Source organism: Condylostylus longicornis, unplaced genomic scaffold (genome assembly GCF_029603195.1).
Source record: "Condylostylus longicornis isolate FDR11 unplaced genomic scaffold, ASM2960319v2 ptg000005l, whole genome shotgun sequence".
Classification (NCBI taxonomy): Eukaryota; Metazoa; Arthropoda; class Insecta; order Diptera; family Dolichopodidae; genus Condylostylus; species Condylostylus longicornis.
In genome coordinates, this window is record NW_026577974.1 from 6,535,564 (window position 1) to 6,764,552 (window position 228,989).

Below are 228,989 nucleotides of genomic sequence, written 5' to 3' on the forward strand. Positions count from 1 at the left end.
TATTTGGGGTCATGTCAAATATTTCAAATTATTCAAATTTTACTTAGAAAATTTTATGTAACTCCTGGTTTATTAAGTGTTCCTAGTTTATTGGGTTTTAAAACATTGGAATAGCTTTAAATTTTAGAGTTTTTCAAATTCAATTTCAATTTTTATCGAAAAAATTACTTCGAAAATTAATTTTATATTCTCAAAATATTCAAAACAACATTATATTTTTCATTTAATTTTTCTATATTCTCTCATTTATTTCAAAATGGCACATAGATTTTATGAGCATTTGATTTATAATTTTGTTAACTTATACTATTTTGAATTTTATTTTCTTGTTCTTTTATTTTTTGTGTGAGGAACAGACACAACTACTACAACTAAAGAAGGTACTAAAATATGAAAAATAACAATAAGAAAATCAAATTTTATATTGTCGAGAGATGGCGGTGTGTAACCTCTTTTTGTTAGGAACATCAACTTACTGATTTTCTTAAAATGGAAATGAATGACATTCAAAATCACAACCATTTAATACGAGTATAGTATGGTAAACAAATAAATTAAATCATTAATGAGTTTTATTAAATTACAAAAATATTGATAGCTATTTGATTTTTCACTATTGTTTAAAAAAAAAAGAAAAACTATTAAGATTTTAATTTATTTTTAACATTAGATTTTTAATCTATAATTTTTAATTATTAAATTTTTATATTTTTATAAAGTTTGTTTTAATAATTATAATATTTTGTTGATTATGTGGGGTTTTTCTCTGTTTTAAATGATAATTTATTAAGGTGAAATATAAAAATGAAGATTTTAATTATAATTACACAAAATTTTCTTCTCTGTTCTTCTATATATAATAATATACATAGATAGCGTGAAAATAAACCAAAGCATATTTTGGTGTGCGTTCATGGTATTCCGGAATTTCAACTAAAGAAGAAAACTTGCAGCAAAGTTGAAACGCCACAGGGTCAACTTTGTAAAATTTTGTTAGCTAACGAAGAATAACAGTAAAGAGTTGATATCATTTCCAAACTTTATTAAAATTGTAAATTACTCCCTTATCTAAGCTTTTGTTTTAAATATACACAAGCCCCAGCTCAGGCGGCAAGAGACTTCTTTTCATTTTTTTTTTGAAAAATTTTCTCCTTACAATTTGTAAATGAAGAAGTTTGGTTTTAAAGGGAAAATGAACATTTTTTCTTCTAGAGGTAGCCTTTCTCTAAGGTAACTAAGTTATTTCCAGAGGAGCATCAAATATTTTCAAAGTCATCAGTATACAAAAAGCAATTTTTAGACGCAGTTGAAATTTCTTGCGTACCAATATGTTAAAGTCTCAATAAGTAAATAATTTTAAATTTAAATACGGGATCCTACTGTTGCCATCTTAATACTGTACTGTTTGAGTGCTGCCTTCCTTCTAAAAATTTTAATGCAATCTACAATAATAATGTTCTTATTAAAAACCAATTCATTTACAACGATAACTCTAAAACTTCATACTAAATACAAGAAATATGAATGTGATTTTAACCTTAGAGGTAAATTTATTTTTTTTATTGATTGTTTGTTCATTGAATTTTTGTAAACAAAAATATTTCTGTACACCAAAGTTGTAATAAAATTTTTTAACTAAATTAAGAAAACTGTTATACGGAAAGGAAACATTATGGGCTGGAAAACAAAGAAATTTCTTACAAAATTAAAAATTTTTCTTGTTATTTCTACAAATTTTTTAAATAAAAATAAAAATTTTATTTTCAAAAACAAGCAAAACATTAAGAAAAATTAAAAAAAAAAACATATTGTTTTACATGCTTTTGTTAAAATTATTTTTCATTTATTTGACCACATACAAAAGGTTCATAACCTGGACTTTTGATTTTTAAAATAAAAACAAAGAAAAAATTTTTATCTTAAGATCACTAATATTTTTCGTGTTTTTCGATCACTTTTGTTTTTAAAGTCAAAAAATTTTTTAAAAAACCTACAAAAATCTATCAAAAATAGAAAATATTTCCTCAAGTGTTATATGAGCGCCATATGCGCTTGTGCTCACTTTTAAGAACAATAACTGGGTCAAGTACAGTATTGGCACGTAAGTTTTTATTATTTTTTTTTTTTTTTACAGTTTTCAATCAGAATTTTATGTGTTCAATCTTTCTTTATAGTTTCTTGCTTATTTTTAAACGATGCTGCTGTATGATAAGATTTAAAAGATAAAGCTGTTGTTAGAAATTTTTTTTATTATTTTAACAAAATTTTGATGTTATGATAAAGTTCAACTATTTTATATTGAAACAAATTTATTATAAAGTTTATAGTTTATATGAAAAACAATGAATTTTTCGATTTTTATTGGAATTTCATTAAAAGTTTTTCCTTTCACTTTTTTTTGTATTGAAACCGCGTTGTACCGAAATAGCAACCTAACAACAAACCTTTAACAAATAAAACTGTTGTAATTTCATAATGTCAAGGTTATATTTGAAAATAGTGGGTGGAATGTACATATATACCGAGCATAACACACTCTACTTATAATATATCTTACAACATACTATCAAATTTACAGAGAAAAAAAATAAATTAGCAAAATCTTTTCCAAAATAATTGGAAGATTTTCGATTTTTTTTTTTTTGTTATTTAATTGCTTTTTTTTTCTCTCTCAAAATTAAGTTATTAATTTTTTTGATTTTCTTAGATTTTCTTTTTTTTTTTTCCATTTATGACTTAATAATTCGTTTATTAGAATGTATTTTATAACAATATTGTTGCATAATAAAATCGATACCTTAATATCGGATTTCAAATTTTCAATAATAATTTTTTTTTTTTTTTGGAAAAATTTTGCAATCAAGACAAGAGAAATCCAACATGATACAAGAATGCTTTAATCAGTAAAAAAATTATATTGAAAAAAAAATGCAAAAGTAGGTTAACAAAAAAAAATGCAAGAAAAAGTAAAACAACAGTGAATTGTAGGTGAAAAATTTGAATATCATCATTTGAAAATTAATTTTATTAATCGTCAATAATATTACTTAATAAGTACAAAGAAAAAAATAGGGTCGAAAATAAAGAGTTTACAGTAATAGTTAATTTTATTTTTAAATATGGTGAGAAATAAAAATCCATGCTCGGGCGCCAGTTTTTGCAATAACATTTATAATGTTTTTTTATTTTTTACTGCACGAAATACCAAAAAAAACGTAAGGGTTTTAAAAAAGAATAATGTAGTTAAAACTTGATTTTATATGAGATGGATTCTTGCTTCAGAATAGTCCAAGCTCGGGCGGCAAAAAAAAAAAACATGTTTTTTTTTTTGTAAAACCTTATGAATTTTCTCAGTTCTACCAGGGTCTTAGTAATTTTCTATTTATTGACCGAAATTAAGTCTTGCTTTAAATTTTGTTTTGTGAGTTTTTTAATTGTATAAATATGCCCCACATCGGGCGGCAATAAACTATTTTTTTTGTTTTTATCAACTGATATAGTGATAATGTATAACTGATGTAGTTGAATTTTTTTGAGGAAATTTTATTTTCTTATTTGTAAATTACACAAATTTTATTCAAGTTAAAAAATTTATCTAATAATTTATTTATTTTTTTCTATTTTCAGGTAAAATTAAAAATTTGAAGTATTTTTCATTATTCAACTATTGACAAAAATTGTAAGCTGGTGTTCAGAAACTTTTTATATTTTATTGAAATTTAAAAGAAATGATTTAATATTAACCGTAACAGTCAACAGTAATCATATATAGACATAAGAAAATTTAATTTAATATAAGAGAATTGGGCGGGAGGCGGGAGGCGGGAGGGAGGCTATGATCCTCTAGTACAGTTTAATTATAATTAAAATTAAAGTACTATAAAATTATGGCTACTATTATTTAACATTTTTTTATCATTATTAAATTTGTAAATAATTTTTATTCGGAGACAATGGATAGTCAGAAATCGTATTTATACACGCATCACCAGCAATTACAAATTATTTCAAGCCTGAATTTTTGTACCAATATTATTTTTATAACATCATACTTGAGGCATGAGAAATACTTATGGTTTTATTTTCGCAAAATCCTTTCGCATAACAAAAGTTGAGATTTTTTTCAAACACATAAATTACATTATAAAAATTTTGTCATTATACTAGTATTTCACTTCTGATATCAATAAAAACCCCACATAACACAAAAAAAGCTTGTAAAGTAAAAAAAAAAAATTAAATTTTGATAACTTAATTTTGATGAAATTCAATAATTTTTGACTTTCAATCGAAAATTCAATCAAAAATAAATTAATATTTTTCTTTTAGGTATCTTAATGTCATTAGTTGCATCATTACTAAATATAGATGTCGCTCTTTTTATAACATGAGAAAAATATTTTCAATGTGCATTTTTTTATGATGCTTTCACTAATTTTTTTTTTTTTGTTTTTCAGAAATATTAAATTGTTAATTATAGAGTTGATGATTTTAATAAAAAAAATACGAAACACAAAAATAAGATAATCAAGTTTATAATTGAATTGTTACTCCATTTCTTGTAATCTACACCATTTTATATACAAATAATTGATGTATAGAAAAAAAATTTTCATAATTAATTCGTGAGATAATTTTTTTTTTTTTCAATTAAATTTGATGATATTTTCGAAAATATAAAAAAAAAAGATATTTTTCATTTTACTGCCATTTCTATATAGGTATACAGTTTTGATTTTTATTCACGATTTTCTTTTATTAATTTTAATCATAAATATAACGTGTCTTAAATTGGTGTATATACCATAAAAATGGTGAGAACATCTTAATATATAATTGTAATTAAGTGATTTTCAATAAAATACATTAATAATTAATTTAATAAAAATATTTTTAACATTTTTAATAGGTCAATGTATGGGAAAAATAATATTAAAATTATGTTATAAAATTGCATATTTTTAGGGGACGCGTAAACGAAACTTTTGAAGTACAATTTTAATCGCTTTATTTTAATTATTTTTTTTTAATTTTGTTATTCTCATTTGATAAAATATTGAAAAAAATAAAAGCAAATATTGAAATTTTTTAAAAATAAATTTTCTCTGAATTGCTGAGGTGAGAGATATTTCTTCTCTCATTTTCATCAAGCATTGAAATTGTGCTATATTCGAATTACAATTGTACTTTTGTCTTTTAATTGTTTATTCGATTTCTAAACTGTTAACCTTCAATAATTCGATTTACTCAATTATTTTAAATCACTTACTCTTAAAAATTTCAATTGAATGAAAAAAAATTTTTTTTTTTACTCCAAAAATTTTTTGAAAATATTTTGTTTAACCCGTGTATTGTGTAACCGGCGTAAAATGTACACAAAAATTCTTAAATATTTCTTAGGCAAATCATTTTAATTTAGTTATGCTCCAGATATTCATTAAATTGTTTATAAATTAATCGAATTATTTTTTTTTTTGTTTAATTTAAAATACAAAATCAATAAAATCAATAAAATAAACGAAATGTGGAAAAAAATTATTGCTGAAATGTTAAAATAATTCAAATTTTTTGCAACTTTTTTAATTGAAAAACAACAAGCCAACAATAACCAACACCCTATTATTTTTGCCCCTTTCAATGATCAATTAACTTCTTTGAATTTTGTATTTATCAGATTATATACCCAAATATAATTACTGACTCTCATTCTGCGTTAATAAATCACGTAAAATATTTCTTTTTTTCTACTGTTTAAAAAACTATGCAAACCGCATCTAAAAATAAGTAAAAGTGAAATATTTAAGTGCAATTATTATTTTAGTTATTAATCATAAGTATATGATATAGAATTGTGTGAGTATGTACATATATATTTACAAAATTTCATGGATATAAAATTTCATGGTTCCACTTGAATTCCCTATTATTGTATTAGATATTAAAGAAAACAAAGAAAAATTCAAATTGAATTGCGAATTACAAAAATGTTTCAATGCAATTTTTTAACACTTTAAATATTACGGTATTGTTTTTATTTTTAACTATTGGAATTTTAATAGTTTTATGAATGTACACCAAAATGTGTAGGGGTGTATGTTTGAAAGTTAATAGAAAACAATGAAGAAAATAGCTTAAAAATTTTGCTATTATCTTTAACAAAACAAAAAGATACCCTAATGTGGTCAGCACATAATCGATTCCATTGTGCGGTGGTTAAAAACTTAACTACCTGCGCGGCGAATAAATTGATCCATATTAAGAAGCTAAAAATTCTCAAAACAGAGACTTGTCAAAATTTCGGCGACGTGATTGTTTTGAGAAATTTCTTAGCTCTTCTTTTAACCCACAAAATAATAACGCCAATTTCTGTCTTAAATATAATCACAAAATAATGTTATCAAAAGCACAGTTTATGCACAAGAAACTCAGATATAAATTTTTATGAAATTTGGTTCAATAGAAACTGATTTTACGCTAATTAATAAACCTAAGATAGTAAGTTACGGTCATACTGATAAACCGAAATCCTACTTAAAATAATCTTATTTTGTAAATTTACGATAAAGATAAATCGTTCTCCGTTAAAATCCGAAATATGAAATTTTGCACGAATGCAATACCTCGATATATTGTACACAATGTTGTGTCGGTTATATGTTAATAGATGGTGTGTAAATAGTTCAAGTGTTTGAAATTTTATAATATTTTTGAAATAATATTTTGACCAATTAATTTGATATGCTATTGTTTTTCTTGTTTTGAAAAGTTGTGTACGCAAAAATCAAAATATTTTATATACCATTTTGATGTTGGCGATCCATAAATAATTGAAATTCAATTTATAATGCAATCATTTACAAATCGATTTGTTTTGATTTTGTTTTATTTTTGCCATTTTTTGAGATTTAATTCCGAAATTTTATACGTTTACACTGCTCGAACATGGAATTGACAGTAAAATATCAAATAAAAGTAATAAATTTGTTTTACATAAGCGGGTAGAAATAAAAAAATTAAAATGTAAGTGCATTATGGGTTTAGAATTTCAAAAAGACGCAAAGGTTTTAGGTTACAAATCAAATTTTATAAACTTTAAAATTTATTCTATCATTTTTATGTGCGATATTTATTAAATTATTTACTTTTGTTTGATTTTTTCTAATTAAATTCATATCTCATAATATTAATCGTACACCACATACTTCTCAAATATTTGCTTTTTAAATCAAAGTATATTTTAAGAACACATTGTATTTCAACATTTCGAAAATATAATTTTCATTCACAATATTGTTTTTAGCGCCACACACGTAATAGTAATGATAAGGAGACATATAAAAATTTTAATCATAAAATCCAAAATGTTAAAGTTAAACAATACAATATGGTACAATTAATATCTGTGTGTATGTGTATGTATTACATATTGACTTAAAATTACGGTACGAATCGGAAAAATTAAAAAAAAAAAAACGTTTTCAAATAATCTTGAAATCAACATTATAAACACAACATTATTCAATTACACGAACACAATGTTATGTTGCTTGTATAATTGTAGGAGTTTGGCATTAATTTAAAATGCTTTTAAATTAAATTATACATTGTTTCGTATATTTAACTAATTTCATGTACATACATATGTACTTGTACAATTATGACCATTCGAACGAATTCTCTATTAATTTATTAGGTTATCGTTAATTTTTTATTACTTTTACTGTGCCATTGTGAATTATTTTTAATATTATGAACATAAAATTTATTAATATAATAAATATAAAAAAATTAATGTGAAAAAATATTCATTTGAGATCACACTCAATGTGAAGTGAGAATAACTACATGTTTGTATGTATGCATGTGCGTAATACCATTTTATTTAATTTGGTGACTTGATGAGATTTTCAATTAATCATTAAAATATAAAAAGAGTCTCTTACTCATTCAATTCAAAATATTGCGATAAATAGGAGTATTATGAAATTTTGTAATAATTATGGGGAATTTACAATCTTAACTGTGCGTTTTATCCTCACTTGTATGTTTGTACATAATATACATACATTATACACTCATTGTCATTGATCTCTTTGGTCTCACAATCGCATACATACATTTTCGAAATACAAAAAGCAAAACAACAATAATTTGAATTAAATTCAATTTTTGATTATTGTTATTTTTGGGGAGAGAGCAACATAACATTTACACCACAGATAACATGACATATTACTATTTTATACGAGTGTAGAGTATGTTATTATATCTTCGGTATAATAACATTTGAATAGAAATAGAAAAATCCCAAATGCAAAAGCAAATTGGAGAAAAAAATTGTAATAATGTGAAAATGATCCGAGTATCCGACATGGATTCCGATATGGTAGATGTGATATTTTTTTTTTGTTTCTGGAATTAGTTGTGTTGAAAAATGAAAGTTAAAAATTTTTTTTGTTGCATTTTGTTATTATTTATAAATAATTTATGGATTTTTGTTTTTTTTTTTATTATTTATTGTTTATGTTGAGAATAATAATTGTAATAATAATAAATAAATAATAATTAAAAGCATTGTTATAAAGGTATACTAAAATAAATAGAGTTTATTATGTATTTATGTACATATGCACTATTGTATATTGTGAATTGAAAATATAGACAAATAGTTAGGAAATTTTTCTAACAGATTTATAGAAATCAGTGAGGGAGCGCGCCGCATATCATATAATAATAATTATATCGGAGCTATTTTAATTTAATTTTTGTAAAAAGAATTTTTCATTTAAATTATTTTAATTAAAAATTATTCCTGATTATTTCTTTAATTTTAGTTGAATGAAGAACAGAGGCAGAATAGCAATTTACATGAAACATGTTAAATTGGTCAATTTACAGGAAACATGTCAAACATGAGTAAATTTGCAATTCATTTCGTTAAAGGAGAGAATCCGAATTACATCACAATTCACAATTACAAATCACAATTCAAAATATGTTTTTTTTTATAAAAGAAATGAGAAAATTAAGAATATTGTACTAATAATAATTAAGAATATGTATGAACAGGGACATTAATGAGTTAATAAGTACCAATTAAATTATTTTAATCCACAAGGAAATAATGAGTACTTTGAATTTGAGAATATTATTATTTTACTTAAAATTGCTATAGGATTATAAAATTGGATTATGTATAAACTATCTAGATAATTGGATTATAAAATTTTACTTAAGATTTATTCAGGATTTAAAATAACCCTATTTGACAAATTTGAATTTACAACACGTGTACGTTGTTAATGAAATGCTTTCAAATATACAATATTGCTTTAAATAATTTGCAATATAAGCACAATATTTTATTATTCGTAAAAATATTCTAATTAAATTTATTTAAAATTTATTTGTTTACTTATTATTTTTAATTTTATGTACACCAAAACTTAATCATCAATGAAGGTTATTAAACTTTTTTATGCAATTGTACTTTCTATACAATTATACCAAAGATTTAATTTCAACCTTGGGTTTTTTTTCTTTCCTTTTTTACTTCTCAAAGTTTTCTTAATAGGTACTTTTAATTTTCTTTTTGAAATTATTCCATTGTCAGGGACGTAAACAATATTTTTATTTTGCGGTAATTTTTCCTTTATTTTTTAAATATTTATTTTGTTTTTACCGTTTTGTTTTCATTCATTTTTTTTTTTGTTTTTTTTTAATTTAATAACAAAATAAAAAATTATTTTTTTATTAATCATCTAGTGTTCACGATTTAAATTAAAGATTTTCATTTTTATTTTTTATTTTTTCAAATTTATGTGGTTTTTATTCTATAAATTTGTAATGTACCTTCATACTTATAAATCATATAGGTATGTATATGTGGGTTTTGCAAGTTTTATGCATCTTATAACATTTTTGTTTTTTTTTTTTTTTTGAAAGTATTGAACTTTAAAATCTTAATATCATATTTTTTCATTTGCAATATTATAAAAGAGAAAATATAATTTATGAGACATTCGAGATTTTCTTTACAAAATAATTTTAGCAAAAAAAAAACAAATGAATTCAAAAAAAAAATTGTTCACGACTATAATTAAAAATTTTTTTTTTTTTAAATTGTAAACATAAAAAATATAACAAAAGAGATTTTTGTTTTTTTCTACATTTTTAATTTTTCCGGTTTGTAATTAGCTTTAATTTTTAAGAATAGTTTTCAAATATTCGTGAATTTTAAATATTTGTAACATTGTTAATAATATTGTATTTCAAAAGGCAAAAAAAAAAAAACAACAAAGAAAGGTTGCACCTTTAAAATGTCAGATTAAATGTCAGAATTCTTAAAAAAATTAATAACATATGTCATGTATACAAGTTATAAAGCAGTCATTAGTATAGTATTGTTAATAAAGAAAAAATGTCAGCCTAAAATTATGTTAAACCATAACCTTTCATATTCTATTTCTATTGTACAAATTTCAAAATTAAAATTCTTTTAATTTAAAAAAAAAAAAAAAATTGATTAAAAATATTGAATAACAACTCTAATTAACTTTTTAATTGAAGGTTAATAAATAAAATTAATTATTGTATATAAGTTCATTTATTTAATATTTCGTGTATGACCCATAACTGTTAATTAAGAATTTAGGGAAAAAAAGAAAAGAAAAAATTTTTTTAATTGCCAATTTGACATTTACTATATTAATATTATACATGAAAGTATAGATTGAATTTGGCACACGCTTATCTTATACCCAATGACTAATTATATGTGAATTATTATTAAAGTGTTTTGATTTTTGGTCAATATAGATCAACTCGATCATTATTGCTAAAATTAATAATAATTATATGATAATTTTATTAAAACACTAGTATATAATTATAGAAAAGTGTGGGATCAAATTTTTAGATCTTAGATCAAACAGAAAATTCTTAATTTTGGAGTTCGAAATTTTGTAATTTTTAGAGTGAAAATTTTGAAAACTAATTAAATTTAATTCTTTAATACTGTAGACTTTTGTTTACAGAATTTTGCATAAAAAGTTTAAAAAAATTTCTTTGAATTCGAATTCAGTGTTGCCGAAATTAAATAAATTAAATTATTAGAGTACCACTTATTAATGCAAAATAATGATATATACGATGATATAAAAGAAACTGTTATACACAGTGAAACTTCTTTAATAATTACAAAAAAAAATATGGCTCCATTGAAACAGAAGCACATCTAGCAAATGTCCGACTGATACAGAAAAATTTTAATAACGATATTCTCCCTCTTGCGACTAATTTTCTCGATAAAAACAATAATCCTGAATCCTGAATAAACTGTTATACATTTATAGATTTTACTGATAATTGTTGAAATTTTTTAACAGTTTTGCAGCAAAAAAGCAATTTTTTATCATAGCATTAAATGAAATTTTCAATTTTCAGAAAAATAACACCAAGTTTTAATTTTATAGCGCCAAAAATATAAGTAAAGTTTGATCCGTCGTTCTTATTTCCCCACTACATGATTATTTAAAAACTTCGTAATCAATGACATATAAACACTTTTTTTAATATCCTCCATTTTTTTTAATAATTAATCAAAATAATTTATTTATAACAGTTTAAAAAGTATTAACTAATACTCGTAATTATAACAGTAATTACTAATAATTATAACAGTAATAACTTGCTAAACCAGCTCGTTTTTTTTTTTGTAACCCAATAATATTTATGTTAAACTAACAGTTTATTTCATTTAATATAACAACCCACTTTGTTAATTTCAAAATAATTATAATTCTCAAATTCCATAACTATTTATAAAACTGTAATATTCTTTAATAAATACTATTAACGTATATGCTAAATAATTCACTCTTTTAAACAAAATTAATTTCTTTTTAAATAAAAGTTATTGTTAATTTGAAAAAGAAATAAAAATAAAATACAAAATTTGAATAAATACTTTTATTTTTGAAACTATGTTAGAAAAATATTTACAATATAACAAAATGTTTTGTTCGTCTATAACCTATTTTTTTACAGTATAACAATTTTCGTATATTGTTATACTGAGTATATTAAATAAAAAATCAATTCCGTCTATCTATGTATATACCAATGTTGTTTCATACACATGTATGTATGTACATCATACAAAATATGTATAAGTATATACATTGAAAATAATTTTAATTTTTTTATTATACAAAAAACCACAGGCTTTTTTATTTATTTTTAATTATTATTACATTAAAGAAAAATTGTTTATGTCACGAGCATATTGTACTACAACAATTTCATTATTACTATTTATAACCAAGTATATTTTGTATGCTATCAAACTAACTATATAACTATAAGTAAGTATGAAATATTATGAATATTACAATATGAACACAAACTTTCCTACCTAATATACACAATAAATTCTTAAAGAAATATTTCTTATTGCGTGTAAATTACAACCTTGTGTGGTGCGGTTAATATAATTTTTTTCTTTTTACATATTTTCCGTTTCATATTTTTTACAATATAATTATAAAAAGAAGTTTTTGTATAACCAGCCAACCCCTACATATTTTCGATAAAATGTGTTTGTGTGCTATGAACAATCAGTTATACATACTGAATATAAATTTAAATATAATTCGCATATCAAAATTTAATGTTATACATACACATGACAGCTAGACATACATATACGTATGTATACTACGTTAATAGTGACTTAAGAAAGAGAGAACAAAATAAATTTAATAAAAAGTCTGTAATGTTGCATTTTAATCAAAAAAAAATAATTTCCTGACATTTTATTGTAAGTTCACAATATCTATTATGTGATTAAATGTGTGTATATAAATTGTACAACAATTCAGTATAACTTTATAACTTTACTACATATTCATACATTTCGGTATATTGTGTTACTTATTATTTTAATGGCATGTCTTATGATGAACTAAGGACATGTATACCATATTCGTGCTGATCAACTACATAATATTAATCAAACATTATTCATACAATTTGTATGATTTGATTAATGTTTAATGAAAGTTTAAAGTGTAAACAAACTGTGTTGTTTTTGAACTTTACAAATGAATTTTTTCTGCTTGATAGAAAAAATTTTAGATTATTCTAATAAAAAAATCAATGAACAATGTTTAATTTCTAAAATCGTATTTGGAAATTGAGTATGCCAACTCTGAAATTTTGCGTTTTTACTATATTATTTGAAAAATGTCCCAGGTAGTATTTATAGGAGAGAAAAGAGAAAATTTCCGAAATTTGTTTTAAATTTGTATTTTCCCCTAGGTAAACACCCTGTTTGAAATTGATTATGTATGTATGTATGTATGAAAAGGAAATATGAACGATTAGTTTTGACCGTCGAATATTAAATTATGACGTTTTAATTTTATTTATTTATTTATTTCATTTTATTTTCGAAAAAATCAATAAAAAAGCGTTTTTTATTACACATGTCAGTTATTTTGAGCTTTTGTGTTTTTTTATTTAACATAAAATGTATACATACATACTCACGTATGTACCATATATAGGTATGAACATTATGTAGATATAGGTATGAACTGTTAAAAATTAAAAATTAAATAGTTTAAAAAAAATTTGACATTTGAATTTATTCTTGACATTTACAATTATTTTAATTATTTTTACATATGAATTATTAATTACCCTATTGGTTTTTTTGAATTTAGATGTTCCTATATACATTGAGTCCTAGCTTATAAATTTAAAATAGAAAATGTCATGTTAAAAAGTTCTATTATAGAGGATCTGAATAAAGATTTTAGAATTTTAATTTAAAGTAATGTCATGCAATAAATGAATTTGTATTGTTGCAGTAGAAAATATTACAGACAGGCTTATTCAGATTTAAGTATGTATAACAGCAATTTAAAAACTTTAAGAATTCAGTATTGTAAGTTGTATTCTATTTTGAAAAAATTAGAAGATTTAAAAAATTCGAATGAAAATTTTGTGGGGACGTTGCAGTAACAGGAAACTTTTACAATTTAAATCAAACTTCCACATGTACATGTATGAACGTAAATGCTCACAATATATGTATGTGTATATGACATACGTATTTAATTTTCGCAATATCTTCTTCAACCTAAAAAGTGGTACGCACATGCATACATACATACTCGTATATCCAAAAATTACCTGAATTTGACTTCAAAAATATTTTTATTTCCAGTACGGCAATACCTACCAAAAATTTCAGTTTCAAAATTTAAGTCAAAAAAATTTCCTTTTCTTGTACAAAATCCTTTTTATACTCATTTAAATTCTAAATGCACTCAAATAAAAAATATTTTCTCTTCGATGACCAATCCAAAATTTCTTCAAAAATTATGTATAAAACCGGTTTAAGAATGAAAAAAAATAAGAAAAATAAAAAATGTGGTACAAACAAAATATTTGCAATGATAAATTCAAGAATGTTACAATAAAAGTTTGAAAGTCAATAAAAATTTATTAAAAGAAGAAAAGAAAAACAAAGTATCAAAATTTATTATGCGACACCAAGCGGTAAAATTTTAACATAATAAATATTTTATTTTATAATACGTGTTTCAATATTCTTACAAAATTCAGTTCTTGCCAATGTGATGCATAAGCGTTGTATGTATAACACGAAAATGGCTATCATAAAATGTATAATAATTATTATATGCATCTTGTATAGCAGTTGAAAATCCAGTTAATAAAACTTGTTATACAATATTGTTGTACTAGTGAATTTTTTTATTAAAAAAGAAAATGAGGTTTGTAGATCGTATTTTATAATATTTTATGTACGTATAATTGCAAATATTAGACGTATGATGTAAATATAATATAAAAATGTATGCATTTATATACCGGTATCAGTTATAATTAAATTAATTTATTTATAATATTATTTTTAAAAAAACAAAAAGAAAAATAAATAATAAAAAAATAATTTTTTCATTTATTTGTAAATTTTTCTATTTTAAACGCATTTACTTTTATGTACGACCGACAACATTACATTTATTCATTTAAGATCGTCCGCTCATCGTATACCTACCGATTATAATCTATTCCGTATAATAATTTCATTTTTATGTTTTACCAAACCAATATTGCATTTGAGTACGTTAAATATAATAAATCTTCTAAATTATCATTGAAGAATAATCGTTTGGTGTACGCATACATTTGTTGAGAGTATGCAAACAAATGTGCATGTGTACGGAAATATGTATAGTTGAATGCATCGGTACCATTATCGGGTCAAAATGTCATTATGTTTTGTTGTCATTAATATTAATATTTTATATGTACCTATAACAGTAAAAATATTTTTCACGTGATATCACGTATTTTAATCAAGAGAATTCTTGATTAAAAAATATATGTAATAATAAAGATTATAATTGTATATAACATTAAAGAGAATCGAAAAATTAATGTATAACACTTGAGAATATTACAAAATTAAATGTTAGAGTTAAAAGAAGTTTGCATGTACATAAGTGCGCTTTAATGTTTTGTTTACCCTAATACATAACAAAATATAAACTGTATTGTTTGTAATAAACTATGAAATGTATCGATTGTTCTTTATACATACATATGTACATATACGAAACCACATTTCGATTAACATGAAAGAAGGGAAGCCACTCAATGTGAATAGACTCCTCTATACATTATTTTTGTTTTGTACATTAGAAGCGAAACAACCGTGACAGAACTTCGTTCTTAAAATTCTCTTACACAATTGAAAACTATTGATAGTTCCGTCTTTTGACTAGGGTATCACCTAGGCTATTTTTTTTTTCAATATTATCATAGTTTATGTACTGTCGTCCAAATAAATTAAATAATTTCTGTTGACCCAACACTATTTCATATCAAACTGACCATTCTGCTTTTATATTGAAATTGGAAAATAATCTGCAACATAATAATATTCTTAAATATGCATGTTCATGTATGCCATGTACTTACTACGTAGAGATAGCATGTGTTCTTATATTACATATTTACGCCTTTACAGGTATTGCGGCTAAAATAAAACCATAAAATATATTTGTAAGAATATGAAAGATATAACAAAATTAAAGTGAAGAAAAAAAAAACGTATGAAAAAGTTAAAAGAATTTTTACAAACAAGGTATAGACAGGAATTCCAGTAAATTAGAGAAAAACAATAACAGAACAGAAGAAGAACAGAATAAAATCAACATTATCAAAATATTGAGAAAAGAATGAAAACAAGAGAGGGAGAGAAAAGTAAAAATATATTTGAAACTGGTCAAACAGGTATTTTTTTATAATAGGAATTAGTAGGAATTGTAATATTATTCAGAATTTCTATATACTTGCTCCATGTATTCATAAGTAAGTATGTATGTATATATGTATGTACATAATGTTTAATGCACGTTATGTACATATGGCTTAATAAGCTTAAATGCATTGATTATAAAGAAATATACAGTAAAGAAAATTACGTAGCATTATGAATTTTACGTCATTTAGTAAAAAAACAAATTTTAATAAAATTAAATTTTTTATAATTGTACCTACACGGCTGAATTCCAAAATAAAATTTTATTTTAAATTACATACTGATTTTTTATAATAATTATAGCATAAGGAAATTTGTGAATTCATTAAAGGAATAATAAAATCGGTAATCAAGTTTTACTTAATTAATAGCAATTTAAATACGTGATGTACGGTAGTAGGCTGTGGTAAATTGTATTTTTTAATATTATTAATTAATTTTTGATATTTTACTTACAACATTTTAATCAGAAACTTAAAATATTGAGAAGACCATCGTAAGCAGTGACAGATTGTGACATTTGGAAAATTTTAAATAATGATATTTTGGCAAATTGTCGCTCAATGATTATGTGGACTAAGTCCGATTGTTTATTCGCTCATTTAGTAAAATTAATTTTTCAAAACAAATTCATATTGCAAAATATGTAAATAAATTGCAGAAATATTTTCAAAGAGCTTATGGATGTCTACATCGTTTGATGTTTGTGATATTCGTGTTTAAATATTTTTTTTTCTATTAGTACCTACATAGATGGAGCAAGGAATGATCATAATTTTTAATTAGAAAGTCTTACTTAATAATATGAAATCAGTCTAGAAACAAAACATTTCACTAAAATGAATTGAAATTCTATAAACTTACAATAAAATCGATACTAAATCAATTTTAATTTAACTGTTATAAGTTTTTTTTTATTATAAAATCAAAATGAAGTCAGACAAGAACTAAAAACCGAAAACAAGAAAAAATAAAAATTTAATTATGCCAAATAGGGCAAACCACGTATTTTTGCAAATTTCTTTTTTCGTATTATTTTTTATTTTATAATTTCCTTAATGGTCAGTCTACCAAAAACTACAACAAGCGTATACGCTTAAATATTTCTTTGCAAAATTTTTCAAACCATTTCAATTTTTATCCCTCGAAAGTTTTTTTATTTTTAAAACGTCAAATGAATTGCTAATTTTTTTTGTTATTTTTTGTCAATATTTTCATAAAATTAAAATTCATATTGATTTTCTGTTGCCGTGATCTTGAAACAAAATATTATTATGGAAATGGAACTGTACGACACTGTAATTAAAATTAAGGTACAAATGCAGAATTTGTTTTTTGTTTAATTCTTGAAGGTACTTTAAAAACGTATTCTTAAAAGACACCGAATTTAATTGTATTCAATGTCAAAGAATTCAAAACATTGTTTTTAGAAAGAATAATATGCTTTTGTTAATATTATTATTGTATGTGTAAATCAATCACCTTCATATATAATTAAATTTCTAAAAGGTTAACATGTACTATGCATATGTGAATTTATGAGTATTAAATTATGGGGTCACAAGGGAAATGTTGTAAATGTTATAGAAGTTCATAAAAATTGAAAACATAATTAAATTTAATAATATTGAAATTATTGAGGTTTTCACTTAAAATATGTAAATATGTAATGCAGATTTGTGTATGTTAAGCTTTGGTAAGTGTGCGTATTTGACTTATTGCATTTAAGTAAATATTGATGACATAGGTTAGGTTTTCATGGGTAATTGTATTTAAAAGCGTATATTGACTTTTAGGCCCGAAATTATTGACTTTTTAGGCCCGAAGAATAAGGAAGGTACATACTGACTAATAAAAATATCAAAAAGTTTGTTTAACAGTTAATCCTTTAGCGTATTGCTGTTGGTTTAAGCATGTGAATTTTTATTACACTACAAAACCTGCATCGCAAAGAACCATGCAAAATTAACAGTATGTATTTATTGTGTTATTTATTGATAATAAAAATAATTTGACCCGTTCAGGTTTACAAACAAGAATGCAACACATTTCATTTTGGAAAATACAACAGAAATCTTGATTAGAAAAGATTCGAAATTTAAAAGTTTAAGTGACTTTACTGAAATTATGCCTGCAACCATCCAATTTTTTTCCACAATTGATTTTACAAGTATTTGAAAAAAAATGTACATTCACAAAAATTTTATCATTTACAAATTTAAGAATTTTCATCGCAGGCGAAACAATTTTACCAATAATTCTCTTAAGAAATAAAAATTATCTTCAAATCTAAGCAACACTACCATACCCACTACAATTTCAATTGCTACAATTTCAACGAAATACCTAAAGTGTATAACTTCGTTTATTATTGTTAATTTCTTGTTGAAACTTGATACTTAACTGTTTATTTTAAAATACATACATATATATACGCACTCAATTAAATCTTTCTTCTGTATGTATATATACTAAATAAAGAGAAATAGAAAAAAAATATTTCAAATGAATTAAATTTTACTTCAAGGATATTGCAGTTAATTGAGAACCCCAATTGCGATTCATTGTTGTTGTTTTTTTTCGATTATCATTTTTATTATTGTTTTCTTTTGCTATTCACAATAGAGTATTAAATAATTTGTGCAATTTATTTGCATATAATTTTCTGGCTAATGAATTTTTCTCGTTTTTTTTTTGTTAAAGTTTTACTAACCACCTTTTTAATTGTGTATTGTGTACCTACAAAAAAAAAAAATTAAAAAGAAACAAAAACAAATATCTAATTGTAAATCTATAAAATTTTTATCGTTTTTAAATGCTAGCATATGCACACACGTTGGTACATACATACATTTCAAAAAAATAAAAGTTTGTATAGTGAATAAAATTAAAATTAAAATGAATTTTAAGACCGGAAATACACTCTGATCATACAATCACACAACTCTTATTATTTCATATAAGTATGTGCACCTTCCTTACACATACAATCATTTACAATTCAAATATAACAAGCATTTAGCTTAACTATTATTTGGTTAGATTTGAGAAAAACAAAATAAAAAAAATTATAAGAAATTTTGAAAAGATAACGAGGAGAGAAGGTGAAAAAAAAAACAGAAAAACCACATGCGTCTAATCTTTTGATCATATAGGTAGTTTGTTAGCATTTTGCACCATCGTAAACCACACCATTATAATTACATACACAAAACTGAAATTCCTCAAAACAAAATTTGTGATCTTTGCAAAAAAGATTTAAAAAATCTTCTTGTTTTTTTTTTAATAAAATATACAAGTAAGCAAAGTGGAAATCTATAATTTGTCTGAATCCAAAAAAAATACAAAAAAAAAATGAACTTTACCATAACCAAAAAAAAAAAATTATTCTTCAACTACTTTTTATTCATTTTTCTATCTTATTTTCTGACTTCTTAACCTCTTTTATATTTCCATGTTATTTGTTGTACTAGCGTATATATGTACATAATATGTATCTATGTATAGGATTTTATAAAAGTTATTGAATTCATCATTAAATGCCATGACATACCGCGTCGCGTCACCGCCCGTTAGGCAAAAGTAATGACCACAATTTTGTAACGCTTTAGTAATCACCGGTCGGTTGGTCATCATTATCGTCATCATTCACAATATTTTCTTATTTATTTTCTTCTATAATTTTTTTTTTGTTATTTTTTTTTATTTCTGCTTCTTTCTTATTTATGTGATTTGTGTGTTGTTTTTTCTTTTCTATTTACTATTTTGTTGGTATATTTTAGTTTTTTTTTTTTACTCTTTTACGGTCACTTGCACATATTGACTTAGACAATATTTAATAAGAATAAAAATATGAACGTAAAATGAAATGCCTATAATGATAGTTTATTTTTTATAATTTTAATTTTTTTTTATTGTTGTCTTAGAATTCCTTTGATTTCTTGATTAATAATTTCATTTTTCCATTTTTTTTTTTTTGAATGTATGTATGAAATGTTTGGTTTGATTTAGTAGAGATTTTTGTGTTTTGAAGAGGTTAAGAAGCTTTTTACGTTGCTGACATAACACACTTGCTCCTCAATTTTTATCGTTGAGCGAAATCTATGTTTAAGAAAATTTAGTTCGTAAAAAATTCGTGATATTTGAGATAATTAGTAGAACTTTCTGTTTTTCCGTTAGATTTTGTCAAAATTTGTATTCCAACTGGAAGCCATGATTTATGTAGTGAATTTTGTTATCATTTTGTAATTTAACCTCTGAAACTTGTATGTTTAAGTCGATTTTTCACTATTTTTGACATAACAATGTTAATTTTTCAATTACTTTGGTTTTGATTCAGATACTCGGACCTGAAATGAAATCAACTTTAAAATCAAAAATATTCTACTTTATAAATTCGATTTTTGGATTTCTATTTCTTCTATCAAGTTACATTTATTCGAACGGGACTCAATTAATGATAGATTGAATGAATATTTTATAATTTTTTATAAAAAACAAAAAAATATTCACTTTTTCATTAAAAGTTTCACCAACCATCACTGACTGTTTTAAAGATTAATTAAGAAAGTTCAATCACAAACTGAGAAAAATCAATTGAACCTCAAAATTTAAAAGTAAAAAATTGAAAAAAAAAAAACTGAAACGTAAAACGCGAAAAAAAAACGATATTTTTAAATTGAGTAATAATTTTTAATACTTAACATTTTACCGTTATAATTTCGCGCATTAACTGTGAACTTTTTGGCTTTTTTTTCTAAAATAAAATTCGTATTTAACTACTAAGTATATAGAATAATTTTTTTCAATTTAAAAGTTTATTTTTCTAATTTAATTTTAATTTAGAATTAAAAATTTTTAAGAGCTCTGACCTGAATTTCTGATATGGCATTAAAAAAATTAAAATGTGTACATATAGTTATATTTTTTATTTTTGCTCATCTTACAGCTGGGTTTCGCAGATCAAATGAGATGAGAGGTAATTTTTAAACCTTTATGATTTCCGGTATTGATTTAAGTTTCTTGTATCTGTTTAAATTCAATTTTAATAGGTTGAATGGTCTTGAGTAATAATTAAGAGTTTTTTTATTTTGTTTTTTTTTCATATTTCTTTTTTTGAAATAAAAAATCATATTTATTAAGTTAAGGTCACTAAATTGTTAAGATAAAGAGGGATTTATTTTGGATAATTTTAAAATAAATGCAATAATAAAACTAATTTTTTTTTATTGTACACAACAATTACAGTGGGTGATCATATCATTTTTTATTTTTGTTGCCTCAAGTTAAATTTAATTGAGTGAATTTTTTGACGATTGTGAATTTTTTTTGTTTTGTGAAGAAATTTACAGTTGTGAAAAAGTTTACAGAGAGGAAAAGATTTTACTATTGTAAATGTGTATTTGTTTTGTTTTTGATTAAGTGAATAATTGACAACCATAAGTAATGAGTGACGTTGACAGAAAAGAAGAAATAAAAGAATAAAACAAAAAGTTAAAGAATTAAAAAGGCCTTGATTTACCTATAAGTATAGAAAAATAATATTTTAAATTTAATAAAATTATCAAAATGTCATATGAAATTTTGTGAGAAAATTTAAACAAAAGAACACGGAAGAGCAACAGAACTAAGAAAATATTAATTTTTTTTCAAATTTTTTAATAGCGTTAAAAATTTAATTATCATTTTTGACAAATTTTTATGATAATGTTAAGTGCTTGTAAGTAAGCGTTACTTTAATTTTTAAAAATACATATTTCTTTTCCTATTTGTAGGATAAACGAAGCACAGATTGAAGATTGTAATATTGGAAATCGTTTATTAATTAATTCGAATATACACCGTAAGCCGATAGTAGAATATTTTATATCACTAAACATTAGCCCATTTAATCAATATTAGCTTGGATTCGAAACATACTTATATGCAGTTTAACATTGAAAGCTTAAAATTAAATTAGAATATCACATCAAATGGTTGTATTCAATTGATATTTCCACCAAATTAAACCATATTTTGAGCTGAAACTTTGTATACCGTATGTACATAATTAAATCCAATGTATGCATAATTTTTGAATAAATTCAAATTAAACCACCATATAATGCGGACCAAATCTGAAATAATGCTAATTTTTTAAATGATCTTAATGTTGTTTTCAAATAAAACTGTAAAAAATATTATTTTAGGAATTCTTGAGCGAATAATCTAAACACATTGGATGCAGCAATTTGGGTATACGAACGAAGTGAGCGCACAGAATAGGGTAAAATCCAGGAACAAATATGAATAAAATAAACGCAAAGCATTCAAACTTATGAATTTTTTAATCAAAATTCTCATAAGAATAATTCTTTCAAAATCATCTGAATATTTTGTAAAAACGTTCTTGAAGTCTATTTAACAGAATAAGGCCATACTTAATATCAAAATAATAAATAAAAATAGATGAATAGAAGTAGAAGTATAACAATTTATTTAAATAAATATTTGTAGAACAACAAATGCATTCTGTAAATGGTAAATTAACCGTGTTTAGAATTTATTCGTATTACTTAAACTATGAAACCTATGAAATTTTTATTAGTTTTTTTTTTCTGGTTTTTGACCAATAACGTAAATTTCTTACATATTGTTGTTATATTAAATATAAGTATTATTTGTGTCCATTATTTTAACCTCTATTTTTTCACTTTTTAAATGTTATATTGTCGGAATTTGTCGTAATATAGAACATTTCTTTCACTTATGTATACATAAATCGCAATTGTACTTGTAATATTTTATTAAATAATACAACTAAAATAAAACGAATACTCAATATTATATGGTATGATACATAAATGATATAACAATGATAAAATAATAATAAGAATTTGAAAAATCATCAACTTACACAATTTTTTTGGTATTTAAAAAATCAAAGTATAATTTCTTGGTAAATGTTTTTCCATTTTACACAATATTTTTCCTTCTTTAATAAGATTAAGAAGAATGTTCGGAAAAAAAAACAGAATTTTTCTATCCAATTCCATTATGTACACTGTTATATACCTACGTATAGCAAAATTATTTGAAATTATATATGTACAGCATAAAAGATTTTTTTTCCTTTTTATTAAATCTACATTTACACGCCTACCCATTTTACTTATATGTACCTATATAATGAAAAATTAAATTATGTTGAAATGTTAAACTATTAAAATATGGTATGTGTATAGTAGAAAAGTTCATGGAAATAGTTTTGAAAAAGAAAATATACTAAGTACCTACACATTACATATTAATATAGAATACAGTTGAACTCTTTATGTGACTTACATATTTTATGTAAATACGACTCAAATTCAAAAACCGTCTTAAAATACTAAATATTTATGTTTTATTAGCTGTTGGCATTAGTTGTTATCACGGAAAATGAAATGTATGTCAACTATTGATGCCAAATTCATGGTGTAAACATGGCAAGCGAATTGCCTTTATGTACTTGATATAAATATAATAAATAAGATAAATTTAATTCTTTAACGAAATTTTTACAATTTAAATTACCGTTTCCAGGCTTAATACAAAAAATTCTCGTATTTATTCATAAAATCCAATTAATTATTCTGAATTTCTAAATTTCAAATTCATTCAAATTGAATCACTTCCTATGTATTAATAAATGAGTTCGACTGTAATTAATATGAGCCATAACTATATACATACATATATACTTATTATTTTTATATTAAATTATAAATGCACCCCATGGGCTAATGAAAAATCTAAAAGAAAAAAATCTAAAATCAAGAAAATAAAACATTGTAGCCAAAAAAAAAAAAGAGCAAAAGGAAGAAAAAAATGTAGAAAAAGTAAAAGAAAATTAATAAAACCTGTTCATTGGAAAAGTACTCATGTACAGTACATTGATCTATGTAACTTTTATATAATTCCAATATTACAAATAGAATGCACTCTATATATACATATATTCGACCTTAATCAACAGGTAATAAAGTATTACGGTTATAAAGTAAAGTTGAACTGAAAATCTATTCATGTATATATATGAGAGTATGTGCATATGTAATGTTCATAATAACATTACATGCATGATTGTAAAATGTTAATTCGTTTAGTATAACAAAAAAAACACTAGAATATGCTTTATGGCCAGATAATGTAAAATAAGAAAATCTCATTAATTTCATGCCAATTTCAAAAAAAATTAAAATAAGTCATACAAAAAACATAATCAGATTGGCAGATCAGAACAAAAATGCCATTTTTACAAAAAATTATAATTTGTAAATTTATAGAATTAGTTTTAATCAAGCAATTGTACTAAAATAACAATGATATACATTTATAGTTATTCTTTTTGCCAATAATGGTGCTAGTATCGTTTCTTAACTGAATATGTGTTATGGCTAAAAATATACAATTTAAAACGTACTATTTGCTGTCTACATTTTTGTTTTACAACTGAGAGAATATTAGTACTGTTAACAATATGTTTGCTCTATAACTAAGAGAATAAAGTACTGTTAACAATATGCCGCAATAAAAAAAATGGAACGCATTACATACAGTTAGAATTATTTATTGTCATAATTATGTTAAAATTATATTTAATATATTTCATAGATAATTAAATTAGTTAATTAAAATTTTAATTACTATCTATTATACTGAACATATATGTATACATATTTTAATTACTTTTATACGGTAGGTCGTTCATTAACCTTTAATTATTTAATAAAATTTAATTTTTCATTAAAAAAAAATTAAATATTTAAAAAATAAAAAAAATTTCTAATTATAAATATTTTAATTAAATTTAATTACTATTTTTATTATTTTAAGAATAAAATTAAATATTTTATATAATATGTATATTAATATTTAAGTATAATAATTGTATTATTATTAAAATTTTTTGTAATATAAAATATGTTAACATTAACGAACAAGAGTCATAATACTTAATTATTGTGAATGCATTCTGCTCTATATAATCGGAGTATACATATATTAATCATCATATTGTATAACAATTATTTAATACAGTTGAACACGGATATTTATGCATACTATTTTTCGCAAATTAATTGCATTTAACCAAGGTTTTTATTTTAAAGAGAGCTCGTATGTGTGTGATTAATTTGCACTAATCGTAAACATTCATAAATGTTTAACTTGTGTAATTTTGCACTAGTACTCGAAAAAGTAAACTTACTGTTCTTTCAATCAAACTAAATTAATTTTTTATTTTGAACTAAAACCTAATTGTCTAATTTGACATCAAACAACTTGTCAACTCTAAAAATACCGTTTTGACATAAATTTTCTCCGGGATACAGCAAAAAGAATTAATTAAAAATGAAAAGATTTATCTTCCCACAATATGTGCATACACATATGTAATTTTTTAAGAAGTTCACATTTTATGTCATCAGAAATGATTGCTTTTAATTGATTTTTGAATATAAGAAAAAAATGGATCCAAACTTTTAATAACTTTCAATCAATTATGCGTATCCGACTGTATTTTAATTAAATTTTCATAATATTTCTTAATATTTAGACAATTAAATATTAAGAAGAAGTGTGGACTAAATATTTTAATAAATTTGCTTTCTTACTTTTTTGCTTTCTTTGTTCGTAGCGTTTTTCTAGTAGAAAATTAAATAATTACTCAATGTAAAAATTATATTTCTCTTCCTCCTTTTTCTCTCTTTTTTTTTAATATTTAAGTAGATACTGCCATACTGCTACAATTACTCATATAATGCTAATATGTTACCGTGTTGCTAAAACAAAACTATTCAATTATTTCATTACTTATACAATTTTTCTTACTTCTTGTTATCAAATTATTTTTGTTTTCTTTTCTTTCTTTTTACATTTTAATAATATATTAAATATTAAATTTTTTAAATTATTTTATTACATAACATTTTGAATTAAAAAATTTTTTGTTTTTCTTTCCTTTTCAAACACCAATAATTCCTTTAATTTTTAAATCTAACATTAGAAATAAAAAAAAAAAATTAAATAACAAGTAAAACCTGCATGATAGTAATTTTATATATATATATATATATATAGTATGTAATAAAATAAGAGAAAATAGTTGAAATATACTTATATTTTTCATAACACAAAAAAAAAATAACATGATTGTTTACCATGTGGTTGATTATTATTCACCATCATTTAACAGTTCCTATACAAAATTTCTTTTCCTACTAATAAGTAATTTATACATAATTTATAAATAAGTAGGTTTATATGTAATATATATGTATATATATGCAGATAAAATATTTACATAAGCATTTAAATCAATAATTATTGACTAACAAGCATTTTATATATTCAAAATATTTTATTTACGTTCCCTCGAAATTTATAAAATAAAAACAATAAGCAAAGAAAAAAATCACAATTCAATATTGCATTGATATTGCATTTTTTTTGTTTTTTTTTTTTTTTTGTATTTATTGTACAATTTACAAGACTTATTGACACACAAAGAAATTGAACAAGAAAAAAGTATTAAATAAAACTTACATTATTGTCATGCAAACAAATTTAATAACAGTAACGTTATTATGATTGTACAGACAATATTGCTAAACAGATAAATAAAAAGAAAAAAAAATAAGAAAATTTTAAAATTTTTTCTGTTTTTAAATGTTTTACTTTTTTAAATGTCATAAGTGAAATTTTAATTTTAAATGCTTATGTAAAAATATTTAAGCGTTTACAGTAGTGATGCCGAAATAATCCAAGCATACTGGAACAAAAACTAGATTAATTCTTGTACAGTCTACTAAAGAGCTCTCTCTAGTTCTCTCGCCTTCCAAGTTCTGCTTCTCTTTTTGTAAGAAACAATTTCTTTCATTTAGAATCTTATTCGTCGAATGCATTCAATCATACTTGTTTGTTACTTAAATTGTAAGTCTTCACTGGTTGATAAAAAATTGTAGGTCGTTATTGGTCTAGAGCGCAAAAGATCGTAGTGTATCGATATATTGACATTATCACAGCAAAACTTTGCCATGTCACAACAATAATTTATTTGTAAAAAGATTTCCTTGGTGCAATATGCGAATAATTCAAATTTTTTGTGTTGTGCGCTGTTTTTCAAATGTTAATTTGCGAATTAAAACAATAAATTTTTTTTAAATATTTTCGAATTACAAAATCAAAAACATATGTATTCGATTTTTAATTTTTTACAATTTTACATCGAAAATTTCCTTCGGTAGTTGTAGGAGAATTATTTTTTCTTGTTCCTTCTTTTTCAGCGAATTTTGAGTGAGGAAAACTTCTATTGTATTTTCATGAGCAGCGACATCTATTGCTAATGATCACGGCTCTCTCTCTCTCTTGTCTCTGGTATTATAAAATATATGCGATCATAAATAGGTGCAGTATGACATACAAGATAAAATTAAGTATAGCACAATTATAATTTTGAAGTGTAAAAAAATTTATTTGAATTTTAAAATTTTTTTGTTTTTTTGGTGTTTGTTTCGGTGTTGTAATTTTCGAACAAAAAAAAAAAAATAATAGTGTTATTGTTGCTCTTCTTGTAAAAGATGACTTATTGCTTTATAACATGAATAATCATGAATAAACACAAAGATTAATGCAAATTTAATAGGTAAATTATTTTAATTTTAACATTAAAACCTAATTTTTCATAACTCTTTTTTAAAATTTTGTTATATTATGCTTCTGTATAATGAATTGGTATTAATGAATTGGTATTGTGATTTTAATATACAATAAGTATATAAGTTTTATGTTTGAATGAATGTATTTTTCCAAATTCATCATTAAAATATTAGCTAACTGACATTTTATTCATGTTTACATAATACTTAATTACATACATACACACATATTTTGGGATTATTTAAGTTGTTTCAATTTAATGTTGTACAATAATCTAAGATAATCTCTAAGAAAATGTTAACACTATTGTGAATAATAATTTACATTATTTAGTTTATTTATAATACGTAATATACTTATGTTTGAACATGTTTTACGAGCATAACATAAGATGTATTTGAATTTTTTTTTTTAATAATATCAATAAGTTTGAAAATTCAGATATCAAACATTGCTAATGGATTGTATGACGTTGACATTGGGAATTGTATGACGTTTGTATGGCGCATAATACAAAATTTCATGGGTGTTTACACATTAGAGTTAAATTAAAATTTTAATAAATATCGAATTAAATAATAATATGTATGTTCGATAAAGTTCAAAAAAGTTTGATGTGATATAATTATTATACATTGTGTTTACACTCCAAAGCAAAACGCAATATTCATACTTGTAATGGAATTTTTGAAGAAAATATATATTTTTTTTTAGGATAAAAATGACATATAATGGTATTTTAAGAGAAAACAATGTCATTCTTAAAAAATCGAAGTAGAAAGTACTGGAAACATTATTTTCTATTACTTTGCTATTACTATTAATTTTCTTATGAAATTTCAGTAATTTAATTTAAATTTTATGGTAAAATATTTAAAAGAAATCCACTATAAAATAAAAGGAAATCTAATTTTACAAATCTGGCTTACGCTAGACATCTTTTGTTTAATTGTTATACATGTAGTACAATTTTAAAAGGGAAATTTTGAATAATATAAAAGAAATTATATGAACAAAATAAAATATTTCCGTGAGAAAAATAATATCTTATTTAACAATAGTAAGGGAAATTTTCACAAAAAAAAATATGATTGATTTGTAAAAAATTTTATGTTATTTGTAATAATGTTATGTTATTTTAAACATAACAGGAAATTATACTAAACTGTATAATTCTTAAGGGAAAATGTAGCTTATAATTTTTATTTAATAGGTACCCACAAGTGTTTGTATTCAAGTCTATACTTTTGAAAAAAAAAATAATTCGCTTAAAATTGCCATTAAAATGTGAAAATAAATCACGTGTGTGATGCTACTGCTATACTATTACTACTGCTCTTCTGTTGCTGTTCCTTTATTAAAAAACAAAAGCTTTAAATTTATATGCAGAAATCTCAATTAACAAATAGTTCAAATGCAATTTTATTCAATCATTTCGGCTTTGTCATGTAAATTTCTAAATTAATTCGAAAATATTCCATTTTGAAATTAACTAGATTTTTTTATATTTTAGATGTCAATTGAGTCAAGTTTTCTTTAAGGTTTGAATTTAAAATATGTACTGTGGCTGTCAATACAATAAGATCAATTAAAATAAAAATTTATTTTATTTTTAATGTTTATATAATAGAAAAGCTTTTACATGTATAACAAGTATGTATGTAAATGTAATGTTAGTATAATAAAATAAGAATTAATTCATAAAGAATTTTTAATAATTAATGTATATAACGTAAGTAATTTAGATCTAGATCTGGGCACGTGCGAAATTTTTATTTAAAATTTAATTTTTATTAATAAAATATTAATTGAATGAAGGCTGGCAAGCAATAATTTCATTCTGTTATACTAAAATATTGAGTAAAATTTGTTTTCATTAAAATTATTTCGTAAAAGTGTGGCATGGTTTATTCAATCATTGTCTAATGTTGATAGTAGTGTTAAAATACTTCACATATCTTGGCTCATCTGATGTGATTTACTGACAAAGTTTTAGTAGTAGCCTTTACTCTTTTAATTGAGTTCCCAATTTACATTCCGAAAAATACTGTTCCCCTTGCGGTGTTATTGTAATATGGCGTGCAAAGACAGGAACAGCATTTATTTTAAAATGATGATTTCAATAATAAAATAAATTTGACAAAGACTGCAATTATATTCTCTTTTTAATTTTCTCTCAGTATGTTCTTTTGATCATCGCTTTCTCACACAAATTAAAATAGTAATGAAAATTAATTGAGTATATTAGAACAGTGTTCGCAGTTTTCTCAAATAGGGGTGTATTGTAGGGTTGTGCCATATATTCATAGATATTTATTATGACATTAAATAAAACATCATACTTATTATATAAAATTTTTGGGGAATTTGTTATATTTACATGCATGCGTGTGTGTTAATATTAGTGTATAATGTTATAAAAATAATATGTCATAATATTATTATCTAATTGGTAATTTTAATCAGAATGTGAATTCCAAAAATTGAACTTCACCCTTGCCATACGCAATTAAGGTCTCACATATTAATATTCTTATACATTTCAGCGCTATACTTACTACTAATTTTATTGATATACTTAATATATACGAGTATAACATAAAAAAAAATCATTATATAATATTCTTATTAAATAATTTTCATAATACATAATATACATAAATGTATATTTTCGTAGGTGGGTGGATATAGTATATTAATAAATATTTTATGTCATGCAATACAATAATAAAAGTCACGAAAAATTACAAAATATAATTTTGTAGTTTTTTTTTTTCTTAAGTGCATTCAAGAATTTGTATATCTACATAATATATAGCTGTCTGTATATCAAATATATTTTATAATCATGTACTCGTAATTTCGTAGAACTGTATAATAAATTTGAAAGACAATGTAGTCTCTTTTCTTACATGTCAAAAGACTATTTTATAATTAAGTTTCCCTTTATATTGGAAAGAATACAAAAAAAAATTTTTTTCTTTCATTTCCTTAGCAGAGATATTCTAATATTTTTAGTTATTAAATTAACCCTGAATTTAAAATACAAAATAAAAAATTTATCACGAATTATTAATAAAATTTTAGTTAACACAAAAAAATTTAAGTTTAATTAAAGTTTAACAATAATGAAAATTTCATATTAAAACTTTTGTTTACAGAGAATTAAAAATTTTTTTTTTATAAAATTGAAATTCAAAAATTTTTGTAATAATTCTAAATAAATTTAAGTTTTTAAATAACTACACAAGAATGTATGGGACCACCTTCTTTCATGTTTCTCACAATCTTCTATAAAAAAAAAAAACAAAGTAAATGCTGTCAAATACACTCAATGCATACTCAATAGGCTCAATATAAGAAACTGTTATGTCAAAAAATTACCTAAATAATTGCATTTATCACAACATTAAATGAAGTAAGAACAGCTGAAATAGTAAATTCTTTACTACTTACTAAAACGAAATTTAAATTCTCACGTTATAAGAATTCGAAACGTTAAGAGTATATAATAAAAATTAAAAGTGCTCAGAGCCATCTACATATTGTATTCTTAACCATTAAATGACCATCTGTTTATTAGAAACTCAACAACAACAAAAAGTATAAAAAAAAAAATGAAAACAGAAATGACAAAGTAGAAACTAGGTCATGAATCATTCATTTACATTCTAAATTATCTTCAAGAAGAAAATTACAATGGTCAACCACTTGACTAGTTACCCTAATCATTAACTTTAAAACACAAACAATACCTTGATTTCAAAAGATATAATGGAAATCACTTAAACCGCACTTAGATGGTGGTAGTTTGAGCGTTTAATAGCCAGTGTACATTACATACACTTGCTAGTTCAACAAATTATTAATGACAATTAAATGAAAATTTCTTAAAATAATTAAAAATTTTAAGTATAGATGGTTTCTATAAGATTTCGTATTACGTCAACTAACCCTATTGTGAATAAAATTATTGCAAATTTAATTACATATTATTGAATAGTGTCAGTAATTATTAGTATGTATACAAGTATTTAAACTAAATTGTACTGTAATGTAATAGTACCATTGCAATTTGAATGTCAAAATAATTAATTATACTGCAATCTAAATATGAAATAAATTAAATGACAAGAGGCTTATCATTTTATGCCTCTTGTAATGAACTATAAAACTAACTACTTAATTGTAGATCTATAAAACTAACAATATTATATACTTAGTAATATATTTAAGGAAATTTTAATTTAGTGGTTAATAATTACATTATAACCAAGTATGGCTTTGTACATTTTTTTTTTATTAAATATTTTCTAGTTAAATTCCAATGATGAGTTTATTTTATATAAAAAAAAAAAAATGATCACAATTTATAATTTTTTGCTCGAGGGTTCAATTATAAAATTGAAAAGACTATAGAAAATAGAAAATGCCTTAAAGTGCATTATTAAATTCTGTTTCCACCCATTCTATTTGAAATTTCTATAAAAAAAAATCTTAAAAAAATTTTAGTTTTTTTTAATGCTGAAAGTAAAAACATTAAAAAAAACTTCTTCCGATATTTGAACAAAAAATATAGTTGATATTTGATAACAATTTTTTTTTTTTTGTGATGAGAGTGCAATTCAGAGAGATTAATATAAAGAGTCGCCTCTTCTCTTTCTCTTATTATTACTTACATATACTTAAGTAATAAAGATTTAATTGAAAACGCTTAAAGGTACATTTGTTTTCTATCTTTAATTTTTTTTTCTTCTGTATAATAACTACTATTTTTACGCATAGATTTCTAGTTGTAGGCTAGATTAAAATGAAAATTTGTGGCAAAAAAAAAAAAAAACTTAAATTAATTTGAAACTTTTAAATTCTTTTACTTTTAAAAAATCATGTTATGTTACTTGATCGCAGGCTTCTTTTAGCCTACGGCTCATTTAGTAAATTGTACTAAAAAAAAAAATTTTTTGTTTTACTCCTCATTTTTACATTTTTTTTTTTTCAAAGAGCTTAAAAAATTAAAAGTGGGAAACTAGAAAGATAAAACAACGGAATGAGAATTTCAGGTGTGTAATAATAGTTTGCTTGCCCATTTTTTTTTTGGTTGGCAAGGAAATTAGAATGGTAAGAAGAAAGTTTTTCAAATCACTTCTTTTTTTGAAGAAAACTATAATTAAAATTTTTTAATATTTTTGGTATATAAGATTAATGAAAACTTAAATGAAATTGATAGTAAAATTTATTAAAAAAACAGAAATTTAAAAATTAAATGAAGACAATTTTTTTTATTTCTCTTTCATCTTGTAAAAATTAAAGGTGAAAGTTTTTTTTTTTGTTCTATACTGTAGGTACATTTTAACTCCAAAAAATTTTCTTTTTGTGTCACAAAATGAGTGGGTTCTCTAGTAAGAGTTTTAAGTACATAATTAGTACTTTTCGTTTTTTCTTTTTTTTAAATGGTGCTAAAAACCATAACATTTTAGTGTTTATGACGGCAATCAAATAACAAGGTCAAATAAGGTCACCTACTTTTGATTCAAATTCTAAGTATATGAGTTTAATTCTTTACCCAATTTTCCTCAGTGTCCAAATATTTTTCTCTAAATTCCAAATACTGAAATTGTTAATTAAATCTATTGAGCTATTAGAACGAGTTAATAAGAAATTTTAGATGAAAAAAAAATATTTCCAGTGTTTTTGAAATTTGTAAAACGTAAAATTCAATAATTGAGTGTAAAATTTTTAAATTACTAAAAAAAATCATTATAAATTACATAATATTTTACTATTTAAGTATATAAGTATCGTAAATTTTTTAATTTATTTCAAAATTTTAATTTCAATAAAAATTTTATTTCAATATTTTATTGTGAATATTTTTTTTTTAAGTACAATTTATTATGAACAATTAATTACAATTTTGATTAAAATATTTTAATTATTTTATTCGATTTTCTCATGAAAGTAAAAAATTTTCAAAAAAAAATAATTGTCTCTCTTCGTAATATAAATTATAATTTTTTTTTTTAATATAAGTGCCTATGTGATAATTATGTGTTTACACCAAGTATACGTTATATTTAAGCAATCTGTCATAATAATTTTGCCACACCCTATATTATAATAAAGTTGTCAAAATATATAATTGAAATGTTGAAATCATGTCATACAATCATGTAAAATTTATATCATAAACTTTAATAATTTATTATTAAATAATCACCTGTTGTTTCGCTCTAAAAATATTTAATAAAAATTTTATTTATATTTGTACACTTATATACTTATATATATAACTGTTATACAATAATTGCTAATATATAAGACAAAATTTACGATTTAATCTGAATCTGATGAAAGTTGTATATGTAAACACTGTTTGACATCAAACTTTGATTGACTGACGGCAATCAATTGAAATTACTTCTATTCTCATTAGACTTCTTGTCAGATTTTGTGAAAGTAAAATAGTGAGAATTAATTTTTTTTTTGGGGGCTAGGAACAGCGATCAGCAGTTGATTTTTATTTTGGTTATAGATTCGTAGTCGTTATCAGATAATTTCAGTCTGATGTGTAAACAGTCATCAAACTTTATCGCACATTTATTTTTAGACATTATCGTAAACATATGTAAACAGTACCTAACACCTCTTAACAATGATAATCTTCCAATATTAAAATAAACTCTTTCGAACTTTCTCCTACACATATCTCTTGAAACAGTATTACCATATTGTGGCTTGTTTTACCTATTTTTTAAATTGTGATTCTGGTCTCATGGTCATATTTTCAAAATAGAATAATTTTCTAATTGTTTTGCTTTCCTCTTAGTTTTTTTGAATAACTGCTATTAATTATAGCATATTGAATTATAAATGGATTAAATTGAGTATTTTAAAATTGACCGTCGCTAACAAGTCTTCGTTTTTTTCAAATTTAATTTTGATTATCAATAATGTTATTTTCTTTTAATGCATGATTTAACAAAAAAAAAAAACAAAAACTAAATGTATAAAAAATCTCGATTTCAAATTTTTTTTTCTAATATGTTACAAATTGGGGCGTGAAGATTATAAGTGTAGATATATTATATAGGTGATAAGTCATAATATTCAACCTCATGCAACTGAAATGCATAAGAAAAAAAAATTTTTACATTTAATACCATTGTAATAATGCTCTTTGATTATTTTAATGAAAATTCAAAAATACAAATAAATTATTTTTCTGTTTTTTTTTTCAAAAATTATTATTTTGACCTTAGCTCACCTTTCATACAGACCTATATACATACTTACAATATTAATAAAATAATAAAAATAAAGTAGAAAAAAAAAATATTTTTTCATCGCCGAAGATTTTACATTAAAATTTGATTTTCTTTAATATTACATACTTACATGTACATATGTATAGTAGGTATGTATATAAATGAATATATTACGATATATTGTTATCTCATTATGAACGTAACTTATAATATAAATAATATCATTGATAGCACCCTATTAATTTTTTTTTATTCTCTTAAATAAAATATACTTAATGTGTGTACATAACATTCACCTTAATACCGTTTTCATAAAATTACATTACACTTGTATTATTTTTAAGAGATAAAACTAATAGTATATACAGTGATTTATAACTAATAATTGGACAATATTTACTATTAACAAACACTTTAAGTTTAACACTCAAATTTAATGTCAAAGTGGGATCGTAACATGTCAATTGTCCAAAAGTGTTCGTAATTTCGTGTTTCTTCAATTTACGAATTGTTAAAACTTTAAACTGCCAATATTCTCTTATAAAATAATTAGTTAAATCATACGTCAATCAAAAATTGATTATGTGCTATTGAAAATTGTATTATTAAAATTTAATAAAATGCTTAGAAAATAGAGGCCAGAGATGAAATAAAATTTTGTTGTCCAATTGAATTTTTATCCAGAATCCAAAATAATTTGTTATTTTCTCAGAACATCCATTAACATGACGATAATTCCAAAATCACGTTAATCACTTTAATTTGAAAATGACAGTCATATGCAAATAAAGCAACTCTTCATCAGCTGATGTTTTATAATATTATAATTTATGAATAAAAAAATCTCTTATAATTTATAAATTTATTCGTTCAGAAGTAAAAATAAAGTAACTCTGTATATGTATATGAAATTGGGAAACTGGTTTCTCATATGTAAGTATATATACCTACTCAACCCTATCCTTAACCTAGTGCTATTCAAAAAAAAAATTTTCCATTATTATTTAAGAAATTTGTTTTTGTTCGGTGGTTTCATTTTTTTTTTTTCTCAATTTCTTATTCTTTTTCGATAATGCATTTTATTATTCCTTATCTTTTACTGATATTTTATACCCACATAAAATATGAATATGTATATATGTACATCGTATACCTTATGTGCCACAGCAAACAATCTTATGTATATAAATTTAGATATGCATTGTATTATTAAATATACTTGTATATTACTTACTTATATTGCAATTATGTATATGAGTTTTGTTAAGAAACGTGTCAAAAAAAAATTTTTTTTTATTTAACCATTAATCAAATATTTTTATTTTTCGAATAATATTTTTTTTTTCTTTAATGAAAAAAAAAAAGAAAATAAGTAAGTAAATATATTATGCAGTCTTTCAAACGAGTAGAAAAAATTAATTAATTTCATATTTTCTTAGAAGGGCAATCTTGAAAATTAATTTGAAAAGTTTTAAGAATTTCTTGTGATTTGCAGCTTACAATTCTAGTTTTGTATTTAAAGCGTTCTTTATAACCATTAATTATAATGTTGTGAAGTAAACTAAGTGACTACCATTAGTGAGTTTTTTTAAATTTGATTCTAATTGCTGGAATCAGCTGAAATTGATATTTGATATTATTTACTTTGTTCTTATTATGTATATCTTTTTAATTTACTTAATGAAATTCAAATTTTTATTAGATTTCGATAAGGATTCTAGTAAATAATGCGGCAACAACAGAATATTTATTTGAGTATTATTAATTCTTTTATTCCAATATTGAGCACTGGTGCACATTAATACCTATAGGAGACATATATTGTAAAGAAGAAATTAATTTTAGAAATAATCTGTTTACTATTAAGTAATTGAAGCTCAAATTAAAATTAATTATTCATTAAAAATAGTTATATATATATAAGTATCATAAGAAGTTTTATAAAAATGAACCATTAATGGGCAATATAAATTTTAAAATACAACAATGAATAATTAAAATTTTAATAAAATCATAGTTATTTGAATTACGAATGAATAATACTATTCCAAAAATCATTTTAGGAAATCTGAATATCACAGAGCATCCTACTAATATATTACTTCTTAGATAGTCCTAATTATAATTAAATTATTTGATATTATACAACGTCTTAGTTTACAATTCAAATAAAATATTTTACTTGCTTATTTTCCGAATTATTTTCTTTAATTACATATTAATACTTTGCACAAGCAAATCAAAATTTATAGCACTTGATAATTTACTTAAATATTTAAAAAAAAAAAATATATAATAAATTTATTTTAGTATATACAATTACAATGTCAAGTACTAAGTGTAATAATTTCCCTAATCTAATCTTAAATTTATTTTTTATATACTTATTTAAATAAAAAATAAAAATATTAAGTATAAAAATTTTATTTTATATAACGGCCATTAACAGTAATAATATAATAATATTTGTAAATTTTTTGTATATATATATATTAAATATTTAAATAAAATGAAAAAAAAGAAGCTAAATTTATTAACTCTCTTTTAATTCAACCACAAATAACAAATAAGTATCTATTTATGTAGTATATTTTACATTTGAAAATATGCAAAAAAAAAAATTCATAATTTAAAACCATATTGAGTTATCCAATTTAAACCATGGCTTGTACCATCTTTTGGTTTATATTCACAACCAATCCAACCTCTATAGCCAGAATTTTTAATAATATCAAAAATATATTCATAATTTAATTCACCAAATGCATTTGGTTCATTTCTATTTGGTACTTGAGCAATTTGAAAATGTCCAATAATTGGCATTAATTCTTTAATTGAATTTGTAACATCACCCTGAATATGTTGTAAATGATATAAATCAACCATTAATTTTAAATATGGACTATCAATTTCTTTAATAACATCAACAGCTAAAATTAAATAAAAAAAAAAATATTTTATTTGTAATAATTTATTATTTGTAATTATTATTTGTAATAATTTAGTTTCATTTTACACAAAATTAAAATTCCATAAAATAAATTTTTAAAAAATTAGAGGATTTTCGATAATTACGAAATGCACGGAAAATTCTAATTTAAATCTTAAAAGTCTTTCCACATATACTTACAAATCTGCAGAAATTGAATAATTTTTACTTTTATAGATTTCTAAAATAATCGAGTCGAATTCTTGAATATCCAACATTTTTCTATTTTATTCTTTTGTCTAATTGTTGTATTAAATAATATGTTTGCAGTATTTAGTTATAAAAAAACTGTGCTATTCGAATATGCAGTTTTGCAGATTTTACAGTTTTGATTTATTGAACGCGCTTGATATTAAGACTTAAATTAGAACTGCATTTTCGGATTATTAATCCCTTTATATTAAATTAAATAAACTAGTAAACAATTTATTTACAGATAAAAATTTTAAAATTTATGCTTAACACAATTCTCATTCTATTTTTTGAATTTTATAATTAAAAAAATCTTTTTAATTTCTAATTCTATTTTGGTCTATTATACCTGTTTTATAATTATTTAAAAAATAATCTGGTACAGCATAACCATTTATTGGTTCAATTAAACCTAAAATTTTTTCTTTTTCCAAATGTTCAACAGCAAATTTTAAATTTTTTATATAAGTTTTTAAATGTTTTTCACGTGATTCATTTTTAACTTTGCCGGACATCAAATGAATTCTAAAATTAAAAAAAAATAAAATTTAATATATGTACATATTTTAAAAATATTATAATAAATAATTGATTTAATACTATTTTATATAATATTAGTAAATTCTTTAAAGGTATTGTAAAAATAATGAGATCTACTTGAATTAGAATCAAATGGAGGAAATTATTTAACCTTAAGCAAATTAATTGGTTTAACATAAGACGTTTGTATTCAATTAACTGATTCAATCATCTGATCCAATTAAGTGATTCAATATAGTTTGTTTTACAAAATTTACTATCTAAAGACATCTAAATAATTATTGGTTTTGTAAATTTCTTTAACAAATGGCTAATCATTATAGACTTTCAAATTCACAATAGTCAAATTTTATTTTTTATATATACATGTCTATTTGAAATTACTATAAATTATTCGAATTAAACTATAATTATGATTCCATGCTGCAAAGATATTCCACCTTACTTATTTTTTTTACAGAATCTAAAACAAAAATAAATGTAGGTATATAACTATATTTAAATTACTTATGACAATTTAATTTTTTAGCCAATGCAATTGTATCTAAAAAATGTTGTTGGAATGTATTTTCAAGGTTGGGTAATGATGTTGATCCAAATGCTGTGTCTGGTTCACTACCTACAATATAAAAAAATCAAAAAAAAAATCATATATTATTTATAATTTATAAGTGATATGTTGATATACATATACATATATATACTTAAATAAATTTTATAGTCTTCATAATTTAATTAAATTTATGAAATTTATAATTTTAAATTAAATAGGAATTAAAAAAACAATAATAAGAATAAATAAAATAAAAATGTTTAACTACTATGTTATGATTGTGGTTTTAACCATAACTACTTTTATTACTTTTATATTTTGAGTGGTTTTTATATGATTTAAATGTACCTAACTACTGTGAATTTAATAAAAAAATTCATAATAATGCAAAAATGTCGGAAGTAACTTGTAAGGTAGTAAGTGTAGTAGGAAATGAATAATAATTAAATATGGTTTTGAATAATCGGATAAACCTATATCGGGTTACCTACATTATATGAGTAATTTCTTAATATTACAAAAATTTTTATTCTAATTAGATTACCTTTTATTTAAAAAATTAATTGTTGTACCTATACATAAATTTTTTTTAATTAATCATTTAAAAGTCACGATTCTTAAACAGTAATTAATTGCATTATATTATAATAATTTATATAACGATTACATAATGATATACGGCAACAATATGGTATTAAGAATAAGTGTTATACAATATAAAATTGTATGGAAAACAATTTTTTTTAAGTATAAATATTCTAAAATTTTTATAAAGTATAAAAATATTGAGTAAACTAATGGAAACCTCAAATAATATTGCCGATTTATATAAATTAATATAACAATTATACGTTATACCTATACATAATTATTATATTAATTTCATTATACATACACTTGTAATATTTAAATAATTTTATCAGATTCTTAACTAAAATAATTATTCTGAATAATTACTTTATGGCTACTACTACATTTTATTATTGTAAGGATTCGGACTTGGCACAGTACTTTTCTTCAAATACAATTAATGTCGGGCTATTGCCAAGCAAGCATTTTTCTTTCCTAAAACTTTAACTGCATTAATTATTTATAAAAATTACCCTAAATTGCCAAATATTCTTAAATCACAAAAAAATTATATCTAAGCTACCTAATCGAAAATTTAAAAATAACTTTATCAGCACTTGAATTAAAAACTCTTAATGCAATATGCAAAAGTAATTAATTTTCAATATTATGAAAAAAAAAAAACAAAATTTCATGGCCCACTTGAAAAATATTTACAATTTAAAATTTTCATTATCGCATAACGAGAAAAATTTTAACGCATTCGCAATACTCTTACTGTCCCTTTAAAATACACAATTATAATTATGCTGATTGACGTGTAAAATAATAATCAGTCAAAAAAAAAGAGAGTCAGTTTTCTCTTCTCAATTTATTAATATGAACAAAATAACGGTATTTAATTCGCTTCAATTTTAATAAATTCACTTTTACACAACATAAATAAACAATACATACATACATATTGTATTATTATACAAAATATAACATTAACAGATCACATGTTATATTTTAACATTTTTAATAGTTATTGGTATGAAGGTGATACATGAATTTTATATGATTTTATTGCATATCATATGAAATTTAACTGTTATTCAAAATGTACATACCATATACATATTATGTATGTATGTATGTATGTATATTTAATAATCATTAAAGCGATATGTAAATATTTAAAATTTTAAATGAATTAAAATAAAATGTGTTTAAAGTATTACACATAAATTAGGTATTGAATCGAAAAAATCAAGGTAAATTGAAAATTAAATTATATTGGAACAAAAAAAAAAACAAAAATCAATTAAATTTTTCAAATCAAGTACTTATGTACCACAATAAGGTTTCAAATCAATATTCAAATGTGGATTCTATAAATAAGTACCTATAAATTTTTTATTAGAAAATCTAGCCTTCAAACTTATTATTGTTGCACGTTTGATTTAAATTCATACACGTTTGATATATGTAGGTATGCACATACATATGTATGTATTGCACTTGCTTTCTCTCTTACTGGCACACTTATTAAATAAAAGATGTTCATTTAACTCAATAAATATTCTTGTAGCTTCTACAAAAAATTTCAATTAAGAAATTATGGGAATTCCCGGAAAAAATTTACAAATCAAATATGTATTTAGGTACATGTGAACTTAAAATTTAAAGTTTATTAATCATTATATAAGTTGGACAATAGAAAAATAAATTCAAAACGAAATGTGTTTGTATGTATGAACACCAACTGTATTTACTTATTTTCAATTAAATTATTTACACAATTGTAATTAGGTACCAAATTTCAATTTAATTAAAAATCGAATTGATTTTTTTCACCAGTGTTCATGTTTGCTTATAATAAAAATGTGTAAAACGCCTACAAATACAAGAGTATGTACGTATGCATGTGTGTAGTTGATATTTAAACAAAATTTCCGAAAAAAATAAAAATAAAATCAATTGTGCTTTTACTATCCAAAATTTTGTAACATTTCAAATTTCTAAAATAATTCACCTTTTACATATTTATTGAGAATTTCATACGGTTGTAAAATTCACCATACAAAATAAATACAAATGTACATATCTATGTATGTATATATAAATATTTTTCTAAAATAACATAATAACATTCATTCTATATCTATGTATAAATGTTAATTATGTATAAGCTTAGATTCATTTTTATGTAAATATTATATAACTATACTCGTATGTATGTAGGTACCTACATACGTACAATACGTATACATAAATTTGATTCTCAACAAGTTATTAAAAATACTTATGTACGTTTGTATGTCAGTGCATACATGTGTAACATATATTCCACTTGAATTTAAGTGATCCACTTAAAAAGTAAGTGATCGCCTAAATTATGTAAAAGCTATTCACTTATGCAATTATTTTCGTATGCAATTTTGAATTTCACTCAGTTTTAAAACAATGCTAACAGAAATCAAATTAAAGTTTTACTGCACACACACACACACGCATGCCAACACATCTTGTATGCCTATGTACACATTAAATGCATACGAAAAGTTTAATGACCTACATTCAAGTAGGTAAAATATTATTATGCATATCCATACATACATACATACATAAATATTACATTTTATTTAAAATCACTGAGTATAAAATTTTACTGTCATTTTATTTATTCTTGAAAAAACAAAAATAAGAAATCTAGCTAACCTTGAAAATTTTAAAAATTTTTGAGAGATAAAAAAACAAAATGTTTACGAAAACAACAATTAAAAAATAATTTAATATAGCTTTATATGTATAGACATATGTATGTATGTATGTAAATATATTTTCATAATTTTATTCAAATAATGGGAGTGTTATTTTTATTTATTTTAAAGAAAAAAAACAACAGATGATATGAACTTTAAAATTCCAAAAAAAAAAAATTATCAAAAAATTATTTATGTATGTATGTATATGTATACATATGTATGTGAATACCACAAATTATAATAAAAACTTACCCAATTTAATATTCATTAAAACCAATTCCAAATTTGTTTCATTTTTAGTTTTAATAAGATCATCTAATGATATTTTATCTGGATATGAAATTTCAATACCTCTGAAACCAGCTTGTTTAGCCATATATAAACGTTCCAAATATGGTGCATTATTTTCAGCAAATAAAAAATTTAAATTTGCACAAAATTTCAAAATCATATTCCGTACTTTATTATTTAAACTCATTCAAAACTGATAATGAACTGACGACGACGACGACGACTGACTGACTGCTTGAGTAACAAAAAAAAAATTAATTAATATGGAAGCTCTAATTAAAATGGAAAAGAAGAAAACAAAATAATTAAAAAAAAAATTTTTCTTTTCTTCTCTCTTTAATATTTTTATTCTTTTCCAAATTAAATGCAGAATAAAATTATTATTAACCCTAAAATTTAATGGAGTCACACAGAATAGCAATAGGAATAAAATGAAATAGTTATTTGTTGCACGCAAGTAAATTAAATACTGCTCTTAATTTTATAAAAAATTCACCTTTAAAATAAAATAATTTCTCTCTCTCTCAAAAAAAATTGTCTCTCAGAAATATTTATTTTCTTTTTTTGCTGTCAAGTTTTAGTTTATTCAACAAAATTGTGTTTTAATTTAATTCAATTTCAATTCTCTTCTCCAGTCCTCTTGCTAATTATTGCCTTCATATTATACTTTGCTGTCATGTTCATGTCTATTCTCTTTATTTAGTAAAGAAAATTTAATATTTGAAAAGAGAGACACAGAATGACAGAAATAAATGTTTTCTTTTTGTTTTTGTTGAATTATAAGAGAATTCGATTTGAAAATTGAAATATAAAATTTATTTTTTCTTTTTCACATATTTTGTTTCTTTAAAGGTTATTTGAAAGTTTTAATGTTAAAACAGGCTAGATATATAAACAATATTATATGTATGTATAAAAAATAATAAATAATTGAATTGCTATATACTATAGTAAACAAAATAATATTTATGAACTTTAATTTTCTTCTATAATAATAATTGTAAAATGCCGGTGCCGGCTATTGAATAAATAATAAAGAAGACAATAATTGCTGTTGTACAATTATTGTACAAAACAGTAAGAATGAAAAATTTTTCTCTTTTTGTATTTTTATTTATGCTTTTTTTTTAGAATTAATACATATAAAGTATTTTGACAACATTTTAAAAGAAAAACGAGGAATTCAAAATGTTTGAAATATAAAAAAACTGGCATGACAATATATAATACATAAAATAATAATTGGTATTGTTATGTGTAGTACAATTATCATGACGATAATAAAATATTCTTAATAACAATTTTGATAACAATTTTGATAATAATTTTTTTTTCTTAACGGGGTCAGGTGCAAGTGTACTCTTTTAGAATTAGATGGCAGTAATTACGAGTATCACTGTTTTGTATTCTTTTCATTTTTGTGTTACAATATAGTGAACTGATAGTAGTATTGTTTAATTTACTGTTATGATAATAAAAAAAAGTAATTAAAATTGAAATAATTTGTTAATTGTAAAAAATTATGAACAAAATTTTTGTTTCAAATTTTCAAAAAGACCTTATTATTGCAATATTGAATTTATAACAGTTTAATAATTATTGTAATACCTACATACTTGTAAATTAGTGCCTCTTAATTGTCAAATTAACTTAACTGTTATCAATATTCTTAATTATAATACAACATTACACGCACACAAATTCTATGTATTTTTAATATTTACTGATATAAAGTTGTTTATAAATATTAAAATTATCTTTTAATTAAATTGATAATTAAATCTAATTTATTATTAATAAATTTTAAAATTTAATTCATATAATGTAGGTATTTATAACCTACATTATATGAATATAACTAACCTATATATTTATATAGGTATTTATAAATAATTTTAATTACCTTATCACGTATTTATGTTAATACGTCATTTATGTGGTTAAGTATGTCACACATTCTGTCACACATGTGCTATGTATTCAAAATACTCTACAGAATATGTGACCCGTTGAACTCTATGTGCTACATTAATTTATTAGCGTCTGCCTCCGAAAATTTTAATACCGTTTTATAATTACGTTGGTTCACACTTATGAATAGTTTTCCAATAAGTAATTGAGAATACCAGAAATCCAAACTCTTTTTAATTTAGTTTTTTCTTATTTGGCGTCATATTGTACGCGTCAATTCCAAAATATTATCAATTAGATTGACAATAGTAAGCGTTATGTTGTTCAAACTTGTAAGATTTATTGTACTTTAGCAGCTATCTTTATGATTATAATCGTATTTATGTTTCACTTAGTATACAAAAACGAAAACATGAACGCTAGTAAACTAGATTAAATGAATATTTTTGTCATATCACTTTATTATCGGAAATAATTTTTTATTTGTTTTTTTTTCTTTGTCATTTTGACAATTTGAAATTATTTTTATTTCTTTTTATTTAATCATATTTAATATCATTCTAAAATAAACCACAGGGGGGCGCCCACATTATTATTTAAGTTTAGAATTAAAAATTTGAATATTAAATTTCCTTTCTTTGCAATTAGTGCTAATTTCAAATGAAAGCGTAAATTTAGTACAAAACATCTTAAGTTGTTTGCTATGTAAGTATTCTTAATTTATTTGTTGTTGTATAAAAAAAAAAAGTAAATACAAAATGTGCTATTTTTTTGTTAAATTCTCAACTATAATAAAATTGCATATTAAATTGAAATTAAATTCTACTTTAAAATTATGTGATAAAATGGGAAGTTAAGAAGTTGTAGCGGATATTTAATATTTTATTTAGATTTTATTGTGTCGCGACATAGTTTAAGTACTAAATTTTGACATTATTCTTTTCTGTTATATTGGTAATTGAAATATTGTTGAAGTAAATTATTGTTCGTAAAGTGTATAAATATAAAATAATCTAGGTAGTCTACAAATATTGCATGATGACAACATGAATATAACAATTTGTATGACAACCTAGTGTAAACACCGATTGCAAGAGCAATAACAATTTCTTTTAGCGCTAAGACAGATATGCAAATTATAGTTTTACAATTACCGCTTAATTGTAAAAACGTTGCGGGCACATCTACGTAACTTAAGTAATGTGTCTTGCGTAGCATTTTGACATTTTGAAATATGTTCAATTCTTATATTTAATGTTTTCAAAACATAAGTTAAAATTTTTGTAGATCTAAATTATTACAATATATAAAATTTAATATATACATAAATTACAACTTCCAGTTAGTAAAAAATTTCAAAATTTATTAAGAATAAATGGTCGGTAATGTAAAAGACCTAAATTATTTAATTGATACAAAATTTTAAGTAAAATCTTCTTAATTATTTATGAATTTATGTGTATGTAATTATTTGACATATATTGTGTGTATATACACAATCATACTTATAAAGTGTGTTATACTTCATAAGAATCACAAGTTGTCGTTTAAATCTAAAAAAATATATTAAGTTATAATTGTAAATACTAATCGGTATTAATGATTATGTTGAAAAAAAAACCCTTGTATTACTGAAAAAATTTGAGTGGATGTGCGAAGACAAAATTCATGTGCACATATTAACTAATTTACTTATTAATTGCAAATGTCACACTGACATTTTGAGTGAGTGTTTTGTGAATGAGAAATAAGCATGAATTCTCAATTGCTAAATATGAAATTTAAAATTTTTGTGTAAACTTATACGTAAGTAATTGTAGTTTTAAAGTTGCTGTCAAATAATTTTTATTGGAGCCCTTTTATAATTTAATTTTTTTTTTCGATTTTTAATGGATCCATCCATGTATTATAATTGATATTTCAAATTTAGCCTTAGTTATAATTTCGAATGCATATTTAATATTAATTTTATAAATATTTTTTAAACTCATTAATTAAAAGTATGCTTTCATTCATACTCCAATACGCACTAAAAATAATTGCATTGCATCGGAATGGTCAACATTTTTTAATGAAAAGATAAAAAGCGAAAATTAAAAGAAAAATTTTTTTTTTTGTGAATACGATCGCGATGACATAATAAATGAAAATAATATTCTTTTATAATCAAAATGAATTAGAATAAGTCTCTTCTCTTAAATGACATAATAAAAAAACAATGTGAGTATATTATTCACACACACACACACTCACATGTATAACGTAGATTGCATATCCGTCATAATATAAATTTTATGTAAATCACAATGATCTCCACTAAATATACATAATAAAATGAATGCACTTTATAGTCCGACAACAACTTACGACGTAGGTATTAAAATTTAAACAAGAATATTATTCATGATTATTACTCTTATATAAGTGTGTATGTACGTTATACATGTACGGAAATTTCATTTTTTATTGTTGATGAGTGTTGTTTCCTTGATTAGCGTTAAAATTAAAAATATTATATAAAGTATTCTTTTCATTATGTGGGTTCAAAATGTTTAATTTTTAGGTCATAGCGAAAAACTTCAAAAGCGAAAATATACAAAGATATCTATCTAATATTAAATCACTAATTAATTTAAAGAGAAAAAATTTTAACTAAAAAAATAATAGGTACGAGTATATGTAAATTTTTAGGTTAATAATTTTGATTAGATTTTTAAGTTCAAAATTCTATTACGACCTCTAAATAAATCAAATGCATTTGTTTGATTTCATATTATAAATTAATCAATTTGTATGATCATACAAAATGGTTTTGCTTCCTTAAAAATATTTTCAATTTTCAGCGAAAATATTTATTCTAAACTATTATTGCTGCAATTTTGACAATTTCGAATTCTATAGTACATTTTATAATACTAGAATCAGAAAAAAATTTTTCCAATGCAACATTTCATACATATATATACAGTATATGTATGAGCATTAAATAATTTGTCATTACAACAAGTTTGATTTATACTTATTTAACAAATTTTAACTGTAAGAAGTATTAAATAAGAATTGAATTATGTTATACGCATATTATATTAAATTTAATTTTGTGTATTTAAGAATTTGTAAGAGACATCTAACTGCTGGTTAATTAGAATTAATTTAAATAGAGGCAAAATTACGTTAAACAACAAATACAATGTGGACAATACAAAAAATTTTGCTTTCAACAAAGCACAGTACGCATTAAAAGTCTTCAATTATCTTTACAATTACTTAGAAAATAATTTTCAAATTTTGTTCCATATTATTTGTTAATAATTAAATTAAAGCTTTTAATTCACAATAATTAAGTATTCAATTGTAACGTCATTAAACTCTCTTTTTTTTTTTCTTACAATAACAATTTAATTCCCCTTAAACTAAAATTATATTAAAATTTTATTGTGACAATAAAAAAAACATTAATTTTTATGACAATTAATTAGAAATAAAAAAAAAATTAAAAAAAAAATTTCTCTCATAGTACTTTTATTGTGCTTGTGCATAACTCTTAATTGAATTATTTTTTTCTTCTATTTATTTTGCATCCTATACTTTAAACTACGTGTAAACACACCTCTCGGCTTTAATATCTAATCAGAGAAAAATTCAATACAAAAAAAAAAAAAACAATTTCACTTTCTCTCATAATTTCCTTTTTTTTCCCATTTCTTCTCATCTAATAACAATAAAACAATAACAATATAATAATAATTATTTTTATTGCATTTGTACTGTCATAATATTATTTTTATATTATTATTATTATTAATAGAGTAATAATTAAATTTGTGATAATTAATAGCACACAATTTGTATATACTTATATAATTTTATTATAGAGAGCCTCAAAACACAAGTTCTTATTTAAAATAAATTAGTGTTTTCAATACAGTGTTGAAATTCGGTAATATTTTTCTTAAATATTTCTTAACTTAAAACTAATTATTTTATAATATTAAATTAATTATTAATATATAAAATATAACAATAATTACTGGGTATATTTTACAATGAGAGCCAATAAATTAATAATATTCCAAAATTTTTAATATCTCTGGGAATTATTTTTTGTTTGAGTACAGCAAGCAACATAACAAAACAAAAAAGCTATAAATATATAACTACATAGTTTGTATAACAGTTGCATGAAAACATGTTGAAAACATTAAATAATATTAAACAATGTCCCAATAGTTAAAACAAAATAAAATAACTACTTACATATTTTTGTGAGAATTAGAAAGGTAAAAAATAAAATTTTTTTTTTTTTAAATAATGGGATAGTTTGATTATTTTGCAATGAACCTTCATTAATCAATTGAATTTGTATGTATATAAATGTTATACTGCATTAATATAGTTAAAATTTTTATACATACATTCCTACAAAATGTTGTATGTCGTTTTTTTTTATGTCGTATAGTTTTGTGCAAAATATACAAAAAATTTTTTGTTTTGAAAGTCATTAAATTTGTTAATTTTCTAAAATTTATAAAAGTTTATTGACCATTTAGTTTATTTGTCGCAATAAAAAAAACAAATTTGCAATAGATGCTTTCAACAACAGTGTTGTAATACAAAATACTAAATAAGTAATTAAAAAAGTGTTAGTGTTAAAATTTTTATTGCCTTGAAGGTATGGATAGATGATAGATTAATTAATTTTATTTATTTAAATATTTTATGTAAAATAATAAAATTTTGGATAATTGACAGGAAATAATTAATATTTTAGTGAAAATTATAAAAAAAAATAATAGAAATTTGTATAAAATTTCAATAAAAATTTCGAAATAAAAAATTCAATAGACATTTTGTATGTTATACATGTATCATACAAAATGTATGATGATTGATAATAAAAGTTTTGTACATTATTAAATGTGTACATATTCGTATGTATGTAATTAAACGATTGTTTAAAGATATGACATAAATGTCATTTAAATGAGAAATTGCAATTGAAAATAAAAAAAAAAAATATTGATTTTTTAATTTAAAATTGAAGAAGTTGAAGAAATTAACACGTTGGATACGTTTTTAATGAAAAATGAAATACAGAACGTTTCCTAATATTTCTGTCATCTATGTATGTACATACATATTAAATAGACAGTTTGACATATATCGGTTTTTAATATCGTAACACATGTTATACGCAATCCTGAAATACATATAAAATTAGAAGCTTAGGCAAACATACAATTTTTAATTTTCAAATTAGAGCTTGCTTGTAAATTTATAAAAAAAGAAAATACAAACTGTTTGATTGCTTAATTGCATACGATCAAATAGTTGCATGTTGTGCACGTTTGAATATAAACCTATGAAATATAATACAATAAAAGTTCAATAAAAATTTTGAAATAAAAAATTCAATAGACATTTTGTATGTTATACATGTATCATACAATATGTATGATGATTAACTAAACTAAAAATTACATGTCCGCCTGGGCTTTTAAAATATCGAATATTTTTACGTTGTTAAAATGATTTTACGATATACGAAAATAATTTTACGATATTATAAAGATTTTACGATATACACAAATAATATTCTTCTTTCTATACAACTAATTCAATAACTGGAAATAATAAACATAAAACTGAAAAAAAAATACACAATTTCAATTTATCGAATTTATCGAACATAAATAAGCATGTATGTATATGTACTTCAATATTATAAATATTTAATTACTGATAATTTCAATTTATTTATTTATTTAAATGCTGGCATTGATACTTTATAAAATTCTCTATGTAATATATTCACCATTTTCTATTATTATTATTATTAATGTAAATCTACACTATTAAAAAAATTAAGTACATAAAAAGAAATTAAGCAACAAAATTTACTCTATAATTGCACATTCAATAATTTCTGTGTAACTTCAATGTCAAATGAATAAATTTCAAGTAATTTTATATTTTTGATTACATATTTATATTTTGTTCGCTTTTCAACATGAGTTGAAAATTGTTCAAGGTGAGTTCATTTACTGGATACGATAAAATTTCGATATTCTTATTCTTTAATGTTCTGACACATTTCAAGTCAAGTTTTACTCTCATTCAATTTTTCTCAGTTTATTCAAGAATTAAGAGAAAAATTTCAGAATTACAATATAGATTTAGTAATTTTTGAGTTTGTTAATTAATTTCTTCAACAATAATTTAAAAATTAATTTTTTCTCAGTGTAGTAGATATAAACAATTTTATTTCCAGAAAAATTATTATCAAACATAATATTTTTTATTTAAAGAACATAAAATAATAATAATAAGAAAATGAAAAGTAAAATGGACTAAAAGCCAAATATTTAAAATATGAATGAATCATCATCCTTGCTTTCATATTGCGTCAAAATATCAAGAAAAAAAAAACACAAAAAGAAAAATGTAGAAAATATAAAACAGACACATTTGATGTGTCTTTCATCTTATCTCTTAAGTATACGGTTTTTATGGGTAATGTACACATACGTATACGTAACGTATACATTATATAGCAAAAATAAAAATTGATGACCAACTTTATAATAAAAATAATCCCCATTTATATGTATGTAGAAGAGAGTACATACATACTTACATGGGAGTATGAGAACCGATCTCTATCATTGAAATAATAAAATTTTATTTTAATAATAAATTTTCTTAAAGATATTCCGAGGTCAAATTAAATGTCAGAAATAAAATACAAATACTGTAATTAAATTTAACTTAAAAAAAAAAACGCTGATAATTTTTAATTTGTTGCTGTGTTTCGCTCATTTTCTTCTTTTTGTTGTTGTTGTTTTGAGAGGGAGGAAGAATAGATAAATCGGAATTCAGTAAATAACATATCTTATGCTTATAACAGTATTATTTTTGTAACGGTATTCATGATCAGATGAGAGTATGTATGTATGAGTAACGATGATCGATGACAATCAATTATGTAAACATTATATTATATTATCGAAATTGACATTAAAGACCAATTAATTAATGAGCAAAATGGATTTAAGTGTAATTTCCTTTTATTTTAGATATAAAATGAATTTTTTTAATTTTAATGTAAATTTCAATATTAGTAGAAAAACCTTAACGAAATTTAGAAAGAGAAAGCAAAAAGAGAGAGATAAACAAATTGGAAAACATTAAATGTCAAATTTCTTTTTTTGAAAAACTTATGCTACGGAAATAATATTATTTTTGCTAAGAAATTACCATTTGAAATTTAACGAAACCATTTACGATCAAATTAAAAAATTCCTATATGTACATTCATCTCCAGTAAACGATGTTTCATTCAATTTTTTACTCTTTGAGGTCTAAATTCTGAAGAGAACAAAATGATCTTTAAATAATACAGTTTATTATATTAGAAATTAAATTTTACTCTCACAATTAAATTAAAATTATTACAATGAAAAGATTTCTGTGAGAAATTTTTTGAAATTGTTAATTCATTCCAATAGTAGTAGTTACCAATGCATTTCGTAATCAATGTCATACTCGTATTTAATGCAAAAATTCAAAAATTATTATTATGGGCACAAACCAATTCACGCCTTCAAAATATATTCTTTTAAATACTTAAATGTCTTGTAAGTAAATGTCATGCGCCTTCAAGGATCAGAATACTCGGATTATTTGAATAATTAAGAATAAATTTGATTTCTGTTAAATTAAATTTAATAACTTAATTACGATATTTGAATCAAAAGAAGGTAAACTAAAAATTTTAAGTGACTGACAGGATTTTAATGCGAATTAAAAGATTTGTTATTATTAATTGGTGTGTTAAAAAATTCTCTTTGAATTTCTTTTTATTATTTTTTAATTTTTTTTTGCTTAATCATATGCACAATAATTTTATAACGCGTAAACATTAAAGAATTCTTCATTTTATTTAAAAAATACAGGAATAAAAAATTAAAAAAAAAAAAAAAATTAATTTTATTATGGTTATAATGTTTTCCGGTCAAAGTCTTGCCAAAAAAAACTACAAGAAAAGAATTAAAGAAGAAAAATATTAATGTTTTTATTTTTTACTCTTCTCTGCTCTACAATAAATAAGATAAACAAATTCTTCCTCTTTTTAACGTAAGCGCGGCTTCTTTTTATCATTAAATATGATTACAAAAAAAAGTAATTTTTTCTGATCAAAAACAGAATGGATCTCCCTCTCTTCCCTTACTATTCCGCCCCCCCTCCCCCACTTATTTATGATACTCCAAAATAATTTTGTTTTTCGTGTATATTTTAGATTTCTACTTATTAATTTTTTTTTTTTGCATATAGCATGCGTCATTTTTTCCAATTTTAATTTATGCATAATAATTTAATGAAATTTTCATTTTACATACATATGTACATATGAATTTTTGTATGAGTGTAAAGTATGTACATATATTTTGTGGAAGAATGATCCATTTTTAGTACATTTCTAAGAAAATTTTCAATTAAATGTGTGTTCATTAATTTTGCATTGTACGTTAATTTGTCTGTCTCTATGGTTCAGAATCTGTGACCGATTACAATAACTTTTATACGCATTTTAAGACGGAATGACTAAAATTTGACAGAGAAAGTTAAAAAATTTGACAGAGAAATTTTCAAAATTTAACAGAGAAATTACAAAAATTTGACAGAGAAGAGTTCAATTGATTTTTTTGCCGTCGTATTTATATCAAACTCAAATTAGTGAATTCGGCTCAAATGAGTGAATTATTTCTTTAGCAAAAGCTTTTAATTTATCACTTAAGATTATTTAAAATTCTTATTTAGTTTCCCTAAAAGTATGCAATGTATTTATAATGAAATATATTATGTCTGAGAATTAAACAAGAAAGTTGTTAAAATAAATGAACTAAACCTATAAAATATTAGTTTAGCATAATTACGATGGTATTTTTTTTTTTTTTGTAAACTCTTCAAAATATTACGTAGAATTTTGAAAATACTTAAATAAAAGTAGGAGAAAATAATTCAATTATGAGGCATTATTTATTTTGTATTAAATTTTATTCATTACAATAATAAGGTGGTAATGACGATATTTTCTTCTTCGTAATTTTGAGTATAATAATTGAGTTATATATTATGCAATAAATTAGTTCAATATATTTATATCAATGGCTATCTTAAATAGAAAAAGTAATTTTAATATTTTGAGTGAAATATACAAATTTGACGTAATAATGACTCTCATTATTTTGAGTGCAATTTTTCAATATTCCTTCATATATGACTTAAAAATTGTTAAATTTAAAAAAAAAAATGTTACTCTAATTTTTGGTCGAAAATTTAAATATTAGTTGATATGGAAACTTGAGTACTTGTGCCTTACTATTATAATTCGATTTTCGTGAAACGATTTTTGTATTTGCTTGATTGGTATTGAATTGATTGGTACTACTTTACCACTTTTCCGAATACGAAAATCGTTTCACGAAAATCAAATTACATAGTGAGGCCCCTTAACTTGAAAACATCACGAATCTCAACCTGCATTTATATTGTGTCAGTTTGATTACCCGAAAATGTTGTTTATCTATTACATTTCAAGTAAAGTTTTTTGATCGATTTGAGTGAAACCGTCTTCAAGTCAATTAAAGCTTATATGGACATAAAATAGGCTTCAAGTACGCTTGAAACTGACGTATAAACAGAAGTACACATATAAAATTTTAATTTTCTTTGGGTAAGATAACACTGCCTGACGCAAAGTGTTACAACATTTCTAAGATTTTTATAATACCAACCCTAAAAACATTAATACCAAAACTTTTTTTTTTTTTAATTATGTACAATAATAAAACATTATAAAAAATACTTTTAAAAATTTCTACCCAAAAATAAAAAAAAAAAAACCAAATTTACTCACACTTTAAGGCCAATTAAGAGAAAAAAAAACATAATAATAAAAATATAATCAATTTTTATGTTTTTTTTTTTATTTTTATTATTTTTTGAGGCAAAATGAAAAAAAAAACAATTCAAATTTTCATAGAACGTTCAACAATACGCAAGCGAATTTTTTTTCAAACGAACTTTCATTTAATAAAAAAAAAATCATAAAAATTAATAAAATTTCATGTTTCATTTACATTTTGTGTGTTTCTTTTTTTTTTTTGTGCAATTTTCAAAATTATCTAAAATTAAATTTGTTCTTTTTTCAAAGTGATTTTTCTAAAAATAATTCAAAATTTTAAATAAAAAATATTAATAAATAAAAAAAAAAATTTTGCAATAAATTTGACGTTTTATTTTTAATTCGAAATGTCATTATTTTAAAAATTGTGCATAAAATAATCGAATTTTTTGACGTATTAAAAAAAAAAAGAGTAAACGAAATTTTTATTTTCAAAATTAAAAAATTAAATTGATATTTTTTCGAAAATAAGTGAACGACTTAAACGAAAACATTAAAAACACGCAAGCACACATAAAAAATATATAACAAAAAAAAAAAATAATTAAGAATCTGTTATACGCTCAAATAAACAATAAATTTCTGACAACTATTTGAATTTATCGGTTTTTGTTTTCTTTTTTTTTTTCTCTTTTTGTGTTCTCTTCTATTTGAAGTGATATATACGGTATAATTTTATATATTCGTACATATAATTGAATGTATGTATGTATATATACGAGTATATATAATCGCGATCTGTAGCAGCATTGTGTGAGGTAAGGTGACTTATTTTGACACATTTATGTTGACACATTAAAAAAAAAAATTTTTTTTTTCTCTTCATAATATTTTTTTATAACATTAATTTATTGCATTGCAACTTTGTTAGTTTAAAATATGCTGTTATTATGATATTAAAGTGATCAGATAGAGTGTTGCCATCATAACATAAATTTTTTAATGTACCTATTTACATACTAATATAATACAATTTATAAAATTTATCTATCTAATCTAATTATAAAACTTGTCTATCTGTTATATATTTACATATATTATTATAAGAGAATAGTATATTGCATTTACAATAGCATAGAGAAGACAGAGAGAGAAAGGGAGAGAGAGAGAGTAATTTTGTATAAAATTATAAAATATTTTATGACATTTCACAAAAATATGCTTAATACAATTTTATTTCCTATTCGGAATTTTTTAATGTACGCTCTTTTTTTTTTTTTGACTTGATCACATTAAAATTCTTTTCACTTCTTTATATTATACCCTATATACGATATCTATAATTTATTTATGCAATTCCATGTACATATGTACGTAAATTTTTCTAATTTATGTGTTCACATACATTCATACATATACGTACGGAAATGTGTTTTTGTACTCGTATGATATTTATGTTGTGATTTCAAAATATTTGTGAATTTTTATGCATGAAATTTTTTTTTAGAGTAATAAATTTTTTTTTTTTCTAGGATGTGAAACCGCTGTGTTTTTGTATGATAATTTATTAACAATGATAGTATAATTTGAGAAAAAAAATTTTTTCGAGAGTACAGTTTAAAATTTTTTATAGTGCTTTTGTTATATTTTAAATATTATATCATACATACATACATATAAGTATTTAAGAAAAAAACAAAATTAATTAGTTTTTTAAAGGAAATTCTTGACACTTAAAATTTATAAAATTTGTATGACATACATGTATGAAACTGTTACCATCCCATTATACATATGTACATGAACAAAGCTAAAATCAAACATAAAACATTTAAAAACCGTTATTTTTGTTTCTTTTATAACAGTTCCTGACTTACTTCATAATTACAGTAATACTTTTATGGTAGGTACTTATAGAAATTAAAGTATATTTGAAAGTGTATTTTTAAAGTTATAATTGAGCCATACCATTTTGTATTGCTGTAATTTTAAAGTTGTCTTACTTTTTAATATTCTTAATTTTAATCTATGTTGGTAATAACTTTAAATTTAACAATATTGAATAAATTACTGCAATAAAATAATGTAATGTAAGAATTTAAGACAACAGTCCCTAAAAATATGCAATTTGAAGGTAATGATATTTTAATTTAAAATAATTATAAAAATTGTGTTCCTTCAACTTTTTACAAATCGCACAAAATTTTTTAATTTCACCTCGTTTTAATTTTCTAAAATTATTTATACAAAACGTATTAATAATATTATTATGTAAATACATAAAATATTATATAAATATAGGTACTACATAATATTTATATTTAATAGATATTTACACATACATATATGCATACTTGAATAAATTAGAATAAAATAATATATAAAGATAAAATTTTTAACTGTACGACGACATTTGGTGGATATTGTACGGATATATACAAAAAGCATCATCACATTTAGAATTTTTGAAATTTTTTTTTTTTTGTTTTTCAAACATTTATTTTCTTTTGTTTTCATTCTGTTTTCATTATAATTGAAATTTTATTTTATTTGTTTGTATCAAAACAAATTTAATTAATCATTAATATTATGAAATTCATATTAAGTTTATTGTAATGAAAAAAAAAATTTGTGTGCAATAAGTTGGTATGACTAATTTCTGACATTACGTAGGTTTACGTAATGCTGACATTACGTATTAAAATATGTATGTATGTGTATGTAATATATATAAATATTTATTCGATTTCATAAATCGGATTCGATATTCAATTTTTTTTTTTTGTATCGAATTTCTTTAATAAAATGTTTATTCTAGCTTTTTTTTCTTATTAAGACATAATTTTTAAATTAACAAAGTTTCATATTTCATTTTCTTAAAAAATAATATTGCAAATATTGAAAAAATTGCAATAAAATCAAATTCTTCTTAAGTTACTCATTTCATATTTAATTGAGAGTTTTTTTTTGTCAATACAATCTTTATTTCTCAATTGACCTTTAAAAATTTGTAGTTTTGCTTGTTATTGTTTTGATTCTCTTCAATTTAAAAATTATAAACCTAAAAAGAGAATAAATTAGAATGAGTACTTATAATGTAAGACGAATGTAATTAATTACTTACTTTAATGAATACTTACTTGTAAGACTGTAAATGTTCCAAAGAATTTGTTTTGATGATTGAATATAAATATTGGATTCTCATATCTAGAAATAAGAAAAAAAATAATGTGGGTCTGTAATTAGTTACTAGTATTTAAAAGTATATATAATAAATTTATTATGTCGCAAATTATAGAATTTTAATTGCAAATAAATTTAAAAATCATTGTATTCTTTTATAAGAAATAAAAGTACTTATTTAAGTAATTTCTTATTTAAATTTAAAAAAATTACCAAATACTTTAACTGTATTTATAGTTACAAATTATACACTCCGAAATTATTTTCAATGTGTTATACAACCGAAAGTATTTTCAAAAATGTTTATGTAATATTGAATTCCATAATGCAGTAATATTATTTTTTAAATTTAATTCAAAAATATTTATAACTAAATTGAATATAGTTGGTAATTTTTATTTTTAAGCTGAATTAAAAGTTAAAATCTGTGATACAGCAGATATGGAATTAAATTTCTCAACGAAGCTTTACAATAGTACAATTAATTTTATAACCTTCTTTCAAAAGTGTCTATTTTTTGTTTTTCTCTCTTTCTGACTGAATAGAAAATATGCTGTGAACAGAAATGTCAAACTTGCTTTGCGACACAATGGATCAATAAACCTTTAAAATTGCGACATTGCGACACAATAGACACATTTAAAGTTTTTAAAAACATTTCTACCATTAAATATTGAGTGCAAATTAGAGTTACTTGCATACAAATAGTTAAATTTTCTTGAAATTATCAAATAAATGTTGAAACATTTTAATTTAAAATTTTGTATCCGTATTATAGCTGGTGTATAACCATAATAATTTTGACGTATAAATATATGTACGTTGGTGGTATCTACAAATACTAATTTGCTTTTTGCGATAATCTCTTTTTTACTTAATGTTTTTTCTTTTTCTCTATTTTTTTTTTAATTTTAAAATAAATTTTCAATTATATTTTTGTTTCTTTTTCTAATTTTTATTATTATTATTTTTCTCTCTCTGAAACGGCTGAACATAAAAATGATCCTGTGTCTTATTTAAAATGAGTTCAGTATTTTTGAGTATTTTTTTTTGGGGTGAATCGTTTTTAATCTACTTTTTTTTTCGTAATTTTTTGACTGTGCTATGTTTTTAACAACAACGTAGAGTTAGAAACTAAGACAGCACGGCGGTGTTCTATTTTTTTTTTATTTTAATTTCTTTTTATTACAATAAAAAAATAATAAAACTATATAACATTTTTTTTTGTATATTTTTACGCTACATAAAATTTTTTATAATATTTTATATTTGATAAGAAAAATTATTTATTATTAAATACATACTTTAGTTTTTTCAATCTTAATATTAAAATTTAAAATATCATTGTGGATTATTATAATTTTAAATAAATTAATTCTAAAAAAATAAAAATTAATAAGTATGAAAAACAAATATTTTGTTAGGCAATAAAAGTGAACAAGACACTCAAAAATGTTTTGAGTTCTTAATAAATATTTTAAAAATTATTTTGATGGGGAAAAAATACATATGTCAAAAATTGTCATATAATTAAGTTTTAAAAAAAATTTATGTACATATTTGAAAAAAAAAAAATTCTTTTAACACTGTTATTTTTAATACGAATCTATTTTTAATTATTAAACAATTAAGCGAGAAACAAAAAAGTAAAGAGAGAACAGTGTGAAAGATAGACAGGTTTTTCATAGTTAGCCATCTGTTGTGACGTACTAGAACCATTTGTTATTATTTTTATTTTAAGAAAAATTCTATAAAAAAAAAACAAAAAATAAAAATCTAAAAATAGTAAAAAAAGAAAAAAAAATCACAATAAGAGAAAAAGTACTTGATTTTTTTTGATTTTTGAACACCGGTGTAAAATTTTTTTTTTGGTGTCACTTCAACATTTACAAACATATTTTTAGTATATTTTAAATAATTAATTCGACTTGTTTGATAAAAGATATTTTAATTAATTTTTTTTTATTTTTCTTTCTTCATTTGTAGTTGCTGCCAGTTAATTATAACAATAGAGAAATAACATAAATGTAACAGTAAAAGCCGAAACAAAACGAAGTGGAAACTAAATGCAAATTAAGGAAACCTGTGTTTCAGCATTGCTTTACAATTAAATAGCTTACATTACAATAATTCACTAACACCAATCAACAAGTGAAAAGCTCCTACACAACTATAAAATATAAAAATCAACAATAATATAATAAACATATCCAATTTACAGCATTCAAAAATTTACATTTGGTGCATTTACAGTTTAAAATTAAAATAATAAAGGGGGTGCATTAAAACATACAATAGACAGAACGAAAACGTTGAGAACGAATTTTATTTCGTATTTGCAATAAAAAATCAAACAATATTTAGCTGGCAAAGCAATTTTGTTTTATGAAATTTTAGCTCTTGTACATAACCTAGTAATAAACAATAAGGGCCACCAACAAAAAAGAAAAAAAACGAAAAGAAACGAAACAAAAAACAAAAACCTTTTATATCAATAAAAACAAGAGAGAATGCAAAAAATAATACTCATTATAATTATATAGGTATAGGAGTAAATTTTGTTAACATACAAACCAACAAACAACAATAATTGGAACAAAAAAGGGAACATTGTGGATTTTCATTTCATATACTTCATAGTTAATCGAAATAATTGGGCTATATAGGTCAGAAAAAAATAAATTTTGTTTTGTACATACCGCATGAACACGCATCATTCAACCAACAATATTAATTTTTTCTTTTGTTTTGGAGCTTTAAATTAAAATTGAAATTTAAAATTAAATTTTTTATATGAGGTGCATTTAATATTTCAAATGGTGAATTTAAATGAAATTATAATTAAAATAAAACATCATAAAAATAACGAAAATATTGTTACGAATATAACATAAATTAATCATAATAGAACAGTATATAGGATTTGTAGTGCAGCGCGAAAAAGAAACAAGAGGAAGGAGAACAAATTTTCAATAAAAATGGATGACTTTGATATTGAGGAAATTTTTGATAGATCACATCAGAATACAAATTGGTTATTACCATCATTTGATCAACAAGGTATTTATTAATGAATTGTTTTGCATTTTTGAATTATTTTTTAAAAATTATTTTTATAAGAAATTCAAATTTGCTCAGTATTTTTTTTATTGCGGTAATAAAATGAGGCCGGTAACACTTATTTATTATTTGAAAAAAAAAATATTATTCCCATAGATGGCGTTAAAATATTTGTTGAAATAATAATTTTAAATCAACTTTTCAATAGAAATATTTTAAATAAAATCGAAATTCGAAAATTTTCAAATTCATCAAGTATTAATAAGAATACTAATAAGATTAATAATCCAAAAATTTTCTATTTTATTCCATAATTTATTATACTAAAAGTATTTTTACGTTTTTTGATAAATTTTAGATGCCATTTATTTGTCATCATCACGGCAAATGCTGGAACCAATTATGGAAGAAACCTCTGAAGATGAAGAAAGTTCAAGTCAAAGTTATAATCAGTATGAAAATAGCGCTTGGAGTTCAGAATCTGAAACTGGATCTGTGATTAGAATCGAATTAACTAATGGTAATTATAAAATATAACAATTTAAAATAAAAACAAAAAAAAAAGCATTTTCTAATATTTCACATTATATTTTAGATCAAGATTCGATATCAGAGAGAGGATTAGCTTGCCCGGCAAAACGTGCTAGACGTGATCTCGACTTAAATTTGTTACTTAATTCATCACCATCATCACAAAATCATAATGAATTTATGCAATCACAATTACCATTATCAAAATTACCGCCACCAGTATCTACGAAGAATATTTTAAATAATAATAATAATAATAATAATAATAGCTTTAATAATCCTAATAGTTTAAGTACGAATACGAACTTATCATCGATATCTGCATCAAATAATAATTATCATAATTCCTATACGATAAGTGGTCTTATTGATAGTCCACAAAATATACGAAAATTTCAATCACGAAATATTAATAGTACTAATAATAATAATAATAATAGCGATTCTTTAGCCATAGGATCTTTATTGGATTCACCGATTGCTGACTTGCCAATTTTTCGTAAACGTTTTGATGATTTTAATATATATTCTGATTCAGATAGTTTATCATATAATTCATTATCAAGATCATCATCTTTAATACAATTTGAATCACTGGAACGTCAATTACAAAATGATTTATCATCTTCATCAGTTGGTTCATCACCATCATTATTAAGTTTCGATGCAACAACTGAAAATTCAAATAATAATTTAAATTATAGAGGATCAAATGGAAGTTTAAAACGTTTTGAAAGTAGTGATAGTAGATTACATCAAACATATTATGATTTAGATAAAATAGATTTTGATAAAAATACACCAAGTATATTATTTAGAACAAGTCGAGCTTTAAGTGAGGAACGACATTCAAAAAGTGATTCAGAATCATCAAGTGATAATAGTATTTTATCACATGAAGAACGTATTTTAGCTAGACCAACAAGTTCACTAAATCAAACACCAACTCATTGTTTAGATTCAATTACAAGACGTAATAGTAGTGTTAGTGGTAGTAGTAGAACAAAAAGTTCAGCTGAAAATTTATCAGAAGATAGCGGTTATTGTGAACATTATCAACCATTACGAACAAAATCAAAAAGTATACCGAATTTTGAAAAATTCTGTGAAGAAGATGAATTTGAAAATCATAAAAGTTTAGAGAATATACGTTATAATCCGCTACCATCAAGACGAAGTAGTGATAGTTCAACAAATAGCGATGATGAACATATGAAACATTCCATAAAAGAAGATACGGAAATTTTACAAAATCAAATGCAATTTAATAATGATGATGATTTTGATAACAATAAAAAGCAAGGCGCCATTTATATTAATAAAAATAATGATGGCAACAATAAAGATAAAAATAATAAATTAATTTCATCAAAAATTACAATTACAACAACAACTACAACAACAACATCAACAATTCCGGAGAAATATTCAACAATATCAGCATTATCGATATCATCACTATCACCAATTTCACCGTCTAGTATAACATCATCATTATCTTCATCGTCATCATCACCAACATCATCATGTGATGAAGATTATTGTACACAAAAATCCGTTATTACATTAAAAGTGCCAACAACATCAACATCAGCAACAACTACAACAACAACAATAACAAAATATAAAACAAATAATAATAATAAACAACAAAAATCAAATATTTTTACAAATCTTGCAAATGATGGTTTTGCAAATTGCAACAGCAACAATAATATTAATAATAATCATCAGAAAATTCAACGAAATAATAAAAATAAAAATAATAATGATGATGATGTAGTTGATGATTTTAATAATGAAAAAAATACGCTTGCGCTACGAGAAAATAATTCTAAATCATCTACTCAATCAGCTCAATTAAATAAAATCGAATTGAAATACGCATGTCCACAAAATACTCATAATAATAATAAAAGCAACAATAATAAAAATCATAATAATATAAATGAAGAAATATCAACAGCATATTCAGCTATTGGAATAAAACCAATTTCTTCATTAATATCAAAATCACAATCATCGTCATCATATTATACATCATCACCATTAACAACAGTATCACCATCAACAATATCACAATCAATATCAATTATTAAAAAAGATTCTATTCTAAATACATCACCTCTGAATTCATATTTTCCAACAATATCATCCAGTTTACCAGATGTTCGTGGCGAGGAGTATTCATTTAATATTAATGAAGAAGAAAAAATAAATAAAGAATTCAAATACGATCCTAATTTAAATCGTCATCAAAATAACAATAATAAAAATAATAATAATTTTAGAATTGAAACAAAAAATTTAAATAATTCTAATCAAATATATTCTAAAAATTATTCTAATAATAGTAACAATAACAGTAATAATAGTGATACAAATAATTCTAATTATAATAAATACAATAATAATAATAATAACAATAATTATTGTAAATCGAATATATCGAAAAAAAATAATAATAAATGTAAAAATGAATCGATTGCAACACAAAATAAAATATTTCGTATAGATTGTATTAGTCCTGAACCGATTATTAATGATTATGATACAATTATTATACAATATAGTAAATCACAAAATTTAATTGATAATAATAATTATAATAATAGTAATTTATTATTTGGTCAGAAAAGTTTAAGTTACGATCAATTGGATAAATGTTATACAAAAGAATTTGATTGCGGAAATGAGAATTTATTGTTAGGTGAGAAAAATTTTATAATATAAAATTAATTGCACTTGTATAATTAATTCTGAGAGAGAGAGGGAAAAAAAGACATTTTTAAATAATTTAAGAATTTTCTCTCCCATTTTTATAATTTTTTTTTTTTGTAGTCTTAATAACTTTTTGTTTATTTGTGCAAAAAATTTTTTTAAATGCAAATTAATTTTTTTTTCTCTGTGAATTTTTTTACAAAATGGCTGGAATATTGAACATTTTTTTTCTTGTTTCTAATTATAAATGAAATTGAAATGCAAAATTTCAGCCGGTGAAATTGCATTTTGATATTCTCAAATTAAGAAAAATTTTTTTTGTTTTTTCTTGCAAAATGAAAGAAAACTTACAAAATTCGATATTGACCTATTCTTAAAATTTAAAACAGAAAGCAAAACAACGAAATTATTTTAAATATTTTTTTAAATTTAATAAAGAATTTTTGTTTTCTCATTTCTTTTATTTTTCAAAAATATTGAAAAAAAGAAATTCAAATTATTTTTTTTTTAATTTTTAATTTCCTTTTTTTTCCTTGATTTTTAAATATGAATTTTTAATATTAAAAGAAAATTTTTTGCGGAGGAAAGTAAAAAAGAAAAAGAGAAAATTTTTTAAGTAATTTAAATTTTTTTTTTATTCTTATATTTTTTCTTTGTATCTGTTTATGAAAATTTTATTGGAAATTTTCCAAAAATTTTCAAATTTTTTTCTTGTTTTTTTGAAAACTTAATAAAAATTACGCCATTTCAGCAAGTTGTGATTTTGTATTTTTTTTTTCTATTCTAATTTTTGTGTATATTTTTATTTATTTTGTATAATTGTGGAAATTAAAGTGTGTTTTCTGTTTAATTTTTCAATAATTTTTAAATAATGTTTAAATAATTGCAAAAAACACAAAATAGTAAAGAAATTAATGAAAAAAATTCAATGTATTTATTCTCTTCCTCATTAACAAAAAAAAAATTTCAAATTAAAAATAAAAATATTTTAAAATTATAAAAATCAAATCAAATTATTAAAATTTTCATTCATAATTTGTTAATAATATAAATGTGGGAGAGAAAAATATATTTTGATTTTTAGAAGTTTTTTCGAATTGAAAAAGAAATTTCAGAATTTTTTTTATTAATTTTTGCAATTATTTTTCTGTTAAAAAGGCTTATAATTATAAAAGTGTAAAAATTAAACGAGAAATGTGAGAAAAATTTTGTTCTACATCTATTTTTCTTAAAACATTTCATAATTATAATTCTTATAATTATTTATAATTATATCTAACTAGTTTTTTAGTAGAAATTTATAAGTGGTAGTGGACCTAAGTCCATTTGCAATTTCAAAACTTTTCTATCTAATAATATTGTCAATAGTTGCCACAATTTTAAAAAATTAGTTTAAAACAATTAATTAATTTAATTTTAGTATTTAATTTACATAATATCACAATTAAGTGTTTAAATTTTTGTAATTTTAGATCGATCCATAATCATTTGTTATGTTTAATTAAAAATTTGAACGTAATTGTAGTTTTAACAATATACTTTCTTTAATATATTTGAATATTTCTAAAATTAATTATGAAAATTATACTTGTTGAAATGATTAGATTATTACTTTCAAAACTAATTAGAAATTTCAAAATTTTCAAGCTATTCAAATAAATTAAGTAAAATTAATGTAAATTTTATAGAAAATTTCAATTTCATTTGAAAAAAAAAAATTTGAAAATTCATTTATGCTAGGCTTCAAATAAATTTCAAAACCGAAATTCTAATTGAAATCTTAAATCTTAATAATTTACGCAATAATTTTCTAAATTTCAAATCTGTCAAGCTTAACTATTATAATAAATTATTGTTTTAGTTGGAAAATTTGATACATAGTTATTTTAATATAGATTTATATATGTACATGCCCTCAAATATTATTAAATTTGGAGCTAATTCCAAATTTATAAATGCATTTTAAATTTTCATAAATTTTATAAAAATTTCAAACATATGGTAACTTTATTTTGGCAAATAATCGTAATTTAGTAAATTGGCGTTTTACTTTAATTTTTTTTCTGCAACACCTGATACTTTAATAATTTTCGAATGAACATTAATTTGGCATCGTTCGGTATTCTAAAAAAGAAAGAAAAACGAAATTTTTTATGTTTGTGTGTATGTTAAAGTAATTTTGTATTTTAATTTAATTTCTAAAATTAGAATTTATTACATTGTTTATATAAGAATTTTCTTTCATGTTTTAAAATTTACTTGTAATGATTTTTTTTCGGCCAAAAAAAGTAGAAACAGAGAAAGTTTAAATCTATCTGACCTTCAATTACGATATTGACTTTTTACCTTCTTTCTGATCATTATCAAAACGCAAATTTAAATTTGGAAAAACAAAAAGACAAAGATTTTGTACAAATTAAAAGAAGCAAAAATTATTATTTTAAAATTTAGAAAAGGAAATGCCTTTAAAAATAAGTTTGACATCAAGAATCAAAGCCTAATTAACCTAAATTTTTTGTAATGGGATGTTAATGTGAGTTAGAGTGTCTACTAAACCACTGCAGTTCTAACGTCAAATTGACTTATTTAGTAATTAAAACCGTATTGCTCAATAAGTCAAGATGATGCTAGTTTTGCATTTTGGTAGACGCCCTTAGATCGATTCGGTTCTGAATCAATCATATAGGCTTTTATGTGAAATTAACTTGATTTGCCCTTATTTCATGCGATATAATTGCAGAAAATCATGTTATTTAAAATTTTTTCAATTAAAAAAAATGAAATTATTTAAAAAAAAAATTATTTATAATCAAAATATTTTCTCACATTTCCATTTTTCGACTCAAAATACGTCATTTTGCTGTCTAGCCTAAATTGTTTTTAGAATTTTATTATTAATGAACAAAAAATTGAAGTCAAAATATTATTTAATTTACAATAATTCACATAGTGTCATTAGTCACTTTTAATTCATAATGAAAATAAAATGTGATATGAAAGGGGACTTTTTTTAATATGAATAAATATTTTCTGAGTAATTTACAATAAAAGAAAATTCGATTTATCCTTGTGTATCCCACATTTTAATTAAATGATCATTGAAAGACGTTTTCGATAAACAAGTGATTTGTTTCGCTCTATTTTTATTAATTAATTTTTTTTTTCGTTTGTATAACGTTAACAACTCTTTTTGATGAGGCCTTGTATTTTTTATGACACATTTTTTTTTTCGTCATTTTTCATTTTAATAATAAATTATAAATTTTATGGTTATTTAGAAAAAATTTACCTAAAATAAAATATAAAATAAATTTTTTTTTGAAAATCTTAAACCCAATGACGTAAAATATTCAATAATTTTCAATTAGAAAATTATATTTTAGAATAGAAACTTTTTTTTTAATTCTTAATAGAAACAGAAATATTTTTTTAACTAAATTTAAAGAAAAAATAAAATCATCTGTTTAAATTAAATTACTTAAAAATTATAAAAGTCCTAAAAATTATAAATTTGAATTAATCTAAAATTAGCAATAGAGAATCTATTATTTTTAGAAGTTATTTTAAGAAATTTAATTTTAAATTTTGCTAAAATTGAATTTCAATTGCAATTTCTAAAATATAATATGCTTATATACTCGTACATATATAGAACGTTAACAATAAATAATTATGGCATTTTATTGCGCCACTTGAATGAAATCTGGTTAAATTGTTAAGATCATTCAAAATAAATTAGGAAGGAAATAGGAGGTCTGTGCATTTTTACATATCGCATATATTTACTGCCATAGTCACATAATATATTAATCCTTTCATTTGGAAGTAATCGGATTCATAAATCTTAAAAGTCGATTTTCTAAAATGTGCAAATTAGTTCAGCAGCGCAAACAAGCGATATTGATTTTATTTAATATTTTTCAAATTATTGTAAGCTCCGCTCCATTCAATTTAATTCCACATTCCTTTCTGCTTTCTAAATTTTCCTTAGGAGCTATTTGAAAATATCTATTAGCTATGATTTAATCAAAAACCTGTTCTAGTTCTAATAATTTTCATAGCAATTCAACTATTTTTGATACAACGGATCAAAAATAGTTGAATTGTATAATTATCGCCGGATATATAATTTCGACGTTTGAATGTGATAATTGTCCAATCAAATTTATTCTTATATGACTAGAATCATTACAGCGTGAATTTTGCACAATAAATTCATAAATAGCTTGCATTTTAAGTCTCTTCTCGAAATTCATCTGAAAAACTCCAAATTGATTAGAAAAAATTCTTTTTACTTTTAATAATTTGTACATAAAATGGAAAATCTCATTTCAAAAGCAATAAATTTCATTTATTTTTTCTAAAATTTATGCATTTAATCTTTTTGTGTTGTACTTGTTAAATATCAAATAAAATGTTTAAATTTTAGAATTTTTGCATAAACATTTCTTTGGAAAAAAAAATATGTATGTATATTTTGTAATTTTGTTTTGTTTTAAATTAAAATTTATAATTTTTTAATTGTTTATAATTAACGTGGAAATAAGAAAAAATAAACAGATTAAAAATAAAACTAAAAATAATAAATTCAATATGATACAAAAGTTTTCTTCTATACGCAAACACAATAAAGCGAATTTTAATTTTTCTGATCTGTTTTTTAGTCTTAAATTTGTTTACAATTTATTTACTCAAGATTAACAAAATAGGTCGGTCGGATGAAAATAAAATTATTAAAATATTTAAGAAAATCTAATAATTTACAAGTAGGTTTTAATTTAAACAAGTGAGCTACATGTAAAGTAGGTTACTGCTTTTTCAATTTGGAAATCTCTTTCTCGTTTAATTCAGCCATTTTTTTGTAAATTTTCACTAAAAAGAATAAAAATTTTTCATAAATTAATTTATTATTAATGATCTTACAAAAATATTAAAACTAATAGTTATTTTAAATTTTTTCATCCAAACAGATGACAAGTACTTAACTGAAAGATCAAGTGTACCAAAGGATTTAAATTTACTTGGTAGTGATATTAAACTTTATTCAGATAGTGACATTTACTCGCATAAAAAAAATATAAATAAATATTATTGTAACAATAATAATAAAATTGATGAAAGTCACAATAAAACTGCCGTCATAAAAGAATCATCGCAACAACAATCATCAAAACAATTTTTCTTACATCATCAACAGAGTAGTAGTGGTTATGAAAGTCTTGCAAATTGTAGTGAAGATAGCAACTGTTACGGTAATAATAGCTTTTATAGTGATAACGATAATTTTGATGTCAGTGAATTATCATTTTCATGGAATGATACTACTGTCATAAAGAGGGGAAATAATAGTGCCAATGAAAAGAGAGCGATATATGCTAATAGTAATCAATGTTATAACAACGATAATAATAATACTGGCGTAATATTAAGAAATAAAAATAAACAACAGCAACAATTGAAACGATATAGTGGTGAATATAGTAATTTTACTGGCAATAGTAAATCATATAACAGTGGTTTAAATTATATGAATGCAAGTTATCAAGATTTAACACTATTAGATTATTCAGGTAAAAATTTCAATAGTAGTCCAACAATGGACGGTTCAAATTTAAAAAGAAGTTCAAGGGAAATTATTACTGGAAAAAGAAATTCATATAATGATAGTGGTAATGAAACAGCTAAAGGAAATTATTTGTTAGATGAAATTTCTGAAAATTTTGATAAAAATTTATCTATATTATCAGATCGAAATGTTGATAGTGATAAATTAAAAGATTTTCTGGATGCAGAAAAAATTTCATTTGAAGAAAAACCATGTCCACCAATTCGGCATAAACAATTAAAAGATGTAAAAAATGAAAATTTACAAGCAGAACCAAGTCGACCACCAATTAAAAAACCACCAAGAAGAAATTTAAAATCACATCAAAATAATCAGCAATTTAAACAACCAAAAACTTTTGATGTAGATCCATCTATTATGAAAACATCATATGCTGAAAGTTTGGAACGTTGTAATTTTGATCCTAAAGAAATTTCAACACAAGATCTTACAGAAGCAATTAAAAAAGCATCACATCCAATTCATTCGACTCCAATTAAACGTGGTTTCGTTTCAAGTACACCTAACTTACATACGTTTAAAGTTGATAAAGTTACCGAAGATTTTGATGATCTTAAAATATCATCAGCATCGAATTCAATGCAAAGACTTCCACAAGATAAAAAATTGGGTATTCTTGTGCCATCAGGTTCTAAACAATCTTTAGGTAAAAGTGTTAATTTTTCTCCTGTTGTTGCTGAATATAGTTTTCGTGATCGTTCTGGATCTGGTTCATATGATCCTGATTCACTCGAAGAAATCACTGATTCAATAGTTTTGGCTAATACTGTAGCTAATGAAAAATATAGTAATGGTATTAGTAATGTTGATGTTGTTGATTCAAATAGTATTGGTTGGAATAAAAAAGTTCTCAGAGAGACAAATTTCGAATGGAATGCATCTGCTGAAGAACAAAAATTACCATCATCTGCAAATGATTATCACAATAATGATCATCAACAACAAAACAAAAACATGGAGAAACCACAAAAAGTGATCGCAACAATAATAAATAATAAAAATAATAGCAATAGTAATACTATCATTACTACATCTACTACAACTACAACAACAACAATACCACAACAAGCTACAAATAATAATAATAGCAGCAAAACGATTGTTCTAAATAATAATGGAACGTGTACTGAACAACATTTTCAAACTAGTTTCAGTAAGAAAACGAATGCGAATGAAGCAAGTAATAGTAATGAGAGTGCTAATGTTATTAATAATATAAATAACGGTAACGAAATCAATACGGTGAATTTAAAGAAAAATAATAATAAAAATTTAATTGATAAAAGTGATTTTGGTGAAAAAAATATTGAAAATAATAAAAATAAAAGCTCCAATAATATTAAAAATAGTAATAATAAATTACAACAACAGCAACAGTTAAAAGAAAATATCAATGATAATTTAATTAATAAAATAAAAATGGAGCAACAAAATAATGTGAATATAATTAATTTACCATCAATTCAAAATGGTATTAATTTCAATGAAGATCATAATATTGAAAATAATATTAAAAATGTAACAAAAAATTTAATACAAAGTGAAAAAATAACTAATAATAATACCTATAATTATAATGGTACCAAAAATGGTACTGCCAATAATAATCATAATAATAACAATAATACTACAGTGACAACAGTAACAACAACAAAAGTAATAACAACACCAACTAAGAAAATTCAAAATTCATCGAAATCAAATAAAACTTATAGTTCTGCTGGTAATTCACCACAATCTATTAAACCGGAATATACTCAAAGTCCACACCTAGCAACTACAGTACCATTGAATCCTGCACATAGTAATGAATTATTGAATACAACTAAATATAAAGGAAAATCTGAGGATAAAAATAAATCATTTTTATCAAGATTTGCTGGTAATTTTAGATTTTCATTGAGACGTAAACCTAAAAAAACCTTACCGAATGAGCCAATGCCAACATCTGTAACAGAACAACAACAAACTTTTGTTAAAAATAATCGTAATATATTTGGTGGTTCAAAAAAGAAATCAATTGCTGATGGTGCTGTTAAATCAAAATCAAATTCATCTACAAAATCAGCATCGAATTCTCGTGATTCACGTGAATCACCTGATTTCATTTATATTCCATTAAAGGGACCAATTCCATCACATCAAAATAATCAAATAAATATAAATGATTCTGGTAACAGTAATAATATTATTCAAAAAGAACAAGAAGACCAGCAACAACAACAACAACAACAACAACAGCAATTACAACAAAATGGTCATAATGGTATTATTGAAAATACAAACCACATGTTGAATCAGGTGACTGGTAAACCACCTTTACCAAAACAACCACCTCGTGTTATTATTGGTGAAAAAGGTATTATACATCACCAACAGTATCAACAACAGCAACAACAATATCAAAATAATAACAATAACAGTAATAATAATAATATGAGTACTGAAGATAAATTACTATCAATGCAATATAATCAACAGTGCGCAGGACAAAATAATGCGCAATACAACGGCGAATTTAATAATATTATACGTGAAAAACGTTCTAAATCACAACCAAGAGATGGTGATACATCATATTTAATAAATGTTGGTAACAATCTTGGTAAATTTTTAGACAATGAACGTTATTTTTATTCAAGTGATTATCAGTTTGATGAGACTATGAACGGTAACGGTTCGTATAATAACAATAGTAATAATAATAATATAAATAAAATGAATATCGGCGGTGGCGGCGGTAACGGTGGCATACAAATGCAAAACGGTTGCAATAAATTACCGCAACAAAACGGTACAAATAATATTATAAAAAATAATTATGATGGTAATTTTAATAATGATTATGTACCCCCACCAACACAATTTACAGATGAAAAACCACCAAGTGGTAAAGTACGTAAAAGTTCTAGTTCTGGTGCCGGTACAAAAACTGGTGGTGGTGGTGGTGGTGGCGTTAGTGGCGGTAATGTTGGTTGTGTTACAAATAATAAAAATAAAATCGGTTTAATTGAAACAAATTTGGATACACATGAAACTGTTATATCGGGTAAGACACAAAGTCTTATGGAATTAGGACCAAATCATAGCACAAGGAATTATAAAAATGCAAATATATTAAGACAACAGAATGATCGTATTGATGACGATGATGATGATGATGTTGAAGGAAATAATCATCATCACGGTAGTATTAGAAGACCACATAAATCAATGGAATTTTTATTGGATAAAGAAAATCAAAAAAATGCTGCGGTAAGTAAAAAGAAGAATAAATAGAAAATGAAAAAATATAAAAAAAGTTTAAATATTAAAGGTTTTTTAAAATGAAAATTATGAGAAATAATAAATATATACCTACTTAATATTAGAATTCTTTTAGAATTAATTAAAAAAATTATAAGTGAAAAGTAAATAAATATAATTGAAAAATATGTTTAGAAAAAGAGGAGACAGAAAATTTTTTATTGAAATCGTTGGAATTAAAGAAAAATCAATTTTTATATTGAAAGTTTATTATTTAAAGTAGATAAAAATTGCATTAAAAAATTTATTTGAATAAAATTTCAGAGTAAATTTACAAAGTACCTAATTAATTTATAAACTAATTTAAAAACAAATTATCTTATTACTTTTTTTGTAGTCCTCAAGTACTGAATAAGAAATTGAATATTTCCATTAAGAAAGAAGAAAACAATGAATTCGAAAATAAAAGCTTGGTATTCGAGAATATTTTGAAGTCAAGATGTCTTATGATAATATTTTTGTAAAAAAAAAAATAAAGAGACGGGTCCTGCTCTTATTGCTTTGATTTGAAGTTAATCAAATTATTATTAACCACTATAAGATCTAATTTCCGAGAAATAAATGTGAAGAGAAAGAGTTTCTCTTAATTACAGATGTCCACATTATGTTTTATCAACATTTTTAATGAACACACTAAATATTTCTTATGTAATATTTAAATAGCATTTTATAACTAAATGACTACTATATTCATTTTGAAAAAATGTTTTTCATAAATCTAAAATCATAAAGAACTTAATAATAACTTTGATTATATTCTAAATTTTTGAAATATACAATTATTATTTTTTTTTTTTTTGTAAACATTAAATTGTGTTCGCAAAACGCTTTTTCAATACTAACGAATTTTATAACCAGAATAAAAAGAATTTTTTATATTCAAATATAAAATAGTTAAGTATTTTCTTTATTTTATGGTAAAAAATTGAAATTGATTCAAAAGTTATAAAAGAGAAATTTATATATTGATTTTGTAAGTATAAAATAATATGCTTTTAGAAAAAACACAATATTATTTTTATAACCTTGAATTTACGATCCAATATATATAAATTTATAGTATCTATACTTAGGACCGTTTAATATTTATACTTAATTTTAAATAAGCTCTACATATTATATACTTTATATGCAAGAATGTAGTTAATATTAACAGTCTAAGCAGTTAGACAGACATAAGGTATTATTTGATTCTGTTTTTATAAAAAAAATACTAAATTATAATAATATCAATTTGAATTTTTGGGCTAGATTTACAATACTTATTGCTTATTGTATTACTATAATTCAAATATTAAATTTATTTCAAAAATTTAAATTGTGTAAATAATTACTCTTATAATTATTTTAAGAAAATAACTAATAATTATGACCATTTTTATAATAATAAGACAGAAGAAAATGTAAAACAAAAACTAAACAAAATTTTAAGACGCTGTATGTATTCAATATTGAGGCAGCCTAAACTCTTTGTAATCGATCGATTTTTTAAATGTTTTTAGAATGTTTGCAATTCAATCATTAGTTCTATTTAAATGTAATTTGAGTTAAAGTAAAAAAATAGGTCTATATGAACTATATGATTATAAAATAGACCTTTTGACCATTTAACATTCTTTTTATTGTATAATTTCTTGATTTCTCATTTTTATAACATTATTTTCGGAACGAAATCATATTGAATAATACGACATAGGAAATATTTTTATGAAAATCATTGAATATTTTATGGAATAATAGAATAGATACAGGGGACAGATTTGGAGATAATTTAATTGAATTTTGTACTTGAATACAAATAAAAAATTTTTGCAAACAAATATAATACCATACAATATCAATAAAAATGTCCTCTAAACAATTTAAAATATAAAAATGGAAAAACAAAAACAAATTTGCTTATACATTTTGTTATAATAAATTGCTAGAAATCTGTTTTATTTTTCAAGTTCATTTAATAAAAAAAAAAATCAGAATGTATCATTTCCAAAAATAAGATATTTTTTATTCTATAAAATCTAAACAAAAGACAAAATATCCAAAAATAACAAAAATAAATTTAATATAAAAATTTATAAAATTTATTTGCATATATAAAATTTCTATATAAAAACGTTTATGATTTTTGCATTTTTGAATACTCAGTGAACCTGAAAAATATACAAATTTATACATACATTTTTAAAAATATTATTATATTTTAATGGTAAACAAACATTTTATTATTAAAAAAAAAAAAAACCTTATTTAAAAAACATGAGAACCACTGAAATTTGTCATTTTTCTAAAATTAATTATCTTGTTGTTAAAGAAGAGAGAAAATGCGTCCGTCCTACCCATAATATAAAACAAAAAAAAAACAAACTACAATATTAAATTTATATGTATATACAAAATATTAAAAGAAATGAAAAATTAAATGAAAATTTAGTAAAAAAAAAAAACTTGAAAAGAAAATTTTCAATATAAAATATAAGAAAAAAAAAACAAACAAAACGTGAATGAAAATAAAACTAACCTTGAAAATTATTATAATTTATTTAAAAAATAATTTTTTATTTTCCAAAAAAAATTAAGTATGTGGAGCTCATATTATAAATTCATTTTTAGTCAATCTTAAAAAAGAAAATTTTTTAAATTTTTTTTTCATTCTATCAAATCACGCGATTTTCATAAAAAGCTATCGAAATGATAAAAAGGACATTTATTATTTATTAGTACCATAAAATGTTTTATTAAGAATATTTTAAGCAGTGTTTTCTAAACTATTTCAATATTAGGTAGTTTTATTGGTAATTTCAATTCTAATATAACTTCTAATTGTAGTAATAATTTGACTAATAAGTTCTAATTTGTAGCACGTTCGAAAATTGTACGCGCTGCTCCTCATACAGAAAGTTCAGGGAACTCATTTGTGTAATAAAGAAATTTCAGAAATATAGCGTAGATATTTAATTTAAATTTTTTCGCTGCCGCTTTTAAAAATTTCAAAATTTTAATTTTTTAATAACAACTTAATTTTATTTAGAAGTTCTAAGAATTAAATAAACTATGTATATTCAAAAAGTTTCGGATATACTGGGCTATTACATCATTCCCAGTATATACATATAATATATAAAATATAAACTAACTAAAGCCAGTGAGGAATTAGATATGAATAGAATGTGTTATAATAAATCGCATTATATAATATACTTAATATTATAAATCTCAAATATATATATAGGAATGTTGTAATGCGAAAATATTTTAATTTATTGATACAAATCGCTTTTAATAAGAAGAGAGGCAGGAGCAAATTAAAATTTTATTTTTTTCAAAATTGAGAATGAAATTAGTAGGAAAATTTTTTTAATATTTATCATAGTCGATTTTACAATACTTTTTGTTACGTAAATAAGCACTTATATTATGAATTTAATAACAATTTTGCATTGATTTTAAATATTTAATTGTTCATATGAAGACTACCAGGCTACTTATTCTAAATTATTAAAGATATTTTTGAAAATTTTATTAAATTAGCAATACCATCATGTCGTTATAATATAATACTGTCAGTTTCTAAATATAATCGTCCGATACTTAAAGGGGAAGGTTATTATAATAATAAGAAGAATACTTAATAAAAAGTAAGTACTTAATAAATCTGGGGGCTTTGCTTTCACGACGGAGTTGTGGTCTTCTGGACCTCACAATCTGCTTGAATTCATCATCAGGAGTGTGGGTCTCGAGAGCGTGTTGTATGGAACGCCCCACACTCAGGGGGGGGGGGGGGGGGGGGGGGGTATAATAGGTCACCGTGTGCTGTGGCTTTCGCTGTACAAATCTACAAATGTACAAAATCAAAACTATAACATACAAATTCAAATCTAGTTATGGATTAATTTTTTAAAAATTTAATATACGAGAACAATTTCTTCTATAATTATATTAATAATTTAATATTAAAATAGAAAATTGAATGTAATTTTTAACCTGAATAAATTTCTTAAAAGCTATTGTTCGCAATATACTATTCTATGTAGTTATACATTTTTACAATTATGTAATCTTTATGAATACAAAATAACATAAAAAAAAAAGAATCAGTTCAAATATACGAGTATTATAGATAAGTAGTCAACCTGAGTTCATAATATTCTTACCTTTGAAAATATTATTTTGTTTTAAGCTCTTATCATAGTTTTATTTTATTTTTTTTTTGAAGAATATTTAACATTCCTTACAGACATTTTTATGACTCTTAACTTTTACACAGGCTATTGTATTTATTTACATATTTGTATGCACATATACGAATATAAGTATATAAGTTAAGTAGTTTCTTGTTTTTATTCTTTTTTAACTTGTTAGACTAGTTTTTCTTTTGTCTATTGTATTCGTCGCATATTTTTATTTATTTATGATTTAATTCGAGTACAATATTGATAATATATTTATATTTTGAAATTAGAAAAAAAAAGAAGAATTTTAAAGGTAGGACCTGTTTTGTTTTTAGTTCTAATTGAAAAATTTAAACTTATCAGTTCCTCCAAATAGCTTAAGCTAATCAAAATACAATTTAAAGTTGAATTCCTCAATGATTTGGTAGTGTTTTTACAACTATTTTTTCTACATTATAGAAAAATTTAGCTTTACGCTTGTAATTATTCGACAAATTGGCAAGGTAATGGGCAAAAAATTTAAAGAAAGTAATTCAAAATCTTAATATCTCAATATTTTTAGTTAAATTTATTAAAATTTGTTTTGGAATTAGGATTATATTGCTATTTTAGAGTTAAATAAAATTTTATTAGCTAAATGTGATCTAAGAAATTGTGCTAAGGAAAAATATTTAGTTTTTCGTTAAAGCGATAATCTAAGGTGCTTCATTCTGGCAATGATTTGAAAAAAAAAAATAACAAATGTATTTTAAATTAAAAGTCTATTTATTTGTTTTAAATGCTCAATTTTGTGAAATTTTGTTAAAAAATACACTTAATTTTGAGCTAATAAAAGGCAGGCTCACACTATATTTTTATATAATGAAAAAATTACTAAAATTTTAAGTCAATCACCTAAATTTCTCCTTTTGTAACAAGAATTTAAAAGTCATAACTTTTTTATAAGATAAAGCGGAACCTACACATTTCTTTTATACATTTAATGAGTAAATTTTATTTCTATTCTTCTCTAGGGTCACATTAAATCCTTAGGGAACAAACATTTTTCTATACATATATATATACATATATATCTAAAACAGACAATAATATTTTGTTAAAAAAAGCAAAGAAAAAAGAAACTCTTTTTCATATTTCATTCATTTTTATCCATTCATACGAGTACAATAAAGTAAGGGAGACAATAAACAGAAGATCTACCGTATCTCATTCGTTTTATATATTTTTTTATATAATATGTGCATAAGGTGAATGAATAGTATAAAAACTATTTAGAATGAATTCTTTGTAGAGTTTGTAGGTATCTAAAATATTTTTCATAGATGATAATTTTTGGAGCACAGCATGTGATTTCCTCTTATTTTTTTTGGAAAAAATATTTCAGTTTTACTTATTAGTTTTTCTTAAAGCCATTTTGTGTCAAAAATCACAAGAATTTTTTTTTGGTTCAAGAAAATTTAAAAAATGAAATAGGGTTAAAAATTTCATGCAGGTCCTTTTTTGTTATATAAATTATTTATTTTATATTGACTTCACACTCTACGTATACAGTTGCTTTGACCATTGATAAAGAGAAATTCTGACTTATGATTTAGGTTCATCTAAATTATTTTTAAGGTAATTGTATAGTGTGATATGATATAGACTAGTTAGAACTGAGGCTACAAATAATAACTTTGATTTTTTTCGGTCCATTAGAGAAACATGGACTACCCTTATCGAATCATGAACTTTAATCAAATTTTAATTAAAACAATTAAAATTCATTAATAACCTTGATTTTAAAATTGTAGTAATACTAATATAGCAATTTAAATTCAAAAACTGAATGGTAGCAGTACCATGTTCCTGCATTTTTGAATTCAGAATAATTTTTGAAACATATGAGATTTTCTAAACTCTCTGATAGTTCTGACTTTCATTACAATTAAATATGCAACCGCACAATTTGAAATTTCAAGTGAAAGAATGTTATGAGTCACAAATATTTAATTATTCGCATCTACATATGTACATGTTCGTACGTATTTACGCATACTCCAACTAAATAGCTACTCCAACATAATATTATAAAAGAATTGAAATACATATGCACGTACATAAAGCCCGACTGCTTCTTCATTTATTAGCCCATCAAGTATTATATTTATTCATATTCCAAATGAAATTGATTTCTTCACTCGCTAGAAAACGATTCACAATAAATGATTTATAATTAAAAATTATTTTATTCATCCTATAAAGAATGAATGAAGCAATATTTAAATTTCCTTACAGGAACTTTTAAGAGCTCATAAACAAAAGAAAATTAAAATAAATTTCGCTTTTTTGTTTTCTGCTCTTGAATACGTGAAGCGAATCAAGTTATTCAATAAGGACATTTTTTCATGTCAATATAGTGTCTTTAACAAAAAAATATTTTTGACAAATTTTTTATCACGTCTCTAGAATTTTAAAAATAAAATTCAGAATAAAAAATCAGTAACATTATTAGAGAAAATCGGATTTAGTTTTCGAAATCTATTTCATAGAAATGGATGAAAAAGTTTAAATTTTCAAAGAATTTCTTAAGTTTTTTAAGAAATTTTTCGAAAATTTAAATTTTTTTTTTACAGTGTTAAAAAGAAATATTGGATTTAACCCACCTACTTTTGCAACATTTTCAAGAATTTTTATAAAACACTTCATTTGATTTGATTAATATTTTTGTTGTTCTCGCCTTTTTTTCTTTCTTTCTGGAATTTGTAAAAGATTAGGTCAATTATTTCATTTTGGTTTTTGTTTTCAAATTTAAATTGATATACCGGCATTATTGAAAAATGGCAGAATGAAGTGGGGAGCATTAAATGTTACTTATTATATAAGCACATGGATTACATTATTCTGACAGAACTAAAACCGCGCTTCCTTTGTCAAGTATAAAAATTAATTTTCTTTATATTTTTCAGTTCCTTCACTACAGTAGATTTGAAATATAAGAATGGAAGCAAGACAAAATGTGGCATTTTTAAATATTAAACATTAATCACTATAAAAAAAAATATCAACTAAAAGTAACACAATATTCATTGTTCTGAGGAAAAATACCCTAGAAAAATTTTTCGAAAGGAAAAAAAAAAAAGAACATTTATTTCAATAAAAATTCCTTTGTGACATAAGTTTTGGCACACGTTTTAAGATGCACCCTTTTCTTTTCTTTGCTTCTGTTAATTTTTTTTCTTATTTCTTTCGTTTTATGAACACTTTAATTTCTATTTAATTTATTTACAGTGTGTGTTTAATAACTTCAGTTTTTCAGAAAATCACTTTTAAAGTGATTTTCTATTAGAGGACAATAAAAAATGTGTGTACTTACTCAGTTTAAATCTGGTGGCTCGTAATTTGAATAGCATTATTTCTCATGTAAACCAAACCAAAACTGGATTCATTTTCTTATCTTGTTTGAATTGAACAGTTGTAGCTGTTATATACCCTGATAGTTTTTATAAATGTTCGGTGATTTTCCGGAAATTACCTAAAATAAACATATTTTAATTTATAATTTCTTTGTATTTGAAAGGTACAAATATAAATTTCTATACTAAAGTACATGATTTAGTTAAAAATAGAATCAAGCAGTGAACCCCAGTTTAAATGTGTGAAAAAATTTTGGAAATGATAAGTTTGAAAAGTTTACAATTGATAATTATTAATTTCTACACAGAAATTCTAGAATTAAGTAAATTGACAATAAAATAATAGTAAGTTTAAAATTTTTCCATATTTATACTTCCTGTCAATTTTTTTGATATTTTTCATTAAAACTATGAAATTTGATAGTGTTTCGAATTAAATATCGAATTTTGAAAATAAAACTTTTCATAATCTTCTGCAGGCACTTATATGTATGTGAATAGTGGACATCTTGTACAAGAATTTTCTATAGTTTCCTATTAGTCAATTTTTGTTCCAGACATCTTTAAAAATTTGTTTTCAAAATATACCTACATACATTATAAAAGCGCATACTTATACTCATATTTAAATGAAAATATAATAAACTTAGGTGCTGTGTACGGTGTACCACTCCATAAATAAGTATGAAAATGGAACCTAAAAAACTTATTTTTTAAAATTCATTTGCGACACGAGAAAACAATCATTCCATGTACATGCAATGAGTGTAAAAGAATGAAAAATATAACAAATTACTCTTCTGTCTGTAGCACAACAGCACATATAACAGCAATAATATAATTACATATGTATGTACACGTTATTCTTCTGGATGCCAAACAGACAATTGAATTAATTCAGTCGCATAATGTAATGTAAAAAAGGAAAATTGTAAAAGAGTACTAAATTAGCAATTTTTTTTACTGTTACGTACAATACTATTGAAGTACGGATGGTAATAATGATATTGATGATGATTGATGAACATGATTATTTTTATATTGACAACATTGTGATGGTGGCGGCGTCGGCAGCACACTATAGTAGTAGCGTATTTCATTTTTCTTTTCTTTTTAATAGACGTGTCCAATTTTTTCCTTCTTTTTAATTTACTTCTTATTTTTTTTTCGAAGGAAAAAAAAAAAAAAAAAAAAAGAAATGTTAAGAGCAAAAATAAAAGATAAAATAAAATTGTTTTTTACAATTTAATTGTTGAGTCAACAAACAAAATTTAAATATCGTCCAATTGTTCTAATTTTAAAAATTTGTGTTAAAGCACATGCACACTTTTTTTGTAATATGCGACTGAAAATGTAATTTGATATTGATATTTCTAAATTATAATAAATATGTAAATAATTTAAGAATTTCAAGAATTTTTTTTTTAATTTTCTGCCATCTTTTTTTATATAATTGGAAAATTAAATGACACGTTCAGTTTTTAAATAAAATATTTGACGCTTATCATGTAGTTAAGGTAGGAGGATAACTAAATTTATAAGTAAATATTTTAACACTAGGTATGGACTAAGTTACGTCATAAATCAATTTTTTTTTGTTTTTTCACGTGAAATCGAAAAAACGCTACAAGCTAAGGCCATCCTGGATATAAATTAACCTTCAAGCTAATATAAAAGCATATGAACTTTTAAAACACATTGAAAACTTCACACATTCGTCTTCTATACTTATGTTTCAAATAATGAGGGATTTATCTATTATGTCACACCATTTTATTAGGGCATATGTTATACAACGAATTACATTGCATTGATTGCGTGATGAGTTACATTTTTAAATTTTAAATATATTAAAAATGTTCGGCACGAAATGTAAAAGCCTTTTTTTTTTTAATTATTAATTCACTTAAAAATTTTCATTCTTAAATGTAGTTATTAATTCGACATTAATCTTCATTATTGTAACCCTCTCCCGTCCACAAATATAATAATTTTTCCCGTTTTTCTTTTGACTCAATATTAAAGAACATTCCTCAAATAATATGCTTTTTAAATAAAAGAAACTTGTAAATTTTAACATGAAATTTTAAATTTATAAAGTCATAATAAATTTATATGCACATAATATAAATTCATTTATGTATGTATGGATGCTCGGCTCTTAATTTGTTTCAAATTTCCATTTTTATAATGCACAAGTGTAAATTTTATTTATAGAATCTCATAATTTCAATTTAACACCTTCATGTAAATGTGGATTTGTACGTATGTATATGTATTTGGATTTGTTAAAACTTTTAAACATTTTTTTGACACATTTCATTTAATTTTACAAATATAACAAAAAAGAAAGTGAAAACGATTTAAAGAAAAAATAAAATGGGAAAATTATTATAATTATTATTAAATTCTATATTGGAATCCATGCATAACCCATTACAAAGAATAGAATGCATTCAATTTAAAAATTAATTCATATACATATGTAGTAATTCAGTTTTGTTCATTTTGTTGGAGCGGATACATGTGAAACGTGCAAGTTGAGAAATGTAGTCATCTTCAATTCTTTGTTTGAGAAAAAGTCTGCGGTGTATTCTAAAACGAAAAAATAGAAAATTTGAGTGGTTAGTTAACAAATCAATAAATCAAGTAAATTTTTTGGTAAAAATCCGGTTTTTAGAATTGTTGGCCTTGGTAAAAATTTATCAACTCTTTCAAATAGAAATTACAAGATCCTTTTAAGTCGAAATTTTCGGATCAATGAAAGACGGCTGAGCAAAATTTTAAATATATCTTGAGTAGTTCCAAAAATTTTCCGAAATATTTTTAAGTATATTTTCCATAAGAATTTCATTTACGATAATGAATGCAATGCCGGTTTTTTACTTCCTGGTTACCTTTTCCATTATATTCCATTATGTTTATTTAATACAAAATAAAAATTCATTACAATATTTAATATATTTCTTTAAAGGCTCAAAATATTCAAATAAATAACTAAATCTCACTTACTTTATGATTGCCTCTCTATACCCACATATAAAACATTCTCTCTACTATTTGATAACATTTTTTTAATGGAATTATGAAACAGATGAAGAGCACATTATATTATTATAAGCACGTAATATTGAAATGTTTTTTATGCAACTCATAATAAAAAATTATTACAGATTCATATCGAATACGTATACAGATTCATTAATTTATGAACCCCCAAAAATTGTTTGTGGAAAAAACTTATCATAAATACACTGTATCAACGCTGATCAAAAAACAGAAAAAAAAGAGAGGGGGAAAATTAAATCATATTTTGAGATAATGGCAACAATGAAGGCATTTGAAAAGAATAAATTTTTGTTCATACATCAAAAAGTCTATCTTCGCAACTCTTCTTTGTTTCCAACTTAACAAATTGTAACACTTAGGTATTATACTTCTAGCTAAATTACAATATTTATATAAGCATAGAACTATATAAGAGAATTTAAAATATATTTCGATTAATGAAAGTGAAATTTCATATTCCTTTCTCTTGCCTTATTACTTATAAATTAATATAGATTTTAAAGAGGGTAAGATATTCATAAATTATTAAGTATATAATTTCTTGTAATTAATTTTTTATTTGAATCTATCATTCTTATTTAATTTAATTTTTAATGAATTGGATTTGAGTATGTAAAGGGTTGGTTTATTTTTAGGAATCGCTCCTAGATTAATTTAATATTATTTAAAATTTTATAATATGCGCCAAGTGTTTTTGGAATCATATTCATATGATTAGACATATTAAAACTGTATGATACTTAATAAATCAGTATAACACTTAATAAAACAGTATAACAGTTTAAGAGTTTAAACAAGATTCTGTAAAATCCTGTATAATTTTCAGAGCAAATTAAATTAATAGGTGCATTTAGTTTATTAATTTAGACTGAATGGTGTAAGTAATTCAAATTTCTTAGTTTTATTCAAATTAAGTATATGGAGAATTCAATTTTGCCGGATTGCTTTTAAATAGAAAACGTTACAGTAATAAAATTTCAAAATAATTATACAAGCTTAATTATTTAATTTTCACAAATCACGGCCTAAATTATAAATTATCTAAATATTACTAGAAAAGCTCTTACATCAAAACATTTTCGAACACATCTATTACTAATTAATCAAAAAATTTTTATTATGCTTTTAATGAAAAATTAATATTTTCTATAAATAAATTTGGGGCATTTCCTTAACACATGTTTTCGTGTCCAAGAAAACATTTTCTCAATTTCTGTATAATTTAGACACCCTAACCCATACCATAAAAATAAAAATTTAAAAATGTTTTAAGCGACAAAAGTATTATATTTCCTTCTTATTCTAAATATATGCGAGTACAATGTTGAAAACCATCATATTAAGAAGCGAAAGAAAATTCTTTAAAGTTAGAGAGCAATCAAAAGAAATTAAAATGAAAATGAATAAACTAAATTTCTTTTGATGGTCATTACAATTTTTTTTTTATTTGCTCTGTTCCTAAGGCATTATTGGGTGGTCGCGGTCATTTTATCCGATTGAATCGAATCGGTAATTCTCTTTGAATTTATATTTAAAATTGCAATTAAATGAAGTATTTTCATAGTTAGTCATAGACGCATATATTATTGTGCTATTCAAATGAATTTTATTGTTAAAGCAGAGAGCAATTTCAAAAGTAAAAATAAAGTCGGAAAACTGTTCCACAACTAATAGTCGTATGTAATTAACTTTATTCATTTCTAAAAGATTATAACTGAGGAATATTTGCATTTGCACAAACATTTGTGTTGTTTTTCAATTACAAGAACATTATACATACAAAATGTTCTTATCTTGATGGTTCAAATTTTTACAACGAATTTTAAAAGCAATAATTGAAAAATATGTGATGAAACTCATAAAATGTACTTATCTCTATATGCATATTATGTAGCAATGTATGAGAAATAATAAATTATAATTTTTAAGAAAAATTTCAATAAGTGTGTTGAAATATTTTCTAAAATGACCATACCATAGACCATATGTTTTTTTTTCTATAAAGAGTTTTATACAAATGATTTTAGATTAAGAAATTAAAGAGTAATAAAATTTTTAATTTTATAACACAATTATTTTTGATTTTTTCTTATTTTTCAAATATTTTGATAATAAAATTTTAATTTATGCCTATAAATGATAATAATTATTTCTATTAGAGCACTATATATAAGTAAAAGTGGTTTTGAAACAGAAAAGAGTGTGACTGTGACAAAATATTTTTTAAGCAAACAAAATTGTTATGTTTAATTTTTTATTGCAATTATAAATAGAAAATTTAATTGGATTAAAGAATGAAAATAAAAAGAAAAAACATTTTTTAAAAATTCTTGTATCTTATAAAATATTTTGAAATTTTTGAAATTTTTAGATTTTAATCATTTAATTGATTAATATACTTAATAATATTAAATGAAAAATTAATTTTTTTTATTACTTAATAAGTACTTCCATACACAACAAAATTTTAGAAAACATGTTTAACAAAATTGTTGGAAATTTTGAAACTTTTCCAAGAATAATTTTATTATACACGCAAAAATACGCAATTTTTAGCAGTTACGTGGCAATTTTCTTAATTTTAATGGAAGACTCTTAAAATGGAATAATATTAAAATAGAATTTTGAATCTATTCGCCATGAATTTCGTGAAATTAGATTTTTAAATACAATAGATTTATAGCTAAAACCACAAATAAAAGAATTTTAATCCTACAAAATTAAAATTAAATTTCTCAATGATTTAGCAAGGGTATATTCTAGAGCAGAGGTTCCCGAACTTTTTTTTTCTTGTAGACCCCTTGTCGGGTTTCTCAATTTTTGATAGACCTCCTGCTACTTTCTTTGATAGATTTTAATTTCTAACAGCAGCAAGGTATACCTATGATGTTTAAAAGTTAAATAAAAAATTTATTTAATTTAATTCATATTTTTTCGTAGACCCTTAGCACGTGTTCATGGACCGCTGGGAGTCTATATAGACCACTTTGGGAATCACTGTTCTAGAGCCTACTCGAAGCCTAATATGTCATCTTCATACATTTCACTAAAAATTTTTAAATATCAAATTTAATAAAAAAATCAAATTACGTAAGGTCAATTTACTACAATAACTTAATAATTATTTCTAATTTGTTTGTTTAATTTTAAATTTTGATTTCAAATCACAAAAGTACTGATAAAAAAAGCTTCCGAATATTAGAAAAACTTCCGTTTGTCATTTATATTTTATTTATTTTTTTTGTTTTTTGTGTGTGAAAATGAATTTTAATGACCAGTACTTATAGTTACTAGTTAATTTTTACGCCATTCAATTTTGAATAATTAAAAAAAAAAAAAAAACAGAATTAAATTGTGTCGGAATTAGTTTTTGTTTTTTTTGTTATTAATTTTATAACAATAAATTAAAAATTAATTAAGTTTTTATAATATTCAAACTTAAAATTTAGTCTGAATTTAAAAACACTTTATAAATTTTCTAACAAAATGTTAATAATTCTTTTTTTGTTGCTTAATTATACAAAATTCAAATTAGAAAATTTGAAACAAAAAATAGAATTGAAGTTAGTAGGCAAACTAGTGGGTAAAGTGTATTGAAATCGGAAATAATATTTTTTATTTTATATTCTTACTAAGTATAATTCATGATTTTTTCAAAAAATAAGACATATCAGCAGGTATTATTTAATTTATATTATAAAATATTAAAATTCTTTTGCATATTTTTTATCGAAAAACATCTGGACAAAATAAAATAATCGGTAAGAATATGAATTTTGTTTATTCAACCTGCTCCGACTGCTAATTGAAAGGGAAACAACGACTCAATTTTGGATTGTGAAAGATATGGACACGTTATTTTAAATTTCGGATTTATTCCAATTATAAAACGATATTCGGACTTATTTCTATTATCTTAGAATGAGGCTGAGGAATAAAATTTGCATTTTTTACCAGTCAACTTTTTAATAGTTTAGGAATTATTTTATTAATTTAATTTTCCGATATTATTTTTCTATATTTTACTATTTCACTTAAAAAATTACCTATCTTATAAGAAATACTAAAATTTTATATATTAATTTATATAAATGTAAATTTTAACATTTAATTTCTAATGAAAAATCTAAAAATAGTTATTTTCGAATGTCAAACCGAAACCCATAAACTATTTATATGTACATATAAAATAAATGACTTGTAATTTAAAAATGGAAAAAAAATCATACCCAAAATTTTAATGGCATAATGGAAAAATATGAAATTTGCATTTTATTAACCATATTCAATTGCGAAAGACTTCATACATATACATACGAGTATATATGCAGAATGAAAGTAACATTTTATATAAAAATTCTCAAAGTTAAAGAAAACTAAGAGTTTTTATTTTAAATTTTTAAAGTATTCGAAAACAATTTGCATATTTTTTCTCAAAAATGAAAAAAAAACAGGAAAAATAATTTCAAAGAAAAACTTTACAATTCAATTTTAAAATTTTTTTTTTCCTTTTGAAGTTATAAAGAAAAATTTTACTACTGTTTTTAAGAACTTTTGGTACATCAACAATAGTGTATGTACGAATACAACCCATATAAGACGGAACATGTTAATTGAACGTGAAGCTTGAAAATCAAATGAAAAATCTAATCTAAATCAAAAATTGTGAGTTCTGTAAAAGTATAATAAGAATATGAAAATGATCATAAGAAGAAATTTTAAAATATAAAAAAAGCAATCCTTTGATTTCTTCCACTCTCTTGAACTTTACATATGGCTTTGTACATATACATATTTTCCAATTAGAATATATAAACATATAAGAAAGCATACATATATCAATTTAACTATTTAAAATTTCAAATAAAAGTTAAAAAGATTTTGAAGAATTTATATGCATATAATATAGAAAAGTTAAATAAAACTCATAAATTTTGAATTGTGATACTCTCTACTCTCTAATATTAAAAAAATCTTTATGCATAGCGAGTTCCTTACATTTATGATTTTGGAACATACAAGTATGAACAAAAAAAATGTAAAAGTATAGAGTATTGTAAAATAAATAAAATAAATTTAAATAAATCTAATAAATTCTTTGTGCTTTCAATTTTGAGAAATAAAATTTAATGAATATTGTATATGAATTTATATATATGTATGTACATATGCGTAGTATCTGTGTATAGTTAAGCATATAGTTTATTTACTTACATGTCGAAATTTGATAACAATTTTTGGGTTCCATTTAAGGTTATATAATATTTGATTTATTAAAATTCTCAATTATTTAAAATAGGAGTTCTGGTATAGAAAATATTCTAGTATAGATGGCTTTATGCTTTTATATAGTCCTTAATATTTCAAATAATAAGCTAGTTGCTTTTACATCTTCCAAATTATGGAATTTAATATTTTGACGTCAATTTTTTGTTTCTCTAGGAGTGTGGATCTGGTATCGAACTCCTAATTAATTTTATATTGCAATAACCATTTATGATCTTCTCTTATAATTTCACTTATCAATGCCAAACTGAAACCAAATTTAATCTACAGCAATGTTCTCCTTCCGATATATTCACCTAAAAAAAATTAGATTACTGGTTAATTTTCCAATTTTAACTGATTTAAATTGACAAAGATTCATTTTAAATAAATAATTTAAAGTTAATTTTGTCTACAAAATTATACATATATAAAGTACCAACATGGTCAGTCACACAGGATTTTGTAATCGGTTATATTGGGCATAAAAAGCCAAGAAAAATGTATTTTTAGTTATGCTCTAATTCATACGAATAAAAATTTTTAATGTAATATTCTATGAAATCAGGAATTTTCTTCAAAAATTTTCTATTATTCTACTATTTCCAAAGTATCTACAATGAAGGAACTATAGAATTTACAATTTTTGCTATATACGTAAGATTTGTTTAGTTTTTTTAGGATCTCTTCGTTTTTCTTGTTGTGTTTGTTACTTTTTTCCTCCGTTTGCACAACATATGAGAATTGACAAGGGAATTTCCTGTGTTCCTACATACATGTGTTTGTATTCGGCCCCAATTCATATACAAAGTAAAATTCCGTTCTACAATTCTAGTTTAGAAATTATATTAAGAATAATTGTTTATATAAACTTGAGTATTAAATTTATGTAAGTATTCATGAATCTGTAGTTTATGATAGAACTAAATTTACATTAAATATTTCTTATATATATAGCATAGTATTTGTAGAGTTGTTTTGTTTACTTTATAGTTCATATACTTACATATAATCTTGTGTAAAATGGTTCAACCGATGTTCGTTCGGCCCCAAGAGAAATGTAAATTTTTCTTGTTTTTATTTTTTATTTAATACTTTAGACCACACATTATTTTTCAATATCTTTTACAATTTATTGTTTAGAGAGCACGATATATACGAATAGCTCGTGTCCTATTTGAGCATTTTATATAAAAATTGAGAGAGTGCAAACTTTGTATAAAAACTTTAATATCGTATGCGCTTATACAGCTACAATGATCTACTTATATTTGTGTTAATACAAGCGTAAATAACAATGTCGAACAAATACACTAGTTTATAAGTATGTAAATTAAAATCCTTTCTATACAAATTTCGTAATATGATCCTTTTATTCAATGTTTTGTAAGTCCTTTTTTTTTGTATATTATTTAAATTGATTACAGGACAAACACTGAATATATGAAAAAAAAAAAACGAGAAACTTTTTGTTATAATTTTTTACTATCTTTTTCACTTTGTTCTTTTTGATTTTTTTTCTTGTGTGTTTTGTGGTTTTGAATGTTATTTAATCTTTATGGAACCGTATATATTGGATGGAGAAATATTTCATATCATATTTGTGTGTGTATATAAGTACAAGTTGTATAGTGTACATTATTTCTGTTATACCAATATTTGCTAGATGTATATAAGGACACTTTTATATTTTCACGTAAATGAAAACCATTACGTATATGTAAACCATTAAAAGTATATGTATATGTAGTTTATGAGCTGATAACAAATTTTTTAAGACAAGAGAAACAAAAAGAAAAAGATGAATCAAAAGATTTTATCATCAAATAAACTACAATGGAAAAGCTACAAGGTACGTATATATAAATATATAACAATACCATAGAAAAACCTCAAACTGACATTTTTACATAATTCTGAATGTTGCCACTGCCATCTTTTACATTTTAGCTTACAACTTCAACATCTCTTCCACATAAATTTGAAAAGAGTCTTGAACTTCACGAAAAATTTTCTGGTACAATTTTATATTGCTTTCATTTCATTTAATGCCATATGATATTCTAAATTTACAAAATTCTAGTTGTGTTTAGAGACGTAGTTGCCTGCATTTAGTTGCGGTAGATGGATTTCATATTTTTATATGGAAAGTAAACTTCAAATCCACAATACATAATGGAATTTCTAGACAAAATAGTCTTCCACTTGTTTCTAATCTCCTCCGTAGCCGTCCGTAGTATTTGAGTGTGTTATATACCTTTAAATGGAACTCAAGCATTTTGTTTACTGAAAACTATAATACGAAATGTTCAGTAAACCACAACCACTATACAAATTTAGAACAAAACTTATATATGTATGTACATAATTTTATACTATAATTCGATATTTGAGCGTATAGTAACAAAACTGAAGTTTGTTATGAATTGTGATTCCATTACACATTTTGAAGTTCTTCATCTTTGGAATAGAAAAAACAGGCAACCAAGAATTCTGTGAAACAAATGAAAGTAAAAAGGTATTATAATAATAATAAGAATAAAAAAAGGATATCATTGAAATTATAGGTTCTTATCTTGCCTTTTGATTTTCAAAAAAATAAAAAGCAAAAAAAAAAAAACAAAATAAGCTGTTATGTGTGTATGTAGATCGATAAAATTCTGTTGCTTTTTTGCCGGCACCATTATAAAAGAGATAAAATTTTATTTGCTTTTTTTTGTTTCTCATTTTTTTGCTTTTGAATCTTTATTGTCATGAAGGATAAACAAGTCCTTATGATTGTTTTCTTTCTTTACTACATACAGAAGTGCACGTAATACACTAATGTAGGTGAAAATCGAGTGGCAGAGTTTGTATGTATGAATGTTTTGATGTTTCTTTGTTTTTTATTATTTCAAACAATATTCACGAGCATCCATATAAAAGATGTCGTCGAAGATTATTTTTTACTGAAATGTTTATGTTTATAATTAATATTAAAATTTCAGGAGTATGTCAATGACCGAAAAATGTATGAATTTAATGTTCAGTTTTAATTTAAAACAATTTTTAAAGATTTTTCTGCTTCTTTAATACTTAAACTATTATTACGAAAATTGTACTGTGCATGTTTGTAAACACATTTGAACACATAAGCACTATTGTATAGATGTGTTAAATGAAAGAAAATGCCGCCTCGCATAAAAAGTGCTTGAAATGATACAACGAAGTCCTAATCGTGCAGAGGGAAGACAGACGCTTCTCAGATCATACATCGCTGTTTTGGATGAAAACGGGGAAATTAAGATTTTGCGAGATGCCTATCTGACCAAAGTAAAAATATCTTTCGGCCACTGCACTATAACTTAGCATAGACACATACATGCAAAGCTATTTTGTGCTATTATTCGTACACAACTCAAATGGTGATTATAAAATCAAATGATTTACAATTAATACACAATTCAAATGGTGCTTATAATGGGCAAACAAACTTAATCCTATCAATTAGGTATGATCAGAGAGGTCTTATTTTGAGAAATTGTTTTGTATTTTATTCAACATTGATTGAACTTAATTACATTTTATATATTTCCCAATTTTATATAATGGACATGCCACAATATTTAATACATAATGAAATCGTGTAATAATTGAGTACTTTCCCATACTATTATCTAACAATTCTTAAGATTCATGAACTAGGTATGTGTATTATGTACTTATTTTGTTATAATTTTAAATTTTTTTGCGTATCTACCTACCCGTACATCACAAATTGGTATAATTACTTGAAATTTGAAATTTGATTGACATAATTGAAATAAATTTTTAATTTAAAAACCTATGACCAGTGAACATACATACATTATGTACTTATTTATACACTTATGCTGTTGCTGTTTCTTGTTTCAAATGATGTAAGCATTTAAACTAAGAATATTATCGTGAGATTACTTTTATAAAATCAAATTAAAATTTTATATTACATTATTTTGCAGATTTACTGACGTAAGTCAAATGAAAATTAAAATATTCCAATTACAATTATCCCAGTTATCTTAAATTTTTAATTAAAATTTCAATCTCAATTAATAGTATTGATATTTAAAAATATTTATTTTTGTTCATTCTTTTATGACGTCTGATGAATTGAATGATTCCGGACTGAATCAAGTGATAATTACATTGTTTTAGTATAACACGATTCAAGCAGTAATTGTAAGCTATTACGGAAAGTTACAGAACATTTTTTTCTTTGGATTTAAAAATAAAAAGTCATACTGAGAATTACGTCAAAATTTTTAAAAAATTATTTGATAAATTTATTCCAATCTAAAATAAAAACTTAATTTTCCTCAAATTTCAAACAATAGAATTTTTTGATTAAAAAAGAATATTTACATATGTACATATGTATGTGATTCGTGATAATTTAAAATTTATCAAGATCAAGAAAAGAAATATCGTATAACTTAAAAAAGTTGGTGTATACGTATTGCTATTCGGATCAGACATTCAATGTGATTGCAAAATAAAAAGTGTAAAACTGGACAAAAGGTTAGTTTGATTTTTATAAATAATCCTTATTGGAAAGATTCTGCTACTGTGAAATATTGATATATATATGTACATATTTCACTACGGGACAAGAGATTTAAAATTTTAAGTTTTTAATGGATTTATTGTATTAGAATGAATCGTAAATCGATTCATTAATGATCCGTTAAATGGATCATGTATTTTACTTTAGTTAGGTAGATTAAAGTAATAATATACATATTTACCGAGCTGAAATAGCGGATTTTCCATTGTGAAGAGTAGAAAATCGCCATATGCTGAATAAAATTGAAAAAATTTGCATTTGAATAAGGTTTTTCCAATCTCCGCTGATCGTTTAAATTGTTTTCAAAAATTCCCTAATCTATAAGTTGTAATTATTGGGATTGCTAAGATTCATTCATATTCTTCCACGTAAATCTTCAAATACTCCATATAGTTTAACAAATAATTTGCATTTAAATAAGATTTTCTATCCCCTTTTCCGGCTTGCACTTTTTAGTCCATTTTTTATTTGCTGGGTAGCAAGCCTGTAAGTTATGGCTTTCCCGTTAAGATTCATTTGTATTCCTTCCAATTTTAAAATCAGATCTTCGTAGCTGGTAGCAGAGAGTCTTCTCCTTTTTAATAGTTTCTTTTTTAAAAAATATTTATACATATAACAGTTCTTTTTAGCTTTTACAAAAAAATCTTAAAGTTTTAATTTTGAAAGAAAAAATAAATGCGTACAATTTCTTTGCGTTCAATTAATTAATATGACTTAAGTTAGCATCGCTTGCGTCAACCACGCAATTATTTCTTGTTAAAAGTGAAGCGCCGCCAATGGCCCTAACACAAATACAAATTTGTAACTTCTTTCTTACACATTTGGTCATAATTAAATTTTCACCATCAAAATATTTTTGTTAGAATTTTAATATTTTAATGATTAAATATTATACTGTATGAATTAATTAATATAAAAGTATAAAACTAATCTTTTTATATTTCACTGAAAGTGTTATACTAAACAATTAATTGATTTTTATTTCCAAAACATTATTATTACTTCTTAAAATTCAATATTCAGACATTTTATGAATTCCTAATGAATATTTTGTAACAAAATTTAAAAATTATAAAGAATATTGGAAATAAAACGATAGCTGTTTGAATAAATTACATTTTAATCAAAATTATAATATTATTTTTTTATATTATTTTACATACATACATATATGTTCACAGAGCATACAAATATTAATTTATCAATATATGTACATATATACATATACATATTATATGTAAATTTATTTATGAAAAAACATTTACATAATATAATTTTAAATGGTGCATTCATATTGTTACGTACATATATATACATACTTATATACTTGTTATATATTATATAATACTAGAAGATGCTGTTTAACTTGAATTTCCCTCTATTTATCTATGATAATTTGAAAATTTTCAATTATTCTTGCTATGAAACGTCGAGATGTATGCGTTTGTACAATAATGCAAAATATAAAACATTTATGAAAATATTAAATTTGTATATTTAGGAAAATTGAAATGTAAAGATGAAAATATAGATACATACATATGTACATATACATATAATGTATACTAGATGGAGATAATAAATGTGGAGAATTTTTGTTTTATAATTGTGGTCATAAGAAAGACCGACAACCTCATATATTTAAACTTTTTTCTTTTTTATTATTTTAAATTGAAATATGAATAAAATTATAGAAATAATTGGATGATTTCCCCAAAAAAATTTTTTTTATATTATTATACATACATTATAAATTGTAATAATTTAAGGGGAGAAAATAACATTACATTTCTTATTAATTTAAGAAAACTTTGTACTTTAATGATTCGAATTTATAGCTAAGAATAAGCTATGATCCGTTAGGAATATAGCATTATAGTATTGGATTATATTCCATGGGCTGTTAAAGAGCCCTAGGTCTAGAATAGGCAATAAATTGTGATTTAGAATCTGTGCATGCCTTTCTAGATTTTCGAAAATATGAGATAGATGGCGTGATTGTTGATTGATTTTTTATTTCGGTACCTTGTTTGCTTCGTCTTTGGTTGGTTTCCCAATATTTTATAAAATAAGAGTGAAATTTTTAATGTGAATGATGGGTGAATCTTTACGGGATAATTATGTAGGTATGTATGTACATTATTATAATGTTAAATAGAGTTAGAACGCCATATTAAATAAATACTGATGCAGGCGAGATTTCTGTTTTGTTTTATGTACATTTGTTTTTTTTTAATATAAAAGATAACAGAAAATTCGTGTAGAAAAAGGATTCATCAAAGGATAAAGATGAATTTTATTCTCGTACAAACATATGTACATACATACACATATTTTGTTTATGACATAGACATGCATTTCAGGTTTTTTATTTAATATTTTAAGTACTTATAGAATAAAATAAAAATGAAATTTGATATGTGGTTTACTAGGTATCTAACATGCTGGAGAAATTGTTACAAAAACACTGGCACAGAAATATAGGTATGGTACAGCTGGGGGAGAAAGAGAAGGAGACAGAATTTTTGTCTATCATCCATCTAAAAAACAAAAGGGTTGAAATAAAATAAACGTCATAAATTTAAATTATGAAAATGTTATGAAAACGAGAATTTTGTTTTCAATTTAAATAAATTCAAAATAAAAAAAAAGTTATTTTATGCTTAAGGAAATAATGGTTATGTATGTTTGTGTGAATGTATTTGTGTGTACTCATGTGTAATTTATGTTTGTAATATTATGTAAAAAAAAAATTTTAGAACAAAACATTTTCCATTTCAATTCGTATACTTATTCTTTGAAAAGCTATTTTGAATTGGAAAAGATTTAATAAGCAAAATGGGTTAAATTGTAGTAACCTAGAATATTTGAAACGAAAAATTTTAAAAAGAAATAAATTTATATATTTATAATTTTGCTATTTAGAGTATTTTTGTTTTAAAAATTTCGCAAATTTGTAAGGTTAAGCTTCGCTTAGTTCAACCGGAAGTTTAATAATTATTTCAAGAATATTTACTAAATTAAAAATATTAGTATGCTCATATGTTCAATTGAACACGAATTCTAGTGATCTTTCATTCTCTTGTAGTTAATAATTTCTAATCTAACATTCGATATTAAGTTGATCTTCAAATCCTTAATAGATTGAAATATTTATGCACATATGTGCCTAGGTTTTTAAACATTAATTATTTTAGAAAGTTAATCATCACCAAAAATGCTATTAAAAAAAGTTTCTTGTCGCTCGAATATATGGAATACAAAATATAAATTAATTTACAGAGATTTCCTGTCAACAAAAATCGAAAAAATTTAATACGATTAGTTTGATTCGATTATTTGCACTTAAATTTCCAAAAACTTAGCATTAAAATACAAATATAATTCTTACACAAATATAATTCTTGTATATATAGCCCTCCAAATTTTGATTTATTTTGAATATCGTAAAAGTTTCAAAAATTTCATTGTAGACACGAATCATTTGTATAAATTGGTTTAGTGTTTACAATAATAATATCGAACTTCTTACGATAATTATCACTATTATTTAGTGATTCGATACTCAGAACAAGCGGTATTGTTCTTATTTCTTTTTTAGATTCAATTTAAATTTTTCGCAATTTTTACAAAATAAAAAAAAATTAATTTTAAATTTTTTATTATTCTTAATTTTTCCAATTGTAATAAATCATTTTTGTGACATGCATTTATTTTTTATGTAATTCAACAATTAAAATATACCAAAAGGTCTAAAATTTTTAACCTGAAAAAAAAATTAACATATTAGAAACATCCATTAATTTTTTTTGTGCTAGTTTTCTTTTTTATACACTTTTGTGCACTACAAACTATAATTAACATTAAAATTAACATAAACCATAATGTTATACAAAAAAAAAAAAACTATTTTAAAATATATGTATGTATTTATATAGAAATTCCGTTATTAATGTAACGCCATTCATTTAAAAAAAAAATTTTTTTTGTATACGGAAAAATATTAGTCGGCAAAATAAATTTTGAATGAAAAGCATTCAGAATTTCATTAGTTTGCAATTTATTTTCACTCACATATTGTACTTTTTTTTACTCTCACTAACTAAAATGGTGAAAAAATAAAAAAAAATAAAAGAAAATACCGCAATAAAGTACAAAAAATTGAATGCAAGAAAACAAAAATAAGAAAAAAACAAAATACCAATTTAAAAAGTAGTATAACAGTTTCATAATTCATTTTATTCACCACTCTTCTCACTTCTCACTTCTCTTCCATCTTCCAAATGAACATATTTTGATCTCTAATACGCTTATAGTACATTGTAATACAAATTTTGTTTCCGTACACCTATTTTGCGAGAATAAAAATTTAATTTCCATTCCATAATATTGAAATAGTTCAGTAAATATTCGCAGTTCTACAATTTGTATACATACAAAAATGTTAAAACTCATATTAAAGTAAAAACAATTTTAAATAGGTTTGTAATCAGTGAACACCGTACATACTGTGTGTTAAATGTCAGTGTCATGCAAGTACATATTTAATTACTACATAAGTGTGTACGTAAGCCTACACATATTTAATATTACGATAAAATATATTGCAAATTTTTAAAAATATCTTTTGTAATACATTTGTTCTTAATTATGAGCTAGAGCTGGACAATCTTATTATTCATACAGGATGTTCTTGTTCACAGTTTAGTTAACATAAAATGTATCAGCATGTATAACATATATGTATTTTTAATATTGATTGGCATAAAACAGAATTGCATGCAAAGAATTCATTTTAAATAACACAAAAGCAACTAGTAAAATATTTTGGTTAAATAAATTAAGAGTGCGGTGGATAGGTGATAAAATATGAAATTGAAAAAAAAAAAAGAAAATTCATTTCATACCTTAAATATTCCTACATACACATTATACATTCATGCAAAGGAACTGTTCTGAACAAAATTTAAGTCGATAATTTAGAATGACCGTAATGATTTCCGCACGAATTCAAACAAATACACGTACATACGTATACACTTTTATTCATGCAAATTTCTAACCTCTCTTATCATTTCATCCATATTACTCCATTTTTAATTAGAGAGAGATTAGATATTGTTGTGTACTTTCATACATGTATGAATTCGCTTTTATGTTTTTATTAAATTAATTTTTTTTTTGTTTTTTATTAACAATTCATTGGGGAAATACTTATTGTATTTTAAATTATTTTCTTGTTATTATCTCAAAATCCCTTAAATATTAAATTTTCAGAAAACAAACAAACAACATACATTTCCAATGTTTAATTTTAAATACCTACAGCTATGAAAATTTCCCCCTTTTTTACATTGGATTTTTCAGTAAAAACCGAAAAAGAAGCAAAAATAAACAAAATATTGTATGTGTGTATAGTGTTGCGTTAATGCACATTTCGTGCTCATTTCAATTTCAGTTGGTATTATTAAATATATTAAAAAAAAAAACAACAAAAAATTATAAAATACAACAACTATAAAAAAAACAAAAAAAAAAGTTTATGAAAAATATTTTGTTGTTGCCAGGCATTTGTTGTTCATAAAATTATTGTTCGATTCATGTTTTCATTTTTAAATTATTAAAAAACTTGCGATAGTGTCATGCAAATATTGAACTTAACTTTGACTTTAATCAACCTTTGGTTCTTTAATTGAGTATGCAAGGTTATATTGCATTACGCTTTTAAAATTGCTGATGCACCTGGCAATACGTTTATTTTTGGTATAATATAAGCCGGTAAATAAAATGTAGTATATTAGAATGGCCCCTCTGGAAGTTGCGTTCAAGAGATTTTGTATTATCGCCACTTTCCTTGACGTAAGAGGAATAGCATAGATTTTTCAGGAACAGGAGTAGATAGCTTCCCCTCTTTCTTATTAATATTATCTCTGATTAACAGACACCATGGTTATTACTACCATATAGCTGTATACACTGAAACTTGCATACATACGTTATAAATTGGCCCTTACAAAAAAAAAAAAAAATAAAGAGTTACACATGCATGGTGAAATTATAATTTACGGTCATTTGGTCAAAAAAATATGTATAACATTTTTTCACCCCTTTCATTTATTTAATAACCATATTGTTTAAATTTTCGATAAAATATAAAGATATTGAAGTATAGTAGCTTGTTATTCAAAGTTCAATAATGGAATTATGTACTGGTTATGTGTTTAAGGAGGCAAAAAGAAATCGTTTATTTCATATACGTACATAAGTACGAATGTATGTGAATTTGTTGCAAATAAATGAGAATGTTTACCGGGGATCTGAACCAAGTGAAATTTAGTAATAACAGTAACTACATAACATGAGCATATAAGAGCTGTTAAGTACATATTATATTAACTCAATGTTAAAACAACAATGTTGTATAACAAAAGAGTAAAAATTTGCAATTATTTTTTTATTTTAAGTAAAAGATTTATGACTTTTCGACAACAAATAAACTATTTTTCTAAATTTAGATTATGAAATTTAGATTAAAAAATTTTTTTAATTAAAATTTTGATACATTGGTTTTTGATATCATCATAATAAATTGGGTCTGTTCAAACACTTAAATTTATTTGACAACTTTTATTTAATATAATCTGATATTATTTTTAGAAGTTCGTACTCTTATACATTTAAAAACACACGTGCATAATGTTATCCCGTTAGCAAACAGTGTAATAAAAATTACTATGACACCACTTAAAAAGTACTGTTATAACACTCTACTTTTTGTGTGGTTATGTCAAACTTTGTTTGTATAAAAAAAATATATTGGTTTTATTTTCATAATAATTTGACAGGCAATTTGAAAATTAAAATATTTGCTGTCATGCTTGCAAATATTTGACATTCTCATATAGGTTTGGTATGTAAACTTTTAGCTGTTTTTTAAATTATTTCGCAAATTCAATTAAATTCAAAAGAAACGAATAAAGCAGTCTGAATGGAAGACTGAAAATTTATAACTTTTGAGTTTAAGTGATAAGATAATTAAAAAAATGATAATGCTGAGGAATTCCACGATTCCTTTCTAGATTCGTCGTTAATGTAACTTTTAAATTCGTTTTATTGCATAAATTAACACATTTTTTAAACAATAATAAAACAAATCCTGTTATTGCCTAAAATGTCACATTATTTTTATGGCATTTAATAAATTTTTAGCCTTTTTCGCAAATTTGACTTACATATTTTGAATTAAATTATTATTCAAGTTTTTTTTTTTTTAAATTGTTGTTTAACTTTTTAATAATAAAATTTTAATAATATGACATTTTTCTGTTTAATTTTAAATTTCTTTAGAATTGTTTTATTTTTTTGTTAAAACAACAAATACAGTTATTTAATAGCAAGGAAATAAAGATAAAAATCTCATATTAAACTCAGCGTTAATAAGTGGAATGTGTAAATAAACCTTCAAACGAATGAATGAAGAAGACATCAAAGTTTTCGTTTTCTCAAAAACAAAAAAAAAACAAATGAAAAAATGAGAGGCAATGCAAGACATTCATTTGATAAATTCCAAAACTTCTTGAAAACAAAACAAAAATTTTTCAAAATTGTTCTTCATCTTCCTCCAAATAAATTACACATAGCGTCGGAACGATATGTCGGCGGAGTAGTAGGTGAAAACGCGAATTACTTACGATTTTCTTTTCTTTTTTTTGCCAAGCAATAAAAATGAAAATAAATACTTAAAATGTTAAAAATATATAAAACCGAAAGAGAGTGGGAGAGAGAGATAGAGAGAGATAGAAAGAAAAAAGAACCGTTAAATAAAAATTATTGTGCCTCTTAAAAATGAAAATAAACGAAAATGAAAGCCTTAATATTTTTTACTTAAAAGAAGATCTTACGTTTTAACATCTTCCTCTTCTTTCGTTCACGGTTTCAACACACCAGATGTTTACTCGAATACACATTAAACGACTCTTAAAAAAAGTTTCAGAAGTAAAAAAGGAAATACGTTCGCGTATGTATATGTGAGTGTTTAGAGCTACTGTAATATTCCAGATGTATTTAATTCGCTAATGTGGACCTTAAATATCCTCTTAAAGTAAATACTTATACGTACATCTTGGAGTGTTTACATTTAAATGTAAACACTACTACAGAGGTTTCCAAAATAAAAACAAAAGAACGTGATCACTGATTGAGTTATGGTTTATATTGTTGTGTTTAAAATCAACTCAATTTAGACTTCAATTACTGATTTCAGCTTCGACAAAAATATCTCAATATGTTTTTAATATATTGGAGAAAATATACCAATAATCTTGCACGCAAATAAGAAATTTGTGCACATTTTTATTAAACTTCATAATTCTTGCTACACTTTTTTCTTTGCTACATTTTGTTGACTCGGCAACACTATCAATCAATAATATTAGTTTTCGATGAGATTCGCAAAGTCAGAATTTCTATATTCTTTAATATTTTTGGATTAGAAGTAGAAGTCGAAATCAAAATTAAAGTGGTAACACTTTGGTATACAGACCTCAAGTTTGTGAATTGTTTGAAATGTGTGGTGAATATTCACATTTTATCACAATTTTGACGATAATAGGTTATGTTGTTGCTTAATATTTGCATCCTTTCAATTATTGACACTACTGAACAACTCTTTATTAAAGTTTCATTTTGGAATTATAGAGGCGATATAAGCAATTCTACAATTTATTATATATTTTTCTTCTCCTATTTGTTTTTTTGCTAAGAAGTTAAAATTTATATTTATGTGAAATTTTGTAAATATACTAATGTTATGTATGTATGTGAGAAAAGAAGAAGAAATATATGATCACAATTTAAAAAAATAAAATACATATGTATGTAAATACATACATAGCCTGGCCATTCACACTGCCTTCGAAAATAATAAATAAAAGAATTCTATAAGTTAGAAGAGAATCGTTGGAGAAGAAGAGAAAAGATTAAATCTTTTATTTTATACATTAAGTTGGAAAGGGTTTACGGGGTGATTCTGGAATTTTTATACAATTTAAGGAAATTATTAGTGACTTTTTACGTTCAAAGAATCGAAATCATAGCCAAAGTTGGAATCGAAAATTAAAAACAAAATTTATTAGAATCAATAGACCTAGTTGGATCATACGAACTGCTAGTTGCAATCGGAGATAAGGCTAGGAAACCATGTCGAAAGTCGTAATTGAATACGGAATTTCGAAGTTGGACTCGAAAATTTATTACAATTATTTCGTTGTCTACATGAAATTTACTTAAAATTTTGAAGAATGTAAGGGAGCCTGCCTGAATAATCTGAACTGTGACACATTTTTTATACTAGGGACACGAAGACAATATAAATAACAAATGATGAATTACAAGTTCACATTACATTTAATGTTGTGGCAGGTGCAATTTGTATTTTTTACCACCATCTTAACGCCATATTTGTATGTATAATTTGTTTACACTAATTGAAATCATTTAATCAAAATAAAATATATGAAGATTAACAAAAAATTAACCACAAATTTAATTCAATCAAAATTGAGAAAAATATTTTATATAAATTGTTCAGCCATGGTAACATGAAACACCCACTGTACATTCCACATGTACAATTACATTGGCTTGTACGTTATACAGATATAACATTATATTTTGACACAATCTTATAAATTGACGGCGCGGTTATCTACTTATGGTTGAAATTTTTTTTGTACAATATTCTTACATCTCTAAAATTATTATCCTTTTAAATCTCTAACAACAGGATATTCAATTTCAATTGCTTTGCTGTACTGTAGTAGTGTAGTCAGTACGTCATTCGCTCTTTTCTTCTCATCACTTCTCTTCTTTGATTTTTTTCGCTTTTCTCATACGCGACTGTTATAATAGTAATTTGTTTTTGTTTTGCCATTACCACTACTATTGTAGTTGTAGATTAATATGAAATTTCAAGTATATTTTTCTCCTTTTCTTATTCTCTTTTTTGCCTGTTTTTCTTTTTCATGTTTCTTTTTAATTTTTCTTATTTTTATAATATGTCGTCTTATCTTCACTTTACTGAATTAAGAATTTTCACAATAAATTTAGCAATAAATTACCATGAAAGAAAACAAAAAAATCAAAAGAAAGAAAAATAAAAAGAAAAGAGAAAAAAGACCAAGTTAAAGTGATAATAAAAACAAAAACAGAAAAAAAAAAACATAAAGAGAAGCATAAAAAAAGAAAATAATTTTTGTTTCTTAATGCCTTGTCCTTTCGTTCTCTTCAATTCAATTCAACTGTTTACGGTTGAAAATATGTTCAATCCCTTAAAAAACACATAACCAAACATAATATAAAGTTATAATTTAACAATAATAATTGTGCGTGTGTTTTTTGTATTTAATGCGTGGCAGTGTGTTCGGTGTGTTGCATGTCACATATGAAATTTTAATAGAATAAATGAATTCTGTGTATTAAGTGTGGGCAGGTAAATGAAATACCAGTATACATAATGCGGTCTAAATAAAGCGAACTGAACGACATCAAGTGAGAACTATACGTACTTATAGAGTATATGGAATGGAATAATTTCTGTTTATATATACGTACATATATAATATACCTATTGAGTAAATTTATTAAAAAATATTTAATTTTTGCCGAAATAAATCTTAGTAATCTCAAAATTAAATACAAAATATACAAAAAGAATGCCTCAATTTTCTATTTTTATTGAGAAAATTATTCTTATCCTTTAAAAAAAATTAGTTCTAATCGGTTTTTTTTACAGTAGATTTAAGTTTTTTAACTGACTTTTAATTTCTTATGCCATTCTAAGAGTTCTAATTCAGTACCTATAAATTATTTAGTAAAATAATTACTACATAAAACGTTGTATACTTTAAATTAATGAAGTGTAAGATGAAATTTTTTATTCTTCTTATACCTCATTAGCCTTTATATATACTAAATTAATCTGGTTACATAAACATTAAGCATTTTCTAAATTATTATTCTGTATAAGCACTCATTTATTTGAGTACATATAACAAATTGACGCTAAATATTTTAAATTTTCGTAATTTTTTTGATTTCATATAAATATACACAATTGTTAACGTGTTCTAACAATATAAAGAATGGCAGTGAGTACTTGCATCAATCGTTAAGGCTAATGAGTAGAAAAATCAGTAGCAAGAGTTCTGAACATAGGATTCAATCATAAATTTGTATTTTGCACTCGAAAATTATGAAAAAAACCCATAATCAAATCCATTTTTAATCGTTTGTTATTCCATTGTCTCTGTTTGGGTACAAAATTTTTATAACGTAGAATGACAAATATTAATTATTTTCCACAAAATAAAATTTCAAATTTTTTCAATAATACTTTTTCATTCTATAAAATTTCTTTAATTTTATGTTATTTAATTCCTTCAGATAGAATATTGCTCCTTTAAAGGTTAGAATTCATAATTTTAAATAAAATCCAAACAAATTCGTCTATTCTCATTTGGAACTGCAACTGATCACAATGAAAAAATAAAATTTTTTTCAAAAATTTTGCCCTGTTCTATTTTAGAATTTATTCTCCAATTTCTTTAAAAAAAAAATGCACATTAAATGCACAATATCAATAATTTTCCTTGAAGAATGAAAACAAATTCTCATTTCATTCATATTGAATGTGGGAAATTTATTTTCTATATTTAGATTTTTAAAAGGTTATTATCCTGTTTCTATTTATAACATGTGCAATTGTAAACTCCTACAACTTTTCAAATTTATAATATAAAGATCAGTTTCGAAATAATCTAAAAATATAACAATGTTCAATTTCACTTAAGGTTTCCTTTTTTTCGTTCCTATTCTATTTTATTTGTTTTTCTTGGTCTTACAATTCTTTCCAATTATATCCTTTTCATTATATTTATATTGTAATTCTTAAAATATTATAAAAAGGATATAAAATTTCTATATATACATAGATAATAATATAAGAGAATAAATGACGAAATGAAAAAATACAATTTTTCAATATAACAATTACCAGAGAGTTTGGGTTTTTATTCTCTTATTCTTTTGTTCTCTTTGCACTCCCAAAGTTATTAAATTTCAAGAAATAAAAATTATTTTGTAAAAATTTTTATATTGTTTCTATATTTTTAAATGAAAAATAAAATTGTTTTCATAATTATTTGTTAAAATGTTTTATAAAAAGTAATCAATAAAATTCTCTAATAAGTTTCTTATTTTGTACTCATATATTTAAGTACTTTAAATTCTAAAAGTTTTTTTTGTTTTTCAATTAAATTAATGGATTGATAATAGAAAATAACTAAATAAAGATAATATTTAAAGTAAATTAAAATTGATTGAATTTTGAGTACATATCTTTGATTGCGAGTACTAATTTAGAAAGAGATAAAAATAATGTAAAATTAATGAAATTATATTTTGAGTACTTGTATATATATATCCAAAAAAAACAAATTAATTATCGTTTTAATTGATTATAAATAAACAAAATGGAAATGATTTTTAATCGAATTTAAAATTACTCAGCCTATTTTATTATTAAATTGATTACATATTTTCGAATTCTCTGCTTTGATAACTTATTTTGTAATTGATTTAATTTTGAAATTAAATGTAACAACCTTATTAACATAATAAGCACAATCACGAATTTTTTTAACATTAAGTATATTAATGTTTAAGTACTCGATTTTGTACTCATTCTATTTTATTGTGCTCGATTTACTAATAACGATTATAAAAGAAAAAATATAATAAAAATAATTCAAGTTATAATTTTTGTAACAACATTTTGAAGTAATTACATTATTTAGTTACTTTTAATTTCATTATGGTGTCTAGTTGACAAATTGCTGAATTGATTTTTATATTTTAGAAAATTTGAATTTGCGATTACGTTCTCTATTTTTATCGAAAACTAAGAAAAAAGTAATTGGTAATATTTTTAAATGATTACATTTTTTAGTTACTTTTACTTTTATTATGGTTTCACTTTAAAGATTTCCTAAACTCTTCTCTTTTAAGTTAATTTTTTAAATACTTATACTTATTAATATTTGAGAGGAAACTGAATGAAGGTTATACTTAAATATTTTTCAATATCTGAGTATTCAAGTAACAATTTTTAAGTTTATATAGTTACTTTTTTGAAAACTTTTTGTGCAATATTGATTAATTACGTTAATGTAGTTACATACATTTTGTATGTCAATAAATCACATTTTTTTTTTTTTTTGGAACCTGTCTATGTATTTATTGATTTATTGTATATACCTATCATTAACATAACGGTACTATATTTCTAAAATTAAATATAAATATTTTTCTCAAATCATTCAATCATTGGAAACTAAAAAAAAAAAATTTTTTTTTTTATTACTTGAAACATGAATTGTCCAACAGACCACATTAAACTGTGTAAGTGTGTTAAAATGTTTATATGTGTATATAGTAAATTGAATTGTGTGGCCCATTTTTAATTGACTGTGATTTATGGTTTCTCTTAAATTTAATACAATTTTCTATCATATTACATTCAATGTTGTTATACCTAGATCTACATAATTGTATGTGCACATGTTTTATTTCCTCATTTCCTATATCGTTTTGTCTCTTTTTATTTCCTTAAGTTAATTCAAACTCATATAGTATGACAGGTGATCCTTCAATTTATTTTCTTGTTTTACTTTTTATTTTTTTTTGTATTTTTGTAATATTTTCGGTTCTTGTTTTGTTTCTGCTGTTCTTTTGCCGTGCTTATCTATTTTACCAATACGAATCAATTCGCTTGTATCTATATACTACAATTTTTAGTAATATTAACGAAAAGGGAAGGAGAGCAAGAATTTCTGTTTTGGGATTTTTTTTTTTTTTATTCATGAGAATAATTTTGTTTTCTTCTTTTGCTTTTCTTTCTTGTTTTTGTGTTCGGAAACGGAAGTAGGCATATACTTTAACATACACGTATGACATACATGTTTATATGTTTATAGCTGTGTATTGTGTACACACTACACATAGCTTGTAAATATAAATTACTTAGTAGAAAAGTAATAAAATTAATGTGTACAGCCTGTCTATACCGCATACATAATAAAATAATGAAAGGAATAAAAAAAAAAATTGAGCCATAAAAAAAAATTTTTAATATAAAGGTTGGTTGGTGCAATCACAGTGCAAATTCATTATTTGTGCCTATTTGTGTCTATTGGATTGGATGGAATCATTTGATCTAATTTGAAATTACTTTTCGAGTCAAGTGAAATTGGGTCGTTTTGACTTCATAATCTCATTATAGTTATGAGCTATTACAGGTTGCAACAAGAGCTACTTATATTAAAGAACTATTTCGGGCATATATACCAAAATTGTTTTTAGATAAATTCATTCAGTATGTCCAACTTTGCGCAAATTTTTATTTCGATTATGTGTTTTATGATCATAATTCAATAATTTTACATTGCCCTGCAGAAAATAGTTAGGAGGTTCCAAGTCGTAAGGTCAAGAAGGTTAATTAACAAATTTATTATTCGAAAACACTTTGATTACATCATGAATATCATGCACATATTCAATAACTGAGACGATGACTAGTGCATTTTCCAAAATTTGCCAAGGTTTTCAATTTCTATTAAGTGTATTGTTGAGTGACTGAAGTTTCATGAGAACATAGTCTGTACTGTACATTGTCTAAAACAAGCATAATTTTATATAAAATATGAATAAATAAATTTAAAAATATTTGGCTATTATACTTGGGTGTGAACAATTTCCGTTTCGTTTAAAAATCATTTTTTTTTTGTTTTATTTTGTATATACACACATATAAAATAAAAATAGAAACAAAATCAGAACGTTTTTATGCTGTCGATAAGAGTAAAGACGAGTTTTACAGTTTGAGGGGAAGAAGTGGTATAGGGTAAACGTAAATATTGTAACAAGAACATTATTACATTTTTAAAGAATTTTATTAGACATGAAACTTATAAATTATATATTTTTAAAGGAGTCATAAAAAATTCGATAATATAATTTCGAAAAATTATCATCTTTTGATAATAAAGAATATTCATAGGTTCTATTATATAAATGTAGCGTATATAACAAGCACCTACATACATATAAGTATGTACTGTGTTGTATATCAAGTACCTAACTTGGGGAATATTTTCTCTCTGAAATATTTAAAAATCATAATTGTTCCAGCCAAAGAACAGCATAAATGGTGTACGCATGTTTAAATATAGAAAATGGTGTATGTGATCTACATGCTTATTAAAATAAATTTTTATGATAACTTGTAGACAACAATCTAATTTCACACAATATTTATAATAAATTTATTAAATACATATATTTTAATATTGTGAATATTATAAATATTCACAGTAAATATAATATTGTTGTATACATAAGAATGAAATTTTATTAAAATCATATAGCAGGCATGAGTAAATTTTATTGAGAATATTTAACGGGATTTAATAATACGGTATATATACGGTAAATTACACGGTATATAGAAAAGTTATAAGCTTCAAGTACCATACGTTCATATCAGGATACTTGCATCGATTTAAATACGATAGAATATGAAATATCAAGTTATTGTTCAATTACCCCGCCACCTCGTTATGAGGCGATTTACGATCTAGGAGCGTGCTGGACGTAGAGTTCTCAGGCCCTAGCTTTCTTATCGTCGATTGGTGGTCTGTGAACATATGAATGATGCATACGTATAGCAAATTCTCGTCAAGCGTAGAGCGACAAACGGAAGCAGAGCTCAACTTTCAATTGATGAAAGTAAATTCCTCCACTCACCTTTTCGTCAACTTTCGATCCATCCGTCTACAAAAGGATGGATCCGCCGAGAACACCATTTTCACGAATGAAAGCACAGGAGGAACCAAATCAATTATATCCGCCTCGTGTCCCGAGTCCGCGAGAATGGAAGTATGATCCATGGTGCCAGCCTGGTATATTTCATGGCAGCAGATGCAAATGAGATCTCAGTTTTAGTATTACAGAAATTTACAAAAATAGGTTTTAATAATGTTGCCGTTTTTACAAACTGTATACATATGCGGACTTTTATTTTACGGCAAGAAATATGGGATTTTTTTTCAGGTTTTTCAGGCATGGTGTTAGATATGCTTCTTACTATCTGTTATTAATACTATAACAGTAACACATAAAACACTTTACTCTCATAACACATATTTACAATTATAACTGTGAGCTAATACACATTCGTCTTCGAATTCAAGACTTATTTGTTTTATGGAAATGTTTATTAAATTTTTCACATATACATTCATAAAAGTCTTATAGACATATGTATGTACATATATTATTAATGATTGTATTAGTTTTCATCTGAATAAATTTTATTATTTTAATAATGAGTGAAGTGATTTTTATTAAATAGAAAATAAAAATTTTTATTATTGTGATTACGACAGCACTAAAATATTTACTGTTAAAAAAAGGTGAGAAATTCAAGTTCATACACTATACATACATACACATCACAATATGTATACACCAGATGTACATACATTTATATTTTTGATATATGTATATTGCATGTTAAGTCAAATGAATTTAATTAATTTTAATAATTGAATGTTAATTGTTAATTATATAAAAAAAAAAAATATTCCATACTAAAAATGTATAAGTATGCGTAATAAAAATTAATTTATTCTTTCTATATAAAAATATAAAACCTTTAACTCTGAAGTTCTTTTTATATTTAATAGGTCATTTGAAAAATATGTTTATACATGAAAAATAAGTCATTTATGTATTTAACAAAAACTGCACTCGTTTAATCAAAAGATTACTTCGTCACTGAAACCAAATTTAGCTAACGCATGTAATAAGGTTTGTCTATAGGCGAGAAAAAGCGAGAAACGAGAAAAAGCGAATACGATTCGGCTTTACCACATTATTCGTGAAGCGATAATAAATTCATGATATGATTGGCAAGTGATAATAAAAATTAAACTGCTTCAATACATTTCTCAGTACTCGAATTTAAGAAGAACAAAAATTCAAAAATTCTAATTTCGGGCATGGCGAACGTGGCGAACGAGTTTAATAAGACTAATATGAATTATAAAAGTGAATTGCTTAACAAAACAGAAGGACTTAGTTAGGTGATCTATAACACAATTTAAAATACAACAGAAATACTTATTGGAGTACTAAGAATTCTTAATGCACTGATGATTTTAACAAATGGAATAACCATTTGCATTAATCTGATAATATAGATTTTGCATTTTTAAATTCAAATATAAGCTTTAAAGCTTAATTTATTCGAAACACCTAACATAGTCGATTTAGAAAGATTTTTCTTTTACCCACATAATTTTATTCAAACAATGTGTATCTATGGGCATATCTACTATATCTACTACATTTCATTTTCAATAATACATCCACACCATTCATATACTTAACTATAATACATTTAATTATTTTCGTTGTGTAATGTTCATTCCATGACTTGAATAATTAAAAATTACAATTAAAATTTTGTTTGTAAAGCATGACACATTCCGCCCACAATATTTTTCTATTATATTACAGATTGTATACAAGAATTTATTGATACTTAATTAAAAAAAATTGTAAAATTACAAAAAAAAACTCTTGTAATTGGCTTGAATTCTTGGGTTCATACTTTCAAATTCTTTTCGGATTAATTAAGATCAATTTACAATAATATTATGTTTAACAAGATTCTTCCGCAATTTAAAAAGAATTCTAGTTCTTGCACATTATTTATATAGGTGATGACATGGCAAAATGGCCCTGCTTTACTGTATAATTTTAACAACATTTTATTTGTTTTTCTATCAATAATATTGATTGATCTTTTAATTAAAATTCTTTTATTGATTAAACACTTGTTTTTAAATAATAATATTGTGGACAATATGTAAACATGTTCCATTTATTTTGTAATTTACATTTTACAAAATTATTTACAATTCTCAATGCCCTTTAAATTTTTTGCAGAAACAGGTTGAAATTATTTCTCTGCTAGATGTGGGTTCAATGTCCTGATAAAAAAATAATAAAATTTCATTCATTTTTATGTTTCATATTATTGAAAATCCGAAAATTTGTTTGAAATTGTTCCAAAAAAAATGGTTAGTTATTGTTGAGAGCCCTGTATGATCTATCTACGGGAGAAAATCTTCATATCTCACCTGCTTTTTTGAATAATACATTTGTTACCTATGATTAAATTTTTTTTTTGTGTTTTTGGCACGAAATTTTGTTTACGAGTTGCTTTATCAAAAACGAAAAAAAAAATTCAGTAAAAAAATAGCAGAGTCCCCAATAATGCATTTAAGGAAAAATATGCCATTTATTTTGCTCAAATTCGAAAATAAAAAATCCATTGAAAACCTATGAGGAAAAAAATTGGACATTTTGTGTACAGTTCCTTTTTTTCTCTTGTTTTTTTTATATTTTTGAAGATAAAAGTCAATAAATCAATTTTTTAGACACTGCAATGCTTTTAGTTTTAACTTCAGCAGTAATAAATATTTTCATTTTAAAATGTTAAAAATTGTAATGTACACAAATGAATTGTATAGCTATTATACGGACATGAGAAAATCATCAAAAATTTCTGAAAGAGGAAATCAAGGAGAAAGTATTTCCTAAAAAATATTGAGAACTTCATTATTCGTTTTTAACGTTGAATTTCAATTAATGGAGCTTATTCTGAGTATCGTCACCACTAAGTGATTGTGATATCGTAAAAAGTTGAATATTATTATTATGAACACAAACCAAATTCCTGTATATAATAAAAAATTTGAAACTTGTACAATAAAATATCACTATCAATTAGTGATTCGCTACTCAAAATAAGCCCCAAATTTAATATTGTTTGCAAATTTCGATTTTTTTCGAATATATCTGTTATAAGTTTAGGTACAAAACAATTTGAAGAAATTTGGAAGTTTCCCCTTCTTAGCTTTTAAAAATTTGCGAAATTTTTCACATGAAAAGTATATTAAGTAATACTACTGATATTTTTAAACAGTTTATAAAAATTTCCTTATATCTCTCTTATAAATTTAGTCCGCAAACAGAATTCCGAAAATTTCGAAATTTTTCGATATTCGAAATTTTGTAGTTGTATTGTTTAAATCGTAAAAATATGCTTTAGAATGCCCCTATTTCCAAAAATTTTTGAATTCGTACTTCCGTATTTCGAACTATTAATTCTTATTAAATGCAATAATAACTCATTCACTTTAAATTCGAAACTCATTATTCAATTCGAAAATATTGAATTTATGTATGCTACAGTAGTGTATATGCACTACTACACTAGTACTGTAGCAATAGTTGGGAAATTTTCTATAAGTAAAATTTATTCACTAAATTCCATGAGAATATTTTCATTTGGTGTCCTTTTTAATAGCAGTATAAAAGTGTTATAAGATTAATGTATGTATACAATAATAATACAGAATTATGTGTTTGTGTGTGTATTTTAAAAACTTTTTGATTATATTTCTTTCCATTTTCCAACAAAAAAAAATTAAATTCGTAAAATTGAAAAAAAAATTTTCTACACTTCACTTATGTACTTGTGTGTGTGTGTAATGGTACTTACATTACAAAAATTTTAGATAAAAGAAGATAACGAGAATGAATGATAATATCGAGATTTACGTTAACTGTTTGTATATACACTAAAGAACCATTTACCAATGTTTTGTATTTTCCGTAGAAAGGATTAAAAATTTTATAACAGTCACCATCATACACTTTAGTATATTTTTATTCTATTTTAGGAAGTGCATTGCTGCCGGAAGGACCATTTTTATAAAAAAGAATATTTAGAAAAGTTCTTTAAACTTTTGGCATCAATAATTTTTCTTGTGTTATATAATCGTTTATTGCTTTCGTAAATGCTATTTGAATGTCTGAAATTTTCATTTTGTATTTTAGAAAACATAAAGAATGCATTTTCTTTTTCAAAACAATTTTTAAGCATCAATGAACATAAATTTAAAAAAAATCACTTATTTTTGTGATTTTAAAGGATTCAAAAAATTCTGATATGGTGTTGTAAATTCTTTAAAATTTCAAATGCAAGTCCTTTTCTATTCTAGTTTTTGTTTTTGTTACCTAAAGCTGTTGTAAGAGGTTTTTTTTTATAAAAAGAAAAAATTACAATTTTTGATAACTTTTTTACGCTTTTGTAAATTGAAAGTTATTTTTAATGCTGATGGCTTACTTTTTAAAGAATATTTCAATAATTTTTCTATTTTATTTGTAAAAGAAAATGTTAAAATTTTCTTACTGTAAAAATAAAATTTGAAATTTTTAAAAATTCTTGACGTTGAATACTTAAAATAAAAAATTTAAATTTGCTTTAATGCTAGAAACTATGCTTAAACAGAAGAGATGACTTATGAAGCATTTGGAAATAATTATTAAAATAACCGAGCAAATTGTTAAAATAAGCGGCAAATTGTTAAAATAATTAAGCAAATTGTTAAAATAACCGGGCAAATTGTTAAAATAACCGAGCAAATTGTTAAAATAACCGGGCAAATTGTTAAAATAGCCGAGCAAATTATTAAAATAACCGAACAAATTGTTAAAAAAATGAGCAAATTGTTAAAATAACCGGGCAAATTGTTAAAATAGCCGAGCAAATTATTAAAATAACCGGGCAAATTGTTAAAATAACCGAGCAAATTGTTAAAATAAGCGGCAAATTGTTAAAATAATTGAGCAAATTGTCAAAATAACCTGGCAAATTGTTAAAATAACCGAGCAAATTGTTAAAATAAGCGGGCAAATCGTTAAAATAACCAGGCAAATTGTTAAAATAATTGAGCAAATTGTCAAAATAACCTGGCAAATTGTTAAAATAACCGGGCAAATTGTTAAAATAACCGGAAAATTGTTAAAATAATTGAGCAAATTGTTAAAATAAGCGGCAAATTGTTAAAATAACCGAACAAATTATTAAATAACCGGGCAAATTGTTAAAATAACCGAGCAAATTGTTAAAATAAGCGGCAAGTTGTTAAAATAATTGAGCAAATTGTTAAAATAACCGGGCAAATTGTTAAAATAACCGGAAAATTGTTAAAATAATTAAGCAAATGGTTAAAATAATTGAGCAAATTGTTAAAATAACCGGGAAAACTGTTAAAATAGCCGAGCAAATTATTAAAATAACCGGGCAAATTGTTAAAATAACCGAGCAAGTTGTTAAAATAAGCGGAAAATTGCTAAAACAATTGAGCAAATTGTTAAAATAACCGGGAAAATTGTTAAATTAACCGAGCAAATTATTAAAATAACCGGGCAAATTGTTAAAATTTTTTAACAACCGGGAAAATTGTTAAAATAAGCAGCAAATTGTTACAATAACTGGGCAAATTGTTAGAATATTAGTTTTTCTCATATATTGGTAAGTTGGTAATGCTAAACAGAGTAGTGACATAAGATATAATTTGATAAAAAGACGAATACGAGCAACAATTTATATTTTTTAAAAATTCAGTTTTTGCCGTAGAGCTCAACCTAAGTGATGAGAAAATTGTTCCCCCATTTGAACTGCATTCGCCCGAAAAATCCATTTCTTAGAATGGGAATTGAAAATTTTAAATTATTGGGGCTTATTCTAGGTATCGAATCGGTAAGTGATAGTGAAATATATCGTAAATAGTTTGGTATTATTACTGTAAACACATTAACCAATTCATAAAAATGATTCGTGTCCATAATAAAGTTTTTTAAATTTTTACGCTAATTACAATTTATCACTTAGTGATTCGATACTCAGAATAAGCATTGTGACCCCTGATCTCTAATATAATACCAAATAATCAATAACTTTTTTAAACAGTTTTTAAATTTTTGATTTCTAAAAAAAATGTGCAATTCTTTTTGTAATTCTAAATTTCTTTGTGTAATTTTAAATTCCCCAAAAAAAAAAATTATTAAATTTTAGTATGATCAGTTAAACCTATTAAAGTGCTCAATGTTACTTTTTCGTCCTGACACGTTCCTAAAAAATGCCTTTAATTTGAAGAAAAAAAACACCAATATTTTCTATTTTAAACAAGTTTTTACTTTCTATTCCAACCTAAATAGAAAAAGAATTCTTTTCAAAATCCTATTAATTTGTTCCTTTTTCCATTTTTGGAAATTTTAAGTGGGGAAATTTTTTGTTGCAAAATACAAATATAAGGCGTTCAGTATGAGAAAAACAATTCTTTTCGGAAAAGGAAAAAAAAAACAAATTTAAATTTTTATCAATCAAATTGATCCTTTAATTTACAATTTTTACAATTTTCCCTTTGCTGTGAGTTTACTTAATAATTCTATTAAATTTCTTAGGAAATTTTCAAGAAAAAATAATCGAATTTGCCTTTTTAAAAAAAAAAAATCTAAAAGAAAAAAATTGTCTATAGGAAATGATAATCAAAGGTATTTTTTTTTTTTCTAAAAGGAAAGCATATTATTTTTTTTAAAGTGTTTACACTCAATGGTATTATGTAGTAGAAAATGCAGTAGATTAAAAATATCATTTTTATTTACCGGCAAAAACGTCATTGCACAGATCATCTACGTACTTGTTTGTGGTGGTGTAGTTGTGCTCACTAATAATTTGAGCTACTCATGAGTAGTTTGCACACATAAATGGAACACAAATAATACGCAAAAATTTCGAACCTTAAATTGAATTATAAATGTATAGGAGCGATTAAATTACCATAAATATTTTAAATGTCTCTCAAATTACATAAAAACCTTCGCTCTCTAGTTTAATGAACTTCTATTAGATTTTGTAAATTTTTAGCATTAATTCGGGCCTCGAGGTATTATTCGAATTCGAGTTATTTTTTTTTTACCTCAAAATATTCTCCTTTAAGCTGTGAATTGCTGAACGTGTCGGAATTCGAAAGCTTTATAGTTTATTTAACACTCTTTTTTTTCTTCCTTTTTTCTGTAAAGTTTTTCTCTCTCCCAGTTTGTAGAAAATAGAAGAGGGTATACGAGTATAAAGCGTAAACCGAATTTTATGAAATGTTTTTAACATGTTGACAAGAACCGTTGACAGTATCTTCACTCTTTACATTTTATAGTAAATTCTCTCACTTTTCCTTCAAAATTTGACCTACTAAATCACCCAATATAAAACTGCAAAAAATTTTAATATTAAAAATTTTCTAATTTTCAAAATCTTAAAATTTCCTTAATGGTGTGAACATTTTATACTTACAAACCATTGTATATGAAAATCAGCAAGATTTAATTTTTGCTTTTCTTCATAAAATTTTACGATATCTTCATGAACGTAAATTTTAATTAAGATTATTAAGAAAAAAAAAGAAAAAGAATGAAAATTTAATAAAATTTTCTTTTGAATTTTTTTTTTTGTCTCTGTTTTTTTCTTTTATATTTTTTTTGTTGATATAATTAAATATTTAATAGTTAAATAATAGTTATATAGAGTAATATAGCAGTCATCATCATTACCACCAACTATTATAAAATACAAAACATGAGAGAAAAAAAAATAAATTTTTATAATAAAAACTGATTTTTTAGAGCATGAGAGGAAACTGGGAAAATTTGTTTTATGTTTGAATTTTAACAAAATGATGACAGACTCAGAACAAAATTATAAGTCCATTGAAAAATATGAGGAGAGAAGAGTTGAGATATTTGAATAGGGAGGAGGAGAGATGAAGATCTATTAAAATATTCTTTCTTTTCTCTGTACAATGCTTCAGTTTTCTAACAACACACCGTTATTAAAAAAAAAATAACAACAAAATATCAAAATTCACTATTCATTATTCATGTATCTACTTTATAATTATGAGAGTTTGTAGACTGACTGTAGTTTATTATTTAGTTCTCAAATTTCATGAAAAATGAAAACAACAACAGCAAAAAAATTTCTAAATAAAAATGAAAATTTCTTTTTATGCTTACAATTTGTTTTTTTTTCGGTATTTTGCTTTTTTTTTAAATAAAAGCGAAGAAAGAAATTTGATAACTTTTTTGTTGTTTTTTTTTGTTTTTTAAATAGAAGCAAAAAAGTGTGAAAATTTTATTTTTATTATTAAAAAAAAAATAACATTATTAAATTTGTAACAAAAAGTATATGACGGTTATTAATATGTCAGTGAATAGAGAACAGGAACAAAATGGATGAGAGAAAATTAAAAGATAATTAAGTTTGGTACTCTTAATAAAGATGAAAAACAAAATCTGTTTTCTTTTTCTCAGTTAATAAAATTTTTACTTTTCAGTTTTCTGCTGGCAAAATGATGATGATTTATGTATGACATTTGAGACGTCAAAATTCAAAATGTGTCAAAATTCATCTTGACATAATAAAATTTCAATTAAAGCATACAAAACAAAATCTCAATCAATTTCGATTTCAAAAGAGTTCAATAATTATTAAAGAGAATTAGGCTCAGGCAAACATGCAATTTTTAGTTTTGCAACTGTTATTGATTGATTGAGCTGTCTAATTACTTATTTGTATTGCATAGGTCTATATTCAAGCGCGCACACATGCAACTGTATGATCGCATGCAATTAAGCAATCAAAAATTTTGTAATTTTTTTTTAAAGTGATTGCAATTTTAAGGTAATACAATGGATTTGAATTAACTAAAGCATGCTGTTGCGGAAATGTGCGCACAACAATTTTACAATCAAACATAAATTATAAAACTAAAAATTGCATGACTGCCTACGCCATTACTGTTTGATTGTTAAATTGTTTATAACAAATATCCGAGAAATATTTTCCAATTCATATTATAAATTAAAAATTTTTGCAGTATAAATGATTGAGTGTCACTAAAACTGTAAAATAATATAGTGACAAATAAATAATGTTATGATTTTTGAATTCTCTTATCTTTATTTTAATAACCCATAGACTTTTATTAATTCTTTCTAAAAATTTTGGTACATTACTTTCATTTTTCAGCACGAATAAATTATTTTCAAGGCGATAAATTATTTTTTCTGCTTCTATTATTTGTCATGCATTCATTTCACTTCATATAATCTGGTTTTTTCTCGTTCAAAGTCCATGCAATAATTCAACAATACCTATACTGCCTAGATATTATATTTTGAATTATGAATATTTAAATTTTTAAAAAAATATTGAATAAACTTTATTATTCGGTAATATAATTTGCAAAATATTTTATTTGTTCTTTACCTTTTCATTTTTGAATCAAATAGTTGTCAATTTTCCGCTACAGAAAACGCATAAATAGCTGTCAACAATGTCTATACACTATAAAATATTTAACCTTGACATTTTTTGTACCTTTATTTTTTACCAAAAAAAAAATCAAATCATTTCAAATATTTAAATAAAAAATGAAAATTACAATTTGTTTAGATAAAAAATTTTTGTGGGTAAAATTAATAAAAATATGAAAAATGAGCGTAAACTATTCAAGCAAAGATGAAAAACGAAAAAAAAAAAAACGCCTGATTACAGCACCCACAATTTCAATTTTTTTTTTTTTTGTTTTCTCATTTTCTGTCACGATAGCATTTTTATCGTAAAATTTTTTTTAAATGATTTTACGTAACGTAACTAATCGCACTGTAATTAAGGTGCTGTTTTTAATTTTTTTTTCATTTTAATTACCTTGCATTCATGTTTACTCCCAACACAATCATACATGGCACGTCAAATTTATCTCATTTTATAATAGATCTCTGAATAGCATTTTAAATTAAATTTGCATACCAAATTATATTTTTACCTTAACCTTTAATATATACATAAAAATAATTTTTGTTTTTGTAAATAATTATTACTTTTGTGAAAAAAAACAAAGTTCACAACGTAATTATCATTCAAATATTTTTTGTTGAATTGATGAGCTTCTTTCATGTTGTGTGTGTGTATGTTTTGTTGTCTGTCGCTCTGCAAATAAACTGTACTTTTTTTTTGTGTGTGCGGTGGAAACACGAAATTCTATTCAAAAAATGTGATATCATCTGATTCCAAAAACAAAAAAAACAAAAACTTAAATAAATAAGAGAAAAAAATAATTATTTAATAACAATAAAACATGAACAGCAACACCAACAAAAACACCAACAATAAAATAAGTAATAAAAATAAAAAAAATTATACGTACATGACAACACTTTCAATCTAATACTTTCAATGTCATTTAATAAATACAATACAAGTATATGCAAAAGCATTTAATACACAACAAACACAACAAACATTGTATGATTAAGCGAGTTGATCCCCTGAATTTAGAAATAAATAAATAAATAAAAAAAAAAAACAATAAAATTAAAAAATTTATTTTGTTAAGATTTTTTTTTTTGCTAAATATTTGAAATGAGAAAAGTAAATAAAATTTTGTAATAAATCTTATGTATGATGCTTGTATTACGCACTCTGTACAACAATAATAAGATTTGTCATTCAAGTTAATTAACTTAGAGAAATTTATTATTCTTCTACTGTGTTTTATGTAATTTTAAAATGTTTTGTTTTATAATTGACATTTGTATGATTACTATTAAGTTTGAAAGTAAATTTAAATTTTATACATGTCTGTACTTAATTATCTATGGTTATTTGATTATAATAGGATATGGGATAGTTTTAGAAATTTCAACTGCAAATTATTATATTGCGAAAAATTGAAGTTTTTGGAAATGTATTCAATGTGGCAACGAAATTTTGCTTCAACCAAATTGGTAATAATATTGATAGTATAGTTTTTCAAGGGAAGTTCATTATGAATTTCTGACCCTCGTAATATTTGTTATTGAGTTTTACGTTAAGTCGCACTCATAAATTTAATTCATCTGTTAAAAATTTAATTCAACTGTTTTTCTGTTCGTCAGATAAATTTATGCTTAAATTAAAAATTCAATTGCTGTCTATATTTAAAATGTAGTAGATTTAGTTTTAACAGATCCGACGCAGTTATCAGTAAGCAAGTTCAAAACAGAATTCGCTTAAAATTAAATCAATTTTCTCTGTATTCATCTTCGTGTAAAGTTACACGCATAAATGCATAATTCGGGCTAATGCAATCAATTTCCAAAAAAAAATGTCAGTCAGCATATATCCGCGTTCGACTGTAACATATAATTCTCTTAAAAACTATAATTTAATGACATTTCTTTTACACTCTTTTAAATGATAAGTGATGACTTAAAGACTTTCAAATTTTTAAGAAAAATTTATTACCGAATTCAAATTTTTATATTAATTTTTATTGCATAATTTTATTTAAATGACTTGAATAACACAGCATATAAATTAGAAAATAAAATTTTTATTTCTAATCAAGAATTAAAATAGAATATTCCATTATGAATCATTAATAATTTATTATTTTAATTATGATTTTAATTACAAAAATTGTTGTACAACATCTAACAAACTAAAATGGCACGCATATTTAATATAACATCATAGTGCAGTACTATTTCGCCATTCCATTCTTATAATTGACTTGATGATGAATTAATTTAAAGCGCTCTCATTTATATTAGAATATTTTCTTAAATATTACAAAATATTGCTGTTATCGGTTTGAATTGAATATAGTCTCAAAATAGAATGACATTTTATTGTTAACGCGCACGAGAATTTCTATTAGTGTAAACGGGTTTTAAAAATCATATTCAATATAAAAACCAATACAAAAATATTTTTATTATCACGATAATATTTAAACTATTACAATAGTAATATATTTTTATGTTGTTTTTTTTATTTTAATATTTTGTATTATGAAAGATAGAACGATCGCGAGTATAGAATGAAATAAAAAACAATTATTCATCTCGAGATAAACAATGACAAGTCCATTTATATAATGTCATACCACAGAAAAAAAAAAATAAAACAAAAATTTTTTGTTACTGACATCTGACATGTTAAAGTTGCAAAAAAAAAAAACAAAAGTAACAGTTAAAACAAAAAAAAATTTCAACAACTAAATGAGAAGAAAAATTTAAAATACTAAAATGTTAAAACATCGAAAACATATTGGAAACAACTTGATAATAAAAAGTAGTTTAAATAAAACTTGAATCAAAAGTACCGAGTGAATCGTTTTTGTGTTATGTAAGTGAACGATAACACTCTTATGTAGCTGATATGCTAGTGATTGTGTTCAAAATATTATCATGCTAAAACATAATATTGGGACAGTAAAAACAGTAATGATCTCTAAAATTTGGATAGGAGAAGTCTTTGACTTCTGTCAAATATTTCGAAATCGAGTATGTTCACTGACTATTTATTAAAGTTTAAAAACAAAGAGCTATTTCAATGAAATAAGTCGCCATATTACACATTATTCTGCTAAATTCATGCTAACAGTTAACATACATTATGTGTTTATTATAGTAATTATGTTATACAGACTTGTATGCAGGTATTGAGACAACGTTTTGAAGTTAAATTTATGCAGAAAATTTATATCATTCAATGCATGAATGTGTCTATATACAATTTTTCTCCTAATTTCACCTCTCCCTCTCTCATTGAACTTTGAAATTAAAAGAGGTGAATTAATAAAGAAGTAAAGGAGTATACCCTCATACTTCATACCATGTTGAAATTTTTAATATCTTAGTGTAAAAACAGAAACAAAGCGGTGACGAATAAAAACGGAACGGCAAAATCAGTTGTAATGTTATATATAATATATAACACACACATACAATATGTGATGTCAAAGAAAAGAATCATTGGCGATAAAATAGGAATTTAGATTATTTTACTGCCGTCGATAAAATTCGCGTCCGTAATATCGCTTCATTCTGGTCAGTCTCTTTTATATACATATGTATGTTTCGTACTCTGTATAAATTTTGACATTTCGCAGCGGAACATTGCTCTTGTTCTGTTTTCACCAAATGCAATTTGTAAGTGTTCTTAAGTGTTGATAAATTCTCATATATACTTGTATAACAGTTAAATAATAAGTATGAGCACCCTATAATATTTTCTGAGCAAATGTACATATTATTTAAGTTTCTATAGATAATTGTTTAAAAATATGTTTGAATTTAAAATAATAAAAAGCAGAAAGAAAAAAATAAAAAACAAACAATACTGGTATCTAAAAATAAATGACATATAAATAAAAACACTACTCAAACAACAAAAAATTTAATTCAATTAAGTTTGATTTGAAATCACCATTACTTTCATGATAAATTTCAAAGTTGAAATTTGTCATAAGAAAACCTCAAACTCAAATATTTAATCTAATAAAAATTGAAAAAATAAAATAAAAAATCCAATGATTAAGGGTGAAATATTTTAATTATTAATTCTTGTATAACAATTTCTAGACTATGTACGGGGGCAATTAATTCAAAACTAAAATTAATTTTAATTTAAAAAACTAAAAATCATTCATTTTGTTATTTTTTAATTAAATAAGTAGACGATAAAGTGGAGGATGAGTGCATGGAAAATAAATTATATAACAATAATGTGGAAAAAATGAAAACTTTCTATGTAAATCTAGCGATTAAATTGAATTAGTAATGATTAATTAAAAATGCAGAACACGTTAATTAATTTAATTAAAATTTTTAAAATGACATAAATTTGAAAAATATTATTTTATATTTTAAAAAATGCAAATAGAATTAATTTCAAAATTAATATGCTTTAAAATTTTAAGAATTTTTAAAATATTTTTTATAGTTTATGGAGGAACAGCCGATTAAAAATGTTATCATTTAAGGCGAAGGTGATTCGGGTTATAATTTTAGGGTCTATAATTGGATTCTTATCTAGTTTGAAAGCTCAATTTCGTGTTGAATATTTTAGATTATTTTTATTTTAGCAAATAAATAAATAGGTTTGAATATTTTCTACGTAATATTTTTTTTTGTAGTGAAGGTACTTGAGGCTTCTAAAGCAGAAATACAGAGCAATTTAAATTACGGTCAACTTAGAACTGAAATTTTTTAGTTATTAATTATAAAATGCGTTTGGCTGCTAATCAAGAAGAAACAGGAAATTTTTAAGCCTTAACTTTTGGAAATCCAAAAATTAAATTTAACGTTATTCACGGCTATTTTTAATTATTTGGCCAGTCAGAAAAAAATTTATATATGTATTTACTCTTTAAAACTCTATATACACAAAAAACAAAATATAATTTAAAATTCTTCATCAAAATTTTATATTTTAATTACAGGCTTTAGTCGTATTATTTATTAAACCAATAAAATTAAAAAACTGAGGTAAAAATTATTTTGAATAAAAAACTAGTTTTCAGAGTTGTCATTTGAAAAAAAAAAAAAAAATATACATAAGCATTTTAAGTTTCTCTCCAAACGTCATTACTTTAACAAAATACATAATATTGCAAATCACAATAACTGTAAAACTCAAATAATAATTATTATTAAGTTTGAATTTTTTTGACATTCAATTCACAATTTATTCATTATCAAACCGAAAATATACAAAATGTCATTGTCATATACTCAAATTCTCATATATAGTGCGTTATTCAATTTTTTCATAATTTTAACTATAAATAAATTTTTATGAATTTTTCTTAACAAAAAATTGCTTTATATAGAATTTGCAAAATTTGAAGATTTGAATTTGAAAATTATTTAAGCTGCAGAAAGATTTTACTTGAGTCAAATCAGTTTTGCTTAATTATTTAATAAACACGCCTTAAATTATGCAATTTTAAATTTTACTAAATTTGTTTTTTTTTTTTACATAAAATACAATAATTATAACATTTTACTAATTTTTATATTTTTTTTTTTAATTTCAGGTACGTATTTTAAAATTTTTGCAATATCATAAATAAAAATGGAATTTGTAAGTACAAAATTTAATATACCAGATTTAATTTATTATTACGTCGAATAAAATGCAAACATATAATATTATGTACTCTCTTCTCACCATTGTGAATGTCATATCCATTGTCTGATAAAATTCTCTCACCGAAGAATACTTAGTATAGTCAGTGCTGGTAAATCTAGCGTCTAGATAATAAAATGATATTGTTTTCTCCTCCCCCTCTAATCGAAATATTTTCGTTATAATTCTCTTATTATTCTTGATTTTCGATAAAGGTACTCATTAAATTTCGAAATAATGTTGGCATCGATGTTAATATTCTGCGACAGTAAAAGTAATATTAAATTCCTCGCCTATAAAGTAAATGAAAACATAATTTAAAATTAACGCAATAAGTTAGTGTACTAGAAATGCAATACTACATTATTACTGCATACACTTTATCTACTCAACTATAGTAGGTTTGATAAAAAAATTTTTTAAAATTGATGCTTATAAAAGAGTTAGAGTCAACCTTAACATTTAAAAATAACTAAATGGGAAGTTGGAGTTGCAAGATTTTGTGAGTACACAAGAATTTATAGAGAATATTCCCTATTTATACATAATAAACTTAAAATTATTATTATACTCAAGAATAAAATATGCAATCAAAACACTTTAAAATTTCAATACCCCTGATCTAATAAAACTACTGAATTGTGGATTCCTACTCTAATAAACTGTTATAAATCACAAATAATACATTTAAAAGTCTTATTTATTTCCAAAGAAACTTCTTTCTCTAATTCTTTAACATTTCAAAGCACGGTTTTTTTATATTTTGTATACAATTATGTATGAAACACTGTATAACAAAATAAATCTTGTATATGTGTTGATTAAATAATTGCTTTTGTTGTCTTCTTAAACAAATATTTTTTTAATAAAACCTTCAATAAATATTAAATTTTACAATATAAAATAATTGAAAATTTTGTATATAACACTTTAAAAGCAAACTCTTAAATTTATTGTATAACAATTTAAAGAAAATAATTTTGTTTTCTTACTCATTCACTCGCATTCACTGGCAAATTCTTTCATTTATCCGTATAAACACTTCAATGTTTCCCTACCTAGTCTCTCTCCTGTTATTTTTTATTAAATAGGCGTAAAAACCTTATGAATCTAATATAACAAAAAAAAATTCTATATAATATAATCAATTAAAAAATGGAACGTGAACACACAAAATAAAATGGTTAGATGCTTGAATATCCTTTTATTTTTTGCATAAAATTAAAATCCCTTTATTATTCCCCACATTTTTGTTAGTCTACTCTATATACTACGTATATATGTATATGCAATATACTAGATGAGTAATAGAAAATAAACCCAGACCTATAATAATTTTTTTTCCTATAATTGCAACACAGACAAATTAATAAAGGAATTTTTTTTATTTTCATACTTAAAAGTTTTTGGTTTTTTGTTACTGCTCTTGCTAGTTTTTCTCCTTTTTTTTAAAGCTTTTTCAGAAAAAAAAGGAAAATTGGCCAAATAGCTAACACACAACTTTAAAATAAATGTGATAAAATCAAAACCAGACATAATTTTCATGGCAGTAGTAGTAGTAGTAGTAGTAGTGGTAGTAGGAGGGTAAAAAAAAAATGTTTTACTGACATAAAAAGCAGAGCAATTTTTCCCATTGTTTTGATTTTTTTTTTCTTGTTGTTTTCTTATTTAATCTAAAATTGCTCCTCATTTTTTTTGCTTGCATGCTGTTTTATAAATTATTTATCCGTTACAATACATGTGTTCTCCCCGGTTCCCGTTTAACAGATGATAGCAATCAAAGTAAGCAAAAGTCAGAGAAGAAAAAAAAAGGCAATTTTTGTTTTTGCCACTCTTTTTCTCTTTTTACTATTATTGTTATTATTATTTTCTGTTTACATTCCTCTGCATATAGTTATTCCTGTAAGTTTGACTTTTCCCTATTTTTACTATGCTTATACTGTTGTGTATACTAAATGTGAAAATAATTCCTTTTTATTGTTATAAATGTTATACTTGCGTTCATACGTATACATACATTTATAACACATAAATATTATGTGTAGTTGAATATGTATGTATAGGCACTTGCATGAATATTAATTCATTTTAATGTGTTGTATTAGTGAAGTTTTTTTTTTGTGTTTTGTAATAACTTCCTGGTTGAATCGTATAAGTGAATGTATAACATTACTGTCTCATAATCTCAGCATAATATTCAAGAAATCAGAAAAGAAAAGAGAAATGTTTGAAATATTGTTTGACTAACTTCAAATTTCAGTTACTGTCATTGATTTCGTACAGGGTTAATAAGTCATAATATTTTATTAAAATGTAATTTTTTTTATTTATAAATTATATTGAGTACAATAATTTTCTTAAATTAATGATTCCAGTATGAAATATTAAATTTCTTTTTAATTTTTCTTAAAAAAAGTATAATACATATGAAATTATTCTGCATTACATACCATGAAACATTTCCATAGATTTATTGGCAATTTAAAAACTTATTATACCTATACATAAACATATACATACAGATATGCATATGAATGTTTGCATACTCCTTTAAATGATTTACATATTGAGTATATTTCATAAAAGAAAGAAAGTGTTATATTTTCAAAATATTTTATATATAGAGAAAAGTTGCTAGCAATTACATGCACATATTATGTGTGTACATACGGAATATTAGTATATACAAAAAAACATATATACAAACATACTTCAAACTCATATTTGAACTGCTCTTATTCCAAAAAGACTCCATTTTTAATGGATTCTTTCTTTTTTTTATTCTCAACTCCGTTCTACATATAAAAATATTTTTTATATAAAATTTACAGATTTTAACCATTAGTTTTTAGATTCATGTATACATACATATGTACCTACTTATAAGTGTTGTTGATAAAGTTTTAATAACTTTGGAATATTGTTATATTGCATATACACAAATGGAGAATAAAATATTAAATAAGTAATCCTTGACTATACTAAAAGTAATGAAAAAAGAATTTGTTAGATAGAAAAATAGTGAGAACAGAGTGAAAATGAAGATGTAATGAAGAGTAAAACTGCACACTTCCTTCAAAAATTGCAATATTTTATTGTTGATAAAAAGTAAAATAGAGACTTTTTTTTCGAGAATTCAGTTTATAATTTAAAAAATTTCAATAATATTGCAGTAATACGTAAAGCAACCAAAATTATTCACAATAGCACAATACTATTATAGTGTATAACTCCATATTACTATTCTCTTTGCAATAATTGTGAAAATATGCCATAAATTCTATAAATATTCGAATAAATTCTCTTTATTAAATAAATATTTAATTCTAAACAAAGAACAATTGAATTTACGGCAATTATTGTGATTTTTGTACAAAATTGTGTATTCAATAATTATAATTATAATTCTCTCTCTAAACTAAACATTGGAGAAAAGAATTTGTATTTTAATACTCTTCTGTTTTTTTTTCTCTCGTTGAAATTTTAACACTAGTACTAGTAAACAATTATTTTTTTACTGACAATTTGCATTTTTTAATCTAATATATTGCTTTCTATTACGTTACAAATTTCCGTACAATTTTCCTTCTGTGAGAAATTTCCCCAACTCTTTTGTTATGAAATTTACCGATAGTCTAAAACATTCTATTTTAATTATAATAGTTAAGAAGAGAAGCTGCAGTAAAGGGAATTATCATTTCTTAAAATTATGAAATTTATTTTTATTCAGGCAATTTTCAAACATTGTCATGCCATAACTCATAATACTGAATTGATATTTAATTAAATATTTTTCTCTTTTTTAAATTTTAATCAAATAAATTTACTATATTTATATAATGTTAATGCATAAATTTGATTATATACTAGACATATATTTTCAAGTGACTAGGAGCTATTTTAATTAAAGTAAAATATTTTTTTTGCTCGATTCGGAAATACTGTATAGGCAGAGCAAAACTTCCGCAAACAAAAAACTTGTATAGAGCAAAAATGGTGAAATAATTTCTTGTTTTTTTCCTTTCATACAATTTAAAAAACTCCTGTTTTTAAATAACATCGTTTTTTTTTTATAGTCTTAAATCACTTTTACATTTACATAAAATACTCCATTTATCCTTTCATACATTTAATTTTTATTTTTTAGAGTTTAAATACTTTTTCGTCTTTTAACAAGATTTGAAATAAAAGAGATAATTTGAAAAAAAACATGAAATAAAATAAGAGCAAAACACTATTATAACAGTGCCGGAATAAAAACTTTCCTGATGAGAATTTTTCAAAATTATCTCATATGTACACAAACCAACATAACATTATACGCTCATACAATTTGTATATGTTTGAATGTGTATAAAGCTTGCTTGAATTGTATAAGAAATCATTAACTCATTTTAACTTTTTTTTGCTTTACAATTTTTGTTTTTTTTTTTATATTTTTAAATGATATTGATAATATTATGTATGATATGTGCTTTAAGAAGAAAAATAATGTTGAATGGCAACATTATATTACCTACTTTATTATAACGATATAAATTAATGATGTTGATGATGATTAAATGTACGATGTTGTTTAAAAGGGGAGAGTCGAGAAGAAAAGTAGAAGAGAAATTTTCTGTTACAACAATATCATAGGGTGGAATAAAATTTATATGTGAACCGTGTAAATACTTAGACACAAATATTTAAAAAAAATAAACGTACGTAACAAATATACAAAAACAAAAATTTTACACATTTTATGTAATAAACGAAAGGACAATATTTAAAAAAAAAAATGGTGAAAAAGACGAACAGTGGTGAGTTCAATATTCACCAGATCAAAAATTTTCAAAAAAAATTCTCTTTTTATATAATATCAAAATTTTAATAAGCTAAATTATTTATGTAAGTTCTTATAATATTACCTTTTTCCTCTCAAAAAATCGATAATTAAACCTAGCGGGGAATTTTTGAATTACGACTCTTATTCATCTCATCCATTAAAGCTTCATAAATTACTTGTTTAAGTTCGATAAACTTATTTTGTTCGCGTTATCACTCCCACACATTTTTCGCCTGATATATGTACATCTTCTAATTAAGAGATCACAATCTGAAAGATATATAGAGCAACACATAAATCAACAACTCTATCACAATTTACAAATCTTAAACTGTACACAAAACTACATTAACAAAAGCTAATTGAAAAGCCGTATATGAAATAGGGAAAACACACATTAACTTTTTGTTTACTTTACCTAACATATTCTTTGCCTTTGTTATTGCATATAATTATGTTTTAGTTTCGTCCGCCAGAGTGAGAGAGAGACTCTTGTGTCATACTTTTTTATATGCACGTTTACATACAAACACATAAAAACACAATAAAAATTATATTTTTGCTATATTGATAACAATGCAAAAAAAAAATATGAAAACAAACAAAAGAAAAAATGCAAAGAAAACAAAAGTTATACAGAGAGTTTAAAAAAAAAAAGGCAACATAAATTTACTCCTGTTCGAATGAAATAACAGTAAGAGTCAGAGCAGAGCAAGTTTGTGTATGGTGTAAAAGGTTAATGGAGTTTTTTGTTCCATTTTTCGACTTTGTAATTTTTTGTTTTGTTTTTACTTTTCTTTTCTGATTTATTTATTCCTTTTTTTTTCTCTCTCTTTCCCATTCATATATTCATTATAAAATTCCTATATACCTAATATTTTTTTCAGATTTTTAAAAATTCATTTTTTGTTTTTTCTTTCTCTTTTTCTTTTTGCATTTTATATTTACACAGTGGTGACGAAAATAAAAATTCAACAAAAAAAAAGAAAAGTAAAAATGAAATCCTGTTTTATAGCATCCCGTTGGAAATTTTCAATACAAGATTTTTTTTTTTTACATTAAGATTTACTTAAATTTTTTTTGTATTTTTCTATAGAAAATTATTTGAATGTGTTTGTGTTAAAGAGTATAACTATGTTTTATATGAACTTTTAAAAGTTAAAGAAATGAGAAATAATTCAATATTTTTATAATGGTGTAGTCTTTAACGTCGTCTTGCTTTGGTTGCTGCTATACTTCTGTTGTTTTGTTGCCTCCTCTCCCCTGACATTTCCCTTTCTATGTATTACATTTATGTTTTTTTGAATGTTCGATGCTGCTTCGCTTTTTCTCTTTTTTCATTAATTTGTGGTGAAAAAAAAATAATTCATTTTTTTTCTCTTCTATACTCTTTTGCTGCTTTCTAATCAAATTAAATTAATGAATGAAAAGTTTGTTTACTCTAAAAAAAATTGATATATATATATATATATATATATCCTCTAAATGGGAAGGATGTTTAATATAATAAAAAATTATTAAATACATACACATATATACGTATAATAAAATATAAAGCATATAACAAATATAACAGAATTTCAGTAAACATATACTTATAGAATGAGAAATTTTTGATTAATATTAAAACATAAATTAAATAAAAACTAAGAGAGTAGGAGTATAACATTATTATATATAGATAGAAAAGAAATCCGTAGAATAAGGGATATGGGAAAAAATGATAAAAATCAGAAAAATGAGAACAATAAAATTATTTTTGCCTTACTTTGCAAATAAATTTGATTTGTTTAAGGACATTTTTGAGGGAATCTATATATGTATTTATAATTTGTATAACAGAAATTTATAAAAGAAAGTTTTTATTAGAAAATATGGTTGTGGTAAATGATGTAAATTTTTATTTTTTTTTTTTTTGTAATTTATTTGTTATTTATTTGTAGCATTTTCATACAAAAAAAATTTTTTTATAATGTTAATTTATAATATAATAATTAGGTTAAAATTAATGGTGTGAAGCAAGTAATTAAGCCTAAATATATGCAATTTTTTATTATGTATTTACATTATAAATAAATACGTTTAAATTGTAATTATTAGCAGTGTTGCTTTGTAGATATAATTAACTTGGATACAAGAAAAAATTGAATTTTGAAATAGTGAATTAATTGTATAACAGTTTTGTATATAATGTGGAACTCTTCCTTTAATACACATTTCAAATAAATCCATTTGTATAATTAAAAATTCAATATTTTTTAATTATAAACACTTTCATATAATAGCGAAAATTTTTCATAGAAAGAAAAAATTGCTTTAATGCTACTCTTTGCACCCTAAATTTTAATATTTTATTATATACAATTTAAAAAATAAATTAAAAATAAATAAATTTGCTTTTTATATTTTTTAATTGAATATTATAGTTAATGCCCTTGTTTTTCTATAGTGTTTTTACACTATCACTTTTAATTTTTTTTTGCAACAGCAAAGTGCAAAGCACACACACAGAAAATTTATTAAGATAAAGGTACAAACACATGTGTATGTACTCGTATTTAATTTTATTTGAGTCAAGGAAGTTTTTTTCTTTGAAACAAGACTTTTTACCTCATTTAATTTAATTTTGAACATATACTTGTACACAATTGTAATTTTAAGCAACATTTGCTTATACATAAAACATATTTTTTATATGTATAACAAGTATCAGAAGCAAACAAAAATTGTATAATAACCAGAAAGTAGTATAAGAATAAGAGAAAAAAAATAGAAAACCTTGAAGAAAATTATAGAAAAATACCCGATTTCTATAACATTTCATGCAAAAGTTCATTATAAAGTTCATATATTATGTTCTGTGCAAATTTTTCTTTATTATTTGAAAAAAAACAAAAAATATGATACACAATTATCATAAAATGTGCAGTAGAGCAAAGAGACAATTATTAAATAAAAATATATGTATTGAAGCCATAATTTTTTTTTGCATTTCTCACATTCTGTTGCAGTTCTATTTTGAACTCTACGATCCAAATGATAAAAAAGTGGTAATTATTACAGCTACTAATAACAAATTTTTAATAAAATTTAACAGTATAACAATTTGAAAATTATAACTGTTATACGCCGAGTTCTTGCGATATATTGTATAGGAAATGATACGTCAACTTCTAACATAAGATTAGAGTATAACATAAGATTAAATAGTATAACAACTATAAACACTATAACTGTTATACGCGGAGATTTTATGTTATATTGGATTGAAAAAACACTGTCGAGTTCTATAGTATAGCAACTAAAACATTAAATTTATATTTTATTAACTAATTTCTGCACTTTTCCAAATAAATTGAATTGATGTTCAGTTTTTCCCATACACATAATTTATTTTTGCTTTCGTCTTCCCAATGCTTTTGTTTTAAAATATTACAACCCGTATTTTTCACTTACATCATAGTCTCTTCAAATTGTATATATTTGTATGAAATAATTAAATATCATAAATAATAATCACAGTACAAAAACGTAGAATATTATAATCATCACTATTAGAAACGCATACTTATACAACAAAAGTAGAAGTGTGTAAAATTACCCCTTTTGTGTATATGCAATTTAATATTTTGACATATTCAAAACTTTATATGTATATTATGTAGACTACTTATTAAAGTTAATAGCTATTTAAATACTTATTTCTCTTTTGATTTCTGATTTTAACTATTTCATTTCTATACGAATTTTTAATATTTATAGTTACAAATAAAATATAAAATATGAATGATAAAATATTATTTAGAACGTAAATCATTCCCGTCCTCCTCCTCCTTATATTTCCGATTCTAGGTATGTACTTGCATATTATTAAATACATTAATAAAATAATATTTATAAGCTTTCATATATACAAAAAACAAAATTATAAATAAATTATGTATAATATAGTAAATATGCACGCCGGTAACAAAATCAGCATCGACAGCGGAATTTATAACAATTTAAAATCAGTACTCATATGATTATATTATTATTATTATATTGTAGAACACATATGAAGAAGCCGGAAAAACCAAAAAGATTAAGGTCATTGATAGTCATGAATGAAATGTAAAAAAAAATATATAAAATTGCGAACATAGCAAAAAAAAAACATAGAACCACATGAAAGCAAGCAGTAGAAAAGAAAATTCAGAAAATTTTCATAATAGTGTATAACATTATTCAGTAAATGTGAAATCTGTGGAATTTTAATAACAAAATGCTAAAATATAACAAAATATTTAAAAAAATAACCCCAATATAAGTCCAAAATAATGTAGAAAAATTATAAAAAGAACTACAATCCTAATTTTGGGGTTAAATTCGTGTATTGATTTTCGTATCAGTGATCGGTATCAATGATGGTAACGTTTTAGGCAACGTGTATTTACGGACCCTAACAACAATTTTTCCTTTGGTTCATATATTTTAACGAACTTTCAAGTCCGAGTCCGATTTTGGCTTATAGTAATAAAAAATTTGTCGTCGGATTCTTTCGTTCCCCAATTTCGGGTCATCTTCATCGATTCTAACTCTTTTTCTTCTGATCTAATTTGACTATCTTTTCAATTTAGACATTTTACTCCTACTTTAACTCTTCCTTTTTGACTCTGATACGCCGTTTGTTATTATATACACGTAGTATAACAATTTGTATAACAGTTTTATAACTGTTATACAGTTAAAAAAAATTTAAATTTATTCAAGTCCGATATTCCGACTACTCTGCTACCACAATACGTTAAAACGTTTTGACTACAAGGTATTAGAAATGAAATTACAAATCATTAATAATCATAATTGCCAAAAAATACGTTCATAGTAAAAATACAAAGAATATAGAAAAAGGGAAAATGTTCGCATTTTGCTTCACTGACAACTCTTAATAATCAGATCACGTTTTAGTTGAAAATGATCGTAATATTAGTACAAGCATACAAAATATTCTAAATATTTTAGGGAAAAAAAAGAGAGGCGAATGGGAGAATCTTTAATATCCAATTTTTTTTTCGTTATGTTTTCTAAACATTAAAGTGTTTCACTTTTTTTCCCCTCCTCTAAATATTATACTTCTCTTCATTTCAATATTCGGTTCAGATTTTTAATGATTTGTTCCTATATGCATAACTTTACAATATTTTTGATTAAAATGATGAGTGAGTATATCCATATAGTATGTGATGTTATTTGAAAAAGGAGAGAGAGAAAAATATGCTGATAGAATTTTTTATGACCACCGTTTGTAGATATGATAGAATGCATACATTTTAATAGTGTCTAATTACATTTTTCTAAAAGAAAGTATTTTCCAATGAAATTAATTGTTGTATAACATAAATTGTAATGTTCGAAAAAGATGTGCAGTATCAACTTGTTTTTTAACAAATTTTGAGCTTCCGTTTGACAAATAAATTCGGGCTCATAATTCTTGAATCACATGAATTGAATTAAAAACAAATCGCCCTGTTAAAATGTTTGTCACCACACATACCTAATTGTAGTCTAATTAATTAAAATTTAACAAAAATTTCAGTGAATATACCAACGCTATTTTATTGTTATTCCACGGCTGCAGTGCTCATAACTTATTTTAGCTTTTTGTGCATAAATTTACGATGAATTTAATACAGTTAACAAAATTTTATTAATAATATTTTGTTATACTATGTAAATTTTATGTTTCCGTTGTCATCCTACATTTCATTTTATTGACTTGTAATCTTAAATTGTTATATTTAATTTCATTTTAATAAATTTGCTTCAGCTTTCATCACAGTCTCTTTAATTATATATAGTGTGTATTTAAAACTAAAGATCCGAGCGCACTCCCAAAACAAAAAATTTTGTGTAGTTAATATAATGTAAGCATAAACAATATGCGTAAATGAGTGAAATGATCGAATGCATGCCGCTGTAAGACAAGAAAGAATGCGGTCTAATTGAATTTTTTGAATTTATTTTTTGAATTATTTTTTTTGAAGAATACATGTATGAGGAAATGATAAAAAGAAAATTCCAAAGAAGTAAGGGACTTCCTTAGGGAAAAATTTTTGTTTATTTTTAAATCGCGGTATTTGCGTTGGGTGCGTATAATAAAAGAGAAAAAAGCAAAAAAAAAACTGTTCGACTACAAAAATTTTCTTATTTGATTTTGAATGAATAATTACATAATTTACATTTTGACAAAAAAAGAATAAGAAAGAAGAAAAAAAAAATTGAACCAAAAATTGATGCATTTTTTCTTGAATAAAAATTAAAAATAAATTTAGATTTTTATGGAAATTTAAATTTGATTTTCAAAAATAAAAGAAAAAAATAGACACGTTCAATATTTCAAAAATCAACTATTTCCGGGTGCATAAAATGGCTTGCTCTTTTTTTTTAATTAAGTGAATTTAATGTGATACCGCTGTGCTGTATGTAGATCGTTGGTGTGAGTTTCAGTATAATAGTTTTGTGATTCTATTTATATTCTACTAATAATTATATCTTTTACAAGAAATCGCTTATACTTTATTGGATCAATGATAATTTAAATAAAATCGATTAAAAATATTATTTTATTATTATTACATACCGTATGTTTTTATATACACGTAGTATAACAGTTTGTATAACAGTTTCATAACTGTTATACATCTTAAAAAATTTAAATTACGTGTGTTTCTTTTCAAAGAAGTATATATAACACTCTTGTCTACTTCTAATTACACCAATTTGAGAAAAGAGTACTAGTTTTTAATTTATGCTATTTGAAACAGGATTACGTTACCTTTTAACTTTTATTTTCTTCACAACCGGTGCAGCATAAACGTCTACTGTTCTTTTGAGGAAGTATAATCTGTATACTGTTCTTTTGAAGAAGAATAATGAAGAATATTAGAAAGTTTGTAAGAATGGGAAAAAACTGATAAAAAAAACATTTCAGTAAATTCATAAAAATAATGTAACTTAATTTAGTCTACTTCAATTATTGGTAATTTAAAATAATTACAATTCTATTAAGGAATTTATTATTAAAGAGTAAATCAATACCTGAAAATAATACAGAGTAAAAGAGAAAATTCTTTGAGAATTATTCTTTTTTAATTTTTTCATCAGAATTTTTAAATTTCTTTAGGGAATTTTTATTATGTTTACTCCTTAAGCTCCAAATTCTTCTACTCTTCCTAAAGTTTCACTTTACTTAAATTTTGCCTTAAACCTTACTTAATATTTCTTTCTTTCCTTTTCTTATTTTCTATTAATTTTCATTTTTATTTCATGGTTTTTTCTCTCTTAACTTTAAAGTTATTATATTTGTGTTTTCATTTCATTATTTTATTTCCCTTCTTAGTCTTATACTAAGAAGAAAAAGAAATTAAAGCAAAAATTGTTATACACTTCATTTTAAAAATATAAAGTACTTGCTATTTTCAGTGGCTCTTATATGTACTCCTCTCTCTTCGTTGTGAATATTTCAAATTTTCTTATATTAAGACGCGCTATTTTTTAATGTGGAAAAGTTGAATCCCATAACTTTTCTCCTCTCATTCTGATATCTGATGCTTGCGGTCGATATTCCGTCAAAAATAAAATTTCACAAAATCTGTAGGAGGTGTTTAAGGTAAACTTATACTTATTTTTTTTTCAACGAAAAAATACATAATTTTAGTAAAATAATAAGGACTGCGACAAAATGAAATAAAAGAAAAAAAAAACAATTTTTTCTCTCTCTACCTTCAATAAAAATGCCAAGTAAAGAATTTTTTCTTATAAATTTTATTTTTCAAAAAAAAAAAATAAAAAGCCTCAAGCTGACAAAAAATTCAAAAACAAAAAGAACAATTCCGGAAATTTTTATGTTTACCAAACCCCTTCTGCTCGTGCTCGCCTCCCCCTCACCTTACCTCACGAATCTGCTCCTTTATTAACCGGTAAATTTCAATCTCCGTCGTATTTTTTTTCATATAAACTTGCAAATATTTTTCGTACTTGTATTTAAGAATTTAAAATTTTCTCAAATTGTATGGAAGGTTAAACGAAAATGACGTAAAATATTGAAACCTAAAAGTAAATAAAAGGTGTATGTGTGTTGGTAATAAAATATTGCAGTAAAATGATTTTTTTTTTCTTTTTTTTTCTTTATAAATTCATTATTAACCCATATATATCCTTGGGGATGAAAAGTTCTTATTCATATTGTTGTAAAAGTTTTCAACAGTAAGGGGGATTTTTTTTTGTTGTTGTTGTTCTTGTTGTTTTATTATTTCAGCTTGTGTAAATTTAATTTCACTTAAGTAGTTATTTTACATATTTATCAAATTAAAATAAGAATCACACAAGGAGCTGCGATAAATTTTCTCAATACACTGAGAATTTCAAGAGTATAACAATAAAATCAATGAAGATTTTTTCTTGTAACAAATACCTTAAACGTTTATTTAGATTTTAACAAACCATAAAAAGTTTTCATGTATGTAAATGTGTAATGGTAATACAATTGATTTTTAATTTAAGAGGAAGAGTGATAATAAAAATCAGAACGGAATTCGATAATATTTAAAAAAAAGACTAAATTATATTGTAGGGATTTCTTTAAATGAATTTATATAAGTAAACTTGGCAATTGTATAACAGTTTTAAAGTGCATAATTTATTTTAAATTTTATGCTTTAGAATTTTAGTTTTTAAACTGAGAATGTATAACTCAAATGGATTAATAATAAAGTTCGGATTAAGATAATAAGTTTTGGATAGTTTGCTTAGAAAGAAAATTTTACGCGTGATATGGAAAAACTATACGTAACTTCAGTTAAAACGAAGCCTTCTATACTCGTGAGTGAATTTAGGATTTGTAATGACTAGCCAGAAAAATTGTATAGAAATCGTGTGGCGCTTTCAATAGCTATCTCAATAGTTCATTAAATAGAGATTTCTTGCTACATTAAGTTGCTTCAGCGTTATCTGTTAAATGTTATAGTGTTAAACATGATTCTCTTTTAAAATTTTATATAAATCACTTTTAACAATTTCATTTAAGTAACTTGGCACAATAACGAATAAATTCTATAATTCTGATTTCCTTTTTAAACTCCATTTTATAATATTAAAAATCTCATTTCCTGTTATTTATTAGCAAAAGAAAAGTTTTTGAAATAAATTACATTCATATAGAGGATGCGAAAACTAAATACCCAAATTGTTATACGATAAGTTCTAAAATTCAAATTTACTCGTAGAAGACTTTATTCTGCAGTATTGTAAATAGTTGATTTCATCTTTTCTTTAAATAAATTATTAACACAATATTCTCCTCTTTTATACTTTCTCAACTAGAAATATTCACTTTAATATAAAAACCATCCTATTACTGTATAGTCTGAACTACTTCCTATTTATTCTAACTAAAAAAGGATATTTTTCGGGCAGTATATGTGTATGCTACATATACGAACATAAATTAAATGGAAAATTTCATATCATTCTCTTTTCATTAAGGAAAACTAACGAACATTTGTTAACCTATAACAAGGCCTAAACTAATAAAGATATTTTAGATTTGTTTCACAAACAGAGTGGATTGCATTGGGAGAATGAAATGCTTAAAACTGATTTAAAGATTTGTAACCCGAAGAGTTTGTACAATATAATTTCTGATTCTTGAAAATAGCTTCAGAAGCCCTTTTCAGTATTCAGAGACGGATTAAGTATGAAATAAGTAATCTTTAATTAGCTCGGTCCTCATTAGAGAAAAATGATAATTAATATTATATTTTAAAGGTTTAATTAGCAACAAAAATTTTTCTTCTTTTCCAATTTTGTTCCAAGACACCCTGTATAATAGACTTATATTAGATACATGATAAGCAAAAAGAATTCTGACAATGCATTTTCGATTTTTGTCCGTTTATTCAGAATGATATTTGAGAATTTCTTATGAAGATATGAAAATAGGAGAAGAGAAGATAAAGAAATTAGGACTGGCGGAGGAAACCTCAAAAAAAACCTCTTAGAGGAACAATTTTTTGAAATTTGGTGTTTTAATGTCTGAAAATTTTCAAATTATGAAATTATTGGTCTATTGTATTCAATTTAATAATGTTATCAGCCAGAAAGGGCAGTTTTATGAAATTTGCTTTAAAAAGCATCTATAGAAAACTCAGCTAGAAAACTCGCAGTTTCAGATGATTTTGAAAACTCCTTTTAAGTTTTTTAAAATTAATAATTTGTAACCCTTACCAAAAATCAAAAATTATAGCTACGTTTATTTATAAATCAATAATTAATTTATAATTTACTAGCAACGTCTAATTGATTTTCCATATCCTTAATGATGTTAAATATAAAATTCAAGGTTATAAATTGAAATTTTTCATATATTGTGTCATACCTTATCTATAAATAAATACTATTAAGAAAATGTAAATTTTCCTTACTTTGCATAAGTTTATTGGGCTTTATTTAATTACCCTATATGCCATTATATTACTCGTATAAATGTGTTTGAATTTGTACACCCTTTACTTCCCAAATAAATTAAATTTTGATGTTCCATTTTATGAGCTTTCTCATTAAAATCAAATTTATAAGACAATCAAAATTTAAAAATAGTTTACCTTTCAACTTTTTTTAGTTTTCCTTTTATCAAATTATTTATAAATTTGAAGAGTTTTACTCTTACCTACACCTACAGTTACTACTATATGTTATATAGTATGAGCCCTTCCATAGGTGATTGTAGTTTGAATAATAAAATATGTTCACAAAATGCTGATACATTATTGATTTAAAAAATCATTGTTATATAACAATTCACAAATGATAGACGTAAACGAATTTCTTAAATGGATTACTGACACTATCTTATAGCAGGAAAATGAGGTGGCCCAAAATAGCTTATTAAAATTGACCAGAGACATTGTATATTTTGAAAATTGTATACTTATTTTTTCACATAAAAATCAACTTAGCAACCAAATTTTGGTAATGAGGTGATAGTACCCTGCGACTAAAAATACAATAGCATCTATTCGGCATCGAAGGAAATATCTCTCGTTGTCTACTTTTCTTCTGGATCTAAAAGGCAAAAACTCTTCTAGAAGATACTAAGAAGTCGCTTGACTTCCACAGACTCAAAACAATCAAAAGTATGCATTCAGGAGACTTGCTAGCTCAAACTTGATTTATGCCTATGAGTAATAATCGCTGTAGTTCTTTCTTCATTATTTTGGCATTAGTATTTTAAAATTTCTTTAGACTACGATAACGTAAAACGGTTTCATTTTAGTTTCGGCCTTCTTTTTTATGTATTCATAAGAATGTCGTTAGAAATGGATTCCGGCTCTAGGAAAGGTAGGCTGCACCTTCTCTTTTATTGGATTAAATGCTAACTTGGATTCAAGTCATATGGCTTATATTATGTCATCCCGCAATACTCTTTTTTCTGTTTTTAAATATAAAAGCTATGAGTAGGTTTTAATGAAGAATAATAATTAACTACACACTTTTCTAATGAGATATTCATTGACATTTTAATTATTGTTATACACTTGCTTTTTAATAAAGAGCACGCAATGTAACATTTACAATGTTCAAATTATAAAATACACACTCTGAAATACACCCACACACCTACACGTAATTGTTTATAACATAAAAGCAATATAAAGTCATCAATTTTAATAACCACCATACAACAATCATTATAATTAAAATATTCTTTGAAATTTCCTTGAAAATACCACCTTTTCTTGTAAAATAAATTAAGAATATCAAAAAGACCACATTAAAGAATAATATAGAAGTGAAAATGTCAACCTATCAACAACGTCAAATCAAAATGTTAATTAAGTTAACATGGATATTGTTAACAAACCAATTAACGATATAACTGACTGTCAAAAATTTCAACATTTTTTATAAGTTAGTGCCTTCCTTCTTACGTTAAATACATGGAACAATTCAAAATTTTCATATAATGAGTTCATTTTAAGGATTCGATGGGACCATTATTATAGCATTTAGTCATAATATGAGACCGTTTAAGTATACTTAGTGTTAGAAATTAATTTATTTATTATAGGTCAACTAAGGAACGGCTACAATGACAACAAAATTATTATACGAGTATGTTAAGGCTATCGACTTTCCACAATTCATTCATTTTGTTTTTTAGCAAAACTTTTAAATAAAAAACATTTTAAAGGTTGGTTTAATTTACCATTTTTATTATATCCTTACATGTAATCGGATTTGAGCACTTTGCAAAATCATTACAACGAATAGAGAGTTCTTTGTACTATAGACATAGAGCATAAATGTTTGTAATATATTGTGTAAGTTGTGGATGGTTAACTTATACTTCTTATACGTATTTAATGTATGACAATTAAATTTCGTTGAGATTTTGTAATAAATGTAATTGGATGATTATTCTCCATAGTTGTGGGAATAACTCTTGATTTTATTTGATTTTATACAAATTGTGTAATGATTGCGTATAAAAATTTTAATGTACGATTAAAATATACTTTAGGAAATGACAAATTAATTAAATAGGTTCGTTTATTTCAAAATTGAAAAAAAAAGGAGCTTATAGAACGTTTTCTAAATAGAGGGATTACAGAGTTTCGATTAAAACGTAAGATCGTACACACCCATAGATGACTGTGCAGAACGTCGGGAAAAGCAGAGTTTTAACAAGCCTGAAATACGTTGACAAAAACGAGATTCAAGAAATTTCTGCCTCGTGCTCGGCAGAAGTTAATATGGGTGGGGGATGAATAAAAGCTTTCGCCTTTTTCTCTCTGTCGCAGCAGATTCCTTAGAGATATTTTTCTGATCTTTTGTCGTCAATCTGGTATGTTCACCAGTCAGACAATGTCCCGTTAACATCCCTGTTACAGTACCGAAATCCTCCCATCGGCGAGATATCGGAACCCTTGTACGGCATAATAGCTCAAAATAATATTAAAATTTTTGCTACTATCTAATTATGTGAGTATGCGTAAACACTGTTTTAATTTACAAAATTGTACGCCCTTATTTTATGTATATATATTACGTATCTACCCTACTAACACACGTAAACAATGAAAATCGAAATTTTAGGAAAAGTCAATATTTGATTACGATTACGTTTTTGTTTTTTCTTTGTTTCTTGTTTCGGTTTTTGTTTTTTTTTCTCTTATTAAATATTGATATGAAAAATCACTTCGATGACATTTTACTTTCTAACATTTTTTACGCATGTGTTAGTTAAGTAAATACAGTAGAAGACACTTTAATTTTTTTTTAATAATTTTATATATTTCATTTTGGTAAAGCGGTTTGATTAAGTTGACGATTGGCGGGGTCTGTCTTATTAAATGTGAAGCAATTTAAGTTTTACGTACCCAAGACAGAGCATCTGAGGCACTCTTTGATTACAGTAAAACTTAGAAAAAGAAAAATTTACACATGAAATATTTCACAGTAAAACCATATTTTGGCTCAAATTGTGCACTTGTCCTGTGTGTGTTTGATTTTCGTACAAGTGAATATTACTATTGTTATATTTAAAAATGATATTCACTGTAGGTAGTTGTTATACATAAAATATTGTTAACTGTATATAATATGTATTTTTTGTTTTAAATCTGAATCAAAAATAAGAAAATAAATAGTCACATTAATTTTATATTCCGATAATCTGTTATTTGGGTCACTCCTCTATAATAAATCGATTTTCATTCTTTTTTTGTTCAAACTTACATACGCAGGTTACAGTTATTGTAATTCTACATTTATATCTTTTAATTTTTATTCATTATTTTTAAGATTCCACTACAATAATTCTTAAGATTGCCTTGATAAAAATTCGAATATTATGGAATTTGGGATTACAAATGTGTTGGACATTTTTCAACTATATGCAATAGGAATTGAGTTGTTATTGATTTTTGATAAAAAAATGGGGTACAAGAATAAGAAAGCAATGAATTCGTGTAAATAATAACGTAAAATCATAATTAGACCCGGAAAATTCTTGGGAGGAATATGAAAGAATCGAAAATGAAGGGAGAGAACAAGAAGAACGTACGAAAATTAATTATATGAATTATTTATAGAACTAGATGTTGGAAGAAATACTCAAAAAAGAAAATAAATTCTATATAAGCAAAAATATAGAATATACACTCGGAGGAGACCTACATACGTTGGGATGTATCAATATTGAATATGTATGATCATATCAGAAGAATACGAGTACAAAGATCGAGTAAAATAAAACCAGACTTAAAAGAAAATATAAGATGATTGTTAAGAGATATTAAGAAACCCAATTAGATGAGCTCCCAAGACTTGCGGTTCCTGGGACTCAATTGTTAAAGAATTCCGAATTTTTCGGATATAATTTCCGAAAAATTCGGAAATTCATACAAAAAAACAAAAGAAATGGAAAATGAAGAAACTCTTTGATTTTAAAGAAGAGTTGGAGAAAAATATTACAATTTCGTTTAGATTTTAAAATGGCCCTAGTAGCATCAACTTTTAAAATCTTTATTCCCTTGTCATTTCTTAAGATTTTCTCTTAATTTTTTTTCGATTTTTCCAGTTTTTTTTTTTTAATTTTATTCTTCATAAATTCAAATGAAATAAGAAATAAAAAATTTCCTTGATCCTTTTTTCATTCACTCAAATAATTTTTTTTTTCTTTTTGTGAGCCAGTGAAAATTCAAATTGAAATATAAGAGAAAAAGATGTTGTGTGGGTGTGAATAGTAAGTGGAAGGCATAAAATATATAAAAAGCAGACAACAACTTAAGTAAAGCCAAGAGATTATCTTTCTTAACTAAACCTTCTTCACATTTCTTTTTTCTGGTTTCCATAATTCATTTTTTTTTTCACCTGATTTTTTAATATTATAGTTCTGTATAACTACTAACTATGTATGTATACGAATTTCTCGTAATATATTCCGCATATGGGAATTAAATTCAAGAACACGAAAACGAAAAAATTGAGAGAAACAACAAAATATAAAAGTTTATCTTTTCATTCCAGTGCATTTTCAAGGATTATGAAAAAAAAAGCAGAACTTATGTATAATTTTCATCCTCCTTACCACATAAGTCATTTATATGTTATAAAGTTGAGTAATAATAAACGAGGTTGAATATAGATGCTGCATATATGAAAATAGAGCGCGTATTTAAGGAACGAATATGATGGGCTCATATAAACCACCACACATAATATACAATCATACATAAATACATTGTTTTACATAGCCGTTATGCATAATCTACTCCTTATATAAAGTGTTTTGTGATGTTGAACATTTTTCTTGGTTAAACATCTTCATAATCGTGGAAAATTTTCTTAAAAATATTTCACACAGACTCAAATATCCTAAAAAAAAAATATTTCTTGTTTTTTTTCCAGTTCATAACTCATGAATCTCAATTTTGTTATCCTTTATCCTCTACCTAAAACAACAAGAAACAGAAATAAAATCATTTTACATTTAAAGTAAAGACTTTAAACAAGAGGAATGGCATAAAATTTAATGCCAGATAATAAAGTTTTATATTTAAATATTAAAAATATTATTTAAGAAAATAAAAATTATATTTTTTACAAATTTGTATATGTTCGCTTTATATATGCCCATTAAAATGTTTGTCTACACAATTTGTAAAAACGCGAAACATATTAGAATGAGTTCAAGTAGAATTTGACTGCCTAAAAGATTTCTTATGTTTTTAAATGAATTTGCTCCTATAAATATGCTTGTGAAGAACATAGAAATTGGCATATTGTTGTATCATAACTTTACGCAATTCATATATGTTTACATACAAACGATCAATAAACTGTTATACGATAAATATTTTCTGAATAATTAAATGATTGAGCTTTAAAACAGAACAAATCTTTGGTTACAGGCAATAACTATTTAATTTTGCTTTATATACTTGTTATGAAGCCTTAAATTTAATAGTATGATTAGGCGATTTTGGATTAAATTCACGTGGTACTCCACAGAATCCACTCTGTCTTTCTCAGGAAGCTGTAACAACTCTCAGTATTCTCTCCCCCTCTTCCTCTCTCTTACTAGAGCTTCATACTCTCCCAGAAGGAGTACCGAGATCTCTTATTTTCGCCATCAGCTTACTCAGATATCCCCTAACACTGCCCCTAAAAAAACTCTGATGAAAATTCTCACCCGATTCTTGCACAACCCTATAATATTCTTGGAACACTTCTAGTCATAATTCTAGTCATCGCAAATGCACCTTCAGTTGATGTAACCCCAGGGCTTTCAGGGTAAAAGTAACTTTTTCAGCATTCCAACCGGCTTCTTTTTAATTCCTTTCTTAGTACCCAATGAACAGTATCTAGTTCGACTTTACAGAATTGTTCAGTGCCAATGGGAGATGTATTAGCGGCCCATACAGACCAGCACGTTTACTGCGTTGCCACATAACTTACTGAATGTAATTAGCAATGAATGGAATTATTTGTTCAAAATTTAATAACGCAACATTTCCGTACAATTTACGTATAAAATTCAACCTAAAATCTCACAGCAATTTAAATTTTTAAAAGAAAATTATTTAACAATGAAACTTAGTAAAATATAATTAAGAACCTAAAATATTGTAAGCCTACAATTTAAATATATTAAAAATTAATGATATTTATTTCTTAATAAATAGGAATAGAAATCAATTTTGAAATCCCAATTCAAAAACAAACTTACTCATATAATCATGAAGGAAATCCTAATTAAACTAATAATCACTTCTGAATATTTCAAAAGACGTTTCTTAACCACAACAATTACGCATACTTCTTTCAAATTTAATAAATAAAGTGAAAATTTAATTTGAATTTGACATTGACCGCATTTTTAATTTTTATTTTTTTTTGAATCATCAACAAAAAAAAAATCACTCTATTCAAATCGTAAAATGGCATTTTAAATGGAAAAAACATCTTTAATCAGAAGAAAGAATCTTTAATCTATAATCAAAATAATTTTTAATGTCATAAATCAACATTTTATTGTTATTCTTTTCAATATAAGAGTAAATATGTTTTGAAAATCATTCATTCGTTATACTCGTATACTTTTATTATACATATAACAAAATTTTTTTTATATCCCCGAAAAATATTGTTATACATAAAATATATATCAATATTTTAATAGTTTTATTATATTTATTATTGCTATAAGTATGAAATTTAAATGTTAGCTTAATGATATCATCTAAAAATTAAATATCGTTTGTTTTTATAAGAATTGTTATTATAAAATTTATTAATTTATTATAAAGTTGTTATTGTATTTGAAATGTTAAATAAATTAGCAATCATACATCATACATCATGCATATCATACAACATACATATAAATACAATAAGTTTATCATACATCATACATTTCGAAACAATAAATCATACAAGTCGCCACACAAATCATACATTCTCATCATGCGTCATACAAAGCAACACGTACATTATACAAGTCGACACGTAATAATACGACTTAAATATTGTAATATATCATACATATCAATAAACAAATCATACATCTCGTCTTATACCATACATATCGTCATATATAAAACATATTGAAACGTAAATCATACATAAATGTCATCATACGTTATACTTATCATTTAAGAAATCATGCATCTCGTCTTATATCACACACATCGTCATATATTAAACATGTTGAAACGTAAATCATATATATAAATATCGCCATACATATAAATAAACAAATCATACATTTTGTTATACATAACACAAGTCGATACATATAAACAAACAAATTATACATCTTGTCATACATCATGCAAGTCGATACGTACATGCTTATACAAGTCGAAAAGTAAATTATACATAAATATCGTTATATGTCACACATATCATCAAACAAATCATACTTGTCGCCATACATAGAACTTGTCGAAACGTAAATCATACTTAAATATCGTTATACGTCATACACATCAATTTATTTTAACCTAAATTATAGTTAAAATTACATTTTTTATCAATCTAATAATTTTAATAATACCATTGATTTTCTGTTTTGTGAATCCAACAATATTACAGTCAACATTGAACCATTCTATCTATATAACACTTTTATTATTCTGGATAACAATTGATATATCGTTGCTTATATTGTATTTACTTCAACAAATTATAGATTTTATGGCTAGATATCCTATAATAGAGTTAAGTGATAATTCCAAAATTTATTCATTTCATTTTCAAAATATTTGTACCAACTGAATTTACCATAATAATATTTTCTATACATACATACATAAATATAAATTAAATTGAATTATTGTTATTATTGAATATTAAAAATTGTTATATGAAATAATTTTTCGACTCAAAATCATTTTCAAACATTTCGTACATAAAAAGAAATTTTCTGAATTGGATTTATTGTACGAGTATAAGAATTCAGGAAATAAAAAATTAAAATAATATTTTTAATAATAACATTCAGAATTTTTTTTTTGAATATTAAGAATTTATTATACTCGTATATATTTAAATATTAAAGATCTTGTATAACAAATTTGATTTTTTTGGTTTTTTTGATTTTTTTTTTTGTCAGGTCGAGGTCATCTTTTTAAAATTTTATAAATACAAGCCTGTCTATATATGTACATAATGAATATTTTTCTTATTAATTGAATTTACACACATACACGCATACAGATACATGCGGAAGATATGGTAAATTCTAGATAATAAAATTTCGCTTTTATAGTATAATTAAAATATGCCCTAGATTTTTAAATTTAGAAATTGGATAAGCCACACACACACATGCAAAACACTATATGGAATGCTTTTAATATTTTGTAGTAAAATATGTAAAATGAGTAAATATTACAAAAACAAAAATTTTAAATTGTTTTCTTATCTTTTTACACGTTTATACTTAGTGTTATAAAAATAAATTATTGAATTTTTTTGAGATTTTCTAAATTAATGTTAATATGTAGGTACTTACAATCGCTTATTTATGAGAACTAGACTTCCAAATTACTCGTACGCACAATTATTCATACAATATTGAAAAATTGGTGTTTCAACAAAAAAAATTTGGAACATTTATGATTGAAATCTAAAATAGCTGTGTGTACCTACGTGTGCATATTTAAAAATCAGAAATTTCATAATTTTTAAAAGTGTTCTATTTCAAAATTTTCAACAATTTTTAAAGATATTTTTAAAATGTTTAGAATTTTTGAAAATTTTGTAATTTCATGTAATTGTGTTTACATTAAAAATTTTTTAACTTATCGCATTACACGTAATGCATTCCAAATATTGTAATTTTTCTTTTTTAAAATATTATGCAATTACGCATTCTTAAAATATGCCTTGTGCTGAGTAACTGAATAAAAAATTTTTTGTATACTAGGAAGTATTTTAAATTGGGGATTATTAGGGTACCTTGTATCAAATACGAGTACAGCATAATTTTTTTCCCGAACACATAAATTTTTATTCCCGAATCACGAATTACAGTTAATTCTTAAATGAGTAAGATCAACTTCAGAAATGCAGTAATATGGTACTAATACACAATTCAGCTTATAAAAATGAATTGCTGAATTTTGTAATAATACAATATTATTGCATTTTGGAAGTCAAGGTATTTTGATTACTACACAATTAATTGAAATTTAAATTTAGAGTAAATAATTAGCGAAACAAAGTGGTAAATAATTTTTGAACTAAAATTCACCTTTTATTTGAATCCAATCTTATTCAATTTTTATTCAATTATTAAAAAATTTAACAACTGAACTCTGAAATTCTCACCCTACCTCTCCCTACCTCTCACTCTTACTCACCATACCTCTATGATCCAAAAAAAAAATTCCCATAAATATTTTCTCAGTTTTTTTTAATTTTCATTTTCAAAGAGTAAATAAGTACTTACTCTCAGTCTAAACTTGAAATATAATACATTTTTAATTCGCCTACTCTTATCCAAGTGTTAAACTTTTCCTTTTTAAAAATTCTCAATAAAATTTACCTATAGTAATAAAAATAAAAAAAAAAAACTTAACCAATCAATATAAATTATAATTAATTGTTTTTAGAAAAACTTTTTTATAAAATTTAAATAAAATATTTTGTGTTTTTCTCTGTAAACTTTCAAACCTCCTTCAAAATCACAAATTAAAATTTATATTATGAGGATAAAAATTTTTTTTGGAAATTTATTTTAAGAATTTTTCCTTTTTTTTTTTTTAAATAAATCTTGGGTATAAGTGTAGAGTTCTTATTACTTTTAAATCCTATGATATTGAAAATTTTATGTTCTATAAGGAGCAGAATATGTTCCATGGAGAGAATGAGAATTTATGGATTTTTTGTTACAGAAAACAAAAAGGATTTTTAAATCATTCTGAAAATAAGGAAAATAGCATGTTGGAGGCACAGTACTGAACGTTCCGTTCCTTGTATAGGAAGGGTATACGACATATACTGATATCAAATATGATATTAAAATACTCTCTATTAAAATACTCTCTTAAAAAAATGAGATATTAATATAATTATATGTAAAGGCAACTGTTGTACCAATAACATTTACTGTTTCAGAAAGAAATAGAACTAATTCTAAAAGAGCTCTATATTGAAATGTGGAACAATTAATAAATACACAATTATTTCTAGGGTGTTTTTAATCTACATTTATGTAAATAGAGGTGCCACAAAATTCTTTTATTAAATTTTTTCTTAAAATCTTACATTATAATTTAGTTTTGGAAATATAACTTATATATATATGTACACATAAATTACTTATGTTAAGTGGATGTAAAACTTGAAATTAACTTAATTATTTGTTTAAAATTTTACATATACATACATACATAATTATTTATTTTAAATATATAGATTTATTAATTTTAAATTAATATTTTAATATTGTGTGTGTGTACGTGTGTTGTCACTTATTCTAAATTGCACTTAATATTTTTCACATAATTGAGGTTCTCAGGACATTAATAGTCTATATTTGCAAAAATTACATTTCGAGTAAATTGCGATTGAAATATTTAAGGAAATTTTTAAGGAAATTTTGTAAAGACAAAAACGAACTTATGTCAAAATTGAGTGAAAATAGGAGTAAACTAAGTATTTTAAAAATATAGAAGAATTCTTCAGTCCATTACAGCTCTATTGAATATAATAACTCATTTTTGTAAAAATGATTTTAAATAGGCCACTAATGTGCTGAGCGCCTCAATTGTAAACAACGTAATTAATTTATTTTTATTCAATTGCACTTGCATTAATATCATGTATTGAAATATTTTTACTCTCAAAATTTTCACTGCTATCATAATTACTGTTACAAGTATTATTAACATTATTTAGAGAATTTTCATTAAACTGTTGTTCCTCTATATTTTCAATAGTAATTGATTTACTTGCATTCAATTTATTATTATAATTTGAATCAAATTTTCTTAATGATGATTTTAATATTTTAATTTCTTTTTCAGCTCTTTGAATATCTGGTTGAAATTTATCTGATAAAAATTCTGGTGTTATAAATTTTTTATTATAAATTTTTTCTTTTCGTAATGTTGGTCCAATTTTTAATGCAATCTCTTCAAATAATTTATTTAATGAGATTGCTTCTTTTAATAATATTAATATTGCATTACGTTGTAAATTATTCCATTGTAAATTATTATCATTATATTTTGTTATTGTTGATGGCAATATTGACGACAGTGGTTGTATTGGTTGCTGTCCTCTTAGAGAAGAAGATGATGATGATATTGATTTATTCTCTTTATATTGTTGTAATAGTTTTGTAGAATTTTGTGTTATTGTTGAAATTTTATTATTTTTTAATCTATTATTTATTAATATGATTTTATCTTCATTATCATGATAATAATTATTATGAAAAGATAAATGATCAAATATACTAAAACTCCAATATGAATATGTTAGATTTTCTATAATATTATAAAATTTTAATGGTAACATTTTATTTTGTATAATTTCTAATTCTTTATCAGAATATTTTTTAATTGTATTATCTTTAAGTATTTTATAATTTTTATTATTTAATAATAATTTTTCACTTGATTTTTTAATATTTTTTAATTGATCCTGAATTTTTTCATAATTTTCAATAAAATTATATAATTTTTTACCATTATTATTATTTTGATTATATTTTAAAAAATCATTACAAAATTCATTAAAATTTATATTTAAATTACGTATTGTTGGTGTTTGTGTACCAAAATTTTTTATTGATATTTTATCTGTTTGTAATATTTGAGTCATTGTTAATAAAAATTGTTCTGGTCTATCATTACGAAATATTAATCTACCATCAGTTAATATTTCAACATCTTTTTTCCATATTAAATCATTTTGAATATCATTTGTTGCATCTTTCATAATAATTGTCGGAACAAAGTCCGTTTGACTACCAACACCATTCTTTCTCATTCGTCTTGAAGCATCCAATAATTTTGCTTTCATTAATGTTTCTTTATCGGGTTTTGGTAATGTTGATAGGCTCACCGGTTGCCATGGTGGCCTTTTTTCCTCTTTTTTACTAATTTCTTTAATTTTTTTCCAATTACCACGAGCACGATTAAAAATTGTTATTGTACTATCACTACTAATTGGATTATTTGTGATATTAATATTATTTTTATTACTAGTAGTATTACTACTGCCGCTACTATTACTACTTTCACTATTGCCACTACTACCACTAATATTACTACTATTTGATGAATCTGTGAATATATTATTATAAAAAAATATAAAATATTAATTATTATTAATATATTTTTAATAATTACCACTATTAATAGTACTTGTACTATACTCTGAACTTAAATCATCAATTTCAGTTGTTGTAGTTGTAGTAATTGTAGTATCCAAAATTTTATTTAATTTTTTCTCTTCTAAATCAACAATATTGTGTTGTTGTTCGGTTGATGTTTTAAATCTAAATGATTCCTTTTTGTAATTTGATATATTAGTTTCGGTTACGTAATCAGTTTCAATCATTTCTATTATTTTTTTTTCTACTGTTTTAATAGTGTGTTTTTAGAGTGTAAATAAATATAAAATATAAATATACTGCAGTATACTACAAATTTTATGTAATGACGAAGTCAATAATGGTTGTTTTAGAAAACCAAAAAAAAAATTTCAAAATTCAAACACACAAATTTATGTTAAATTCAAATTAAACTTTCATTTCTTGTTTTTTTTTTTTTCCGATTAGGTCGATCTGATATTTTTTTGATTCCAATTTTTTTTTAGTTTTTTATTTTTATTTGATTTTTGTTCGCCTTGTGATTTGAGTAGTTTAAAATATTGTTAAAAATTTAAAAAAAAAAAAATCTTATATTTCAGGGATATTTTCTTTTTAGTAAAATTTTACAAACAACCAATTACCTTGTACAACTAAACGATATTTAAAAATAAAAATCGAGTTCTTACAATTCCGTATGAATATTATGATTGGTTATATAGCTACATATTTAAATATTCAATATTAAGTATTTTTTTTTAAGAAAAAGAATATCAGGCAAAATATTTAGAAAAAAAAACAAATATTTTAGAATTCGATACCATTCAATCGAATGGTACCGATAAATCGTGTAAGTGTATAGAAATGTTCTTCGGATTACATATGTACGTAAAAATTCTATATATTGTGCTTAAAATATATCACACCATCAAAATAATACTGCCACAATATAAAATAATAAATGTAACCGAATAAGAGGTGATACTGAGAGTAAAATGTACTCTTTATAGTCTTACATGAGAAATTGTGAGAACTCTCAATAATTTTAATTACCGAACTGTTATTAAATTACTGGATTTAGTTAACAAAAAAAAATTATCTGTCAAATTACTCTCTTCATCTTTCAAATTATTCTATTCATCTGTCAAATTATTCTCTTCATCAGTTAAATTACTCTCCTCATCTTTCAAATTATTCTCTTCATTTGTCAAATTACTCTCTTCATTTGTCAAATTACTCTCTTCATCCGTCAAATTATTCTCTTCATTTGTCAAATTTTACTCTCTTCACCTGCCAAATTATTCTTTTCATCTGTCAAATTACTCTCTTCATCCGTCAAATTATTCTCTTCATTTGTCAAATTACTCTCTTAATCCGTCAAATCAAATTAGTAACTTTATATAAAATCTTTTGCTATTACTTTAAAAAATTTTATTTGATATTGAGAAAAATATAAATGAATGCGTGCAATTGCATATCATTACGCACTTGCTGCATCTCCTGGTAACTTAGAATGCTGATTTCGCTCTCATTTCTTTTGAATTTGTAAAATGGCGTTGCAATAATTAGATTACTTAAATATATGCTAAACAATTTATTTATGAATATTTCGCTTTAACTTAGTTTTAATTCATAAATGTTCTTAAGTTTTTAAAAATCTTGAAATTCTGAATTGTGGCTCTCTTTTTCTATAGGGGTGCATTATACATATACATTCAAAGATTTATTATTTTATTGTTTAAAATGCAATTCCATAAGAAAATCCTTTACAAAATTTTCTATATAAGTATTTTATTTTTTTCCTTCTATTATTCTTTCTCATAAATAATGCAATTTTATTGTACTCTTTAATCTGTATAACACTTTTGTATATTATGTTATAAATGGAATGATATGAAAATAAAATATAATGCATATTTTTCCAACTTACATATTTATAGACTCTTCAAAAAAATATTCAACGATATCGTCATACGTATGTACATATTTTTATACATTATAAATTTAGAATTTTAGAAAATTTATAAAAGATTATGAAATAAAAATGAAAATTCAAATATGTATAATATATATTTTTGTTTCCAAGGATATAACAGTTAGTACTACATATAAGTATTCTATATAGAATTTTAAGTACACGTAATAACGTACACACATTTGAAAAGAATTAAATTACAATGTGAATTATACATTCACTTGGTTCTACATTCTGCAATAATTTTGGCATTAAAAATTTTAATATTCGTAACTGGAATATAAAATATAACAGATTACAACACAGATAAATGGCACTTTCAAGGAAAATGGGTATGAGCACGCGTTTAGTTTAAAGTTATAATACTCGTAGAAGAAGAATCCCTACTTAGGCTTCGTAACCTACGTAAATGTTCAGGTCGCCAAAATCAATTGTTAAGACAGTATACCACAGTTCACAGTGGAAGAAGAGTAAAACCAATTTGCATACCCTGCTACTCTAATCAAAATGTAAAGCCATCTACCGGAAAAATGTTCGTGATTATTTTTGTCATCTACATTTTTAAATAGACTGGTGTACTAGAATGTATTTGAGAGTAGAAAGGCGTCGGAATTGCAAACGATTGGAACGTTACCAATATAATTAGAGAGGGTATTATTTCAATATTTGAAATTTTTTTCATTTAAGCATGCGAGACTGTGAGAGTATTTTCTGTGCTTAATATTTATTTTGTGGGTATTTCTCTATTTTTCTTTTTGTATTTTTAATGATTTGTTGTGAATGTAGGGTACTCTTTAATTTGGTAGTATCGTTATATTCGTAATACTCTCTTTATTGTGTTTGTGTATAGTCTTGAAGAAAAAATTATTATGAAAGTGGTGTACACTCAGAGAATTTTTGTGTGTAAAATCAAATCAATAATTTAAATATATTGTTTTTTTTTTCAATAATCGTATAACAAATGAAAAAAATATGAATTTAAAATGAAAGACGAACAATTACGCAAAATTTTAGTCTATTTTCCAACAAAAAATCATTTAAATTTAGTATATATATTTTAGTATATGAATTTCCTTCCACATATATATATGTATAAATATATTAAATTATTTAAATTTCATTAAAAATTAATTAATAACAAATATTTTTCTTCTTTTTCTTTTCAGGTATGTTGATTTCTACCCCCATTATTGAGAAATTTTTCCCATATTACCCAATCACAGTTTAAAATTTAATTATTATTAAAAGGATTAACCTATTTTAAATACTCTTGTATTTGTATACATATACGCACGTATGTATTAAAAATATATAAAGAGGCTCAAATAAAAAATGGTACCTTTAAATTTATTTAAAAATATTTTTATATATTAGGTAAAATAATTATGTAAAATTGATCAACAAATCACATATTTTTTTTATTTTATTCTAAAAATTTGAAATTGAATTTTAATTATGGAAAGTTATGAAAATGAAATAAATATGATATTTAATTTTGGGTGTATAAAAATTAAAAATTATTAATTTCCCGTGTATACCTTGATTTAGAAGAATTCGACGCTAAGTATAACAATACGCTAAGTATAACAAAAGCTTTTCTTCCTTCCTGTTAGTGTACTAAGAACTGCATAACTTAACAGCATCGTCCAGATGTGATTAATTCGGTAGACTTAAGATTCATATATATAGGATAGGTAATGTTATACTATGGCATTCTTGGTAATTATCGAAAATATGGAAAATTTAGGACATTCTGTTGGCGATTAGATCAGAAACAATATTTGCATTAATTAAACAACTTGAATGCCATAACGTCATGTCTTCGAACCATCTGAAAATAGCCAAAAATATGATAATTTTCGAGAGGCTTTGGCGATCTCTGACAGAATCCATAAACAAAACTTGTAGCATACGTACATCGAGACCTAGCCCCTAAATAAAAGCACAATATTTTTCATCTATTAAAATAAAACATAAAATTTGCGTAAAATCTTATTCTTTAGAATCTTTGCTTTTTAAATTGAAATTAAATTTACTTTTAAAATGAAAAATTAAATTTACTTTTAATATGAAAATTTAAATATTCAAATGAAATCTGCCGCGTATGTTTGTGAACATTTATGGGGAAAACAAAAAAGTTAATAAAACGTCAAAAATTTTAAATTTGTTTTTATGAGCAAAAGAAGTTTAAAAAGAAGAAAACCTTCTGGCAATAAAAAAACTTCCATTAAAAAAAAATCATCAAAAGTAAGTAAAAGAACAAAACTAAAAGATTGTTGAAATTATTAATGAAAAATAATAAAGAAATTTCTGACTGACAAATTTGTTCTTAGTCGGCCGTCCGCCCTTTCTCTTCTTTTGATGGCTTCGTTAAAAATGAAAAAAAAAAAATTATTATAAAATGTTTTTAAATCTCTAAGAGGTAAAAAAAATTTAGAATTTAAAAGCCTAATCGTGTATATCACCTTGTTCTGTGCAGTACTCCCTAATTGTATACCCCGCTTTTTTAATCTCTTATCTCGTAATCATGTATCCCGCTTTTTCAGTTTTAGAATTATCGTTTTTCTTGTACGGTACGTTTTTCTAGTATGGAACTTATTGTATTGTGTATAATTCAGTATATCACTTATATAAATCATTTTAATTCCTCGTTGCATTCCAGTATAACATCCTAATTGCCTCATGTTCTGCGGTTCAAAAGAATAGTCCTTATTAATATTATAATGCAAATCGTTTGATAATAGTAAATTTATTTATATTAAGCCACATTTTTGTAAAACGAATTATGTATAACAGAACAGCATAACATAACTTTGTATAATAGAAATTATGTATAACAGATATTATGTGAATCAAATAAATTTTTTAATTCTGAGTTAATATTAGTTTCGAGTGTAATTATAAATTTAAGAAATTATAATCTAAAATTATGTCAAAAATTTTAAAAAATTTTCAATTTCCCTTATGTATAACAATTTGTTTTTTTCCTTAATTTATAAAAAGACTTTATAAGAAAACAGGTTCTTTCATTTTATTTCGATCGCCTTCAAACTTCCTGATATCAATCAACTTTTACTAACTATTAATCTAAATGTGCAAAGAATTCAAATATTGTTATACTGTCACGCCACAATCATTATTCATTGAAATTACGAGTATAAGTTCGGCAATATGTTGCATATAACATTATTAAAACGGGTATTACGAGAATTTAATCAAATTTTCGAATAGTAGGTAGTTCAGTTTGTACTTTTAAAATAATAAAATTTCGAAAAACAATAAAAATGTTGAATAAAAATTTAATTTGAGTATAACACAATATTCAATATTATGGTTAAAACCAATTTATCGAATTTCGATTTTAAACTATTGAAATTTTTAATATAATTTTACATACATATATATATTTATAAACAGTTATTAAATATTTATTATATTTTCTGTTTTCTTAAATATTTAAAATTTAATGGAATTTTCTGAGAGATTATACGTAATCTGATATATAATGAAAAATTTCGAGAACCTTATAAAATGTTAACCTCAAATTTCGAAAAAAAAAAAACAATAAAATAATTGAATACACACATGAGTAGTAGGGTGCCGTTATATAAGAAATTTGATACGCATGAATGAAAATCGTATAGTTCAGTATGCAACCTATACCAACCTACACTCTCATATATAAAAGTTTATTGAGTTTAATAGGTAAAATGTTAATACATTGCCTATCGGAAAAATTAGATTTTTTTCTAATAAAAATTTTGTTGAATTTTTTTTTTCACTAATTTCTTTTACACACCATACCTTTGTGATAGATCTATTATGGATTTTAATTTTATTTGAACAAGGTCATTTAACAGTTCATTGAATATTATTTTTATTAAAATGTTAAAAATATTTACTGAATATATAACAGTTTTCACACATTATTATACAATATTATTGATCTATTTTTTAATTTAAAACAATGGTAAATTAAAATTTGATTAGAATAATTTAAAATTTATGAAAAAAAGAAAAATAAATTTGTAAATTAAATTATTAAAAAAATTTTTCATAAATAACCTCAAATAAAATAATTTTTTTTCTCTGAAAATATTGTTAGGTTGGGTACCTGGGTAACTACAATGCATATACAAACGAATGCTACTTAAATTAAAATTGAGAGTAACAGACATAAATTTATTGACATACGATAAACATGACTATGATAATTAATAATTAGTTTTTAAGTGTTATAAATATTGATTTGTTATACAATATAACAATTATTTAATAATTATTGTTCTTTAAAATTAAAATTAATTCTATAAATGGCTGCGTAATAAATAATTTTTTCTTATATTATACAATGTTCTCTGACGTTAGTCTACTCTCTGACCATATGGTGATAATTTCTATTGAAAATTAATTAACATTACAGCAATATACAGTACAATATTTATAATATGCAATATGCGTACATAATAATTATACGAGTATGTAGTTTTATTTAACGCTCAATGTTGCACTCAAAATTTTTATTAGAGAGAATTATAAAATTTAAATTCAATTTATTATATTGAGAATGAGGTGAAGGTGAGATGTTTTTAATTTTTTTAAATTTATTATCGAAAGAGAATTTTATGTAGAATTTGTTTTATAAATTGCAAGCTTTGGATACCCCTAGCGTTCGTTTTAATCAATTGCCAAAGTCATTAATCGTTTGGTGCTGCCGTGTTGATTAAATTTTCGATAATATTTTTGGAGATAAGCAACATTTTAGTTTTATGTTTGCGTTTTGACGCAATATTAGAGTTTATAAAAATTTCGGTTTGGAAAAAGATATTCAATGCGATTTTGGAAATTAATTCCGGTACGAGTATATGAATGACACAAACTTCTCAAAAACTCTGAATAAATTTTGTAAAATTGATTAAAAATTTCTCTAATATTAATTTGCAAATTAATTTCCCACTCTACCATAGTAGATAATATTAATATACAACCCTATAATCTTAATATTATCCCTGACATTTTTCTAATACTTTTTCTATTATAAAAGAATAAAAAAACTCTTATACATTATTAAGCTTAAATGTCTATATAACAAAATGGCTATCAATTTTCAACTCTATTAAATCCTTAATTTAATATAAAATTAATGCATGCAGACTTTTAAAATGCCATGGTATGAAAATATCCCGTCAATCACTTTAAATGCACTTGGACTTGGAAAATTATAAAATGATATAATTAACACTTTATACACTATTAAATTCAGAAAAAAAAAATATTTTAAAATTTTTCAATATAAAGAAACCTTTAAAACTCCTGCATCTATAAACGAGTATAAAAGTAAAAAAAAAAATTTAAACTTTGATAAGATTAACTTTTATATAAGTATGCATGTGTGTGTTTGCCCTTTGTAACCTGCGCTCATTTTTTAATTCATTTTATTTTACGATATGCAGAAAATAAATTTCACCTTTTTGTGTAAACCTTTTATCAAAATTTCTTTTTTTTTTATATATTTTCTACAATGGCTGAAAAATTAAATTATTCACAAAGGAAAATTTTAACAAGCATATAACACTTTAATTTTTTTTTATACTTTCATTGTAAAAGTAATGCTCTATTACAATGACAGGCGAAGTTTATTGATATAACTAGCTAGGAGTTTTCAAAATATTAGTTAATTTTCTTTGAGAAAAGAATTGAATCATATGGAGTGTAAAGTTCTCGATTTCTTTTGCATTTATGAGACCAACATGATTTGTGACAATAAATTGAGCTTTTATGAATTAAAGCTGACAAATTATAGCTGTCCATTCCAGTTTCTCCCCAATATTAAAGCAATAATAGATTGAATTGAGTGAAAGAATGTGGCTTGTTACATTTTTATAAAATTTTTGGAATAGCTGGCAATAATAAGAAAAATGTTATACTTATTTTTAAACCCAATATGAACAGTGCTTTTCCTTTACGTTGAGGAAATTTCTCAGCTCATTCTCATGCCTTTCTTAGTTCAGTTTGAAACAGCGAATTTGATTCAAATAGCGAAAATATTTTTACATATGCAAAAGTATGGTTTTTTGTGTAAATATTTAATTTTCTGGTTTGAGCCGAAAATTCTTACAAAAGTGTGTCAGAAAAATTCTTACTATACAAAATGTGTGTCAAAGAGTTTTATGTTTGAAAGAAACTTCTTGAAGAATGAAAAAAACTTCTTGAAGTTTGTCCGAAAGTTTGATTAACCGCAAATTTCGGTAGCGTTACAACTTCGGACATTTGAATTCAAACATGCAATATTTCGTTTTCCAATTGTTTGACTCCTTGTGTTCCATTAGTTTGTATTAAAACGCGCACACTTATGTATGTAATACAAATGAGCAATCAAACATGTGTGTCATCGGATGTTACTGACAACACTATCCAGATATACGGACATTATCTACAATTTTATCTGTATTAACCTTAATTTTTAAAGAATTTTATTGACACGTATAACAGTAATAATATCAAATTACATTAAGAACAGTAAAAAAAAGCAAGAAATTTTATTTTCTTTCTTTTAACTACTCAATTTACCGTTATCATTTTACCCACATCATATCTACATACACATACGTTTACGTGTGCGAAATTAGTCAGCGCGCTTAACGCTACTTTTTTTTGACTGGCTTTTTTTTAACTATTTTCTTTAACCTTTTTGTTTTTTTTTTGAATAAATGCATAAATTTAATCAATTTTTTTTATTTTTGGTTTTTTTTTATTTTGCCAACTTTTGCATAACAATTTTTTTGTTTATTCCAATCCTATCAATCAAAGTCATGTGCAGCCTTTTGTTATATTCAACTTTATTAAAAATGAAGCAGGTTATTAAATACCATTGAACTAAATTCGAATTAAAAAAAGAGAAAAAAAGTAAAAAAGTTGAACGAAAAGCATTTAAAATTTTTCTTTTCTTTATTTTTAATAAAAATTTACGGTCATTTTCGTAAAAAGTAGCGATCGTTTTAGTTGAGTTAAAAATGCTTTTTGCTTTTTTTGAATGAAAATAAAATGCTTTTGTTTTAAAAAATTTTTTTTAGAAAAAAAAAAAAGGAAATTGTTTTTTTGTTGTTTCAGAGCTTTGTAAAAAGGAAAATTTTTTTATTGAAAATGGCAGAAAATTTTGATGAATTTTTTATTAAAATTGTTTTGTAGTAAATTTAAAGTTTCCAACTCTATTTTTAATTAAGTTTGAGAAAATACTTTGAAATTTTGATGTGTATCTGAAGTTGCACGAATCTTTGATGTTAATTTATTTGATTTCATTGTATAAAGTTCCTCGCGAACGCGTATGCGAACGCGGAGAAGCCATATTGAAAGATTACAGTAGAAAACGCTTGGTGCAACTCAAATAGGAATAATAATTCTCAATTTTCTAAATTTGTTAATATTCTCACTCAAAATTCTAAACTTCTCAATAGTTCGATAAATTCTCCTAATAATTAAGAATATTTTGAGAAAAAATCCTTTTGATTCGAGAGAAAATTAAATCTGATGATTGAACTTTTTTCAAATGTTATTTAATTTCCCGGAAAGAATTTTTGAGCAACATAAACCACATTACTTTTGTGTTACACTTCAGTAATGAAACAATTATTACAGAGGTTTTTAAAAAAAATTTCAATAATTTCTCTTCTTTCAGTTTTAATTACTCTCTCAAATTTCTAAAAAAAAAATTCAATGCTTAAATTATTTTCTCAACTAAAATTTAATTAAGTCATTAAGGTTTTATTTTAGTAAACAGTTTTTTAAAAAAATTCATTTCACTTACATACATAACATGTACATGACCGTATGTGCATAACTACAATAAGTTCACATACGTACTTATGTGTGTACACTCACCCGCAACAAAAATGTACAATTTAAAGCAAACACACACACACTCATACAATTATAACAATAATTACTTTAATGTGGTTTTTAAAAGAGTAAAACCAAATGATGGACAGTTAAATTTAAAAATTTTAATGTTATATAAAATATGAGCATGAAAATGAGTGAATGAAAAAACAATTTTAGTGAAAAAGAGAAAAAAAATTAAAATGTCATCGTCATGCTAACAGTTACACTATAAAATTGTTTTCTTTTTTCTCTCTTTTGTTTAAAATGTAAAATGTGACGATAATTTAAAATTTAATTTACATATGCGGGTGTTTTAAATACCGTAACATTTAAAATAAAAAGAAAAACTTAATGTTTAATTAAAATTTTAAAGTATTTCGAATTTAATTTAATAGAAATTTTCTATAATAGATTAATATTGTCAATATTAGATTTCTAAATTAAATGAAAGGTAATACTTACTTGCATGATAGTAATTGTGTTCATAGAATTTAATCATTATGATAAGGTAATGAGAATATTTCCGTAATAAGTATAATATATTTATAATCTCATTCTCAACTTCTGTTAAATTAAAAATGGTTTTTAATTAAAATTTTATATGACATTTTATCACCAAATATTACTCTTCTTTCATCAAATTGCAGTACATGCCTGACATTCAAATAGCTCTTATCTATGTATAAGATAATCTCTAAATTGTGACATAAAACAGTATAACAGGCAATTTGACACAAATGTCAAGGTATTTATTAGAATATATCTGTCTTATATCGTACTTTAAATTCAATATAGCAGTAAATGCGAGTTTTTAATCGGATTATGCTCAAAAATAAATTACAGAATTCAATTAAAAAATAAATTGAATTCAAGTTAATTATATGAATTTCTCAATAAATTTTGCAAACAAATATTATTGCATTATTGCATTATGGAACTCAAAGAATTTACTTATTCAATTTATTTAATTTACACAGAAGTTGAAAAAGAAACTTTTGAATAAAAATCACAAATTTATTACACTTAAAATTATTCTAATTGCATTAAAAATTTTTTATTTAATTTAATTTACATAATATTTTTTTTTTGACATTTTATATTGTATAACAAAATTCAAATATCACCCATAATTTTAGAGTATAACAGTATTTCAAAATTTTATTCAAATTTATTATTAATCAACTATTTTCGCAGAGTTGCTGTTAATTCCCGCTTTTGATCATATAATAATTTAATTTTAAAATATTTTAAATTTTTTATCAAAGCATCTTTATGTGAACTGGACCTACAATTTAAATTTAAAATTAAATTATGTGTTTTTAAATATTTTCTTCAGATCATATCCTTTTGAGCATTTTAATCCACTTAAAATTGTGAAACTCGCCATTGGGATGAAAATTAAAAATAATCCTATTTCCTTCAAAAAAAAATTTTTTTTTGAAGTTTCTTTATTATTTTAAGTAAAAGGAAAATTAAATTTTACAGTCAATAAAATATTCAAGAATAAATGGTCCTTGACGTGCAAAAATTTTTTATTACTTTTTTCTTATTCCTTTTTATCAGTAACTCTTAAATTTATTGTTTCTAAACTTGTTTTGCAACTGTGTTTATTTTTTTTCTCTGTGTTTTCCAAAAGTGTAAAGAGGAAATTACCAAACAAAAAAAGAAAAGAGAGAGAGAAAAATTCGCAACCTTCTCTTCTTGTTAATGAAAAGTAATTAAAAAAATATTTTTTATTTTTCTGTTTTTTTAATTAACATAAAAAAAAATCCTTTTTTTTAATTCTCCTTTAAAATTTTTTTCCGTTTTTGGAAAACCTTTAAATTTCTCGTATATCCTTTAATTTTAGGTAATAAGTTTTTGAGTATAATTTTTTTTTTGTTGTTGTTTTGAGATTATTTGCACCCAAATTGTTTGATTGTTATCTAAAATGCTTTATTTGTTTTGTTTTTTTGTTAAAATCATTTTCATGTTAATCTAAATTAAGTAAGGGTTTCTCTCAATTAATAATTAATAATTAATATTTCTTTAGGAAGCAATTAAAAGAAAAGAGTAGTAACAATTGCAGCCAGCAATATTATTAATCATTTCACTCGTTTTACTCTTTTTGATTTAACAGTAATGATTCTCGATTATAGTGTTAATAATAATTGATAATACATGTTCACTCTCAAATATTTTCAAAATATTCTCTTTACATTTCAATTTACATTTTTATTGAATGTTGAATTGAAATTAATTCACCTTTATTATTTCATTTTGAAGAGAAGATCGTTTTTTATTATTAATTTTATTATACGACGATGATGGCACCGCTGTACAAATCTCGCAGTACTGAGGGAAAAAAAATGATTTCGTACGAAATTCAAACTGTGATCATACAAAAAACTCTTATTATCTCAACTCTTATTGTCTCAACCTAATAAAAATATTATACAATTATTGTTTTGCTATCACTCTGCCATGCCAGTATTTATTAATGAATTATTTATAAAAAAATTATTAGAGAGTGAAATGAATTTTTTGCATTTATTTCGATTTCCTCTATAAAAATAATACATACACACAATTATACAAAGAGAGAAAATGTAATTAAATCGTTCAAAACTGAATTATATAATGTTTTCGTTCGAAATTAGGAGAAACTTAAACGAATGATTAAATAAGACATAATTGGGATCAGTTTTACCCATGGTATTTGAGGAATTATAACAAATTAAACTTACCTCTCTCTTTAAAAGATTCAAACAAAAATACCGAATATAACAGTTTAAAAATGAAAAAATAATTGTTATTTTAAAAATTCCCGATATAATTTCCTTCGATTTTATTATGTGACACCAAGAAAAATGTCCTTGGTTCTTTAAAAAAAATCACTTAGATTATGCCAATTTTTTTTTTTTTTTTTGGGATTTATAATTTTGGAGGACAAAAATTATAATTATTATAAATAAACAATTATAAAACAAAAAAAAAATTAGGGTCATGTCCAATAACGGAAGAATAATAATGAAATTAAATAAAAAAAATTAAGGAAAAAAAAATTTAAAACGAAGGGATAAATTTTATTTGCATTCAAGGTTTCTTTTAAGAAGTATTCTAAAGAAGAACTTCAGGGAAAAAAAACTGTTATACAACATTAAATATTTTGAAATTTTAATCCGAAAATCACTTAGATTTTATTCAAATACTTATTTTAACTAAAATTAATATTCAGTAAATATTTTTCAATTAAATTATTTTACTCAAAATTTTAATTGGAGAATTAAGTGAAAACTGGGGAGACTGGGGAGAGTTCTCACATAATCATATAATTACAAAGTTTAATTGCTGCAAAGTACAAACTCAAAAATCAAAAATTTTTAATAAAATTAAGTTCTCTTAAGTTTTGTGCTTTACAATGTCATACAAAATTTTATCACTCTTCCTGACATATTTGAAGTTATTCTGTAGCAAGAGAGACATGCAATAAATAGAAGTAGAATTGCTTTATTTTGACAAGCTCAATTACTCTCTCATACATTATACAAAACTCAGTTTAATTCTTTAATTACGTTATGTATTACATTCAAAATTAGGAGATTTTTAAATTAGGAGATTTTTAAATCAGGAGATTTCTAAGATAAAATCTATTATCGTATATTTGTGCATATATACTGATCTATGTATATTTTACACTCCAGTTCAGTCCAAAAATACATAAAATTTTAAATAAAGTCATAAATTAACTTAAAAAAATCCAATCTCTATCATCTTAAAAATCTAATAATTTATTTGATATTAGTTTAGATTTTAAAACATAAGTATGTAATTGTAAGCATTTTTCACTGCAAAAAATAACTGCAATTCAAAAGTAAAACAAAAAGAAATTTATATGTTTTTATTTTTTGTTTTACTTTTAAAACAATTACCGTTATAAAAGGAAATGTTATCATAGGAAGTTCATGGACGGCAATAATAATAAAAAGATGTGAAATCGAGTACATTAAACAGAGAGTGATTGAGAAAATTCCCTAATGGTAAGATCCATTTGAATCTGGGAAATTTTGAGAGTTAATACGTTAAAGCTGTTCTGTCATGCCAATATTATTTTGGTCTCCTCATAAAAAAATAGGAATATTTATTCAAAAATGTACTTAAGTATGGCCACATTAAGTATCTAATCGGTAAGAGGAATTATTTACTAATTTGTTGACTCTCATACAATCTTGCTCTCTCTTGAATCTTGAAGTTTAACGTCAAACTGTTTAATAGCTGCTTATATTTTAATACTTTAATATCATTTAAAATTAATATGTTATTTTGTTTATCATTATAACAATTTTTTGAATAATAAAAATATTCATTTTGAATTTATTTAGTTCTAATTGAAAAGCAAAATTACAAATTATAAACTGATTTTACGGTCAGACTTACACAGAATAATATGTTCAGTTCATTCTTATGATCGAACACTCTCTTTAATCACACATTCAACCAAGTTAATGCGAAAAAAATGTACAATAAATTTTCTCTTAAAACATTTTGCGAATAAATATTGTACGTGTTACGTGTATACCCCGGGAATATAAAAGAATATTTCTGTCGTACCTACGTTTATGTCTGTATTTAAAGTATTATACATGTTTGCGTACATACAAACACATTCAAGTTCATACATTTCTGTACGTCTTAATTTACTTCGTAAAATTTAATTCACATTGTACGACGACGTGTACTTTATATTTAAAATAATCTTTTTTAAAGAAATTTTTTTTTCACATTCTTTTCGAAAAATAAATAGAAAATTATGTGATGCAAATGATGTTGTAAAAGTTGACATTATCATGAAACAATGAATTGCAAGAAAAACAAAGGAAAAAGAATAGGAAAAATTTTAAGGACATTTAATTTTTCCTATACTTAATGGTTGTACAGACTTGTTTACTATTCCAAAAAGATAAAAGAAAACTAAGGAAATAAAATTTTGTTTTTCGACTTTAGTCAAGAAATAAAAAAAAACGAGTGTAGATAAAGAGAAAATTTACAATTCGATTTTTCCTTTCCTAAAAAAAACAATTCCTAAGCAAACAAAAAATTCGACATTTTGTATACATGTACATCAAATTTCAATAAGATCCTTTGGCATTAAAGATTAAAAAGAAGGCATAAGAAATCGTAAATCTTACATTCATGACACTATCCTGTAACTTTTATGAGTACAACAAAGACACACATGACACATGTGTTGTGAATTTTGTTGATTTTCTGTAAAAGTTCTCAAAATTTCCGCTTCATCAAATTTTTATTCATTCTCATTTCTCTTTTCCTTTTACTTTCTTTTTGTATTAAAAAATTTTCGTAAAAAGTTTTTAAGTGAGTAAAATAAAAATGGTTGATTGAACATTTTGTTTTTAAAACCATTAAACCTTTTTTAATAGACAACAAACCTTATAATATTATACAAATAAAAATTTCAATCCTTTCCAAAAAAAAATTTATATTTAAAAATTTAAATAAAACAAAAAAAGGGAACCCTTTAACGAAAAATCTTTGAGAAATTCGCAAAATCCGTACACAACAGTACTGTTATTTCTACAAACTACTCGTAAATATCCTAAAGAAATTTGAAATTAAATTAAAGGATTTAGTACGATTTTGTAGAATAATTCTGTAAGAGCAACAATACAAAGATGGCCGATAAAATACATATAAGAATTTAATTATTAATTATAAATTTCTTTTTCTCAAAAAATTTTAATGAGTACAATAAAAATCCTCTAGATCTAGTTAGAATGTTAGATGAATAAAATAAAAATTTAAGAAAAGGGACATTAAATTTCCTTTTTTTTATAAAAAATTATAAATTCCTTTATATTACTTAGCTGATATTGTCAAAAAATTACTCTTTCTGACAATTAAGGATTAGATTCATAACAAAAATTTGAGAGTATTTCAAAAACAAAATTTTTCAAAAACAAAAATAGAGAGAATAACACTCACCCATGGGAGAATTATTCCTCCATTTCACACTAAAAGTGTTTCAGGCAGAAATAATTCTAATTTGTGCGTATATTAAATTTAAGTGTTCAGAACAGACACAATTCTAATTTTTTCCAAATTAGTTTTGATTTTACTCATTCATTACAAATTCATTGAGAGAATTCGAATTGAAATTTCTTCATGAATTGAAAATGCTGAGAGTTTTAGTAAATTGTTTTTAATAAATTACACACTGTTATATTATTTTTATAAACCATTTGTTTTGACAGAAACCATGACATTTCAATTGAATAAGGGTTATGTATGTTCAAATTCGAATTATTTTGTCTTTTCACTTTTTAATTTGCCAAATGCTCTCATTTTCTCGGAATATTTTCAAAAATTCTCTGTTTATGTTGTTCTCTGTTTGGTTATTAAAGTCAAAAATTTATTTTATCTACAGTAATTTCAATGAATTCATGACCATAATTGATCTTTTATTTTATTTGAAAATATTTAGACCTACCAAGAATAACATAAAAATAAAAACCAAAAAAAAAAGAGAAAGCAATTTATTTTTAATATTTTATTTACCAGAATTTCTAATTTAAGGTTATCGTATGTACATATATAACAAACAAACATAAATTTCAACTAACTCAAATTGTTGTAAAGAGAGAGGAAAAAAATAAATACATTGTGTATGAATTATACAATATAACAATTTTGTTGACTAGCATTTAAGTTTCTTTAAGTTTTATACGCCATCTATTTTATAGTACAAGATCATGTAATTTAGATAAAACACGTAGCATAGTTTTTAAGGGGGGGGGGGGGGGCTGACTTTCTTTTTATTCTCTTTTAATGTTAAAAATTTTATGTATGTGTGTAATGTATAGTTTAATTATGTTATTTATATATATATATATATACATAATATTGGCAATAGAATATCAATAGAACATTTATAAGGCGAAATTTTCTAAAATGAAAATATAAAAGAGAATAAAAATTACTCACTCCTGATTTTTTTTATTATTATTGTCTGACTATAGTCTCTTATAGTCTCTTGTAAAACATCATAAGAACGAGATTAAGGTCAAAGAATATTAAAGGACTAATAGGTTATATGTACACTTGTTTAAAATACTTACACGTCTATGTATATCTACTTACATTGTACGTATGTTCACCATATGAATAAATTGTGTAAAAAGTTGGTACATGAGTACAAACAAAATTGATTTTTACAATTAAATTTTATGGAAAAATATAAAATTTTTATCTAGGTCATTTTTCTTTGCCATTATTTTCTTTTAAATTTTTCTTTTTTGCAAAATTTTAAAATTTTAAGAGAGTTTATGGTTTAAAAAGCCAAAAATTTTTGTTGGTTTTATTTTGATTTTTCTTTTTTTTTTTTGTAAATTGTATATGAAAATTTTTTTGACGCAGCATCGAAAATTTAACTGCAATGACGACATTTTTGTAATGAAAAAAAAAAAATTTAAGTTCAAGTACAATATACTTTGTTTGTATAACATTTAATATGATATAACAGTAAATTGTTTGAATAAACCACGTGACGTTGTTCGAATTTCAATTTTTAAAACTCAAAATTTTGGTAGATTTTGTTTTATTATAGGTAAGGTTTGACTTTTAAATAATGAAAAATAAATATAGCAAATATTCTGTAAACTAAGATGATTGGCAATATTATTGCTAATTTTCAATAAATATTTTAGTATTTCGAACTCGTTTTGCGCTATAACCAATTTTTCTTTTACGAGTATTACATACATATGTACATATATCGTTTACACTTTTTACTAAATTACGCCATCTATTAAATCAAACTCAAAATTTAATATGCAAAATTGATACTCTAAAAATATACACTTGTTTACAACTTTTTTCCCCTCTCTCTCACACAAAAAGCTGATTTCAAATTCGCATCGCATAATGCGATTCACATCCCAATGAATCGATTTATTTCTCTACTTTGTAAATAGTAAATGCTTGTGAGAGAAATAAATCCCAAAATAGTTAAGTTTAGACGAAAGCTGAAAATTCAGTTCAATAGTTCCATTTTTTTTAATCTCAAAATATGTATAACAGTTTGAGATGCGCCACAACATAGCTACACCGGAACGCAACAAATTTTTTTTTTTAACTCAACTTTAATTCAAATTATAATTTTTATTTTCTCACAATTATTATACGTGCATGTACCCTAATTACCTGCTTAAGGATATTAATATTAAAAATTATATTTTAAATTTTATTTTTAGTGTTATTGAAAGCATCATTTAACAAATCAGTAAACTTTCTCATAATAATAATTTTTATTATTTAGCATTTATTACAATTTACAACCGTAGGCATTAAAAGAAAAAACAACAATAATTCAACTTGTAATTCAGCCTAATAATAATAATTGATTTATGTATAACAATAGGATGTGATCATATCGTAAAAATTTATGTTAAAAAATATATATAACTATTGGAGAAAAAGAAAGAAAAACAAAATCAACAATTTTCATGTTAACAAAATTTAAATTACAAATTATAAAAAAATTTATTAAAAAAAAAAACAAAAAGAAAACTGATATACTCGTATTATAACCTATAATTTTTTACGGTTCATCACTTCCACGACTTTTCTACGTTATCTATAAGAGAAAGTGTTAAGAAAATTTAATAAAAATATTAATGGTGAATATTTAATAAAAAATAAAATTAATTGTAATTAATTGCATTAAATTAACCTTTTAGAGTACACATATTAGTGTATAACAGTTTACACTTATACACTTAATTTATTTTAAAAAATAGTGATTGGCTAAAAGAAAAATTTCTTTTGATTGATTTGAAAATGTTCGAATTAAATTGTGTTAAATCCAGTGTTGACAGATATAAATATATATATTTTAACAATCTGTTATACTCTCATTATAATTAGATTTATAACTAAATTTGCTGTCAGTTGACATTTACGATAATAACGAGCAGCCATTTATTTTCAATTTAAAAGTATGTAATGGAATTGATTACATGTACATAAATATGATAACCATACTGACATGTTATTGGTTGTGTATGAACAAGTTTACTCAACATACATGTTTATAAATGTCTGTTATACATGTATTAAATGTTTTATATTATTAAAGCAAAGAGGAAATTAAAATGCTTTGGTGTGTTCCTATATTTGCTTATATGCAACCCCCAATAATTTATATGCAAATTTTAATTTGAAAATTCTTTACAAATATGACAAGCGCGTTATGACGTGATGATTTCAGTTTTGAAAAAAATTCACAATAAGTACGTGCTGTAATATATATAATGAAAACCAGTTAGGTATTCATGCAGTTTTTTTTCCTTATACTAGTGTTTTTTTTCTGTATACAAAATACACGCTTCAGACAACTTCCTCTGCTTCAATATGTTCACGTGCATGCGAATATTATATTACAAGTAAAAAAATTATTTTGAATTTAAAATAGCAATGGGTAAATTCGAGATAGAGATTCACAGTTATTTCGCTACATATGCAGCATATATTGTATACCCAAAATTGCTAATAATAATTAGTGCAGTGCAGTGTATCTGAATTGTATTGAAAAATTGTTATTGCTTCACCATTTTTTTGTGAAATTATAAATTTAATTTAATCACACGTCAACACCATTTTCATTCACAATATTCAATACAGTTTTTTTTTTCTCTCTGGTTTTGTTTTAATAATTCGGAAAAAAATTTTTATTAAATTTTTTTTTCTGTTCTCTTTCTCTTTATTTTTTTGTAGCCAGCGGCATGGCGGCTTTTTATGATTTATTGACCGGCAATTCAATATTTTTTTTGCTCACCTTTTTTTTTTATGAATCTTGTAATATTTTGTTTGTAACCGCATTTTTTTTCTTAAATTTTGTTGTAAAAAAATTCAATAAAATGCGGTTTTTAAATTTTTTCTTAATTTGCGTGTAAATTCCTCTAAAAACAAACAAAAAAAAAAATAAAAATTAAATAAACAAACAAGAAAAGAAAAATAAAAGTTTAAAAGAAAAGTGAAAACCTGGAAAAATTCACTTTTCAACTTTTTAACTTCTTTTTTTCCTTAATATTTACCTATGTACCCCGTTCCGTCATATTGTAGATGAAAATTAAATTATAAGAAAGAAAAAATGTAAGCAAATCATGTAGAAAAAATTGATATTAGAATAAAGGTGAATGAATACACAAAAAAAAAAAAAATTTAGTGAGTTTTCAATATTTAGGCGAGTGTAATGAATTTTTTTTAGTTTTCTTCTTAAATTATTAAAAAGTGTGCATAAATCGATTTTAAATTTTGATTTCCAAGTTTTCCCCCACTCATTGGTCATTGGGACTTGTAAGAGAATTAAGTTTTAAAAAATCAATTAATTCTACTGCAGCTTTCTTTTAAACATATGTAGCTATAATAATACAACACAATAAACATAAATAATGTTTATAAAAGCAAATAAACATAACGGTATTAAATACTTTTTGGTTTATATGTATATATTAAGCTTTTTTTTTTCTAAATTTAAAAACCGTTTACTATCGTACTTTCGATTTGATTTTCTCCAATTATCAATTTTTTTTTATCACCGCATCAATGTTTTCTCACATTAAGTATTCGGTTTACTACGTTATGTATGTTTGTATATAAAGGAAATATAAGAGAGAATCAAGATAATAGTTTAAAGAGACATGTAATTGGATTTAAATGTCATTCACTTTCATTGATTTAATTGGATTATTTTTATATCTAAATGCATACATATATGTATATACATATACATATCCATAATATATAGAATTGTATTTTAGTTAGTTTTAGATATAACTTGACCTCTCATAAGAAAAAAATTTTAAAGGTTAAATTCGAAAAGATTCAAAAATAGGTAGTACCTATAAGGTAAGGTACATGTATTTTATGAGAAAATAATATCTAAACATTTTGAAAACATATCTGAATTATTTTAATTATTCAATTATTTTAGTGAATTTTAGTAAAGAATAAAAATCCAAAGCACTTTACAAAACTACAAACAATGCAATAGAATTCAAAGTTTTACCGTTATACACGAGAGCTAACAGTACTACTCTCGTGAATTTCAAAGCAAAAGCAAAAGAGAAAATAAAAAACTTAAATTTGTCAACAAGGCTTAAAAAAAAAGAAATTATGACGTAAACGTTGTTATGATGACAATTCTCATTAAATCTCTTTTAAAATTGCATAATAATTCAATTAAGAGAGTATATTCAATTTCATAGAAATTACGTCATCTTTAAAATGTTCTTAAAATGTTCTTTAATAATCAAATTCTCAATTAATTTTTTCAATATTCTAATATAAAAACTTAATTATTATTCTTTAGTTAAAAAAAGTGGAAATAATTTAATTTCTTTCTCTTTAGAAAAAAAAAGAGAAAAACAAATGCTTATAACAAAATTTTCTAATCGAACAAAAGTTCAATCAACTCGACATGTCTTCATTATGTGCATTCCTCTCAAACAGCGACAACAAATAAGAACTCGCTAATAACATAATAATGTCAAACTAATTTAAATATTGTTATTGCAATATTAATGATAACATTTACTATTATTGCTATTATTACTATAATTTCAATTACTGTCATTCACCTTTTTTTTATGTTTTTTTTTTTTAAATTATTTTAGAATATTATATGTATATGCATTTTAAAGTTACCATACCATTAAAATTTTTATGAAATTTTTATGAAAAACAAATTTTGATATAGATTTATGTGCCTGAGTATGTGGTTGGGAATGAATTCTAAGCAACACCGTTTAGGAGTAAGTGGCTCTAGTTTTACACAAATTTAGTAAGGTGCCTGAACCGGATTTTTGATTGCCGGAACCGGATTTGAAATCGAGAATTTTAACAATTTAATTTTTCAAATCCATATCAACAGAAATTTATATCGTATTACCATATTTTTCGAGATATTTTTGCGGATGTCTTGTAGTTCTATGTTTAATTATTACAGTATTATAATTACACAAAAATAATTATTAACTATTTGAATATAAGTGTGTGGTTAAAATGTAAAATCCCGTAAAAAAATTTACGATATAAATTTTTACTTAAAAATTTTCCCATATAACATACCATATTTCTCATATCTTAAGGTTTATGGTCACTCTTAAATATTTTTATAATTCCTTCGTTCATATTTTTTGAAAAAAGCTCACCTAATCTTAGAAATCATTAATTGAATCAGACATTATGCACAATTTTTTTTTTATTAATTTTTATTCATTTTTTATCTTCTTTGTTTTCTAAAATGCATTTAATGCGGAAATGACAATTTTCTTTAAATGTCCACAACATTTATTCTTAAATAATTTCAACGTCATCGCAATAAAAACAAAATATATAGGGTACATAAACCTATACCTATGTTATGTCTACGTTATGTTTGAGTGCAAGTACTTATTCATATGTATACGCGTGAGTTATATCGTATAAGTATACAATAGTATTTTTAACGTATGCTTTTTAAGATATTTTATTATTAAATTATTTATAGAGTGCACTGAATATGGGATAAAACTTAATAAATTCTTTTACTATACTCGGTGTATTTCCTTTAAATTTCCATTTCAAATACCACTATTATGGTAGTTTGTTTGTTATGCATGCATATAAAATGTATTTTTAAATTTATGTTTGAAAAATAATTTTAAATATGTGTGGGTTTATGGAAGCGGTCACATTCTAGCACATTATTGTATTTATTAAGAGGAAAAACAAATTTGCATTTGCGCGATTAAAATTCGTTGTGTTACAAAATTTTTATTTTTAACATGAAATCTTCACAATATTGTTTCATTGTAAGTATACAAAGTAACAGAAATGATAATATACTGTCATGAAAGTATATTAATGTGTTGTAAACTGTTGCATTCTGTAATACAAAATGAAACATTAATTTACGGTACATATTGTTGTTACTGTGTTGTGTGTAGGGTAAATGCACAATTATAATGATTTACTATGAGAATAAGAGTGTACGTACACGAATAGCATATAAACTTTACAAGCATATACAGAATGAGCCGCCGTAATATGACGTGCACATCCGGTGGTTTTTAGAATTTTCTGTTTCTATTTTTTTTTTTAATTTTTCTTATATTATTTTCTCTTTCTTCTTCCCCGGGTCTAAGCCTAGCTAATTTGTGACTATTTACGATTTTTTATTTTTGTAGGTAGGTACATGTATTTTTGTTGCAATGTTTTTCTTATTTCATAAAATTTTCCTTTTAAAGTTCAGTTATAATATATGGTCACCGTTTTTTTTCTTCTTCTTTTTTTTATTCAATTCTAATTGATTTATAAATGTTAATTTAAATAAATTGCCGTTAAGTAGGTTATTAAGTAGGTAGGTAGTCAGAGAATATTTTCGTTCATGATTTTTATTTATAGGTTAGTTTTAGTTTGATTAGTTTTTAAATTGTTATTTGTTTGTATAACTGATTTCATTTTCGTTTATAATAAATTTTATGTATACATGTTATTTTTAAGATTTGAAGAAATTTTAATGATTTTAATAACATGAAATCTATGGAATTCTGATAATTTTGATGTACAATTTAGAAAAAAAAAAATTAAAAGCTGTGATATAAACAAGTTTGGAGTTTGTGTCTTACATTCGAATCGTACTATAGTCGAACATGCTTCATACAATATTCTAAATTAATCCAAATTTAGTTGACAAACATAATAATGTACAAAATTTTGTAATAAATTTAATTTTGATCGCTTTAAAATGACATCAAAGAATATTCTTACCCTAAAAAGAAAAACAAATGAAAAATTTGTTGAAAAGTACTTTTCCTCCAGTAAATTAAATCCAGTTCAATTCATTTCATCCGACTGCGCAGAATTTTTCTTCACCTAAAACAAATCTAATTGCATTCTAACGTACAATTTAAACTTCAACAATGAACTTACATATGTAAATGATTTCCAATTGATCGAACGCCGCCAATTCAAAAAGTACTTTCCATGCCATTCTCTTTTTTTTTTCTCCTTCCATTTATTATTTTATATTGGGAGTAAATTAAATAAATTCTATAAATTGGCACTTTATTATATTATTAGTACATTTATTGTTATACAATTTGTCAAATTCGTCAACTGTCATTTACCGAAAAAAAAATATTATTGTTTAATTGGAGTTGACGTCAGCCACTATTCGAATAAAAGTCGTTTCACAACAGCTAAAGGAATAAACCTAAACCCACCTAGAGGCAGTTGTTTGCATTAAATAGAGATTACAAAAAAAAAAAATTAAATTTTGGTAGGCAGCAATGTTGTATGTTTTTAAATTAAAATTGACAAAACACTCAAATTTAATTCTATATTAAGGCAATATTTAATTTTTGTTTATATAATATTATATTTTACTATCATAACAATAATTATGAATGTTCATTAATTTAACAATCAAACATAAAAATGGAAATGGAAATATTTTTACAATAATTTTTTTTATAATCAATTTTTTAATTCTCATCACATAGCCACGCATTTTGTTCATTTGCTAATATTTCTCCATATTAATTTAAAATGTTCGTAAACAAATTTACATTTAAACCAAAATCAATTTTTATCGGAATTAATAGTGTAGGCTTTTATTGCCATCTTAAATTTTAAATAAAATAATCAAATTCAAACACAATTATATAAGAATTTAGAACAAGTGAAATAATATATTATTTAATTACCACTCTGTATAAAAACATCTAATAATACATACAGAGTTCATTATATACACACAATATACATAATGTCTTCATTACGTTACCACACAAGTTTCTCTCATATTTAACTTTCATACGTAAATGCTGCAAAACATAAATAAATATGTTACCATAAATATGTATGAAGTCAATACAACAATCATTTTGATTATAACGTCGCTTGAATACACAATTTTTGCATTTTAATAAAATAGAAAAAAAAGAGTAAAATTAATAATAAAATGAAAGAATTATGGTGGCCTGGCTTCAATCTACAAAATAAAAGAAAATTTTATAACACACCTCCAATAAAATCAAATAAACACGTATAACGGCATTTAAATAATGTCATTTGAGTTATAAATTGTGATTTTTTTTTTCTTGTTTTATCATTTGCAAAATGTTATTTGCATAAGGTATGTAGATAAATTACAAATACATTAAATTTAATTCCAATTATGTACATAATATTGAAATATAAGACCATTACTTACAAATAGTTTAAATGTTACGGTATAATAAAGCTATTTAAAAAAAATTCCAATGTGAATTTGGTGATAACTAAATAAAAAATACATACACATATTTGCATATAATTATATGGAAATTTTATGTCATAAATTTATTTTGAAAATTCAAATGCTTCGAGATTGAGTTGAGTATGTGTACAGTAAATAATGTGACACAGTTTTAGATGCAACTACACATAACAATGTGATAATTTTTACAATTTCGTTCACATGAGAGAGGGCCCATGTATAATTCCAAACAATTTTTGAGTGGAAATGAAAACTGATCTGCAAATGAATTTATATATTAAGTGAGTATATTTGATACTTATTAATTTATTTGATCTAAAATCTAGACTTTGAGTGCAATTGTGTTCTTATTAGTCAATTGTATTCTGAAAATTAAAGAAACTACTTTTCAGAATTATCTATACATATGTATATACATATGTAAATAAATCTACCTAACATCAAAAAAATGTATCTATGTATGTAAAAAAATGTATCTCCTACAAAAAGAGCCAAATGAAATGTGTTACTCAAATTTTCTACAAATTTAATCAAATTGACAAATATTTTGCCTAGAAGCAGGTAATATAAATAACGCAACTATAGAATTTAATATTTCAAAACGGCAACCCTGAGTCAATTACCAAATTTGATGTCGTGTCAAATTGTTGATGACAATTTACAAATTTCTTGCATAACAGTGTTTAAAAATTAAAATGAGTTTAAAATTTAAATAAATCTCGGTTTTTCATAATCTCGATAATAGCAAATAAATCTCAAATTACGATTTTTATAATATTATAGGAAATTTTATCAACTTATAATAATCGTGATCAATATATACTTATAATGGGGCCACAACGTATTACACATGGACACCGCTATATTTATACAAATCCCAGAATACAACTAGAATCCAGAACATTAAATTACACGTTTATAAAATCACATATCCAATGGATTTAAAATTTAAAACAGAATTGGTTACTGTTATTTTATTGTATAGAAAAGAAAAACCAAAATTAAAAGCAAATAATAAATTTCGCGAAATTCAACACTTTGGAAGTTGTGAAAAAAAATTGATAAATTTTCATTGTAGCCGACGTAAGGTATGTATGTTGTGCTGTGAAATTTAATATGAAAATTTTTGAACATGTTATGAATTTCAACAAAAGAATTGGTTTTCGTTCCTCCTTTTTATTATTATTCTTTAACAAAATATTTTAATATTTTGTTACAATAACACAAAATTATGTAAATATCATTTGCTCCGAAAAATACTAAACATGTTATATGTTTTTTTAGCAAAATTTGTCCCAATTTTTAATGTTTAACTATTCATTTATCGTTTCATTAATCTAAGTTTACATTCTAATGAATAAGCTTATATGCGTATTGGAAAATAAATTTGGAATTAAGTACCTCATTTTAAGAAAAAAATTGGCTTTTGTGAAACAACAACATCTCACTTGTGCTCCTAAATATTCAAATAATAAAACTTAAAAATACACGATAATGAAGGATTAATATTTTATAAATGCGGATCCAATGTGATAATAGATGTGAATACATATATTAAGGTCTACATAGAAATTAAAATAAATGGAAGACTTTATGGAAGTTATTGAACCTTAACAAAAGCATGAACTATTTGTCAATTATATGTGATTGAACTCCAAAATCCGGCTGAAAATAAATCTGAAAATAATAAAAAAATTTGGTTTAGAATCAAATAAAAAATTAAAATTCTATAAGAATTAAAGAGAAAATTCAACCATTAGTGGCTAATTATCAGATAACTAGTAACAATTCCAAAACAAATTTGTTTATTTTTGCTGAAGTTTTTGATTTAACTTCCATTTAAATGCTATCAATGACATCTAAGGATCTATTTGAATAAAATTGGTAGGTAATATCCAACATTTAATTCAATATACTAAGTTTCAAATAAAGTATGTTTGCTTAATCTGCTAAATAAGGTCTCAAGACTCTATAGAATTTAATTAATATAATTAATATGTTAATTCAAACATAACATTGATCATATAAGTTCATGATCAGATACCAAATTAGGCAGAATAGAATTTGTACTTCCTTTACCCTTACATCGCAAGTTGAGTTGAAAGCTTAATTTCAACTTACATTCGAATTTGTTCACTAATATATAATTCATTACAATACAAATACTTATGTAACAAGTTCAATGTTAATTCATTCAAATTCCAAGCACAATAACAATTCCTTCCAGAATGAATGTCACGTTAAAGAGCTAAACAAATTATATTTAGACATTTATTCAATTATCCGTATTTAAAACTAAATGGGATCAATATTATTTAATTTATAAAAACAATATTTTTTATAGTTTAACTTGCCTGTATATATTCTGTATTGATTAGTCTCAACAATATTTATTTTGCAACTGACAATGATTGATTAAGATTTAATTTTATGATAAGTTCATCCATGTTGCCTCTTATACATATATGTATGGCTTCCACTTAGTATAATACCAAAGATTTTATATAAATAAAAGGCTTTTGTATTTAAGTATTTTTTATTTTCAATCTTTATAATAAATTCACTTTTCAATTGAACATAAATATGATTTTTATGACATTAAATATGACAGAAATTAATTTATTAATTTCAATATTCAAGGATGATTCACAATTGATCTCAATTAAATATTGATTCATAATAATAATTGAATGATTTAAATTAAAAAAGAAAATATGAAATAATTTTTTTTTTAAATTATTATCGCATTGTTTTAATTAATTATGAATTATATATACATATATAGTATGTAAATATGTAAGTGCAAATATAACAATGAGCACTTAATTTATATAATCAATTAAAATATTAAATTATATGAGTAATCAGTAATAGTAGAGCACATGATTTTCTGTTTGTTACAAAGAATATTCAAGTCTATCAACAGCTTATTTTTATATGTTTCTTAGTATAAATACATATCGAATTAAAGATTTTGGAAGTACCGTGTTCTTACAATTGCATTTTAAAATTTCCCGAATCAATTCATTTTGAATTTAGTATTTGGATGAAGTACAAGCGTATACAAAAGAATCTTAGTGTTCGTATACTAAAGAATCTTAGTAGTCTTAGAAAGTATTTTTATTTCATGGATTTAATTTAAACTAATTTTATTTATATAAACCAGAGAGCTAAATTGAAATGATTTTAGACCTTACATTAAAACTAAATTTATATTCACTTCAATACTTAAAATTATGACTTAAAATTTTAATTACTTAAAAATTTTAGCACATCTCTTCACTTCTTATACGAGTACAATACCAAATAAAACTTAAAAGCTTCTTTTCTTAAAACGCAAATTTCTTCATAAATAATTTTTGTTTTTTGAAAATATTGTAAACAAATCAACTACATAATATATAGGAAAATCACTACTTATATAGAATTATTTATTTTATATAACAAAAAAGTTTTTTTTTTAATATTTATTAAAAATTTTTAACAAGTTTCTTGAACACAATAAACAAGTTTTTTAAAAATTCAAATAATAAATTTTAAAATTCTTTTATGATTCATTCAAAATTAAAATTCAATCGTAATTTAAATTGAAATTTATTCAATTCAACTGAACACACAAATAATATTTTTTCATTCTAGAATCTTAAAATGAGTTTTGTAATTGTTATTACTCAAAAAGGAGGAGAGGGGGGATGGAATATGAATTTAACAATTAAAATTCCTTAACTTAACCACACTTTTTAATAAAACTATAATTTTTCTAAACCAATTTTAATTTAATTATTTTTTAGTGTACAATTATTTTAATTGGATTTTGCTGATTATACATTCAAAAATTTTGATGATTGTTTTGTAAAAGAAATGAAGCTGTGGAGATGGAAAATATTCAAAAAATTTACTTCTCCTCCTTAACTATGCGGGGATTTTGAGCATTAAAATAAGAAGAGTGACAATATAGCACCTAAACGGAGTTCATTAGATTTCAAAGAATTTGATAATTCCCTAACTATTGTTACTCTGATTTTGTACTTGAGCTATTTTTTGAACTTTTAATAACGCAAGTTTATTGATACTTTTTTTGTTTTGCAACTAAATTGCTATAAAGAATGTAACGGTATACATATAACTGTTTTGATATATATATCAGTAAAAGTATGCAATTAGAGTTCAAACTCATTTAATATTTTGCTTGTTTTCATGCAAAATAACAAAAAAAACTTGAAATTCATCTTTAGTTTTACCACCATCAATAATTGCTTTCCACTCTACCCACGATCTAGTTTTTTTAATTATAATTATTAAATATTTCGTCTTATTTGAAAAATTCAATCATATTCTAAAGAACTAGTTTTTTTATTACAGAACACATTATATACAGTCGAATACGTTTATTTGCAACACGCATGCAAGAAAAGCTCACTTATACGTTTTGCATGTTTTGGCTGCATGTAATTTTTCTCCTCAAATAGGTAATGGATAATTGTAACAGAAATATATGAGTGCTCAAGAAATTTTGCCCGTAGGGGTACTAGGTAAAATTGATTAACTCAGAAAAATTGAATGTCAAGGAAACAGCAAAAACAACTTTCCAATTTAGATGTAGGTAAATGAATGTAAAGCGAAAATTAAGCCTAATTTTAAGTTACAGTGAGTGAATCTTCAACGTTTTTTTTTTTAAAAAAACTTACACAAATGACAAAAAACTGTTTGGAGATTTTCAATGATTTGAAAATCTATAAACACGCAATTTTTAAGTTATAACTCTTTGATTACAGGAGTAGCAGAATTTCTATAATAATTTAGTTACGGTACGATTATAGTAGACTAACATTCTATCCTATAATTTTATGTAAATCAACATTTTTTATTCTTGTTAAAAAAAAAACAAGTTAACACAAAACTGAAGATAAATAAAACAACAAAAGCTTTTGATGAATTTACAAACATTCAAATTAAACGCAAATAGTAATTTCAACTCACAAAAAAAAAAAACAAGAAATATTCAAAACGTACAAAATGTTCTCTGAGTAGAAATTCTCTAAAAAAGGTGAAAGAATAATTTTGTTTTTGGTTTTTTTTTTTCTTTATAGGTTTACAATTATTCAAGTTTAAAATGATACAAAAGTGTTTTTAATTCGAAAATATATTAGATGCTCTTGAATTGGCTGTCAATTTAGTCTCATTAAAAAATATGTTGAGTTGCAAAATGTGTTAATTAGATAATCAAGAACGAGAAGGTGGTATGGACGGACTGACTAACCTTCACCAATTTAATATGTGAAATAATTTATTATTGCCGATTTTAATGGTATATGTCTTTATACAAGAACGGACTACAATTTCATGCAATGTCATAAGTCATAATAACATTATGCTTCACACTAGTTCATACCAAAATGAAATACGATTTTATACAATGGAATTTGAATGAATATTGCCAATTGTTATGTAACTGTTTTTCGTTTTGTTTACTTGTACCGGTTTTAAGCTTTTATTACCAATAACGTACCCAAACTTGTGTACTTAAAATTTGCAAATTTTCTGAATTTTTAAATTTTTAGATTTGCCAACAATAATTTGGATTAAGTTTCGGAGTTATGCCGAGCAAAGGTTTACAAATATTTGACAATTTCTTGTAGTTTTCAAAATTTTGATAATAAATTATCGTGCTACTGCTATCATTAATACGACACCAATTCAACTTATTGTAATACTTTAGTATTACAACAGTAAAAAACTTATGGTCATACTATAATGAAGCGTTGAAAATCAAAATGGAAAAAAAAACAGTGATGCAAAATTCAGTAGTGCTTTGCACTGAAATAAAAGGGGGAAATTTTTTTTTTATTTATTGCGATTTATTTTATTTTCAGTTTTCACTTTTGGTCCGCTTTAAGGTCATTCATTTTATATGTATTTCATTTAATATTTACATAATTTGCAAAATTCTACGTGTATATTACAAAAAAAGTAATTCAGGTCAAGTAAACAAATTGGAAGCAAATAAATTGTAAGGAAAAATTTACAAAATTATTTTATTTTCTTATTTCCTATTTTTTTTCATTCATTTTTAAAATAAATTATTTTAAAAATTTCCAGATTTAATGAAAATAATTTTTTTTTTTATATAAGAAAATTTATACAATTTCCAAAAAACGCTTAAAGACCTAGTACGTAACGTAAACATAAAATACAAATTATTATAGACGTAAAATACAAAATATGACAAGTAAGTAAATTTAGTAATATTTTTAGATAAAAAATTTTAAAGGTTGAAATTTCATTTTAGGTCAGAAATTCTTTATACATATTTAAATTGCAAAAGTAAAATGAACAGTAAAGCTTATAGAAAATATTATTTTGGATTATTTTAATGCATAATTAATTAAGATGACTTAAGTATAAGGAAAATTTTTGAATATTGAACATTTTATAAAATTGGGGACATTCGATTTCATTGGCAATTCTACAAATGCTAATAAGTTATTCGAAATAGTTCCGTATAAAATCTAGTAGTTATTCTAATGAAGTTGTCGATATCACCACACTTTCAATTTAAAAATTATATCAAAATTATTGAGTTGCAGTACGAATATTTTAAATAATTATGTAATATGGCTTAATTATATACAGAAATTATCCGAAATAATTTATATTAATAGCAGTCGAATTAAGTTATAGTCTACTGTCTGTTCTATAAATTGCTTCTGCATTGCATTACAATTTGCTTATACAAAATATTATATAATTTAATATAATTTTTAAAACCAATATTATTGGTTTTGTTTTATTTATATGTAATTATTTTATTGTTTTAAATTAAATTTCAAACAAAAAGCACATGTAATAAAACAATTTTTTTTTAGAATAATTTCTCTATTTAAATATTCTTTTAAGGTAATTAGAGTATAATAATTTGTGTGTAAAGCAGTACGATATTTGTATATATATGAGATTAATGCAATGCAGTTTAAATAATTTTTTCTATATTTTTATAATTAATGTACTATTTACAATTTGCTGTACTACTGTAATATATTTTTTAAAATTTGTAATTAGTAATGTTATACACAATTAGGTTAATGTAATTATTTCCATACATACGTTTGAGATATTTCTGTATAAAATACATACATTTAATTAATTTTAATGAATTTGAATTTAAAATTCTGGAGAAATCCGTTTAGAAGAGAGAAAGTAAGACAAATTCAAATGATTTAGGACGTTTTGTTTTTACTACATCTCACGCTCTTTTATAAATTCTTTTCTAAAAAAAAAAAATTCTCACTTTCTTCCAAAAATATGAAGTTTAATTCTTAACTTATTCACACTTTTCCAATAAATATTGTTTTGTATTGTGTTGTATTGCGTTATATTGTGTTGTATTGTGTTTTGTCTTATGTTGTATAGTATTAATTGAAAGTACTTCACCTCTCATTTCCTCATTGATTGTTCAACTTAATAAATACATACGTTTTCAAAGCACATACGAGTACATACGTAAAAATTCATAAAAAAAAATTCAAACTTAAATTTACTAAATTTTAATGTCATGACTACAAAACTTACAGCAATTTCATTTCTGAAAATCTAATTTAAATTCTCAAATTAAAATTCAAAATTAAATATTCCGTCTAACAATTTTTAATGCAACGCCGTGCTTCGTGTTTTCTTTTTTGCCCCGTTTTTTTGAATGAATAATCATAAAATGTCAAAATAAAATATGAAAAAAAAAAATGTTATAATTTCCACTGAAAATATATAAAATAAAATTTCTTTTTGTATAAATTAAATTTAAAAAATTCAAAATGAAAATGAAAAACGTTTTTAACATTATTCAAGATTTTCTTGAAACAAATTCCATTAGTTTTCATTATTACATTTTTTTTTACATCCTTAAGAATATCCTTTATAAAATAATTCTATTTGAACAAAGGGAAACAAGGAAAAAAAAATTAAATAAATGAAATTATTTTATAAAAGACAATTATAATTTGTGTTCCAAGTATTTTGCAAACGATGTTTCATTTAAGAGAAAAATATGAAAGAACGAGATGAGGACGATCGCACGATTGCGTTGTACTTATAGTGATGCAAATTTTGTGTTAGTTTTGTTTTATGCTCTTAGAATACACATTATTGTAACTACATTTAATAAAAGAATAGTTTTACTATTTTGACATTCAATCAAGAAATCTGAACATTCTTGAAACTATGATTTGAATGGCAAATAAAAATTTTTAAATTAGTTAAGAGAAAAGCAAAATTTAAAAAATTTCATGAATCATGGATGTACTTGTCTTCGTGGCATGATTTTTGAAATGTAAGATTTTATTTGATATTTGATAGTATATTAAGATTTTAAAGAATAGTTAATAAAGTAGGAACTTTAACTGATTAAATGTCATCTTTTTAAGTATACCTTTGTACAAAAAATGTTAAGTATAAAAATATTTCGAATATATTATTATATTTTTATATTAACAATCAATCTTCAATGTTAAACGTGAATAATATTTTAATTTTATATATTTAGTAAGAGAAATGATAAAATTTGTGAGGCTAGACTCTGTGTGTAATCGCTATTTTAATTTTATAGAGTCTTTAATAATATTGCTTTCACACACAAAGAACAATTATATTAATGCAAATTTTGCACAAATTTATATTAATAAAGAAATTATTTAAAACAAATTTAAATAAAAGAAAACAATAATTACTAGCAAACCATTTAAATTAAAAATTTTAATTAATTATAATTACTCATACCATAAAATAAATATTTTCTCAATTCATACGCATAAAATAAAATAAAACCGCATAATAATAAAAATAATTATATTACATTCATAACAGTAGTTATTATAATTTAAATGTAAATAAATGGGCACTATTGAATTGGAAAATTCATTTTATTAAAAATGCATTTTAAAGAAATGAACTATTCATTCACAATAAAATGTAGCTGTCTTTCTCTGTTTACTCTCCAGCATTAAAGAAGTGAATAAGATCTCAGAAGTGAATAAATTTCAAATTAAAAAATTTTGTAGTTGTGGTAGAATTGCAAATCACGTAAAATATTTTCAAATATTATGAAATGAAGCTTGTAGTTCATGCAAAAATACTCAAAAATTAATTTTAATATAGGAAATTTTACAGTCGCAAAGCATATGAGTTTGGCCGTGTAGTTAAGTCGAATTCGAAAACTATTTCATTATATTATTTAATTTATTATTGTTCATTGTTCCCATTATTAATATAATATAATTTCATAATTTCAAAATAACCTTTTACTGAAAATTATTAAAGTTTAATAAAAATAAGAGCAATTTTAATTGTATATGCGTGCATACAATATTTCATGGGGACCGCATCATGGTTTATAAAACACAATTTTAAAAATTAATTTTTATTAAATAAATCACATAATATTTGTATATTTGTTTTAAATATTTAAACAAACAATAAAATAAATTAAATGCAAAGCAATTTATTTGTTTTAAAATGAAATGCAAATTCGCAACAAATTATTATTGAATATTTCAAAAAATTTTTTTGTTAATAACTTTAATTGTATTTGAATATTCATGTATCGAACAATGTGTTAATATTGATATAAATTTTTTGTATGAAATTGAAAATCAGAGCTCCTAGAACGAGTTGTTATAATATTTAAGCAAAAATGAAAATTTCAGGGCAACCTACCATCAAGTTACAATTCAAAAATTCAAATTTATCGAGTTAAAATTATTTTACGTACCAAACTATATAACTGAGATAGTTCTTCTTGGTTTAGTTTGTGTTCCTTCACGGAATCTATTCCTTAAACGTCGTCTTACAACTTTTAAATTACATATACGACCAGTACCAGTGGTCTTCCTCCTTTTGGTTTTGATTGACATCTGAAATATTGTGATTTTTGAATATGGTACGATGAACGGCAACATCTTCTACACAGGGTATGTGTTTTACTATGCCTCTTACCAAAATTCGTCATTTTATTAACGAACAAGACCGAATATTTAAAGATTTTAAATTAAACCTATAAGGAAAAATACAAAATTTTTTTAATTTAATTTCTCATGCAAATTAAAATTTTAATTTTTAAAACCAAAATTTTTGGTATATATACAATGTAATTATTATATCGGAAATCCTGAACATAGCAATATAACAATGCTCAAGGATAAAATATTTAAATTACTATCAAAAACAATAGTAACGAGTGTATATGAACAAAATAATGAGTATAAAAAAGTGTACGACGTTTAAAAAATTAATTAAAATTTCAATGAAAAAAATAATGCACTAACGTTTTATTTAATTTGTATTGCAAGTACATACATAAGTACCAAATTAATTACAGTTTAGAGACGCATACACAATAATATTTATGATGAACAAGTATGTATACACAAACACTATTCATGAAGTGAAACAGTGAGCAAAATTATATATTTTGTAAATTGTATAGCTTAAATGTGATTAAATGGACTTTTGTTCTGTTCTTTTATTCAAATCTATCTCTTCTTTTATAACATTTTTAACTATAAACATACTAGTATGATGGATAATATAAAATATAAAAGGACGAAAGGATTATATTATACAATGTCTTAAAAGATAATTACATTTTGTTCAGAAAGTAATCTTTCATAAAGGATAACATGAGTAAGGAAAATGAAAATATCCTTTTCTTATATTTTTCTTCTTCAATGGAAATGTATTTTTGAAACCCTAGAGGTTTCAAACTTATGATTATTTTTATTTTCCTTTTAAGAAAATTCAAAATTTAAAATAAAAATCGTGAAATCATTTCGAATTTTACATGTTTTCTACTTTTTATTAAAAGTTTTTTATGAAAATGCAGAAATTTATTCTTTTAACGCTGAAGAATAAGAAACTCATTCATCACAGCACTCGAATGCAACATGTTTGATTCAATTTCAATCAAATGTTGCAATGCAACTTAGCATGAAGAAAAGCGTATTGTTTGCTTTGTATGATCAACAAATTTAATATGATTCCGATACAACATGTTTGATTTGATTTAATTCAAAAATATTTGTTGCAATACAAATTAACATAAGACAAAACTAACATTGTTTGAAAGTATTTGAAAATATGTTGAATTTTTTGAAATTATGAGGGGTGTTTTTATGAATTCGAAATTTATGTATTATAAAATACAAGTCCGGAACAAAATTAACATACAAAACATTATTATTCTAAAAATTATGAACATTTTAATTTAATCTTTTTATTTTAATAACATTTCTAAAAATTATTTTCTACTTTTATAATAAAGTAATTGAAAATCAAATCATATTATTCACAAAATGATCAACCAACAAAAAAGTGGTTGGATAAAAAATACTTACTAATCAACAATCTTATAACATAATGTGTGATTAAAACACATGTTCTTATCCGTTCCATCCTTAATTATCATATTGGATAAATGTGATGGTCAGTGTAATCTAAAAGAAAATAAAAAAAGATAAAGCATTATTTAAGAAAAATATGAAAATCAACCAAGATGAAAGAAATTTTATTTCTTTATGAGGCAGCACAAGAGATCGATTGTAAACAATATAACATGTTGTATATAATATACATATATGTATGATATGTGCATCTATATCATACAAATTCAATGCCAAACAAAATGAAAACTTCATATGTATGTAAGTTGTATTTAAATATCATGAGAATATTATGAAAACCTACATTAAGTTGTAAAAGGAAAAAATTGAAAAATATTTCCTCATTGAATATGTGCAGACAAGCGAAAGATTATGGTCCATTTATCGTTCTCAATGAGTTTGAAGTAATAATAAAAAAATTTTCATTTTTCCATTTTTATTCTTATTTTTTTTGAGGTTTTCTTCAATAAAGGATATTTTCTCAATACCTACTTTTATATAAATTATTTTATTTTATATTTATTCAAGGATTTTTATTAAAACAAAAAATATTTTCAAAAATTTTCTATATAAATGTATTGTATAATATGGAAAATCTCTAAAGACAAAAGGTGTTTTACATAATAAATGCATTTTATAACCTTGTTGCGAATGATACATAAAAAAAACAAGCCCAACTGCACAAGGCATTATTCTAGATGTTCTTGCACGTTTAATAAATAAATTATAATTTTATTTACAAAACATTAAACCAGAAATTCTCGTAAATCTCTTGTTTTTCCTTGATGGTGTATTTTAAAGTGAATCAGAAAAAATATTTTAAAATTTCTTAAAATACATATTCCATTCTATTTTCTGTAATTATATTGCTTCCCTCTGGAGTCTTATAAAGGCAGCCTTAACAAACAATTAGTTAATATAAGGAGTAGCTAGTAAAAAAGCGGCAAGATTTCATCTACTTCATCTACTTAAAATTATACTCTCAGTTAGTCAAAATCGACTAACTACTTGATGTAAAATTATACATCAAGTGGTCAAAATCGAAACTATAGTTGTAAATTGTGAGAAGAATTTAAAAATGAGACTTTTCGTTTGTTTTGAACAGTTGACTCGACTGTAATGAGAGAGAAAATGCTTGATATTGATTCGACATTTTGTGTTGTGTGGCTTCTTAATTTTTGCTTCTTCTCATTATTCATACTTCTTCTGATTTGTCAAATTTTTTTTCTCTCACTCTTTGAGTTTTGTAGTAAAGATGATAAAATATAAATTTTAACTAACTGTTTTACTTAAAAATTTCTTACTGTTGTGATATTTTAAATTTTAAAAAATTACTTTTAGTGCTTTCATTTTTCAAAGAAATTATTTAATATTATTTTCCATAATTTTTCACAAGAATTTCAATCCAACATACATACACGCCATACTTACATAAAAATTTACTGCATTAGTTTATTTTACATAAAAAATTTATTTCTTAGAATTAATCTGAAAGAAAGAACAAATTAAATAAAATGACAGCTGTGAACATGTTCTTTTCAACTTGTAATGAATGAGGAAAAGTTATGTTTTTAAATAAAAATAAAAAAATAAAATAAATATTGATTATTTTTTTGAAATTTTTATTAAATTATATAAGTAAGTAAAACTAATAATATAACAGATGACGTTAATTTTTTATAAAATTTAATTTAATGCAAAAGAAAGAATAATTGAAGAATTTCATTATTAAATAGGGAGCACTTGAATTTTACTAAAGAGAAAAGAAATAATCGTTTATATTTTCAATTTATTGTTTAAATTTTATTGTTATGTGTTTGATTGCTTATTTGTATTTCATAGGATTATACAAAATTTTTATTTACTTGTCAAACAAACCCATACCATACAAAACAATGTTCGTACGTGTTTATACAACACTTTCCACTCCCGATTATTTATCAAATTCTCTGACATTTTGCAAATTTTTGTACCTAATTGAATTTATTTGAGTGCTCTCCAAAAATTCAAAATCAACAATTAAGAAGGAAATGATTTTTTTTTTGTATTTCTTTCGAAGAAAAATTAATCGTATTTATCTTTAAAAAGTTCACTGACATTTACAAATACATATTTTATTTTCTGGTTCTGGTTCCTATTTATTTTTGTAATTTTTATTCTTTTATTATTATTTTTACCTTTCGTATACCTTTAATAATTATTATTATTTATGTGAAACTACAACAGGTGTAAAATATAATTATAAAAAACAAAACAAACTTTTTTTTTATAAAATATTCGCGTGAACAAAAAATGTTGGACGTACAAAATTTGTTCACTATTGTAAATAAATTCATTTACATAACATGTTCGAAGAATTATTAAAATAAATTTAGAAAAATTTTTTGGGAATTATTTTTAATACAAAATCAATGGAACATGTTTGTTTTTAATTACACTACTGTACTGTACCTGAAATGACGTTTCAAAAGTAATGTGTTGTATGACAATTTCGGTTTCGAACTTAACAGAATATAATCACAACATGTTTGATTTCTAATAATAAATAGAAAGAAGTTGTTGATCTAAAACAAATAAACAAAAACACATTAAAATTCTAAAAATAGTCAGTAAAAATTAAAAAAAAAAAAAACAACTTTCTGCTTTAACATATCAAACAAAATTTATGAACGTTCATACATCAAAAAATTTCATGGGATCAAACAAAATCCATGTAAAATGTTAGATTTGCAAAACGCTGCCTTAAGTATCAATTATAGTAATAATAATAATAAATTTTATAATCTCTCCTTACCTCTTCTCTCCTATCCTTTCTCTAATTCGGAGAGGCGTTGAACTTTAAGATCAAACTTGATTACTATAGAGAGTATGCCACACGATTTTCATATTATTAAACAGGTTTATTTACTCATGAGATGCTGTCATACCAAAACAATGTCCTAAAACTTAAGCTAATTAACTGTGTATAATTTTGTTTTCCTACATAGCTATTTTTGTGTTATACTCGTACATTTTTTAGAAAATACAAATATAATTATTATGCACAAGATAAATACTAACCTCAAGCAAAATTTTAAAATGAAAATAAAATCTTTAACCTAATTTTACTATCTTCCATCTACTTTCCTCTTCTCTCTTTTTCCAACATTTAAAAGACGACGGGCAAAGAATAGGAAAAGAAAAGAAAGAAAAAAGAAATTGTGTTGTAGCGATTTTTTTCTGTTTCATTTTTTTTTTTCTTTCTTAATCTGTATATGGATGGAAAACGAAAAGAAAACACAAAGTTGCAAAAAAAATGGGAAGAAAATAAAAAATTCCTTTCCTTTTTGCAATTTTTTTTTAAATTAACATTTTTACTTTTAAGTTTTTTTTTAAAGGCATAAATCGATTAAAGCGCAATTTTGTTTTTACATAAATATTTAAACATTATTGGTGCCGGTGACTATATAAGTAGAGCCAATTTTTATTGCCTTCTCTCCTCTCTGCGAAAGAAAGTTTTACTTACGAATATTGGCTGAAAATCAAAACGAAGTATTTGTTTTTCCCATCTGATGCTTTTAAATTTTAAATAATTTTTTTTTTCTTTTTGGTTTTAACATGATAAAATTAGCACCATTTCATGTTTAAATTGGGAAAATGTGAACAGTAAGATTTAAGAGTGTTAAATTGAATTTGTTATTTACCTTTTAAACAACAAAAAATTATTGATCAATTAATTAATTAAAATAAATTACCTTTTTTAACTATAAAGTGTATGCCTATAAGTATGTGTGTGTATGTAGACGTTATGCACGTTAGAGTCAAATATGACGCTTAATTGAATACTCATTATGGTATTTTAATCGATTGTACGTAGGTGAATTTATTCCTTAAGTAAATGAATATTAAAATTACCTAATTACCTAATTGTGTAATTGTCATGTCCCAGTGTTTATTACAATTATACGCTAGACATGTATAGTATGTATGTGTGTATTAATTAATTTCTCGAACATGAATTGGTTTTAATTTAAAAAATATATAAAAATTATTTGAATTTTTTTTTTAAATTTTCAACTTTTAAAATTCGTAATAATGTTTACATGTGATTATTTACATTAGTATAACAGTTTATATTCATGAATATAATAGGTTAGCACCATAGTAGTATACAGTCTAAATGTTAAATCTTTTGTAACATAAAAATTTAATTTAAAAATTTCCGATTTCTTAATTTAAAATCCATTGTAATATTAATATTAACACCATATGAAACTGTTATACAAACATTAATTTTACAAGTCTCTTTTACATTTTGAATCTCTGATATACCAGTTTTCTCCAACAATTAAATAATTTTAATAAAAATATAATATTCAATAAAAATATTCTGAAACTGTTCTAAAGTGAAAGCTTATTTTCTTTTAAACATAAGAACAACACAATATTTTGTGACACACATTTTAATCTCAATATATAAAATATTAAAGCATATGCGTGCATCATGTACATATATACAATTTAATTCCATTAAAATACTTCCTCTTTTACCAAAAAAATCACAAAAAAAAAAAAATGTAAAAAATATAAATTTTTTTTTTTATTTTTATTATTATTAAATTTCCGAAATTAATTTCCTTTAGAAATTTAACCAAATACATTTAATATGCAAAACCATTATACATATGCACATTATGTGGAAATACACATGCATACTTATACTCACATACAAAATTATGTCTTTTTAAAAATCTGAAAAATATTATAATCTTTCGCATAAACTACTTTAATATAACAAATACTTGACATAATGACATATTAAATTGAGTTCATACCAAAACTACAAAAGATTATTAGTAAAATGTTAAACTACAAACGCTCTTAATAATACACTAAAAAAAAATAAGGTTAGAATTATATGCTTGTATAAATTTAACGAAAATAATTATTATACAAAAACTTTTTGCGTGTATAATTATAATTGACAATAATAATAGCCTTCAATTTAATGGCATATAACACTTTAAATATTTATGCGTATAACAATCTAGATGTAGTATAATAGTAAAAGTAGTTAGTTAGTTAATAGGGCTGCTTATGCGTATGAAGAATATATGTCAAATTTTAGATAATTAAATTTTTTCATTCATTTTACTCCTATACAAAACAATTTCCATACAAAATACAGTGTTTGGATTACAAACTATACTCCCAAGTCCCGACTATTCCGCATTGAAGTTATTATGGTGTTATATTCCAACAAAAGAAGCATATATAAGTGTTTATAACGGTATAATTTTCTCAAAATTTTAAAATCACAAAATGAAAGCGAGTTAATAATATAATATAACAGTTATAGATATTAAATTGGTAGGTATCGTAGCAATTATTTTTTTTCTTTTCTAAAAAATTCATTTTCACCAACAAAATAATAATTAATTAAATATCAATTTCTAATATACAAACACAAAAATATAATACTATAAAAATAAGAAAAGTTTACATTGTTTTGTGACGAGGCGCGCTCATTGGTATTTAACAAAAAAAAAACAGGAAAAAACAGAACAAAAATAATTTTATATTAAAAAGCTTAAACGATAAAGGAAGTAAAAAAATCATTATCTAGCTGTAGATACTAAAATGGTTAGAAGAAAGTGAAAATTTATTATTATAGTGCTTTTTTTTCAATTTATAACACAATTTGATTATTTATATGTAGACACTTTCGCTCTCTAATTGTATACTTTGGTATAAAAGAGGCGTATAACAGCTTATCATTTCTTCACTGTAAAAAACAAAAGTTAATTAAAATGCAAAATGTAACAATAATTCATGATATTAAGTAGTTGAAATTTTTTTTTTAAAATTTGCTTATTAATCGAGTAACCTAATTAATTAATTTTTATTAATTTCAATTTTAAATAAGGATGTAGCATTTACTAATTTAGTAATTATATACTTAATTAAAAACAAAATAAAATTATGTTGTGGCAAACCACAAAGCCACAGTAAACAATTCTAGAAATCTATAATAAATTATGTATGTAGTTACAGAATTAATATAGAATTAACAATATTAAATTAATATTTTCCGAATTTTAATTAAAATATTCTATTTTAAATGAATATTTGCATTATTCAAATTTTAATTAATATTTTTAATAAAAATATATATGCAACACTGTGTATGTGGCAATTCAATTTAATTAATATATTACACATTAATTAAATTGAATTGCCACAATAATTGCAATTTATTCTAATCAATTTATAACTATGTACATTCATATCTTTTTTTACAACCGGTGTCAGAAATAATAGGCTACAAAATTGAGTTCACAAAAATTTAAGTATTTCTTCTCATACATCAGCTTGTGCTTGTATACATTTAAGGAATGTAATTAAAATTATTATCCTAATTATTAAAATATTTACCACATTGTTATCTTAAAGATATGCAAATTTTACATATTGCATTTTCTAAGCTTGTTAAATTGATATATGAATTTCAATTGTACATCTTAGGCACACACACAAAATCTGTTATAAAAGCTCAACAATAACTATCATTTTTCTAGCTTAATTTAAAAAACAGAATAAAATTGATTACTGCGACGAAATGTCCAGAAAAAAACCAAATTACCGCCATGATTTTAATCGACGCCGGTAGAATATTCTAAATTCCTATTTAACCTCTGGCGGTAAAATTATTCTCCAAATTTTGATATCATCTTTTTCCATGTGTATGTCATATCATATGCAAAATACTGAACATCTGATTTTGCCGTTCTGCTGTTGTTCTAGAAATCGTCCTATGTTCCGTATTAACAATGGAAATCGTACGCCGTTGCCGCTCACCGCTTCTGCCTAGTTTTTACAATTAATTTTCTTATTATTTCATGTACAAACATAATAAATGCACATATAATGTATGAATAAGTATAATGTACAACATAATGTATGAATTTCGAAAAGTTCTTATGAAAACAAAAATGTAAATACCATATATTATGTATATATGTTAGTAGAATCAATTATGACATTTTTATACTGAGACTGAAATTAATTTTAAGCCGGTTATTGTGTAGTACAATATTGTACTTAGAAAAAAAATAAAAATTGTTTTCTTTAGAATTTTTCTATAGAAATATTAAATAAGTCTTAACAAATTTTTAATTAAAAGAGAAAAAAAAATTACTTATGTACATTTTTTTTCTACTTATTCTTTAAGCAAAATATTAAATTTCCTGGTAATTTTACTTGTATTTTTTTAATTTAAAAGTAAGAATAAAAAAAAAAACATTGTTATTAAATGACATCATTATGGTTATTAGGTACCTACTATCACGTCATATTATTTAAATAAAATACAATAATAGCAACAATAACAAAAAAAAAATAGAAATTTACTAGACTCATTTTAATTATTAAATTTCATATTACTTATTTTTTAGCTCTCTTTAACTATAACTATTTACTTACATTTTTAACAATAAGACATAAAAGTATAGCAAACTCAATATTGTCATGTTCTGCTCTTCCCTTATTTTTGTTATTATAATGTCAGTAGTAGTCAGTAGTAGATAGTGTTCTTTTCTTTGTACAGTAATTATATATTTTTTCTCTTTATTTTCTTTAATTCTCATCACTATTATTATTATTACATTTACATTACTATTTCCTACTTTTATAATATTCTACCGGATTTTGATTTTATCTGTAAATGGAAAATATTTTTATATAAGGCAGGCATATACTAGGTAGGTACTTAATTAAGTGATTCCTAATATTCAAAACACGTTCACTTCCACTGGCAAAAGAAATTTAAATAAAAAAGAAATTATAAAAAAAGCGAGAAAAAAAAAATAAATATTTTTATTTTCTAACTATTATTATGAATGTAGGTATGTAATAACAGTAATGGATAATTTGTTCTAGAAAAGTAAAAATAAATATAAGGTAAATAGACAACAACAATGAAAAATTACAATATTTGAGTAAAGTATTATAATTATTATAATATGTACGTATGTATATTATATACATAGATTTTTATAAATTCATTATTATTATTATTATTATTATTATATTGTGAAGGCATACGTTTTATATTATTACCCTTAGTTTGGTTAGAATATGTAAAAGTAGGTTCTTTTTACATTAACCACATTGAAAAATTAAGGCTTGCCATATTAAAAATATTGTAATATAAAATTAATTATTAATATTTAAAATTATATAGTAATTGTTGAATTTACTAGTGAGTAGTAGAACTAATCACAAAATATATAAGGGGAATATATTATATAATTTTATTTTCCAATAAGGAAATTTATTATTCACAACGTAAATTCCAGCCTTAACACAACATCATACCAAATGTGGAACTATCTAAGACTATAGTAAATTAATTGAATTAATATGTAGAACAAATAATAGAATTACTAAATAATATACTTATAATCTAAAATTTTACATCTTCCTTTAAGATTTATTCAATTCCAAGAATATTTCAAGAATATGCTTTTTTAAAACCTCACAAGGCAAAATTTTGATCCTATTTTACGTTATGTACAAGGTTTGTGGTTTCTCTTCGTACAGCAAGATTATTCTTATATATATATATATACCACAAATAAGAAATCCTCAATCAATTTGTAAACATATACATAAATGAATGTTAATATGTACATTCTAATAGCTAAAAACATAAAATGTATTTGTGTAAATTCATTTCATAATTAATTTGATTCGAAATTTATATAATAAATTAAAAATTCTTAAATGAATAATTTATTTTATACATATATGTGTACTATTTAAGCATGTGTCTACTATAATCTAATATACTATTTATGTATGTAATTAAATCCTCATAACAATATTACAATAGAATTTTTCAAAATTATATACAAAATATATAGAGCATAAAAATATTACACAAGTTTCCTTATTTGCAAATAATGAAAATTTTCCTTTAATATTCATATGGGAAAATTGAAAATCCATATACATGTATTTATTTATATTTAATACATTCATAGACCTAGTCGAATATGAAAAAAGTTGGTAACATTTTGTGGTGCTTCCAATTAGAGAAATAAAATTTTTGTATAATTAATGATTACATTAATTTTTTATCTTACAAAATTTTCACTCCTAAATTTTTGTGTTAAAATATTCTAGTTTTTGTTAGCTGAAAACAAATTAGTACATTAAAATATAGTATAAGATTAATATTCAAGTTAAGAATTCTTACCATATAACGGTTTATAACAATGATTTTAGTAATGTTAGTTGGTAATTTTGCAATTAATTTTAGTTTCACATGACTCCATTCTTCTTATTTGAGTTCCATATAGCAAAAGCGAGATGATTGCATGAATAACTACAAAATTGTCCAAATACAACTGTGCTCTATAACTGGTTAAATCCAATTTACTATAACACCTTAAAGATAGATTTTTTTAAGTAAAATACTCGGGTCTACGTATTTATAACACTCAATTTTGTGTAAATATTCTAATTAAACTATAAACCTACTTACCCACTATTCCAAATTTTTAATACAAAAAAAATTCAGTCTTAATTTTTAAAATTTTTCAAGTTTTAAATATTATAAATATGCATAATACCTGATAATACTTTATGTATTTGATTGATCGAAAATGACATTCGGTTTTGACATTTGACAAAAGTTTACGACATTTACATTAAATGTTAACATTCATATTTTACATCAAATTTAATATGTCAAAAAATAGGGTACTAAAAGTAGTTTACAAAAATATTCACTTGGATCTTCTTAACGTTTCGAGTATATTTTTGAACATACAAAAACATATACATATATCGTAAAAGCTCATCATACTTTTTAATTCAATATTATAAAGAGGAATGGCACAATGGAAATTTCAACAACTGAAATCAAAATGTCAAAAACATGTCATATTTAATATTTTCAGGTCAAATATTTAAAAAATTCAATTTTGTACTTTGTGTTTATAGAAAAATCTTTCGTAACATTTTCTTCTTTCATTTTGTTTCGTGAATTTTTGAGATACATTCATTCAATTACAATTAACTTTCATATGATGACTTGTCAAGTTGTTAATATTTTGACATTTTATTACAAAATACAAAAAAAAAATTATACACATTGTTACAAAATATGTGCATGTCATAAATTTCAATGTATGTAGCAATACACATTTTTATTTTAATCATAAACTAATAAAAAATACGAAAAATTATTTCTTAATTCGATCTTTTTTTAAAAAGAAATTATTGTGTAAACAGAGTAAAAGTTTTTACTCACATTTTATACATGGTAGCTGTATAAAATATATAATCGAAAAAATGTATCGAAAAATCGATTTTTATTTTTTTTACAAAAAAAATCACGTCTCTTTACATAAGTGTAATACAATCAATGCGGTATTCGGATAACTTTCCTTTATTTTTAATGGTTAACAAAAGAATAAGAAAAAAAAATTACAATAAAAATAAAGGTGAAATGAAAATTGTAACTCTTTTTATTACACACTTTATTTTTCTTGTTTTAGCAAATTTACAATAAAATTGAAAAAAAAAATATTTTACTCAGTCTATTCATTCACCTGTCCGTTTACAAAATATTGGGGCTTATTCTGAGTATCGAATAGTGATACTTTAAGTGATAGTGATATTTATCGTAAAACTTTCTTTGTCATTTTTTGACATATATAAAACGATTTGCTCTACTTTTAATTTTCGCCCAAAAGTATGCAATAATTATTTGCATAGTATGTACTACATTAAGAACAAAAAGAACATTTTTTAAAAAAAATTGTGTTTCCACTTGGAAATGCGCTTCTGTACAAACCATCGGCTCTCAATTTTTTTTAACGTCTTTCTTTCGTTCATTAATTCGAACACCATATTTAATCATAGATACTTCTAATACTATTGAAAAAAAAAAAAGAAGAAAAAATGTTGCATGTTTGAATGTGTATAGATATATATGCATGTATATAAATAAAAATGTATAAAATAGTTTCGATACTGTACTTAATATACTGCATTGTCTCCTTTCCGTTTCAATTTAAAATTTCTTTTAATACCGTAAAAGGATTGTAAAAAAAAATTGATTGGTTTGGTCAAAACTGTATGAAAAGTAAATTTTTTTCCTCATAGTTCAATATTTAGTTCACAAAATACTACATTATGTATGGTGTGATATGCGTTTACACATGTATTTTAAGGCATATAATGCATGCATATACAATACTTCTGTTAATATTTATATTATAATATAGATAGAAATCTAAATAATGTTGTTTGTATATCGTGAATAAATAATATATTGAACATGATTTCATTGATTTGAAAATGAAAAATAAGAATCACATACTTACATGTAGTAAGTATTTATTTTCTGGCTTTTTGTTATACATACGTACATACATACATATGTTGATTAATAAGTATGATATTTGAGAAAAAATTGTTGGTTAAGACGATCAATATAATGTACATAGTTAATTTAATTACAACTTAAAAATTTCTAACAAAATTTAAAAAAAAAACTCAAATTATTTCCTTTAGAATATTATTTGTGCGTCGTAGTTATACGAAATTAAAATTCGCCTTCTGGATTCTCTAAATTTTAAATTCTTTGCAACCATCATACCTCAATATACTTGTCTCGACCACACAAAAATCATTTATGAACAAACCTTAATTTTACTTATTTAAAAAAAAAAAAATTATTATCAAAATGATAATAGAATTTTTTTACAAAAAAAAAATGTAAACATAACCATTTCAACAAAATTTTTCTAAATAAATTTAAAATTATCACTTTTAAAAAAACAAAATTTATGTCAATAAAATGACTTGGTTTAAATGTTTGTAATTGTCTACGAATAGAAAATCTCATAATGTTTTCAAACGTTTCAAACATAATGTTCATTATGTTTGAAGTCATACGCTAACTGACGTAAAGATTTCATATCCTCTTTTATTTTGAATTATTTAAAATATTAATATTGTGTATTTTTGTTGGTTTTGATATTATTTACATTACCTTATTAGTACAGCTTTCTCATACAAAATTAAACTCGTATGTCAAAAAGTGTTCTACAATTTAGATTTCGTTTGCAACGTGTCGAGCACAGTGATTTATGCTATAGATTTATCTTCGAAATGTTTGAAGAATTATTGAAAACCTAATAAAAAATTTAGCTGTTTAATTGAATAAAACATGCCTAATCCAAAAAAAAAGATTTTGGAGTTTAAAAAATCTTTTTAATTTTAATTAAATTTTTTCTTAAAAACGTTTATAAAACGTTTAGAAAACAGTCTGTTTGAATGATTGTAGTTTGATTTTAGATATCAAACATAATATAATAATGAATTAAGTATGAAAAGCATTTACAACCTAAAAATTGTTTGATATTCGTTAAAACAATTTTGCTATAACATTTAAAACAAGCTTGACTCTAGGCATATATTCGAATCCCAGTTCAAATGTTTGATGTTATAAGTAAATATCTAGTAAATAATATGAATTACCAATCTTTAGAAATATACGTTTAAAATTTTTAAAATCACTGAATTTTGAATTTCTTCTTTTAATGTAATTTAATTTTCTATTATACTATTTTCCACATAATAGTTTTGAAGTTCATCATGTGCAGTACATTTTTCTTTAAAAAAAAAAAAAATTATTTTCTATTTAATTATTATCATTATTTTTCAAAGAACTAAACCCTTAACACATTTTATTGTGCATTTACTGCGCGTGTCAATATCTTAATTTTTTTTAGAGTTCGTAGGTCTTTAACAAAGTAAATATTTAGATTCCATTTATGGTTAAATCAGATCTGTAATATAACAGACGAACACCACCTAAAAAGGTACCTATATGCATATTTGGTTAACATTTTACAGGGAAAACAGAAATAATAATAAGGAATGGTGTAACTTAAGATCTTGATAATTTTGTTGTTGTTTTAGCGTTTTATTTGTCGTTTACCTTTCATAATTTTTCAGTTTGCACTTTAATAGCATTGTTTTTCAACATTCAACTTCATAAAAATTTATTTTTATCTTAAAAAATTTTCATTTTCTTCTTTCTTTGTGTACGGGATACGGTGTATGAGCTTGTTCACATGTATAGATAAATGTTCAAATATATAATGTTGAATTATTTGAAATTCGTTTTAACCCTTAATATTACCTATGTTTTCAAGATTAAAAAAGTTTTAGGCTAACATTTTCTAACTAGATCGAAAATATAATTTTTGTTATATTAAGAAGCAGTATAACTGTCTTATATAACAGTTTGTATCCATGTATTCTAATTCTAGTAAATTATATATTATACTTACATGTAGATTTCAACGTAAAATCTAAAAAAGAGTTCTACATTCACGGAACTTTGTATTATTCACTTTTGTGTCTCGTAACACTTGTTTCCATTACTGCTGCCACTTATTGTACTTAATTCATTGCCGCATAGAGCTTGCATTTAGAAGTAAAGAAATTTTTGAAAAAAACCCTAAGTGCGAAGTGCTTACATTTCATGCCAATATGTGTTCTCATATTCCATCTATTCCAAATTTTTCTAAATATCGAAACATTATTCCAAAATTGTAGCATTTAATATTATCGGTTCTTAAATTTATGCCAATGGAAGGCTGAATTTCCGTTCGAATCCGTCACGATTTTATTAATTGAACCACGTTAATGCTTTTGCACTAGTCTGTTAACGGCCATAAAGTTTGTTTACTAAGGTTAGTTTCCAAAATGCTTTTGAAATATAGAAATGATGGCTGTGAGAGGGTGTAGCTGTTCTTATTTGTGTACCTGAACAAGCAAAACTCTTTGATCCGAAATCATTTATGCATCCACAAAACTAAAAAAGAGAAAAAAATACGTATGAAACAAACATGGGTTAATAATCGTAATAACATTTTATTTTTATTCTATTTCTATTTTACCTTTACTTTACCTATCTTTTTTTTAATCATACAAAAATTATGAATAAACAAAAATTTTTATATGTAAATAAAAATTAGAAATTTAAACAAAAAAAAAAATGTTATGTATAAACAAAAATGTTGATTTTTATCTAAACAGCAAAATTTTTATCATCTTAATGTTATTCGATTTGAACTCGTATAAAATTTTTCAAAAAACATTTACTATTTTACTTGTAAATTATAAATTTCCGGATGGTTTTTGAGAAAATTTAAATACATACTTAGTACATTTCACTTTTTTTAAAAATAAGTATTATATGAGATTAAGGAACAATTATTATGGTCTAGATTCTAGACCATCTAGAAAATTTTAAATTTACAACAAAACTTATAATATTCTCAGAAATTTTAAAATTTATAAATTTTACTTTGATATTAAAAGTTCAAAAAAATAGGATTTCCTCGAAAATAATAAAATTTCTTTGAAATATAAAAAAAATATTCTTTAATACAATTAGCAAAATACAAATACAATTTATTAAATAATTTATAGAGTATTTAATTAATTTCTTAATTAAATATTATAAATAATAAGAAAATTTTTGGAAATTAAAAAAAAAGTAATTTATTACCTTGTTTTAATTGAAAATAAATTTAATAATAATTTCATAAAATAAGGAACTTATAAATTTTCTAGAAAGAACTTTTAATTTAAAATTTTTCAATTTTAATTTAATTTTAATTATTAATTAAAATATTTTATATTTATATTAGTCTATATACTCTTCCTAAAACACTTTCAGCTAAAGCTGAATATTGCATGTTCATTGTACTTGAATGTTTAATAGAATAAATTAATGATGAGATCATCTTCAATTAAAATTGATTTTAAATAATTAAAATTAAAATTTATGTTGCTTTAGTTGTAACATTTTTTATACCATATAAAGTAATTATAAATTTCAGCTTTTATAAGTATTAAGAATTTATTATATTATCATTTATTTGTTAATGATAAATTGTATTCAAAGATTTAACTTATAATTTATAAAGTAGTTAAATAAATTGCAAATTGCCAAAACACTTTTTTCAAATTATACGTTAAATTTGGAGTATACCTTTTCAAAACCTTTCTTTATTAATCATTTAATTTTTATTATAAAATAACAATACAATTTCCTAAAAACTAAAACAATAATAACATCTGTAATTCTAAATTAATTTTAAAAACTCTTATAAGTTTATATTTTCAATTTATTTCAGCAAAATGTTTTGTAAAATAATTTTAATTAATACTTAATACTTAAAATGTTATAAAAGAATACAATAAAAGAATTTCTTTAATGAAAACGAAGTATAAGACACAATAAAAATATTAAAAAAATTTAAAACTCTTATAGCTATATTGTATGTTCCCTTAAAACGTAGTGGACAGTATATGGTACATTGCATCTTTTATTGTATATTCTCTCTTAAATGAAACGTAAACAATTGCATTCTTTCAAAAATTAATTTAGATAAACACACAATATTTACACATATATATATATATATTTTTTTTTTAATATTAATTTATACACATATCAACCATTGTACAATAAATAAAAAAAAAGTGTATTGTGTACACACGATTCTTTAATTTTTTTTTAAATAAAATTTTTTCCTCATTGCAAATATGCATAATAATTGTTGTTCCATTAATACACATTAATCCATTTTAAAAATTAAACTGAATACAAAAAAAAAATTAAATTTCCCTTTCTTTTAATAAAAATTTTCTTTAATTAAAATTTGCCATACTTCACCATTATAGAGGAAAGAAATTTCTTTAAAAATAAATAAGGTTGTATACGAAATTTTCATATACATATTTTATTAATAGAATTGAAAAGAAAGTGAATTGTGCGCCTATATATTTAATAAAAAAATGAGGAAATACAAAACTTATTTTGTCTTGTAAATGAATGACAAAGAATAAGTAAACAATTTGCTATTTTAGTATGAATAATTTTAATTTTAATACAATAGTACATGCATATAATTTTAACAAGTACACCTGAAACTTAAGTGAATTGGGCAAATTGTCGTAATAAACAAATAAAATTATTTTGTTTATTTAATTACCACTTTCTTTCTTAATGTAAAAATTGTTATGTAATAATTATAACAACAGATCCGTTCAGTTTTAGTTTGATTTTGATTAAATTCTTTTGCTTAATATTTAAAACTCGTAAGTATTAGATTATATACTTAAATAGTTCCTCATAACAGTCAGTATTTTACGATAAATTCAATCTACAATCTAAAATAAAAAATATATAAAATATGCACTGTTCCTTACTTATTAATAAAAGTTCTCGAATTCCGGACGTATGTCATATATAGGTAGGTGTTTCTACTTATAATAAGTAAGTTGATATAGCATCCAGTTAGAAAATCGCACATCCTTAGTCTAAGTTCAATTCTACTTCCAAATAATTATCTGTATATTCTCGGCAATTATGTTTAAAAAAATCTATCCCTTCAGTGTTAAAGTAATAGGTAGGTACCAACATATATACATATACTCCAATTATTGTAAAATTTCTATTTAGAAAGAGAAATGTTGAAAATGTTCCAAAAATTCTTTACTAATTATAACTTGCATCATCATCATCCTGATATAGGTTAAATACTTTATTGCTGCAATTTCATTCTAAAAATAGCAAAAGAAAAGTGAAATTTTTTAATTCAGGGTGGTTCCATTTAAAAAAAAATATTGAAATTTATGTAATATTCTGACCATGTTATTGTCAAATTTAAATTTAATTGTAAATTTTAGGTCACAACTGCCTAATAACATTAGCTATTACGATCGATTACACCTAGAATTATAATGTATGTAACTAGTTTATCAGTAGTAAAAAATTTTCATTTTATTTCAAATATTATAATTTTATTTGAATGATTTTTGTATGAATCCCGTACTGTTCTGCTTCAGGTTTTCATCTTCACATAGATCAATTTACAAACGTATATATGTATGTACTTATATCATATGTACATGTATATATTTAATTTTATTCTTTTTATAAAATAAACACTTCAAAATCCAATTAAATTTGAACAATTCATTCCAATTTTTTAAAAAACATGCAAATATTTAATTAATTTGAGAAAAATAACCCTGTATACATTCTTATAAAACTTTACATATGTATTTATTTATAAATATTAAAATTTTTAATATAAAATTCAAATTTTTCATTTCAATTTATGTATTTGCAAAAAAGAAAGAAACAAAAGACCAATTGATTTAAAAAATATTTTGTTGACACAAAGAATTTTGCAGAAATTTTTTATTGTGTATTTAAAATCAAATGCCAATGCAAGTAGTTAGTTGATGTTGTAAACTAATTCAGTGCTACAAACGAAATGCATATTGTATTTGTATATATATGAACGTATAACTACATAATATAAAATTGATTAGATGCGACAATGCGACATTATAAATTGAAAGATGAATACATTTTGGCATTGCTACTTACTTTAGTTACTATTATGAACACAAAATTATATACTATTTTTATTGTATTTTCAAATTAAGATTTAGTTTCACTTTTTCTTGTGGAAACTCATCAGTGAGTAAACTCAAACTTCTCAATCGCAAATTAAAGTGGCAACACAGGATTTTTAAATACATATAAAGATAGCACTGCCACTACAAATTAAAAAGTTATTTGCAAGTTTGTTCAACAAATCAAAACCTCTAGAGGCGAAAAAGCGAATTTTTGCTAGACGTAAAATTTAGGCAGCGTGATCGATTATTTTCTATATTTTTACACTCTCAATTATAGCAATCATCATAATCTCAATTATAAAAACAATATAGTATTTAGCAGTTTGACAATTTTTCTCTGTAAAATCTCAATATATAAAGCCATATATATACACAAACATATGCATAAATTTAATTATTAGACAAAATCGATTAAAGTTCATAAAATACATTTATTGACCTGGTGCATTCGTTTAAAATGAAAAGATAAGGAAATCTATTTTTAACAATAAAATCTTCTACATGAAAAAACGATATGTGTAAGTGGTACCCCTTTTATTTTTAGTGATAGATTAGAGGGAAGCAAATTAACAAAATATTGTGCAGGTTAGTGTGTTAAATTTAAAAAAAAATCAAAAAATTAAAGGCACACATTAGATTTAGAAAGCTGCAATTAATTAAATTAGAAAAAAAATTAAAGCTATTTTTAAATTTAGTATTAATTGCCAATAAAAATTATGCAAAATAAAAATAAATTCAAATATAATTCAATTTTATGTATGTTATTTTTATACATTGACAGATCAATTACCTTTCATTGTCACTTTTGACAATTTAAGATTGACAGATTGTATTGTATAACTTTGATTTCCAAAAAAAAATAAAATTAATTTTGAGAAGAAATCAATTTCAAATATCGTAATTTTTTTAATAAAATTTCGTACATATCATTTTTTTTTTTCTTCAATTTGTTAAAGATTTATTGAAGTAAGCAGAAATAAATTGATGAAGTTCTGGTATATTTCATGTTCGATATAAAAAGTCTATTAAGGAATAAACAAAAACTGATTTATAGAACAAATTTTTAATATTAAATTATTTGCACTACCCAATATAAATGATATCATCTTTGTAAACAAAGTAATATATGTGTATAAGTATAAAAATGTTTACTAATTTCTTTAAGTGTTATCGAATCATATAAGAAGTGCTTACATAAAATATGGAAGCTATAAATAGTAAAGAATATTCAACGGAAATTATGATATTTAACGCGCAAATTTGTTTTTGTTTTATGTACTTACTTTAAGGTGATCTAATACAAGATTATTCGTATGTCGAGTGGCGTGTTGGCTATGTGATGCTATAAAAAATGCCGTAGCGTTTCAAAATTTATAGGAACACAAAATTCAAAATTTATAGGAAGGAAGTATTTCTCCAACTCTTTTATTTCGAATTACTTTGTGAAAATTGATGACAACTTCGGGAAAATTTCCTTCAAAAATGTCATATAAATTTTGGTCACATTTAGTTTCATTTAATTATTCTATTAAGATTTTAACACGCGGAATGTGGCAACATACGTCATATTGACAGATTTGTCTATAATAATCAAATTTTGACAAATTTGTTTACGAAATAAATAAATTAATTAAACTAAATAATTTTTTAAAATTATTTAAATAAAAAACCATTTTAACTCTGAATTGTTATTGAAATTATTATCATAAGGTAATGTTTACCATATAGTAAACATATACTCATACAATTAATAAATTATGACATCATTATTTCAGTATTCCATATTCGATTCACATAAATAACTTTGCACATGTCTCTATAACCATTCATTCATGAAACAAATTACTATATTTGTTTTCAATTAATTGTGTTTATCAAATCATTTTTTAAGCATTCTTATTTAACTAACTTATTAGTCAACGAAAAAATTTTTAAAATTGTTAAAGTTAGAAATTTTTTAATATTGTATTAGAATTGAGTGTAAACATGGAGAGTTTTAATTTAAAATAATAGCTAGCAATGTGTCAAGTATGGAAATTCAATTTTGTAAATTATTAGCTGTTAAGGAAAAATATAGATTTGAAGATGTTTTTGACAGTGACATTTTAAGATTTTATGTAAGAAGTAGTATAATAATTTAATTTTTCTTTTTCCGTCTTAAAAATGTCGTATTGTATGTAGGTGGTAAGATTTATTTAAGTTATTGAAAATATTTTCACATTGTTGTTATAATATGTCATTAATATTTGATGTCTGAAATGATTTTACAAGAGAAAAACTTATTAAAAGTTTAACATGTTATAAAAAATTTCGTTTATTTTCTTAAAAGATATTTTATACAAATAGTGAATTATTCAAATTTTATTATTATTTTATTATTATTTACGTTAATTTGGCAGTGTGTCTTTTTGGCATTACTTGTACATTTTAACATAAAAAATGTTTTTGATATTTACAATATGTAATTTGTTATAATGATTTCTAATTGTGTACAATGTCCAAAAAGCCGGAATGTGACAAACTAATAAAATAATTGAAGTTTAAAAATTCAGTAGGATTTGGTTCTAGTATAAACGGTTTTATTTTTGTATAAAGCCATCTGTTGGAATAATTGTGCGTAATACTTTTCTCAGTTATTGAAGTAAAATGTGGTTTACACCTTGAGGTCTATATGCGTTTTGCGTATTATCTATCCTTAAATTCAAGGTAAATATATTCTCACTTCAACAACTTCTATTGACGACTCTGCAGATTATTTTTCGAATGATTAGAAGTCTATAATTTGGATTTATCCGTGAAAACTTAAAAATTCTGTATTACCGTCATATTAGTTACCCGCATAATTTCTTTAAGAAGCTAATAATAATTGCCAATTATTGGTATTATCGAAGAAAAGAATTTATGTATTTTATTAATGAAAAAAATCTATAACGTCAAGTATAGAAGTTAAAGAAAAACAATAAAGAACCAATCAAAACAATATTTGACCTTCAAAATAACTTCAATTTATTAAATATAAATAAATTTGATTTTTTTTTTTATTTTAGCTTATTTATTAAAAAAGAAATAATAATAATTGAGAATTCTTAAGAGGATAAAAATATGTATTGAAAATCCCATCAAAAATAAATCAAAAATGACTCATCTTAATTCCAATGTTTTACAAACATGTGTACATATGATTTAATATATTTGGTTAAGTTTGTAATATTGTGCAGTATCGTACAATTTTGTATTTAAAAAGTTTGAGAAAATTTTATGCTGGTTTTCTTTATTGACTTTCTTCTTTCTTTTTGAAATTTAATCCGATACGGGTTAAAAAATTCAGAGATCATCATCGGCCATTATTACAATTTTTGTTCAATTTACTCGTTCTTTCTTATGTTTTTATTTTTTTTTTTGGTATATTAATCATGATTCTTTGCAGCTTTGTGTCTATAAAAATCGTTTAATATAAAAAAAAAAATATTATGAAAAAGTTCAATTTTCTTGACTTCTTATTTTAATTTCAATTTCAATTTTGTTTTATATATTTGTAAGTATGTGCATGTCATAAAATAGAGTTTTGAAAGTGCATAACATTACAATAATTACAAAAAAATTTCTTTCTACATGATATTGTGAAGCAAAGAAAACGAGTTTTTTTTTAAATTAAAATATTTTATTTTTTTTTTTTATTATAAAAAGAATTGTTTAAAAAAGTGTTATACAAAAGAGTTTTTTCCAAATCAAAGACAAAAGCTCTCAACACACAAATTTAGCTCTGAACACACGACTCTTCTCTGCGCAACGGTAACACTTAACAACTTAAATTGTTTAAAAAAATAGCGTTGATCTTCTGATTGCGCGTACTTTCAATTTTCAAATAAATTTTATTAATTGTGCTTGTATTACTCTTAGCTGTTAATTTGTTTTAATTTGTGATTTGTTGGATTGTATTAAAGATTTTTCTAATTTCTGCAAATTATCAGCTTATAAATCCTGATTTATCAAAAATCATTTCAGCCAATGTAATATTGTACATATGTACGTAAGCCTAGGTTGAAAGATTGAAGATTCGATACTGCAGAGAGGCGAAGGAAACTACAAAATCTTGCCGCAGATTAAGCATTGATCGTCAGAAGAAACAGGTACCCGGGTAGATACTCGCAAAGTTGTGAATTTCGATTCACACAAATGTTGATTTCTAGGTATGAAGTTTGCCATTTGGAGAGGAAGTCTTACAAAGTAATTTCTTAATTGGAATTTCACATTGTAAACTTTTATTTTTTTTTTGTTTTTGGGATTCTTATTGGTCCATTATTTAAGAGACTATTTTGTATCCAAAAGCACATTGTCATTTTTTACTTTACAATATTTTTTTATAAATTATTTATAAATACTTTTATTTTTCAATTTAATCTTATTTTACATTTCTCTTTTTTCGTTTCAGGTACGTATGCAATCTCCGTAAATTTCATCATTCATTCATTTTTCAATATTTTTATTGATTGCAAAAATTATTCCCTTTGTTTCACAATTTCACATAATATGTAGTAGGTACCTACATAAGCAAGTAAGTTTTTTTTTAAGTGAATATTTGCAGTACTGTCTTTAATGCAACTATTAGTAGTAAAATTAATTTATTTATCCTTTGGAGGGGAATTACAAGACCCAGTACACAATTTTACAAAATGCAATTAAACGAATTATACTCATTCTAAATGCTTTGTATGAAAAAAAAAGGCAAAACGTACCGGACCAAAAAATGCTTTAATCATGATTTGTACTTATCCGAATAAATTTTTACAGTGTTCCACTGTGCTTGTACATTGAGATAGACAATAACATGCCTTTATTGTTTGTAAATCGTGTTCTCGCATCAAAAAAACTCATATTATTGAGTTTCTACCTACCTACATATGTACATTCTTATTATTTTAACATTATTGGGTATGGTGTAGATTTACATATGAAATTTACAAATAAAATATTCATTTTGTTAAAATAATATTCTTATATTTTTGTATTGTTCATTGTTTACTCTTACATGTTCAGTCGTACATATATACAATAAATAAATAATGAAAATAAGGAAAGAAGTCAAGGTCCTTTATCTTATCCATGTTTTCCAATATACATAATTTGTACATATGTACCTATACGAAATGAAAGGAAGATTCCAAATAAAAAGGAAATCGATTTTATTGAATTGGAAATTGAATATTTTATAGTTGATGTGTGATGAAAAATAAAGCAATGCGCTTATAATTTTTTTTTTTTTATATTGGAGTGAAAATGTGACAAATTTACTTTCAAGTAAATTTTTTAATAATATGAAAAGGATATGATTTTTTCCAGTTTTTTTTTTTTGTTGAACGGAAACAAAAAATTGATTTTGTATAGATTGATGCAATTAAAGGGTATATGTAGAATGTATGTAGCATACATATACAAGTACACATAGATGAAAGTATAAAGCTGATCTAAGTAATTGCAAGACTTTATAAAATAGAAGCACAAAATTTTGTAAATTCGAAATATTTTGCATCATTACTAAATACATATTCAGATCGTTTTCAAATAAATGAAATTTGTCGACAATTAGGATAAATATTTCTTAACATCCAGTTGTAAATTTCTGTTAAGGGGTTAATAAAACCATAATTTTCAGGTCTCATAAAACCATAATTTCAGAATAGAAAATTCAATAACGAAATGCTATGTGATTTCAATTATCATAACATTTTATAAAAAATAGTAGGTAAACCCTACTAAAAATATCAATTGTATACTCTCACTTTTTTTCCTATTCACTCTTAGCTCCTATAATATTTCTAAGTTCTTTGCGTATTTATTTGAAATTCTAGCCACATTATTGTTAACCAAAAAACTTTAAGGCACTTTTTATCTTTTTTTTTTTTTATACTTAATGACCTAAAATTATCTAAAATAACTAATCGATAAAATTAAATTTATTGTTTCAAAAACTTAATTACATATTATGTATAAGTTACACCCAAAAAAAAAAGTTAAAATATACTTAAAAAGGGAAAACAAGACAGAAAAATTAACAAAACAGAAAAGGGAACAAAATTAACAAAAAAAGAAAAATTGTATACAAAAGCTAATTGGTAAAAAGGACCATGATCCTTGTATTAATATCAATAAATATCAAAATGGAAGTATATGTATAACAAAAATGTACATGAATCATTAAAAAAAAAGCTGGTCAGAAGACACAAATTTATTTTTATTCTCTTATTACAACACATCACCCACAAGACATCCCTGATTCCCAATAGAATTAAGCATTTGAGTATTTTGTTTTGGTTAATAACAAGAAGGAAAAGTAAGGCGTCGCTCATTTTGTTCTATTTTTCTTTTCCTTTTTTTTCGGATTTATTTTATATTTCCGTTTTAATTTTAGTTTTCGGTTCTTTTCGAAATGTTCAATAACCAAAAGATGGAGAATTTTGTTCGTTTTCTCATTCACTAAACCAAAAACCAAATTAATATATTGTACTTACATACTCATATACTTATGTATATTTTGTGTAAGGACAGAAAAGTTAGGATTTTCTACTTAAGAATTCTAATCATGACTGTTTTTCACTCATTTTTGTTATTTTTTTTTTTTTTTGGAAAAACTTTTAAAAACATTTTAATTTTTTTTTCTCTGTGTTCCTTTTTTGATTCGATTAAGTTTTGAATTGAAATAGAAATTGAGTCTATTTTTTCTTGTTTTTTATTTTTTTCTTTTTTATCAATATAGTCTATCAAATTCATGTTTCAAAAGCTTTATAAATTCATGTAAAAACTTTAATTTTAGGTCTTAAGATCAGTCATATTGCAGAATTAAATGAGACTAGTTTATAAGAAGATGATTACTGTTACAGTTCCGGTTCTATATATAGGTATATAACTGCGAATGAAGCTTATTGGGTTAAAGTTATAATTTGCCGAAAATTAAGGCTTTCCGAATTTTAAAAAAGAGTAGTATCTCAAGAGAAATGAAAATAATTTCTAGTTCGAGTAAAAATTTAATGTAATAAATTGATTCGTATCTATGAACCGTAATATTTATCAGAATAATGCTCATCAGAATAATGCATGCAGCAGAATATCTGATCCGAAAATTTTTTTTGGAAATGTGGTTGAAATAAAATGGACGTAAATTTGTTATAAAGTGTTTTGAATTATCAAAACATAATTTTGCTAGGTAACGTAATATTCCGAACCGAACATACTGGTAATTTAATTGAAATGATGTATTAACACATTATCCTTGTCAGTAAATGGAATTGTCATTGCCTCAAAAACTATGAAAGTAACAAATATTTCGTGTATTTGCTCTAAAGAGGGTTTCTTGCTCAGCACACGTTAAAAAACAAATTAATTATCAAAAATGTGATAAAAAAGCCCCAGTTATGTTCAGTTCTTTTTAAGAAAAAATACATGTTTTTCATATAATGCATGTTTTTCATATAATTTTTCATCAATTACTATGAAATAATTATAATTAAAAGTGCTGCAAAAAAATTGCAAATTAAATTTTAATTGTATACCATTCTCATAACTATAAGTAATAATAATTTTTATAATTTTTCCAAGGATATTTAATTATTATTCATACCAAATATAGTATTGGAAAATCAATTTTCCTAGCTTAATATTTTACGTCCGTTTCACATTAGTAAGGACCAACAACAAATTAACGAATTTTTCATTCTCGGTTTGATCTTCAGCCCCTATAATTTTTTTTTCAATAAAATTTATTTTAGTAAAAATTTTCTTTTTTTTTTAATGAAAATAACAAATGAATGGGATTTATTTTTTTTTTTTTTGAGAAATCAAGAGAGAATTCTATTCCATTTTTCGTAATATCCAAAGAAGAAAAATTTCCCACGTTTCGTAATGCAGCACAAGCAAAATTGAATAAAAGTTTTTCATCATTTTTATTTTTTTTTTCTGTTTTTGTCAATTTTCTTTTTTTTTTTTTTATGTTTAATGTGAATTGTGAAAAGTTTTCTAGACATTTCAAAGTTTTTCATCTCAATATGGATCATCTTTTTATGATTCAAGAAGTGGCGGGGGTTGGTGGCATGGAATTTTACTTGTTCTTCAATCAATCATTGTTGTTGTTGTTGAATTTTTCTTTAATGTTGGAAAAATATAATGCAGTCCCAGAGGTTATAAAGTTAATAATAATAAAGTTATGACAACAAAAATAATTTTTTTTTCTTGCCTTCAGAGGAAGGCACAAGAAACAAGAAGAGCTTGTTTAAAATTAATTTTACATTAATAAACGAGTTACTTTAAGTGGAAGTAAATTATTATTTTGCGTTGTTTGTATCAAGAAATTAAACTTATTTTCTTCATTATTAGTAACTTTTTTTTTGTATCATTTAATTTTAATATTATGGTTTAATTAAAATTTCTGAGCAAATAAATTTATAATTTTGATAACTTGTCATATGTGTTCCATTTGTGTTAGTAGTGTTGTTATTTGTGTTGGTTATGATAAGTCGATGTCAATAATATGTTGGTTATAATGTAAATATCAATAATATTTGATTCGATTGCAAAGAACAGAAATATTTGTGTAAGAATCTTATAACCCGTATAGGTAGGTTTTATCAAAATACGTATTGTTGTCAAGTAAATTTGAGTCGGTTTGTGTCTAGAGTATCACGGTTTGTGTATATTGTAATTTGTTTTATTTGGTTAAAAGCAATTACATTATGAGTGGTTTGCGCGTATGGTTAGATTGAATAATAGACACAATATTCGGAGTCTCTTGGAATATTTCGTTTCAGTGCATATTTGAGAACAAAAATCTAATTTTTAGTTTTTAAATTTTTCTATCACAATCGTAATAACAAAAAAAAAAAAACAAATTCATATTCTAGAATAGTTTCCAAGCAAAATTATATAAAAATTGCAATTTCTTTTATTGAGTCACGATTACCTGTAATTGTTATAATTACAATAAACTAAAATTGTTATATTTTAAAAATTTTTAATACAATTCTAAAATGAAACAGCATTTAATAAAAAAAAGGTAATCGTTACGTCAAAGATGTAATCAATTACAAAAATCTTTATTAAGAATTTTTCTCGTTTATATTCATTATTCCTTATCTTCAAGAAAATTTTAATTTATTTTGCTACTTCTTTGATTCAAAAAGTGTTAATATTTTATTAACATTTTATGTAATTTTTCCATTACAAAGTTATTAAAATTAAATTGATTGGAATCATTTTAAAATTGCTTAAGTTTAATACACAATTTGATTGCAGTTAAATTGAGAGTTTCATTTAATAACAGAATGATTAGTACATGAAAAATTAAAATCTATCTTGTCTAGAATAAACTAGATAGATAGTACTAAATCACATTCTACATTTTCTCAAATAAAATGAAATTGCTTTGCTAATTTCTAATTGAAAAATGGTTTTTTAATCTGTTTACTGTAAATTAAGGAAGCTTGAAAAATTTACAAAATTAATAATAATTGCTTTTCCCTTTCCATCATATTTTATTGGATTTGAAAAATATGGAAGAAAATAAGGAACACAATAATTGCCTTATTGAAATTTATTAAATTTGCTAAATAATTTAAAAAAATACTTTTAAAATATTCAATTTTCTTTTGATTTCAGATTTGTATTTAAAAATTGAAACTAATAAAAAATTATTTGACAGTTTTAAATGTCATCCCATACAACCTACTAATATGTAACAGGAAACTATAAATGTATTTTGTATATTCTGTAGCCCTAATAATTAGATACTTTAAAATTTGACGTAAAAATCAGACAACGTTGCATAAAGCCTATATATTTGAATAAATATAAAAGGTATATAAAATGACAGCGGTGTCAAAATTGTAAAAATTTGAATTTTAATGTGAAATTGTCACTCAATAATTATATGGTTTCCATTTTCAAATATTTGACTATTAAAAAATTTTTCGTAGATAAAAATTATTGAAACAGAGCAAAATAATTTCAATTATGAGTACTTTCAATTTCAATTTAAAAATGAGATAAACTTATTCAGATAAAAGAAAAGACTAAAAAGTAAAAATTCTACCACTTTTCTTTTTTCCAATTTAAAATCATTTAATTTAATTTTCTTTATTTTTAATCGTAAAAAATATTTAATGATACTTCAATTAAATAAAACAAAACACTTGTATGTATTACTTTAATAATAAGTATATTTGAATGCAACTTGAAAGTTCATCATTGCAATATTTTTCCATCGTTCAATAAAAATTCATTGTTCTATAGTCTAAACAAATTATATTGGTTTGCACGAAGGCATGTTATAAAGATTAATCCAAAATGGAAACAGTAGTTTGCCGTTTACTTAACATTAATACATATGAGAGTAAAAAATTTCTCTCCCATAACAATACAATTACCCTCATAATCAAATCGGATTAAGTATAAAAGTCTTGACAGTGACGTTTAAATATGTCAGATAATTTCATTGTTTTACATTATTATTTTCTGTATCAGTTCTTTTTAAATATAAAATTACTACACAAAATATATTTGACCAGTAAACACTTCGTTTAAAAAAAGATGGGTAATTTTGAGAATTAGACGGTAGAGAGAGTGATGTAAAATTCAAATGATAGTTTTTTTTTAAGAAAACTTCAACCATAGATCATTAAACTGTTTGTAAATGACGTACTGGTATAGTGCTATGCAATTATATGAAGTACATTATGTGTGTTAAACTTAATCTGAAGTTTAAATAATTTAATTACTGTAAATTTTTTGTAAAAAGCAATTAAATATTATTTATTTTTTATTTCCTTATGATTTGTAATACTGCTGTAATGTTCTATTTTTTCTAGACTTATTTATATTAAAGCCTATATATATGCAATGCATAGTACATTAATCTGTACTGTGCTTATAAAAGGGCAAATTAAGACAATAAAATTCATTTATTGTGCTCAATAATTTTTCAAAGGACAAACTGAAGAGTTGCAAAATTACTCATAAAATATACAAAAGGGCTTTTGTCATCCCCCATTTTTTTTTATAGTTCTTTTCCATATTCTAAATCTTTAATAGATCTTTTATTTAAACTTCTTGACCGTATTTGAATGACAACTAAACTTGTTGAATTTTCATTTTTATTATAAAACAAAAACAAAAATTTGAAAGAGAAATTAAATAAAGAAATTCTTTCAATAAAAAATAAAATTGAAAAAAAAGAAAATAAAAAATCCCTTCTAATTTTTCTTTTGTATTTTTAAATAGGAAATGTCTTCTTGAACTTTTTTCTTTTCCTCTTATCATTTTGTTTTTCTTTTTTTTTTTTTGTCTTTTTTTCTTCAATTTATACAATTATTATAGATAATTAAAAAAAATGAGGAAACCATTGTAATATTAAAAATTTATCAATAGAGAAATAAAAGCATAAAATACTTAAGAGAGTGGAAAATAAGACATAAGTGAATGTCATTATATCACCACTTGACAATATTTAAAATGCATATCTAATACCATCTATTGTATTGTAGAATAGATAATGAAATATCGATTAGAACAATATTCTTTACTTAAAATTATCATAAAGTACTTGTGATAAGCTTGTCTCTAATATTGAAAACTAAAAGAAAAGTTTTTAGAATATCGAAATTCACATTTTGATTTTGTATCAATACTTACGATATTGGAGGCAGACTGAACTTGTTTTAGTTCGATCTGTATCCTAAATTAAAGAGAGGAAAATTAAATTAATATTTAATAATTGTCTTTTATATAGAAAATTGGCAATTATTATTGCATTTAATTTGTATTTTTATACTGTAAAAATAACATTCTCATATGTCATTGAACCGAATTCTCCCGATTGTCATAATATACCGTTATACCGTCATATATTAGTGCAGTTGTACTTAATACAATTAAAATTAAATGAGATGAAGTAAATACTATAAAAATTTCCGGTTTAAATATCTTAATACAGAAAAATATTAATTTTATATTTTGAACGAAAAAAAATGGGTACTTAAAATTTTCTAAATCCTATAACAGTTATAACCATTACTATCATGATGCAATACAAAATTTGTGTTTCGTTTTATTTTTTCTTCTCCTACATAGAATGTAATGTAGGTACACTAAAAATTTCCCCTATATTTAAGTAAAATTGCATTTTATATAAATTCGCCGCGAATTTTTAAAATTTTCAATATCGTAAAAATTTTACAGTAAGAAATAATATTTTCGTGTATTGTTTTATACATTATCGTATTTTTTCTTATGAATGAAAATTTTTTAATATCCTGGGTAAAAGAATACTATATAAGTATTTAATTTTGTAAACATATTTTACTTTTTTAATATTGTTGTTGTAACTTGGAAAAAAAAATTTTTTTTTAATGGAGTTGGAGTTGATAAAATTCTGCTTTTTAATTGTAAAGTTTTATTTCTCCTTAATTTTGTGTGTTTTTTATTCTTTTCATATTTACAAAACAAGAGAGTTGAAGAGATTTTGAGTGCAAAAATGCTTCATACTCCATATTTAAATTTTGTATTCAATTTTTGTTATTGTTTCTCTTGTTTTTCTGGGGTTTTATATGAAGTTTTAAAGATTTTTTTTTTATATTTTCTCAAATTTAAAGTTTCTCTACTCTATATCTCTATATAAAAACTTTAAAAATGGCATCTAATTATTAAATTGAGAATATTTTTAATATAAAGTGTTTAATGAAAATCTGAGTTATAATTAGAGCAATTAAATATAATTTTTAGTAGGTTATTGTTATAAATTTTATATAGGTGAATGTGAGAGTAATTTAAAGGCAATTTCTTATCAGAATTTTATAAATTATGAGAATTTTAATATTAAAAATTCTATTGCAATCTCAAATCATTTAAATTATTTTGTAAAAATTTGAAAATTGAGTAATTAAATTTTTTTCTCATTATAAATATCTAAGTAAATTCAAAATTTTAAAAATGAATACCTTGTCTACTGCAGGGGGGGGTGGAGGATTGCCATAGTACTTTGAAGAATGTCATTTCAAAAAGCTTGGGTGAAAAATTTTCACATGAATGGGTATTGTTTTGAACAATATTACGATTATATATTATATATAAAATTTCATTATGTCAGCACGATAACAATTGAATGTATTCCTATAAAATCCCCAAGACTTTACCCCAAATCCCCGATGACTTTACGCAGGACATTATGTATAAGTTTTAACTTTCATAGCTTCCATTTAAGGTAAATTTAAGTTTCTCTTTGAAAACAAACACGCCCTCCTTTCCGAATAAAAATTTAGATTTTTAAATAAATTCAAAAAAAAAAAAATACCATCCTTTCGCATCATTTTTGTTGCCACACAAAAATAAAAGCCATTATTATTTGTCAACAAAGAATTTTTACTTATTTTGTATTATAATAATTTCATAAATTCGAATATTTGTTAAGAAAATAAATAAAACATGAGGTGAAATAATAAAATTAGGACATTTACTATCATTGGAGCTTCCACTTGCATCATTTTTGAACAAAAATAAAAATTCATAAAAATTCGAAAGGAAAATGCAAAACAAATAAAATTACCGGTCACCGGTATTATACACACCTTTTTTTTTTCTTAAAAAAAAATATTCACCACAAATTTTCAATTCTATTCTAAAAAGTTCGAAATTTTTTCTTTCGAAATGAATTTGTTTTTTCGTTATAAAATTAAATTTTAAATTTTATTTCAAAACTGTTATACTATATTATGAAAGCTTTTATTGTTGAATAGAAAAAGTTTTGTTTGTTTTTTGAAATTGAAAAGCTTTCGAATTATTTTCAGAATTGTTTCGAATTTTATTTTGAAAGTTTGAAAATTAAGACTTTGAATTAAATAAAGCTCAATAGAGAATTTTGAAAATTAATGAATAAAAGGCAAAACAAAATCAAATCAAAACGAAAGCTCCTATTTTTTAAAAAAAGCGAGCTAAGAAAATTTTGAATCCTAAAATTGTTAGGATTTTTTTCTATTTTTTTGCAGTCACTTCCATTTAAATTTAATTTTAATGATTTAAAAATATTGAAACTGTACGAAAATCAAAAATTTTTGGTAGACAAAATGGAAACTGGCTAAATTAAAATTAACTGTTTTAAGTTTTTAAAATAAAATATTAATTTTTAAAACCAAATTTGATTATTTTTAGGTTTTTTTTGGATTGAATTAAATTCGGAAATGTTGAAATAATTCGGATCGGATATCTTATATGATGAATTCAAATATGATGGATTTTGTATTAAATTCGATTCAAGCAGTTTTGTGTTAGAGCCATAAAAGTAAATTGCAAATCTTGAAAGAAGTTTAGAAGTAAACCATTGGTAAAAGATTTAGAAGTAAACCATTCAAGTCAACACTATTGTATATAGTGTTAAGAATTTATTGTATATACTCGTAAATGCTACCACAATATTGATAGTATATTCTCCCAAATACTACCATTGGAAGTATTAACCAATTGTTAAGGAGTAAATTTTAAAATTTTCTACTAAGTTCAATTATTTATGATTAACGAAAATCAAGAATGTTCAATCAAGAATTACTACCCAAATGAAAATTTGAATAATTTTTTACTAAAAAATTAATAATATTAATTTGTAAATTAATCTTTATTTAAAATTTAATTTTAAATTTAATTTTTCTACTACAAACTATAATCTCATAATTTTTATAATATTCTAGCACATTTTGTACTCTTTTTAATTTTAAAGCGTTCAATTTCCCCAAACAAAATAATTATATTTATGAATTTTTATGAATTTATACAACTTATAATCAAAAATTTTATGATCATATTTCTTGTCTTACATCAATCATATATACAAATTAGGTGCATCATTAGCTTAAATTATTTCCAAAAATTTCTTTCAATTTACCCAGACATCAAAAATTATTTCTACATTGTTAAATTTGCCATATCTTTTTTTAAATTTGTTACACTCTGTTGTAGAATACGATAATTATTTATAATTGGTTTCCGAGTTCGTCTAGCTAAATTCATTACACTATCAAATATTTTCTTTGATTTATTCAATGTATTTAAATGATTTTTACGAGGTGCTGTAGAGCTTGTTGTTTCGGTAAGAAGATTTTCATTTAAATTCAATTCTTTTTCAGAATGATGAATTTTTTTCTTAACTTCCTCAATTACTTTTTGATGTTTTATCATAATATTATCTTCTTTTATTATTTCATCGTCATCAACAGTAGGAACATGACTTTCTGGATAATGATATTTATTTGGGAAACCTTTATTTATTGTTACAAATACATCTACAATTGGTTTAGTATGGTCATTATAATTGCATTCTTCATCATAGTTATTGGTCGTTGTTGATTCTGTTGATGATGATTCACTTAAATAACTTTCATCAGTTGAATTAGATTCATCATGATTATTTTCATTATGATTAATGCTATTATTAAAAATTTCTTCATATTCTTTTAAAAGTTTCTCTTCAGCTTCAATAATTTCTGTGTTGTTGGAGTTTTTAAATAATTTTTTTGATACATTTGAAGAATTTTTGAATTTATTTTGTTTTTGAATTTTTTCATATTTTTTCTTTTCTAATTCTGATATTTCATTTAATTGTTCAATGAATTCATATAAAAATTCTTTTTTAACTTTTGAAAAATTTAAAACAAATGTTGTTGGTGTACTTGAATTATTTTTCCAATATAATTTATTCATTTTTTTATAATAATTTTCTTTAGAACTCAATAGAATTAATTAACAAAAATATTTAATATTAAAGTACGATGCTTTGTCTTCAATTAAATGAATTGAACTGATTGAAACTTGAACGATATGAGAGGCTTTTATATATTACAAGAGTATTAGGTTAGAAGGTTGTTCTAGAATTTTTGTACCTTCACCAATTTCCAAGAAATTAACATGTTTATGATAAATGGAAATTTATCTTTAAATATTATACTTTAAATCTCAAAAATATTTGCAAATATTTTAAGTATACCTGATAAATATTCTTAGATCAATATATGCGCTTTGTTCAGGTAGTTCTTAGATTGTTGTGCGAAAAGGCAATAGCAATACCAACTGAGACATGTCTTTGACTGTTATATAAAGTTAAATTGTTAAAATAGGCATAAAATTTAAAAGTTTCGCAAAATGACTATGAGTTCATTTTTAAATAATTATTGATTAATTTTTAAATATAAAATTTAAATTCAATACGAATGTAAAGATCATAAAATTTTAAAAATTTTGGATTATTTTTATTGTATTCTAATTCTAATTTCGAATTCTAATATTTGAACTTCTCTAATTGAATTTAAAGTGGTTTCGTTTTCTTTAATTTGAGAAAGAATTTTCTAAGTAATTAAGATTCCATTTGAACATTTTTTTGATTTTAAAATTTGCTAATTAATTAATTAAATGTGAACAAGTTTTTTCAAATCAAGGTCCATTTATGAATTTCAGTTCTGAATTTTATACTCATAAAGGAACATTATTTAAATTTCATTTATCAAAAATGAATAAATATTAAAAATTTTAGATGAAATTTTGAACTACTCCAATAAAACGCCTCCAACATATATGTTTCAATTTCTAATTTTTATTGGTAATTTATTTGGTATAAAAACTCGGATAGTTTCTTAATGAAGAAGGGTTGAAGAATTTATGTATTGTGTTCAAAAAATCTAAATGAATTTCAAAATTAATTAAAATTTTTGCTCATTTTATATAAGCTAATTTAATTTTAATAACAAAGTAATCAGAGGGCTCTTAGTTCTTCGCTAATTAAATAAATAATTCAATTATAACAAATTTGAACACGGTTTTATCTGAAAAGAATTTAACTATTATGCAGAATAGCTAATAATTTTAGCATTTCGAATATATACATATACAAAAAATATGCAATGGCCTGGAACATACCATAAAATTTTTGTATAATTTTGGATTATGCACAGCTTTTATGTAGTTCTGTTGACGCCTAAAATAATACCATAAAAAAACATTTGGATTTTCCCAAAACTTTACGATCTCATTTTAAAAATTCATAGAATTTTTTTAATTTTTTATTATTTTGAAATAATTTTATGGCTAAAAATTCACTTTATAATACAAATCATACATTTTCTTGCAGGATAATTAAACTGCAACTGTACACAATATTGATTGGTCAAGTAGGGTATTATAATGTTAAAGAATTTTTGATTTTGAATACAATCATAAAAAATGTGAAATTAAATGGAAAATTAGATAATAAAACAATTATGTAGGTATACCAAAAGGTAAAACATCAAAGGTTTTCTTTATATATACAATTCTAAATAATCACCATATTACAAGAACAACAGAAGAGAATCCTTTTAAAGTGCAATTTAAATATTAAAATTTAAAAAAAAAAATCTTGAAAAATTTTCACTCTAAAACATGAAAATTCCATAACATTGTTATAGGTATTCATTCCTCTATGTTATTAAGGTAATTTTTTTTATCCTTTATTATAATTATACGCTAATTTTTGTTACGTACAACGTAAATTTATAATTTTTAATGCATTATGTGGGTACCTTACCTATATATACTCTTATTATATTATATTTGAATATACAAGGTCATATAATTAACGATTTAAAATTGTGTTTATGTCACAAGCCTCGTAATTTAAAAGGACTTTTCACACAGTGCACGGTGCATGTGCATTAGGTTGGAGCGAACAAAGATTTTCGTAATATAAAGAATGGGGGTAGTTGGCAATTTTTACTTGGACCTTAAATAGGTGTATATACTTGTATTTGGCAATTTTTACTTGGACCTTAAATAGGTATATATACTTGCTAAGTTTGAAATGATTGGAATTTGTATTTTGCCTTCAATTTTTATATTAAGATTTTCAATTTTCACAATATGTAAAAATCGCATTCTTGTTATAAGTAATTGATTAACAATTTCAATTCGGACTGATTGAGAGCGGCTTAAATCGCTATGGTGGTCATATACAGACATCTACTTTCTCATGGCTCCATTGCCATTAACGTTCTTTATTTTTTGGAAGTGAAATTTTTGAGAAGAGATGCTATTTATCTGACGAGCAAATTTAAAACCTTTCAAAAGCATTTCGGGTTTATATTGTAATATAAAAATTTTCTAACAAAAAATTTCCATGTACATAAAAGAGCACTCCATCCTATAATGCATATTGTGTGGCGGTAATTTTAACGTTTTAAAATTTAAATGAACAAAAGCCATAGGTATATGCACTTATTAATGCTGTTTTAAGTTCTTTCAAGTGTTTATTTTTACACAAATATAATATAAATTTTTTATTTTTCTCATTATAATTACAATATATTCATGTATTTGAATAGAAAGCAGTGCACTTACATTCAACACAATTTTTGCATGCTCACTTTGAATGTGATATTGCGGTCTTACACTACAATAAAATATAACAATAACAATATGGTGTTAAAGTGTGTGCATTAAGCAACAGAATGGGTAAAACCATAAAAATTTTTTTCTTGATATTAATTTTCTTCTTTAGAATTTTATAGTTGTTGTTAATTATTACTGCTAGTTCTATTCTTTGTTCTTATCTTCATGTTACTTACATACCTGTTTTAATGAATAAATGTGTGCATGTTGGTTTTGTGTATGTATTTTATGTGTACGATGTATTTATACGAGTACCAAATTAAGATATGATACATGAAATTGGAAAAAGTATTTTATTAATTTTAGGGATTTTTCTATATCCATATTATTAGTTAAATGAGGATGTTAAATAAAGGGACTGGAAAGGCCATTGTTTGTTTATAAGGCGAAAGGAGAGTTGTTCTGAAAACAGTGAGTTTAGATCACTAGTGGTCAAAATCATAGCATCTTTAAAAATTCTGTATGTTTTTGCTTACCAATGAATCCTGACCTAATATAGTCAGTTTTTTTTTGCTGAATCATGGTGTGATAATGCAAAATTTAATTGTATCCAAATCCTGTTCAATTAAATTGCAATTGTAACAGCGGTGCGAATTTTTTATGTAAGCAGTATTAAATACATTAAAATTTAAATTTTCAATCACATTGCAACTTGTGAGTATATAAATCTCATAAATCAAAACAAGTGGCTATTTAAATTTTCAATAGAAATCAACAGATTTGATAAAATCAAATTTTAAATTTTTTAAAAATTTGTACAACTAAAAAGTTCCCATTCAAATGTGATATATGTATGTATGCATACGAAAATAATAAATCAAGTACATATCCATTGTTTAGACTCTGGAGACTTTTATAAATACTTTCAATTCAAAAATAACTCTAATAATTCAATGCATTTTAGGTCAAAAAAATATTGTGAAAAATAAAAACCAGAAACAGATTATTTACCAAAACTGTGCCATCAACAATATTTGGATTCAATTCTCATGTGTTTATTATTTGAAATTTTTTGCTAATCAAAAAAGTACTTTATTTAGTATTTTGTGAATTTATGCAATCAAATACATTTGAGACCCAAAGGTCTCAATTTCTAAACAGTTTTAAATTGTATAAAATTTTATAATAGGATTTGATTGACCGATTTAAATTTAAAAAGTAATTTTGTTTGGTATAAAATTAAAATGTTTAATAGAAATTTATATGGTTAAGCAAATGAATAATAGATGACGCTTATAAAATGGTATTGATTAAGAGTTGAAACTGCTTAGAAAGGCTAACTATAATCGTACGCTCAATGCGGCGACTTAGTAATCGCAAAGTGTTGGTAGCAAAATACTAATACAATCCCGATACTCTCTGGGAGTGTAGTAGCAGTTCAATAACTAGTACAATATTTATAGTTTGTACATGTAGTCAAATATTTATATTCTTATGTTCTGTCCTCAATATGAAAAATAAGGCCAATTACTTTATACTTATTGTGTGTTAACCATAAAATTGAATTTTAATTTACTTTTTCTTAAATTTGAAAGTAAATATTTTGGAATACTTTTTAATTAAATAGAAAATTACGTTCCTAATATAAATGATGATTAATTTTCCTTACACATTTTTTGGTTTTTTTTTTCTAAAATCTTTTTATTATTGTTATTCTAAAATTTACTGTAAAAAAAAAAAAAAAAAAGAAATTGTGCGTGCCTTAAGACATAATTTTCATTTCTATATAATCTAATTTAATATTCATATCTCATTTTTACATAATAGGAACTTGTACTAGTTGAGTTAAAAACAAATATATAAATAATGTTAGAAAAAAAAGGGTAAGAACAAAACAAAATAAAAATTGTTCATTTAGAAAACTTGAAATTTTTAGCGGTTATCCTTTAATTTTACCAAAAATTACACAATTTTATGGAACACTCCACATTATTTTCGTATACACCGTTTATATACACAATATGTAAAAAATAGAGCTTATATGCGGCAAATTCGATCATTAAAGCGAAAATATAAGAAAAAAAATATCAAATATTTTCACGTATTACACCGCGTCATTTTTTTAAGCAATGTAACTTTTGCAAACGCGATATTTCTTTCGATATCATATCGCTAGTGCAGAAATTTAAATAACGTTTCCGGCGAATTCGCTTATTACAGCAAAAATATGAGAAAATTGTTAAGTAATTATTCATTTTACTCCAAAATTCATTTACCTACCGAAAACAAAACCATTGTTTCGATTTCATACAGTGGCTGTTAGAGAAATTTTAAGAAAATTTTTGCGGCGAATTAATCTAATAAAAATTTTATAAAAGAGCCCTAGAGGATTTTGTATTCACAAATTTGATTTAAATATATTTTTTTTCGACATTTCAATACAATATCAAATCTACTGAATGTTTACAATATCCTTAAAGGATGAAAAAAAAAATTTTTTGCCTACGTGTTTCCTTATCATTCTTTTCAAACCAAAAAACATTCTTTTTTTTATTTTTCTCTTTATTTTCGGAAAAATGGTGAAAATATAGTAAAAACGTAGTAGAACAGTTTATTTTCCTTAAATTTTTTTTTACTTTTTTTTTTTTAAATGAGTGCCTATATATTTTTGTTATAAACGTGTCTTGTATTCGCCATGATGTTTATTATTTTAAGGATATTTTTTTGGTATTTTATGTTCTTTTTTTGATTTAGTATAAAAAAAAAATTCGCTGTTTTTGCGAGTTAACATAAAAAGTTAAAAATTTTCCCTATATAAGAAAAGTTTTCTTATTTTTTTTTTAAGAGAAAGAAGAAGACAAACACAATGACACAAAGGAAGAGAGAAGAAAAAAAGTAGTCGTTCTTTCCTTTGAACGTGACTTGAATTTTTCTAGAGCAATTTGTGATTTTTATTTTCCGTTTTTGTTTTTTTCGCTCAGTTCTTACTCAAATTTCCGCTTTTTGTATAATACGGTTTTAAAGATATACTTTTTTCATAGTCCCTAATGAATATTATTGAGTTATTGAGATCCAAACTTTAATTGTGGGTTAAAACAGAAAAAAAAAAGTTTTGAAAAGTTACAAATGATTTTTAATATTTTAGCGATTTTTGATCGCGATTCTTATTTAATTTTCTTTGATTTTTGTATTAATTTTTAAAAATATTTTATTTCATAAAAAAAGAAATTTACAATATAATCAAAAATTTTAATATTTTCTTTTTTTATTTACAGGTGAGTTGCTTTAATTATTATTCGAAAATTTAAAAAAAATTCAATTAAATGAAGCAGTAGAGAGGAAAAATATGTTTGAATTATGGTAACACTATAATAAATAATTTGATTTCGCTTAATAATTAAATTCGAACGAATTTAAATACTTCAAGTTTTCAAGACTGTAAAGTTTTTAAATTTTTTGTAAAATAATGGAAACCTTATCAAGTAGCAAGTTTTAGATAAAATATCGGGAAGCATGTCATAAATTCACAATATTGAAAGTTTAAATATAAGAGGTTTTATAGTCGGAGTCAAGATATCAGAGTTTAAATGGAAAACATGAATTCAGGAAATAAATTAAAAGTATAAACTCAAATTCAAACAAGGCCAATCAGGTTACAATCAGGAGAATGATGTTTAACTTAAAAGGGCCTTTAAATGGCTGCAATAAGAGCCTCTATTGAAGTTGAAAGTATACAAAATTTTATTTTATTTACATAGAGTGACCGAAATTCTTGTCAGAATATGAAATGTATCGTAGAATTTTGAACTCCTAAGCTCTCATACTTTTGTGGGTTGTTATTAATTATTTTTTTTTCGTTTTTACAATGGTTTTTGACTATCGAGATTAAAATTTTAAGTTAGAAACAT

The 228,989-nt window shown here is 23.4% G+C and overlaps 3 protein-coding genes across 10 annotated transcripts; 1 reads left to right on the forward strand and 2 right to left on the reverse strand.

Annotated features, from left to right (window-relative positions):
* Positions 1–27,932: 27,932 nt before the first annotated feature.
* On the forward strand, positions 27,933–155,967 carry LOC129616251 (probable WRKY transcription factor protein 1). Of its 8 annotated transcripts, none has more exons than XM_055531838.1 (7): positions 27,933–28,025; positions 60,177–61,250; positions 61,609–61,770; positions 61,846–64,491; positions 69,473–73,383; positions 124,220–124,265; positions 155,751–155,967. In XM_055531838.1, the coding sequence occupies exons 2-6, from the start codon at positions 61,169–61,171 to the stop codon at positions 124,262–124,264; spliced, it is 6,846 nt and encodes a 2,281-aa protein (XP_055387813.1). In that variant the 5' UTR covers positions 27,933–28,025; positions 60,177–61,168; the 3' UTR covers position 124,265; positions 155,751–155,967. The 8 variants fall into 8 exon arrangements, with proteins under 8 accessions (XP_055387813.1, XP_055387797.1, XP_055387822.1 ...); XM_055531822.1 differs by lacking the exon at positions 27,933–28,025 and adding an exon at positions 55,804–55,825; XM_055531847.1 differs by lacking the exon at positions 27,933–28,025 and adding an exon at positions 59,505–59,589.
* LOC129616284 (putative hydroxypyruvate isomerase) lies at positions 37,830–43,438 on the reverse strand. The gene is made up of 4 exons (XM_055531866.1): positions 43,151–43,438; positions 39,533–39,644; positions 38,835–39,010; positions 37,830–38,234 (listed from the first exon to the last, which is right to left on the reverse strand). The coding sequence occupies exons 1-4, from the start codon at positions 43,374–43,376 to the stop codon at positions 37,927–37,929; spliced, it is 822 nt and encodes a 273-aa protein (XP_055387841.1). The 5' UTR covers positions 43,377–43,438; the 3' UTR covers positions 37,830–37,926.
* LOC129616622 (uncharacterized) lies at positions 151,085–152,482 on the reverse strand (the record flags this gene model as incomplete). Its single annotated transcript, XM_055532250.1, has 2 exons — positions 151,085–151,215; positions 152,116–152,482. Coding segments are annotated over 2 exons (498 nt in total), but the record flags the coding sequence as incomplete, so codon positions are not given.
* Positions 155,968–228,989: the final 73,022 nt, after the last annotated feature.

Excerpts from the sequence above, each read along its gene's own strand:
- LOC129616284 (XM_055531866.1), bottom strand. The coding sequence starts at position 43,376 with ATGAGTTTAAATAATAAAGTACGGAATATGATTTTGAAATTTTGTGCA. Across the intron at positions 39,645-43,150 it reads TTTAATGAATATTAAATTGG|GTAGTGAACCAGACACAGCA; the intron begins GTAAGTTTTTAT and ends TTTATATTGTAG. Across the intron at positions 38,235-38,834 it reads TTTAAATAATTATAAAACAG|CTGTTGATGTTATTAAAGAA; the intron begins GTATAATAGACC and ends ATTTAATTTTAG.
- LOC129616251 (XM_055531838.1), top strand. The coding sequence starts at position 61,169 with ATGGATGACTTTGATATTGAGGAAATTTTTGATAGATCACATCAGAAT. Across the intron at positions 61,771-61,845 it reads TAGAATCGAATTAACTAATG|ATCAAGATTCGATATCAGAG; the intron begins GTAATTATAAAA and ends ATTATATTTTAG. Across the intron at positions 64,492-69,472 it reads AAATGAGAATTTATTGTTAG|ATGACAAGTACTTAACTGAA; the intron begins GTGAGAAAAATT and ends TCATCCAAACAG.